Below are 258450 nucleotides of genomic sequence, written 5' to 3'. Positions count from 1 at the left end.
TAAGTTATAGGATCTGAAGGCATGGAAATCTCAGATGGCCCATACAATCAGTTTTTTTTTTTTTTTCTTTCACCTCTCTATTTTGTTAAAAAATGTAAAGTAAAAAACAAAATAATACTAATGGTATTAAAATAATGACAATCCTGTTATGAGAAAACAAAACAAAACAAAACAATAAAAAAAAACAACAAAGAACAGAATGCCTACTTAATAAAAAAAAAAAACAACAAACACAACATTAGCTTTACAAGTCTTCAAACTGCAGAAATTAGCAATTATTTCTGAAATTATTCTGAAAATAACAAGTTTAATACCAGTTTCTTGTTATGAAAGTATCAATGAGATAATTTATATTTGGCTTTAGTACAGTAAGTAAAGCACAATGTTTGCAATAAATAAATATAAATTTAACTTATTTTTTTCTTTTTAAGGTAGAAAATATGGCATAAAAGCAAAGCAAAACACTGAGTAGAAGATAAAAGAAATCCACAGATAAATCTTTGTGTAAATAAAATAATCAAGAAGAATAAAATAATGAGTGTGAGTAATGTAATCAAGAAAAATATATTTTAGGTCATAAAGCATACACACACACAAAAAAAGCTTTTATAAACTATCTGTTTTTTTTTGTTTTGTTTTTGTTTTTGTTTTAATTATTTACATTTTTCATAACTAAAATGTCCCATAACAACTTTCATAAATGACTGGGTAGTAAAATATTAGAATAAATTCTTATACATAAAAAATCTGTACATTATTTATGGAATGGTGAAGATAAAACTCTCGAAGTAAAGCATTGCTATTATTAAAATTAGAATAGGAATAGATACAGAAAATAACATAACCTGTGAGGAGCTGTAAGACAGAGGAGTGAGAATATACAGCTCTATTCAAATGGATGTTTAAGAAACTAATGCCTGTAAATGTACAGGTACTTTGCTACTTTGAAAATGCAGAGTTTGGCATACAGTGGTTTGGCAGATTTTTGATGGATGCATAGGAGAAATATGTGGGGTTTGTGTTTTATATTAAATGTATAAATTGCTGTCCCTTGTGTAGTGAGGGAAAATAAACTAATTAAAAAAAAAGTCTAATCTTTTGAGAACCTAAGAATAACACATAAATACCAAAAGCATATAATCTTCATTGCCTTCGCTCCTATAGGAAAAATGCCTAGATCAATACAGAGGCCTTCCACTGTATCTTGAGGAACATTTAAAGTCGTATTCTTTTCAGAATAAGCATAGGTGACAAAATACATAGCCATTGTTGTGACCATGTTTGCTCTGTAGACCTATGCAGTTATCAGAAACAAAGTCCTATATAAAACTTCTGGCTCAGTTAGGATAAGAAGTAGTTTGTCACTATGTCAGTTGTCAATACCGTCTTATACTCATCATGGATCAGGTGCTCAGTAATGGGATATCAACCAGCATAAGCTATGCCAACAAAAATGTTCTTGCTATATGTTATATGCAAACGTCTATCCTTTTTGTGGATAGATTGTTTTTACAATATTTTATTATTATTATTTTAAGATTAAAAAACAAACAAATATCTGATAACATTTAAAGAAGAACAACTATTTTCAGATTTCAAAAACAAATCAAAGACAGTAAAATTTAATTACTGTATCTGATATGAATACCACACAATTATGCTGTTGCAGGGAATGATTCAAAGAAAACTCTCAAAGCTAGAGACCTAATGAAAATCTGGAAGCTAAATCAGACTGGACACTGGAAATCCTGTTTGTGTTATAAGATGATGAGAATACAGATGATAAGATGATGAGAATTCTCAAAATTAGAAGATGCGTTGGAGACATCAGTACTTAGATACCTCTTCTGTCTGCTATGTGAATTTGGTGTTTGTGAAAATGCTTTTACTGACTACTTTATACCTCCAATGTTCTGCCCATCATGACCATTCACTGCCTACAAGTTTGAAAGAGAAGCTATAGACTTACAAGGCAAACTTTGACTACAGTTTATCTGTTGTTAAATGTTCAGAAAAGATAAAATGTTGATTCTTAAAATTATCATTATTGCACTTAGAAATTAATGTTTTATTGAAATGAATAGAAATAGATTACGTCTTCTTAAGAGTCATAATTTGGATTGTTACTCTGCAGATTCAATAAATTTTCACATTTAGAAGATTATTTTAATAACCACATTTTCATATTTTCTTTAAACGAAAGCTCAAATCACACAGAAAATGATGTGGTTTTCATCTAAGAATCATTACAACACACCACAAACATTTGCTTATCTACTTTTGGTACATGGCAGGTGCAGCAGTTAATTTTTATGTGAAAATGCAATATGAGTTGAAACAAATGAACAGTGATTTCAGTGAGGGACTTTGAGCTATTTCTCTGCCTTGCAAGCTTTTTAGCTTTGCTGCTGTGAGTAGATGGAAATCACATTGTTCTTAACAGAAAAATATACTTCAAGTTCCTATATTGTACTTTTTCTCAATTGGGAATTATCAATCTGTTTGCACCAAGCTTGTTGACCTAGTATATTCCCTCTATCTTTACATTTAATGACTATCAAGTCAAAACAAAACAAACAAAAACGGCAACTGTTCTTGTCGAATGCTGTGCACTTCTGAGAATCTGGTTGTGCATCTGTCTCCTCTAATTTGTCCTCCTTTCTATTTCATAGATGACAGAAGAACCCTTTCTAATAATTTTGATTTGGGCTTTGCATTATAGTGTAATAAACAGCTTTGTAAGAGTTAAACAAAGAATTAAACACAATCATGAAATCTGAAGTGGAAGGGTTCCACTAAGGCCAATATTTCTGGCAATGTATTTAAAAGACATAAAAAAAAAAAAAAAAAAAAAAAAAAAGTTTTTATGAACCTTAGACTGAAAAAAAGGATGCAGCATGTGGGAGAAGCTGCAGAGATTCAGAAACATATATCTCATCTTTGTCTGGAAGCATGTTTTTAAAATCCCGCATGAAGCTGTTGTGCTGCCAATAAAGAGCTAAAGATTTGAGAATGTATGACTAAAAATATAAGGCTGAGTTATAGTTTAAAAGCAAAAAAGTAAGTGCTTAGTTTCAATGTTGTTTCATCAACAGATTTTTGTTCTTGACTTTTTTTTTTTGTTTGTTTCCTGTTTTAAACTTTGTCCTATTGCTTCTTTGATTTAATTTTAATTATGCTCCATGTTTTTTTAATTGGCCTGTTTTCATGTTTCATTTGTTCTTCTGTTCTCATGTTACCTTTCTACTCTATACTTTGTTCTTATTTTTTCTCCATCTTGTTTATCACACATTTCTCTGCTGTCCACATTCCCATCTGTTTTTTCAAAGAATGGTTTATTGATTTATGTTCTGTTCTTGTAAATGACAGGTGAAATTGTAGTTTTGAAGCTAGTGTGTTAATCAGCATATATAAATAAATTCATATTTTTCCCTGCAAAGACCACAACTCATGATGAGAGAGGAAGGTTTATTCTACAAATAATTTTAAAATTATATTGAACTATATGCATAGACACAAAATACATTTTGCATGATAGACTTACAAGGCTGGATTTCTAGTCCCACCTTTGTTCTCCAAGAGTAACCACACAGAACTGGAGAAATCCTACGGAATATATGTTATACATATGTCTATGGAATACATACATACTATGCAGTAATATCTGTGCATATACTGTTTCTTTCCTCTTTCCATGAGGAATGCCAAAGCTAAGGGAAGCTAAACCAGTTTGAACTATATCTCAAGATGTAATCAGAGGGTTATTCTTAACATTGAATGCAGTTTTCTATGTCACCCAGATGATGGTATTGGGAATATAATTGTTCAGTTAAATAACATGAATCTGAAAGGAATTTGAATCAGACTTTGATAGATGATAATTCATTGGGATCATGGCAAAGCAAAGATGCCATCTTTAAAAATGTTGTGTAAGGAAACATGAAAGACACAGCATTTTGATAGAAGTTACCCACCACATAAATGAGAGTAGGCCATGTAGAATTCTGCATTACAGGATCTAGGCATTTTTATTGTTGAGTTGAAAATGAAACTGTTAGGAAGAAAAGACCTAATATGAGGTATAACTATTAGTGCAGCTAGAAAGATTTATGAAATAGTAATTCCAATTAATCTTTACTCAGCCTTGGCTTTAAAAGCTGGGTTAGCTGGTACAATATGGAGTCCTGCACTTCAAGAAGATGTGGGCCACTTGGAGGGAAGGGAAAGCACTGGACAAAACAATTGAAGTGGGGGTTAGAAAACTGGAACTCAATAGAGATTAAATGTATTGGAAGTGGAGGACAGTGGGAAAATAACAGCAGTTCTCAAGTATACAAAATGCTGCTGCAAAATGAAAAAAAATCTGGAATCATAGAAACGTAGTAAATTTCAGCAAGACCAATCAGGTTAGGTGGAAAATTTTTTGTGATGTGGATAGTGAAGATCTATATTAGTTTTTTGCTTGAGACTTTAACTGAAGGTTGTTAAGAAGTTTAGACAATCTTCTGTTAGAAATTATGAATGTAGTGTTAATCATCTCTTGGCAGAAAATTGGCTTATAGACTCCTCAAGGTCCTGTTCAACTCTATTTTATCTGTGCCTCTTTGGAATTACAAAAAAATCATGTTAGTTTTTAAAGAAATATTCACTTATAAATATTCTTTTAGGAGGTAAAAATGCTTTTTCAACCTTACCTAGTCTTATTTTGTTATTTCATGGAAGTTTATAAACTCAAAAGACAGATCCTTTCACTGTATTTGCCACTACTTCAGCATCTTTTCTGCTTTTCAGATTCAGTACTTTTGAAAGCAACATTTCTTAACATTAATTTACTGGAAGTGCTCTTTTCAACATAGTACCAGGGCAGTGATTTGACAGAAGTATTAGTCTATTAAATATTCCAGGAATTTGTACAACTTTTAAAAATATTTTTTAAATTGGGGAAGAAAGGTGGGAAGGGAAAATGAAGAAACTTACTAACATGAAGAAACAGGGTGAAAAAAGCTGAACAGCAATAGAGAGTACTTGTGAATTACAAAATAAAGTGAAATGAAAGTGGTAAGAGAGCAGATATATAGCAGTGAAGGTCAAAATAAGAAAATGCAAGGATGTAGCAAAAGAACAAGTCCACATTTTGATTGTAGCTTTTTTGTTGTTGTTTTTCCCTTGCTTTCCACTCAGAGAACACCTGCCAATGACATTTGTAAAATAATGGAGTTTTCTAAGCATTGTTCATCTGTTTTATCTGTAAATATTTTTATTTATTTTGAGGTAATGCCAAACTAAAGCTTTATTAATTCAGCAGTGAAATGGAAACTAGAAATATGGATGAACAGAAAGAAGAGTGCATCAAGTGGGGACAGCTTGTGTATTTTTTGCTTTTTTGTTTGGTTGGTTTTCCCTTTGTGTACTTGCTACAGATATAAAGAAGCCTGATTCCCTTAATCCAGTTATTATTTTTCATGAACACTGCTTAAATCCATCAGCTTTAAATGTAGTTATGAAGGAAAAACATAATTCCCTTTTTAAATGTTCTGCCCACTTGCAGTCTTTGGTAAATAAATACAAGATAAGTTGAATTTCATAAATACCTGTTGTTTGTTGGTTTATGCACAGTTGTGTGGGGTCATCTGTAAGTTTTTGATTATAAGAACACAGGCAGGACCTTGTGTTCTTAACTTAATACAGACCATGGTCTCTGGATTGTCAACAGAGCCTAAAATCTTGATGTGATGGGTAGAATCTGTTTGGATCCAGGGGTTGAAGTATACCCTTTGTCACAGCAGAAAAAAAAAAAAACACTGTTTGTAAAGTTTGTCCTTTGGCCCTCTTCCAGTCCCAGTTAGGGCTGTACCGTAGTATGTCTGTATGTCTTCATAGGATACATAGGATGTAGGAAATGCACTTTGGTACCCTCTCCCCAAGAGCTCCTCTCTACAAGTGGAGTATCCTCTTCAGGAATGAGTCAAGAAAAAAAGTTATATTCCAAAATTGAAGAAATCAAATAAAAGGAAAATATACTCCTAGCTGCATGGTACCTAAATGTAAAAATTATCACTGAACAGTAGCTTATTTAAAAACTAATGCAGTTAATCGCTTATTTAAGTGCTAATTATGGCAGCTGTGTGACTGTTATTCTAAAGGAGAAGTAAATCCAAAACTGTTTAAGTCTATATAAGATTTTTGTTTTGGCCTGTAATTTGCCTCAGAATTAACAGACAAACCATGCAAAGTGTGCTTTTGGGAGGAAACGCTATTTAATAAAACAGAATAATTGACTCTTCAGATGTAACAGACTTTGCTTTTGATGTGGGCAGCAAGTGTTCAGACTCACAAATGAGATTGTGACAAATAGTTTCAGAACTAATAGACAACAAAACTGGTTACTGAAAATAGCAGTATATTAACCTATCAAATTGTTATGTAGAAACTATTTTTTTTTGCAAGTACTCATATGTGTAAGGCAAAAGACCTTTAGGATCACCAAGCAAGTGCAAGATTTTTATTTATTTTATTTATTTATTTATTTTTATTATCAGGAAAATAAACAGGGAAAACAAAGATATGTCAAATAGATGATTCTCTCTCTCTCTTTCTTTCTTTATTTTATTTTATTTTATTTTTAAATTATTGTTATTTATTTATTTATTTATATGTGTGCTTTTTGTGTTTCCAAATGTCTGTCCTTTCATCTGTGGATTTAGTTGGGTGGAAGGGTACGTTAGACTTTTTTCAGTTCTTACCATTTTTGGTTACTTTTTTGCATAACTCAGAAACTATTAAATTTTTAGGAAGTAAATATAATTCCTTACAATCAAAATTGTTTTTCCACCCTTGTTCTACATGTACATGTAAGCAAAAAGGTATATAGCATGAAAATGAAAAGTTCTTACAGTAAGTAGTTGTCTCCCTAAGAAAACTGCCTGTGTACACACCAATAGTCATATGAAATAGTCCTTCTGCTCATGCTAACATTATTTCATGTTTAATAAGTATGTGGGCTTGGCAATTAAATCCTCTGCAGAAGCAGCTTATTATCCAGAACCCTCTGGGATAATTCATGGAAGAGGAATATTCAGGGATGTTTTCAGGGACTACACCAGCACCAGGATTTGAACTGAAGACTCTGCTGCCTTTATGCAGGATTCTGTAACTGAGGCTGAAGGGCTGGGCCAAGCAGAACCTCATGAAGTTCAACACAGGCAAGTGCAGGGCCCTGCACCTAAGAAGGGATAACCCCAAGCACCAGCACAGACTGGGGGCTGACATGCTGGAGAGAAGCTCTGCAGAGAGGGACCTGGGAGTCCTGGTGAACAGCAGGCTGACCATGAGCCAGCACTGTGCCCTTGTGGACAACAAGGCCAATGGTATCCTGGGCTGCATTCAGAAGAACGTTGCCAGCAGTCAAGGGAGGTGATCCTCCGCCTCTACTCAGCCCTGTTGAGACCACACCTGGAGTGCTGTGTCCAGCTCTGGGCTGCCCGGTATAAGAGGGACATGGAGCTACTGGAGTGAGTCCACAGGAGGGCTACGAAGATGACGAGAGGACTAGAGCAGCTGTTGTACAAGGACAGGCTGAGAGAGCTGGGCCTGTTTAGCCTAGAAGAGAGAAGACTGAGGGGAGACATCAATGTATATAAATATCTGAGGGGAGGGTGTTGAGAGGATGGTGCTGGTCTCTTTTCAGTTGTGCCCTGTGACAGGAGGAGAGGCAACAGGCACAAACTGAAGCAAAGGAGGTTCTGGCTGAATATGAGAGGGCACTTTTTTACTGTGAGGGTGACAGAGCACTGGCACAGGTTGTCCAGAGAGGCTGTGGAGTCTCCTTCTCTGGAAATATTCAAAACCTTCCTGTATGCCTTTCTGCACAACATGTCCTAGGTGATCCTGATCAGCATGGGGGTTGGACTAGATGATCTTCAGAAGTCCCTTCCAACCTCATTCATTCTGAGAGTCGGTGTGATTCTGTGATTCTGTTATAGTATTTAATTTTTATTTTTTGAGGGGTGCTGAGAATTTTTATTTCTGCCCCCTTCATATTATTTCATGCTCAATATAGAAAATAAAGTCACACTAAGCTGAGAGACTTTTTACCTTAATTATTTGACTGAGCATTAAATATAAACTTTTTATCTTAAGGTGAAGTAAAGATTTCCTCAGCCTCTACCTCAGAGTTCCAAGCCCCAGAAGGCAAAGGCAGGGACTGGAAAGATGATGAACAGACCAAAGTAGGAGAGGATCAGGTTTGAGACGAACTAGGGAATCTAAAGTTGCACAAGTCCATGGGACATGATGAGATGCATCCATAGGTCCTGTAGGAACTGGCAGGTGAGTTGCTAAGCCATCATATTTAAGAAGTTATGGCAGTTTGGTGATTTTCCCACTGACTGGAAGAGGGAACATAACTCCCATTTTTAAAAGGGGAAAAAAGGAAGACCTGGGGATCTACAGGCCAGTCCGTTTCACCTCAGTGCCTGGCAAAATCATGGATCATCCTTGAAACTGTGCTAAGGCACATTACAATAAATAAGGTGACAGGTGAACACCAGCTTCACTAAGATCATGCCTGACAAATCCAGTGGTCTTCTATGATGGGTTACAGCATTGTTGGATAGGGAAAGAGCAAATAACAAGTGATATCCATGTTTCTAAATTGGAGGAGTATGGGTTTGATAGTTGGACCACTTGAAGGGTATGAAATTAGCTGTATGATCACACTCAAAGAGTTGTGGTCAACAGCTCAATATCCAAGTGGAGATCATTGATGAGTGGTGTTCATCAGGGGTCAGTATTGGGACAGGCTCTGTTAACATCTTTGTTGGAAACACGGACAGTGGGATTGAGTGCACCCTCAGCAACTTTGCTGATGACACCAAGGTGTGTGGTGTGGTTGACACGCTGGAGGGGAGGGATGCCATCCAGAGGGACCAGGGCAGGCTTAAGAGGTGGGCCTGTGTGAACCTCATGAGGTTCAACAAGGAAAATTGCAAGGTCCTACATCTGGGTCAGGGCAATCCTAAGGTGAAAATACAGGCTGAGCAGAGAATGGATTGAAAGCAGCACTGAGAAGAAGGACCTGGGGGTGTTGGTTGATGAGAAGATCAACTGGCAATATGTGCTTGCAGCTCAGGAAGCCAACTGTATCCTGGGCTGCATCAAAAGCAGTATGGCCAGCAGGGCAAGGGAGGTGATTCTCCCCCTCTGCTCTGCTCTCATAACTCCTCACCTGGAGAACTGTATTCAGCTCTGGGGCCCCTGCCACAGGAAGGGTGTGGAAATATTAAAACAAGTCCAGAGGAGGGCCATGAGGATGATCAAAGGGCTGAAGCACCTCACTTATGAAGACAGGCTGAGGGAATTGAGGTTGGTCAGCCTGGAGAAGAGAAGGCTCCAGGGAGACGTTATATCAGGCTTTCAGTACCTAAAGGGGGCACACAGGAAAGTGGGGAGGGACTCTTTGTCAGGGGGTGTAAAGCATAATCATATGACAAGACGTAATGGCTTTAAACTAGAAGAGGGTAGGTATAGATTAAATATTAGGTAGAAATTCTTCACTCAGGTTGCCCAGAGAAGCTCTGGATACCCCATCCCTGGAGGTGTTCAAGGCCAGGCTGGATGGGACTTTGGGCAACCTGGTGTGGTGGGAGGTATCTCCATGGCCATAGTAAGGTGTGTGTTTGTGTCAGCACTAGATGATCTTTAAGGTCCCTTCCAACTCAAACTATTCTTTGATTTTTTTGATTCTATGATTTTCTGATCTGAATGTGAACTTAGAGGGTGGGAAGCCCCCCAAATTGTGCTCTGTGTCCTATATTCTGCATTATTCTAGATACAATTTTCTGTAATGTATTTACATTGCTGCCTTTAGAAGTATAGTTTAGATTTATTTTTAACTGGAGATCCATATTTCTTTTTGATGTAACTACTGACTTCAGTAGACTTAGACCACAGAGGAATGTGGCCTATTATTTTTAATTGTTTCAGTTTAATTTTTAATGGAATGTTACTCTAGTGTATCCATGAGTTGATTACTATTACAATACGTCACCTTAAGCTCACCTAAAAGTGAATTTAGAAATCTTTTAATTTATGCAGTTTTACCCTAAAATATCACTATATCTGAGAATATAGGAAAGTTCTTAATAAGAAACAGTACCCTTGACACGCCTCTGTCTGTTAGCTCCTGAATTCTTGAGAGAATTAGTGGGTAAAAGTATATGAATTATGTGGTAAGTGAATCATATGAGTAGCACATGGATTAACATGAATTAATTTAAATTATCCTTGACATAGCTATTAATTCAACAGTTAAAAGCAATGACAGTGAAGGAATGCAGCAATCAATACCATTCTGGTTTATAGATGCTGGGACTTTCTAATTAAAAGATCGTTGTCCATAATTAAGAATTTCCTTTATTATTACAGATTTTTATTAGCAATATTTTACTGTAATACTCCTGTCCCCAGAGCTTCACACTTAAATTCCAGTATGTAGTTATCACTGTTGAATTGCATAGTGCATTCCCACTGTGAATAAAAATATTTCTGACAATGTATTAAATTTAAATAAGCTATTTTCTCTGTTATGTAGGAGTGAAACCATTTAAAGACAACCACAGGTGGATTCCTATAAATCATTCTTTGCTGTGCTGTAGTATTTTATCTGCCATATTCTCTACCACTGAGCAGACTCTGGAGTTCACAAGACAATTTTAATTAGATCATTGATAGTGATGTTAGTTAATTGGTCATCATTTAAACATTTCTAATAATTGAAAATGTTTTGAATATATTAAAGTTAACCTTGAAAATATGTCTTAATTACTTAGTATGGAATTATTAGTATGGAATAGCTCTTCCAAGATATTTGAATAAGAACAAATCCAGAAGTTAGGAATTTGTGAAACAAAAGAAGTTTAAAACATTCTGAGACAGTTGTATTAGAGAAAACAAAAACAAACAAACAAGCAAAAAACAACTGCAAAATAAACCTTTGAAGTAATTAGGAATGGAAAATTATTAAAAATAAATACTAAAATGAGTCTAATGCTTATCAATATCAATACGTATTAACACGTTACTTGTGAACTAAGCACATAATTTAGCCACTTCAGGTTATGTAACATACATGCTAGTGTGTATATGAACACAAATTCTGAAAGTTTTATATTTATAGTTTAGACTGTAGCAGTGATTCCCATTACTTAAAAGATCTACTTTACTGCACTCTCTGGCTCCGCGAGTAGTGTTTTTTTTGTTTTGTTTTGTTTTGTCTTTTAAAGTATATGGTATCCAAGTCAGGAATCAAGCATATTGTGTTTGTAGAACAAATATGGTAAGAGTGAAGAATGATACTTGGTTAAGTACAGCAGTACGGTAATATGACAAAACAGCTTGGGTGAAATCCTGGTTGTAGTCTCAAAAGCAACATATTTTTGTGATTATTTCCATTCCCCAATCAAATAAGAAGCAATCTGAGAACACATTTCTGTTCCCATGGATAAAACCTTAATCTAACTAAATCTGCAGAGCAATTGGTTTTGCCAAATACGCTTTAAATCAAAAAGCTACCAAACTATTTACAAAATGAAAGCTTCTTCAAATCTTCATAGACAATCAATTTTGGTGGCACTGCTATCTCAATTTACCTGTTCTTTCTAGCTAATATGCTGTTTATTTGTTTACTTTTAACCTGGTACCCAGATGGCTTTAGTTTTAAGATGTCTGTATTGTTATTTTATGATGGAAAGGATTGAGATAAAGATTTGGCTTCTCCATACATTCCTGTATGCTGTATTAAAAAAATAAAATCCAAACACTGTAACTATAGACACCATTAAATCAGTATTCTTGCTTAGTTTTCTATGACTGTTCACCTCACATGTATGTATGGTACAGTATGTGTATACATCTTTGCATTATCAACTCCTTCATCACTGTTAGTTGAACAGTTTTTTTTTTAGACATATTCTTGCTTAGCATAACCTCAAACCACAGCTGGAATTAAATCCTTCATAGGGAAAATGTATCATATAGCAAAACTTTCATGAAAGAATAATCCTACAGGGAATATATTTTTTGCAATGACTTCTGCACCCATTGCAGAACCATTCTGCAACCATATACAAACTGAGTATACCCAGCAGGGCTTTTTGCTATGCACAATCATTTTATTATCCTCCCTGTTGTAGATCCACTGCTAGCAGTCAGAGTTCCAGGAAGTCAACTGCTGGAAGTTCTTGAAAATGAGTTTACAGATACCCAGTTCTTGATGGAAAACCTCTAGAGTGATCATCTGGTCTGTTCTATCTATATACAAAAATATTAGGAAAAACTACAGTGAAGGTGGTCCAACACTGGAACAGGCTTCATAGAGGGGTGCTTGATGCCCTTTGCTTGTCAGTGTTCAAGAGCCATTTGGATAATGCCCTCAATAACATGCTGTAATTTTTGGTTGGCCCTGAAGTGGTCAGGCAGTTGGCTTAGGTAATTTTTCCAGTTCCCTTCCCTTCCCTTCCCTTCCCTTCCCTTCCCTTCCCTTCCCTTCCCTTCCCTTCCCTTCCCTTCCCTTCCCTTCCCTTCCCTTCCCTTCCCTTCCCTTCCGGATATTTGTTGCAAGTATGATCTTACAAGTTTTATTATTTTAAGAGTGTGTTGAGCAATGTCTTATTTGCTCTGAGTCTGCCTCTTACTGCATTTATTGTTCTGGATGGTTCATTAATTTGATTTATTCCTTTTTACTCTCCAACATTTGTCTTCTTAACATCCAGATTTCCTTACGTAGCAGGAATAGAATTTGAACTTGGTCTAGATGAAGAACAGGGGCACAGACTTATAGGAGACTCAATAAAAATTCAAAGACCATATATAATTTTTATTTTTTTTATTTATAGTTTCTAAGAAATATTCATGCTCACGAAGCTTTATTTCCATAAAATACAGGTGTCTTAATTGCTGAATTATGAGAGTATACTGGATTATAATTCTATGCTTTTCCTCTTTTGTCACCAGTTTTCAAATTTGTTAATTTCCTGATATTCCTATGTGTTTTTGGTTTGATAAATATTCCTGCCATCCTGCAGAAAATTAGAAAACTCAGATATCAAGTCTGTTTTTTAAACTATCTTACTCTTCTTCTAGTAGAGTTCACATATGCAAATACTATTTTTTGCATATTCAAATTAAGCATAGCTATTTGTAGCCACAATTCTTCAGTCCTATTTGCATGCAAAATGTACATGTTCAATCTGGAAGTTATTTAAGAAGGTAGCTCCAAGCAATTTTAGCTTACATTTCCAATGAATAAAATATTTATAATAAATCAGGAAGAAAAGGATAGTTTTAATAAAAAATGCTTTTTGCAATCTTACAATTCAAAATAATTTTGAAATAGTCATTTAAGTGTGTACATTTATAGAACTAACATATATGAGAATGATTCTGATTTCTCTTAGAGAATTGTCTGCTATTATCATCTTTCAATCTGATTATTGGGAACTTGAATAATAAAAATAAAGCTATAAAATATATCAAATACCAGAAGTTAGTCTATGGGAACTTTACTAGATTACAGCTGAGAAATTGAAGGAAAGATCTGTGGCAGCTTCTGATTACTTGACCCTATAAGTTCACAGAGCTGTACCTTTATGCGTATGGTAACATTACATTTAGGTACAGATATTCAGATAAAAACTGGTTCAGATACACATATTCAGATATGTTCTACTATATTCAGACACATTAACGCTATTCCTAGTTAATTTTTCTGAGGGGATCATGCCTGCAGGTGTGTGGACATGGGTTTCTGAAGGGACATGAAAAGGGAGGAAGTAAAAAATATTTTTTAAGAGGTCAAGTTGTTTAGAAATTCCAGTCCCCTTGTAAGGAAGTGGGTTTAACATACCTATGCCTTGGGTTTAGCATATAAGGCTTTTAGGGGACAAAAGCTTTTTCTGATTCATTCCCCTCTTTACCTTCACAAAGAGTCTGTGACAAAATTGCTTTTGCAGGGTGCAGATCTACTGATATATCTTGACAGTGTCACTATCTCCTTTTCTTTCTTTGCATCTCATAAGCATCAGTACTAACATCTTTTTGCAAAAGTTAGAATTTATAATAATATCAACACTGAAAAGTAAGCTTTAAAGGGAGCTAAGATCATATTGGAAGGTTACACCCTTTAGTTTTGGTATACTTTAGAGAGGAATAGACTTTAAGTCCTGATTTACTTGGTCAGGTTTGAAAAATCCTACCCAAGTTTTTCGTCTTTACAGCCATAAATATAAATATGCTCCCTCTTTTATTTATTTATTTATTTATTTTTCCTTAGGTTCTTCCCAGTGATACTTGAACAAATCTGTTCCTTTCAGAAGACCATTTAGTTATGAGGAGGGAAGGATTCTGATTTAAGAAATTCTTTAGATGATTATAATAACTTAAAAATTATTCTCTTTAAGAGACTTTTGCTATCTACTCATGGACTGCACACAGTGAAATGTATACTTCTTATTTTTGTAACAATAAACTGCACTTCTGTTCCCATTTTGAAATATAGAAGAAAAAAATAAAAAATTGAATTTATTTACAGGCAGGTTAAGAAGTCAGTAAAATCATTTTAACAGTCCAGAAAGCAGTTCTTCTTTAGCCAAGGACATACATAATGCTCGAGAAGTGAGGCATTATTCTTTGTTATTGACATTTTTTGCACTTAAATGAACAGTTTATGTTATATTTTAATGGTGGCTATCTTGCATTGTGTTTATTTTTCCCTACACCTAAAAGACAGTGAATAAAATGATGTATTCTGTTTGTATCACACAACTCACCTTGCAAACCTGCAATTTTGACACTTATTTAGAATTTGTATTGCTTCACAGACAGGAAATTCTGAATGTGTTTTTTCAAACCAGTTGTACTGAGGGACAGAGAAATAACTTTATAGTAGATGCAGTATCAAATATGTTTTACTCTATTCCAGAATAGGATAGGAGAGTCTACCTGACATTCCGGGCTAAGCAGCTATATTTCTGATCCAAAGGATGGTGTGGAAAGTAAATAAAGTTGGAATCATTTTTATAGATCTAAATTACATTAGACAGACAAAGGTTCACCTGTTCCTGTGGATTCTGCTGAAAAGTACAAAAAAGTCTGTGTCAAACCATTCACATTAGTTAAAATCTCCTATTTGTAATTTTTCCAAAGTAATTTATAACCCTATGTCCTAAAAGGTTTCAGAAATTCTGTTGGGAGTAGATGGCTTTGTTGTGACACAATATTAAGGAAATCAGGTCAAAGCCACAGAACAAAACCTAGAAACACTATTACTATCTCACAATAGAGAGCTCAAGATAATGCAACAATTACCTGATTTCTAATGAAAAGTAAATGCCTTAAACGTCAGAAGAGAAACAGAAGTCCTTCATTTTCCTTCTAAGTCTTTCTTTCACTATCCTCCCTTAGGTTGACTGGCCGTGCTTCTTTATCTCCTTACAGCTGTGTGAAATGCTTTATTCCCATTTTTCCTCTCTTTGAAAAGACAATGAAAAAAATGCAGCCCTCTTTCTGCTGGGCCTACTCCTAGCATAAGCACCTTTTGATAGGTAATATAAGTGGCCTAATTGATGCCTTTCTTACTTTTTCTTATTGATCCTGTGGCAGCAGATATGTTGGGCACAGGAGAGAGTCATCCTATTTGTAGTCTGTCCAAAGCTAATACAGCCCATATGTTACTTAAAATGGCTCATAAGAACAGTGGGCTGTGGCTCTCTAATGGGCTCCCTGATATGTGAATACAGGTCAAGTCAGGTTATTCTCCCTTTGAGTCCCATACTGGTTTCCTCATTATCACCACATCATATTTAAAGTCTTTTTCCTCATGCAGAAGATTCAAAAAATATTTCTCTTTTTGAGGGTGCTCTCTCTCTCCTCTTGTCATATCATTCAAATTCACTGATAATTTTCTTCTATTAGAATGATTTATTACCACACTCCTTTTGTACAATATCCAGCGTGTTCTCAGTCTGTGGATCAGCAGGAGTATTTAACACTTGAAAAGCTCCCTGGCACTGCATGCTCATGTACACCCCATGTGTTAGAACTGGCGTTATGTAGAACTATACTGTACTCACTACACAGTGTAAATGGTATTTCTGGAGGAAAAGACAGCAGATGTAGGCTTACTGTTCTTTCTTCAAGCTGAAGATTTGAGGGGTCATGTCTTATAACAGCAGTATATGTAACTGACATATAAGAAATCTCTAGGAAACATGGTAGTAGTACTAACTTTTAGGCTGAACTCATCTACATGAGTTTGAAAGCAGAGATCTGGAAATGAAGAATAGTTCATCCTATGAAAACTTGAACTGGTCACTCCGTATTCATAGTCTTTGTAATCTGGAGAGATGTTATCTGCTTTTCACTGCACAAAGTCTGCAAATACTATTTCTTAGATTCTGACATAGTTTCAAGTAGTTAGAGACTGGTGTCAGGTTCACCTGTTGATATCTGAACTTCTACAGTGTTGAGTTCTCATTGAGCAAAAGACAAAATTATAGGAAATTGTGAAGCTTGGGTTATTTATCACATTTCTAGGTTATAAGATAAACCTGGGTTCTAAAGATTTTTGTATATATACAATAGTCACCACAGAATTGGATCAACATTTAATTTCATTAAGTGATTGGTAGTTAATATAATTATTTTATTCTATTCTTTTTTAATGCATATATATATTACCTTATTACAACATATCTATATATTTTTTTGAATTTACCACAGGGTTTTGATGAAAACACAGTTAAAAGAACATCAGAAACTGCAGAGCCTGCTATAGAAGGAAGGATTTGTCATATTTCCCAGAAAATGAAGGAACACCTGTGACAACTCAGAATGGTGAGAGAGGAGGCTTTGCATATGTTCCCTATGGCTCTCAGCAAGGACTGCAACTACTCTGATTTTGACTGAATATGATAAAAGAAACACTAGGGAAAATGCGGTCCCTCTCCAGATGGAAATGGTAGACCTGGACACCCAGGATATGGAGGAGATATTTATAGTCCCTTCCAAGCTAAACCATTCTATAATTCTATGTTTCCCATGTAAACAGCCAATATAGTACATAAAAATTGCATCTTCTATAAACTGGTAATGTCAAACAGTGATTTCTTTCTTTCTTTCTTTTTTTTTTTACACAACTATGTTAGTGTTATTTTATTTTTTTTCCATTAAAGCTGAAAAGTTTTGTTGTTATTGATATTTATTTGAAATAAACCCTGATTTTTTTTTTTTTGCTTTCACCAAATATCTGAAAAAGTATTTTCTTGTTTTTCAGAGATTTTTTTTGAACTTGAGAAACAAATGTTCATTTATTTAACTATTGGTCATTTTATTAAACTATTTTTTTTTTTTTTCATATTCCCACAGATTTCTTATTATGGTAAATTTCAATTGATTTTGAAATCCACTACTTGAAAGTAGTAGCTTGTAATAAATTTGTTTAATTTTTTTATATTATTAAGTAAGAAATTTGTTCATCAATATTAAAATAAATGAGAAATCTGCTGGTTTCCAATATAAACATAGCTAACATAATTACAACAATGCTTACCTATCTTATAGTTATGATTGCAGGAGGATGCTGAGACCACTGGCATAAATTGACATAGCAATGGAAACTGGTTCATCAAGTATTTTTCTTTGTAACTAATAATTTGAAAGAGAAGTATTTCCAATACAATAATACAAAATACAATACAATAAATACAATATTATTAATATTGTATTGTATAATATTAATATTATTAAAATACAATAATCTCATAAATATTAAATAATACTAATTCTTGGACAGTGGTTTTAGTTACATTTGACTCACAGAACTTACTCAAAGTAGCCTCAAGAAGCTTTTGCTGCTTTTCCAATACTGAAATGAGGTATTTTTCATAACTACAAACAACACTTGATTTTAGGAGCTGGATTCATGAAAGACCAGGATTAAGAGGGCTCAAAGTATTGCTATACTCAGATCTTCAAGTTAGGTGTTTACCAAGGGTACTGAAATTCAAAGTAGGGCTGAGATTCCCTCTATCTAGAAGAGAGATTAGATCCAGAAGGATGTGATACACTACAGTCATATGCTGAATGGGCAGAAACAGCCTCCAAAACTTGAAAGGGGTATCTAAGCTTAGTATTTGCCACTTTTCCCCTTCTCACACATACTCCCTGCTAAAGCATGTATCTTAAACATTGAATTTATGTGAAAGAGGAGCATAGAAATCCCATCTACTGGACTTAATAAAGTATTTAAATACAGATATTAATATCTTTCTTTCATTTGAAAATAAAGCCTTGCTACAACCCCATGTACCTCCATAATCACTTAGTGGTTAGGGCATTTGGTCTGGACAAGGGAAGCTTTGGTTCCAGAAGGATGTGTTTAAATCCTTTTCCTCAAAGTATTCTGGCCAATAAACTGTAGAAAAAAAGAATACTGCAATCAGTGATAACTACATATAGTAGATATTGCTGTTAGGGGAGTTAGGTGCCAAGGACCTTGGAGGATCAAAGTCTAATTCATTTTGCATTACAGTTCCTTCTGGGGAATAAAGGAGGAGTATTTGGATAGCTGCAACCACTGAATTCATGCTTTTTGTAGCAGTCACCTGAAGTCTGTTCTGGCAGTGCATGGTCAGTTTGCAATATCATGTGATGATGCTCCCTGCCATCTGTATGATTTCCTAATGCCATGTGGCATGTTGGCTCCAGCATGGAGCCAGCTATGCTGGCTGTCATCCCTGTGAGGATTCCTGTGCTGAAAGGGGAGTGGAGCACAAGTATCTGGTGCAGTATGGCAGTTGCAGTGCTAGAAAAAAAGGATTAACAAGAGATAGGATTTGTCCATAGCAGCAGGTTAAATACAAGGGCTGTTGACAACTTTTATTACTGAATCAGGACTTAATCCTTTCATTTGGAAGACTTTATTTTCTAGGACTTGACATTTTCTTACTCAGCTTCTTGATTTTAGGTGCACTCTGACTCCTGTTACCGTGCCTTATCTTCCAGGAAGAAACGTACAGGAGTTGTTGCATCTGAAGATTTAAAAAACAAAACAAAACAAAAGCAACAATTCCCTTCATTATGTTTGAAATAATGCTACCCTGCTTTTGAAATCTACCCGCTGCTAATTTCCAAAAAAGCGAGTCATTTCAATACATTTAAAGTGAATTTTTTTATTCAATTACTATCTCAATTGCACCGTCTTTCTAGAATAATGCAGTGTTATGCTTATTATGTTTTTCAAAGAGACAGCTCAACAGTACTAACAAGCATTCTTTTGTACAAAAAAAAAAAAAAAAGAATTTTATGGCTGCTATGATCACATTGCTGATCATTGATAATAATGATAATGGAAAGGTTTCTCAACACTGGATTGCCTTGCAGTATTTGATAAAAATCCTAGATGTGAAATGAATTAATCTTTGTAGTGAGTAAAAAAAATAAAAATCAATCAATCAAACAAAATGAGAAATCACACTGTAATTTATATTTTGTTGCTCAAAGTAACATACTGTCTACTCCATTTGAAGGTTTAGACATTTTCTCCTCTTTCTGCTGAGGGTACTTGGCTAAGCAATATGTGGAGGAATGCTGTCAGTGGAAATCTTCCAGAAATCTCCTCCTTACCATCGTCAAAAAATCCTGAAAAACTTTTAATATTAGCAGTATATGCTACAACAGTTATTTATTTATTTATTTATAAAAGGATGTAGTTAATAACTGCATAGCATGTGTAATTAGCTGTACTTTGACTTAAGTTATGATAATAATCATAACTAGTTACACTTCCCCAAATATGTTAATTTGAATTTGATATCATCTTGTGCTTATAAAAGTGCCTTTCACTTAAGAAGCTCCAAATGCTTGCATGTTGAGCAATATTACTACTAAAATCCTCATAGGAGATTCTGATTCTGTTTTTAGAGATTCAAAATAATGAGAAGTCAGGCTGTAAGTCACTCTAAAAATCAGGGCATTGAAATAATAGGCATTGAATATCAGAATAATAGGTAAAGAAAGTGGAGGGTATAGGAATTTATGCTATTGTTACCATTATGCTATATTTCTGCCTTAAACAGAATTAAGTAACTGTACCAGTACAGCTTCTTAATTTAATGGCATCATGATAGTTTTTGTAGTTCAGGATTTAAGTTATTTCTCAGAGGACAAACAAGAATCTGTGAGTATTAACTCCTAGGTGAATATAATGCAGATTTATCAGACTATTTTTTAGGACATGCTATTGTTTTTAATGAAAAAATGAATTATGTTCATGTGCAATATCTGTGCTCTTAAAGACTTACAAATAATTATTAACTTCTATGTTTATTTAACTCACAAGTCTTTAGAATGATAAAAAGTGGGGTACACTTTTTGAAGATGGAACTAGATAGGGCTATAAATTGCCTGTAACATTAACTTCTTGCAAACATTTTCTACTTGATAAGATATAAAAGAAGATTAACATATTTTTCCTCCCCTGAAGTCTAATTCAAATTATTTTAGAACTAGTTTAACTTCTGACAGATGAAATGCATACATTAGCTAGCTAGAGCCATCTGCAAGGCAAACACATTCTTACCTCACATGTTTCTAATTGGAACGTGTTGTCTTTCAGACACCATCAGATGCCATACTATGACTGGTAATGTATTCTGGAATCATGTACATCCCAAAGGATTTATAATCATCAAGGCTTAAGGACAGTCTTTTTTGAGTTTATTATTTTCACACTTGGATTGCAAGTCTAAACACTATTTCTTGAGTAGCAACCTAATTATTCAAGGAGTTAGTATCCCCCAAACAGGGATTTATTTAGGCAGACTAAGATTACACAGGATTCTTTCTTTATTTTTTTTTCCCACTTATTCATTGAGCAGGATCATTAGATAGATTTTTATGTCAATATCTAGTATCCTTTACTTTATACTAATGTAGTGTGGCTACATGCAAATTTCCCTTCTGCTCAGTTTAAATTCCATTTTCCATCTCAGAAACAGTAGAGTACATTTCACCATTAGCATTTTAATATTCATTTTTTTTTATGACAGAGTAAAAAGAATTTTATATAATTAATTTTTAATACTTGTATCAATATCAAATGACTTATTATGATCTTTTTATTGATGGCATTTGCTCTTTCTGCTTCATCCTCTTGATGGAGGATAAAAGATTGCATGTGCAATATATTTTAAGTGTTTGCTTGATTATATTTTAATGCCTTACCAGAAATGTAGAAAAAATTCATCTGAAGAAAATGTTTGATGGAAAATGAAATATGACCATGCTTAAGTTAAAATGGTATCTAGTAAAGAGTCGTAATATAATTACTTCAGTTTTCTCATCCTTAAACCAAGCTGCAATCTTAAGCCATCACTAATACTGGGTATGACTGGGTAGCAGCTATCACTGCTATACCATTGCATTGCTCCCATTGATTCTGTTGGAATCTATACGTATATCGATATTGAAGTTTACGATAAATAGGCGTATATAAGGTTTATCAGGCTTACAAAGGTGATCTTTAGTTTTTCTGCTTCATATTTCTTTTAAAAGAAGGCCTTATGTTGAGAATGCCAAATTAAATCACCCAGAACTGGAAATTTGTATATAACATCTTTACCTGTAAAAAGTCAGATTTTAGACTAACAAATAATAACAAAAAAGTCAGTTTAAATGATAAATTCTGAATATATATTTCTGACAGTAAGATGATAGTGGAATAATATGACTTGATTTCTTTTGATTCTTTCCTTGTTACTTGTCTGAACTTTACCCTTAGAGAACTGCAGCAGCTACAGATTTCAGTAATTATGTGAAGAAAGATGATCCCTGAAAGTTTGAACTGGTACACAAACAGAGATTGATCATATTGACTCAAGATATGAGCAAGAGAAAAAAAAATACCACAAGTTATTACAGCCAGAGAATTAAAGGTACAGAAAACAACAGAAATGGACTTAAATGTGTGCCAGATTCTTCCAGCATCATATGTTCTACCCAGAACTGTTTCATTGATCTGTCCATTTTTTGAAGGACACAGTGCCGGTCCTCAACCTTACGTAATAACTTCACAGAATTATTCATGTATGAGATTCTCCACTATTTTCACCATCTTCATGGCCTGCTTTTGGACTCTCTCCAGTATGTCCCTGCCTCTCTTGCACTGGGAAGTCCAGAACTGGACAGGGTCCTCTAGGTGTGGCCTCACCAGAGCTGAGCTGAGGAGAAGGATCACCTTCCTTGAGTGGCTGGCAGCACTTCTCCTAATGCAGCCCACAAGACCATGAGACTTCTTGCTGCAAGTGTGCATTGCTGGTGTATGTTCAATGTGGTGTCCACCAGGATGACACCCAGGTCATTTTCTGCAGGGCTGCTTTCCACCTGCTCAGTCCCCAGAATGTATTGGAGCCAGGAGTTGTTTATCACCAGGTGCAGGACTTCCCTTAGGTGAGCTTCATGAGGTTCCTATTTGTCCATTTTTTCTAGTCTGTCCAGGTCCTTCTAGACAGCAGCATGACCCTTTGATATATCAGTCTCCCTGTTTTGTGTCATCAGCAAAATTGCTAAGGACATGTGCTGGCTCATTATCCAGATCATTACTGGAGATGACGAGCAGGATAGGATCCAGTATTGACACTTGGGGTTCACTGATAGTTACTCACCTCCAGGTAGACTTTGTTTCACTGCCCACAACCTCATGAGCCTGGCTGTTCGGCCAGTTTTCAGTCCACCTCATTGTCTATCAATAGTCTGCCTTATTACTTTTTGCTAATGGCATGTCCAAGGAGAGCTTGTTATACTGCTCCACATCTAGCCCAGACCAATCCACAGCATGTCTTGCCTCCTTTCTCTCAGCATATGCTGGGCTATGTGGCTGAACACCAGCAGAATACTCTTGCTGTCCTACCTTCATTTCTTCCTGTAGTCCGCATCTCCCCATGTACAAAGCTGGAATTCCCCAGAAGGACATCTAAAACCTTTGTGGGCAATCTTCTCTTCTTGATCAAAGCCAAACCACAGGATATTTCTATTCAGCCTGCTGTGTCTTCCCTTGAGGATATGAGACATAACCATGTAAGTAGGATCTGTTGTTTAAACCAAGAAATGTCTCCTGCTACATCTGCTACCCCTGCCAGTGCATGGTGATGCTGCTGTCATGAAGGCAGAAGTGAAACAGGAGCATCTCCGTGTCATGGTCATAGAATTTTACTTAGGAAATAGCAGCCTTCTCACTCTGAAGGCAAAAGTACTGCATTTAGGCTCTTTCTATCTTACGTTCATCCTACCCACTGTGCATTAGCGAAAGCCATCTGGTCATCTAACATAACTGGTACATCCTTACAGGAATATCTTAGCAATGCTAAGGTGAGTTCTGTTTTTTGCACCCATTGTAGCACCAGAAAAATAGCAAATGTGTAATTTCAGTCTTCTTTCCCTCTCTAACCTTTCCATCTTACAGGGATTCACGTACTAATTTCACATACTAATTTCTATATTATGAAGTAGTTTGAGCTGTCAAGGGCAAAAGATGTTGAATATAAATTCACAAAAGCAGTGCTATGCAATGAGACCATTACTTGTCATGATAGCTACAATAGTTACTCCTTCTCCCAGAGATTCATGTTACCAGTGCTGCTTTTCTCTAAAAACAACAAAATAAACCTAAACTCTGCTTCTTTGTCATCCTTTTTGATCCCAGAATCAATAACTGTGGTGTAGTGGGTTTATGTGGCAAGGTTTTGGTAGCAGGGGGCCATTGGAGTGGCTTCTGTGAGAAGAATCTAGAAGCTGCCCCATGTTAGGCACGGGCCCCACTGCTGACCAGAGCCAAGCCAATACGTGATGTTGTTTGTGCCTCTGTGAGAGAGTATTTAAGACATGGAAAACAAAACAAAACAGAACAGAACAAACAAACAAATAACAACAACAAAAACGCTGCTCCTCACAGCAGCTGGGAGAGTGAAAGGAGTGAGGAACAGCCTTGCAGGCACCAAGATCAGTAAAGAGGGAGGGGGAGAGGTGCTCCAGGTGCTGGAGCAGAAGTACCCTGCAGCCTGTAGTGAAGACCATGGTGAAGCAGGCTGTCCCCCTGCAGCCCATGGAGTACCACAGTGGAGCAGGGTTCCACGCTGCAGCCTGTGGAGGAGACCACGGTGGAGCAGGTGGACCTGCACCGACGGAGGCTGCCGCCTGTGGAAGACCCCTGCTGGAGCAGATTCCGGGCCGGACCTGTAGCCCGTGGAGAGGAGACCACGCAGGAGCAGGTGACCTGGCAGGAGCTGCTGCCCGTAGGGGAGCCAGCTTGGAGCAGTTTTCTCCTGAGGGATGGACCCCATGGTACACAGCCATATCTGGAGAAGTTCTGGAAGAGCTGCTGCCTGTGGGCAGCCCATGTCGGATCAGTTCAGCAATGACTGCATCCCGTGGGAGGGACCCCACAGCACAGGGGATGAGAGTGACCGAGAAGGAGCAGCAGAGAGGAAGTACTATAGACTGACCATAACCCCCATTTCCCCGTTCCTCTGCGCCGCTTGAGGGGAGGAGGTAGAAGAGGGTGGATGGGGGGAAGGTGCTTTTGGTTTCTTTCCTTTGTTTCTCACTTCTCTAGCTTGTTAGTAAACAGGCAATAAATCTTGCTGTCTCCCTATTCTGAGTCTGTTTTGCCCGTCATGATAATTGTTGAGTGATTTTCCCATCCTTATCTCAACCCTTGAGCTCTTTGCATCATATTTTTCTCCCCCTTTCCCTTTGAGGAGGGGGAGTGAGAGAACGGTTGTGGTGGAGCTCAGCTGCCCACCCGAGTAAAACCACCACACTGTGATAATAGTGTTACTGACATACATAAATATTGTAGGTGTATATGCAGTGTACTGGCAAAGGCTTACCTTAGATCTCAGCTTTTGTGGGAAGGTACATGGCTGTGAAAGGATCTGTTGTGCTTCACAGGTACTACTCTCCGTGCAGATATTGTGCAGAAATTTTTCAAAAAAGCTGTGGATGACCAGGCCTCTGGCAGAGCTACAAATATACCCACTGCTAGGCAAGAAACTCACACACTTCTGAGTGCGTGCACAGTGCCTTTGCCAGTCATAGGCAAATTTTTCAGTCTTGTCCTAGATTTATGCTGCCCTCAACAGTTAATCAGTCTGGACTAAGCACCAGCACTGAATCCTCTGCGTTACCAGAATGTGTAAAGATCCGCACCTTGCCCCAAGATAATTTTTGACAAAACCTGACCATTCTCTGGAAAGTACTGAAACAAACAAACAAACAAAAAAGGCTGCTAGTATGAAAAGAGGTAATCATCATAAAGAAAGTTCAACAGACCCCAGCTGCACCCCAAATAGAACAGACAGCACAGCAAAACAGATATTCACTGAAAAAAATATTAAAATTTAATTCCACCAAGCGAAAGCTAGTACATGGCTGCAAAATATTACAAACAACACAAATTTTATTGCAAACATTTTAATACCATTGTAGATAAGAAAGACAAGATTGCAGAGCAGGATCTACTTGACCAGAAAATTGCTTACAGAAGACCTGCTCTTGCTCCTACAGATATCAACAACATTTTACAGGCGGACTTCAATGAAAACCAGGTTTGAACTTCTGAATTATTGTTGTCTTTTTACAAAAGGTATCATAGAATCATAGAATCATAGAATATCCTGAGTTGGAAGGGACCCTTAAGGATCATCAAGTCCAACTCTTGACACCGCACAGGTCTACCCAAAAGTTCAGACCATGTGACTAAGTGCACAGTCCAATCTCTTCTTAAATTCAGACAGGCTCGGTGCAGTGACCACTTCCCTGGGGAGCCTGTTCCAGTGTGCAACCACCCTCTCTGTGAAGAACCCCCTCCTGACATCCAGCCTAAATTTCCCCTGCCTCAGCTTAACCCCGTTCCCGCGGGTCCTGTCACTAGTGTTAATGGAGAAAAGGTCTCCTGCCTCTCGACACCCCCTTACGAGGAAGTTGTAGACTGTGATGGGGTCTCCCCTCAGCCTCCTCTTCTCCAGGCTGAACAGGCCCAGTGACCTCAGCCGTTCTTCGTACGTCTTCCCCTCAAGGCCTTTCACCATCTTTGTAGCCCTCCTCTGGACACTTTCCAACAGTTTCATGTCCTTTTTATACTGTGGTGCCCAGAACTGCACACAGTACTCGAGGTGAGGCCGCACCAGCGCAGAGTAGAGCGGGACAATCACTTCCCTTGACCTACTAGCGATGCCGTGCTTGATGCACCCCAGGACACGGTTGGCCCTCCTGGCTGCCAGGGCACACTGCTGGCTCATATTCAACTTGCTGTCTACCACGACCCCCAGATCCCTCTCTCAAAATGTATCTCAAAAGAGCAGTAAAAGACAAACAATGTACCTTGTTTCTATGCACTTTTTTTTTTTTTTTTTTTTTTTTTTTGTCCTATGGAGGATGTCTCAAAGTTGCAACAGTCTGAACTATGAGCATTAACCCTTTAAAAGTAATTATCCCCTGGAATTAATAACAAACAATATGAAGTAAAACAGTGTAGGCCAAGAAAGAGTTTGCTGATTAGGTCTTAAAGGTACTGCTACACAGTTAGAAATGTCATACAAAACTGTCACTCTATTAAATTTAGGAAAATGCAGCCATTCCGCAGTCATCAACTCTTGCTCATACAAAAAAGGGCCAATATTACCTTGGATTTTTGACTCTTCTTGTTGCCTTTTTCAGAATAAATCCACGGTAACATGCTATTAAAATTATATAAGTAACTCTTTCTTATATTATTAATTAGTACTTATATTATGTTTCTTATGTCTCAATATATTTCAAAATATTTACTTAAGGATATTTCTTTAGGAGATATCCTGGTTAAATTATTTTAATTTAAAATATTACTGCAATTTCAGACTACGTCAGTTAAGTTAAAGTAATTTTTCATTACATCTCTTTATTCTAGTATATTCTGAGATCAAAAGGTAGAAGTAATTTTGGCTTAGCAGGTAAATCAGTCCCTCTCTTTGCTAAGATAGGCGCATGAAGTTTGTAAGATTAGAGACAAACCAATAATGTGGGTAGAATCCCTGTCCTGGGATAGATGAGAAAACTTTTTAAAATTACTGATAACATTAAAGCATACAGACCTACACATCTGCATATAGCAAAAGATGAGCCTATGACCAAGGAAAACCTAGCTTTTTAAAGGCTTGTTTATATCAATACAAAGGGGAAAATTTACTGAGTGCTTTACTACAACCTTAAAGCTTTTAAAATGGCACGCCTAATGCCACCAGTAATAAAGCCAATCATTTTTAGGCAGAGATCAAACCTTAGGTTAAGATCAAACTAAGGGTACTGCAATTGTAGAAAATGTATTTCTGTGATGACCTTGTCTGCATGGTGATGTTTAATTTCAACTATTGCATCTCCTTAAGCTTGCATATAGTGTAGTTAGACTTGTAATTTTTAATTCTACACATATATTCTCAAAGATATAAAGAAATTATTTTATGCAGCCTGTAAGAAAACTAACTAAACAGTAGTAGCTGTTAAAGTTTCTGGTCCTGATCACTGTATAAACTATAAGAGACTGAGCATGACGGCCCTGCTCCAGCAAAGATGCATAAGCACATGCTTAATGTTAAGCACACTGATAAAACCTCTGATTTCATTCCATTCCAACACATTTGGCAGATGGCACCTTCCATAACACATTTTTCCTTGTTCTCTGCTAGAACAGGGGAGTACACCACCTACTGAAAAAAACACAGGTCTCCCACACAACTCCTGATACCAGAGCAACAATATACATGCTTTTTAAGATCAAACTACAGTGTACTTTATAGATCATGCCCTCACAAATAAGAACTTTCTTGTACCTTCCTGAAAAGCAAGCCCTTTAACTACCTTGTACCATTCTTGGGCACTTGATTCCCACAATAGTTTATAATATCCTCCCTGTAATTTAATAGATGCTTTTCCACTTCCATTTGAAAATATTGTGTAAAGCAGCAAGTACAGAATGACTGCTGAACTTGATGTAGCTTGTACTGAAAAACAGCAATCTTTACATGGAATAGCTATAAAGTGCTTTATAATTCTTTTACATGAAAGGTGCAAATAAATACTGTGTCCTCTTACATGGTCTCCTTGGAGACACATAGTACTGATGAGCCCACTCTTAAAGAGTATCCTGAAATTGTTACAGTCATTTAATAATGATTCAATCACACCTAGATTGAATTACAACTGGAGAATACTCCATTTCTATTATTTCCCTATTATTTACAGGGCATCACAGTTAGCAGACCTGCTGCTTGCCCTCAGTAACTGTCTTGCTTGAGCCATATGCACTCATCTGAATGGATACAAAAGGTACAGTGCTACTCTGGGAATCTGCACAAAAAAGGTCCCTTTAATGTTCAGTAGTAGGGTTTGTTAGTCGATTTCTTCCGATTGCCATTTGCTGAAAAGATGAATTGTCAGCATGTGGTGCTGTATCATTTCTCTTTTTGGTTAATAGGCTCGAAATTTTAGGCACTGAGTACATCACATCCCCACAGCAGAAAGCTGACAGTTCCATCAATTGTCAAAACTTTCTAGAATTTGGATTATGCCAGTGAAATTGCTCCCGTAAATATCTATATAATATATGGTGCAGCACTGCAGTGCTTATCCCCAACAGATCTGACTATAAAAGGCATTTTTTTTTCTAAATATATACAATGAATTGAAGCACCAATGAGTGAGAAGACTTACTTATGCTTACAAAGTGTGTCAATATAGAGTCAACCCCCAAAATGACTCTATGGATCATATTCTGTTATAGTACACAGAACTCTTCTAAGAATAAAAAGTACTGAATAATTCTACGGAGTAATTATTTTATACATTAGCAGTAAAATGCTGTTCTCACCAAAATCAAGGCAAAGCTCCCACTGAATGAAGAATGATCTGGATTTCACATTATTTCTGGAACCAAACTTGACTACTTTGTCACACACAGCAGAAGTATCAAATAGCCTCACAGCATGCTTGATGCAGTCTATTACAGTTCTGAATGATAAAAATGCAACATCAAACAAATATTTTGCCTTCTTTTTTTTTTTCTTTTTTTTTTTTTCTATTCATATTATTGTGTTCACAATTGTTGTTTTCCTTAAGCGTGATTTTTACAGACTAGAAAGGAAAAAAGAAATAACAAAGAAAACAGAACACAATAAATCCTATTACCCAATTGACTGAATAAATGTAGATTATCACCATGTCCATATCAAACCGCCATCCACGGCTATCATCCTCAAAGTCCATGTAGTCCATCCTGTGAGCAGCGTGTGGGAAATGCCTCCTTGTTACAGTATCTGAGCGTCTTCGAAAACCTGCTGAAAAATACACCATGAGATAAACATTGTTATAAAAGTAACTAGATTCAGTAAGACAAAAATACTCCTGACTGGGAGTATTTGTGACTCCTTCTCCCAATTATTCTCCCAATTATTTACAAATCAAATGGAAGCAGGAAATTTCACACCTCACTGCTAGGTTTTCTCACTTCGTTGGACAAGATACTCCCCGTGGACTTGATTTTGAAAGATTTAAAAACTAACTCGTGTCTTCCATGTCTGACAAATAATATGTTTGTCTAGATTTGGTGCTCCCTACATTGTAAGGTAGCTCCATAGGCTTATCTCATCCAGATCTATAAACACCTCTATTTTGGTGCCTTCTTTCACTGGATATGATTCAGTGATCTAGAAGTGAAATGCTTCAAACACTGTAATTCAACTTGAATAATTTTATATCTGGATTCCTTAAGTCTACTTTTGAGAATTCTTCAGGAATCTAGTCACATCCACATATGTACCCACACAGTTCAACAATGCAAATATATTAGAAATCCAAATTCCAGTATTTGAATTTATTTTCAAAACACTCTTCAAAGAAATTCTGCTTGCTTTAGTACTATGTCTCTGCATGATGAATACAAGAAAATGAGTTTTTACATTTCTGTTCGTGCCATAATAAAAATATAGATGCAGATACAAATGCAACTTTTCAAGTACAATTAAAATCCCAACACGAAACTCAATATACTTAATTAATCTAGACACACACACTTCTAATTTTAAACTTTTCTGTTGTGAGACCAATCTATGCTAAGGAATCCTCATAAAGATCAGCATCCAGCATGCCACTAGGGAACAACATTCCTAATAATAAAATTTTAAGTAAATGAGTCATTTGATTTCATGTTTTTGAGTTAGATTTTGAGATACTTGAGCTAAGTCATGTATAACTTTCTTTGTAGCCTATACTATTTTTGTAAGCAATTATGATAACTCTACTGGCAGAACTAAAGCAGAGAGGACATCCACAATGAAAAAATACAGGGACTGATATACCACACCAGACCAATGGTATACTCCATCCAGCTTCTCTTTGTAACAAGTAACAAATGACACAGAAAGGTATAAAGAAACCTCTGTTCAACAGTTACACAACAATCTGATCTCATCTGCAAAAATCTAATTTGAAGAAAGTTGATTTTCATCCTCAAAATAAAAGGCTTGCTGTGTGCTCAAACAGTATTTCTGTGTAGTCACTCTTGGTTTTTAAAAAGGTTACTTGTGCCACACTTTCAAATATGCAAAGCTGAAATCATAGTTTGAATTCTGTAAAGCTCTTAATGTCAAAACTCTGAAGAATCAAGGGCTGGATGAGCAGAAAATATTAGTTGAACAGAAAATTCATTTCATAATGTAAAGCTTTTTTCCTAATATCTTTGAACTCTTTTGAACTTTACTAAAAATATGTTAAAAAAAAAAAAAAAGGTAAGTCATGGTGGCCCATACATTTTGCAAGTTTCATTACTTTGTCTACAACGTCAATCACTGCAACTTTTCTCCGTAGAAGGACTTTTCCATATCTGATCATCTTTGTTGCATGTCTCCATGAAAACCCTCAATTTCTCTCTGTCATTTTGGAGATGTGTAATGAAATCTAAGCAGCTGAGTTAGAGACCTCCCAGTATTACACAGCCTCTGTGATACTCCAAGAACATCTTCATTGCAGGGCCCTGTCAAATGGTCATTTTTTTCCATTCCTCCTAACTTCCCTATGTGGTAAGAGAAATACTATTTAAGTGTATTACATGCATACACCAAGATAAGCTGCTCATGAGGTTAAAGAAGCCTTTAACCATCTGTGTGAGACATCAGTCGGTGGCACAGAAAAGAGTCTGGGGTGTGAGTTGTGAAGGCTGAAGAACTGGCCCACCTGTGAAGGACAAGGAGGCAAGGCAGCTCCTGCTTTACTTGTTCTGTTTTCAGGCTGCTTTCAATCATTATGACAGGTCTTTGCTGAGCTGCCCAAACTCTTCTCCTCTAAACAGATGTAATGGCTTTCAAAGTGAGTAGGGAGAGAGAAAATCTGTCTTCCCTTCACTGTGCACCAGTGCCCAAGAGCATGCATCAGAATGTATTCCTGTTTTACCTACTACTGTGCTGCCTTCTAGTCCAGCTTAATCAAGCCTCCTTGAAGTTCCTCCGTCTTCTGTTTTGGCTAATATAAATAATTGTGTCTAATTGATGTTCATATGACAGTAATTCTCATTTCATAACCTCAGACCTTTTTCAAGATAATTGAAACATCTATTTTAAAAATGTGTTCTAATACAGAACTTTACTGGATTTTCACTATTTTTCTTTTCAGTAGTGGATACTGACTGTGTCTTTGTATTTTTTTTCTGAATAAATATTTTGTACAGAACGTCAGCACAATTGTTTCCACACCCTTTATACAAGAGTACTTTATCTCCTTCCTATACTTTATAATATGGTTCATGACTGTTTTCAGCTCTGGATCCCCCAGCACAAGAAGAACAAGGATATATTTGAACAACTCTTGAGGGGAGCCACGAGGTTGATCAGGGGCTGGAGCATCTCCCCTACAAAGACAGGCTGAGAGAGATGGGGTTGTTCAGCCTGGAGAAGAGAATGCTCTGGGGGGCATAGCAGCCTTCCAGTACCTCAAGGGGGTCTGCAGAAAAGCTGGGGAGGGACTCTGTCAGGGAGTTCAGGGCTTGGACAAGAAGTAACGGTCTTAAACATCAGGATCCCTCTAGTTTCATTATTTTGGAGACTGTACATGAAATCTTCATGTTAGGGAAGGGAGTGATGATGTTTTATGATGATTTTCAGTGACTGCAGGTAGACTAAGATTTACCTCACACCTAAATATGCTATCCTGATTCTTGAAAAATAGTTAAAAAGTGGGATTTAATTACTAAGAGTACATTTAATTACTAAGAATACAACACCACTGAAACTTATGCATGCGTGAAAGCTAAAGATTTGCTTAAAGAGAAGAATAACTGTGCTAGTTTTGGCTGGGATGGAGTTAATTTTCTTCCTGCTAGCTGGTGCGGTGGTGTTTTGGATTTAGGATGAGAATAATGCTGAAATCACACCAATGTTCTAGTTGCAGAGCAGTGCTTGCACAAAGCCCAGGACATTTCAGCTCCTTGTGCTGCCCTGCCTGTGCACCCCCTTTGTGCTGGGGGTGCACAAAGAGATGGGAGGGGACAATGCCAGGACAGCTGTCCCAGGATGGCAAAAGTGATGTCCTATACCATATGATGCAATGACGAAGAATAAAAGGCACTTGGCTGGAGGGGTGCCACTGCTTGGGGACTGCCTGGACATTGGTTGTCAGCAATTGCTTTTTGTGCATCACTTGCTCTATATATTCTTTTATCCCCATTATTATTTTACCTTCCTTTCTGTCTTATCATTTCTCTTTATAGCAACCCACAAGTTTTATCATTTTAGTGATTCCTTCCCCCATCCCACTTTGGGGGAGTGAGTGTATGGCTGTGTGGTGTTTAGATGCCTGCTAGGTTAAACCACAACAGTCCTTTTGGCACCCTGTGTGGGGCATGAACAATTGAGATAATGACAGATCTGACTGAAGTGTATTAAAACAAAATTGTTATGAACATTTCATTAGTTTAATAATTTCTGGTCACAATGTTGATCTTTTTGCTCTCAGAATTGTGTTTGTTCTCAGAGTTGTTTTGTGTAATACTTTACTTGCTGTACTTGTTCCCTGTTGTGCTGTTTATCATCTCTGGGGCTTAGATTAAGGTTAACATATCTGTGTAACACTGGCTTATGACATGATAAAAGTACCAGTTGTGAGACTAATCTGGTGTTTGTATTCAGCATTGCTGTCATCTCTGTACTTCAGGAACTATCTCTTGGAAATTATTAATAATTACACTCTTCACCTTTTCTCCTCAGGGAACCAATCTATGGGGGAAGGGAAGCGTGATACTTTCTCCCACTTCTTTCACTTCCCTTTTTCCTTCCCCTTCCCCTTCTTCACTAGGCTAGTTACAGCAGCTCTTCAGAATTTTGAATATAATTGGGATGTTCAAAACAACATGTTCCTATTGCTATGTCTCCTGAATGTGTTTCAGGTTTTGTTTAAGATTAACCAACTATTTAAGAATACTACCCAGAAACCTGCCCTTATTCAGGATAATTATGAGTGGGAGGGAGTGTGGGAGGCTATAGGCAGGCATCTAGAAGAGTGGGTACCTCCAATGCTTTAGAATTTCACCACTCAACAAGTGCAGAACTCTGACAATCTGGTAAAATGTTTAAGAGGTATGCCGTCACCCTGCAAATTGCATAGGGACATGAATCACTGCAACATGTTGGGGCCTGGCCTATGCGTACCAAATCACACTCAATATTAAATCAACCCTCCACAACAAGCACTTTGGCTAACCCAACCCCTGTGACAGGCCCTGCAGCTGAACCAGAGAAGCAACCCATCTTGTTTAAGAAGGGAAAGGAAGAAGAAGAGGACATGGGAAGCTACTCTGAAGTAGGTCCATCACGGGAACAGGAGGAGGAACAGGTAGATTTCATAAATGATGCAGTAACTGCCTGAACCCTATCCTTAGATGAGAGGTGAGATATGTGAAAAGATTTCAGCTGTCATCCAGGATGTATTACAAAGCATGAGACCTGGCCATGAGGGCATCATGTAGATGGTATGGAATAAGGGCTGGATACTGTCCTGATTTCAGATGGGACCGAGTTAATTTTCCTCATAGTGGCTGGTATGGTACTGTTTTGGATTTAGGATGAGAATAATGCTGATAACACACCGATGCTCCAGTGGTTGTGAAGCAGTGCTGAAAAGTCAAGGACTTTTCTGTTTCTTATACTGCCTTGCCAGGGAGGAGACACGGGCTTCAAAAGGAGATGGGAGGGGGCACAGCCAGGACAGCTGGTCAAAGGGATGTACTATACCACAGGGCATCATGATGAAGAATAAAAATGGGGCTTTTGGCTGGGGGGAATAAGTGGATGGCAGTGTGATACTTAGTTGTCTACCAGGTTAAACCACAACAATGTTATAGAATTCCTTATTTATTTTTTTTTTTAATTTTTTTTTTAACATTATGATGTAGATTATGTTAATTTCAAATTATGTTAATTTGAAATAATATATTTGATTACTTAAAAATAATATTAGTAATTCAGTAATTGAATTCTGAAAAATGTCAGTCTTCTTTAATTATCTACCAAGATGTAATTCACTTGAAAAATACTCATTAAAAAAAAATCTTGATTTCAGTTTTCCTTAACTTCTTTTCTGACACTCCTTAAACATTATTGTAAAATACAAATGTGGATTTATGTTGTTCTTTTTTTTTTTTTTTTTAATTTAATTTGCAAATGACATTAAATTTTAACACTAATGCTGTATCATTCACTTTCCCTTTTAGACATCAATTTTAGTGTATACTATCCTCTCTGGAGGGTCTTAGTCAAGACTGCTACCCATTATTTCTTTTTATTTATTTCTAGACTTACTGTAAAGATAACACGAAATGCTGGAGGCTGTTTTTGGATCAACGGTTTGGGAACATCTCCTAATCAGGGGAATTTTGTAAACACGTAGCTGCATTAGTTTTGATGAAATATTCCTCACCTTCAAGAGGATTTAAACAAACATTATTCTTGATTTGTCTGTGCAATTCACCTTAAGCAAACATGCATTGAGTTTATCATGGATTAGACTTTGTAATGTAATTATTCTACATTCAAGAACAGCAGTTTCAGTCTAGGAAACTAACTATTCTCTAATTGCTCTTGCTATAGAAAGCCACAGAAAAACATAGGTGCTCTATTAAAGATACGTATAGGTACTCTATTAAAGATATGTATACAGTCAGGAGCTGCTTAGTGTACAAGATGTGTAATCTCTGTGGTTTCCCTAAGTGTGAGTAAAGCTATTGAATGTTGACAGCTCGTTATATGGATAGGTTTTAAATCCATTTACCAACTGTTAATTGATTAAACTTCAGGTGAAATTGTAAATAGTACAACTCTTCTGTAAACTGAATTATTGAACTTAACAGAGGCTAAGAAAGGTCAACATCTGTTTCTTTATCCTGACTATATTACAAAAAAATCTTAGGTACAGTACTGAAGCAGGTCAAATTTAGAAACCCTATATGATCATGCACAAAGTTTACTGCAGACACTATGATCCATACTGTGACTACTGTCTTCAGTAAGTTGTGACATGAAAATTACCTTCAGATGTCTCTCTCTCTAGCTAGAGTTGAAATATGCTGTCTCTGCATCTCATTCTAGCCATCTGCAGATAAAAACTGAGAGCTGTAAAGTTCCTTATAAAGTGTACAGCAACATGCAGTATGGGGTTGAATTAGGAAGCAGAAGAGCTGACAGAGCTCCAAAACACTCCTAAAATATTTTCTTCTTTTTTAAAAAAGCAAACTCTACATTATTTGGCAATTACATTTCCTAAATCATTTCTACATAGGCATATATTTGTTAAAACATACACCTTAATTTTTTGTGCATGCCTGTTTGCTGTACACTGAACAAGAATGTCCAGTCAAATCATATGCATATGCATGCACAGTGTCCGCAGAGTCTGACAGACTGCTAGTAGAAACCTGTTGCTGGATAACAAAAGCAATGTTGTGTGCACATCACACTTTTATAATGACAGTGTGCATATCAAAAAAGATTTTCACCAGAACATGAACAGGCACATCTGTTGCATGTGTTACTGCCAAAGTTTTTGCAGCCTCCTGTTGAGGTACTAGCTCAAAATAAGGCTGCAAACAGTTAAAAATATCCTCCTGATTTTATAAGTTGGCGGAACTCAGTTTGCTATGACTGAAGAAGGTAAGATGTGAGAAGGAAAGGTTTCCTTTAAAAATGTGCATTTATAACCTGCAAGTTACATTAACTGTTTATCCTGTAAGAGCTCATGTAAGATTAGATTACATGAGAACAAATTTATCAAATACCAAAGTAATTTTAACCCAGTCTCCTATTTCTTATATGACCAGCAGCAAACAGACAGATCTGATAGGCTAAGAAAAAAGGAAAGAACAGATTGACACCTTCCCCTGTGCATCCTTGCAGAAACCAGCAGCTTAGGGCCCCAGCACTTTGGAAGTTGTGTTCAGAACAATGCATTAAAATATCATTGACAGGACTTTCTTTCCTGAAATGCCTGAAAGCATATCAGTACTTTTCAACCAGATCTCGCATTGACCTCACTTACTGCACTTTTTGTCCCTTAGTAGAGTAATCTCAGAGCAAACAAATTGATTTCACTTTGGGTGAAACTAAACCAGAAGATGAGCTCCAGGAGCTCTGATATGCACTGGTAATGTGCTCCAACCACTAATGGGCATTCATTCCATGGGATCAGAAGTAAGCAATTCCTCTCTTCCCTAAAATGCAAATGTAGACATATGGTCCTCGGTGACAACTGTTTGCCCCATCTTTTGTAGCTGATTTAATTACAAATGTAAGAACACTTCTGAGACAGTGAACAATCTTTCCTAAAACATCTTTATGCCATTCATAATTTTAGAGACCTCTTGAACATTTTCTGTAATCTTTTCCAAATGAAAAAGTTGAAGACTTCCTCTGCATGGAAAAAGCTTTCAAAATTCAGTGCATTCTTTCTGTATTATGCCTCATTCTGCATTATCCTTCAAGATAATGGAATTCAAAATTATATAAAAAAATAGAGATGTGGAATCACCACAAATCTAGGTAACAGCATGCTGTTTTCTATTTTGTTATGAATGTAATAATTCCCATTTGCTTTCTGACTATAGCTATGCATTGAATGTTTTCAGAAAACTAACCACAACATTAACCAGATCTCTTAAAAGGCAATACATTATTTACAGCTCAAGAGACTGCATAGTCTCTGTGGGCAGCTGCTCCACCACTCAAATGTCCTCCTAGCGAAAACATTTGTCTTAATTGCAGTATGAACCTTTCATGTCCTCATCCTTCTGTCATGAAGAGGTGGCTCTGTCCTCATGGTGGCCTTCTTAAAGGTATTGCAGTGTTGCCTTGACATACCTCTGAAAGCCCTCCCTTTTCCAAACTAAACAAGCCCAGTTCCCTCAGCCTCTCCTTGCAGGGCAGGTTGCTCCAGCCCCCTTAACAATTTGGTGTCCCTCTGCGAAGCCTTCTCTAATTTATCAACTTCCTTCCAAGGAATGTTTTGTGCCCAATTGGGGGCACCAAAATTGCAGTACTGTAGGTGTGGCCTGATGAATAGCAGGGGATAACAACTTCCCTCATCTATTGGCTTTGCTTGTGTTTATACAGCTCAGGGTACTGTTGGGCTTCTTTGCTGCCAGGGCACACCGCCAGCTGTTGCTCAGCTTGCCCTCCAACAGGATGACCAGGCCCTTTCCACAGTAGATCTCCAGTGAGTACCCAGCCTGTGTCACTGCCAGGGGCTTCTCCCTCGCAGGTGAAGGACAATGCATTTGTTGTTGAGTTTCACAAGGTTCCTTTAAGCCCATTCCTCCAGCCCATCTAAATCTCTCTGAATGGCAGCCCTGCCTTTGAATCTGTCTGATAGTCCTTCAATGTACTGTCATCTGCAGACCTGAAGACAGGCAATTCTGCTGCCTCCTCCAAGTCACTGATAGAGAAAACTCTTAGATGTCAAGTTCCTATTTCCTTCATTGGTGAACTAAACAATTTTGTATCGCAAGTGATCTTCATCAATTCACTCTGTATTCATTTTCAAAATCACCAGTGAATGTCCTAACAAACTGCTGTGGGATTCCAACCATCCAGTGCAGTTTGATATATTCTTTTATAGCATATTTTTCGTCTTCTGTCTTGGTCTGTTTTCCTTTCTGTGTGCTCTGCCTGAAAGAGGACTTTATTTCATGAAGCATCTGCTTCCACTTCACTGTTTCCCACATGAAATTTCTCAGTGTTTGCCGTGTACTTTTTTTTTTTTTTTTTTTTTTTTTTTTTTAAGGATAAAGTATTTTTATGTGCTTTCACAGATGAGGTATCACCCCAAACTTCTTACATTTGTACCAGCCTTCTCCAATATGCATATGATGAGGTTTCATATTCTGGTTATAGCTAGTATTGTAAATTGTAAGAATTACTATTTAAAATAAGTGATGACTTCTGTATTTCCAATAAAGAAAAGAGCATGTATTGCTAGAGAAGTTTATGAGAAAGTGGCAGTCATCCTGTGTAAATGCACACAAGTGTGTCCCACTGTGTCCCACTGACTCCCAATCTCACCTCTCAGGCTCTAAGTCAGTCAAACTCAACACAGCATTTAGTTCCTTCTCTAAACCAAGGCCACTCACCACAATCATCATACTTCTCAAATCCAGACTTTTAGCTTTTCCTGCATGAAAAGCTTGAACTTCCATACCTTCCTGCCTGAGACATTTCAGCTCTGCACACCTGCTGTCTCAGAGGTCAAAATATCATTCTTTTCTACAGAAAGCCCCTGAATTCCAAACTCATTGTGCCCCAGGATGCACACCAGAACTCTTGGCTTCCTACACTAAAATTTCTACCATCCTTCTTCAAGGTCTTTTTCAATGCTAAGTCAAATCATCTTCCCCAATCTCATCCCAATCTTACTCCTACCTTTCCTTTGTTCTCTTTTAATACTTTACTGCTCTTGCCCTTCTAATTTCACCTGTGGGCTTTCACTGGCTGCCGTAACTTGTGCCTATGTGTGACTGAAATTTTATGATGGCCTAAACATCCTGAATCAATCCTGTTCCATCCTGAAAAACCAAGTCCTACTTTCTGCTAGCATCTGGGCTTTAAAAAACCTGGGCATAAGCTGTACTTAAGATGGACATAATCCTTATCTGAAACCATTTTTATATTCACTGTGATGTCTGTTTTACTGGCTGTAGAGCTTTTATAGAGCTTTTGGTTTAAATGCTGAAATCTGTGACAGTCCTAGACAGATAAATTGTGTGTAAGCAGTTATTTCCACATCCATAAAAGCTGATTTATTGAATCCACTTTGCATGTAATGCACAGTCCTTCTGTACACAAACAAATCAGCAGCATACAGGCAATTTAGCAGGCAGTATACAGTAACTACTTTTCAAGATGTCCAAAATCTTGTCTGCCAAGGGTATGGAAAAGCAACCAATTACTGTGAAAGTCTGAAAAAGCTGTGGCCTTTCACAAGGGACATAAGATTTCATTGTATACTGAACACTCCTTTTTGTAAGTCTGAGTGGTTAGGAACCACTGTTATCTCTACACTGTTGTAACTAGATTTTTTTTTTCTTGTGACTTTCATAAGTCATTTAGTATAACAAAAAGAACACAATGTACAGACAAAATTGTGCAGAAATCCCAAAATGATCTGTTGGAGAAAGAAGTTTATATAAACTGTTGTCCTACAGAATCAATCTTCAGTCAAATAGTCTTGCTGATCAGTTACCAGTGTAACTACGGACACTGCTATATAAGAATCATTTGTACTCTCTTAAAACTTTATAAATCCTACACGGATCTGGAAAAAGAATATACACAAGTGAACCAGGCATTACTTAGTACTTAGAAGAAAAAAAATAAAATAATTTATATAAGTTCTTGTAGCAATTATATTTCTTCTTTCTTTTTTTTTTTTTTTTTTTTTTTTTCAAAATTCAAAATATGTTTTTTTTTTTTTAGCTATTCTCTGACTTTTTTGTACAGATATATGTAACCTAGATAAATTAGGCTCTAGATAAACCTAGGCTCTAAGCTTGTATACTGCATATTAATTCTCAGAAGCCCTGCTTGATTTCAGCATTTATTTGGACCATTTATTGTTAATCACTGCAGATAACACCTCTCAGGCCTTTTAGACAGAAAGAAGTGTTTTTCATTTGGAGTATTCTTCTGGTTTGAAATACTGTAAGTTTCATTCAATCAAAAAATTACAAATATTTACACCTCACGAAGAGATCTTACTCTGGATAGAAGTAGAAGAGGATATATATTTTTTTCCATTAAAATAAAGATTATTGGAATTTGGTGGATATTATTTAAAATTTAAGTTTTTTGCATAGCTACTGTTCATACCATTAATTTGAGTTGAAATATATAAATACAGTGCATGTGTCATAAATTAACAAAAATATTCTGAACCAAATAAAAAATTATGAAGACAGTTACCTCTTACTATTTTATAGTTAAAGAATTCAGCTCTTACCAATTAAAACACAAACCATAAAGCTAGCTGGTATATCTCATCAAATAATCAAATTATTGGAAAGTAAAACAAGAAAAAACTCTAAAAACTAGTAAGAAAATCCATAAAGCCACATTAAATGAAAGCAAACACATTTTCACATGACTAAGTTTTATGCATAACTAAGATTTTTGTTAATTTATTAATTTATTATATTTACCAAATTTATGTAAAATATAAAACTACTGTGCCCAGTCACCCTTCTAAAAGCAAAGCTAGACATTTGCTTTTGCATTGTCTGTCTTGGGGTGTTTATTTCCTTGGAAGTAAATGAATCAAGAAGCAAGAAGATTGTGGGAGGGCAGAATGATCTCAGAAAACATAGTCTGTCTCTGTCCAGACATCTGTGATTGTTCAGTAATTACCAATACTCACAAATACAAGCTAATTGGCTAGTCTAAGTGCTGGGATGCATACTAAAACAGTGGCAATTGATCTCACACTTCACAATATAAAAGTCATTTGACTGTGTGAGTTGTGAAGAAATTTTGATAGCCAGTCTGGAAGCAGATTTTTTTAAGTCAACAAATGCTTTATTTACTTGCTTTTTTTCCCTTCCCCTAAAACATAACACACTAAGTATCATACATACAACAGCTTTTTAAAATGATTTACAGCAAAACCCACCCTTCTACTTTAAAAACACTTTATTTCAAAATTCAATTAGGGGCATTGCAATAAAAGTAATATGCAGTAATTGAAATGTATGTCCTTGTTTTTCGAGGTGCAACCGAGCTCTGTAAAATGAATCATTGGCTTCTTTAACTCCCTTTCCCTTCACCATCTTGCACTTCTGATGGCAATTAATGCAGTCTTTGTAACCAATACCAAAAAATGAGGGTGTACACTGTCTCTGTGAAATGGTGTTTTGGATCTAAATACACAGTTTACATATATTCTGGACCAAAACCAACATCTTCCTTTAATTTTAAAGGGCACATTTTCAAAGTAAGCTTATATGCATAGTTTTAACATACATATGATAATCTAATAGTCACTGTAATTTTTATATATTTGCCCTTAAGATGGGTATTCTTAATCCATATTAATTATATTAATTCTTAATATTAATAATTAATATTAATACTATTAAGATTTTTTTTTTTCATTTTCATTTTCATGTAGACAAACTGTATCTTAACAGTGAGTTTAACTTGGGGACAACCTCTCTTCTTGCCATGACAGTGCAGGCAACCCAAAACAGGGAACGTCAAGCAGCAATTTCTAACATTTAATTTTCTGAGCATATGTATCAATAAACAATATGAGAAATGTAAAAAAAATCAGAATATTCTTACTCAATATAAATCTTCTTATAAATTCCCTTGTATCTGTTGTTCATTTCTCTTCCCTTGTCACTTCACAGTCTCAAATGCTGTTCATTGTCGGCACTTTTTTTGCACTGCTCCTACTTTCTTACCACTGAACAGCTCCAAAAATCATATTGCAAATTTTTTTTTTTTTGGCCACTTTCGTCATCTCTCCAACTGATAAAATACTATATTTCAGATATAATCAACTCTTGCTAAATTATTATAAGATTCTCAACCTTTTACATCATGTTGCTGTAATGACATCACCTTCTGCTAGTTTCATCCCTCCTTCCTCATTAGATATAATACTAAAGATCATTTAATATAACCTTTGAAAAATTTTGTTACATACCGCTGTCCACAGGCTTTTCAGTGCTTAAGGCTTCAGTATTTTAAGCCAATTTTATTGGAAGACAATGAGGTAACAGTAATGCAAATACTTTCTTAAAACAAGTTAATGAATTGGCTCTACTTGTCTAAAGACAGGGTTGGTCTGACAGCAAAGGCCAGAGGCAACATAGAGTGTAGGCATTCTGGAGCCTCACCAAACCCTGCTTTAAGACAAGGCTTATATTTATGCAAAGCCTTTAGTTTATGTTTGCAAATCTAGCTGCCTGGCAGCATGCCTCCTGTAATTCCTTCAGACAAACTAGTGAATGACCTATCTTGGAGCCATGCCATTGTCTTCAAACAGACTTATATTCAGTTTTATAGTCGATGTCAATTCAGAAGATTCCTAATTGTTATTTGAGAAAACAAAAGAAATACTAGTTTCTACAGAGAAGGAAAAATACACAACACAAGACCATATCTTGAGAAAGCTGACATAGTTTTCTGGAACTGAAAGTTTTCTGATACTGGCATTACTTAACCATGTTTTAGAAAGCTGACCAAGGTTTTAAACAACTAGCTGTCTGAAAAGCCACCATATTTATTCACTGGAAGATTAAAAATAGATTTTCACAAAGAGAAGTTACCTAAAAGATTATCAAGAAAGAAACTATTTAAATTTAAAACATTAAAACTTTTTATGAACTGTTGAAAAATTCTTCCTTTAATCCTTCACTAAATATGCAATAGTAGTTATCTCTGACTTTTTCTGATGCCATTTCAAATACCTATCCTTATCTACTTAGTAAAAAGTATCTATCATCCTTATCTACTCTATCATACTTATCTATTCTACATCCTTGCCTACTCAGACTCACTGAAAGTCTCTGAGATATCCTGACTTTACTCTGCTGTTTGATCATCTCTTGCTCCTTGGAGAAGCTTCTTATCCCAGCTCTGATCTAACCTAAAACTGATCACTTTTTTTTTTTTTTTTTTTTTTTTTTTTTTTTTTTTGCTTATTATTCTCACGCCACCTTGATTATTTTTATATTTCCTCTTTCGTACCTTCAACAAATTCAGATTTTGTTTTCACTTTTAGGGATCTACAAAACTCTGCCTATCCAAAAATATTTTGTTTAATTTCATATAGTTATGCTATGGAAACGGCAAATTCCTCCAGAAATCTTAACAGCTTTTTACCCAATAAGTGCTCCAGGATCAATCTGAACTCATATTCATGTCCATATTTTGGAACAGAGTGGAACTGTCTGTCCCAGTGTTAGAGACACATGTGCACTGGGTCTGGCTGGAATGTTAACTTTCCCGGCAGCAGCCCATACAGCGCCGTACTCTGTACTTGTAGCTGGAACAGCAGTGTTATCACACCAGTGTTGTGTCTACTGCTGAGCAGCAGTGGCACAGCATTGGGCCTTTCTCTAACCCTCCTAGGGGGTGGGCAAAAAGTGAGGAGAGAAACATCACTAGGGCAGCTGACCTAAACCAATCAAAGGGATATTCCATACCATGTGGTGTCACACTCAGCAATAAAAGGTAGAAACAGGAAGAAGAGGGGAGGGGTGGGCTCTCGTTGAGAAGACGTCGGTCCTCCTCTCGAACACCGGCTGCGTGCATTGAGGCCTTGCTTCAAGGACGTGGTCAATCATCGCTCACTTGTGGGAAGTAGAGAGTAATTTCTTTCCTCTGCACTTCCATATAGCCTTCATTTATTTTGTTTGTTTTCCTTCCTTCTTTTTATTTTTCCTTTTCCCCTCCCTTTTCCCCTTTCCCTTTTTATTTCCCCTTAGTTAAATTGTTTAGTTCATGGTAGTCTTTATTTAATTATTATTATTATTTCCCTTTAATTAAATTATCCTTATCTCAACCTGTGAGTTGTTCTTTGCTTTACTTCTCCCCCTCCTCATCTAAAGGAGGGGGAGTGAGAGAGCGGTTGTGGGGTTTAGCTGCCCAGCACGGTAAAACCACCACAACATGAAAAAGAAATCAAGGACATGTTAGATAGCAGAAAAAGATACATGTTCATACTCTTTTGTTCTGTGATAACTGAATGTAACAGGTTGCCCTGAGAAGCTGTGGATGCCCCAGCTCTGGAAGTGTTCAAAGTCAGGCTGGATGGGGCTTTGAGCAACCTGGTCTAGTATGAGTTGTCCCTGCCCATGGCAGGGATTTGGACTACATGATCCTTCAGGGTCCCTTCCAACCCAAAACATTCTGTGAAGCCATTCTCACAACCTTTTGTCAGCCACAAATTTTTCTTTACTCTTAAAGTAAATGGGATTTCTGTATGGTATCAAATCAAAGCTCTAAAGAGTGAGCAAACATAACTTTCAAGACGTGTTTACAGCAGCATATCTTAGACTCTAGGAGCTACTTCATTACAAACTGCTCTACTATACAGTACATTTTAGTACTACCTGAACTAGAGGAGTACAGTGGGGAAGCATGTTTGACATAACCACTACTAAACGTAATTAGTTCACAGCTAATTATGAAGAAAATTAGTTTTACTGGTTCAGTCGTAACTATTTTTTTATCATTCTACTAGACATAGCTGGCCAGGATCATTCTCTGCTTCCAGTAAAATGCAAATAAAGATGCTTGCTAATTCCTGTTGTTGATGAAGACGGAAAGCATCTTTGCTTGCACTTGTTCACAGAGGCCGGTCATAAACTGAACTGGTCTCAGCAGACTCCTATGCAAGGCATGAAAATTAAGCCCATGAAATATATTATGCTCTAAACAGGCTCTGTGATGAAAGAGTACCACTGCAAAAAGCTGGTAGTTCCAAGTTTGGCTATGGTGGTTTAACCAGGATTATGTACTGTTCTCAATTGCCTTTAAAGGACAAATATTAAATATTTATGTAAACTTATTTGATAAATACATGAAATCATTTTATGATGCCTAAATTAAATTTGTAACTGAAGATCCCACTGTCAGCAAATTATAAGATATCTCATAAGAATAGGTGTACTGGAATAGACTAAAGGTCTATCCTATTATTGTTTCTCTGACTAGGTCAAGCAATGAGGAATTGATGAATGGTGATTAGAACAGGGCAAGAATATTGCTGTACTTTCCTGGTATATTCTCTCAACATCCATGGACCTGTGGTTCAATGATCTCTGTGGGCAAATGTGGTATCTTTGAGTTTAATTGACTTTACTGTATTTTTCTTCCAAGAATCTGATGTTATTTAAACATACTCTGTAAGTTTATGCACTTTTTATGTGGCATCCTGGAACAGCAAGTTCCATTGTCTGATTGCAAGTCTATAAGATTATAAGTCTAAAGATTTCCTTGACTTTGAATACGCCATATGATAATTTTATTTGATGTTCTTTTATTATGAGACAGTGAACAATAGCAGCCCATTCACTTCTGCCATGTCTCTCATGATTTTAATTAACTCTATTGCCTTCCCTCTTAGTCATCTCTCGTTCTGACTGAAGAACCTTAGTCTATTTACATAACTTCTGACTTCTTTATTTCTATTCTCTCTCTCTACCTTTCCATTTTAGTACTTTCTTTTGTGATGAAAGGAAATGAATGCAAACATTGCTGAAGATAACTCAGTATCATGACAACCTTACGCAACTGCTTGCAGTTGGCTTTCATTTATTATCCCGAGTATTTTAATACTATGAGCAAATTTGAACACCTCCATTTCTAGTTGCAAATAAGCTGGATAGTGCAAACTGTATCATAGCTGTTCTAGGATCAGACTGTGAATGTTCCTCCAGAGAGAAAACTGAATAATTTATTTCTATCTTTTTTTTTTATTATTATCCTTTAACCATCTACTGATGGATGAGAGAACTCGTACTCTAAACACAGTTATGTTTTTTTTCAAACATCTTCAGAAAAAAATCTTTCTCATTGTTTGACCTAGTCAGAGAAACAACAATAGAAGGATAGAACTTCAGTCTATTCCAGTACACCTATTCTTATGAGATATCTTATAATTTGCTGACAGTGGGATCTTCAGTTACAATTTTAATTTAGGTATCATAAAATGATTTTATGTATTTATCAAATGAATTTACATAAAGTCTTTTGGAAGTTAAGAGCTGCAAGGTGAAAATCATGATGCCTCTATCTTTGTATGAGTTCAGCAGGGTACCTCCAGTGCAGCTCTGGGACCACAACTGGATAAGAGGTCTAACTTCTTAGCTTGTGAGTAGAAATACTTGGTTTGCTATGCATATTAACAAGGCCACTCTAACACCCATTCAGAGACATGCCGAGAAATACATGAGGAAAGACTAAGGTATGGGATTTTGTTACAGCCATTCTATCACAGTCTTTGGTGTATAATTATAGCTATTGATATTTCTGGCACAGCAGTCTTTCAGTACCCTGGTTATAGGTAAAAAAGCAACTCTGATGACACATATAGGTGACTTAGAGTTTGATTCTCTTTAATACACTAAGACACTCTCAATCAGCAATGCTTGGATCCTGTGTTTTCTGTCTTGGTATACTCTAGGCATAGCAGAGGCTCAACAACAACACTTCCCAGTAACATGTGTCTCCTTAAGACAGAAAATTCACTTGCTGTGAAGACTGTACATTGTAAATTCATCTGGTGAGAAATGCATGTATGCAAATTGGCCTTCTGTGATTCCACAAGTTATACTAAAGAATCTGATGGATCCTGGCTACAAAAGGCAAGCATTCTGGTCAGGAAGCATTGCATGATCCCACAGCTGCAGTCTTGAGTACTATGACAAAGGAACAAACAAGTTCAAGAAATGAGGAAGGAAGGAAATTAACAGAAAGAAAACAGGACATTAAGGAAGGACACAGTAGTAGGACTGGAGGAAAAAGAGCTTCTACGGTTAAGAGGAACAAAGGATTGTATAAGCTGTGCTATCAGACCAGAATAACTCTACAGACTACTGAAGTCTAGAATGTTAGCTTGTTGAAAGCCATCAAAATGAGAATGGATGTGTGATCATTGCTTAAAAACCCAATATACTTTCCTGTCCTGTCCTGTCCTTTCCTTTCTGTACTTCAGCAGCAAAGGCAAATTATTTATGAAAGTCTGAATAGTAATATAAGTATTATTCTAAGACACTTATACTCCAACATTATTATTTCTGGCTAAAATAAATGCTGCACCTTCTATTTTCAATAACATCTATTTTGTTTCTATTCTCTGTAGATATCACAGAATCCGTAACTTGAAAAACAGCATCAATTTTTTCTTCTTCACTTTAAACAGAGAAATACGATGAATTTAAAACCTAGCTAATATAATTTGATGGACATACATTTTTACAACTGTTTAACATCCTTCCTTTAGCATGTAACTGAAATCACAGTAAGAACCTTGAATCAAGAAAGTAGCTTTTAAAGTGTTGTACTCCAGTGCACAGTTTTAAAGATAGAGATAAAAAAAAATCTGCCAATAGGTATTATTAAAATATTTCACAATATTTCTATTTTTTGTAAACTACATAGGAAATTGAGTGCTCTTTTCTTTAGAGAATGATTATGTAAAAGGACACGGTAGATGTGACCTGCTGTCACAATAGGAATTTCCATTGGTATCAGTAGGAGCTGAAGATGCTGTTGTGTCTTGCAATCCCTGCTTGATGCAGAAGCCAATAGCTTTTATTATGTTACTGGACAGATGAGACTAGTAAGGAGATAGCACAGATTTCACTGTATGCAACACTGGGGGAATATTTTCTAGATTAAGCATTCAAAAAAAAAATCTAAATTGGCTTTCCAATTTAATGATTATATTTTAAATAAAAATCTTATCACAAGAACACTTAGAAGGAATTTCCTATTACCTTGGCAAAACCTGTATCTTGAAATAGTAATCAAGGGCTGTAACTTCAGTGGTTTTGTAATTTCCATCTATCATTCTGAACACTATGTGTGTTCATCTTCAGGCTTATCAAATATGTCTTTCTCTAAGCAGGCAGCTTTCACCATTTTACAACTTTAACACCACTGTCTTGATTATATCCTATTTCTCTGGTTTCACTAATGTATTTCTATCTGAGTTCTATGCCAGAGCTTTTGAAATAACCCTTTTAGGCCCCATGCACTAACTGTCTCAGTCTGATTTTGATATTCCAGCTCTTGGCTACAGTAAATTCTCTATGTCGTATTATCATATCCTCAATTTAAATGAACTTTTTCACTGATTTTTTAATTCACACTTCTGGAATCAAATTACTTTTGGAGATTTACTAAGTTTAGTTTATAGAGTGAAACTCCAGTTTGGCATTGCCTGCCAAAGGCTGAACTCATGATGTTATTAAACCCTAAGTGTTAGAAAACAAAGTCCAATGAAGCATGTTTGCTATCTAACTATCCTATCCAAAATACGCCATGTATTTTAAAAACTATTTAAGGAAACTATTATTTTCAGATGTTATTTTTATTGTGCAATTGCATTTTTAATGTTGACAATATCTGAAGTAATAGATAATATAATATCTTTGTTTATTTCATAAAAAAGAAAAGACATTTTACAGGCAGACTTTAAATCAACTTGTTAACTGTCACATATATTAAGTACCTGAAAGGTAAAAGATGATTGGCTTTCATTCTTGAATAGCATGTCTGTTTTATCTTTAATGTATCCTTGACCAAACAGAGCAATGAAAAGCAATGGCAATACATGTATAACATTTATGAAGCAAATGGGCATTCTGCTACTGATTTTAACCAGGGAAAAGAAAAAAAAAAAAAAGGATAAACTATTTGGAATTAATTTTCATCAACTAAAAGCAAAGAAGAGCTACTGTGCTGTGGTTTCTTATTTTCTTTATACAAACTCAGAAGCTCTGTATTTTTATTTATTTTTTTAATTAGAAGAAAATATTACATTCCTTGTGGCAATTTTCGTAAGAGAGAAGACTCAGGTATTGATTAGAAAATCTGTCTTGGAGAATCAGGTCGGAAAAAAATTAAGGAAAAAGAGAAGGTGCTTGATGTTATCCAGCAGTCCTACTATATTCAGAAAATCTGACAAATCTTCTGTATAATCTAAGCTTTTCAACAACCATCCTTCTCTGCTTGCATCCAATCTAATTCTGAGTTCTAATTTTATCAGGTCTCACACCTCTAATGAGTGGTTTGCATGTTCAATATCTGCCATTTTAATGTACAGAATATTAAAAAAATATTCTGGAAATGGTTTTGTCATGTAGAAAACTTGAATGATATGAATTTTGAAAATAGCTGTCAGACTCTTAGTGACCATGACATCTGCTGGATATGAACCAGATAAAAGTGGATATGCATTTCTGATAGGGTCAATTTTATTTATTTATTTATTTTTAAACAATAAAAAAGCATATTATAAAGAAGCAGTTATCCTCACATTTGAAAAGTACGTATTTTCATCTCTTTCTGAACACTGTAATCATGTTCTTTTCTCTCCACTCACTCCACTAATGTCACCTACCCTTTCAGCTCTTTTCTTTCCATGTAGTATTTTTTGCCTTCAACTCTCATGTCTTACTACACTGTCACTTTCCTAATGAAGCAAAAATTAATCTAAGTTAGCTCTTTTTCCCTACTGCTCTCAGTGATGTTAGGGTTTCCAGTTAAAATCGCATCTATTATGGTCTCAGCAGGCTTTTGCTCCCACTATACTCAGCCTTCTAAGGCTGTAAAGTCCCTAGAAGCCTCCTGAGCCAGGGATCACAAGCGAAACTAAGAATACCAAATAAGGAGTTTTAGTTGGTGCTAAGTAAAATTTAGATGCAAGACCAAAAAAATCTATCCAGCGAGAAAAAGCTATCCACTTGCTTTCTGAACTAACACAAACCTTGCAGTGATTTTATTCAAGTAAAAAGTCAGAGGAAAGATGTGGTTGTGACAATTGTATTTAAGAAGGCAAAGATAAAGTTTCAGAAAGCTACATGATTTGGGTTTCCTATTAACTAGATCTAATTGTGTTCCTGTTCAGTGTGTGGGATTTCTAGGCTGTCCTTTGGAGACACCTAATTCCAAGCACTCTAAATTACCTCTGTGGAACAAAATGGTTTATATGCAAATAGTACGATATTTAAGCTGTATGACCTCCCCAGATTTTCCTTTTATTTTAATATATTTTTATTTTGTACAAAGCTCAACACGCTAGCTTTTCACAAATATGAAAGACATAAAGACATAATTCATATGATGTTATGGCACATGTATCAACTATGTCACATATATAATGGAATACTACAATAAAGCAGTAAGTTCAACATGAGCATCCAAACTATTTTAACTGCCATTAGAGAAAGCAATCACTTTTTTTTTTTTTTTTTTTTTTTTTTTCTGCCAGAAACTTCAATTTCTGAATAATATCAAAGATGATCTGCCAATCCTCAAACTTCTCAAGTCTGATAATTTTTGATAGCTAGGAGTATTTATTATTTTCAGCATCAAATCATCACCATGCATTACACAGTTTTATAACTGAAGGGTATATCAAATTTGACCCACGGAAAGGCCTGAGTAGGCTCATAAAAGGAATATAAAAAGAATGTTCTGTTTTATTTTTTTTCCATGTACTTTTACAAAAAAATTATGTTGTTTTTATAAACGGGAAAAATACATGATATCAGAATGCAGGACTACAGAAAACTGCTGTGTAAGTAAACATAGAGGGGGCTTAGTGAAAAAAGGCCATTAGATTGAAAACAGTGAACCTGAGTAAAAAGTGAATCCCATATTTCCGTGCTCTAACTTAAATGTGTTTCAGTTAATCAACAGTTAATAGCCATAGAAACACTTAAGTCATAAACTATTAAGAAGAGGACTAAGCTTCCTTCTTATAATAAACAGAAAATAAAAGAAAGCTAAAAAAAACACACCTTTATTGCATTTCACATGTATAAAGCAAACAATGCAGAATAATATATATAATATTTTTCCAACTTTAATATGACTTGATACATAAAAAGCTGATTCTGATTTTTTTGGGGAGCAGTCTTTATTGACAAGATTCAGAATTGGGAACTTTTTATCTGGTCATTTTCTTTCTTCGGCTTTTCAGACACTTATTTATTTATTTATTTATTTATTTATTTATTTATTTATTTCTAAACAGTAAATGACATAGAATTATCCTGATAATGTGCACAAAATTAAAGATTTAAGTATAAATAAAAAAGTATACACATAAACTGCCTTTTTACATTTTGCAGTTTATGTTTAGATTCAGAGCACTGTGTATGAATCATACAAGGAGAATTTTACTCTCTTTTACTCCAGTAATCATCTGTCTCTGATATCCTATGACATGGACTAGCTAGAGGCTAGTGTTCTTGAGTACTCAAGATGGAATAAAGTTTAGGAAAAATTTCAATAAATACAGGTAATCAAGTCTGAAATTAACCTTGTCAAAAATATACAGAAGTGATTTTCTTACCTTCAAATACTCTGAAAGCTTTCTTGCAGCTTGGTAGAGGCCATTTTGCAGAATTTGATTTTTGAAAACTTTCTTGTAACTTCAAATATTCCGTAGGGAAAAAAGACTTGGTAGAGTTGTTCAGTTCTACAATAATTAACAGGAAAGAATATTTGCATGTAATTTGCATATGGCTATACTATAAAATATAGTGCCTTATCTACTATACAGCACATTTTCTGATTAGAACACCTCTTAAAGATTTTTAAAATCACATGAAAATAATCTTTTCCAGATATAGCAAGAACAAGTCTTAAACATGCTCTTTTGATTTTATTCCTCAGAACTAAAGCACTTAGAAAACAAGATGTCAAATGCTAACAAAATGAAGTATGTTATAAATCAGGCTATTTAATTTACAAGCCTATGATGACCTCTATGAACGAAATAACATCTATCAGTCTGACTGTGGAATTAATTCTCAGTTCATGTTGTTTTTTGTTTTAACATTGTCACTCAATAGAGAGGGAAAAAGTCTGACAATTATTTTGGAGTATTTTTTCATACTGTGAATTAACTGGCTTTAAGAACGCATTCATAGAATGATGAATGATAGATTGCAGGAGTTGACAATAACCTACAAATTGCAAGAACTCATTAGCTCCTCAGGATATAATTTGGATTATAATTCGGATTATATTTGCATGGACAGCTACTCAAAACTGGGAAAATTAACCTGTCCATAGCAATACAAAAATGGCAAACACAGCTTAAAAGTGACCATATTTTCCTACCACTGAAAAGAATTGATTTGATGGTAACAGGCAGAGTAGCCGAGTTAGCAGTTAGCATGGGAAACTTCAAAACCCCAGTTACGCTTGCTTAACAAAGATTCTTCCTTCTAATTGTCATGACTCCAGATAAATACTAATAGTGTCAGCAGCTACTGCAATTTCTTGTATACTTTAAACGGAAGAAAAGACTCTTCACAGACCTTTGAATAGACTTATGTATTGCTACTTTACTTGTTTCATTGCAATTTTACATACTTTTTCAATGATCTGGGTTTTATGAAAGGGACAAATCTTTTTCTCCAACAAATTAGAGAAAAGTCACTTTATAGAAACAGGCTCCAGAAAGAAAAAAAAAAAAAGGCAAATGCTCTTTAGCTGCAGTTTCTTTCTCTGTGTAACAGGAAGATGTTAACAGTTTTGAAGTAAAAAAAAAATATACTGGCCTCATTCTAAAAAACTATTGGGTGCTTTTTGGTATTTCATCATGTCAGAATCCAGGTGGAAGTAGTCTACAAAAGACACACAAAGCACAGAAACCCCCAAATCCTTTTGCCTCATGTAAGAACAACACTATTACACCAATAACCCTCTGTCAGTGAATGGAAACAGCTGTTTTTTCTCCTAAATGTAAAGGGAACAAATTTTGTAATTTTCACTCATGTTTTTTAAGTTTTATAGAAGAACTTCATATGCTACTTAACATATTTTGATTAAGTAATATTTGTATTCAGAAAATAGCCTCTTGCCTCTGACAGCATCAACAAAGGGTGTTTTAGTTTTAGTTTTCTTCTACAGGCCTAAAAATTGACTCAGCTCTTTCAACTTTATTGTTCAAATTTAAACGTTGAATCCTCTACTGAGGCATTGATTTTTATTTATTTATTTATTTATTTATTTTTTCACTTTCTTTCCTGAAAAAAAGGCAGATGGGAGAAGGGCTTTCAAGAGTCTTCAGGAAGGATTGGAAGTTCACCCTCACGGTAACCAATAGAAAAGGCTCACTTGATATGGGCAATAGGACAGGATAAGTATCCTTGTGGATCATGTTTTAACACATCCTTTGTGGACAGTTGAGCTGTTTGCCTTCATCATTTTTCAGATGTTATGTGCATCCTTCTATTGTAGTTAGATTCAGTCAGTTTGCAAGATAGCACAAAAAAAGGTTATCTTCCTAAATGTTTTGTTTTTGAGATATCCTCGTAAAATAAAATGCAATTATACAGAAGGAACATTGCAGAAAGCATACAGAATAAATTAATGAGGGAAATGAGACATCCAGGCTGTAGCTATTAGAGAAATAAATATAGAATACTAGCAATTCTGCTTCCTTACCTACCCAAACCTATAACAACAGTGACTTTTGCATAACTTTTAAAAGGATTAATAAGCCTCCTGAGTTAAAAAAAAATATTCATTACTTCTTATATTGGTCCATCATCATCCATTTTCCCTAATGTGTTGATTTTATTAATTTAAGGATAAATTAAGGATTAATTTCAGGATATAGTTAAGGATATGTTATCATCATAGTGGGTGATATTGGTAGTAGGGTGATGGTTGGACCAGATGATCTCGAAGGTCTTTTCTAACCTCAATGACTTTATGATCATCAGTATTTCTTGGTTGACTTAAAAGCAGCCTGAAGTGTTAGGCATTGGGAAATTACAAAATATTTTTCTTAGTATATAGTTAATCCTAAACACATGTCATACTGTTATTACTACTTACATTAGACTCTCTCTGTATAACATTGTATTTACACTTCAGCTGCATAAGTCCAGTTCCTCAATAAAACTAAATAACTTTTAAATATTTTGATAGAATGGGTTAGGTTGGAAGTCATATCCTGAGATCAACTAGTCCAACCCAACTGCTCAAGCAGGGTCAGCTAGAGCAGGTTGCCCAGGTATGTCCAGTTGGGTTTCGATTCTTCAGGTGGATTTTCCACAAACTCTTTGAGCAACCTGTTCTAGTGCTTGGTCACCCTCACAATGGAAAAGTGTTTTCTTGCATTCAGATGGAATTTTATGTGATTAAGTTTGTGTCCATTGCCTTCTGTCCTGTTGGTGGGTACTACTGAGAAGAGTCTATTGGTCTCTGCTTTGCTCCCTCCTATCAGGTATTTATACACATTGTATATTTTGGGTTAGAAACTGGCTGGATAGCCGGGCCCAAAGAGTCGTGGTGAATGGAGCCAAGTCCAGTTGGAGGCCAGTCACTAGTGGTGTCCCCCAGGGCTTGGTGCTGGGGCCGGTCCTCTTTAATATCTTCATCGATGATCTGGACGAGGGCATTGAGTGCCCCCTCAGTAAGTTTGCAGATGACACTGAGCTATGTGCATGTGTCGATCTGCTTGAGGGTAGGAAAGCTCTGCAGGAGGATCTGGATAGGCTGCACCGATTGGCTGAGGTCAACTACATGAAGTTCAACAAGGCCGAGTACTGGGTCCTGCACCTGGGGCTCAATAACCCCAAGCAGAGCTACAGGCTGGGAGATGAGTGGTTGGAGAGCTGCCAGGCAGAGAAGGACCTGGGAGTGATGGTGGATAGTCGGCTGAATATGAGCCAGCAGTGTGCTCAGGTGGCCAAGAAGGCCAACGGCATCCTGGCTTGTATCAGAAGCAGTGTGACCAGCAGGGCTAGGGAGGTGATCGTCCCCCTGTACTCGGCTCTGGTGAGGCCGCACCTCGAGTACTGTGTTCAGTTTTGGGCCCCTCGCTACAAGAAGGACATTGAGGTGCTTGAGCGGGTGCAGAGAAGGGCGACGAAGCTGGTGAGGGGCCTGGAGAACAAGTCCTACGAGGAGCGGCTGAGGGAGCTGGGCTTGTTCAGCCTGGAGAAAAGGAGGCTCAGGGGTGACCTTATTGCTCTCTACAGATACCTTAAAGGAGGCTGTAGCGAGGTGGGGGTTGGCCTGTTCTCCCACGTGCCTGGTGACAGGACAAGGGGGAATGGGCTAAAGTTGCGCCAGGGGAGTTTTAGGTTAGATGTTAGGAAGAACTTCTGTACTGAAAGGGTTGTTAGACACTGGAACAGGCTGCCCAGGGAAGTGTCCATCCCTGGAGGTCTTTAAAAGACGTTTAGATGTAGAGCTTAGGGATATGGTTTAGTGGGGATTGTTAGCGTTAGGTAGAGGTTGGACTCGATGATCTTGAGGTCTCTTCCAACCTAGAAATTCTGTGATTCTGTGATTCTGTAAAGTAAGAACTGAAAAACTATAAATAATCCTGAAATATTTCACTTAAACAAAAATACTTCAAAGGTGTTTAAAGTTTTCCAAATACATTTTATCAAGTGTCCATTTCCCTCTTTACACTCTCCCAGTAATGTTTTACTGCAGCAGCTCTGTTAAATAGCTTTTCTTTACTTAAAATCCCCTCAATAACTAAAAACAATTATCTATTGGTGAAACACACTTTAAATCAGTTCCAAAGGGGCATTAAACATTAAGAAAATGAAATGAAATCAAGCTGAAACTTCTAAACACCAGGTAGGCATTTTTTTTACCCATCTTCTCTGCTGCAGTGCTGGCTTAGTCAGTCCTTACCCATGGCCACCACCAACTCCCCAGTGAACCATCTTGTGGCAACTAGTTCATCTGAAAAAAATGCCTCCTTCCCATCCAAATAACTTTTTTTTTTTCTTTTTTTTTCCTTTTTAGTCCAGACAGTTCCTCAAACTCATCTGTCATCAGATTATATAAAATTGTGCCTGTGCAGTGGAGGAGTCTGTGTACAACCAGAAATACAAGCTGGGCAGCTCTGCAGATCAATAGAAAATCTCTCTTTAATCTACATTCCCAACCTGTCATCACCACAGCACTCGCTCAGTTTAAACGGAAGAGCTGCATGATCTCTGAAGCACACGAAAATAAACATTTCAGCATGGCTGAGTTATTTCCATTATTTTGTGACCAGTATATGCACAGTTTTAAGTGCTGTGAAGGGCCTAGTTCCAGTCATCAGTCATATCATAGTGGAATTTGACTATAGTGGAATTCTATTCATATGGATATCAATATAAATTCAAAAATTTTATGAATTTACTTTTTATAGTTCCAGGTATAAAAGACTGACTCATGCTATTCTAGGTAAAATACCTGTGGCACTCTCTCCTATTCCTATATAATTTATGACATCAAAAAACACTTACTGACCATGTTTTCCTACTGCTTAAAGTCAGGAACACTAGAAATGAGGGTGGAAGAGGCCAGGAAAGAAGACTTTAATAATAAGATTAGTTAGTAGAATTCTATAGTACTGCCAACCTTATTTTCAATTGTAGCTGAATTAAAGTCACAAAGCCAAAAGGTTTATTTTTTGCTAATTAAGTTATCCATTTAAAAAATGCTGTTCTAGTGAGATATTTTGAGAAAATGTATTCTTATAATGCTTGGAATTTGTAATTATTTAGCAAGAGAAAGCCAAAAAATACAAAATATCAGAACCTCACTTCAAATATCAAAAAGTTTTAAAATACATTCTCAGAATAGTTTCTTACAACTTAAGAAAGCTTGTGTGGCACAGTCCTAGAAAGAATCCTAGCAAAGAATTCCTCACAATGGATAACAAGACTACATTTTAATCTCAATGGATTTTGGATGTACTTGTACATTATTATTTCTTTGGACAAGAAACTAATTTTATGACTGTATTTGGTCAGCATGGATTTACTATACTTTTAACTATATATTGATTCAGACCAGAAATACAGGAATGAAAAGCAAGAAAAATTTGTCTATATTGTAAAAACTTTAATTTTTATACCTGCTTGGAAAAAGACTCTGGCTATTGTAGTACGACATAGTGGACATGGAGTGCTGGCTGGATTGTCTTTGGCAAGCATCCTTAAACAAGGTTCACAAAAGATGTGGTGACATGGATAGCACATGTAAGGATTGAAATAAACATCCAGGCATACGGCACAGAGATAGCTTTCTTTATCTCTTCTGAGTTCAGGCTCATCTTCTGTATGCAGGTTATCATTTGCAGTCTGCAAGAAGAAAAAGAAAAAAATCTCTTTACAGCTCATAACTATTTTGGATAAAACAATATGTAGGAAGATGTTTTTAAATAAAACTTAAGAAGTCAGTACACACCGACTTCATTAATTTTTAATACAGGTTACTTTTAATGAGATGATGAAACATACAGTTAAGAGAGGACTGCCACAACAAGCATGGGAAGAAGAACAAATATCATATGAGACAGTAAAAGAAAGAAATAACAAAACCAAAAAGGTTGATTAAAATTGTACTCTGGTCATATTTCTTAAAATAAACTTTACAATTTATTTGTAACTTTGTTACCAAAATAACTGGTTACTTTTCTATGAAATGCAGAAGATAGTAACAATCCCTAAAAATAACCCATGGATTGTTCTTCCTTTGAAAGGTCATTAGTGAAGTACATGTTTCAGCATGAATAATGATTCACAATTTGAAACAAGCCACAACTTTATTACTATAACGCAGAACCTTCACCTTAAAGTAGACAGTCTAGGAAATCCTAACACTTTTGGAAAGTGCTTTATTTTGCCAGCATGTATGCTTTGAATTTCCTTGCACTGATATATTTGTAGGAGGATATAGCTGGACTTCCTATATGGTGTTCATGCCATATGAACATAAGAATCTGGATATATTGCCAGGTTCCTGCCTTGCTCTTGTAGGATGACTAAAACTTTCCATGCAACCTGAAGATTTTATATGAAGAGCAGCTAGTGTTTTCAGCGCAAAGAAAAAAAGTATTCTTTTCATCTCTATGAGAGACACACAAGACACATTGGCCTTGCTGTAGTTCATCTATCCCTGCTCTCTGTTTCACAGCTAAAAATCAGAACCCAACATATACCAAAATCCAAGAGACCCACAGGTTAAGAACCAAGACAGAGGAGGGCGTCAGACACTGCTGAGTGACAAACTCTTCCCTTGTGCCCCTTGTTCTGAACTCCCAATCCTTGCCTAATGATCCTAATTTAAGTGTCTTATTTCTAAGCTCTGTAGTAGTATCAGTGACTTCTGGCAAGCTCCAGCATCCATACTTAATGCCTCTTGCTCAACCACTGCTCTGTATATACCTCCTTGTTAGCCCTGCACAAGTCCTTACATGTTGACATTAAGCATACTTCATGATGTCTTTCTACCCCATAAATACTATTTGTGCTAGAGTAGCTGCTTGATTTGGGTATAATTTGCATGACTACCTGTGTAAGATATACGACTTGTATATATGTTATGCAGGACGTTTTTGATACTTGTAGGCCATGGCAGAAAATGACTGCCTGATGCTGGTATACCAACCTTTAATTATAATGTTACTTTGTGCCTACTGTAGAGATGGAAGTCTCTACATCTGTTTCAAGGATGATTACATTTCTAGCATCCTGGCTTGGATTTCTGTTGTCTCTTATTAGTATTAGTCTGCTGCTGCCTGGGATACTAAACACTGCAAATAATGAATAAGCCCTAATATGATAGGTATGGAATGCATTTAAAAACACAGAGCAGAAATCTTTCCAGAATTTACCATTTCTGTATCAACACTTGTCCCACCAGTCTATCTCAGCCCCAGTATCACACTTTCCAGTTGCCAAAAGGGTTTAGAGACTCTGGACTGCTGAAACTGCACCCCCACAGAAAGCAAGGAACATAGTCAGAGCCTGATACATGATTTCAGCAGAAACAGTGAAACCCTACTACATTGTAAGGAAAACTTCCTCTGCTCCCACCACGCACAACTCAGCCATGTAAGGACAAAATCATAATTAAAAGCTAGCACAAATCCAAAAGATACTGGGTTCAGGCAAGTATTTGCTGACTAGTTTTGGTGAGCACTGACTGTAAAGGAAATACCTAGTGTGCACAGAGGAGCTGCCTCTCTTGCTGGCTGCAAGTTAAACATTTTCCATGAGCCAATTAAGCAAATGAGGGAGCTAGAGGAAAAATGGCTGAGAACTCAAGAGTAATTGTTAGTTCTGGGGTAGGTTTGTAATCAGGATAAGATGAACATACAGGACAATCTGAGAGTCATTTGCAATTAGAAAGCAGATCAAAATTATTCTAATGTGCCAACGAGACTCCAGTTAGGAGTAATTTGATTAGAGGATCAGAGAAAGACCTGTCATTTCTACAGATTTGCACCCCTCCTCAAAAGACCTATCTGTGCACACTTCATCATTTAGCTGATGATGACAAAGCTGATATCAGTGCAATTCCCTTATGAAATAACCTAATGCAAAAGATCTTAAATGGGTATTATTTTTCATCTGCAATTAAGTAGTGCCTGAATATTCCAATCAGAAGCAGAGTTTCAGTGCTTCAGAGCTTTATAAACATAAAATGGACTGTTCCTCTTGAAGAATTATAGTAAAGACAAAATTGAGAAAGGCCATGCAGACATTGAGGATAGTGACAGGAGGAAAAGATAGTCAAAGACAAACAGCAAAACCTTGAAAGCAAAGCAATACTATTACTACTAAGAAATGAAAGAAAGATGGAGAGTCCTCAAAAGGTTTCAGTTTTCCAAGTCAATTGGAAACTGCTAAAACTGACTTTATCACCTAACTGTAATCACTGATATTTCACTGGGTAGATGGCAGAAGTATGATATCAAAACCAACCAACCAACCAACCAAAAAAAAAAAAAAACACAAAACAACAAAAACCCAATACAACAGAGGAACAAAGGATCAACTTTTGCTTGAAAAGTCTATGCATAATGTTAACTAACAGAAGGAGTCTAACGTAGTTTGGCCGGACTACATGAAAGTATTTAATTCAGTTTTGCATTCAGAGAGATCACAGGCGCCAATGAATAGTATGGCATTTACTGTAAGATTTACCTTACACTATAAGCATGTAAAATACCTCAAACTAGTGGATGTAGACATTAACAAGAAAACTTTCTATATGTGTACTACAAGTAAAAAGAAGTTCAGAAGAAGATCTGGGAGTATGATCAGAACAGCACACCTAAGATGTGCACCAAGGTGCCAAACTATGAAAAAGCCTTGCCAAAAGTTCATGTTAAGCTCAACAATTCAGAATGCTTTCTAAGTTCAAAAATGTCCACAATTAGAGGGTTTGATAACCAAGAAAATACCAGTTCTGTCCTTCGTAAGATTATCTTGCAAAGATAGCTGCCCTGAAATAAAACTCAGAAAAAATACATAAAACCGTACTTCATAGAAATATTAAGCCAACAAAGTTTAATGATCAAAGGTGTTTTTTTTTTTTTTTGAAGGGCCCTGAAGTTAAGTAAATATCAGAGAATGTTTTCCATATATTTCACTTTTTAATCAGAAGAATGAAAGTATAAAGGTACCTGTGTATACTTTCAGAATGCAAACATAATTCCAAGTTAATTAGTAGTTGACTTATTATTAGGACATAATAATTGCACCATACTTTGCCCCAAAATAAGAGCAGAATATGACAATAAATGCCTCATATGTCTGCATTCTCTAAGTCTTCCAAACAGGTCTTCAAACAGAAGAATGCTGTGGACTCTGCTTTGCAATCTAAATGAAATTGGTGTGAAGGCAGAACCAGGGGTAAGCCATTCAGCCTTGACATGCCTTTATCAGGCAAGTGCTTTGTAGTGTTGCGTTGCTAATAATGAGAAATAATATGTATATTGGATGTAATACACAGCATAGTGCTGTGCAATATGGAGGACTAGAGAAACACCTAGCCGTGTAAAGTGCTGACTTGAGTCTTAGCAATGTGCACTATGAAATAGCTGGGCATTAAACACTGCATGAGATGGTATAGTAAATTGTGTATGAGTGATGAAGAACCCTGTGGAACAGAGACGGGGAAAATATTACAGGTACGTTAATACTGTGTGGCTCATCAAATACATCCAAAAGTTCTTGTGAGTGCTTAAAATGAGAAACATTCTTCATCCTTGCCATAAAACTCTGGAGACCCCATTCCAGACCACATTTGTAATATAATGGTGCTCCACTGGATAATTTTTCATATTTTTCAATTATTCCTTACTAAAAGATATTGGCATATATGCTGATCAGAATACATATTCTCTTAGATGCTACACAGACTGGCTGGGAGGGGAAAAATCTCTTTCTGTTCTTGAATGCTTGTCAACACCTTCACTGCTCTTACATGAATAGTACCTCAAATGGCACCTCAAAATTTGAGCAGTGGTGTGGGAAGCTCAAGAATACATAAAACCACATTTTCACCCTGACAAACCAGGAGAAAGATGTGATTTGCTGCGCGTTTGAATACCTCACACTACGAAAGGGGGCAGTATGCATATTCTCCTTTGTTATCCAGGAAGCTGCCCCTTGGTAGTCTGTTCCATGCTATTCCCAAGCTGTACACAAATGATACAAAAATTGATTCGCAGCCGTAAAGTAGAATTTAAGCCTTCAGTTATATTATATAGTCAGAACCATACACTACAGGTCTGAAAAATTTGAAAGAATGAATATAGATCCTGTTTTGTACAGACAAGGATCAGGAAGACATAAATACTTCCTGTTTGCTGCTGGAAAAAATCATCAGTGGTTTGAGCCTTACTTCCTACAGAAATGCAGCTCATGAGATTGCCTTGTCTATCCATCTGTCAGGTGGTCCCACAACGGCTTTGGAACCCATTAGTCAATTGTAACCAAATCTGACAGGATGGTTGAGAGAATTATATTGGCTTACTGAAAAATTCATAAAAATTGACAGATAGATTGAGTAGAGAGACTGAAATGAGTGCCATCACTTTAAAACTATTAGAGAGTGTCCAATGGAGGGCAACAAAGATGGTGAACGGTCTAAAGGGCAAGACCTATAAGGCGCAGCTAGGGTCCCTTGGTTTGTTCAGCCCAGAGCAGGGCAGGCTGAGGGGAGGCCTCATGGCGGCCTGCAGCTCCCTCACGAGGGGAGCGGAGGGGCAGGCGCTGAGCTCTGCTCTCTGGGGACAGCGACAGGACCCGAGGGAACAGCATGGAGCTGGGACAGGGCAGGGTCAGGCTGGGGGTTAAGGAATGGTTCCACACCCAGAGGGTGGTTGGGCACTGGGGCAGGCTCCTCAGGGCAGTCAGTGGTCATAGCACTGAGCCTGCTGGAATTCCAGAAGCATTTGGACAATGTTCTCAGATATCTGGTTTGATTTTGGAGTGGTGCTGTGTGGAGCCAGGAGTTGGACTTGATGATCCTTGTGGGTCCCTTCCAACTAGGGATATTCTATGATTTTATGATCACTATGGGAATGTCTGCAGGACTTGGAAGAAGAAATTGGGGAAAAGTGGAGTACTGTATAAAACTTTAACATCTTTAAATAACAGCTCAGACAGTTAGTGGTAAGGAAAGTAAAGAATGAGAAGGAAATCATAGAATAGGCATAAGTATGGTAGTTATGTGATAGGAAGACATAGAAAAGCAGGAGCTACTTAGTTGCATAACAACTTCTAGTTATTTTCTGTTTCTTTCAGGTTAGTGATACTGATAACTACTGATGATAACAGTAGTAATATGTTGTTGCTTTGATCAGAAATTATCTAGCCTGATTTCTGCAGACTAAGTTGGTGGCTTCTGGAGTTTTACAAGCAAAAAGAAAACAAATTCATGTACAATCTTAAAATGCAGTATAAAAAATCCCAAATCTTTTCTAACTAATCTAGAATTTTGTCTGAATTAGGCCATAGAGTCCACTGGGCTTTGTATGCCTTTAAGCACTCTGGTTTTGTTGACTGATATGATGAATGCAAAAGGACTTCTTTTCAGGCTTCTGGCAAACCTAAGCTTGAAACATATAAATCATAATATGGCACTGGCACCAATGCCCATGGATTAAATATTTGTACAAATCAATAATTCATTCTGAACAACCTGCACTCTAAATTTCTCTCTATACAACATTTCAAAAAAATCCAAAAGCAATCTAAAAACTAGAAAGCAGAGCAAAGCAACTTAAGCAGCTCTCTGGAGCTACCTACTGCAAGGAGCTGTGTTCTCCCTTCAGAACCTCTCTGCTGCACTTTGGTTAGATAAATTGCTCAAGGGAAAAACAACTGAAGGACATTTTCTTCCACAGAGAACTTTTGTTTAAAGAGAACAGTGTATTTATTTTTATTTTGTGTCATTTAGAGGTAGCTTTAGGCAATGGATTTATTCAACTCCTGTGATGAAGTACTTTGCAGACCCTAGCTTCTGCTGATGAGACACCTGTACTTTTACTATATGAGGCTCTAAAGAGACAACAATAAATGAATAAGCAATAGAAGTGAAAATTAGAATATTCTGAACAGATATTTGCACTCTAACCTCCAGTTAGCCTCTTCCATGTTCCAGAGAAAATAAATTACATATCTTCCTTCTTTTCAGAAAAGATATTCTCCTTAACACTCAAATTCCCCTTCCCTCTTTATTTGTTTTTCTGTGGTTATATGTTTATTCATGAAGGTTACTACTATAATGACCTGAAAAGACATTTTGACTCCATTTTTTTTGCCATGTTCTAGCAGCCTGCCTAATCAAATATGCTTCATTTGATTTGTCTAATCAAATATATGTACACATACTAACTTTATCTATCTCAAATTGTTTCTATCTTCATCTAATGATGACTACAACAGTAGACTACAAACTTTTCTTAATAATGAATGATCTCATAAAGAAAAACACAGGAAAATTAAATTACTTACCTAGTTGAAGTTCACTGAATTATTATGCACAGACTGTGGCTAAGAAACTAAAATATCAGATTTTTAATGCTTACTATATCCAGACTTTATACATCTACAAATAGATCCATATCAGTAAGTCTAAGTTTTCACTGAGATTGTCATACTCCTGCCCATGATAATAACCAGCCCAATATTTTGGTACCTGAATACTTCACCAGTGCAACTCATGTAAGATTGTATGGTTAGCTGAAATTACTTTCTCTAATATGCATTAACAGTTTCTGTACTTGTTTGTTGTGACTTTGTACTATTGCCAGCATACTCAGATATGACAAATTTCTGAAGTTTTGCATAGCATTGTTTGGACTTGACTGGGTAACTGCCTTTGTACAGGACACTGGTGAATCTTTAAAATGTCCAAGTCTGTTAGCCACAAATTAAAACACACGATGAATAACTGGATACTGTACAGAAAATAAATGGGAGATTAAATCAGGATAGCAACGTGATGAGCTGTTCCTAGAGAGGTGTTTGCTCGTTAAGAACCCTAACACATGAGCTGGCACTGGTACTGTTTTCCTCTGCTCAGGTGTACAGTATGACACAATTAGCAGCAAGGATCAAAGGTACTGACAGGGCTCTGCACAGCCAACATCTCTTTGAGAGATTCACTTCTCTCCTCTTGATTTCAAAGAAGGTCTGTTGTGCACCCTGAAATCTAAGTCTTCTCATATGCTGACCAGGAAGCTTGCTATGGTTATAATCTCACTGGTGTTACAGAGATGTTGTGTGGAGGACAAGCGCAGCCTTGGTGGTAGTGAACATGAAATGGTGCTGTTCAGGATCCTGAGGGCATAAAGGATGGAGCACGGCAAGCTTGCTACCCTAGACATTAGGAGAGCAGACTTAGGCCTCTTGAGGGATCTGCTTGGTAGGGTACCAAGGCCCATGAAGAGGGGTCCCAAGAAAGCTAGTTAATGTTGAAGGATCACCTCCTCCAAGCTCAGGAGTGATGCATCCCAACAAAGAGGAAGTCAGTCAAAAATGCCTGGAACCTTACATGGAAGATTGAGTTCCTCCTGGCCAAACTCAGGCAGAAAAAGGCCTACACAGGGTGGAAGCAAGGACATATAACCTGAGAGGGATACAGAGAAATTGTACAAGCAGACAGGGATTAGGTTAGGAAAGCTGAAGCTCTATTAGAATAAAATTAGACCAGGGATGTCAAGAATGACAAGAAAGGCTTCTATATGCATATTGATGGTAAAAAGAAGACCAGGGAAATTGTGGCCCTTTCCAGAAGGAAAGAGGAGACCTGGTTGCCTGGGATACAGAGAAGGTTGAGGTACTCAATGACTTTTTTTTTTTGCATCAGTCTTCCCTGATAAGAACTATGGTCACATAGACCAGGTCCCAGAAGGCAGGAATCAGGAGAATGAAGAACTGCTGTAGGAAAAGATCAAGTTTGAGACCAGCTACAGAACCTAAAGGTGCACAGGTCCATAGGACCTCATGACATGCATCCAATAGTCCTGAGGGAACTGGTGGATGTAGCTGCTAAGCCACTGTCCATCATATTTGAGAGGTCATGGCAGTCCAGTGAAGTTCGAATTAACTACAAGAGGGTAAACATAAGCCCCATTTTTAAAAAGTGAAAAAAGGAAGGCCTAAGGATCCACAGGCCAGTCAGTCTCATGTCTGTGCCTGGCACCGTAGAGTAGATGCCATGGAGCAGATCCTCCAGAAAAATATGCAAAGGAATGTGGAAATAAGGAAGTGATTGTTGACAGCCACCATGGCTTCAATAAGGGCCAATTGTGCTTGACAAAACTGGTGGTCTTCTATGGTGGGTTTACAGCATTGGTGGTGGATAGGGGAAGAGCTACTGACATCATCTACTTGGACTTGTGCACAGCATTTGACACTGTCCCACATGATATCCTTGTCTTTAAATTGGAGAGGTAAGGATTGGTGGGTAAGGAATTGGCTGGATGGTCACACTTGAAGTGTTGCAGTCAATGATTCAATGTCCAAGTGGAGATCAGTAATGAGTGGTGTTCCTCAGGAGTTGGTATTGGGACTGGTGTTATTTTACATCTTTATTAGCGACATGGACAGAGGGATTGAGTGCACCCTCAGCAAGTTTGCTGATCATAACAAGCTGTGTGGTGCTGTTGACATGCTGGAAGGAAGGGATGCCCTCCCTTCACAAGTTTGAGAGGTGGCCTACGTGAACTTCATGAAGTTCAACAAGGTCACAGGCAAGGTCCTGCATCTGGGCTAAGGCAATCCCAAGCACAGATAAAAGGTTAGACAGAAAATGCAGGCCTGAAGAGAAAGACTAGAGCATGTTGGTTGATGATGAGCTCATTGTGAGCTAGTAAGCCAACTGTAACCTGGGCTGCATCAAAAGAAGCATGGCCAGCAGATCAAGTGAGGCAATTCTTCCCATCTGCTCTGCTCTTGTGAGATCCCACCTTAAGTAATGTGTTCAGCTCTGGGGCTCCCAGCACAAGAGGTGGAACTATTAAATTGAGGCCAGAGGAGGGCCACAAAGATGATCAAGGGGCTGGAGCACCTCTCCTATGAAGATAGGCTGAAGGTGTTGGGTTTGTTCAGCCTGGAGAAGAGAAGGCTCCTCTGGAGAGATCTTATAGTGGCCTTCCAGTACCTAAAGTAGACCTGCAGGAAAGTAGGAGAGGGACTCTTTATCAGGGAGTGTAGAGATAAGAGAAGGAGCATATTAAGTATTATTAATATTAATTACTTGGAGGATGGTGAGGCACTGGCAGTCCCTACTAGCAGTAGGGTTGGAACCAGACAATCCTTAAGGTCCCTTCCAACTCAAACCATGATTTTATGAAAATTCTTCAATTATTTATTGAATATCAGGATGCCTCCATACTCGCAGCATAAATGTGCATATAGAAAACTATTTGAAGAAAATAGCTTGTACCTACCCAAAGGGAGTGTCTTCTTATTCCTTACACAAGTTGATTTTAAAGGCTCTCCTGAAATTTAGTACAGGTTGTTACTGAGACCTCTTCTAGAATAAAATAGCTAAGCCTAAGCATTTCAAATTGACATTGAAAACCAGAGAGGGCACAACGTATGCATTTAACAGCCTAAAATACATCTTACAACAGAAAGCAAAGGAATTCAACCAACCTGGATTTTTAAAATCTACCATAAGAAGGAATAAATGAGATACCACATCTTATAGATGTAATTAACACCTCGAAGTTAAAATAAAACATAAATTTTAAATGAGAACAGTAACAATTTGAATGAATTATGAACATGCCATTAAACTCTTCTCCACTTACAGGCTACATACATGGGCTATTTTTTCCAAAATAGCTAAACTCATGGCCTATAAATTGGTGGAATAAGTATAAGACATACTGAGTGCAAAGCTTCCAAGAGGCTGTTTTTCAGTGGATGAACTACAGTCCAGCTGCATTCAGAAGTTAACTAAGAGATAATGCTAGCACTCTAAGGAACATCAAGCCCATTTACTGCAGTCTAAGTAAGTTCAGTCTGCATTTTTCTACTCTGGAGAAGCAGTTATCCTCAAGAAATATCAAGGTGATCTGGCAGTATCTTGAAGGATGCTGATTGTTTAGAACAGGTCCAGAGGAGGACCACAAAGATGATCAGAGGGCTGGAGCACCTCTCCTATGAAGAAAAGCTGAGAGAGCTGGGACTGTTCAGCCTCAAGAAAAGAGGGTTCTGGGGGGACCTCATTGCAGCTTTTCTGTGCTTAAAGGGTTCTTATAAAAACTATGGAGAGCAACATTTTGCTCGAGCAGATAATGACAGGACAAGGGGGACTGGTTTTAAACTAAAAGAGAAGAGATTTGGATTAGAGGTTAGGAAGAAATTCTTCACTCACACGGTGGTGAGGTACTATCACAGGTTGCCCAGAGATGTTGTGGATGCCCCATCCCTGGAGTTGTTCAAAACCTGGTTGGATGAGGCCTTGGACAACCTGGTCTAGTAGGTGGCATGAGGGCCCCCCCCATGGCAGAGGGGTTGGAAATGGATAATAAGTTCCCTTCCAACCTGAGTGTTTCTATGATTGTATAATTCTGTCTGATTTTCGTAGACCTAAAACTATTAGGAAAAAGACCACAGACCAAACCAACCAACTAAACAAACAAAAACAACTACAGCAAAAAATCCATACCTGACCCAGAATAAATTTGAAGTTTTAGAGGGTGTATTTATCTATTTTGATTGTTCAAGGAACCATGTCCTTTTTTATACATGTCATTAAGTCTTACTCTTACTACCAAAATAATTAATGAACATTATTTAGACCTTTTAAAAAACTTCATGTTAGAAATCTCTTTAGAGTTACAGAACCATAATAACCTCAAGTAGCTTCTTAATGACAAACATTATGTAATGTTAGTCAAAAGAACACGAATGTGATTTCTTCTAAGTAAAAGACAATCTGAGGACATGACTAGATTATATTAAGAGTAATAAATTTATAAAATGGCTTGATACATGAAAAGTTAACCAGTTTGTCTCATAGAAATATTTTCAATTCAGCAGAGAGTTAGTCTCATTAATATCAGGAGATAGAGGATTATTTGTGGAGAAAGTGAAAAAAAAAAAAAAAAACAAAAAAAACACCTCACAAATATAGGTAAAGGAGAAGAAAAGGACACAATGTCTTCACTTTTTATTCCCCCAAACACCTCACAGAACTAGTAATGAATATTTTAATTTATTACTGATTCCTACTGTTTTCATCAGGTTGCAACAAGCTGCACAGTACAGAATAACCCTTGTGCTAGATACTGTGCATAGATACAGTATATATCTCCCCTTTTTTACCAAGCATTATATATATTTCAGTTGCCTGTTACGATGGATTTGAAATCGTTTACACATCTTTTATTAAGCAGCTTGGATGATCTCTCCAGTTCTTTTTATGGAATAATTGAGCTGTTAAGCTTTTGGAATATACATCTACATTGGCAGCTCTAGATATTATTACTGTCTTGGAAATTTCTCCTAGGAGAATCACATTTATTGTTAAAGGAACACCTGCAAACACAGCTTTTATGCAGATCTCTTGAAGATGATAGCAACTACTTCATTCAAAAATATTTTTTTCTACTAAAATAATTTAATTTCCAAGATGAATTCAGAGATAGGCTACAGGAATAAATATTACTCAAAGTACTTGAATGACAATCATTTTAATGCTTGAATATTTACACTCACCCCTGAACTAGTAGAGAAGAAATGTGTCATGTTACAAGTCTATCTTCATTTTTACTTTGATTTTGCATCTAATGAAATACACACATTACCGATTCAGGCATTTAAGTAAAGAGAATAATGTAGGCATTACAGATAAATTGGCAAACAAAGCTTCACAGCAAAAATTAATATGCAGAGAACATCCAGGCACAGCTATTAGTTAGGCTACACGTAACAATAAAGCAAATTTTAATAATAATTCATCATTATAACAGCCAGTATTTCAAACAATAAGGGGGAAAATTAATTCCCAGAGGTCTGCAAAAGATTCTGTGAATTTCCTAGAGCCTTGATGCAATGAATAAATTACACGTAAAAGGTTGGGCTGGACCTTCTGGTATGAATTCCATGCAGAGAAAATACAGACTTTTTTTTTTTTTTTTTTTTTTTTTAACTTTTACAGAATCCCTTTGCACTTTGAAAATTAAAACAATATAGAACTGGCAGTAACACGTGCTAAACCTGCTGTTGAGGTTTACAGATGTATTTTTGCTGAGAGGTTAAATTTTAGATCTGAAACAGTAAAAAGGCTGTAAGCACTAAGACTGCCTTCTGCTAGATCAAAGCAATCACTATTTACATCTGAAAAGTTCTCATCTGCTAGTAGTGTTTGTTCTGAAACATGGTAAAAAGAGAGTCCTGTTAATTCACATCTATAAAGAACTAGAAAATCAATAAATTATTTTTGTTGATATACATGTATTAATGTTACTCCTGTAAAAACTGTTCTTTTAATAAATTTGCAGCACTGAAATAACAGACAATTGTATGTGTTTATTTTTCCATTTTTATTCTAGGCTTTGTGGGAATGCATATAGTACTACCCTTTCAGGGAACATGCTCTTAACAAAATGCCTATAAAGGGATGTCCGGAGCAGTGCTGCTATATTTTGACAGCTTTGAATAAATATAGTCATTGTATATCAAACAATCCATCTGAAATTCTTCTTCAGCATAAATCTAAAGCAATTTATAGTGAAGCATGACACAATCCCTGTTAATAGAGAGTGTACAAAATGCCCTTTTCTGCACAACTCCTATTGCTGTCATTAAAATAGGTCTCTTCTCCAGCACTGTATGGCAGAACATGGAGAAGACAACATGGAAAGAGATCTGTCTGGATACAGAGTTCCTCTTCTGTTCTGAACAGCATTTACAAGCTGTTTTTATCTCCAATGTATCTCCACTTCTGGGACACAACTTTGTAAAAAACAACATCAGCTGATAGATTTTAGTTTCCTACTAATGTTTCACTGTTCATGGGATTTGTCAGCTCCAAGTGGCCTATGTAATTCTCTACAGCCTATAGTCTCTCTTTATGTAGACTATCTATTTTACTGCTTATATAATCTACAGCAACTGCAGTTGTCCGCAAACAGCTATCAAAATAAAGCTACACAGATTTTCTGGCTTGGTTATATATGATGTTCACATACATATGAATATATTATATAATGATATATATTACATGATATATAGAATACATAATATACATTATACAATGCATATATATGAATAAATATGACATGGATATAGAAGGCTTACTGATGTTTTGGACAGAAAGATGGGTTTGATAAACTTAATTCTCATCAAAAGCTCTTTTAAGGAATTTAAATAAATTTTACACAAATTCTACAGTGTTTTCATTCTTTTACATCAGCATGACCTTCAGTCATTAATTGCTGTGTCTCTAATTTTATTGTTACAATGATAACACAGACTTCCAACACAGACCAGTGAGAACATTCTTGCATACAATTCATCAGATAGAAAGTAATTTAGGTAAGAACCATCACAACACTGACTTGAAACAGAAATTTAACCAATATATATTAATCCGTGTCTCTGCCTGCATTTACTTGGATGTGCATTATGGTATGCCCCAAACATAACCAGCTGGGCACCTGTTGAAATGTGACATGCTTCCAACTGGGCTGGTAGCCCAGGGTGTCCTTTCCATTGGGCTGGGATGCATCTGCCTCTCACCCCAAAATCAAGATACAAACAGGACACCTAGATTTATGAATCTGCTAGTACCTTTGGTTTCCACAGTCAAGGCATAGCTTATGACATATTACAGTAAAAGAAAGATTCGCTAAGTGAGATGAATAGATTTAAAATATGTCATCCTAAAATTAGGAACCTATATCTATATTTAGACAATTAAATGACTGTTCCAGTTTTCAGATATTTCCTTACCTGGATGGACGAACTGGTGATCATTTTGCTTAGAACAATCAGGCCACCTATTTAAAGTGTCCTGCCCGAGTTTCTTAAACTGAATTTAATTATTTATTACATAAACAGATTCCATCTGCAAACAGCGTTTAAAGTAAAACATCCCCTCACACTGAAGAAAAGTAAAGGCAAGTGAAACATTTTGAATATGACTATATTTAAGAAACTGAGGTGAAATTTAATCATCTTTCATCACTTTATGCACTGTAAGATCACTACTGAATAATCCTAATTCAGTAGCCTTGAATCTTTGAATTCACTTCTCACATAGTTCAGGAACGAATTGACAAAATCAAAAGAGTTTTTTCCTTAAAATGCAAACAAACAAATAACTGAAATATAAAAAATATGTTTTTACTTCAACAACATCAGGAAATTTAAGGTAGATACTCCATTAGTACCAATATACAAGGTCAAATCTCTATGAATTCCTGCAGACCTTGTATTGTCTTCATGAGATTTTCAGTTGTAAATGATAATTTGAAAAGCATAGTGATTTAGATTTAAGATACTAGGACTCAAAACCAACAAACAAACCTGTAAACAGGCCAAACATACCTGTAAACAGTTTTTAGTTATTTACTTGTATTTTTGCTATTCTGACTCAGTAAAATTTGAAGATTATAGTCCATCTGAAGTAGACATTTCAATGCAAAATGAAGACAATAAACCACCAAAAATATAAAAGTGTTTTAAATATCTTCATGTATCAATTGAAAAAAAGTCCCTTTTGTTTTTTCTTTTCAAGCATCCTTCTGAGTGACACTGAAATTTGGTCCTGTTCTTAAAAAAAAAATAAATAAAAATCTAGCTTAATCTGCAGTAACAAAATGCAATTCAAATATTCCACATATTTCTTTTCTGAAAAATTGAGATCTAGATATTCAGTTTGATTAACCAATCTCAACTGATTTTTTTATAGTGTATGATCAGAAAATGTAAATTATGGCTCTGTGATGGCAGCTGTCAGCAATAAGCACTGTATTTATTCCTTGGAATTTTATTCAGTCATATCCAAGTCACCCAAACTGTGCAAAAGCTTATTTAACCATTAAATGTCCCAGTTTGAAAATGCTGAACATGGATATCTTCAAAGGGGTCAGTTGTCAGTATGTTGGTACTTAAATAAATCCTCTTTCCAGATACTCTATTTAAACAGCTGTTATCCAAATCTTTTCTGTCTGATAAACAGAACAGAAATTATTGCCTATTTTAATTTCTCAGTATAAGTGGAAAATCTTGTATTTTGCATGCACATTTTTTGTAATAATTAGTAATTTAATACACAGTTCCATACAGAGCAAACTACACTTCTTGTACAGCTAATACAACATTCATACTTTATTTTATGTAAAGGTGAATTATCTGTGTTGTATAATCAGCATGTTGCATCCTCCTTCATTTTCCCCATAAGTTATTTATAATGATGATAAGAACATTTTATATTTTAGGGTGATAACTCTTCTTGTAAGCCTTCCTTCAAAAGCCTTGAGAGGACTGAATAACACATTATAACAATTTCAATCTTTTCTCTTTGCTGTGATTTAACATTGCAGATTTTTCTTCTAGTGATGTCTCTCCCAAAGCTTCTCAGAAACCAAATATGAAGATCTGCCTTCTCAACCCCCCCTCCAGAGAAAAATCTCAGAACTGAAAGCTCTGCTTTCGAGTGACAGAATGATGAAACAGAAAAATGGAGCTGAACATCTGCTATTTCACTATTAATGTTGGTGCAACATACTCATCAACAGAAGGATTTAAGAGTTACTGTGCTAAAGTGTATAACTGACTATAAATAGGATTAGTAGCAAAATGAAAGTACTACTAGCAACCTCAAAGTGGTTGATAACTATATGACAGCCTACAGATAAAAAAAAATAAAAATCAGAATCATTTACCTGTGGCCATCATTTCTCAAGCACCATATCCTTTGCCATAAATTCGTTAAAATATAAACTATACAAAAGGTCTAGCTAGTCCACAAATAGTAGCTTTCTGAATTTTACGAAGTAGACTGATGACAAGATCTTATAACAAGCACTGCCAGCTGTCCACCACTCTTGTAGAGATCTCTTCACCTCTCTGCAGTGGGCTAGGCATAATATGTGTCACTTATGTAATTGGCAAAAAGATGTTATGTGCAGTTTTATTTACGATACATATGCTACTCTGCTAATTGTCATGCCTTAAGTTTCTGTTTAAACAACACATTGCTACAAGACTGGGCCCTTTGATTAAAAAATGTAAAAGAACAACAATGCTGGAAGACTTTTTTTTTTTTTTCCTTGTATGGCTGGTGAAATTTTATTAGCAAAGGAAACAAGCACTTGACTATAGTTGCACAGGAATTATTATTATTATTTTAAATCAACATTTCTCTTGATTTAGCGTAAAGGAAACATGGGCCTGAATATGACACAGACATGGCAGAAAAAGCCTTTCAAAGAACCAGATGGATGAAGAAACATGAAAACCTGCCTTGGCTCAACTTTTCAGGGATGCACTGACAGCCAGTATTTAGGAGGTAGAATGAGACCTCTCTCTTAGGAGATCTTGGACACTCAGCTGTGATATATCTCTTTTAACATCAGTTTCAGTCCTGAAAAGAGCCACATCCACAATTCCATTGACCAAACATAATTCTTTTTCCCTGAGTCACAGGATATGGAAGAAGCCATTGGGAGACATGCTCCCAAGTCTGTCTTCAGAGCGGATGTGATACACAAAGACATGTCTTTTCAGAGGGGGAAAAGTCACCATTGACCACTGCTATTGCAATGCTCAACAAAATTACTTTTCTGGTGGTCTTTTTGTCTGAACAACACTGACTTGCATCCTGATCAGCTGCATAGGACAGTGGTAAGAAATGTTTATTTTTGAGGTGAGAATAGTGTTAGGTTACGATTCTGCAACCATGTGTGTTCTTTCAATCAGATGTATTTTCTGTCCTTCCTGTAACATTTACACTCATACTGTACACTAACCTGGAATATATCTTTCCATTATTAGCAAAATATAAAACAGCAATGTATGTTTTCATTAAAGGAATCTATACAGAAATGCTCCACGTTCTCACTTTCACCTGTAAGTTACTCTTTTGATAGTGTAATGAAAGAAAATACAGCTGATACCAAATAGTAATAAACAGAATTTGAAAAGAATGCTTGTACTTTTGGCTGTCACAGACAGAGAATTAAAGTAAATAATTTGGATATTCAGTTAACCAGTTAGCTAGAATCTACAGAATTTGTTACTCAAATGAAACTAGCAGCCACACACAAACTAAGTTAAAAAAATGGAATTAACTTTGGAAAAAACAAACAAAAACCTTTATGGTAGTTATTGCTAAATATAACACCCTTTCCACCTTCCCTCACCCTCTCAAAGCTCATTAAAACAGACAAACAAACTAACAAACAACAACAAAAACCAAACAAACAACAAAACAAACAAACAACAACAACAACAACAAAACAAACAACAAAACAAACAGAAAACAGAAAAGTCAAGTTTCTTTCCACTGCAGAGTGCCCTAATTTGGTCTTCCATATGGAAGTGGTAATTAAGGAGCCCAAAGCAGTAATCCATGTTAGCACACTGCTGTGTACAAGCTAACGAACTTTTCCTCTCAATGGGGATAATTAGTGTGGGCAAAAGGCAGTACTAGTATGGCTAGAATAATTGCTGTTCCACAGATAACTTTTGTGTATCTACGCTATACTCCATTGTGAATTGCAGTCATCATCAATGACATTTGCTTATGGTAGCTCCATTAACTCTTTTCAAGAACTTTGTAATACAGAAAAAGCTTTTCTTATGTAGGTGAACAGGAATTTAGCATAGAAGACTGTATTCATGCTTAATCACCACAGAAAGCAAACTGCTACAGAAAGTTTCTTTCAAATTTTGTAGATATTTCTCAACAGTAGAAAAGTTGAGTAACTAGGCATAATATCGCTATTCTTTTTTATACCAATTCAGCTTCAGTGGGCCTAGAAATTTCATGAAATCTATTTTAACTGGACAGCTTCTATGATGCAATGGGAGCTAAAGTCAAGTGCAATGGTGACTGTAACTGTCCTGATCAAGAACTCTGACACCAACTTAAAAAATAATTACTGCCAGTTGCTCTTATAACTTGGCTTCTTGTGAACTCAGCATACCTAAAGATGCAGGAGACACTCAGCAGTGGGAATTTGCTCTGACTTTCTATACTGGTAAAATGATCATAGGAAAATGCTGAAAATGCTGTGAAAGTACAGAAAAGTATGTGTACCAAAGAAACAGAGAAAGATGCTATAAGGTGTTTCAATAATAATTTAAAATGACTCCTGTTCTTTCACGAAAATTTAACCTACATCACTGCAGACAACAGGCAATGACGAGATGCTGCCTGAGAAAGGGATACAATTCACTCTACTGCTGACATTCATTTCACACTTTTAATATTTTTTGTTTGTTTGCTTTGTTTTGTTTGTTTTTGTTAATGAATTTACTGGGAATCTACTGGTCAAAAAGCACTTTTTCAGGAATTAAAAAAATCATACTCAGACAATCTCTCATAGGAAGAAACCATTTTAGAGCCATGTTACAAATGAACATTTTCATAGTTAAGAAGCAGATACAATGTCCATTGGGATTTTTTACTAATTGCCTATATTTCAGAGCCCAAGAGGATATGAAGGAAATAATTTATTAGAACAGAAAAAATAAATAATTTTTTTTATTGGAAAACTGAAATGCAATTTAGATTGAGAATACTGGAGACAAAATGATTTAACTCCACCAAACATCAAACAAGCTCTTCTGTAACTATAACAATGCATTTTAAAGCCATGACACTTTTGGCACTTTGGTGCCAATAGGGTGAAACCAATGTCCATTAAAGTCACCTTGACAGGTCTAGGATTTTATTCTGCTGCATTAGTTAAGATGACATTACCATGAGTTTATTGCAGCAGTATAGTTTGCATAAATTTGGAACTAGTACCATAATGTGTATTTATAAATATATAGGTTGCAGATCAAAAAATTATGATATAAACAGAGGCATACAGCAAGTCTTAGCAATTAGTGATCTTTTGCAGAATTTTAATGTAAAAAATTATTTGTGATCATTAGATGCTGGCTAAGACTCTTGTTTAAGGACTGCAATTTTGCAGAAAGTAGTCCAGGAAAAAAAAAAAACACATTAAACATGACCATTTTCTTTCATCTAAAATGGATCACAAGCTTTTGAAGTTATCTCAGCACCAGCATACCTTATCTAAAAAGCTTAAATTGTCATGCAGCAACCCTCCCAAATATATATTCAGTAAGAGTCTCAAGATATTTGGATTTACACATCACCCTACAATTCACATATTTGACTCAGCTTAGGTATATGACAAAATAAATAGACAGATCTGACTATGGTAGACAATATACAAAACAATTCATCATTAGTAGGCAAGGCATCTCAAAAATTCAGTGCTGCCAGCCTAAAAGTTCTTGCCAGACTAACACTAAGAAGGTAAAAGAGAATTTGGAAATTTGTAGAAATATAAACAAACAAAATAGAAAACAGAGCTTACAATATTTTTATTAGAAGAACATTTCAAAGTATGCTCATGGAAAAAAAGAAACATCAGAAAGGGTTACCTATGAATCATTGCTATAAATTACACAAAATGATTTTATTTATTTTATTTTTTTGTTTTGCAAGGCACTGTATTTTAGTTTGAAATCAGAATACACATAATCCTTTTTGAAAAATTCAATAGATTTCAAATTTGAATGTGATAATCTAATACTGCCCACTAGTATTGACATTAGCTAAAGATAGTTTTATTTTTAATTATATGAAATGAAGAAGTGACTCTATTACCTACCTTGCATCTTGTAAACCAGTGGGAAGAAAAGAGAAACATAATCTTATTAAACTTCAGCAGAAGACAGATCTCACATAAGAGCATGCACATTATTCAGGACTCTCAAGCGAGGTCTTGCAAACTTTTTTATTTTAGCTAAATAAGAGCACTGAGCAGTGTCCCAGGATATATCACAGTTGTTTTGGGTATGACTGCTGTGACACAGCACACTGGGACCCATCTCACCCTTCCCCACATAAGACCCCAAAAATCAGCAATGAAAGAGAACTCTCTGGTGACCAAAAGAGGCATTCAACTTCAGAAGAAAGGCTTTCACTTAAATAGAAATACCAGGCTCCTGCCTGAGGTATATTTGCTTTTTTTTTTTTTTTTTTTAAATTTAATTTTTGATGAATAGATGTGTTCAGAGTCTCGGTAGCTGAATGAGACAGGGCATCCTTTGCTGGGAAAAATCACTCTTTGTTGCTGAGGTTAATGCATAAAGTGAACCCTTCTTTAGTTTAGCATATTTTAAATATTTTAAACATTTCTTAACCCTCCTAGATTTGATACATATTTTTTTTTATTTTTTTTTTTAAAGAATAATTTGGCTTATGTCCTTAATGCAGGCAGCATCTTGCGACCTAGTTTATTAGAATGGAAAAAATCTTTCCTGATAAGGGAATGCAACAGTCAAAGACAAAAGACCCAGTACAGCAAAGCACACAAAGTAAACCAATGCCATTTAATTTGATTGTGATAGGTTGGTTGCCTCCTTAATGTAAGTTTGTGGCTGACAAACTGTGATCATTTTTAGATGGATTATTTATGTGAGTTCCTCAGGCAAAAAACAGGGCATATTTGGAGCAATGAAGCTCACTTGTATTTTATTCAAAGACCTGGCTATCTTAAAAGAATAAAACATGGTAAGCTACATTTTATTTTATGGCTTTCACAGTGAATTCAGTTGGAGGCTGGTACTTTATTTCGGGTTCTTAAAAGCCCTCCAGCAGAAGATCCAACACAAAGCCTTTGTGAAGGGTACAACAAGCATGAATACTTAGGCTGCACATGACAAACTGAAATCCTCTAGCACCCAATGTTTTGTTACTAAAAAGTAGTTCTTACCCTCGTTCTGCAGAAAAACCTTCAAAAATAATAAAATTTAACTGGCGGAGACAACCTGAAAGAAAAACTCAGTGATGCGAACTCTGCCCCTCTTAAGCCTGACTGCAGTATTAGCTCTGAAGTCCATCAATGTCAACTTAAGTCACTTAATGACTGAAGTATGGGGTATGAAATGGTAACGAAACAGACTCAGATTTCAATTGGAGTTGCTGCTGGGAAGAAAATGCAGAGAAAAGCACAAAGGTGAATCAAACTACCAATTAGAGAAAAAATGAACTCTCTCTTTCCTCTCCACCTCATTTAGGTTTGGTATTGGCCTGAGCCTGGGAGAAGATGTAGCCAAAAGAGATGATCCATACTGACCAAAGGTATATTCCACCAATCCAAGACATTACCCTTAGTAACAATAGCTCAGGGTTAGGATGAGGAAGTAGTGACATGCATAGTTCTGGCATTTGTTTTTGCCAGCAACCATGACAAGTGCTGAGACCCTGTTTTCCAGGCAGCAGATGGACATCTGTCTGATGATCAGAGTTAGTGAGTGAATTCCTCTTCTGCTTTGCTTACATTTGCAGCTTTTATTTCCCTAATTAAATTGGCATTATCTGGTTCCATGAGTCTTCTTGACTTCCTTGTATTTTCTCCCCAGAGTGGGGAGAGGGGAGTGAGAGAAAGGCTAGGTGAGTGTCTGGCTATTGACCAGGGTCAGCCCAACATAGCCCTGAAGGTACTAAGCAGGTATTACCAAGTAATTATTCTTCCAATGGCAGTACCCTGTCAGAATCGGGAAAGCCTACAGATCATAAAAAAATATATTAAAATATATGTATCTTATATATGTAAATTTTATACATATATAAAATATATGTATCTTTATATACATATATAAAATACAACAAAAACATGGCACCCGTTACATAATTGTGGGGGATAATCATACAGAAGATGAGAAGATAAGAAAGCACTATACATGCCACTTTCCCACACTGAACCTTACATTACTATACACAGATTACAAGCTTCATTGGCTATTTTTTAAATACCAGAAGAGACCACTTAATATTACGGACAAATGACTTTAAAATATTATTTCAAAAGGTCTTGTAAGAAGCCCAAACAAATCCTAAGATTAAATAATTGTAAGTTTTATGTAAAATATTACTGTAAGCCACCCTCAAATGCTGTTCTTAATTCAGTATCTCATAAACATAATCATCCACCTAAAAACTACAAGAAACTGTGAAAACAATTCTTTTGTACCTTTGCACAGCTGCAGCAGAAAACTATAGAGTTAAACTACTTTCACATTCAGGGAAAGGTTGCCAGAAGTGACATACTATATACTACAAAAGTAATTTTCCTAAGTGGTAGAAAGCAGTATTTGTTAACTCTGAAGTATAAAGAATATTGATTTTCAAATATTCCTACAAAAAATAAATAAATAAATCAGAGTAGTTAAAACTATACAACAACTGAATATTAGTTTGTTAGGTAATACCATACAAATGAAGTCCATATAGCAGCTCACTTTATACATCCCATGCTTCCATTTCAAAACACACAAGCTCACTCTATAAGACTTTATAAAGAAGTAGTCAACATATAATGACTGCATAATGTTGCCAACCAAATATAAGAAAAAAAAAAAAAGAAAAATGAAAAAAATTAGACAGCAATTAAGACAGTTAATTGCAAATACACAAAATTAGTTTAATTTGAAAAATCAAGATATAATAATTTTTGACTCGATGATCTTGAGGTCTCTTCCAACCTAGACAATTCTGTGATAATACCAAATATATTACTTATATATTACCAGTTCTAAAAAGTACAAATGTTATGGTACCTTCATGTGACAAGTGCTTAGGAGCGGTACATTCTGAATGTATATATTAATCATTAATCATTATTAATAATTAACTTATAGGTAAATAAACAAAAAGCAAATTGCAGGAAGAAAGGTAGTATATGGATGGAAAAGGAGAGAAAGATATGCCTTTCTTTACGTAATTTAAGGTTTTGCATCTCATTTGCTCAGGTCTTACTCTTAGCTATGCAATACATACTCACAATTTGATTTTGTAAAAATCACTGCACTGATATGCTGTGGAATCTGTAGTCCTTATATCATTTCAGAGACTTTGAACTGACAGAGGAAACATCCAAGACCTGATTGCATCTTCAGACTGTGGTTCTCTGACCCAGAGCCAAGCTCTGTTTTGTCCTACAGGAAGGACAAAACTAGCATTCTCTGGGGGAAACGAACTCTAAGCAAAGAGCACAGGACCATGGCTTTCACGCTTAACACGCACATTTCCTAGACCACATTCCAATATCCTGAGACAAAGTTTACATTTGTGCTGAAAGGCAAAAGCAAAACCAACATCCTAGCAAACTAAGGAAGGAAATCAATACCTGATATGGTATTGATGGGCAGTATGAACTTTCCAGAGATCTGTATATAAACCTGCATTCACCAGTTCAACATGTGTGAATTTTTTTTTCCTGGCACCAAATCTAGTGATTAGGTTTACTCCTGAGAATACAAACACAGCGTGTCAACCAAACATCTGAGAACTTAATGCCAAAACATTCTGTCTACATCATCGCTAGCTGTGGCAAATTTGCAATGCTTCATGACCTTCTAAGAGCCTGAATTTTATGTAAATAAAAGCTAAAATCCAGTGGTATAAAAAGTAAATTGTGCAGAATGGTTCTTTTCTACCTCTGCCATGGTAAGCATGATACTCTGAAAAGACGGGTTAGAATGGTTAGAATGACCTCAGACATTGCCTTTGATAAAAGGTTTATGTAGCATACATGATGACTTTACTCTTATTTTTCACTTCAACAATGTTTAATTTTCTGTATTTACAAGAAAACCACATAACCTGACATTCTGAATGACACTATTTTCTTGCTTTGTATTTCAAAAGGACAATCTTGTAGAAGAGTGAAAGGCACGCACGCTAACTTGAAGCAGATGCTAGTGTTTCATTTTTCTTCTTACAGAAGATTACACTTTTAGAGCACAAATACCACAATTTAGTGCTTTACTTGTTGTATCAAAGGAAATTTGAGATCAAGATCCTGAACATTTTAATGGAAAATAACCCTGAACTACTGGTTTCACAAAACGTGTAGCTGTACACATTATAATTGCTTGAATGGCAATATAATATAATTCCTTGTAATAGAGCTGCAATTCTTTTGAAGATCCAAAGGCTAACATGATCCTTAAATTAACTATAACCTAACATTTCTGTTAAAATTGCAACAATTTTTAGAAGGCATCAAGATATTCTGGTCAAAAATCCAGGAAGAGTCTTCAGAGAACAAGGTAATTACCCCTATTCTCCCAGGTTTGAGCATGACCTGTTTTAACCTCAGTTTTCAGTACAGCAAGAGAAATGTACTTCACCAACAGAAATTGCTTTCCTAGACAACTGCTGTAAGCTGTGAATCTGTTTTAACCACCTTGAAAAAGGTTCATTATTTTTCACTTAGTTAAAGCTTTGTATGTATCTACTTATCCCAAAAATCTGCATCAAAACAATGCACCTCACGATCTCAACTCCATTACCTGAACCAGAGCTCTTAACTACTTCTGATTTTTATGACTGTTTTCAGACAACTGTCCTTTTGTCAAGCAGGCATTTTGAGTTTCAGATTATGCTCTGTTTTCGAGCATACTGATTTATTCAGACTTAACATTAAATATTCATTAATATCTTTAAAACACAGATAACAGCTCTGTAAAAGCATATATCACCTTTTATAACAAAATCAATTAAGAACTATTTTACCTGCCAAATGAAACTCAATTAATAATTCAGACTGCTCCATAATACCACAATCAATACATGTACAAGCTTTTAACTCAACTTAGAAAAATACTTTATAAGACTATGATCTGTTATATCAGTAATGATCTGTGGATTGTAACAGGCGTAAATATGTATATGCATATGCATACATATACATTTACATGTAAAATTTTTGCATTTAGGAAAGATGGTCATGTAAGAAAACAAGAATTACCCACATGCCTTGCAAAGCAAACATGTAACTAGTTTATGAAAATTAACCTTTTGTAATATTCTAACACTGGAAATACATGTACCCAGTGAAAAATCATTTGCCACCATTTGCCGCCATTCTTATATGGGCTAATCTTGCATTCTGCACTGGCAACCATCTGTTTCTGGAATGTCTGTCTGGGTTGTGATTAATTGTCATCAGTGCAAAGACAACTGACTCTTTGCACATTCATTTGTATCTAGCAGGTCTCATAGGACATATCGAGAATCACATGAAAGGTTATCTTAAGCTTTCAGGGCCAATTAGACATATGAGCAGTCTAACCACTTGCAGTCTAACCACTTTCATATGGTGTGAAGAAATAAAAATAGCATACCAGAAATGTTTCTGTGCAATGTTAGCTCAAATACTTCTGCTCAATAGTCCCAGAAACAGGAAGGTATGATGAAGAAACATGTATGAAGAAACTTAGATGTTTCCATCACATGCACATCCTTGACAGTGCAAAGGCACATCAACTTGTATGTAGCTCTCACTGCATTCATGCTAATTGTCCTGTGATACAGGAAAGGACAGTAAATGAACTGAGGAACACTTGCAAAATTCAGCTTGCTCCTGAACAGGCTAACTTCTCCATACTGGAAAAAGTGACATGCTTAGTTTTGCATCAGATTCTATAAAAATCTGAAGGCATGGGTTAGGTATGCTAGGGGCATACCTAACCCCATGTATTCTATCTCACAACACCTGGTTTGACAGTGTTTCTAGCCTGTACATTGGATGTCCTTTTTCACCCACAGGTCTATAAACACTATAAAACACTGCAACCTCCACAAATTATCTAACCATTAATCACCACAGCACCTACTTCAGCCACAATAACTACAAAAAAACAACAACAAACTATTTATAATGTTGTTAACTAAATTAATTTGGTCATGTGCTTCTTGATATGCTAGGTTTTGCTGAGAATTTCATTTTATTTCTCCAATTTTCACTTCTTCCTTCAGCTGATCTTCAGCCTTCTAGCTGATTCTTTCACTGAATCACTTCTGAAAGTAAACTGCATGCCCTTGAGGCAGGGATTATTGATTTTACCTACAGTGAAAAGTATCTAATACTTCTAAAGTTCTCTGAAACAAATAAAGATGTTAGGATACTCTACCTCCTAAAGTCTTCATTAAAAAATGCTGCAAATCAATTCTACGGAAATGCTACAGAACCAAAAGGATGTTGTTTATTAACCAAATGATTTAGTATGAATTTAGGAATATTAAAAGTAAATGATATAGCAGTTCTTTGCAGTTCTTACACTCTTAGTCTCCTTAACTGTACATTTAGAATGACTGCACACTGTACACTGGTAAATTTCTACGTTTAACTTCATAACTATCCTCCTAGAATGCTGAGTCCTTTTTTTTCCAATTTGTAAGTAGCAAATGCATGCTTATGTACCTCAAGAAGTAATGAATTTTGTGGGATACAAATCATCTGTGATGACAGCTAGTGTTTAGACACAGAGCAGTCTTTTCGAAAACACTATTGAAAAAAAGAATATGAAATAATTTTTATAGTCTTTGGAAGGAATATATAATGCAGTATGAAGAAGCTAAACTAAGCCAGGTCCTCCTTATGGAGAGAATGAATCAAGCACAAGAATTAGCCTTAATGTACTGGCAACCTTTTTACTTTCAATTGTGTAATTATTGGTATCCATATATTTGGCATCATTATAATTTGACATTATTGCTACAGCAATATTCAGTGAAAACTATGCACTATTGAAACAAGTGCTATATACTTTTTACTAATCTGTATGTACTGCAGTGGATGATTTTTTTTTTTAAAAATATGATATTCCTAAGGAAAAAAAAAAAAAAAAAAAAAAAAAAAAAGCAGGAAAAACATTCTTACTGCTTCATATAATACAAGACTACAGCATGCTACTATGCAACATAATTAATGAGGCAGTGCAATAGCTGAAGTCACACTAGTATTCCCAGAATACATTTGTACTTTCAGAGCATATATTTCTTTTTTTGAGATTCCTACATGGCATAAAATATCTCCTAGAGATAAAACTAAAATGCCACTAACTGAATTCCTCTACAACATGAATGGACTTTTTTCTGTTATCAAATGACCAAAATATAACTCTTGTAATTTCAGGTCAGATTTACAAATACTGGTAGCAAGTAGTTGATTGTAACTATGTTTATGATGTACTGTCTTATCCAGTCAGACTACATGTAGCTATCAAAACTAATAAGGCCATGTTTTCATGCTATAGCTCAGCTGACCTACTGGATACCAGTTCTTTACCTCTAACCACACAGTTCTACCTGTCCTCTTATGTTGGCTGTAGCCATCATCCACTGAATCCAATGTGAGCTGACACTGCAGAAAGATCAACAAAGAACCACTCAGTTTTTGTTTTGTTTTCCACTCTGAATAGGGGCACTGTGGAATCAGATAAGACAAGACAAGTAGACAGCTGTGTCCAGAATCATAGGGGAATTCCATTTCGTCCACTGCAACAACTAAGCACTAGCTTAGTGTGAAATGCCAAATCACACTAGCATTTAAAATAAAGATGATAAGATACTGGAATATCTCGGTACTGGCATGTGGCTCTTTGTTCGTGTTTTGTACATAGCACTGTGCAAATTGCCCAGAAAATAATTCATAAAATGATGTGGCAATAGTATATCACTGACATGGTGATTCATACACATTCCTTACTGCTCATGCTTGGAAAAAGAAAAGCATGAAAAAAACCTGAAAAATTCTGGTTCAGTCACCTATCCAGCATGTCAATCCAGCAGTTCTGACAGGCTGGTGTTCTTAAAACAGATTAAACAAAGTAAATAGTAGGAGACCTGCATAAAGGCTTATGACTCAGTATTGTACAAGTGTCATACCTATTGCTTTGTCTTGTGCCAAAAATCTAGCTCAGTTTGTAAGCTTGTCAAAGGGGCAATCCTATAAAGTACCAAGTACCTTGAACTGCTAGCAAGTTTCTAGCAGAACATGTCAGAGAAGCTGCATCTTGCATCAATAGGGTCTAAATGAGGAAAGGTGAACTACTGGCATTGATAAAAAGTTACATCAGCAAAAAATTTTGTTGAAACAATATTTCAACATCATTGAAATGATATTTTAACAAATCACCATGTATGTTTCTCTGAATAAATTAGGCATGAAATAATAATAAAAAATGTTCAACATTACAGCATTACACTGGATTAGAGGTACTTCTTTAATGAAAATCCTAAGATTATATGAAAATACAAAAGATGTTCTTGAATACAGCTTGGAAATTGCTGCAATTTGCTTTTTAACTATATGTCTTAACTCTTTCTCAAAAAGAGAAATGCAAAGGCAAATGAATAAAAGATGCTCTCCATTTTGTGTGTTCCACATCCTCATATCCTGCTCTCCTCTACCTCCCCAATTCTTTGCATCTTTCTTCAACATTCAAATTACAAGCATGAGTTGAGAGGCCTCACTTGTTTCCATTTTGCAGTAAGTTAGTAGATGACACCAAGTTGTGGGGAAGTGTAGATCTGCTGGAGGGTAGGAAGGCCCTGCAGAGGGACCTGGACAGAATGGATCAATGGGCAGAGGCCAATGGGATGAGGTTCAGCATGGCTCAGTGCTGCATCCTGCACTTTGGTCACAACAACCCCATGCAGCGCTACAGGCATGGGGCAGAGTGGCTGGAAAGCTGTGCAGAGGAAAGGGATCTGGGTGTGCTGACTGATGCTCACTTGAACATGAGCTGGCAGTGTGCCCAGGTGGCCAAGAAGGCCAATGGCATCCTGGCTTGTATCAGGAATAGTGCAGCCAGCAGGACCAGGGAGGTGATCATTCCTGTACTCAGCTCTGGTGAGGCTGCGCCTTGAGTGCTGTGTTCAGCTTTGGGCCTCTCACTACAGGAAGGACATCGAGGCCCTGGAGAGTGTCCAGAGAAAGGCTCTGAAGCTGGTGAAGGGCCTGGAACACAAGTCCCATGGGGAGCAGCTGAGGGCACTGGGGTTGTTTAGTCTGGAGAAGAGGAGGCTTAGGGGAGACCTTATTGCTCTCTAGAGATCCCTGTGTGGAAGGTGTGGGAAGCTGCAGATCATTCTCTTCTCATAGGTAACTGGTGATAGGACTAGAGGGAATGGTTTCAAGTTGTGCTTGTTCAAGGTTCAAGGCTTGTTGTTCAAGGTTCACATTGTAAATTATGAGACATTTCTTCTCAGAAAGAGTAGTCAGGTGTTGGAATGGGTTGCCAAAAGAGTTGCTGGAGTCACTGTCCCTGGGGGTGTTTAAGGAAAGGTTGGACATGGTGCTTCGGGACATGGTTTAGTGGGTGACATTGGCAGTATGGTGATGGTTGGATCAGATGATCTTGAAGGTCTTTTCCAACCGTAATGATTCTATGACTCTATTTTCTATTTACATTTCACTTCTATGTGTCTATGGAAATATCCTACTGCATAATAGAAGCAGAGAAGATGTGCATTTGCACTTCATCTCCACCACCTTTTGTTATGCTTCTCTCACCTCCAGTTACAGTCCTATCCAACACAGCACTAGCATGATGAGACAACTGTAGAGAAAAACAAAACTTGTATTTTGCCTGCTCTCTTAGACTAAACAGTTTCTCTCTTGGACTCAAGATTCACAGTTTGTCAGTGAAGTTCTCACTACACACCAGCCAGCTGAGTTGTGCCTGATCTGTGCCAGGTCTGTTTCCTTTCCATAGAAAAGGGTCCCTACATATTAATATCAGAGGCACACAGGAGTGCAGAAGGTCACATGAAATTTAGCTATGGGCCACTCCATAGCATGTTTAGTGCATATTCCATTTGGCTAGGAAAATACTGACAAACATTTCTTACACTGTCCGTTCACAAGTTTACCAAATGTTTTCTTCTATTGTGCTCAGAATCTCACTTTCTGCCTGCTTTTCATGAGGAATTACTTGTACAGTTGAACAGTAAATGATGATAAAAAGCATATAGCATACAAAAATATAGCAAGTCTGTTCTCAAAAGACATGTGCAGCTGTATATGAAAAGTGAAAAAGATTGATAGAAGATAAATAGGAAAAAAAAAGTTTTAGGGTGAAAATAAGGAAGTGAAGATATGATGAGAAAATGCACATGAAATTTCACAAAAAGAAATGCAAAGATCTCAAACCTTTTGATTTGGTAACACATGGAATGGCAGAAGAGACAAAATGCTGTCAAGAGCCCAGGGAAAAGATTAGGTAGAGAAACTTGGGACAGATAAACGGATATTCTGAATCTCCATCTAACTGGAACGCTGGATATGTAGAGATTCCAAATGCAACTACAAGAAAGAGAAAAACGTGTCTTTGTAGCTGAAGGTGACGAAAAAGTGGTATAGATGAAGTTAAACAGAGAACTCATACAACGTGCTGCTAGAGATCAAATCCAGTAACACATTTCATTGCTCTTGCCCAAAACAGGCTTAAAAGAGGTAAAGTCATACAATATCCTGACTTGGAAAGGACCCACAAGGATCCCCGAGTCTGAATTCTGTCTCCACCCCAAAATCAAACAAGGTGTCTGAGAGCATTGTCCAAATGCTTCTGGAGTTCCAGCAGGCTCAGTGCTGTGCCCACTGCCGTGGGCAGCCTGTCCCAGTGCCCGACCACCCTCTGGGTGCAGAACCTTTCCCTAACACCCAGCCTGACCCTCCCCTGTCCCAGCTCCATGCTGTTCCCTCGGGTCCTGTTGCTGTCCCCAGAGAGCAGAGCTCAGCGCCTGCCCCTCTGCTCCCCTTGTGAAGGAACCGCAGGCTGCCATGAGGCCTCCCCTCAGCCTACTCTGATCTGGGCTGAACAAACCAAGTGATATGGGAGAAAAAGTGAAGAAAAACTATGAACCCATATGAGACTGTTTGAGCAATCACCTGCTACATCAGCTCTCCACTGAAAAGTGAGACTACGTGCTATGCATAGGGTAGTGACAATACCATTACTCCCAGTGACCCCCATCATATTCTTTCCCCACTGTCACAGACCACATATTGTACTTTCCAGCATACCTCTCTAAAATTCAGTTCTGCTCATATAATTATATAAAAATACTTTCAGTAAATGCTACATTTATATTTAAACTAAAGATAAATAGGATATTTTTAGAACAAAAGAAATACTGAAGACAGACATCTACACAGTGGTTAATACCATCATAAATACGGATATATATTCCATAGATTAACAGATTTCAGTCCAGAAAGATTCATCTAGTAGTAATTCAAATATATTATTTATATCCTCACAAAACAGCTTACTGTTAGAAACCAGATTGGTCTGGTGTGCTGGAAACAACATATTATCACAGTGACTACAAAAATGGTGTTCTGCTTTTCAGTTTAGTAGTTCCCTGTACAAGAGATTTGATCATCTAGGAAAAACCTGTTTCTGTTCACTGTTTCTTTTAATGCATAGATCCAATATTCACTTTGCTAGTATGCTAAGATAAGAATTTTTTTTTATTGTAACAAAATTAACATTCTCACTTCGATCTAGATTTTGGACTCACCTCAAAGGGACCACTACTTAATTAATGTGTCATTATACAGCCAAGAGCAATTACCATGTCTGCCTGTATCTAATCTTCAAATAGTCTCTCTGTATATTTTCACACACCATGATTACTTTTCCTGTAATAAGTGAGACTGAACACTGAACCCACTTAAAAACAGGCAAAAAAAAAAAATAATAAGAATTACATACAATTGCCAATATGCAATGCTACATTTTTTATTGCCTATTCCAGAAACCTACTTTTCCAATGTTAAATGGACAAAACATACTGAGGAAATATGTCAAAATGAAGAATGTAAGTTCTGTTATATGAATGGTTGGCACACAGTTTTTACCTTTTTCCAGGTCTAATATTATTTTCTAAACACCTTTTTATTTTATTATTATTATTATTATTATTATTATTATTATTATTATTATTATTATTATTATTATTATTATTATTATTATTATTATTATTATTATTATTATTATTATTTTATTATTATTATTATTTTTTACAACAAACCCTCTGTTACTTCCAACTGGAAAACATTCAGAATGTTCCAAAATCATTTATTTCTGCCAATTCTGGGAACCCACTGAATGTAATCCTCCAAATTGCATGTTTTCTTTCACTATGCTGTACTTTTTCTTCCCCCACCATGGCTGCAGTCATGCCCTTTTTAGTATTTTAATGAGTGTTTTTTTTTCTCTGATCCTTATGAATTCAATAGCTTTCTGTGTCTTTTTTGTTCTTTACTAATGGATTGCTTTGTATGAAAATTAACATGACAAGAATGATAGTGGAGTAAGTATGCAGTTGGAGTTTTATTTCTCCAGTAAAATGCATTTCAGAACCACACTGTATTTTTAACTCTCCTCTTCCTGAGATATACTAATTTTAATCTGCAAATTGAAGTTGACGTATTCTAAATCAGATCTACTCGGATCTACTTCTAATTTTACAATTTAAAAAAGTCCACAGAAATGTTTTTTTTTTTTTTTTAATATTTTTTCATCTTCTATACAGCTTTCACCAAATTATTAGAAATTATTATAAATTAGAAATTTTACATTTATGGAAGAGGTTAAATTAGAAAATCATCATTCTTCACCAGTTGCTTCTTCATACTCTCTCTTAGCTAAGATCATATTTTAATGCAAAATTTGCTAATTATTTGCAATTTGCTTCAGAGTCTATATTAGCACTGCACCATAGCAAAAAGTCTAAATCACAATCAAAATGCAAAATGGCTTTCAAAAGTTGGGAGAAGAATCAAATGGTTTATTTCTCTATGTGTTCATAATGTCAAATACTTATTTGATTTTCCACACCTACAAAATCGATTAGTAAAAGTTCTTCTCACCCTATATGTAGAAGAAAATGAGATTTACATATTATGAAAATAAATTTACTTACAAGTTTTCAACTTTTTGAGCTACAAAAGATTAAGATTTGATCAATCTTCTGTCAAACTGCTGGATTTCTTTTTAAAGATTACGGGGAGGAAGCCTTCCTTAATGATGATGAATTTGTTTCTTTCTGTCCAATAGTATTTTCAAAAATGTGAGATCATTACTAAATCAGAACGTTTCTGCTTTTCATGCCCACTGTGTCTAAAGGTTGTAATTTTGATACTCTAGTATTCCAGTCTTTAGAAACAATACATCTAAACTCCTAATTATCAAATAGAAGGTGAAACACTTAAAATTTAGAAAACTAAATTAAGAACCTAAATTTAGAAACTTCTTCAACTATAACAGTAGATGCCATCTTTCCTTACATTTATTTATGAAATGTTTTTATAAAAAACATCTCTTCAGTATTATATATAACAATTATTTTCACTATTTTTTATTTTAATTCTTCTATTTCTTAATAAAATCACTGAGAGCTTATCAATTTCAGAAATGGTGAGGTTGTATTAAATCTTTTCTGCTCTGTTCTACTTGTGTGATGTCTTTGTGATGCTTAGAGTGACTTCTCAGTGCATGCCTACAGTTTTAGCTAAAATAGTTGAAAAACTATAGAAAAAAATAGATAGCATTATTTTCTTCCAAATGGAGATATGAGAAAAACAACAACAAGAACAAAACAAACAAGCGAACAAACAACCCACTTAGATGCTTGATAGCATAAAACTGAAGAGGAGTTTTGAATGAGAAAAATTCATCGATACCTTGACCACTACATAGCATGAAGGATTAGATCTTTTAAAAACAAGCTAACAAATAATAATAATAAAAACAAACAAACAAACAAAAAAACAACTGTATGGAGATTTAATATTCCCAGATGTGAGGAACTTTTTTCCTGAAAGAAAAATATTTCTGCATTTCTAGACTCAAGCCCTGCTCTCTACTTAAAATTTCTACTTAAAAATGCAAAAGTCTATTTAATTTGCCTCCATTTATATGTGTTCAGTGAGTTTAGTAACATGAAAACCAATCAGAAATACAAAACTGACTCAAATGCATAGTCAGAAAGTCATTAGCAGAACAATTTGTAGAAGTGAAGGATTACAGGTCTAGGACACAAAATTGTATAACAATTCATCATTTTCCAGTATAAGAACTAATCTTAAACTCTGTCCTTACTGTGCATGTGATGTGGTCCTTCTGGTAATCCACAGTAAATCTCATAAATATGAAAGTACTCCTATATTCTTGTTCATACCATTGTTGAACTTTGATTTTTATCTGTCATGAGTCATCTTACTTAACTGCGCAATTTAGTCTGCTCTTCACTCTGTGTAATAAAGATCCATGCTGGAATTATGGCATGCACCTAGCTGCACACCACTATGACTTACCTCCATGAAAGAGTCATTGTCATTTTTAGTCGAGGGAAAGCAAGTCTCATGAATTGTTATTATCTAAGCTGTCTGTGGGCTTCTAGAAAAACTAAAATAAGCAGCAGATACACCCCCACCACTTCCCCTCTCCCCCCCCCCCCCCCCCCCCCCCCCCCCCCCCCCCAAAATGAGCATTTAACACAAAGCAGCTCAATTGTGGACTTGGCAGTGCTAGGTTAAAGGCCAGACTAGGTGATCTTACAGGTCTTTTTCAAACAAAATGATTCCATGAATCTATGACTTCTGCTGTGCTGAGGTTAATCTGCAGCAATTGTATATTCTGAAAATATCTTATAGACAAACAGATTAATCATATATATTTCACTTAAATGAAGAAAAATACGCACAACACAGATGACTACTTTGGCCTTCAGTAAAGCTATATTACAACAGTGTACCTATACTAAATTCTACTCTATAGATTCTAGTTTCAAGATAACCATAAGAAAATTAGAATACATAGTGATACACTGAGACAACCTTGATGTGTTCTGTTTGTCCAGTAGCTCCATGAGTAATTTTACACAGAGAGCACAACTGCAATTTAAAGAAGGGACGTTACAGATTTTGGCATGAATCCAACATTGTCAATACCTCCTTGTTACTCTGGTTTATAATCTGTGACAGAATTAAACCCCTAATTACAAAAATCACCAGATAACAGTTACAACCAAATCAAAAGCAAAGATAGACAAGCTTTGGCTCAGAAGCTACTCAGGTCCAAAATTTCCTACCTAAATAAAAATACTGCCTTATGCTTAAAACTAAGTAGCCCTGTAACACAACCCTGTATTGTCATTGCTAGAAACTGACCATCAGCTCTCCACTTAACCTGCAAGGCCTCAGGGCTGAGGCTTGCTCTGCCTGAAATTTTCTTGACCTGTCTGCAGCTTTCTTGTACTTGGTTTAGCAATTACTCTAATTGACCAGGTATCTGCAGCCAGTATGCTTTTTTACCTTTGTTATCTTTTATATTTTTTGTTATCTTTGTATGGTGCAATCACAGCCATAACAAGCAGTTATTCCACAGGAAATGTGATATTAATAACTGTAATTTAGTGTAGTGTAAAGAAATACAAGCCTGGTAAGATAGAAGAGACTTTGAGAAAGAGACACACGATGCAGTTCGGATGACCAGTAAGTAGTATGTTTTTGGATGGGTCAGTGTCACAGTTTTGGCTGGGACAGAGTTATCTTCTTTGTAGAGGCTTACACAATGCTGTTTTGGATTTTTGATGAAAATAGTGGTGATAACACTCCAATGTTTTTAGCTGTTGCAAAGCCGTGCTTGCACAGAGCCCAGGACGTTTCATCTCCTTGTGCTGCCCTGCCAGTGAGGAGGCTGGGGGTGCCCCAGGAGCTGGGAGGGGACACAGCCAGGAAAACTAGCCCAGGATGGCCTAAGGGATGTCCCACACCATGTGGTGCTGTGATCAGTAGTAACAACTGGGGTAAAGAAGGAGAAAGGGAGGGACATTTGATGACTTCTGTGATGGTGTTTGTCTTCCCAATAAACTGTTACCTGTGATGAGCCCTGCTTTCCTCGAAGGGGCTAAACACCTGTTTTGCTTCATCTGCATTACCTGTGAAGCTGTCTGTATCTTTTTTCCTGCACCTCTCTCTTTCTGATTCTCTTCCCCATTCCACCGGGGAGAGTGAGAAAGCAGATGTGGTACTCAACTGCCTGCTGGGGTGAAACCACAACAATCAGGATGATTTCCAAGAGGATACCAGTTTTGAAGCTAGCTATGTAGACTTGCTCTGTGTAAAATGATTATGAACAGAAACAAAACAGGAGAAGCAATAAATTATATTTCTGTCTTTCATGTTTCAGAAAATTCATATGAACTTTAGACACTAATAAATAATGCAAATGTAACAAGATGTACACAAAAGAGTTTGTAATGTAAATCTTCTTAGCTATAGCAGCAAATACAAAAATGCTTATTAACACTAGCAATTCCTAGACCTAGATACTTACTGTTATACCCTACCAATATACCCAACAGCTAGAAATCCCCCACAAACACAAGCATGCACACATATGTGCACACAAAACATAGGTATCCTCTCCAGGCTTTAAGAGCTTTCTATTGCAGAGCAGTCGGAGGAAGCTTGGGTCCCTCTGCTGTTAGCAGGGTATCTCATCTCAGTCCTGCACCTATTCCACAGAGACAGCATAAGTGCAAGGGCAAATGCAGGCAAGGAGCTCACAGAACTGTTCCTATTTACAATTTTAAGCTTATATACTTCAACTTCACTACAGTGAGCATTCTGCCATGACACAACATTCATAGGCATTTTAGCTTACTTAAAGACAGTAGAACAACTCAACAGATAGTTATCATGCTACAAAATAAACTGGGCTTTGCATTTGCAAAGCAAGTCCAAAGTCTGAAAAGGTCTCTCAAAATGCTTTTCAGTTGGAAAGGCCGCAAGTAGTCTGTGGCAAAGTAGCATCACATCCTGTGACACTGTCGGACTGTAGAAGGGATGTGATTTTCTGGTCCACATTATCGTGGGAAGATATTTACAGTGATGGGAAGTGCAACTGCATTAGCCACACATGTTGACAGACAGTCTGAAAAGTATGGGTTTTTATGCTCTTTTTAATATTCCTTCTCAGGTCACAGACTTTCAGCACAAGTAAAGAAATCAATGACCTTCAGGGAAAACAAACTGAAATAACTACCCCTTAAAACTACTATTTAAACCTGATTATTTATTTCACATACCTCTTAAATATGTTCTGAATGTGTAAATTGCATGCTTGCTGATTAGACATACCAGATTTAACAACTGTATTCATTTTTAAAAAGTTTGATATAGCAAACTGATGTAGAGGAATAGGTAGGGCATTGTTTAACAAGAACATTTGAAAGTACATTTTTTCTTTCTTCAGCTACTGCAAATTAGGAAAATTTGTACATTTTACTCTTGAAAGTAGCATCTGGAGAGACTGCAGATGACATGACTGCGCAAATGCTCATATAAGCCAGGCTTTTGCACCCTTATTTCATTCAAGAAAAATAATATAGAACTGGAATTTTTAAAGCCATTTTAGGGATGCTGACATCTAATAATCTTTAAACTTAGTAGAAAATAGGCATTCAATATTAAAACATCCAGGTCTTGGAACGGTTCTTTATTCTCAGTATCAGTGAGGTATTTTACAAAATCAGATTTCCAAATATGACAAGGCCAATTAAAACCTCTCTTTAAATTAAACAAAAATCCTTCCCAAAGGCAAAAAAAAAAAAAAAAAAAGTCTGGTATACTAAAAAGTCTTATGATATGTCCCCAGACTCAGCACATTCTCAAGCTGGTTCTTAAATTTAATTAAGAGAGACAGCCTCCAGGTAACTATCTCTTGATCCTGAATTCAGTGCTCTGCCTTTATTCCATACTACATTCTAAAGGTTCTACTGGCAGTATGTAGGAAAGAGCCCAAAGTCACACAACGTCTGAGCATACTGTAAGAGGTCAGTGGAATATTAACGGTGAAAAACGTTTATGTACTAATGACTAAAGTAAGATTCATACATGAACCATTGGTCCTAGATATCCTATTTATTTGCAAACCAACAAAAACAGTTTAATACCTAAGCTAAGCATAGCCTGTTAAAACAAGATTGGGGTTTCTCAGAAAAGCATAAATATCAAATTAAACTTTACTGATACCAAATGCAAAACAATCACATAAAATATATCTGTGAAATAAGGCTTACTGGAGATTTGCATGTCACTGCACTTCACAATGACATATCTTTCTAAAGTGGGAATGATTTCTGGAGTAGATATTACTTCTCTGGTGAGAGTGAGCATGTTTGCTCTCTCTAGCCACACAGTATTTTATAGCAGAAATTATATGAGGAGGAATTTTCTTTTAAAGGTATACATATCATCAACCTTTCTAATTAATTACTGAGCAAACTGTAACTGTTATTCATGTAAAGATATACTCCCAGTCTCTGCCCTCCTCACCCTTCCAAATTTGCATGACCATCAGTTTTGTTTAATTCTGTTCTTCTTTAATGGAATGAAGAGGGAAAACATAGATGTATAATTGAAACGTGTAAAAGCTTTATAAAAATATGTAATTATTTTTTCTAGATTTGTAGACAAAGTATTTAGCTACTAAAGCTATAGTAAACAATCAGTTCTTTACTCAAAGAAAAAAATAATTGTTTTATAATAAATGGTAAATGCAAACATCTTTAAAAAAAAAAAAAATATATATTTTTAATGCAAAGATAACCCCAAATCTCATTACTTAATACCTAAGAAATGCTGAAATACTACTGTTTCTGATTTAAAAGATTTGTATATTTAGGCCTCCTTTAATCACATTGATTAAATTTTACCTTCCATTTCGGATTTGTTGTTACATCACAACAAAAAGTCAACAGAAATGAGTTATGTATATCTACCAAGATCTGATTTTAATACAGCAAAAATAAATAAATAAATAAATAAATAAATAAATAGGTTGAATTAGAAAAATTACATGCAGGAAGAAGTTGCAATACCTTATGAGACAGTATCAAAAACTAAAAATTATAAAAGCAGGTGAAACAAAAAAAAGTAGCACAATTCACTTTAAACACCTACTTGCTTCTGTAGCCACTGTTCTCGCCTCCTTTGTTTTCTCCTTAAGCTTTTCAACTTGTTTCTTTCTCTCTTACTCAGTTTTTGGTTGACGGAAGTGTTTGTAGGCTGCACAAGACCAACAGGTGCAATATATTGTTCCTCTTCTACAGCACTCACAGATGAAGAAATGTTCATCACAAAAGGTGACCCGTCAGCAATGGCACTCCCAGAAGATTGTCCAGCAGCTTCAAAATCACATTCACTCTCTATGCCTCTATGTACCAATGTGGTAAAGGAAGTATCTCGAATCCTTTTCTGTAGTTTGTCAGCATTTGACCTATATTGTTCCTGAAAAGCACTACTGTTGGACTCTAACTGCAAGCCACTTTGTGTGTAAACAGGTGGATTTGCATTTTGTCCATTCGACCATTTCATATGGTAAATAGTTCCTGTACTGGAAGTTTCAAATGAAGGTGACAAAACAAGTCTCTTGCTGACATTTAAATCCCAACTACGTGATCTTCTGCAGAAAGGTTTTAGAGTGCATGCATCATTCAGAAGACAGGAAGCAGAAAGATTTCCTTTTTGATTTAATGCCTTTAAGACAAGTTTTTTCCTTTTCATCTCTGATCTGGGAGATCTTGCTTCAAGGCAAAGTGCTTCTGTTAATCTTCCAGTATTATTATTTCTGGCCATGTATGAAAACCTTTGTGGTTTGATTTCCAAAGTTGCTGTTACCACTTCTTGGTGGGTATCTGTGCTAAAATCAGACTTAATTTTGCAGAGAGGTAAGTGTTTTCCTGATGATTTTGCCAATTTAAGAGAGAAAGCTGGCTGATAGTCAGTTCGACTTTTGCAGAAATGTATGTTTACTAACTGTCCACAGGAACACTTTGTGTTGCAGACAAAGTTAAAGCCCCCTAAACGGGCCTCACAAAACGGACAATGCAGTTTTCCAATTGTCCACTGTGCCTATTAACAAAAAAAAGAAAACAAACTGACATCCAACACATTCATTATAAATCAATGATTAAGAAATCATTACTAGATTTACTTTTCTCCTTTAATAAAAGGGCTTGTTTTTTGTTTGTCAAACACAAAAAGAGACTGCAGATCAAAAAGAAAATCCACCATAGAAAATGTTCCAGTGAAAACTCTGCTTGATGAAGTGAAAATTAGCTGTAAGTGATAACTATCCTAAATCTAAGAAATCTAGAACTAACACACATTTCAAACTGTAGAGGCTTTAAAGTATTTTAATTATTTGTCCACTGATAGAATAATGCTGCAATGCCAACGAAAACATTAGATCCTTTAAAATAGTGAAATCAATTTACCACGTTAATCTGGAATTGGCAAGGACAGTTTCTCAGCTAAGTTTTCTGAGTGCTAATACATTTCTTGCATACTAAGTACAGTGGAAGGAGATTTCTCAAAGAGAATATAGCTTTTTACTTTGCTTACCCACAAAAGACTTGAAATGGTACTGGCATTTTGATTTATGTAGTATTACAACATAATCTGTGTGCAAATGACATCACAAATATTTAATACTGTATCATTAGGGACACACTTCTTTACATTATCTATATCTTTATGAATCTCATTTCAATCCTAAAGTCACTCTTTGAAAATAAGATACATATCAGACAACTATAAGCTCCTACATACTTGCACAACTATTAGTGTTTTTACTAAATATATTAATCTGTTCAGGAGAAACTTTTTTGAGGATTAAAGTCATGCGAGTGTTCTCATGATCACAGCCCATAGGAAAAACATTATAAACTCCAGTCACACATTACTCACTAGTGTGCCCAATGTGGGGTTAAGGCATGAATACAGAAGCTATCCAACGTTTCTAGCATTGCTTTCAGTTGCAAATGTCTTTGCAAGGTAGTTTGGGAAAATGATTCTATGACTGATGCTTGTCTGAGTGAATGCTCTGGAAAGTTTCAGTAAAACCATTTTTGCAGTTTCAGAAAAATGCTGGTGTGGATTAAAGGTTATATTCCACATGCAATAATAGAAAAAGTTCTGGAAACACTTCTTTCACTTCTTTGAGAAGCTCACATGTGTGTTGTGGGTTAAAAACTCAAAATTTCACAAAGTATCAAAGATGTGCATTTATGGCACTTATGAGAATCTGTTTAAATCTGGACATATTATTAACTTAGAGAAAAAGAAATCTGTTTACATATGCCCCAAACACTTTTAAATTCCCAAAAACTCCTTAAACACACACAGTCTTAGTTTACAAGGCTGACAAATTTGTGTCTATGCCATTACCTAAGAAATACTAAGCTGGCACAGAGGTTTACTCTAAATCTCCCACACTCTGTTTCTCAGATGTTATGGACTAGGAACTAAAATTCAGGAATAAGCACTTAGTGTCTTTAGTGAGTATTGCAGGCAGTCAGCCACTACAGAATAATAACCCAGATTGCCAAAAGGGGAGAAAAAAGTATCCACAAAGGTTAGAGAAGAAGGCTAACAGTCTGGTAAACTGGAACACAAAAGGTTCCTCCTGAACATCAGGAAGCACTTTACTGTGCAGGTGATGGAGTACTGGCACAGGTTGCCCAGATATGTTGCAGAGTCTCCCTCCTTGGAGATCTTCAAAAGCTGCCTGGACATTGTCCTGGGCAACCTGCTCTGGGTGATCCTGCTTCAGCAGGAGGGTTGGACCAGAAGGACCCTGAGGTTCCTTCCAACCTCAGCTGTTCTGTGATTCTGGCAGAAATGGGAAAACAAGAGTTTGTAGGGAAGAAAAAGAACAATGCTACACCCTATGAGCTGCAGTACAAGGAAGTCTGGGATTGATTTAGTATGAGCTTGGCAAGGGAGTGTGGAAGCACTGACTCAGGATAAGAAGTAACAGCCTACTAGTGGAGGCGGTGGCAGCGGGAAAATCAGCAAGATCTGAAAAGAAGCTGAGGGTACACAGATTTAATGATGGTGTGCATTAAGAGGAAAAACTAAGAAGGGTTAGCTAAAGAAGCTAAACCAAGTGATGAGTAACGGGGCAAAGAGAATGCAAGTCAATAAAGGTCACTAACAGCGCTAGCAAGGTATTTATAATTATTGAAGATTCTCTATACACTAATTTGTGCATGAAACCCAATGAGATTGGTTAAGAACAGGGACAGATGGCAAAAAAGAACTGGCTGGGAAGCAGTGGGCTGTTACAGACTGCAAATAGACTTTGTGCTTATGTAAAATGTTTTAGCCTTTGATTCAGGAGTCATACAGGAGAAAATAACACATGATCACAAAATTATTCAGAGCCCAGGAGGATCTGGGGACAAGTCGAAATTGTTTAAAAATGCCACAAATTTATCCATAAACCTGCAGCATCTTTCCAGAGAAGTCAGAAGTGAATGAGACAAGAGTTCCCAGGACATGAAAGGATGAACAACAAACCTTATGACACTGCAGGCTTTCAAAGAGTACAATACTGGTTCCCTTTATATTATAATAGTACAAATATTGTACTATTATTGCCTCGGCCACCAGAGGAGCATTGGTCTTCTGCAGTGTTGAAAAATATGCTAAGCCTTTTCTTAGCAGTCACTGTCTATAGGTTTTTTATCTCACAGGTCTCCAACTCGACCTTTTAGGCTTTCAAATGCATTAGACGGGGCATTTACAGCTAAAGGTGAAAAGAGATATGCTAATATCAACTTTAACTCCAATTGTACTGAAATAATATAACAAACTACTATAAAAACTGTGTATTCATGATCAGACTTTCAAGATTCTGCAATTCTGTAAAGCACGAAAATAACTCATCACCCCTAATTTATTTTCTCTTCAAAGATTAGTATTTTGTCATACACTATTGTAGTCTCCATGAGATCATTAATTTTCTTAAGGGCTTAATTAATGTTTAACAAAATAAAATATACAGCAAAACTCTGAAGGAAGATGAAACAAATTTTCTTAATTTTTGAATGATTAGTTTTACAGTCGTATATATATTTTTTTGTGTGTTGGATGGATTTACTTAGATCAGAAGTTATTTTCAGTATAGAATAGAACAGAATAAAACAGAACAGAACAGCTGAAAGAGACCCACAAAGATCAATTCCAACTGGCTGACCACTTCGACCACTTCACAGAAAATCTAAAGTACATACATATACATATGCATATATGTATATTCTTTTGTATACAGTATATAGTAAAGCTTAGACACTGAAGCCTAATTAGAAAGCAATGCAAAGAGCATTTGCTTCTCAAAATCAAACACTAATCAGAGGAAATCTGTAAGGCAAACATTAACCACAGTTGCTGCTTATTATATCCATGCCATGACATTAACTTCTAGCCCTGAAATAAAGTATACACTCAACAGAAGCAATAATTTCAAGAAGGAGAGTTGTGAGATGCTTTGTAATTTAAAATGGGAAGTTAAAGCAGGGACACTAACTCATCAGATGTTTGAATCTGCAAGAAAGCAACTATTTTCTAGCCATGTGCCAACATCATCATAGAATCATAGAATATGCCGAGTTGGAAGGGACCCACAAGGATCATTGATTCCAGCTACTGGCTCCACACAGGAACAAGCCCAAATCAGACCTGAGAGCTGGAACTCCAGCAACTCAGTGCCATGACCACTGCCCTGGGGAGCCTGTCCCAGTGCCCAACCACCCTCTGGGTGAAAAACCTTTTCCTAACACCTAGCCTGACCGTCCCCTGTCTCAGTTCCATGCCATTCCCTTGGGTCCTGTTGCTGTCCCCAGAGAACTGAGCTCAGCGCCTGCCCCTCTGCTCCCCTCATGAAGGAGCTGCAGGCTGCCATGAAGCTCCCCTCAGCCTCCTCTGCTCTGGGCTGAAGAAATTAAGGGACCTCAGCTGCTACTCAGATGTCTTCTCCTCCAGACCCTTCATTATATTTGTAATATTATTTGGAAAATAATGGTTTTATGTCTTTCTTATATTCTGGCACCTAAAACTGCATTCAGTACTCAAGGTGAGTCTGCACCAGTGCAGAGCAGAGCAGGACAATCCTTTCCCTCCACCAGCTAGCAGTGCCATGTCTGATGCACCCCAGGGTACAGTTGGCCCTTTTGGCTGCCAGGGCTCACTGCTGACTCATGTTCAACTTGCCATCAAACAGAATGCTCAGATCCCTTCCCACGAGGTTGTTCTCCAGCCCCTTGGCCCCCAGTCTGTATGCACATCCAGCCAGTGTTGACCCATCCCAGATGCAGAATCAAGCACTCACTCTTGTTAAACTTCATATTATTGATGACTGCCCAACCCTCTAATTTGTCAAGATCTCTCTGCAATGCCTCTCTACCCTTGAGGGAGTCAACAGCTCCTTCCAATTTAGAGTTGGCTGCAAAATTTGTATGCTTTCAAGTTCTGTATCCAAGTCATTTATGAAAATGCTAAAGAGAACTGGCTCTTAAATGGAAGCCTGCAGAACTCGTCTAATGATTGGCCACCAGCCTGATGTTACTATGACCTTCAAACAATTGTTCACCCATTGTACTATGAATTTGTCTAGCTGTATGCTGGACATTTTGTCCAGAAGGATACTGTGAAAGACGGTATAAAAAGTTTTGCTGAAATGCTAAAAGATTACATTAACTGGCTTCGCTTAGTCAACTAGCAGGATGACCTTGTAATAAAAAGAAATTAGGTTTGTTTAGCAGGTCTTTCTGCTCATAAACCCATTCTGACTGTAACCAATGACTGCACTGTCTTTCAGGTGATTTTCAATAACTCCCAGGATAATCTTCACAATTTCACCAGGCACTGAATTAAGACCAGGGTTTTCTTTCTTACCCTTCTTGAAAATCGGAATGTTTGCCAGGTTTCATTTGACTGGGACCTCTCCAGACTCCTTAGACTGTTGTGAGAGAGGTCTCACTATGACATCTGTCATCTCTCTGAGTACCTCGGGAGGAGTCCCATGAAGCCCCATACACTTACATGCACCCAGCTGGAGCACCAAATCCTGCATAAATTTGGGGCTGGCTGGGAGTTTATTGTTACAACAGTCATAGTCCTCTAACTCAGGGCTCTGAGGGTCTCAAAGCCCACCACTGGTGTTGAAGACAGAGGTAAGGAAGGCACTAAATCATAGAATCATAGAATGGCCTAGGCTGAAAATGACCTTAAAGATCATCTAACTCCAATCCCCCTGCCATAGGCAGGTTTGCCAACCACCAGACCAGGCTGCCCAGAGCGACATTCAGCCTGGCCTTGAACACCTCCAGGGATGGGGCAACCACAACCTCTCTGGGCAACCTGTTACAGTGCCTCACCACCCTCTGAGTGAAAAACTTTCTCCTAATATGTAACCTAAATCTCCCATCTTACTTTAAAATCATCCCCCCTTGTCCTATCACTATGAACACACGTAAACAGAAATAAATATCTCTGCTTTGTCTAAGTCCCTATTTATGAGGTGACTGCCCCATTAAGAAATGTTTTCTCTGGTCCTCCTTTTGCTGTTAATGTGTTTTAGAAAGACCTTTTTATTTCCCCCCACAGTACTGCCCAGCTTCATCTCTGAGCTTTGGCTGCATGAATTTTCTCCCTACAATGGTGAACAGCATCTCTGTAGTCCTCCCATGTCACCTGACCCTATTTCCAGTGGCCACACACTTTCTGACTAAGCTCTAGAAGAAAATCCCTGCTCAGACAAGGCAACCTTCTGCCCTGCCTGCCTGACTTCTGACATTTCAGAATTGCCTGTTCCTGTGCTCTTACAAGGTAGTACTTAACATGTGACCAGTAGTGATGGAGCCCAGTGCTTTCAAAAGCAGGTTCCCAGGGGACCTTAATAATGAGCTACTCGAGCAGCCTGAATTCTACTCTCCCCATATCCAGGGCTGAAGTTTTGATGGTACTTTTGGTGGCACTATTACCAAAGATTTTAAACTTGACTACTTTGTGGTTGCTATGGTCAAGATTGCCACCAACTGCCACTTCACCCATAAGACACTATGTTCACAATCAACAAATCCAGGAAGGCAACTCTTCTAGTCAGCTTTAGTATCTGTACCAAGAAGTTACCATTAAGGTATTTTAGGAATCTCCTGGAGCTGTTTGTATCAGCTGTATGGTAGCCGTTCATGTTTGTCACCCATGCCATGTCACAAGGGCAGCTAATCTACAGGCATCTCTCAGTTCCTTAAAGAATAATTCATCAGTTTAAGTATTGTCAGGGTATGCAGTGTTGCCCATAACAGTCATTTGGACAAATGTATATACATTCATCTATAAATGGGCAGGAACAGAATTTATCAATTTTAGGTTTTGAACACACATTTTAAAAAAATAATCAAAAGGGGATAAAGATTCTATGAATGGTAATAATAAAACCTACTGACAAAAATTCTCTCAATTATAAGGTCTCTGAAATATATATGGACTTTGTCAGAAAGGTACCCTTGAATTTTGTTCCCCTTACTAATTTCACATTTGCTTGAATGATAAAGATGTAAGGAAAAAAAATCTACCTTCTCAATGACGCATTTCACCCACTCTGGAATGGCTTCTAAGTTCACATGCCATACATTGCAAGACTCCAGAGCAGCAGCTGAAGGTTGTGATGTCTATTAAAAAAAGAAATATTGTATTGATATTCAACATTCGTGTAAACTTCTGTTGTTTGAACATATCTAGAAATCAGTCTCCCAAATTTAGTAAATATTTTTATTAATAAATGGTACATCTCAATGTTGTTGGTGCATTCTTTAAGCCAAAAATCAGGTAGCTGCTGTCAATTATACTCTATTTCTGGATCTAAGGACATTGGACAGACTCCACTGTGGAGATGGAGGCGTTTGGAGGTGTTTTTGTTTTGTTTGCAAGAACAGAAAGTATGCAATGGCTGATCTTCAAGTATATTAGGAAACTGATTTCACAAGCACTATCAGCTGGCACAATTTTCCAGTAAAGACAGTAAAAATTTAAGTTCTAGTTTATATGAAGACTGTGGTCAGTACTGGATAACTATTCCACATGTAGTTTTAAATTCATTTTCTCAAACGTTTGTTAGAAAAACAATCTAAGAAAACAGGGACTTCTAGGAATTTTTCAATTTTAACTGCAATTATGTGACCAAATGAAGACAAAATAAATCAGAAAAAGTTGTTAATTAAGAATAGCATAACATTTCAGTAACTGATACTAAAATAAATAAAAATATTTAACTTCCATTTAGCACGGAAGTGATACAAATGTAATTAAAACCTTTTAATATTGTCTAGAGTATCAGTAAAGTTATAAGGATGGCTAAAACACAAGAAAACTCTGTTGAGTGTCAAAGTCTTAAAATCAGTTGTAAAGAATGATGAACATAAAACAAACAAACAAACAACAACAACAACAAAAAACAGTCACTGACTCCTATGTTACAGAACTCACGGTAGGAAAAAAATATTATGAAAATTGAAAGGGGGGCTATATACAGAAGACTGAAACTTTCAAAAATTCCCCACTTAATGACAGAAGAACTTAAAATATACAGATAGATTCATTTATCATACTCATGCCACATCTTCCTCCTGTCTATGGATACAGCTCTTACTCCAAATTAGATATAATTCTAATATAAGTTTTTGATAGTGTATTCATAACTTCAACATTTGTCTTTTAGGTTTCTTCTAAACACCTTCTTCTAAGGTTGTTCTTCTATGTTCTTCTTATAAGAACTCATAGTTCAGCTACATCTTTGATTGCAAGTGAAAAATCCAACAGGAAAAAAAATATACTAAAAACACTACTCTTCTCATCTGAGCACATTCTTGCCTCCCACTGCCTTTGAAAGCAGCACTAAGTTACATTTTTTATCTGCTATCTACATAATTAGAGAAAGAGTGCTTTCAGTCCTGTGCACAAGGAAGGTGGCCCTCTGCTAGGAATTGAACGTTCAACCACATTCTTCCATGAAAGGATTGAAAATCCTCCCCAATAAAAACAAACAAAATTAAATCATGCATAAAACAAACAAACAAAAGCTTTAAGCATGAAAAATATTCTGGAACCTCAAGCTCTGTAAGCAAAGGGAGTGCACTGTTAGAAATGTAATCATTTAAAAATGCAAAAAAAAAATAATAAATAAAAACGTAAAAAAAAGTCTATACTGTTAGAAAGAAGATGAATTCCTTGCTATTTTTTTTTTGCAATGTCTTATAGGTTAGGACATTGAGATCACATCTGTTATTATGGGCAGCTGGTTCCACCCATGTTAACCATAGATCCTGAAATACATGACAGCATAGAGCAATGCCAACTGAGTCACCTTGGACCATATGCATGTTGGTACTGAATGTACAGCTCTGCTTGACAGGTGTGTTTTACTACTTTAACAGTGTGCCACAGGAACCCTTGGAACCAACTGAATGTGTCTGCAGAGCTATGATGGTTTAGGAAATCTACACTAGACTTGATTTCCCAAAGATAACCCCTTCTACAAAACAAAATAGGAGGTGAAAAAAAAATGCAACATGAACTGAAATTGAAAATACAATTTGTGTACTTTGTGATGTGAGGAAGACAAGAACATATTATGTGAGTTATTTTAGTGACAATATGTCCCCATAGCCTGTACAGAAGAGCGGAGATTTCTAGTATGTATGCAACAGGTCAGTCTTTTCCTACCCTCTAGTAGGTACCTTCTCACATACAGGCATGACATCCACTGACATGTATGATCTCTGTAAGAACAGTGATGTATTGGAACTAAAGTGTTTTTGAAAGTGAGCTTTCATTTTACAAACAGAGTAACTCCAGTAATAAGGCACTTAACAATTATACTATTTAAGTACAAGTTCAAAAAAAAATGCATTAAATGTGAAAAGATTTTAGTTTAAATAAAGCTATTCTTGTCAAGAAATATCTGCAGTTCAGATACTTAAGTTTCAGGTGGTGTCTAAGACTTAGTGTTTGTTATGTCTAAATATTGCTGACTTTGATTGCATTATTTATTCAAAAGGAATAATATTACTAATAAACTTTTGCTTCAGAAATTTTACAAAACCATTTAAAAGCTTTACTTTTGTATTGTAAGATAGTTACACAAAATTTCTTAATTTGTTTTAAAGAAAATGGAACTTTTAACTTTAAAATAAATACCAAAAGAACCTAAATACCAGAACCTAAAAGCAGTGCAAGAATAGGTTTTCCACTTTTTTTTTTTTTTTAATGTTATTGTCTTCTATGTTTATGTCTTTCTTTCAATTCTTTGAAGAAGAGCTATAGCAATATTAGAAAAAAGTAAAGATGGTGAAAGTATTTTCTTAATGCTGAGTTCTGAGATGAACGTACCTTGTAGTCTAAAATTCAAATTCAGCTAATAAACCACCTTAAGTCTCCAGAAGCTTAAAAACAGAAAGATCACAGAATCACAGAATCACAGAATTTCTAGGTTGGAAGAGACCTCAAGATCATCGAGTCCAACCTCTGACCTAGCGCTAGCAGTCCCCACTAAACCATATCCCTAAGCTCTACATCTAAACGTCTTTTGAAGACTTCCAGGGATGGTGACTCCACCACTTCCCTGGGCAGCCTGTTCCAATGCCTCACAACCCTTTCAGTGAAGAAGTTCTTCCTAACATCTAACCTAAAACTCCCCTGGCTCAACTTAAGCCCATTCCCCCTCGTCCTGTCACCAGGCACGTGGGAGAACAGACCAACACCCACCTCGCTACAGCCTCCCTTGAGGTACCTATAGAGAGCGATAAGGTCGCCCCTGAGCCTCCTTTTCTCCAGGCTGAACAAGCCCAGCTCCCTCAGCCGCTCCTCGTAGGACTTGTTCTCCAGGCCCCTCACCAGCTTCGTCGCCCTTCTCTGCACCCGCTCAAGCACCTCAATGTCCTTCTTGTAGCGAGGGGCCCAAAACTGAACACAGTACTCGAGGTGCGGCCTCACCAGAGCTGAGTACAGGGGGATGATCACCTCCCTAGCCCTGCTGGTCACACTGTTCCTGATACAAGCCAGGATGCTGTTGGCCTTCTTGGCCACCTGAGCACACTGCTGGCTCATATTCAGCCGACTATCCACCATCACTCCCAGGTCCTTCTCTGCCTGGCTGCTCTCCAACCATTCCTCTCCCAGCCTGTAGCTCTGCTTGGGGTTATTGAGCCCCAGGTGCAGGACCCGGCACTTGGCCTTGTTGAACTTCATGCAGTTGACCTCAGCCAATCGGTGCAGCCTATCCAGATCCTCCTGCAGAGCTTTCCTACCCTCAAGCAGATCGACACACGCACCTAACTTGGTGTCATCTGCAAACTTACTGAGGGTGCACTCAATGCCCTCGTCCAGATCATCGATGAAGATATTAAAGAGGACTGGCCCCAGCACCGAGCCCTGGGGGACGCCACTAGTGACTGGCCTCCAACTGGACTTGGCTCCATTCACCACAACTCTTTGGGCCTGGCTACCCAGCCAGTTTCTAACTCAACAAAGCGTGCGCCAGTCCAAGCCAAGAGCAGCCAGTTTCTTGAGGAGAATGCTGTGGGAGACGGTGTCAAAAGCCTTGCTGAAGTCAAGGTAGACCACATCCACAGCCTTTCCCTCATCCACCCAGCGCGTCACTTTGTCATAGAAGGAGATCAGGTTCATCAAGCAGGACCTGCCTTTCATAAACCCATGCTGACTGGGCCTGATCGCCTGCTTGCCCTGCAAGTGCTGCGTGATGACTCTCAGGAGGATCTGCTCCATGAGCTTCCCTGGCACTGAGGTCAAACTGACAGGCCTATAGTTTCCCGGGTCTGCCCTCCGGCCCTTCTTGTAGATGGGCATCACGTTTGCTAGCCGCCAGTCAACTGGGACCTCCCCCGATCGCCAGGACTGCTGATAAATGATGGACAGTGGCTTGGCCAGCTCCTCTGCCAGTTCTCTCAGTACCCTTGGGTGGATCCCATCCGGCCCCATCAACTTGTGCACATCCAAGTGCCGTAGCAGGTCACCAACCAGTTCTTCATGGATAGTGAGGGCCACATCCTGCTCCCCATCCCCTTCCACCAGCTCAGGGTACTGAGTATCCAGAGAACAACCGGTATTGCCGCTAAAGACTGAGGCAAAGAAGGCATTGAGTACCTCCGCCTTTTCCTCATCTCTTGTAACTAAGTTTCCCCCCGCATCCAGTAAAGGATGGAGATTCTCCTTAGTCCTCCTTTTTGTGTTGATGTATTTATAGAAACGTTTTTTGTTATCTTTAACGGCAGTAGCCAGATTGAGCTCCAGATGAGCTTTGGCCTTCCTAATTTTGTCACTGCACAGCCTCGCTACATCCTTAAAGTCCTCCCTAGTGGCCTGCCCACTTTTCCAAAGCTTATAAACCCTTTTTTTTCTCCTAAGATCAAGCCACAATTCTCTGTTGAGCCAGGCTGGTCTTCTTCCCCGCCAGCTCGTCTTTGGGCACGTGGGGACAGACCGTTCCTGCGCCATTAAGATTTCCCTCTTGAAGAGCGCCCAGCCTTCCTGGACCCCTCTGCCCTTCAGAACCGCCTCCCAAGGGACTCCACCAACTAGTGTCCTGAGCAGCTCAAAGTCAGCCCTCTGAAAGTCCAATACAGCGGTTTTACTGGTCCCCTTCCTGGCCTCGCCAAGAATAGTGAACTCCACCATTTTGTGGTCACTCTGCCCAAGACAGCTCCCGACAATCACATCCTCCACCAGTCCTTCTCTGTTTGTGAAGAGAAGGTCTAGCAGGGCACCACCCCTGGTAGGTTCACTAACCAGCTGCGTCAGGAAGCTATCTTCCACGCTCTCCAGAAACCTCCTAGACTGCTATAGTCAATGGTAAGAAAATACACTGCTTTTAAAGGATGGACTACTGAAAATGTTGTTGGAGATGTATATCAGGAGAAAGCATGTCCCACTCTCCTGCAAATATATGTTGAAAACATTTGATTTCTGACTACTGAACTGAATGCATACAGATGGATAAAATGGAGATTATTATTAATACTAATTGTATCAAGATCTTAAAAAATAATACAATTTTTGTGTTTAACTCCACTGGCTATGGCCTTCTCCAGTGCTAAAAAAGAGTGTCGCTACATTTCTGGTGTGTGAAAAAAAAACAAACAACAAAACATTACCTTCTACTTACTTTTTCTCTTTGATTCAATAGCGGAGGATGTAAGCACAGCATTCTTGGTGTATTTAGAAAAAACTCTTAACACTTTATGATAACTAAGTGCCATTATGAAGCAGCAGGAAATACTCTGTCACTCTTTTATTCTGTACGATCATTTTACTTTTTATTTTAATGATAATGATGTGAGTCACTAAGTTGTATTTTAACCTGGCAGGGCATCCGCCGTCATGGCAGGCAAATCTGAATGATTTATGTGCCCAGACTATCCCCCACTTTTTAAAAATAAGTAGCAAGAGTATCTGAGTTAGGTAACACTGTATATATTACAGGAGCTAGTACACAAACGTATCATGAATACCAGCCTTCATGTTGCAGAACATAAAGTTGAATGTTTCTTTTTTGGCTTCAGTAGCATTACTGCTTACATTCTTATCTACATTTTAACTATATATATTTTAATTTGTCCACGGGACAAATTAAGTGAAGGCAAATCTAATAGTTCTCCTTTATTTAAAACCAATGGCACTGGAAAAAACAAACAAACAAACAAAAAACATACAAACAAACAAAAAATAAAACAAACAACAACAACAACAGACATTATACTTACATCAGATGGTTCTTTTCCATGACATTTTGCAAGGCAGTTAGAATTTGCTATGTATTTTCTACATCTCCAGCAACGTAGCACATCAGACTCTTGGCTACTCATTTCCACTTCTGATTCTTCGGCTCTGTATGTCTATTTGAAAAAAAAAAAAACAAAAATGTACAATTCAGTCAGCTGTTAAAATTACATATGGTTTCATTGTGCAATCTCAAAGTCTATCAGTCATCTCTTCACGATGGACTAGACCAATACTTTGTCTATACCTGTAAGCATTCTCTAATCATGTACAGCACACCACCTAAACACTTTAAATAGTGAAGAGAAACATCCGTTTTTGTTTTCAGGCTGCACATGAAACTAGAAAACAACAACAACAACAAACAAACTAAAACCAACTTTCTCAGTGTTTACACAAAAGACAAGAACTTCAGCCTTCTGATTTCAAATCACCTCTTCCACAACATACTACTTCCCAGCCTATGTCCATAGAAACAAGTCATTGTTATCCCACACATTTAATACACACACATACACATATGTCACATAACAAAAAGGAATGCTGACATAAAAACAAAGGTTGTTTACTCAGTATGTCCCAGGAGGCTTGCTACAGGGAGATGGGAGGATCAGTGCTACAGCTGTAACAGAGCTTTTCACAGACCAGAATCAACCTTCTCGTAAAACAGATTCAAATTAAGACTTAAATTAAGAAGGGCAAGATGAGTATTTTTCTTTCTTTGTGCCTTGCTATGTTCCAATGTTTCTTTGGTCTACTCTAACCTTTTTCCAAAGCCTTCTCTTTTGCCAAGCTTTCTCTAAATGTTCCCCTCTTTTCTACATACTTCTTTCTGTTCCACTCTCTTGTGCTAGCTACATGGAAAAGAGCTAAAAATATCTTCACATATACACACTCAACTGGATGGTTATACCGACTCACTGTGCTAAATTGCACCATCCTTTCTAACAAGGAGGAAGTAGCATAAAATCAAACCAGTATTAAAGAATCTCTATTCTTCTATAGTTCAAACACTTGGTTTAGCAGTTCTTTCAACAATTTCATTTTAGTATATTTTTCACTGAGGTCATCAACACCAGATGTGTTGATGTACATGATGTACCAGATGTACAGCTATGTGGCTTATACACATAAATCTATGCTCTTCCCCATTTCTGTCTTGCCTTCTCCTACCTCATTTTCTGAATGGAAATGAACACACACATTGGTTATTCATTGTTTCTCATTTATATCTGAGTTCTTCTCTCATGAGATATCCTACTCTTTCTAACTATGCAGACAGTCTAAGTGTGGTTTGACAAGGAAGAGCTAAAACATCACGTGCATTCAGTAGATTCTTAGCTCAATGTACACACAACTTTTTGTAACCAGATCCATACTAAGCTTAGAAAGTGAAATGAAGGCAATCGTTCTCTCAACATCAAAATAAATTAAGATGAAATTTTATCAAAATTCCATTTTTCTTCCTTTCCAGATAAATAAACATAAGTAGTTAATGTAAGTTAAGATGGCCAAGCAAAAGATCATGGAAGAGACACTTGCAGAAAAGGCAGGATTATGATAGAAGCCCTTGCTAGAAGGGCAAGGCAGGGACCTACTCTGGAAGTCGTTTGAGGTCTAGCTGGGTTTGGAGCAAGAGAAAAGGACAGACCAGTCTTCAGTGCAGACCAGCTGGGTAGGTACATCACTGCTGCTAGGGGCAAGCAGCGGTATTAGCATGCTCATCAGCAGACAGAGAAGGGAAAACAGAGTTGAGGAAGGGAGCTGGAACTCCCAGCTCTATTTCCTTCAGCTTTAGGGGCTGATGGCACAGGGAGCTCCACACAGTTTTGATGCCAAATGCATTCCCTTTTGTCATTATTCATGACAAAAATTTGATGATTCAAATGCCTTAACCAGAGTCTAAACTTTTTATTAACCTTGCTCTGTGAAACAGTGTGAAAGTGAGTAACATTAAAAAACAACAACAAAAGACAAATTTAGGCTCTGAAAGATTTTACAGGTAGTGTGCATCACTTTACAGTGATAAATGCAGCATTAGACTTCACAGGTTATTGAAGGAGTGATTACCAGTTATGAGTGTGTATCACTCCCACACCTGTAAAGCTGTTGTAATTAATTTATTCTTGGCAGTTTCATAACATACTTCTAAAATTCATTTAATCTTATAACAGCTCACTGGGAACCTGGGATCTAAGACCAACCAGGAAGGTCAGACAGACTTTTTGCCTAAGGCTTGCTCAAATAGGCATTTCAAGTACAGCCGTATCCCCATATGCCAGTAAAGATACATTCTTGGAACATACTGCAGTTACTGACATCTATCTTGTATACCATATATCCTGTATCTGTCTATTAAAATGGTATACATGTATATATATTTAAATCTCTGTATATAGCATGTTATCCTTATTATAGCTGTTCTAGAAAACAAACAAACAAACAAACAAAACACCCTGGTTTGCTATCTGTTCAACATCTGCTTCATTTGAGGCTAGTGATGCTTCCTGGGTAAAGACATCTGAAGTGATGTAAACGTCTCCCTTTCCTGAACAGTATCTAGCAAGCAATCACTGTTATACTGCAAAATGAAAGCTCCTTTGTTTTGCTGATAAACACTTTAAAAGTATTTTCTTAGTTCTGCATACATCTTTTTTTTAAAAATACACTTTAGTAAGAGAAATGAATGTATAATGTACTATAGATACAATAATCTGCATACCACAGGTATTTGTATGACCAAAAATGCTGACAGTGAACTATATGAAAAAAAATATTAAAATCCTTAAAGTGCAAATACTTTTTAATAAAATATTACAATAGACTTAGGTATTCTTCTGGCCTAGCAGAATTTAAAAAGGAAAGTTCCTGTTGGTCTATTAAAATTCTGCATGTATGTGCCCTTTTGCAGGTCTTACTGAGGGCAGAAGAAACACTATAATTGTACATTAACACATTACAGAGGTTTCTACAAGCACCATGTTAGAAAACAGCAAATGAGACATTTCTGATTTTTTACATGACCATTCATTCCTCTTTTGATTTGCATATAACTTAAACTGGAACTCAAATGAAAACACATACACAAAGAATTGTGAAGTGTTTTTATTATTCAAATGCAGTTTAACCATAGTGTTCTGGATGCATTTTAGCAAATTTTTATCTCTCGCGGTTTGCATTTAGAACTGTGAAAAGGCATATGGTTCTCACTTTGCGTTGTCTTTCAGCAAAAATGCCGACATAAAGGCCAGAGATTCCATTTTGAGAGGCAGACACGCAGAGACTAGATGGTGTCACTCTCAGCAGGCCTTTTCAGCTTGGCACAGGGCCATGTTTGTTGTGGCTGCACTGCTTTCAGATCAGTTGCCTTGTGCAAGCTCATGTTTTCCTCCAAAATAGCATGCAGACATATATGAGTGTAAAAAAGCCTACGCTCCTCTGTGGCTTGTTTTATGTCCTTCAAACTTTTTTTCCTGTGACTCAGTCATAGAAAAGCCAAGAGCAGAGGGTTCCTTCCCAAGTTGGGGACCCAGTCCTCTTTCTTGAGAAATGTCTGTCTAACCTTCTCTTACAGACTTTTGATGGAGATTTTTCAGCCTTCCCAAACCATTTTATTACCTTGTTATCTCCTGTCATTATAGCCTTTCCCCTTACATCTAACCTGATTTTTTGTGCAATTTAAATCTTACTCTCTCTTATTTGCTGTGAATGCAGAGGACAAAATGTCTCCTTTTCTTCTGTGCAGCAACATTTTACAACTTTAAGCACTCACATATCAGCTACTCTTCTAGCTTGTCTTTGGGCTAAATAAATTTAATTCTTTTCCTTTCTCCTCACAGATCATGATTTCTTGATCTCTGTCACTACTATTCAGGTATTCAGTGAACTCTTCCAAATGGGTCAGCTATTCTTGCACAGCAGTGTTCAAATCTGGCTGCAGAACACAAAATGAAGTAGTACCAGCCCTGAATTGATCAGACAGATGACAAAAATTTCCAAGAGCATAAAAAGAAGAGAATGCTTTTTTAGGGTTGAAAAGAATAGAAAATACACTAGATCTTTTTTAAAATGTTGTTTCTTACATTTATAAGGATGGGAAATACTATAAGATTAAATAACTATTCCAATTGCAAGTAAATTTCACGTGCAAACTCAGCATAAGATCTTCAAGATTCATACATGCTCATCAATATGTTAAGGGAAGAAGGAACAATAATTACATTTTTCCTTTCTCTCACTCCATCTGGAAAACTTATGAGCAACAACACTGAAAGCTAGTGGGACAATTTGCAAAGAAAACAGTAAAAATTAGGTGAAAGATCAAGTGGCAGACAGCAATCAAAGAAATGGCACAGAGTTGATCTGCTTCCTGTTTACTTATCATTTCTTGAATGGGATGCTTTCCCTTTTGGCATCTTCTCATAAATAGGAAGTCCCCTTTGATATCTATATCTATACAATTTGGATTGTGTTAAGAAACAATGTATTAAGCTCTGACCATTTATCACCAAAAAGATTGCTGGAAAACTGAAGTAAAGCCCCCCAAAAGTTTCTCAAATGTGCAAGGTAAAAGACTAAATATAAAAACATATTTCTATTGAAAGCCTATTCAAGGATTTCTCTTCAACTAACTTCACTTTCCTCTCAAAAATGTAAAACTAAAAGAATGGGTAGAGCAGAACACGTGGTTTTTGATGCTTTTTTCTTCAAAAGTCATCTATAACCCCTTCAGGATGCCACAGCCACAAGGATGACAATAATAATTAGGTTGCAGTAAGGAATTAGGGCACAGAAACTTGAGCATTAGTTACAGCAAGCATTGTAAAGAACAGTAGGTGCTTGCCAGCTTTGAGGTAAGGTGACGAAGACAAGTCAGATGAGCTGTCATGGACAACAAGTGCCCAGAACCAGAAGTTCCTGCTCCCAGGAAGGCAGGAACGGACACTTTGCTAAACAGGGAAACAATCCTGGAAGGCATTCAGACACACGTGAAAACTAACTACAAACTTCCAATGTCTGCAGCTTTTCAGCTTTGAGGAGACACTTCTGGAAAGACACTTAAGGAGCATTCCTCAATAAAGCAACAGTTATGCAGGGAGAAAGAAAACGATGTTTGAGGAACTGCCTCCAGGCTGCCAGAGAAGCGAAGCAGCACGGTGGGTTTAGTGTCATCCAGGCTGCTCCTGTGTCGGCTCCTGCTGGACTGTGAACTGTTTTGCCAGTTCAGCTATTGTTGTGGGGTCAGCTCCCATATCATGGTCCACTGCTTGACGAGACAGGGCAACCAGACTCTCTCCCGCAGCAAGAGCAGCCCACATAAATTAGAAATCAGTTAATGTAACAATAGGAAAGAGCGTGTTACTTGCAAGGTGTTACTTAATCGCTAACAAATCCTACTGCATGCTGGCTAAGCCGATGGGTGTAGAAGGTAACAGCGAGAGAACGCCGAGCGCTTAAATCGCTTTGACAGGGAGCAGACAAAACAGCTCAGCGGGAAGCCAGGGACCGGCGGCGCGTACGCTCTTTTCTCTCATGCGATCCCACGGGCGGTCTCACCGCTGCTCGCTGCTCTTGCACGCCCAAGCGCCAGCCGCCGCACAAAACCGGGGGCCAAACACACACGCACGCCGTGCGGGGCACGGACCGCGGGGCAGCGGGGCAGCGGGGCAGCGGCCGCCGCCAGGCCGCCCCGCGGGTGCTGACAGGCGGCGGCAGCGCCGCTGAGTGCGCTGCGAGGAGACGCCGGGGGCTCGCCGGGGGCTGTCCGGGGGCTCCCCGCGGCTCGCAGCGCGCCCCCCGCCCCGCCGCCCCGCCCCGCCCCGCCGGCAGGTGTCGGCCCCGCGCCCCGCGCCCCCGAGGCGCCGCTTACCGGGGCCGCGCCGTGCGAGGGAGGCTGCGAGGAGGAGGAGGAGGCGGGGAAGGGGTTGCGCAGCGGCAGCTGCTCCTGCGAACGGGAAGAGACGGGAGACAAACGGCAGCGGAAAGCGCTCGGCGAGCGCCGAGACCGGCCCCCTCCCCGGCGGCTCTGCCCGCCGTGGAGGTCGCCCTGCGGCCGGCAGCTTCCCCTCGGCGGCCGCCTCGCCCCGTCCCTGCCGCGGGGGGCCGGGGAAGGAGGCGGCGGGCGGTGGCCGGGGCCGCCCGTGCCGCGGCGAGGCCTGAGGGTGGCACGGCCTCTCGGCTGCTGACTGGCGGAGGGGGAGCCGGGGTGGGGTCGGCCCCGGCGGCAGGGTGTGACCGAGGCGGTGGGAGAAGCGAAATGGAAGTTTTCAATGCAAACTGGAAGATTTGAGTGTGTGTGTGTGTGTGTGTGCTGGGGAGAAGCGGTCTCTGTCTGTAAAGAGGGGAGTGCAGGTACTCCCTGAGGCGTCAGGCTGCTGCTTCAGGTGCGCAGCGCGGGGCTCGCCGTGCTTGGGGCTCCTCAGGGCCAAGGAACAAGCCGTGGCCCAGCTCACAGCCAGGGAGTGGGGCCAGGGCGATCAGAGGACACACAGCCGCCAGCAAGCAGTCACGTACTGAGCAGCCTGTCAGCTCATCAGCAGCCCCTGCGTGTTTTAATAGGCACCAAAGGAAAGAGGAAGTTTTAAACTAAATACGGAACAACAACAAAGTAAATTAATGAACGCAGAGTTGCTATAAATCATGTAGGGCAGCATGGGAGAGAACCCAGACACAAAAGTGCCTGTAAATGTAGCAGATACACCAGAGGGGCATGCTGCCATCCAGGGGAACATGGATGGGGTGGAGAAGCAGGCTGACAAGAATCTCATGAAAATCAACAAGAAGTGCAGAATATGACACCTGGGGAGGAACAACCCCAGGTACCAGGGCAGGCTGGGGCCACCCAGCTGGGAAGCAGCTCTGCAGGAAGGGACCTGGGGGTCCTGGTGGGCACCAAGCTGAACATGAGCCAGCAATGCAGCCTTGCAGCAGGAAGGTTCATGGCATTGTGGGCTGCATTAGGAGAAGTGTGGCTGGCTGGGCAAGGGAGCTGATCCTTCTCTATTCAGTACTGGTTACTAGGCTAAACCTAGAGAAGTCCTGCAGCCAGTTCTGTGCTCACCAGTGCAAGAGAGACATGGATGTACTGGAGAGAGCCCAACAAAGGGCCACAAAGGTGATGAAGGAGCTGGAGCACTTCTCGCATGAGGACAGATTGAGATAGCTGGGACTGTTCAACCAGGAGATGCTGAACATCCCCTCTGGCCTGTGGGAATCTTCTCTATGAAGATTTCTCAATGAAGGCCATTATCTTGAGCATGGGTGGGCAAAGAGATTATGGTGTCCATCCTTGGTGATACTCAAAAGCATTTGGACATGGTCCTCAGAAAACACCTCTAAGGTGGTTGTGCTTGAGCACAGTGTTAGACCAGAAGACATCCAGAGGTCCCTTTCATTCTTAGCCATTCTGTGATTCTGCGATACCATTGATGTTTGCTCTTTGCTATGCTGTGGTTCTGATAGACTGCCTTCTAACAGAGGAATTATTTAGTCTGTTGTTTCTTGGCAGAGTGTATAGATTTATTCAGTTCCAGCTATCTAAAGTCTTATTCATGGGAAGAGATTTCAAAGAATAGCATGATACAAATAACAATAAACATTCATTCAGAAACTCTTATGTTTTTCAGTAACTACAGTTAACTAAAATACTTTATGCTTGTTGGTTTTGTGGTTATACACTATAATTGCTTGTGTTTGTTAAACAAACAACAAAACACAACCCCCTCCCCACCCAAAATTACCCTGGATTATGTTCAACTACTTACCTGTCTTGTTGTTTTCTTTCTCCATGGTTAAAAAACCTGTTTATATTTTCAAGAAAATGATTGTTAGGATTAATCACTAACTCCTTTTAGTGAGTAATACATTTGGTGAGAAGTTGTGCTAATTGCTTCTTTTTCCTGTTTTATGTAGACCCAGTAGAAAGGGTCTACATAAAAATGTTCACAGGTAGGATGCTCACAATAATTAAGTTCTGTTGTGCTCTGCCATGATTGCCCAGTAATCTTAAGTAGAAAAGAGAGACTTATTTTGAAGTAATTTCTGGTATGGTACAATATGTTCAAATTTTAACCAAAAGTACTGTTTAGAAAAAACAGTATTTATCAGTTATGAATAGGTATAAGGCATTGTATAGCAGACAATTGGTAAAGGCATGTAGAACAAGCAAAATAAGGAAATGAATGGAGTAAATAAAAGAGCTGCTAGTTTAGGGCTTCAGAGTTAAAAGAATATTAAATCAGATCAGAAAGCTTTTGCTATTTTAAAAGTTTGTCATCTCATTTGATTCTTCTTAAGGGAGACGTAGGGTTGGACTAAGGGAATTTATTGGCTTACAGAGAAATACTGAAGATGGCACTGGGGAAAGAAATGAAAGATACTGTATGGCTTATGTCATAGAAATAGCAAATAAAATGAGGAAAGATAAAACCTTTCTTCTACTTATGAGATTATATTTTGAGAATTTTTCTTCAGCATCTTTGATTTTATTGACCAAAGGGAAAGTGTACTCAGCTGTGTGGTTAGCTGTATTTCTTGTCTTACAGGTAGTTTTTGTCTGTCACAGGATGAGGACAGAGCAGCTGGCCTGTGTGAGGTTAGAGAGGGTAAAGTGATCAGTAAGAAGGTTAATGGATATTGCTTGTGTTGAGAAGTTAGCTCTCAAATTTGTATAGGTATGAAGTGCTTTTTTTTTTTGCTGGGATGACCCCTTAGGTCTACAGTGGGCAATGCAAGGAGCAGTACCAGTACCAAACTGAGAGACGATAAAACAGAAAACAATATTTTTGACCTGCTATTGACTCAAGGATGGGATATCAGGAAGGCTATAATGAAGTGAATGCAGTGAATTATCGAACATCACAGAGTACACTCCAGTAGTGCCATGCTTTGTGCATGTCTGGTGGCATGCACTTTCACCTCCATGGCACATGGATAGCATGTCCAGTTCACAAGTGCTGTAGGAACATTGCCCTGGCTTCTAGCAAGTGGTAGTAGACAGAACAGGGACATGTTCTCCTTGCCAACAATGATGCTGAACTGGGAAAAAAAGCAATAAATCTTAGCTACTTAGGCAAATGGATTACTAGACTTTTACTCTTGTAGTGTTCATTTCTTTACCGAAATACATCTACAACAGAAGAAACTACATTTTGTCCAAATATTCAACAGTGAACTAAAGATTGCCCTAGGCATTAACCCAGTTCTGTAATACCTGGCCCTTTGACACATTATGAGAACAATCCCAGACATGAGTAGACTGGGAGAAGAACGTATTAAGAGCAGTCTTGCAGGGAAGGATTTATGGGTTCTGGTGGACAAAAAACTTGACATGAGCCAGAAGTGTGTGCTTGCAGTTAAGAAAGCCTTCTGCAACCTGGGCTGCATCACCAGAAGAATGGGCAGCAGGTTGAGGGAGGTGATTATCCCCCTCTATTCTGCCCTTGTGAGGCTTCACTTGGAGTGCTGCACCCTGGTCTGGGGCCTCCAACACAAGAAAGACATGTACCTGTTAAAGCAGGTCCAAGAGTACCATGAGGATGGTCAGAGAGCTGGAGTGCCTCTCCTATGAAGACAGTCTGAAAAAGCTAGGGACATTTTCTTTTCCTGGCTTGTGCAGCCTGGAAGAGTCTGGGGAGACCTTTCAGTACTTAAAAGGGGATTATAGAAAAGGTGGAGATGACTTTGTTATGGGCAGATAGTGATAAGACAAGGGGTAATGGCTTTAAATTAAAAGAGGTCATTCTATTCCACTTAGATTAGATATTCGAAAGAGATTATTTACTATGAGGGTGGTGTGGCACTGGAACAAGTTGCCCAGAGAAGCTGTGGATGCCCCATCCCTGGAAGTGCTCAAGGCCAGGCTGGATGGGGCTTTGGGCAACCTGGTCTGGTGAGAGGTGTCCCTGCCCATGGCAGGGGGTGGAATGGGGTGATCTTTTATATCCCTTCCAACCCAAGCTGTTGTATGATTCTATGTAATTATACTGTCCCCATCAGCTGGGTTTGTCTCTAACACCTGCATATCTATTATTTGATTAATTGTGCTGGAGCAAATTATCTTAGGAAATGGCCAGAGAGTTAGCATTAGGAAATATGAGTGAAGAAATAGAATCTGTTATGCAGAATATTCAGGACTTGATTCTGAGTGCAGGAAGAAATTTATTTTTGCCCTTAACTTTTTCTTATCCTAAGCAGCTTGCATATTTGAATATCATAATATTAGCAGAACAGCATTATATTAGCAGAACTCCAGTGAGAAAACCCCTGTTTCACCCTTCACCATAGGATTCATTGTTAGAAAATCTTAGGTGACTCTAGGCATTTCAATAACCATAAAGCACAGCATTTCACTGTGTGGAGATTACCATCTTGCTCTTTATAGTCCTTTTAAAAATACACCCTGATTTTCAATCTGATTTACCATTGAAGAAATCTTACTATTACAAAGTAAATTGTAAGAAAATGACATTTCTTTCCCTTTCCCTCAAAGATAACGGTTTATATTTGCAGTTAAATTTCCAAATCTGATTTGTGAAGCTCATCATACTCCTATATGAAATCTCTAGATTATACAGAAAATCCATCTTTTAACAAATCATAAGCTTTATTTTTGCTTCCCTTCAAAGAATAATCAGATCAGTCTAAAATTGCTGTGTATGGTCATAGGCCATGTTAGAGCTAAGGTAAACATTTTTAAAGCATCCAAGTCACTCAGGGCTAGATCTAATAAAACAATTCTTGATACCACTTTCTTTTCTGGTAGTCACTTCTTCACTGGAATGGAATCTTTAACAGTGTTATATGCAGGAATCTCCTCAGTGCTTCAGAATCCTGATGATCTAGGAATCTTGTTGTCCTGAGGCAGGGAAAAGAAAATGCCACAAAGATTATACAGTCTGAAAACTGTTCAGGCTGTTGAAGTTTGTTTATTAGTTTGTGTTCTGTTTATTACCTGTTGAGATCTAGTTCCTGCAGCTGAAGACACTTAGAAATAGAACTAAGATTACTACTCTCCATAGCCTGTTCATTCATCCTACATTTCCTACAATGTGGGAGAATGTAGGAATTTACCTAATTTACCAGGTAATTTACCTAATTAACCAGGTAAAGATAAAAACACTCTGTCTTTTGCTCTGTGGTGTCCTAGCTTCAAAGAAATTAAGATCTGTGGGACTATACACAGTGGAAGAGAACATGCCTGTGCCGAAAGGATTGTAGTACTCACATGGGAACAGGAATTTCAGTGATTTTCAAGGACTGACTTCTGTGTTTTACTCTAAGCAGACATGTAGAAATTCATTAACTATCCTTTGAAGAGGGTTCTGTGCTATTTTATAGTTAGTTTAGGTAACCAGGTAAAAAAATAGGGACATTACGAGTAAGCCTGTCATTGTAAATTTTCATAAGGGTTTTTGATTAAGTTGTTTAATTTTAAGTTAAATGGAAAGATAAACAAAACTATATTTTAAAGTAAAGTGCTTGAGTTGAAGAGTGAGCTTAGATAAGCTAAAGAAACTGTAATCAAACTGCAGTTTAATTAGCTCAGCTGGGCTGAAATGCTCAGAAATTTGAATGGAGAGGTTATCTGGAATTAAAATTTATTTCAGCTACCAAGAATATATATCCAAGCAAGGAAAAGACTTCCAGAAATAATGCTAGACCTAAATGTACAGTTACCCAAAGAACAACTTAGAAATATATGGATACCTACAAGCAATAGAAAAAAATAGAAATGGGTAAAAAATACCGATAAACAAAATTATTCCTTAAAATGTAGAGTAAGAATAAAAATTGTTTAAGCCACAGCTGAGTTGGAACTTGCAAAGAATATGAAGAAATGGAAAACATACAAGATTCAAGTGAATAATATGCAAGATTATGTGCTTGGAATCTGCTAGCAAGGATTTTTTCCTGTTGACAGAGGACTAATTAATAAGAAGGAGAAGTGTCAGAGTATAATAAAAGGTCACAGGATGTCAATGCCTTGAAAAGGCAAATTGTGACCTGGACTTTGGACATAATTCTAGTACATAGAGAGGAATATCAGTGCTTTGGAAATTCTTTATTTGAAAAATTTTTAAATCCTTATTCTTTATTTTTTATTTATTTATTTATTTGTTTGTTTGTTTATTTATTTATTTATTTATTTATTATATCATACAGATAGTTGTAATCGCCCATTTTCAAAAAAGAAATTAAAGATAGAGTAGATAAAAGAAGTACTAATGGAAAGATCACAATGAAGAGAGCCAGTCTTACAGAAAGACAAAATCAGCTTTGCTTAGTTCAGCAAAACAAATGCTGAGAAAGTTTTTTCTTGCTAGGTAATCAGTGAGAAAAGAAAAGAGATTACAACAACTCAGAGAAGTAAGTAAAAAATAGTTATGAATTGGCTGTTAAGAAATTCATGGAATTTCATGGTGGAAATTAAAAAGTTGTAGCTGTCTCAGTAGGGAAATGAATGGAATTTTTCATGGAAGTATTATGAAAGTATTACAGAAAAACAGTAATTAATGTAAAGATGAAGTACAGCTTTATGAAATCAAGCTTACAGCAGTTGTTTGGACTTCAAGATCTGGAAGGTTCTGGAAGTGTTACTACACACTCTCTCTCTTCTATTTATGTATTTTTTTAAATTTTGTTTTTAAATATTACACTTTCTGGGAAAATTTGTCTTTGGTAATTTGCTACTTTGTGATGGACTGTGTTTCTGTGTACTTAGGTATGATTTTCCTGTCCTGTAAGAGATAATGTCTCATCAGTGCCTGAATATTAAACCAAAATTTCTAAACAAGTATAAGAATATATTTTTATATCATTTAGAAAAGATATAAAGGCTATTTTATTTTATTTTACTTTATTTTATTATTTTATTTTAATTTTATTACTATTTTTTTTTCCAATGATGCTCTTATTCAAAAACACTGAACAGCTCTCTGCACAGTAATTTTGATTTGGTGAAGCTTTCATGAGAGTCCACAATCACATGCTGTTTTACCATTGCCTAAATAATTTATTTATTTATTTATTTATTTATTTTGTAATTATTTATTGAAGCGTTATATAGCTTGTAAGAGCACCCTGGGATTCACTCCATTTCTAAAACTGTCAATTTCACTTTTTTAGTAGGAATCAGTAGAAAGCAGTGAAAGTTTCTTTTGCTCATTATTGCTAATATGTGCATGTAACAGGTTTGTTCTAAGGCTGAGATACAAATAAATGAATCATTCTATTAAACTTGTTTTTGTGTTTGTAGTGTTTTTAGTGTATATTTTTTTTGTATGTGTATAGTATCATATTTAAAAGTTCAGCTTTTAAACAGTGTTTTTCTTTTATATAGATGTATGTATGCATTATATATTTAATCTTATATTTTATGAATATTAAATAGAGAGAAGCAAGTTGTCTGACTGCTGGAGAAAACAATGTGATCTGTTTTCTTTTTAGAAGTCAGCCTAGGTTAAAATATCTCATTCTCCTTAAAAATATTTTAAATAATAATTTATAGGACTTCTTTAAATGGACATATACTGTGAACAAGACATTTTTGCATAAATTATGATTTACAATGGCTTTGTGTTTGTTTCATATTCCTTTTTATTTTCTATTAATGTAGTTCTCAGCTCTGTTTTTAGCCTATTAAATTGCTGGAATTTATCAACTGAAAAAGCATGGTATATAACAAGAAATCACTGGGCAATAAATTAATCTATGCATTATTTCAAATTGGCTTGTTTACATATGTGTTACAGTTAAGTTCCATAATTAACATGTTTAGTTATGAAAAACTTCTTTGTTTTACACTGTCGTGATTTCGCTCGAGTGGGCAGCCGAGCTCCACCACAGCCGCTCTCTCACTCCCCCTCCTCAAAGAGGAATGGGGAGAAAATATGTGAAAAGGGCTCAAGGGTTGAGATAAGGACGAGAAAATCACGCAATAATTATTGTAACGGGCAAAACAGACTCGGCATAAGGAGATAGTAAGATTTATTGCCTATTACTAACAAGCGAGAGAAGTGAGAAAACAAAGGAAAAAAAAAACAAAAGCACCTTCCCCCCCATCCACCCTCTTCCACCTCCTCCCCCTGAGCGGCGCAGGGGAATGGGGGAATGGGGGTTATGGTCAGTCTACAGCACTTCTTCTCTGCTGCTCCTTCTCGGTCACTCTCGTCCCCTGTGCTGTGGGGTCCCACCCACGGGATGCAGTCCTTGATGAACTGATCCGGCGTGGGCTTCCCACAGGCAGCAGCTCTTTCAGAACTGCTCCAGATATGGGTCCGTACCACGGGGTCCATCCCTCAGGAGAAAACTGCTCCAACCTGGCTCCCCTACGGGCAGCAGCTCCTGCCAGATCACCTGCTCCTGCCTGCGTGGTCTCCTCTCCACTGGCTACAGGTCCGGCCCAGAATCTGCTCTGGCAGGGGTCTTCCACAGGCGGCAGCCTCCGTCGGTGCAGGGCCACCTGCTCCACCGTGGTCTCCTCCACGGGCTGCAGCATGGAACCCTGCTCCACCGTGGTACTCCATGGGCTGCAGGGGGACATCCTGCTTCACCATGGTCCTCACCACAGGCCACAGGGGACTTCTGCTCTGGTGCCTGGAGCACCTCTCCCCCTCCCTCTACACTGACCTTGGCACCTGCAAGGCTGTTCTCTCACTCCCGGCTGCTGTCTGGTGCAGTGTTTTTTTCCCTGTCTTAAATATGCTCTCACAGAGGCGCAAAACAACATCGCTTATTGGCTCAGATCTGGAAAACAATGGGGCCCTTCCCAAACATGGGGCAGCTTCTAGATCTTTCTCACAGAAACCACCCCTATGGCTCCCTGCTACCAAAACCTTGCCACGTAAACCCACTACATACACCCAGAGGGTGATAGTCTCATTCAGATAACAATTTTAATTGACAGAAATACTTCTAAGATGTTTTCTGTCTTTCCTTTTTTGAAAATGTTGTTGATTATTTATATTTCATGGTTTCCAAATCAAGAATTGAGGTCTGATTTATGCTATTTTGTGCTTGGGATATGCAATTGGAAAGTGTAATAACATATAAGACTTTGAAGCTTTATCTTTCTAACATGATACTGTGTTCAAATATTCTTTTGTTGTAGTCAAAAGAACCACCTACTCTCATGCCTGATTATGCATAATATTTTCACTATTACTGAAACATGATGCCTGTGAATTCTGCTGCCAGATCTTACAGAGATCCAAAATTCTCCTCTTGTCATATAATCATCTAAAATTTGTGATATAATAAGTCACTACATTAAACAATGTTTTCACTTTAGTTATGTATCTGTTACCAGTCTTTATCTAAACTGAGAGTTACTGTGCTGCTTTTGCTATAGAAGACAATCTGTAATCCTTAAATTAGGTACCTGCTAAAGCAACCATTTCAGATGCCAGAACTAAGTACTGATTGGCTGAAAGGAAACTCCCTGCTTTAGTGAGGTGATTCAGGGCAGCTGCATGCCTCACAGAGACAGTGGAGGGTGAGATCCCCAAAGGGCGATTTTCTGTTCCAGCGCTGAGCAGGATGCTGCCAGAGCTAGTGAGTAAGAATTCACGCCCATGCAATCATGATGCTCAGCTCTCTTCAGGTCAAAGCACTGATGCTATGAGCTAACAGAGCAGTCACTTTTATGGCCTTTGGTATGGCTTAGTCACACCCCCACCTCATGCTCAAGGTGCACCGGACTTACGGACAAGACTATGGACCCAAGACTTCTCAACAAGACACTAGGCTTAAATGTTTAGACAACAGTGTGGTTCATAATATGGACATCTATAAACTGCAGGCATTTAAAAGGCTAGTTGGCCATCAAAAAATTGGTATTCTGAGTGTTTTTTATGATTTTGGCACAAAGTTTGGTTTAGATACCCACACATAGGACTTCAGTGCTACTTAAAGTGTTCATATCTTTATAATAATGGTAAGTATCACATGGCCTTCCAGAGCAACAGCAGCAGACCAGGTTAAATACCTGAGAGCACCTCAAATGGCAATACAAACTTTGTCACTCACAGTTGAACTGAGTCATAACAGTCCATCAAAATGTACCTGAGATGCCCCCCAAAGTAGCTGTTCCTCCTGCCTCCCCCACCCAAAAAAAGTATTTCAGTTTTAAAGGCCTTCAAATTCTGATGCCAAAGACAGTGTAATGCTTAATGCATTGCATCTGATTTAGAATTAGATTCTTAATCACTCGTTTGCTATAGTTGCTCATACGTCCAATTAGGCTCATGTGTTTACTTTCATAATTATGCTAAGAAGTTCATATATGTTTATAAGTGTTTGGTTTGTGTAGCATTTTATTATCTTTCTTATGAGGTTTAAAACAAGGGATACAAGAACATTATGAATGTTAAATTCATTGTTTATGAATATCCAAAGTCATACAGTATATAACTAACTTCAGAGTAGATTTTAATCTGAACAAGAACAAGGCTTGGAGAGAAATTCTAGATGATTAAACACTGAATCTGTGCCATTTTATGGAAAACACCATATATAAAGAGAAAACTCCATGAGAAGGATGGATGGAATTACCATAGTAAGACGTGGAGCTGATCTACACTCATGGTAAAGATGTCATTCAGGTGAAAAATACTTACAGTTTAATGTGAGTGGAATGGAATAAGGATATATGGGTAGAAATAGAAAGTACAAATTATAATTCAAGCTGTGACAGGGGAGGTTCAGCTTGGATATCAGGAAAAGGTTCTTCACTGAGAGGGTGGTTGTGCACAGGAACAAACTCCCCAGGGATGTAGTCATGGCACCAAGACTGTCAGAGCTTAAGAAGTGTTTGGACTGTGCTCTTAGTCATATGGTCTGAATTTTTCATAGACCTATGAGGAGGCTAGGACTTGGACTCAATGATTCTTATGGGTCCATTCCAACTCAGGATATTCTATGATTCTAGAATAGTATGAAGAGCAGTATATATTGATATATATGAGGATTGTATATATTCATTTATAGGTTGTGATTCAGTTTACAGTTGGATAAAGGACAGCTACATTCTTGTTAAAAGTCTACAAAAGTACTTTGTACATTGAGTTACAGGATCAAAAATGAGATGGTGATTTACAGAGATATAAAGCTTTAAATTGAAGTACAATCAGTAAAAAGGATAACATTGTGATATTTATATTTTCATATTTATAGAGAGTATATTGATTTTAGAAGCCTTTATCCTTCCTCAGAGCTTGGCTGGTGGCTGTGAAACACACCATCTTTGCAGCATAACCTTTACAATCAACATAATCGTTACAATCTTTATGACATGATAGTACACATGACATCTCCCACTTCCCACATCTACTCAGATGACCCACTTGCATTCCTCAAACTGAAAATCCTTAGGGAAGGTGATATGGAATTTTGTGTATCTTTAAGGATTAGCATGAAAGAGACCGGATCTGTGACTGCATCTGTCACAGGCGTAACAGTGCCACAGTGATGTCACAGTGTAACAGTGACAATACAGTTGGCATGTAATTGTAAATTTTACAGTCTTCTGCAGCAGTCTTCTGCCAATGCTTTGTCCTTTGTTCCATGATATCACAGTTTGAATGTCTGAAATACTGGCTGCAGCAGCTGTTGTTCTCTTCTTTAGGAATCTAAGGTCTGTGATTTTGTATGTTTCAGGTTTCTGTTTTGATGCATCTCTTCCCCTTTCAGATTCATGTCCTACCAGCTTTTTAACATGACATTTTAAATATAAAGTAGAAATGTCAGGAAAATTATATTTTCAGCTACCCACAAGAGGTTAAACTGTCAGTGATCAGGAACAGTATTGTCTTGATATAAACTGATGGTCCTGCACAGGAACAATCCTATGGTACAGAGGATGAATACATTTGTCACTGTGTCTTCTAGAAAGTGCATGATTGGAATAGTTACAGAATTGAGGTCTAGGTATTTACCTTCACATTTATTTGTATTTTTAATATGTTCCATATTTCTCCTAACTGCATAGTTAATACACTTGTTGGTACTTGTTTAGCCTCTGTAAAATTTTCTGCAATATTAAGTTTAAAAAGTTTTATTTGTCTCCTCTTCAATCTTTTATCTCTCTGTCTTGTTAAGGTATTTTTTTTTTTTTTTTTTAATCTTTGTCTTATTTGCTTTCAGTATTTTTTCATCTGGACCTATTTTTCTTTTTTTTTGTGTTTTTATCCAACATTGCATTTTTCCATTAAATCTTTCTCTCTCAATTTTCTGATTTCAACAGAAACGTTCAACAAGTACATATGAGACTTCTTTATGTCAAGCAAAAGTACTGACTGTGCTTCTAGACAGTGGGACACCAAACAGATAGGAGAAGATAAAACCACAGGTTAGATCTGTCTGGTAAATGCTGAATTGATATTGTGAACTGCAGAAGCAAAAGGCTCAAATAACCAGTAGAGGGAGCGATTTCCACAGTCAATGCCCCTCTGTCAGGGATGCCTTGACTTCAGCCCCAAAGTGCAAGTGTCAGAGTACCAGCAGATGCACAAGCACAACGTTTATGAGGAGATGTGCAAAAGAAAAGAGATGGCTAAAGCAGTTAGTGCAGAATATGTCAACTATCTAAACAGAAGGCTCTATCTTGAAATGGTTGTAGTTCTTAGTTAACTAGTTATAAGCTTGAGAAATTTAGGAAGTAAAAATACAGAAATAATGGTTAGCTGACTAGAAGTGTGAGACTTTAGGGAAACATTTTAATTAATGATGGTGACATTTATCTTCGAGATTGCTACAAATAAAATATTGATGAAGTGAGATTAAGTCTTTAGCAGGGAAATTTATTTCATTACTGGAACAAGTAATTTTTCAAATCTGTTCATTAGGGTAAACTGAAATGATACATCTTGCTGTAACGGTTACTGGTTAACATGAATTTCATCACTAGGTATGGAAAATATGTAAATAAATGATTAAAACAAACAGTTCATAAAGGCTGACCTATGTAAAGAGCAATTAATTCACTGGTTGTGTCTGGGACTATAAGAATCTAATTTTGATCACTATCTTCTGAGCAAGTAACAAGGTAGAAATCTGGTTATTTTTGCAGAATGTTTGTTCTTAATTATTCTAAAGATTTTTCTGAATTACATTCCTGGAATTGAATGGGGAAAGCTGGCTGACTTATCCATGAGCCATCAGCATTTTGCAGGCCATCATTGATCTTTAGGTATAACAAGCCCTAAGAAGAGTGTGGATTGTGATGAAGTACTTAGCTACTGGTATCCATAATTTTTTACTGACAACAGAAAAGGAGGTGGGATATAGACAAAGTGGACTGACCTGAATAACAGTCCAGGAGGAATTAAACTGACCCAAAACCTAACTTGTAGTTAGGTTTGGTAAACCCCCTTTCTTCCATAATTTACTGAAATTTTCAGTTCTATTAAAAATAGTGTTGTTGGGGAACAGCCTTCTTCTTTTTAGATTAGAAACAAAATTAATGGGCTTGGTTATTATGTGCTAAAGAATAATTGTTCAAACTAATTGTGAGGAGGTAACTGTCAGGATTCAACAAAAAAGTCTGTATTTGGGACAGTATCAGTTGATGTGTCTTGTTAATGATTCAAATAACATTTTAATAAATGAATTGACATGGCTTTAGGATGTCATTTTAGATCAAAGCACAAGATAAAGGGAAATTATAGAATAGTTTGTAGTTTTCAGAAAACATACTGTGATAAAAATTATTAGCAATAGGAAAAACTAAACTACAGCTTAAAAGACATCCAAGGAGTTCTGGGCAACTAATCCAATCCAATATGTAGAATAAATAAGCTTGTTTGAAATTTAGGTAAAATAAGGAAGCCTACTCTTATGATCTCCAGGCCGTAACAAATATCAGGGTAATATTTACCTTACATGTTTTTATTGGGATAGGTAGTGAAAGGTTACTTTTTTTTTTTTTTTTTCTTTTTTTTGTTAAGAGTGTCTTGTTTTGTTATGATAGCATTTTCTCAATATATAGAAGCCATACTATTAACTGTGCACATAGACTCTGCACATTTAATACAATCTAGTATTCAGTAGAAGGATGGAAAAAATGCAGCAGCCAACTGAAAATTATAAACTTTACTTGATTACTTACTGTAATTTGTACAGCACCTGCCACAATAGGCCTCTGCATGGCTTTGGTCATTAGGAACTCTTTTAAGAATATCTAGTAATAACATCCAAAGGGAGGCTACATAAACATCTTCCTCACCAAAATTAATTGTGAAATATGCTAATTTCACAGTAGTTGAAGTGAGGGAGGGGTACCTATTGTGCTAGGTACCATATTGAGATAGAAGGCTTCTTGTAAAAATCCTATATCAAGCAGGGAACCAACAAAGAATAAAAACCTACTGGTATTCTCATCTAAAAAAAAAAAAAAAAAAAAAGCTTTAAATCAATCATTATGGTCAAAGGTGATGGACACTTGTGATATATCTGAACAGTCTGTTACAGTCTGAAGATCAAGCACTAAATTTGCACTTTGATAATATCAGCTAAATTTATATTATTCTCAGAAAGGGAGGTGACACTAGGTAATATTTTCATCACATTCTTTTTTCTTGACTGGAATACATGTAACTCAGTTCTTAACAGAAAGTGAAAATATCAGAAGATAAAAATTTAAGTTGTTGACAGTGAAGAACATAACACTGAATTATTAAGGGATGGCAAAAACTGTATACGTTGGCACTATTAAAAGAAAACTAAGAGTAACATAAAGATTTCTACATTGTGTCAACATATTGTATTTGGTCAACATGATATCCACAAGAGGAAACTTAAGCATTGGAAGGGAGATAATTGAGGAGAGACCTAATAACTATTTTTGGCTCTGGCTGTTGTCATTATTTTCATATAGAATTAGAGAAGGCAACTCTTTATATAGATAAAGGGTTTGAAAGACAAATTATGATATTAAATATATGAAAGAGTATTTCTCACTAACTGAGTGTTCAGAAATGTTTTGCCAGGAAAAACAGTGTCATTTTTTAGGATTTTTTTTTTTGAGTCAGTTTCTTCTGTTTTGGGGAAATATCCTTTTAGGGAGGGATAGCATTTTATGGTTGACAGACAGTATTTGAAAAAAAAGCAAGCAGTGTTTCATAAGGCATACACTATTGCAATGTCATGATATAAATGGCCTTAAGCATTTATGAGAGCAATTGCAGAATCATAGAATGTTTTGGGTTGGAAGGGACCTTAAAGACCATCTAATTCATGGAACATGTCATCTTGAATGCAGTCACACAACATGTGCAAGACAACCAGGGAATCCGTCCCAGTCAGCATGGGTTCATGAAAGGCAAGTATTGTCTGACCAACCTCTTTTCCTTCTATGATGGGGTGACCCACCTGGTGGATGAGGAAAAACCTGTTGACATAGTCTACCTAGACTTCAGCAAAGCCTTTGATATGGTTTCCCACAGACTTCTGGAGAAGCTGGCAGCCCATGGATTGGAAAGTGCACTCTATGCTGGATTAAAAACTGGGCCCAGAGAGTGGTAGAGAATGGATTTAAATCCAACTGGGGACTGGTCATGAATGGTGTTCCCCGGGGGTCAATATTGGGGCCTATGCTCTTTAAGATCTTTATCGATGATTTGGACAAGGGAACTGAATGCACCCTAAGTAAGTTTGCAGATGACATCAAGCTGGAGGTAAGTGTTGATCTGCAATGCTAAAAGCTTGGGGTAGAGTGGCTCTGCAGAGAAAAATGATCTGGAGGTCTAGGTTGATGCTCACCTGAACATGAGTCAGCAGTGAGCCCAGGTGGCCAAGAAGGCCTACAGCATCCTGGCTTGTATCAGGAATAGTGTAGCCCGCAGGACCAGGGAGGTGATCGTCCCCCTGTATTCTGCTCTGGTGAGGCTGCGCCTTGAGTACTATGTTCAATTTTGGGCCCTTCACTACAAGAAGGACATTGAGGCCCTAGAGGGTGTCCAGAGCAGGTCTACGAAGCTGGCGAAGGGCCTGGAATGCAAGTCCTATGGGGAGCAGCTGAGGTTGTTTAGTCTGGAGAAGAGGAGGCTTAGGGGAGACCTTATTGCTCTCTACAGCTCCCTGAAAGGAAGTTGTGGAGAGCTGCGGGTCATCCTCTTCTCATAGGTAACTGGTGATAGGACTAGAGGGAATGGTTTCAAGTTTTGCCAGGTAAGGTTCACACTGTAAATTAGGAGACATTTCTTCTCAGGTAGAGTAGTCAGGCTTTGGAATGGGTTGCCCAGGGAGGTGGTAGAGTCACTGTTCCTGAGGGTGTTTAAGGAAAGGTTGGATATGGTACTTAGGGACATGCTTTACTGTGTGATATTAGTAGTAGGGGGATGATTGGACCAGGTGATCTTGAAGGTCTTTTCTAACCTTAATGATTCTATGATACTTTGATTCCAACTGCTTGCCATGGGTAGGGACTCCTCCCACAAGATCATGTTCATCTAAGCCCCACTGTATTTGGCCTCGAACACTTCCAGGGATGGCATATCCACAGCTTCTCTGAGCAACTTGTTCCAGTGCCTCACCACACTCTGTGTAAAGAATTTCCTCCTATTGTCTAAACTAAATCTACCTTTTTTTAGTTTAAAAAACATTGTTTAAATTCTACAAGACCAAGACAGATACTTTATTCAAACATGTTGCTACACTTAATTGTTTCATCCTCACCCACAGCAGCATTTTCATCAGTGTTACTAATTTTCTGTGAATTTGATCAATAAAAAGCATAAACTACATGGACTGCACTGAAGATAATAACCTTTTAGTTAAATATCTAATAAAATCTTTTTTTTTTTTTTTAATCTATTATCTATGAATGATGCTTTAATCATGTATAGTAACTCCCATCATCCTCTCATCGTCAGGCTGTCCTCAAAATAAATATCCAAAATACTGAGTTCACCTTGTTTTATTTGTATTCTGGAGACATATCTCCATGGAAAATAATGTATGGCGGGAGAGACAGCTAATGCAAATTCACTCAAAAGCATAAATTCAACATTTTCTTTTGTCAAAAGGGCATCAGGTTTAAGATAACAGAACAGTCAAAATGACTGGCACATGGTTATTCTGTCCTTCTTCTTGTCTTCAGTGAAACTAAATAAAAAATTTAAGAAAAAAAAAAAAAAAAGATTTTTGTAGGTTGGCCTACGGCAACCAACTATAACTGTTTTTTAATGTTATATGCTGGCCATCCTTTTCCTCATTATAAAGGTATGTAGGAGAATGCTGAGCCATAGGATGTCAAACAGATCCTCTTGTCAAACTTCTAGAATTGATGCTGGACTCTCAGATCTCTTCTGGACTGCTTTTATTGGGAAAATATTTCTGACTTTTATATAGGAGATACTAATTCTCTTTCTTATAAAGGTATGTTTGACTTCATCTTAGAATGTTTTTTACCTTTTTGTGACTCCTCTCCCATCTGTTCAAGTCAGCTACCTGAAACATTGCAAGAGAGAGACAAAAGGGGATGAGGGGACAGAGGAGGAATACAAATAATGGTACTGCAGCTTGGAAAGAGGAAACACAAAGTAGACACCTGTCTAGCAGTCCACCCAAAGAGGCTTCCAGAAGTTCCCAGCTGCCTTATTGATGTTTAGCCAAATGTTAATAATAGTGTAAATTAATACTAATTAAGCGCTGATGTTCTTAAAAGCATATGGCGGCCTTTATCCCCTTCTTTACAGTGTTTAAATCACCGAGTACAGCATATAAAAAAATGGTTAACCATCAAATTGACAATTTCTTTCATATCATTTTATTTTTTGATCTAGTACCATCTTTACATTAAAGATGAGTGTGCTGCTTATTGCTCTTTTGGAACCTGACTTGGTTTCATTACACAGAGCCCTAATCCTCCATGCATTCAAATAGAGTTGTATCAGTAATCAAAACAGAAGGATGGTAAAATAGAAGCAGCACATATGGTAATAAATCCCATGAAAAGAACACAGACTGTAGCATAAATCTACCATCTGCTGTAAGATTTACAGACTCCCTTTTTGCTTACTAGATGACAAACAGATAGATCACCCACCCTGTTAGCCCACACTGAAAGGGATTTTTCTACTGTCTAGTAATACAATTAGCTTGGGCTGAAATGTGCCTCATGCCTAGAATTGCCCGTTTGAAACTCCCCAGTGTATGGAAGAATTCTAACAATCTACAGTCTCCCTTCCAAACTGAGATATTACTCAAGATTCATTGTAACTCCTAGCGGTTCCTCCAAGCATGGTGAAAGGGAAGGCCACACATTTCTATTTATATAAAGCAAAGCAGCTATAAATCTGCATTTACAATTTAGAAAGACAACAGGATACAAGCACAACAGTATCTTCTGTAGCTGAAAGCCTCACCTTGCCATGGCTATTTTTTATGACTGCACAGTGGTGCCCTTTTTTCCTAGTGGTTATCCAGTGACTTAGTTGCTTCTACATATAAATAAGATATGTGTAAAAAAGTGTCAATCAGGACTTTGTATTTTCCAAAAATTCCAGTTTAAAGTCCTTCCTTTTGCACTGGAGCTTCAGGCAGCAGAACAAGACTGGAAGGAAGCTATTTTCCACTTCCAGGAGTTGCAGTGATTTTCTTGCCTTTCACAGAAGCCTGCTCCATGCCCATGCATTTGCTGCCAGGACTCCTGCAAACATGTGGAAGAATCTCAGTTTCTGTGGGAAGAATCTGAATCAATATCGCAAAGGCTTAACTCTTCTGTCCCTGCCCACTGCTGTCATTAACTGGAGGACAAGAGTCCCCAGTGGTAAACAAGAACAACAATTTAATATCTGTACTGCCTCATATTCTAGAACTAACAATTGTGCTCTTAGTAATGCATAACACCCTCAAACCCTCATGCTTTGTCATCCCCTTGAAATGTCCTTTCAGATAAATTTTTCACCTCTGAATATAACATAATTGACAGTATTGTTATTTGAAATGTCTACATTTGAGTCCAGTGTTAAGACCTCAGATATAAATGAGGCACTTCAACTATTTTCTCAGAACTCTTGTTCCACATCACTGATCTGCATTCTCATTAGGATCATACATAGGTTTCAAACACAGAGCCACAGCTGCAGATAGACGAATTAGAATCTGAAAAGCCTGATCTGCAAAACTGTTGAACACACAAAACTTAAGCAAGTCCTATAGAAATCTCTGAAACTCAGAATACACAGGGAAAATTGTACACCTCAAGAAAGAAAGCTAAAAATCAAAACAAAACAGAAAAGAGAAAGAGAGAAGGTTTAGGTCATAATTAAAATTTTAAAAGATATTAAAAAACTCATATAGAGTATTAATCTATTGCGTTGAATTGGATTTCCATAACACTTTACGCTTTTCTTTCTTATAGTGGTCTCACTTGTAAACAAGTCTTGTACACTACCAAAATGAAAGCATCTTATGTAACTGAGTATGTCATTTGTTCTTCTGCCTTCTTGCAGATTTCTGCTAGAAAGCACGTTTTTTCTACTCTTGCCTTGTTTGAGAATTCTTAGGCTTGTATGAAGCTAGAATATATTCAAGAAGATCAATGGGAATAAATGTTTCCAATTCTGAATACAACTTTTTGTCTCAAAGATACATTTTATTAATGTAGATTTAGCACTAATGCTCCAAATACTTTTAAGTGTCTAGATACACTTTGAAGTCAGGCTGAGGGAGTTGGGATTGTTCAGCTTCGAGAAAAGAAGGCTTTGGCGAAACCTTATAGCAGTCTTCCAGTACCTAAAGGAGGCCTACAGGAAAGCTGGGGAGGGACTCTTTGTCAAGGAACGCAGTGATAGGATGAGGAGTAATGGTTTTAAACCAAAACAGGGGAGTTTTAGATTCAATACAAAGAAGAAATCTGTGAGGTTGGTGAGGCACTGGAATAGGCTGTCCAGAAAAGTTGTGGATGCCACATCCCTGGAAATTCTCAGGGCCAGGCTGGATGGGACTTCAGGCAACCCAGTCTGGCGGAAGGTGTTCCAGCCCATGGCAGGGAATTGGAACCAGATGATCCTTAAGGTTCCTTCCAATCCAAACAATTCTATGATTCTATAAACAGCAAGGCCATAGATATCAAATAAACAATTAACTTACTTAGTCTTCTCTAATTTCTTTTATTTTCTTTTGGTCAGAATTTCCTTGAGATTTTTTTTTTTTTTTTTTTTTTTTTTTTTTTTTCTTTCTCTTTCCTGTAAATTTTGAGGAAACTTAGAAAATTTCTGTGGCATCACAGACTGGCTTGCTGTGTAGAACTTCTAAGAAGTGTGAATAGGAATGTGAATAGAAAAAAACTCTTGATGATGTTTACTATTCTTATTGTTGCACAGAAATGGCAGAAAATTGCTTACACAAGGGTTAAAATTATACATACTTTTCTTGTAGAGAAAAACAATTAACAATTCCATTTTTCTTTCATTTTAATGACTACTTAATGAATCTCTTCTTTAGCAACTGACATTGTGTTACAGAAAGTCAATGTATGCTTCATATATACAGACTTTTATGGCACTTTCTAGATTACAAAAATGCTTAACTGAGCAAATTACCTCAAGCAGTCCTACCAGGCAAACTGAAACCTACTAGCAAATTGCACAGTGCAAGCCAATGTCCTTGGCAGTGAAATTCAATTGTGCATGCCGTGAAATTTTTAACATGGTTCCTAGTGGCCCACATGAGCTCTTCCAAACAATTTCCAAACTCAGTTTTCTATACACTTTGGACCATTTCCACTAGTCAGTTTGCATGTGCCCATTCTGCTTTACACTATGAGATAATTTAATAACAAGGAAGTGAGCCGTTCTCTCCTGGTTGGTATCAGAAAGAGAAAATGGTCTCAGAAACATGTATTAAACTTATTTAGGGTCTATCAAGTGACATAAGAGAAACTACATAATTTTGTTCCTTGGCATACTGAAGACCTATTAACAATCTCACCTTGTAAGGCTATCCTATTCCCTTTTTCAGAGTAGCCATCTAACATGTTCTCGATTTCTTGACAGCTTGATGGACTGGCTGACTGATACCCAAGTCTGCTTATCTCCTTGCCTCAAATCTCAACCAGAAGTGGCGATGCTCACTGTAACAGAATCTTTGCATACAAATGCAGGGAAAGTCTTGCCAGCTTTCAGTCACAGGATTTACTAGTGTGAAAGCATTGATCCTGGTTTTCAAAATGCCTCTGCAAATGCATTTTCTCACTCAAACTAGGCAGGAAAAAAACAAGCTGAAAGTGCAAATGCACACTAAAAATCATAGACAATATATGTTATTGCAGAAAACTTTGTTTGGCATTATGAGATAAAAGAGAAATCCCAAAGACATAAACCAGGCAGAGTACAAGCTGTGTTTCTGAAAATCACTTCAAAACAGATGCCTGTTCTGTGTGTACCCATCCAGTTTAGGTCAACTAGAACAGATGCTAAAAGTGCCAAATCCTCTGTCTTAATGTACTCCCAGAAGATAATTTAACTTTGCTTGAAAACAATTACTAATACAGTGATGTAGTTGAAAGAAAATAATTAACTCATATCCTCAGAGGCAATTTTCTACTTGTTTAAATATAAAGTTATCAAAGAAATGCTTGAACACATAGAACACATAGAAGATAAGATACTTAATTTTAAATCACACCTGTCTAAGTTAAATAGATTCTGCAGAAGACAGAGGTAAGGAGTCAAACATTTCATGTCCTCAGTAGTGATGGAAATGGAATTTACTGTTTAAAACCAACTGAAATATATTCTGCATGAAATCCTAGGCGCTGAAGCACAGACTGAAGTCTTGGGTTTCATATCATAATTGCTAACTGGTAGACATTCATTATCCATTATATTGATGTCTTTTTGCACTCTGGAGTGGTCTCATTCTTCTTCCTGGATACTGCTTGTCACATACTGTGTCTGTCATGCTGCAGATTCTAGCTGAAAGAAACAAGAAGCCAAATAATGAGGGTATAGAATCAAGCGCAGATGAAAGTTTATTGTCACAAATGTGGGAAGATCTGGTAGTACGTCTGAACAGTAGTTCTTACTCTTGTCAGGAAAGCAGTTTTTAAGATCTCTGTCATTTCAAGGACTGCTTATTTTAAGAATTCAGTTTCAAAGTTCTCTTTCATTCCTGTAATTAGTACAAAACATAAATAAATGTGTATTGTGTATTAGTATACAGTTTGTCCGTTGATAATATCTGTGTTTGCTTTTAGGTTGCTAATCATTTTTAAATTAAATTTAAATTTATTTAAATTAAATTAAATTAAATTTTTAGGTTGCTAATTAGTTTAAAATTATTTTTAAACCTATATATATTTTCTTCATACAACTGTAGTCATGCCATAAAATTGTACGGGATGATATATAAAAACACCTGTACAATGCAGTCATTTTTTGTGAATTTGATAGTAGGGGAGGTAAAAATTTCTAACTGTAAGTCATGTATTCAGCAATGAATACATGTAATGAAAACCTCAGAAAATGTGTACTTTTCTTAAACAACCTTGTTTTTTTCCCATAACACCTCTTGCAATCTTTTTTTGATTACATTTTCCCATCATCCCCAAATGAGTGTGCCCTGAATAGAAGCTATGAGCAAAACCAGTTGGAATCACAGAGAAAAAAAGACTTCAGAGGTTTGGAGTATACGGGGAGCACTTTTGCTCCTTCTCCTCATATAACGTGAGCTCTATGGCCCTGGAAAGATGGACAGAAAGCTGACTGATCACCACAGGCTCAAAGTCTTAGTAAAAGATATGGGAATTGCCAGACTAAAAGCTTTCAGTGTGAACGTAAATAAAGGGCAGTGGATAAAGAAAGGGAATATTGTATATAATCACAAATCATAATTTCTGTATTTGGCTGTATGGATTATGAATTGTAATAAGAAGGACAACAAGTTTGTCTCACTGCTGAATTTTAACCCATGTCTTAAAAGCTGATCTTGGTCCCATCAAAACAATTTATTTATTTATTTATTTATTTATTTATTTATTTATTTATTATTAACATCTGTAGGAGTCAAGCTGTATATATGGTCTATAAAGTCTAATTTAAAAAAAAAAAAAAGAAAAAAGAAAGAAAGCAAACATCCTCCTTTTTTATTTTATTTTATTTTATTTTATTTTATTTTATTTTATTTTATTTTATTTTATTTTATTTTATTTTATTTTATTTTATTTTATTTTATTTTATTTTCTTGTAGTTGAATAAGGAAGCAGTAGCAATTATTAGCAGAATCCTAATAACTATACACCACTCTCACACAGAGCAGCAACAAGGCAGGTCTCTAACAAAAGTAGTATTTTGATAGTTTTCTTGGAGCTGGGCTGTGACTTTGTATATGAATTCTGATATTTTTAAATGGATTTCCAGAGTGGGCTGTTCAAGCAGTTAAATCCAGGCACCACAGGCCTTAAAAGAACCTAAGCATTACAAATACAGGCAAAACATTCTTATGAGGACAGTCTTTGGAATAACAATAAACCAAATTTGTTATGACAGCCTTGACTTAGAACTACCTTATCTATAAATTTTGAAGGTCAAATAATGAAGTCACAGGTAAAAGAAGAAATCCCTATTCAACTTGCATACACTTATAATGTGTTGGCATTGAAGTGTCCTTTTTGTTATTCCATTTAAGAGATTATCTGTGAGGACATCACAGATAATGAGCAACACCATTCCATCAATGTTGTTAATTTCTGATGAGGTAACTACAAAGGAAACAAAAATAAATAAATTGTAGAATGAAATGAATCATTAGAAAAATAATGTACAATATTTGTAAATAATTTGTAAATGGTAAAAATGTCAACCATCCAAAACCAAAATTGGTGTGAGAAAGAAAAATGATATCAACAATATGTCAGTTCATATCAGTTAATTATAAATGTTTATCTGTACCGATCCACATTTTTTTTCTTTTTAATAGTAAAGCAAGATTATTTTTTTTTTTTCAGATTTCTTTTCATACACATTTGATGGACTTTTTCCCCTTTTTTGATAAAAAGAATCTCACTGTCTGTTTATTCTATTTAAAAATAACATTTAAGGAAATGGAAAATGTAAGTAAACTGTAAAACAATTTCTGGGAATGTATACTTGCTCTCTACCTGCCCTGTACCGAGTATTCTACAAATATCCTTCTTCTGCATCATATATGATCTCCATTGATGCAAGCTTAGCAATAAGCTACTCTGCTTCTATGAATTTCACCTTGTTTCATGGCAGAAAGGTATACACAATAATGCAGCTCTTTTGAACTTTGAACATCACTCATTTCTCTTAGCTGAGCTAAAGACTGATTCCATGTTTTCTTCACACTATTTTAATGTCAGGTTCCTGTAAGTACGGTAGCATAAACATACCATTAATATCCATGATTCAATGTTTGAAAGTGATATTTCAGTAATGGAATAGTTGTCCCAGAATTACAGAAAAATGGTTGAGGTTGCCAGGGTCCTTTGGAGGTCTAACCTCCTACTCAAGAAGGGACACCCAGAGCAGGTTGTTCACGACCATACTGAGGCAGCTTTTTAAAATCTCTAAAGAGGGACACTCCCCAGCCCCTCTAGGCAAGCTGTGCCAGTGCTCAGTAAAAATCACAGTAAAAAGAGTATCTCCCCTGTTCCAGCTTGAGCCCATTGTCTTTTGTCCTTGCATGGGGCACCACTGAAAAGAGCCTGGCTCCGTCTTCTTTGCAACCGCCCTTCAGGTATTTATAGACATTGATGACATCCACTCCACCTTGCCTCCTGAGCCTTCTCCAGGCTAAACAGTCCCATTGTCACTGGAAACAATCATGCACTTAGGATTATGAGGGCATATCATACAGATAAGTATTTTTCAACTTCAGTGAATATAAATCCTTTCTGAAGATTGTTTTCTAATAAAAGGTTTAATTAGAGAAGCGCGGGTTTTTGGAGAAGACATTTATGTGTGGGATTTTTGACAATATTGATTAATCTATTTTCTATTGATTCCCATATGAGTTAATACAAACCACCTTTCCCTTTTCAAAAATTACAGAATAAAATTTATACTTCTTACAATAAAATCTGAATAATCTGTGATTGTCTTCTCCTCAGAATTTTATTTCCAGCAATGTGATTAAACTCAGAATAATAAAAATAAATAACAATCTGATTTAAGATATTCCAGAGTACTCAAATATGTATTTACTTAATATAATAATTTAACAAAACTTCCACTAAGTAGAGAAATATTTACAGTTAGACAGTCTGGTTTTGCCCATTCAAGTGTGTAGAGAACAGATTTTTTTTTTTTTTTCGGTTTACTTTGTTTAAGTTCACATTCCCATACAAAAATCTGATAGCAATTGAGAAGTATACTATTTTTGTTGGTATAGTCCACTGTGTTCAATGCATTGTTATTTCAAACATCAGTGAGCTCTTAATCAGAGAAATGTCTAAAAATTTCAAAGTTATTTCTGCATCAAATCTGTTAATTATACTTTTTTAAATAGGTTTTTAATTGCAAACACAGCTGAGATGAGTTGTACTGTATTATTTTCTCCCCAAATTCTGAAAACATGTAGTTCTGTAGTCACATTTGATGGATAAGGGATTAAATCCTTTTTTTCTCCTCTGTAGCTGAGCAGCACCATTGCACTAACAAACAAAGGAAAGACTTATTATCCTTTCCTGTATGTCAAGTTTTCCAGTACTTCAGTGAACATGACACTAGGCAATGAGGACAGAATTTAGATATCAGACTAATAAAATTTTTGCATTGTACACTGAAGGAGCTATATTATTTTAATGGTGTTGAAATAATATGGAATGGTAAAAGACAGTGGTCTATAGTTGATTACAGAAGTTTACTTCCAGAAACTTTCTACAAAGCTGTCCTGAAATAAAATTTGACTTTTGATAGTTTCAGTTGTGTTGGTACAAGCTAACAACATGTTTCACAAGATCCCTGCATAGATCCTCTTGAATGAACTCATTTTAGATCCAAACGTGATGCCTATGCAATAAAGAGGGTACACTAAGTTGCATGGAAGTGCTTTCCTTAATCCTCATGAACATCCAAATAAAGAAATGGGAGGAAGGGAGGAAGGGAGGAAGACACTGGTCAACCTGTCATCCACCAGAACCCCCAGATCCTTCTCCGCAGAGCTCCTCCCCCAGCCTGTAGTGATACATGCACTTGTTCCTTCCCAGGTGCATAGAGTATAACTGATTTAAGATTCTGCAGTAACTGCTTTTTATAGTTCAGTGAGCATTAAGGGAATATCTGTAAATGCTCATCATGAGAGTCTCAGAATACAGACTAGTAAACCAGTAAACACAATTTTTCCTTTGGCTTTAGAAATGCAATCTTATTTGGGCTACGTGGCAGGAGTATATACAAGTAAAATATTTTGCAATGAAAAATGATATCCTTGTTATTTTTCAATCTGGTACCTAAAGATTATATGATTTTATTTAAAACTGATAGTTAAAATTAAGATTTCCCCGTGCTGTTATCATAGGCTACATTTTGATAAACCATGTAAATTACAGCTTGTGTTGACACAGTTTACCAATTATGTTTTGAACAATTCATCTATAACCAGGTGTTTTAGATAACACCTTTTTGCAAAATATTTTATTATTGCAATAGTCTTTGATAGAATAGGATCACAGGGTATTTTTATATTGGTTCTCTTCTCTGTGTATATGAACTCTTAGGTAAAACTGGGATTTATTATTATCACTATTACCACTACTACTATTTATTATTATTATTAGTAGTAGTAGTAGTAGTACTATTAGCATTGGTAGCATTAGTAGCATTAGTAGCATTAGTATTAATTATTATTTTTATTTATTATTATACCAGCTGTGATATACTTGGTAAAATAAATACGCCCTCAGCCTGTGGTTTCATGATGTGCACAGTCTGGCTTTAGGGTTTCTAGTAACAAACCAAAATCACTACCATTGCATGACACAAAAGCAATGACCCAGTGTAAGCTCTTTGCTGCTTGAGATGTTTTCACACTTTGAATGGGCTGACCTTCTATCATGGGCTTATCATCTGACTTCCTGTGTCTAGCTTTTGGCATTAAGCCTGTCATGAATTTCACAGTATATTCCAAAGTATATTCACAGTATATGCTAAAGCAGAGTAAATACAGCCATAAACTGCAAGCTTGATTTGGATCATTTTCTTATAAACATGTGATTTTATAATGTATTAATTTGGTATTGATGACTGTGGAACTATGGCCTCACTCTGGAGTAATATTGTTTAAAAGAAAAGCTATTAAAGCTATTAAAGAAGCGTCACTTCTTTTCTACGATTACTGCGGGCTAGTTTGCTGATGTAGATATCTGATGTGAGTTTCCAATGTGAGAAGCTGGTTTCCTTTCTACAGAACAGAATTTGCCCTCTTAGCTACCAGGTCGCGCTGCTGGCTTATGTTGAGCCTGCTATCGGCCAGCACCTCAAGTTCCCTTTCTTCTGAACTGTTCTCCAGCCACTCATCTCTCAGTCTGTACCTGTGTCAGACATTCCTCCAACCCAGGCGCAGAACATGTTATTTTCCTGTCTTGAACTACAAGTCTCTGACAATTGCCCACTGTTCCAGTATTTCTAGACATCTCTCAGCAATGACTCCTCTCTTCAGGGAGTAAACACCACTTCGAAGTTTAGTATCCCCAGCAAAACTGCTGAGGATGCATTACACTTCTGCATCCAGAGCTCTCACTAAATTACACAGTTTTGGACTTCAGGGTTGTGATCAAGTCAAACATCACCTCCTCTATATATGCATACATATACCATCAATATTCATTCCTTTGACTTCTCATGTACAGGTTGTCTGTAATAGGTTGGAACCTTTCTTTCAGTTAGGGATTGAGTACACAGAGCAAAGTTTTGCTCCATGCTTTTTTACCTTTTCTTACTGTTAATTTCAATAACAGATTCTTTGTATCATGTGATTACGAGTTCTGTAATCATTTTCTGCTAGCTGTTCACATATTCATGAAATACAGTTGTAGCACAGTGGCTAAAGGAAGGTTTCCAGGCACATAACTTTCCTGGTCTGAAGTATAGTTTGCATATTCCTCACAGGAAGACTAGACCAAGGTTTCCTCCCCCTAATAAGAAAGCCCTGTGTATCACAGCCAAAAGCTCTGGAATTACACCTTGTGAAATATCACATCAGACTGTACTCCTCCATTTCAGCAAACAGCAAATGGTCAGATGTGCCTGAGGTTCCACTGCTGGTTTCCCAAGAAGTAATATAGCTCTACTGGGGGAAAAGAGAAGGAGTCAACGGACTGCAATACCAACGATAGCTCAGGAAATACACTGAGATAGTGCATCATAGTGCATCTCATGAGAAGTTCAAAGTTCATATCAGGGGTCCTTTTCCACACAGAAAATAAATAAATAAATAAATAAATAAGTTAAAACCACTAACAAGATTATCTTGGTTTGCTGTCATGAAATTATTCTCCGTATGTACACACTGGTGTTACCACTTCAGGCACCTGTTGTAGTGTTTATGGATTTCTCCCAAGTGTTAATTTCCCTGGTGTTAATAAGTTGGTCTGTTCTGATATAACATTAGCTGTTGCACTTTTTTTTTTTTTTCCCCACTTTAGTTCTGTAATAATGGATTCTATCAGACTTATTCAACTCTCAGTATGTTCCATTCATATCTCCCCTCAGAGTACCCTATTCTGTGATTTTTCCCCATTAATCTTATATATGATTCTGCTCGACTGCTTGCTCCTAAAACACAGGTTATCTCATCTATCCATCCTGGTTTGTTCCTGTGGGTTACATAAAAATAGCTTCTAATCTCATTGGCTGCTCAGTGAACTATGAAATTCTTGCTCATGTATTCATCCAAAAATATGTACACTTCCTCTGTCATTTTGTGGGTTTTGGAGCAGTATTTTTCAGGGTCAGTCAATCTTGCAAAGATCTGTGAATGTGTATTAAGATATTTTCCCCTATTACCTATACACTCCTATGAATTTAAAGGAAAAGTTAACCTTTAAAAATATGCAAATAAAGTGAATATTGTTTGCATTCATTTTGTGAATGGAATTCACAAAATGAAGTTCTTTTGAGTTTGGACTCATTCTTACGGAAAGAACACCCTAAATTTCAGTCCTCTTGTCCTTCATCTAAAGAATTTTAATCTCACTGTGGTCCCATGATATCTGCTCTCTCTCTCTTTCTCTTTCTTTCTTTCTCTCTCTCTCTCTCTCTCATTATTTCATGAAAATCTTGAACGGAAGCATACCCTAAACAGAGTTGTGTAGGACTCTTGAAATTATTACCCAGTTTGAAAACTCTCTTTTGAGAATTACTTTTGTGTTTCTCCACTGGATAACTATTTTGTCTGGACTATACTTCCTTCAGTTGCAAATTAGAATGTCATTCAAGTCAGTGACAAAAGTTTCGTCTTTGCCAGAATATCACGTATTCTGCTTCTCCCTCACTTACTAGGCTGTTTCTCTTAGCAGAAGAGGAAATTACATTTGCTTCTGCAATTTGTTCTTGACAAACCTACACTGCATACGTTAATCAGCATTGTTATCCCTCAGATGCTTATAAAATTAATTGTTGTAGCTCTTTAACCAATACTGACATTAAGTTGGATCTACAATCCTTTAAGTCCTCCCTTTTTAAGATATGTTCCATGCTTGCCTTATTCTTTTCAGATTCAAAGTGATAGTCTGTACTGATTTCAAGGTTGCTTGGGATTTCTTCATTAACTGAGTGGTAATAAACGGCTCTTTGAGAGAATGCTTCATCCTTCTCTGCACCTGTGACTGATCACCTCTTCCCTTTACAGAACTGGCCTGTCTGTTCCTTTTTTATTTACAGAATAATGTCTGTTTCTTGATGTTTTTATGTCATTTACTCTCCAATTTTGTCTTTCAAATTTTGTCCTTAGGTACTTGTGCTTGCTTGTCTATTAAATAATGTCTGATGCAGCTATATTCATAATTTACTGCATTTCTCAATTGTTTTTCTCCACGGCAAGTCAGTTTGCCATTCTGATTTTGACACTTATATCACTAATTACTTTCTTTCACACATTCCTTGAAATGATTTTCCTAAGACCTCACTGACCAGCTGTCTGCATTCATGCAAGTGTCCTTGTGGAACATAAGAAAGCTGTATTCTGTTCTCTACTAGCAGTCCACCCAATTTCCAAAATAAGGCAGGCTTTTTTATACCTGTTTTTGTACTCTTACTTCTGATGAATTTGAGTGACTACTAAATAACAAAATTTAATTTCTACTTTCTATTTACAAATTTATATTCTCTAAGAAATTTTCATTTTCTTCAATAGTCTTGCTACAAGATATTATTCCCATTAGTCCTCTGATACATCAGCAAACACCTCCTACCAGTTTTCTTCTATTTCTCTACTGGTGCCTCTGTGATAAACCTCCAGCCTCAAATTCAGACTAGTATCATGTTCATTTGAGACATTCTGTTGGAAAGAAAAAAAAAGGAAGTAAGAAAATAAATGGTTTTATCCCCTATATTCAACAGTCACTGATGATTCCACCCCAAAAAGCAATAGATTTGCAGGGTGTGGATTATGTATGGATTGTGATAGAAATTAGGTGAACAATTGTATGACTCATAAGTAGGAAGCTATGTCTGACATAGGCAATATTCCTCTTGTCCAAGTGCTTGTACCTGTGTGAAGTGAGAAGTAAGTTTGGTAGGCTGAGCTAAAAACAGAGGTGATCCATGAATGAAAGGGTGGTTTCACTTCAGAGGCAACAATGTTATAAAGAACTAAGCAGAAAGACTAAGGTAGTAAGATTTTTGGTCTTGCTGTGATAACAAACATCTCACAGAACCCCAAAAAAGTCCACTGTGGCAGTTTTTCTCAAGAGTGCTACATGTTTCAGCTATGGAGTTTCTAATGGAGCCATTAGATTAGGACTATGGTTAGCAGTAGTTTGGTTGAAAAATCCGTGTATGTTTGTCTTCCACAAGACTAGTTTGAACATTAGCTACACACAAGCTTTAACTCATCTCCAAGATAGGCCTGCTGATGGAAACCTAAATCTACTTATTTTTTTCTAGAGACTTCTGAGCTCTGCTCATGCTAAAAGGAAGAATATACATGTACTTTTTCATACCTTTATGTTTTGTTTTTATGCTATATAAATCATACATACCAATTGTAACAGTAAAGAAGGTCTAGACTTATGCTCAAATATTTCAATGGTAAACATATAATCTTAACCACCTCTTACAAGCAAGTCTGTAATACATAGAACTGTTTCACTTATGCATGATTTCCTCTTGTATTACCAATAAAATTTCCTACTTTACAATAATACACAGAAATACAATAACACTGCTCAGATTAGATGATAGTGTTTTATGCTCCCAATGCCTTGATGCGTATCACGTTATGCAGGGTAACAGAGATTTCAGACTTATTCATGTAAGGACATAATCTTCATATAAAATGTAACAAGAAAGATTTTATTTGAGCATTTCTGAAATGTGAATAGAAAAATGATACACCGAGCTTGTAATTTCTGTCCACCTAGAGGCTGTCAATAACTCCTGTTATGCAAAACCTATGCAACAGTTAAAATCACCATAGAAAGAAAGGAAGGAAGGAAGGAAGGAAGGAAGGAAGGAAGGAAGCAAGGAAGGAAGGAAGGAAGGAAGGAAGGAAGGAAGCAAGGAAGGAAGGAAGGAAGGAAGGAAGGAAGAAAAGAAGGAAGGAAGGAAGGAAGGAAGGAAGGAAGGAAGGAAGGAAGGAAGGAAGGAAGGAAGGAAGGAAGGAAGGAAGGAAGGAAGGAAGGAAGGAAGGAAGGAAGGAAGAAAAGAAGGAAGGAAGGAAGGAAGGAAGGAAGGAAGGAAGAGAGAGAGAGAGAGAGAGAGAGAGGACGGGGACAGTGTAAAATATTTCCGAGTCTGACTGCAATCTAATCCTCAGCCCTGAGCTTTCCAGCTCTGGAATTGTCTCATATCACCTGCACTCAACATATGACCCAAAAGCCTGTGCTTTGCAGTGGAATCAACATAACTGAATTACTGAACATTGCAGATTTTTTTAAAAAATGTTCAGAGAAGTGCTGTGTATTAAGTATGCATTTTTCATACCCCACCATTTTGGATGTCATTTACAAGTGATGATAGCATCACACAATGAAAAAGGCTTTAAGTTTGAAAATATGTTAGGTCTTGTTATTTCTTAAAAAGAACAAGTATTTTGATTTTTTTAAAATTATTTTTATTTTTAAAATACATGAATGATTTTGTGTTCAAACAAGGAAGCAACTGAGTGCTCATGAACAGATGCAGTAACACATCCAAAACTGCTAGTGAACGTGACTCTTAAAGGGAGAAGTACAGTGAAGAAATATATCACAATTTTCTGAAGTGTTTTCCAGCCTGGGGGAGATGATTACTCTGAAAGTTAATATAAACACTTTAAACTTTAGTTTTTAAATATCCTATAACTAAAAATTTCTTCACTGAGTATAAAAAGAAATTAAGAAGTACAATCACTATGAATTAAAATTGGAAGCTGGAATTAGACTAATTAAAACAGGATATTAAGCATGAGATTGAACAATGAGGGTGCAAAATTTTGAGAAAAACTATCCAAAAAATATATATTTTTGTGATTGAATGTCTTCAAATCTAGATTGGATAATAAATTATTTGGGTGAAGTATGCAATGCATACAAGAAGCATGCAATTGTTACTCTTCAAATTTGTACATTCTTGCAGGTTTGCATGCACATATATGAAATCAGACAGCAAAATGTAAGTGTGAAAATACATCTGAATTCTGAAACTATATCTAAAACTGCAATATATAGCTTCCCATATTGCTAAGCAGTAGACCAGATGTGCCCATGAGCTGGAATACCTTCCCTTGTACTGCATGAGCTTTTCTTGGGATGCTTTCAGCTCAGGTCAATTGCCACTTCCAGTCAATTCTTACACCTTTGTCTGAGACCATCACTAAAAGGCATATTGCATGCACCTAACATCTTTTGGCTGCTAAAAGAGTTTGTTAGTGTAGCTGGCCTTTTCACACATTTCACTTCAGGGCCCAAGAGCATTCTCATTTAATTTAGTGGAACAGACAGCATGAACTGCCTGCCTGCCACAGTCTTTATTGTATCCAGTTGCAGAACTGGTTGCTGTTGATGTCTGATGCTTCCCAAGATGCTTACATTATTAATAGAAAATAATAACGGAAGCAATAATTAAATATATTGAAATGCCTACTTTTTCTGTTAGTATGTTCTTTCCATTAGGGAAACATTTTCAGATGTACTCAATGTTAGCCTATTTTTTTCCTGCTAATGTCCATGAAATTCCCAGCCCATAAATATGCAACATCTACAAAAATGTGTGTTTTACGCTATATCAAGCAAACCCCCATATCTCAGAACAATAAACAGGGACTATAGCCCCCCCCCCCCCCCAAAAAAAAAAAAAAAAAAAGAAAAAAAAAAAAAAGACATATTTCTGATTAATTTCTGGCCATATACCAAACCAGTCTAGCTTTCTGAGGGAATATAATCCTGGAGGGTATGTGAGCTTTCTGTCCATTGGTTGCTCCACAAAGCCATGATGTACAGCATTAAACCTCTATGCCAACAGGAATGAGAAATGTACTAGGTGTGAACAGAAGGATTTTCTGGATGAGAGACTGATAAATGGCCATGGTTTGTCTGTTTTTTGCTCACAAACTCCAATACTTGCATATATACTATATGACAACTATAACCTAGGTATAGCTGTTTCCCCTTTAAAAGAAGTATTGTTCTTTCAACTACCAATTTCTTTGATGATGGAATTTTATTCATTCCAGCCAATAATTTTTATTGTACTTCTTTCAACTCTAGCTGTAAAGGATATAACATCAAACCTTGACTGGTGTATTAAAATTTGAGTTACTAACAATTTAGTGACTAAATTCTCTACAATCCCATTCTGTTCAACTGTAAAGACTTCTTTGCACAAGAGATTTATGTGGTAACAACTTATATTTGCTCATTCATTTTTTTTTTTTTAATTTTTAAATACAGATTTCTATCTGTATTTTATATTAGGAACATTTGACAGCTTCCCAGATCAACAATGACTTTTAGCAGCTCCAGTCAACCAGGACACTGAGTTGTTTGATTCAAGTGATGTTCAGTTTTGTCTTTTACAATATGAAAACTGATCTTGTTCTTTCTAATGGCTTTGCATGATGGACTTCCTGAGGTTTGTAGTCAGTTGGTTAGTTCTGTTTTTAAACATTCACTAAGCTATATGACCCAAGTCTTACATGCTTCCATGCAAGAAAATTCAACACCAATAAAATTCCCCTCAAGCTTCAAATCAGTAAAAGGTCCCTAGAGAATAATAAATAAACAGATAATTTTATGTTTAGATATGTTGCAAATACAATATACAAAGTATTTCACAGGTATTATATTGCTTGGATCACTTTCATTAAAACTGAAGCACTGTGTGAAATTACCCACACTGATTTCAACATCTTTTAGTCTTTTGAGCTGAAACACTGAGGGTATGGACATCCTTTCTGGTGATTCTTTGTACCTTACTTCCTTCCAATCTGTAGCCGAGATCTGGTTTAATTTTAGGATTGCTAACCTGAACTGGAATGACGACTAAGAGCCAGCAAGCTCTATAGGAAGCTTATAAAATGCCATTTGCAGGGCTCAAAACTGAGTGATTTCATCCTGGGATGCTGAGGATTATATATGAGATACTCTAAGGCTTCTTGCATTTTACCAATTAACTGATTGCCAGTCACAGTTGGCTGAAAGAAAAATTTAGAAATACCTGTCTAGGGTACCATTTCATGCTGGTTCTTTCTGACCACTGCTCATGTACATATATTTAAAGGGCATTCTCACCAATCCATGGTTTAAGACTGCATGCTGTAGTAATTCTCTCTTGCATCCATATCACCATTTAATGCATTAATCTGATTTAGAGATTTGACAGATTTATCTGCTTCCCTGAGGCAGAAATTACACTGAGTAAGGAGTACTGACCAGTGTCAAAGCAAACACGCAGCTCTGTAATATCATTCAGCAGCAATAAAGAATGCAAATGTCTGTTAATTTCAACATTTTTTCCAAGTTTTTTGCTGATTCAGGACTTATCTCTAAGTGTATAAATAGTTCCACTGAGTTCCTTGAAATCCCTGGAAATTAGGCTAGCTACTGCAATTGTGGGATTTAAACTCTTCACAAAATGACTAACCAACAGAACATTTACCAGTTCACTTTAATTTGCATGGTAACCCTTTTTGATGAGAATTGGTACAGCTTTTGCTGTTTTTTTTTTTTTTTTTTTTTTCCTCTTTGTCATAGCTATTAGCAGACTTCTGAATGAAATTTTCAAGATTTGGGCTGCATTCTTGTGGCTGAGTTATATTTAAAAATGAGTCAGACTGGCACTCTGACAACCAACTAAAATACATTGAAGAGCCATTTCATTTAATTTCAAACAATAGAGATTTATTTTTTTCTTTCACATTTTTACCTAATGCATTCCACCAGTCCAGTTTAATTTCAACAAATAAAATATATTTTATCTTTGTAAAGATATGCATTGATCTAATTTACAGTGTTCATGTTGGAAATCTCGCCTGGTTCTCTTCAGGAGAGCTGCTCACATCTATACTTTTTACAAAATTTCGCATACATTGTGAAACTGGATGGAAACTTAGAATTTTTGAGGAACAAGTATGTAATTCACAAGCTTTATACTCTTATTTATCCCTTCCCTTCCCTTCCCTTCCCTTCCCTTCCCTTCCCTTCCCTTCCCTTCCCTTCCCTTCCCTTCCCTTCCCTTCCCTTCCCTTCCCTTCCCTTCCCTTCCCTTCCCTTCCCTTCCCTTCCCTTCCCTTCCCTTCCCTTCCCTTCCCTTCCCTTCCCTTCCCTTCCCTTCCCTTCCCTTCCCTTCCCTTCCCTTCCCTTCCCTTCCCTTCCCTTCCCTTCCTTTCCCTCACATCTCAAGGAATGCACAAAACAGCTCAATGAAGGAAATATTTTTTTGGCCATTAATGAATGAAATGACATAAAATAATTAAATATAAATAAAACTAAATAAAATAAATATTTTTAAAAGTACTTATTTAATTTTTATCTGTCATGTATCACATATCACATGTATGTGATCAAAAATGTTTGGAGACCACTGTTCTGGGACACAGAATCTTAGTTGGATGGCAGAGTAGTATGCAAAATATCATATAGCTCATTTTGCTCTTACTTATTTCAATTTTAAACCAATAAATTTCTAATTAAATTATTTCTGATATATTCCAGTATGAGATCATTGTCCTGACATTTGTAATTGGAAAAGAGAGGGCCTGATGCAAAGGGAAACAGTACCTTAGCTACAGAGCTGAGTCATGTATAGAAAAGTCTTAGATCTCTTCATTCTGTGGGCTTGGTTTTCATCTGCTTGTTGTAATCTAGGAGAAAATATACTGAATTATACTGGAATAAAACTGGTGCATGGGAAAGAAGCAAATGCCTAGTCACTCATGCTGTTGGTGGATAAAAGTCTCTAGAGACTTGGCAGAGTCTGTGTTCCTAGGAATTCATTTTGGAGACTGAGAATTTGTAGGACAAGCTATGGTCTGTAGCTGGATATTTTTGAAAAATACATGTACTGGTACAGTTAGCATCCAGTACATAGATAAAGAGCTACACTCACATACCTGCACTTACGGAATATTAACTATTAGGAATAATGAAAGCTCCTATTGTGAAAGAAAATTCTGTCTGCAGGTATCCACAGCTTCTGGTCTCTTACGAACCTCATGGTTTGTTAATCTAAAATCCTGAATGAGTAGACAAGTGCTCATCCTTGGCCTTTGCAACCACACTGCTACTGTGACAAATTCAGAGACAGGCGTTGAATTTACCAAATATACAATGAGATCTAAGGCTGTAGGGAAGGAAATACCCATCTAGTCTGCATTATCTCAGCTTTTTAGGAAAACTCCCTCCTGGTGCAAAATGCAAATGACTGATTAAACGGGAACATGAAGACTCCTTCATTCTCAGTCCCACCAGCTAACAGTATGAGCTTGAAAACAATAAAGCTGTCTACTACTTAAATAAACTACCATGAAGATGTGGAAGATCAATGCCTATCAAGAAGAAGGTCACTACCCACAGTTACCTTGAGTATCATTCATCTGTGATAAAGTGTTTTTTTTTTTTTTTTTTTTTTTTAGTTGTTGTTGTTGTTGTTGTTGTTGTTGTTATTATTATTATTATTAAGCTTGAAAAATATTATATATCTACCTGTTTTGCTCTTAGGTTAGAATTTTTTAGGGTGAGATTTAAAAAAAATTGGATTTCCATGACAGTCTACATTCTGTCTTTAGTAAACTCAGAAACTGGCATATCATAATTGACAGCAGCATTATTAGGTAAATCCTAATGGGTGCTGGACACATGAACTCATGTCCTCCTACCTCTGGTTTACAGTACAAATTTGAATGTAGGTCTTCCCCATGCCCATTGGGAATACTAGTTGTAAAGCTGTTGGCTATGCTGAAGGAAGGCACTTTTTGCCTCTTGATGGAGAGAATCAGAAGCTTGATGGAGCTGTTCCAGTTTTTATAAACAATTAACTGGTCATAGGGATAGGGATTTGAAATTGCTTCCTGCCTTTATGCATCACACCACTGAATCATTCACCCTATGGACTCACAGATATTTACAGAAAGTAAAATAATGGCAGTTGTGAGAGAAATAGAGTTTTAATCAAGAGATAAATAGAGAGACAGGTATTGACTCTATGCTTTCCCTTGCTATCTTCCTCTTGCATGGGAAATGAAAAATCAGCTGGTACCAACAATACATTAACAGAAACACTATTATTTGATTTAGGGTAACTACTGGCTTTTACCACTATAGGTTTTATCTTTTAGATTTAATCAGATGTGTTATTTTCTATTAATATTAGTCATGAATATTAGTTTCTATTAGATATATTTGGATTGGGAATTATAATGCTGGAAAATAAAGAGAACCTGTTCTGGCAGATGGGAAACCTGAAAAGAAAATGTTGAAAGAAACCATACTCTCACTGAAATCATAGAATCATAGAATCATAGAATATCCTGAGTTGGAAGGGACCCTTAAGAATCATCAAGTCCAACTCTTGACACTGCACAGGTCTACCCAAAAGTTCAGACCATGTAACTAAGTGCACAGTCCAATCTCTTCTTAAATTCAGACAGGCTCGGTGCAGTGACCACTTCCCTGGGGAGCCTGTTCCAGTGTGCAACCACCCTCTCTGTGAAGAACCCCCTCCTGACATCCAGCCTAAATTTCCCCTGCCTCAGCTGTAAAAAAATATATAAATAAATAATTGTTTTTGGCATGGCCTTGCCTCTGTTCATTATTTTCCCCTGAATTTTGAATATTTGTACAGTAGTTGGCCTTCCTGCATATGAAAGTGAAACATACTTATGCCTGTGGAAAAATACCAAGTGTTTGCTGAGCATTACGTAAGTGCTTATATTAGCTTGCAAAAACTTCACCATCAACCTCTCCCAGCTGAAATGAGTTAAAGACATAAACAGAAGAAAATTATTTGTCATTTTATCATTTAAACAAAGGTTCTTTTGAAAGGGTCCATTTATAGATGTATTTGTGCTTGCCATAATCTTTATTTTCATGTAGTTTTAAAGAAAATAAGGTATTGTGAAACTGTCCATATACACTTGGTAAACCTGTAACCTTTATGATTGCAAAATTTTTAATAAAATCTGTGGGTATTTTCCTAAAGCAAGAATAGCTTTAACTAGACTGTCTTCATCCTGTGGACATCATCCTATGGAAAACTGGGACATCCACCTCAGGTATGAGTGTAAGCAGCCGCTTAATATAAACAGAGAAGAAAGAAACCAATGAAGATCCATCTGCAGCAAACCTCAAAGGAAGACAAATGAAAAATTGAAAAAGTAGTTAGAAAAAGTGACATGTATAATACCAAAGCTTCTCTTAGGGTATTTATTTATTATAATAACCCCTCAGACAAACTGATTTGCTGTACAGGTAAGAACTATTATAGAAAGAGCGCTTGTTAAAGGCTCATTAGAATGGTGCGATTAGTTTTGCAAGAAAAAAAAAAAAAAGGAAGATTCCCAAAGCCAGGACTGTAACCCTAACAGTGGTGATCCTAGAAATGAAGACTGATGGGTGCAGGGCTACAGCTGCCATGCAGTGGTGGAGATATTCTGGCACCATCTCAGTTTTTTTTGTTTGTTTGTTTGTTTGTTTGTTTGTTTTTATAATGGTAACGGATGTATGCATTTCTATACTGCCTCTAAAGCAATGGCACATCTTTATTGAGTTTCTTGTGTCTGGTGATATAAACCTCATCTGCATCTCATTAAGAAAAATGAATTATTAGATGAAAAAGATGCAACTATTGTTGTGGTACAGAGCAATCAAGAAACGATTGCTTTTGAACAGCAAATTTTTCAGCACACCTTCTTTACTCATTCATCTGCCTTAGAAATACACAACACTGGAATACTATAATGGCCAAGATCTGTAACCTAAATATTGTGACCAAGAGCGATAGAAACCAGTGTTACATTTTTGTCTGTGCTTGTGTGACAAAGGAATTTCTATTTCATATGTCACAGATTTTTTTTTTTTTTTTTTTAAATCTTCCTGTGTTCTCAGCTTTGGTATAATTTGTGTCCTCTGATAATTACATTTTGATTTAACTATCCTGATTTACAACAGCTGGGAAACCAATGCAACATCTTTTAATAGTGATGTTAATTCTAACTGATTTCCACTGTTCTTAAGGCACGAACTTTCTTCAGATTTTTAATTTAAGTACCAATTATTCATTTCTAATAGCACTCAGAATTAATAATATGGTCAATGCTATTACTTGCTGAAAAGGCTTGAAATATATTTTTCTATCTAAATTTCAGAAAGAAGGATGCAAGTGAAATCAAATATTATATAGAAATAGGACTTTTCTCCTATTGAGTAAGGTAGGTCAGTGACAGAGAAACTCTGCTTATAGAACTAGTTACTGATAGTACTCTTCCAATATATATCAATATATATCAATATATCAAGATTAGAACCAATAAGAAAATTGCTATCCCAAGTGAAAATTTCACATCTGATGAAATGAACCTTCTCAGGAAAAGAACTTTACAGGTTCTCTTCTCCTGGGACGATGCTTCCAAGAGATACAAAAGACAGTCTGGTTTTCAGAAGGCTAAGAAGGCTTCCCTGCAATATGAAGACACTGTGGTAATTCTGTTCAGGCAGAAATTTGTTAGAAAGTGGTAGAAGATGTAGACAATGTAGATATACATAAAGTAAGTCAGGTTTTCTTAATAGACAAATAGAAGGCTGGCTAATAGAATGTAAAAAAATCATTTATTGAAAAACAAACGAACAAAACTCATAACATCTCTGCCTATGGTAGGGGAGTTGAAACTAGATGATCCCTGAGGTCCCTTCCAACCCAAGGCATTCTGTGATTCCATTCTACAGTTTATAAGCCTTTACACAGCACATAATTAAACTATTCAACTTGTTGTCAAATATGGAACAAACATCAAGAGCAAAATATGTTTTCTTTTTGAACCTGACATTTTAATGCTATTAATTACATTAGGGTAAAATTTATGTTAAGAGATATGAATAGATGCCCTTTGGTTTTTGAATATGCATGTACATTAATCGCGAACTGTGTGGGGTATGGAAATATTTCGGTAATTTCTCCAATAGGTATATTGTACATAATTTTCCAGTGGTGGCTTTTGCCTTCCTGTGAAACTGCTGTTTCTGTCCACTGATGGATAAAGACAGAAAACTAGTCTCAATAAGTATAACTTTTCACAGCTGCAGGTTGTGCTTAATCTATATGGACTTCAGAATAAAAGACGCAAGACCAAATCTCTCTCTGAGTTACCCTAACATAGACCCTTGTACTTCAGTAATTTCAATCCAGTCAAACTGACTTTTTGTATATTAAAAGAAAAAAATGCACTTTTTTAGAAAAAGGCATACAGTGTCCTGATTCATTAAAACTTGAATGGCAGGATTTCTGGTGACAGAAATAAAGGTCACATTTTTCTCCCTGTTTTTTTTTTTTTTTTTTTTTTTTTTTTAAACTGTTACCTATCACTTAGTGAGTGATCAGATAGAAGTCCCCCCAGAGGAGGGATGTAGACACAGTTTAAAATATGAACATCCAGGATTTGAGCTGTGTAAGGAATTGCATTGGTAATTTTTTCCTATGGTCCTCTGTTGCATGTTTTAAAGCCAGAGAGGTTATTAACTTGAATCACAATGCCAACAAAAAGAATCAGAAATACTGTCTTCCTCAGCTTTCTCATTGTCTTGTAATAATCAAATACAATTAAATTTATCCCCATGATTGCTGCATTACGCTGACATCAAAATAAACAAAAACAGATTTGTACCTTTATACAGAAAACAATTTACTCCCTTTTCCTTTCAAAAACCTCAGCCAGAGTATTTTTTTACCTAAGTCCTAGAAAAATAGAAATGGCGAATAAGCAAAATGCAATTGAATTTAAGGGCAATATTATAATATTGATTTCTTAACAAAAAGAGAATATGATACAAATTAAATGGATACATGAAGCATATATATGACTGCAGTGTCAATATTCATGGAAGTGGCTATAGAAAAATCTAAGAAAAAATTTATTTTGTTAATGGATTAACTCTGTGTCTCTGTGTCTTGGTTCACACAAAGCGTTGGGTGAGCAAAAGGAGAATGCCTCACAGACTGTCACTACCAGTATTCAAACAGGAAGGAGAAAAGAGTTTTCTGCCATACAGATTTTCTTCTAAATGACATGAACAGAATAACAAATGGCTGTTTACTCTCCACCCCCAAGGCAAATGGAAAGGAGGAAATGAGTTGCTCCTCTCAGAGGGATAGTTCTATACTTTTTTTGCAGTAATGCAATTATACATTGCAACAGAGTCCAGGTAAAAGAAAGTTTATTTAGCCTTTCAAGACTAATGTAAAATATGTCTTAGTAAAACAACAAAACAACAACAAACAAACAAACTCACCACCAACAAAAAAAAACTGTGAAGACCTTGAGGGATACATGATGTATTGTATACATAAAACACATCACAACTTGTTTGTATGAACAACCATGAAGATAAAATTGTTGAAAAGAATGGAAAGGAAGGGATTGATTTGTTAGAATATTCTTTACATCTTTTTCTGAGATCTTGCTCTATACTAGTAAGGGTACTATTGTTACAGTACTGAGTACTGGATATAATATAACTGAGGACAGCATCTAACAAATATAACAATAGCTTTACAAACAAACTTAATTATTGTGATATATATGCCTACAGGCAAATTTTGGATCCTCATAAAGTATACTTCTTGATGAAGCCAACATGGCTTCACTAAGAGCAGCTGTGCCTGATGAATCTAGTGGCCATCTATGATGGGTTACAGCATTGGTGAATAGGGGGAGAGCACCTGATGTCCTCTACCTGGAGTTGTGCAAAGCATTTGACACTGTCCCACATGATATCCTTGTCTTTAAATTGGAGAGACATGGATTTGATGGATAGACCGCTCAGTAGGTAAGGAACTAGCTGGATGGTCACATTCAAAATGTTGTATTCTATGTCTCAATGTCCAGGTGGAGACTGGTGTTCCTCAGGGATGGGTATTGGGATGGACATTGTTTAACGTCTTTGTCAGCGACATGGATAGTGTGATCGAGTGCACCCCCAGGAAGCTTGCCAATGACACCAAGCTGTGTGGTGTGGTCAACGTGCTAGAGGGAAGGTATGCCATTCAGAGGGACCTTGACAGTCTTGAGAGGTGGGTTCATGTAAACCTCATGAGGTTCAACAAGGCCAAGTGCAAGGTCCTGCATCTGGGTCAGGGCAATCCTAAGGCAAAAATACAGGCGGAGCAGAGAATGGATTGAAAGCAGCTCTGAGGAGAAGGACCTAGGTGTTTTGATTGATGAGAAGCTTGACATGAGCTGGCAATATGTGCTTGCAGCCCATAAAGCCATTTGTATCCGGGGCTGCATCAAAAGCAGCATGACAAGCAGATTGAAGGAGGTGATTCTCCCCCTCTAATCTGCTCTTGTGAGAACCCACCTGGAGTTCTGTGTTCAGCTCTGTGGCCCTCAGCAGAAGAAGGATGTAGAACTATTAAAACGAGTCCAGAGGAGGGCCACAAAGGTGATCAAAGGTCTGGAGCATCTCTCCTACGAAGACAGGCTGAGGGAGTTGGGGTTGTTCAGCCTGGAGAAGAGAAAGTTCCAAGGAGACCCTTTACCAACCTTCCAGTACTTATAGGGGGCCTACAGGAAAGCCAGGGAAGGAGTCTTTGTCAGGGATTGTAGTGATAGGACAATCCAAAGTATTCTATGATTCTAGAAAATCCCTTAAAATTTTAGCAGGACATTGTGCATTAAAATTGCACATCACAGCCTCCTCGGAGGGCACTGTCATTCAAGTGGCATTGAAGGCCTCAAAATCTGACTCTATGTGGTCAGGTAAGACTGAAAATGAGAAAAAGTTATCTAGGTAATCTTGGGAAAAAAAAATTAAAAGTTTTACTTATTTTGAACATAATTGAGTCATAACAGAAAATGAAAGGAGTGTGTAGTTGACCATGGCAACTAGAAAAGGAATTTTGACTGTCTGGCAGATATGATGAAGCCCCTGAAAGCACAGAAATTTTTCATAGCACCTAGAAGCTTAGAATGAGTGATTAATAGTATAGGATAACAGAGAGGAAAAAAACATTGGAAAAGAAGGTTTTGAACTAATGTCATCAAGGAATTGCATCAGAACACAAGAAATAACACAAAAAACTGTCCTCCTCTTACAATGATGTTTGTAAGAGGACTTTTTTTTTTTGGCGTGTTTTTAAGATCTGATCAAATCTCACTCAAGTGTAACTTTATTAGCTTGTTTTCTTTGTAGTAGGCATGGTCTGTTTGATTTATCTTGATACCAAATTCACATCTTAGGTTATATAAATATGTTACTCTATGTGTTTCCAAGTGCCATGGTGAGCCAAAATATCTATTCAACTTCATTGTATGTTTTCCTTTGCTTGTCTCCTTTAAGGGTCATCTCGTGAATGGTCTGAAAGTAAGGTGATGGGCAGTGGCCTGCACAGAGCACAAACTGCCACTGGTCCATATTCTGGATTTTACCACTGTTTTGTTTTCCTCTGGTGACTTTTTCTGGTCAACTCAATAGAACTAACATTGTTACTGCAATGAATATACATAATTGATTATTTCTTGGCAACACCAATTTCAGTTCTGAATGCCAGCTGGTTTCACAGACTACATATTCTGTGGCCTCTATGGCTCAGTTCAGCAATTTAATTTTGAACTGGCCTAATCCCACACACACATAATCAAAAGGAACTGGCAAACTGAAAACTCAGGATTTTTAAAACTATTAGAAACCAGCAGCTTCCTGGGTTTTCTAGCTCTGCTGGTAGGAGTAAGTATCTGAACTACTTTGGTGAGAATAGGCTAAGTAACAGTCCTTTACGTTTACTACCAGAAGGGTTAAGAAGCTGTATGCACAGTGAATCAACTTTTATGAATCATTAAGTTGGGGGGATCTCTGAACTTCATTTGTTAATTGGGAATCCTAGGTGTTTAACCTAACCTGAACTCAGTTGGCAGGGCACTTTAAAGTTAATGAGCAGTCACAGTGAGTAGTATATCTTTATAAACAGACATCAGGTATGGGCTGCAGCTAAAATGAGCATTTCTGCCTTCCTGTGTACCATTGGCCATACTCCAGCTGCCTCTAATACTAGCATTTGGGCTCAGTACTAAGCAACAAATTCATAATGAAAAAGAAGGGGTTCGCAGCTGAGTAATTCCTCAAGAGCACATTGACTTCCAACAAAGACAACAACCTTCCATGATGAGCAGGGTCCCATATTCCTGAGAAGACATGGTGGTTTAGTACTGTCACTGCTAATGCCATAGGCAAAGGGAATTAATGGGTTAGGAAACGCAGCGTCCTCATGACCTTTGTCAAGGTCACTCTAAATGCAGAGTTGGTGAAGGCCTTTAAGACTAGGTGTGACTTGTCTCTGCACAGATAAAATTATTTTATTTTTTTCATTTAATGGGATAAATTTAGTCTGCAAAGATAAGGCAGAAATTTAATTTCTATACATCAGCTTTGTTTTTCATAACAATGTCTTTTAAAAAAACAATATAATATTCATTTTAATGTAAGGAAATTAAAATTAGTTTATAATAACATCTTCAAAAAATATTGTGCTTGGATTCACATTGAACTGCAGCCAATACTATTGAGCTTGCAGTATGCATCAAGAGTTTATACCCTTTATAAGCATTGATGTTGTAAGTGCCATCTTTATTGACTGAGAAAACAATAAGAGTATGGAATTTACTTTTTAGCTCTGGTGTAGTATGAAAATCTCACATGATGAGAGCAGAAGAAGTCATCAGCTGCTATACTACAACTCAGCTGTAAGATTCAAATACCTTAACATTATTTTGTGAAAACTGATTTAGATCGGTCTGATACTTGAAGCTGAGACCTGTAGAAGATTATTTAGAGAAATGACAAAATGTTTTTTCATAACTTCCTTTATTCCAGAATAATTTCTCTCTTACTTTGTCTCCTTTAAATTATATATTTATATTATAATTATTTATAATTATAATTATATATATATATATTATATTTAAATTATTTTGTCTCCTTGAAATTATATATGTATCTAAAAGTGGAAAAAAAAAAAGGCATTGCAAAAAAAATCTTTGGAGAATAATTCTCCCAAAGTTATATTCATCTGGGAGTCCTGTAATGCTCATTGTATAAAATTCCTTTCATTTGGAAGGTATTCCATATTCTTGGGGGTGAGTAAGGTTAGAGAGGGGAGGGTGGAAGGGGGCCGGAACAAAAATGCTTGAATATATCCACTGAAATATATCCATTAAATACATTAAACAAAGCAACAAGTAAGTGAAAAAATAAAGCAGCAGATTTTAAAAATGCTTGCAAAGCTTACATTGCATTGGCAGTCCTTGTTTAAACAATCATGCAAATATTGTTTAATACCTAGAAAAATTGCTTAACATCTAGAATACTACTGGAATATGGTATGTATTGTCAGCAAATGTTTTAAGCTGGCTGTATATTTTGCTATAAGATGAATGTGAGAGTTAAATAAATAGATGGAATAATCTTAATTAACTATGAGAAACAGCCTGATTTAACCAGTCAGCAATTTTAGAATAGTGTAACAGGTGTTATTAGAATGATTTATTTAGCAAACTTCAAATGGGAAAGAATTACTTGTGATATAGTATTTTTAATGCAATTAAAAATATCAGACTGTGGCTTTTAAGAAACCATTTAGCCAGATTCTGGATTCTCAGGACTGCATTGCACCACAGAGGTGATTCTTAACCAACTACAAATATTTCCTCATGGAGACCGGCTCCTAGTGCATCAGCTCTGTGCACTGTTCTCCCTTGTCTCTGACACAGGAGATGTGCTGATAAAAACCTCTGCGTAGCTGGAACATTGCTTTGTTCTCCACAGCATGATTAAAGTCGACTGAATAGATTTTCCTAGTGTTTCTCTGGGATCAAATCCGTGCTTAGAAGCTTAATTATCAAGAAAAAGCAGAAATGGTTAAGAGACAAACTTCCAGGTCTTACTTCATCACAGCTGCACTGCATACAGAAGGGGCAACACAGAAAATTTAGTCTAATCTTGAGTTTTCCCAGAATGTCAAAATTCTGAGATGTTTCTGTAAAATTATGAAAACCTATGTTTTAACAAATAAGCTCAAAAGTCTTTTTCCTTCACAGAGTAGTAATATTAAAGCAGACATTTTTCAAAATTTGTCTTAAAGTTCTAGACCTGCATAAAAGATGCCCCATGATTTTGGTAGCAGGAATCACTGGTAACAGATTCACTTCAGTAATGCTACTTGAATGTACACAGCATTTATTCATTTTGGAAGAAATGATCACTTACTATTCTACTACCTCTAAGACTGTGAGGTGGAATGAATTATCCCCTCTTGTGGGTTATGTTGAGTTAAGCTATAATTTTAGTTAGTTCTGTAATCTCTTAGCAGAGGAAAGCAGAAGTAGCAAAGAAGTACTTGTGTACCTAGACAATCTGTTTCTGTTCTTAATAAAAATGATGAACATGAGAGCTGTGATAAGCTAACTGAATGGAATGAGAACAAGACAGTGAAAATTGCAGTCAGCTCATTATTGTCTGGGATGACAGTGGAAACTGGGAGATCTCAGGTGATGGAAAACATAGTTAATAATAGGCAGATGCTCCAGTGTTCTGAGATGATAGTTATTCCTGCACATTCCCAATTATTCTTCTGGGTTATTCGGCACAAACAATTTATCTGGCTCAAACAAAATAAAAAGAGCAATGAAGAAGGAACAGAAATCTGACTGGGCTTAGTGCAGAGTTCCCAGAGACTGCATTAGCAGCATGTAAACTGCTGCTCTACTACTCTACTGCTCCTGAGACCTGCTAAGGCAGATTTAAACAGCACTGCTGTTTTGGCATGACTGGCACCAGACTAGCAGATCTTGCCAGGTCTGAACTTGGGTGTACTCTTCTGCATCTGCAAAACTGGGAGTGTTACAGAACAGACTGAGAGACATCACTATACCTTGCAGGACAAAATCCAGATCTGAAGCTGAGAGCTGTGCTGATGCTGTTACTTATGTTAGACCCAAGATGATTCTTGCAGAACTACTAGAATATCTGGGTACTCTTGCTGGGCCACAGCTAGCCAGCTCTGAGCTGGCTGGAGAGGACTGCATAGACAACTAGCCAACTCTATGTCCCAGAAGGTGGTCTAGACAGAAGGTAGTGTAGAAGCAGCCAAGTGGCTCAGCAGGAGCTTAGTGACATCTCATCTGCTTAGCTACAGCTGTGATCCAAAATAAAGACTTGAGATGTAGAAAGAACTACAAATTAGAAGAGGAGAGTGTTATAGAAAAAATTAGGAGATATATTATAAATTGGAAGATTTCTAGCCGGTAGCCAAATTTTTAGATAGCCATTTGAAAATAGGGAAAAATCCATAACTGTTTAAAGATGGAACCTGAGAAATTTAGGGGAAAACATACTGACAGTTCACAAAGGTGATACAGAAATCAGAAATGTAGTCTTCCCTCCCCCCTCGCCCCCCTTCTCCCACCCATTCTGCTCATTCTGCTACTGGACTAAACGTGTAGTCTATTGTTACTGAAGAGACAAATTGTAGGATTCAAGAAAGATTATATATATATATATACATACTATATATATTTTGGATGTGTAGGGCTTCAGGGATTGGCCATAGCTAGGTAGAAGACACAGGGAATAGATCTGCTACTGGCGCTGAATGTCAGCTGGTTCATCTTGCCCACAAATTCAGGATTAAGTAGATTGCCAGATTTGGACTCAGTTTGCTCCAGACCAGTTTGTCTGAGAGCTCTGCAGCAATGGCCTTAAACATTTCTGTGTTATTCCTGCATTTTTTTGCCTCTTACTGTACAAAGCTTAAAATTTTTAAAGTATTGTGGTATGTTCTGAGGTTTATGAAAGATCAGAAATATGCAGCAGGTATCTTACAATGTGGATCTCTCACAATGAAATGCATGAGCTTGTGTGGAGGGGACCTGTTTCAATTATACAGTCACTCCAGCCATGAAATTCCTGTTTTCTTTTCTGTATTTTAAAATTGTAGCTGTTCTTCAGAAGGTTTTGAACAAGGAAGAGTAATACTAATTCCTCTTGGCTGTATTTTCAAGATACCTAATGAGAAAATTCAAGTCTGTAGTTGGTAGGTTTTCTCTTGGCACATCTTCTCTTCCACCTGTTTGGAATTTCTCCCACAGCAAACTGCATGTACTGGATCACTTTCTGTGAAATGAAAACATTAATTTCCTTAGCTCTCTGGTGAAGCCCATTGATTCTGAAACCATTACTTAAATACTTTTTTTTTTTTTTTTTTTTTTTTTTTTTTTTTGGATAACAGAAGTACTGTCTTATAGCTGCTGAATGGTAGAGATACAAAACCAAAATACTTTTCAAACCAAATCATTGTATGCAGCCACGTGAAAAAAATGCTATGATCAAATTGTAGCATTTCAGTTTCACCTTGGCAAATACATCTAAATAATACAGTCAAAATCTGAGAGCATCAAGGGTATGTAGCTCTTCCTGAAGTGTGTAAAACGAAATCGCTCAGTAAAGCACCTCCTACCATGGTTATTAATGCCTTTTCTTTTTGTAGTTACTGAGGCACCTCTTCTTTTACTGCAACTGTGTCATAACCGAATAACATTAATATTTCAATTGGACTTAGGTTGTGCAGTAATATACCGTTTCATTTTCACTCAAGTCAGTGTGGATTTTATGAGGTTATGACTTTCCTCAAAGAATTTCCCTAGGTGCTTGACTTAGGTTGTCTAAACACATTAGCACCTCATTTAGTTTTTTGAAAGTTTAAACAGCATCTTGCTGTTTAAATGCTTAGTAGGATTAAAGGCGCTATCACATCAAAAGAGTGAGTCTTCCCTTCGTCTAACTCTTCCACCTCCTACTCCCTCTCATCCCTCCATGGTTGCCTAAATTGCCTCGCAATTTAATTGAGAGGGAAATGACTTTCGGTCTCTGAACAAAAAAACAAAACTGAAGAGTAAAGCTGATTTTAAATATTTCAACTGGAAAAGGACCCTAACGATTCTTCTGTGCTGGAAGTTATGGGCAAAAAGCGGCTGAGATTGACTCCTCTTGGCCGTGTCAGCGTAAAACCCCTCTGTTTTACAACTTCTTTGAGAGACCTTTGTAGATTTCTAAAGCCTGCATCCCCCGTGGCTCTGAAGCACTAATTTCAGGCTAATCTAATTAGGCTAATGACTTGCCCACCACCATGCAAGAGAGCTGGGACAATCTCCTCGTGATTTTCCTGCCTTACAGACTTGCACTTTCTGTGTTACACCGAGCTGTCTCTGAACAGCAAGAAGCACAAACTTTGGTTTGCTGTGGCTTGCTATCCAACTGCTTAGGAGCCACCCGCGCCGTGCATTTGAGGAGACATTAAAAAGAGAACAGGTTTTGGTAGTGAAGAAGCAAAGCATACTCAGATATCGATTAATAGACGGGTTTTGTTTTGCCTGTGTCTCAACAGCATAAATCTTCTTTCAATAGGACACAGAGCATGTAAATGTTATTACGATCAGCTAACACAACGGACGGGCAGGGGTACAGCTCTGCTCAGCTTATCCAGCCTTAACCAGTCTATATTTGTGTCTTGATCATTTAAAGTGGTGAAGATTGAAAGCCTGGAGGTGGAGAAACGCAGCCTGGTCCCCTAGTAAAGAGGAATTGGCCGAAATCCATCCAAATCTTGTGAATTTATGAACTCAGACTTATTGTTAAGTGCTGACTGAGAGAAGATGAGGAAACTTAAGTTCGTGAAAGCAAGGCTCTGTGATTCTCATCTCAAGTTTGATTAAGTTAGAATCTGGCAACATCTTCCTGTTAAACAATTACTTATTTGGCTTTCTGCGTTTTCTGAGCTTGCAAGGCATAATTACAAGCTAGAGTGAGAGATGTTCTCACATCGTTAGAAACACTGAGCCGCAGAATCTTATAAAGCCTGCCACATAAGTCACTTCCTCACTTCCAAAGACATTTTTTTTTTTTTTTTTTTTACTTTTCACAGACAGGTAAAGTTAAGCCTGTCAATCACGCAACTTTTTTTTTTTTTTTTTTTTTTTTTTTTTTTAATTACAAGTATTTCCCAGGTTTACTATTCTTTATATACATATACTGGATATTAACGTATTTACTTACATGTGCCAATCTGACTTTTTTTTTTTTTTTTTTTTTTTTTTTAACTCAAGATTGTTCCCAGAGATATTTTTCTCATTTCACGTTCAGACTCAGCATTTCCCCTTCTTTTCGGGAGGAACTGTAATAGAATTTGTTGATGTTGTTGATGTTTTTCTTCGGAGAATAGTGATTTCAAAGGGCGTTGCACTGAATTTCCCGTCTCAGTGGCCTCGGGATGCGAGTTTGGTCAATGTCGTGTGTCCAGTTGGGCACGGGGGAGCCGCGCAATTGGCGCGGAGCCCCCGACGACAGGCGACCGCCCCAGGACGCTGCGGCGAGGGCATGAATCATCACCAATGGGGTTTTCCTTGCTCGTAAGCGACTGAGTAGGAGCCCTGCCCGGCACTGAGATGTAAAGCAACCCCTCCCGAGACACCACGCAGAGCTATACACGCTGTCCATACGCCCTCTCCCCGCACCAGCGGCTAGGCTGATATTGTTCCCCGGGCACCCCCGGCAGCACCGTGCCCACAGCGGCCGAGCTGGGGCGAGTGCAGAGCCCCGCGGGGGTCGGGGGTCAGTGGTGCGACCCCTCAGAAAGTGCTGGCGGCCCCGCCACCGGGAGAGCCCGGTGGAGCCGCCCGGTGCCCCGTGCCCTGGGGCCGCCGCCGCCTGCCTGCTGGTGGCAATAAGCGCCCCCCGGCGCCCCCAAGCGCCCCGGCACCCCAAAGGCGGCGGGCAGCGCTGGCGCATGTTGTGTCCCCCGACCCCAGCCGGCAGCACCTAGCCGCAGAAAGCCCCCCCCCCGCCTCGCACAGCCCGCACCAGCTCCGGAGCCGGTCCCGAGGGGAAGTCCAGAGTCCTCACTGCCCGGGGCGGAGCTGCTGGGAGGAGATTTGGAGGCAGAATTGCGGGGGCTTGGTGGGTGTCCCTGCGGTGTCCCCTCAGCCGGAGAGGGGGCGGAGGGGAGTCGCGGACACCCCTCCGACCCGGCCCCCGGCGGTACGATAGAGACCCAGCGAGACCCCCCCCTCCCTCCCCCGTGACGGGATGGAGGGGGAGGACGGAAGGGGAGGGGAAGGAGGGAGGGAGAAAGCGAGTGGGGAGAAGGGAGGCAGGGCAGTAAGGAGAGGCGCGGGAGAGCGGCGGAGCGAGGGGCAGCAGCGCGGCGAGCGGCGGCCGCGGGAGGGCCGCCCCCGCCGCCCGGGGCTGGGCGCTGGGCAGAGGCAGCGGTGATGGGCGGGCGCGGGGCGGCTCCGCCAGCCGCCGTCCTCCGAGCCTCGGCCGCCTCCCGCCGCGCTATATAGGGGAGGGAGGGGTGTCGGGGGGGCCCCGGCGTGGCCAAAGCGCACGGGGCGGCGATGCCTCCTGCCAGGGGAGCGCACAAGTGACCGGCGCCTCTTCCCATGCCCGTCTCCTGAAGCGACCCCCCCCGTCCCGGCATGGATGTGGCCAACAACACTACCTCCCCAGAGCGCTCCCCCGAGGGGGCAGGTGGCCCCGGCCTCGCCGAGGTGACCCTGGGCTACCAGCTGCTCACCTCGCTGCTCCTGGGCACGCTCATCCTGTGCGCCGTGAGCGGCAACGCCTGCGTGATCGCGGCCATCGCCCTGGAGCGCTCCCTGCAAACCGTGGCTAACTATCTCATCGGCTCGCTGGCCGTCACCGACCTCATGGTGTCCGTGCTGGTGCTGCCCATGGCGGCCCTCTACCAGGTGCTGAACAAGTGGACTCTGGGGCAGGTCACCTGCGACATCTTCATCTCGCTGGACGTGCTGTGCTGCACCTCTTCCATCCTGCACCTGTGCGCCATCGCCTTGGACAGGTACTGGGCCATCACGGACCCCATCGACTATGTCAACAAGAGGACTCCCCGGCGGGCCGCCGTGCTCATCAGCCTGACCTGGCTCATCGGCTTCTTGATATCCATCCCGCCCATGCTGGGCTGGAGAACGCCCGAGGACCGCTCGAACCCCGACGCCTGCACCATCAGCAAGGACCACGGGTACACCATCTACTCCACCTTCGGCGCCTTCTACATCCCGCTGCTCCTCATGCTGGTGCTCTACGGCCGCATCTTCAAGGCGGCCCGCTTCAGGATCCGCAAGACCGTCAAGAAAGCGGAGAAGAAGAAAATCGCCGACACTTGCCTCACCCTCTCCCCGGCCACCCTGCAGAAGAAAAGCAACGGGGAGCCCGGCAAGAGCTGGCGGCGGACTGTGGAGCCCAGGACCGGCGCCTGTGTCAACGGCGCCGTGCGGCAGGGCGAGGACGGGGCAGCCCTGGAGATCATCGAGGTCCAGCGCTGTAACAGCTCCTCCAAGACTCACCTGCCGCTGCCCAGCGAGGCGTGCGGCTCCCCGCCGCCCCCCACCTTTGAGCGGCGCAACGAGAAGAACACGGAGGCCAAGCGGAGGATGGCTTTGTCCCGGGAGAGGAAGACTGTCAAGACCCTGGGCATCATTATGGGCACCTTCATCCTCTGCTGGCTGCCATTCTTCATCGTGGCGCTGGTCCTGCCCTTTTGTGACAGTAAGTGCTACATGCCCGAGTGGCTGGGGGCAGTCATCAACTGGCTGGGCTACTCCAACTCCCTCCTCAACCCCATCATCTATGCCTATTTCAACAAAGACTTCCAAAGTGCTTTTAAGAAAATTATCAAGTGCAAATTCTGCAGGCAGTGAAGCCCCCCGCTCCGGGACGGGGCAGCGGCGGCTCCTGCCCCTGGCTCCCTCCCGCCTGCCCCCCTCAGCAGTGCACCCCCCGCCCAGACCCTCCCCAGCGCCGGTAGGAGGCCGGGGGGCGCCGGGACCTCCCTCGCAGGGCGCCCTCGCCCCTCGCCCCTCCGCTGATCGGACAAGGGCCGTGCCGTGCCGTACTGTGCCGGGCAGGGCAGAGCGGGGCTCCGTCGGGAGCAGCGAGGTGTCAGGATGCGGCCGCCGGGGCTGCGCTGCCGCCTCCTTCCCTGCTGTCATTCTGGGTAGGCTTTAGGGTTTTGCAGGTCGTTGCTTGTGGTCGCTGTAAAACCACGGCGTCTGCCCGAGTAGCATCGGTAAAAATAAACCACCCTATGCAGAACACCGCCGTGTCGGGCTTTTTTACTGGATTTAATAGGAGGCGGCGGTGGGCTCCGAGTCCGACCTCGCTCTGCGCTGTGAGTGAGGAAGCTGAAGGCGACTTTCCCAGAGGAGGAAGGGGCTTTGGGCTTGAAACCGCCACGGGGATTTATTTACTTGGGGGAACTGAGACAGTGGTTTGTAACCTTGCAAGGTACTTCCAGCATCATTCCCTCTGCCTTATGTGTGTGTAACAGCTCTCCTGCTCTGTTAGGACCTTCCAGTTCATCGGGCTTCCCTTGGTTACACCGCGGGGAGGGAACGGGCAGTTCCCATGCCTCATTACATGGAGATGTGTATTTTTTTAAAATGCCTTGGAAAAGCTTGGCGCTGTGAGACCGTCTCTGAGTTCACCGCGCACGCGGCGGCACAGGGAGTTTGAACAGCCGGCAAGTAGCAGTTCTTTTTATTTCTTCTTCTTTTTTTTTTTTTTTGATCTTTTTTGAAGCCGCTTGAAAGTTTCTCCGGAGACTTTGCTGTTGTTTCGGAGACAGCCAGATGCGGCACACTTTGCTCGGGAAAACAGAAAAGAAAACAAAACAAAACAACAACTAAAAAAAAAAAAAAAAAAAAAAAAAACCTAAAACAAACACAGCAGAACTAACCAAACCGGTCAACCAAAACACTGCCATGTGCTCCGTGGCAGCAGGGGAGGGGCTGACAGCATCCCGGCGGCAGCCGCAGGTGGCGAAAGCGACATCTCTCAGCGCAGCATGGAAAGGGGCGGCTCTCTCCTCCCCCGGGCCAGCCCCGGCAAGGGTAAGCACGACCACCCCCCAAAACCAGAGCTGCGGCCAGAAGCAGGCAGTGCCACTGCGGTGCCAAGGGCAGGGAGAGGAGAGCCCCCACCTGGCTGCTCCCCGCGGCGGCTCAGCGAGCCTCCCCCGGCAGGGGCTCCCCCCTCTCCCTGTAATCCCAGCTGCTTCGCCCCGGGCTGCTTCCCCGTCCCCTTCCCCGCCTGGCCCTGGTGGCGGCAGGACGGCAGGACAGAAAGCCCGGCCCGCCCTGACACCCTGCCGGGACCCCTGCGACGGGCCGCCTGAACGGAATGCTTGACCAAATATATATACACATAGATATTTTCCTGTTTAGTATGGTGTAATCTATGTTAACTGTAGGCAAAAGGGAATGTTAAGTCTGCGCGTCGCGTGAATGTAAGTGTCCAGTCGTTTCTGAACTTTAACCGCTTACATTAAACGGCAATAGTGCTTTTAACAGCCTCGGGGATATAGCTGACTTTCTGAAAACCTTATTCGACCTCATTTTCGCAATTAAAGTGGTTTCTGCTCTTACCTCCGCTTTGATCTTTCCTAACCACGTGTGTCCCGGGCGTTCTCGCAGTGCCATAGCGCCAGCAGCCTGCGCAGCCTGTAGCGGCTTAGGGAGCCCAGACCTGCCCCGAGTGCCAGTGCTCGGCTATTTCGGGACCAGGAGAGGGGTCGGGGCTCGGCGGAACCCTCCGGGTGGCCGGGGGACCACGGGGAACCTCCAAACTGCGAGGTTTGCTCCTCCTGCTGCATCCTCCCTACAGCCACGCCGGCTCCTGCGAGCCCGTTTCTGTTCTGTTCTACACTTTTTAACCCCAAACCTCACTGCGAACGTCCCCCCCCCACACACACCTCTCCCGAGCCGCTCCCTTCCTCTGCTGACCCCCAGCCCGCTCCCAGGAGCGACAGACAGGGGGACGGAGGGGGGCAAAGACCCCAAACCGGGCCCGCGGGCTGCGGGGGTCACATCCACCGGGAAGGAACTGCGGGGCTGGGGGGTGCGGGTCCCTTCGGCTTGCACAGAGGGGCGAGGCGTGCTTTCCCCCTCTGGCTTTGCCAAGGGGGATGGCACATGCGGGGCGGCTCAGGCCGGGCCGGACACCCGCAGACCCCTTCAGGCCCCCGCAGACTCTCGCCGGCTGCCCCCCAGCACAAAGCCGCAGCAGAAGTATCGCCCCTGAACTCGGGGGAGACCTGAGCAGTTTTAAATTGAATCCTTTTCTGTTTCTGCAGCATGGGGGAAACAGCCTCTTTTCAAAGACGGGGAATTTTGTTTCTGGGATGCGGTTTTCACATTGCTAATTTGATTTCTACTAAGATTAAAACAAAACAAAGCAAGCAAATAGAGAATTTAGAGTTTTTAAAAGGAGACATCAATTCTATATTGAATCAATATGTGTACTTGGTTGTGGTATTGGATTTGCTCCACTAATGACCAACCTCCTCTCAGTTTAGAAAACTTCATTTTAGTTTTAAGAGGTCTGTGGAAGCTCAAGCAATGAATATCTAAAAATCCAAATAGAAAGCAAAATGTTTCAAACAGTGCCACAGAAAATTGAGTTTTAACAACTTGAGTCAATTGTGAATCCAAAGGACAGACATAGATACAAACGCTTTACCCTTTTCTTCCTTTAAAAATGCTTCTTTAGACTGCTGTAAAATGAGAAGAAAGTGTCTTTGAATTTTCACTGCTCTGTGGCTCCTGTCCAGGCAAAGGTGGGGCCTAGATCCATGTCTGACAAGAGATACTGGCAGAGATCTCTGAGCACACTTATACCAGCCAAATGCACTTATGGTTAGGGCAGGGGAGGGGAAGGGGTAGAAGAAAGGGGAGGATATACTGGAATCATCTATTTTGGATCAAACCACAAAGTGACTGACTAGTCTGTTAGTCTATTTCACCTATTTATATATATGAAACAGTTTAATATATATATTTTTTTTAATATAAAATTTCCCTGTGAAATATATGACTCCCTACTGTCTTCTGACATTCCTATTCTGGCAGAAACATGCTATAGGCTGGTAAAAACAAGAATAAAATCCCTCAAAAGAATGCCCCACAGTATCATCACAGTTTAAAGGAAAAAAAAACAACAGCAACAAACAAACAAACAAACAAACAAAACCACAGTCTTTGGAATCTGCAGTTTCAAACATTGTTCAGGGCAACATTGTGAATCTTATATTAAAACACATAACCAAGCAATTCAGCCCTCAGAGAGAAGAAACAGAAAAGGATGCTGGGAGAGAATTTCAGTTTCATGGCTGCTCAGAGAAGGATTTTTAACAGTGTGGGTAAGTATTACCTCTTAGATACATCTGGAGAAAATCCAGAATTACTATCATGTAGCACGGGAGCTGTCCTAGTGGGGGCTCTGTGAAATCTAAAAATGATCATACATCTCATACTTTCAAAAAAAATGCTCGGTGTAGTTATTGCATCTTCTAAATGGCTGGATCCCAGCCCAGTTCACCCTGCTGGGTCTATGTTGTTGTGAGCCTCACCTTATCTTGCTGCCTACAGCTGAGCCCTGTTCTCTAAGAGTAGTCAGCATGACTTCCAGCCACAAAAAGGGGCAACTCCATGGTATGAAGTTCCTTCTGTTAGACTGGAAACAACAACAACAAAAATTGTTGCAGGAGCCATTCCATAGCTAGAACGTAGGAAAACTATTTGGCTTAATGAAGTGGCTTCTTAACTTGGGCACTGGGTGAGAGATTCATTGGTGTTTTCATGCATCTTTCAATTAAGAGTAAAGGAAAATTCTCAGGCATGCAGATGACCACAGACACAACCCTTGCAAACACTTACATGTGGCCACAAATCCCAGCCTTGCAGATGTCTGTGCCAAGTTAGTTTGGCAGGCTGTCAGCATTGTCCTGCAGAATGTAGATGAGGGATGGGAAACAGATGGATTATAAAATATTTTAAAAATTACTAAACCTGAACAAAATTTGATAGGACTAAGAAAATGAGAAAAAGACACATGACCATCCAGATGGTTCTCTCAAGCTTCACAGATTTGTTGAAAACAGCAAAGGTCTTAAAAAGGAAAAAAAATATCCTTCAAGCAAACAAACCACAAGCAGACAAATGAAATACCCACAAGGGTCCTGTAATGGAAATGTTGGAAAGCACAATCAGAGGTCAGTATCTGCTCCCTTTGTAATAACAACTTGTTTTATTGTTTGTACTAAACAGTACTTGAGGCATATTTTGCTATTAGACAGGGTCAATCCTTCCAAGTTGACTTTCACATTTCAGAGCTATTTACACCCACTCTGCTGATTTGTAACACACACACAGAGGAGATGAAGATGATGTAAACTAAAGGTGTTATCTGCAGCCTATTTTAACTTGCACCTTGTTCCTTCTTCTTGGCACTCCCATTGTGGCTGGTTTGGTTGGTGAATGTAGGCCTAAGGGAGTTTGTACAGAATGGACTTTGTACCATACAGTACAGACCGTACTATTTCACACATATAATCTCTGGAAACTGTTGTTTACAATGTCATCTTTTAACAGAAATCCAAAAACTTCTTCTAGCTTCATAAAAGAGCTGGATTATACTGTAATCTTTTGCTCAAGTGGCTCAGAAGGAAAATGTCATTTTTCAATTTGATACCTAAGTGGCTGGTTATGATTTTAAAATATCCAGTGACAGAAGAAAATAGATATAATGGCTGTCTGCTTGAACTGCCGTAGTCTAAGCACAGGGCTTTTGAACCAAAGTGGGTTGTGAAATATTTGGGAAGCTATTAAATTTGACACATAAATATGTCTTTGAAGTCGGAATCTCACTAGACATTAATTTCTAAATGGGCTTTGAAGGAGTGCTGCCAGATGAAGGGGAGCAGGCTTGTAACTGAAGACAGACACCTGTATCATCAGATACAGCACCTGGATCACACTTAGAGGTGCTGGCTGGACTCAGGCTTGGCCAGCTGCCTGTCCACCCATCCCACTGCTGATCTCAGGTAGAAGTTGTGGGAAAGGTATGTTTAATGCAGATGAACGGGTAGGCTAGGTGTTTCCTTCAAATTGGTGGCCATTTGCTCTCCATCATCTTCCAGACTTTTTCTCTAGTTTCTTGTATGTGGTGGACAACATGGGTAATTCACATGAGGCTATGTAGGCAAAGGCCCTGGGTGAAGGTAGGATGCCAATGATAGTATTTAGGGTTTGCCCTCGAGGTAGCTTTTTTGCACTTGCAGTCTCCCGAAGGCAGGAAAGGACCAGTCAGTGAGTGAGAGCATCCATGATAGTGAATTGACCCAGTCTGCTTTGGAGAAGAGGCCTGACACTGAAGGGCTGTATCAGGAAGTTCTTCTCGTGAAGTGGAAATGACTACTCTCTTCACGCTAGGCAGGTTATGCTAAATGTTAGGTCAGGCCCACTGCTGAGCCAAAGATGGTCTGATCTAGTCAAACTACCTGTTGCAAAGTGCCTTCAACAAACTTTACTTTTTGCCTTTATTGTACCCAGTCCTAAGAGCTACTGCCAGCTTTGCTCAAGCCAGGCACGTGGCTTTTTCTTCTTCCTTTGAATGCTCATCTATGTGCCATCTCCCAGACTCTGTCTCTAAAAGGGGACATATCTTTGTCCAAAACAGACATGGCTGTCTGGGCTTACTGGAACACCTGAGGTTCTGAACAAGAAGACCCACAAACTGCTGGTTGTACCCAAAAATATTTTGCAAGATTTTGCAAAAATATTTTGCAAAAGATCTAACACAAGACAGAAGCACAGCGATGGGTTGTGCTAAGTTCAGTACTTTGGATGTCTACGATAATATGAAGTTTAAAAGCTCTGCCTTTTTCTTACTCTGTAAGAGGGGAAATTAGCTCTAATAAATCTGCAAAACCCATTTAAAAGTAAAACAGGTGCAGTGATATAAAGCTATGTTACTAAATATCACATTGATCTTTCTTCCTGTGGTGTGGCTCAGAAGGCAATCTACGGTTAAACTTGGTTGTAAAATTGGGAACTCCCAGGTTCAAAGCTCTCCACACCAAGACTAATACCCTGTCTTAACCATCTTTTGTGCAGAGGGAAAATCATCCAGACAACAAGCAAACAGAGCAGGCAACTCAATGGATCAATTCTGTTCCTTGAAGATTATTCCTTTCTTCAGAAGAATTGCATAAGGCATGAATTTAGTTTATTATGCCTTGAGCTAAGGTTATGCTACCTTATTTTGTCATAGTTCAGTGCACATGCATTTAATCAAAACATGGTATGGGCCAAAGAGGCAATTTTCCCCACTGTATTTCAATTACAGGCACCTATTGTGAGCACCCTTGGGCTTGTTGCCTGAAAATGCCATTTTCAGTAGCCCTCAGAATGTATTTCCCCCCCCTTTCCTGTGGGCAAGCCATCCAATTATTCAAAATTGCTGGGTAAAAGTTCTCTAGTTTTTCAAAATTACTACAATGAGATCACTGTATCTGTATTTCATCTCACTATCTTCTGCAGTTCCATAAAAAGTTATAGCTTAAAAAAAAAATAAATTTACACAAATTTTAGTTGAGCACTGGTTAGCTTCAACAAGGGAAATAGAGGGTAACACAATCTCTCTTTACATCAACCCCCTTACATAGCTATGGCTTTTTTTAGCAGAGGCAGGCAAAACAATGCTTCCCTCTGAAATTTAAGTAAACATGTGTGTGGGATATTTCAGAGAATGTTATAAGTTTCCAAAGTAGTAAAGTAAATTTTTTACAGTAGTAAAAAATCTGTTCTAAAAAGTCACTGTAATAATGTGAAAAGAATACTTAAACTATGAAAATTAAAGGCAGGTAACATATTGTATTTCTTTGATTTATTATCTCCTTTTATGAGCCTTTCAGTAGAGAAAAATGTTACAAGCAATACAAAGTAGCAGCTGTGTTTAGTGACTTATGACATAGCCACTTACGTCCTATAATACAATGCAAACATTGACATTGTGAAATAACCACATAGAAAGCATTAACCGTATATAATGCTTGCCAGAGATGAGTGCTTCTAGATGTGCCCTGCCACTCTTCCACCCCTCAACCCCCTTCCTTTCCAGGGATATCACCTTAGGCATGGGCATCTGCATCAGGGCATCAGGGACCTGCTTTGAGAGCACAACTTCTTCTTCAGTTCCCAGTTGACTGTAGGATATTGCTGTTCTTACTGCTAATCATCAGTGCTCTGATGCTGTCTTCAGAAAAGTTAATCAATCTCACTAACAAAAGAAATTTACATACATGGACATGTAGTCATTGTAGTAAGGAGTGGTATTTATAAAAAGCATGTGAAGGATATTATTGGAATTGAAGTATTTTGCATTTATATATATATACATATATATGTAAGTAAGACTGTTTTTTACAAGTTTTTTTATTTACTTCTAATTTCAAGTCAGGCTAATGTTGCCCTATGAAACACACCGCATTGCTGAACACATAGGTGATAATTTGTTTAGAGAGAAAAATAGCAGTGGATTATGAAGCAATCAGAAATGCCCTCACAAGCAGAGAACTTCCATCGTCTTCTGACATATCACACAGATATCTTATAATTTTTCTCAAATACTTAAAGATTTAATTATGAATAAACTCTCCAGTTGGAAACATTTTAATTTTCAGTGGCTGTATTCTATTAGAAACATTAAGAAAAATGGGATGGAGATATATAGACTGGAAGGAGAAATAATCATATTTTATTCTGAGAATTTGCTTCAGATTTTGGTAAATAAAGAGAAAAAAAAAAAGTAATGATGTATTTTTACCCATAATTCATTGAACTCTTACTGTTGTGTTTTGGCAAGTAAGGATGATTATGGTCAGCACTCTCATAGCAGGGAAAGCTTTCTGTTTATTGAGCAATTGAATTTCTCCTTTTCTTTTCTTGGTGGATTTTAGGATTTATTAAGTGCAGAAGATTAGTAACAGTAGTAGTAATGTGAAATAATATAATACAGGGTGGATTATAATAGAAAGCAAAATAATTCACATATAAAATCCCAAGTAGAAGTCTTCACAACCATTAGAAAGATTAGCCTTTTTTTTTTTTTTGCCTTTTTATTTTTATTTTTTTTTTTTTTATTTTTTTTTTTTTTTATTTTGTGGATTTGTGAAATATACTTGTACAGTTTTAACATTTCAGTTTTTTGTTACAAAGTAGCCCATTAAATCTTCACTTCTAAAGCCAGTTATTATAGTTATTATTCTGGAAGGCTACTGCTTTTTTGGCATCACTTCATATGAATAGGGATAGCAGTTGCTGTAATGAAAATTTGTCATCAAGATTGTAGAGTGGATCCATACCACATGCTGCTTATTATAAACTTGTCTTGTTGAATCTTCTCGATGTCATTCCCCAGAAAAGTCTGCACAAACATCCTCATAGATTGTAACTTTGCCTTCCTGGTATTATAGTGCCAAAGAAATCACTAGATTAATTTAAAGAGTTTACATTTGAAACATAACAATATGGATTCCTTCCCAGAGTATTGCACATGGAGTATGTATCGTTTTACTCACTGCTGCTACATCCTGGGCCAGAGTGACTTGCTCTTGAGCTCAAGGGCACTGATGACTGCACAGCTGCCTGTCATTCTCCTGAAATGTCTACCTTTAATAACACCAGAATGTAAGGGCTGTTCCGGTGAAGACATAGATATGACAGCAGAAGTACCCTTGGCCCTGAAGACTACAAAGATTAGGGTGCACCTTCTGTGTGCCATCAAATGGAATAGGAAGAGACAAAGCAAAATACTCCTCCTCTCTTGTAACTCCATCCTTCTTTTCCTGAAGAAGCAGAGGAAAAAAAAAAAAAAAAAAAAAAAAGGAATCACATCAGAGGGATCCTAAATTCAAATCTAAATTTAATTAGTTTTGCTATATACTAAAATTGTAATTTGAAATTACATAAAAAAAAATCAATTAGTTCCATCGATATTGTTGAAAGAACTATTTGCGTTACTAAACAAAATCAACTAGTTTTAATTGACATATTACTTCATCACAAACATGGTAGCACTTTGTATATCTGTTGGTTAAGGCTGTTTGACGGTACTGTGGGTCTGATTGGACTGCAGAAGGCAGTCAGAAGCTGGAGAGACCAGCAGTAGAAAATGCAGCAGTTCAGTAGAAAATGGTTTGATTTGAGCTTACTTGAAGACCTAAAAGACCGACAAAATTAGGGTTGTTGTTGAAGTTAGATATTCTTATGGACAGAATCAGAAGGCAGAAAGCAACTCAGAGATATTTATTCCTTTGATACCAATAATGGCCAGTTCTATGTATAGTCTCCTTTCTTTCCCATCAAAATAGAAAAATAGAATTGCTTTTTTTTTTTTTCCTTTTAAAATGTGTACAAAAGCAGCAGGAATGAATGCAGGAGAATATCAGCACTTAATCCCTGTCCCCAAGCAGACAGATGTTTAATAAAAAACGTATTGCAGCAGGAAGAAATTTGAATGTTAAGCCTGGGATATAGTCAGCCTCTGAAAGAAGGAATGTTGAGGAGGTGAAGGGAACTCCCTCTTGCACTCACTGCTAGTATTATGTGAAGGAAGCATTAATTATGAAATATATAAATCATGCTGGCTTTTAAAAAATCGGATAGAATTTTTTTTTTAGAACTCTTTCACAATGTCCTTCTTCCATTGGTATTACATGGTAAGAATGTGAAAATAAAAAATATGAAGTTAATCATGCATTAAACAGTTCTTAGCAGAGATGCCAGAGACAAAACGCTTGTGGCTCAGTCCACCTGTAGATACAGAAATTTGTACACAGGAATTTTGGTAAGAAATTTCAGGGGACAAGACAGTAGGACAGTAGGAAAAAAAAAAAAAAAAAAAAAAAAGCACTACATTCTTTCATCAGAGTAAATCACAGAATCACAGAATCACAGAATTTCTAGGTTGGAAGAGACCTCAAGATCATCGAGTCCAACCTCTGACCTAACGCTAACAGTCCCCACTAAACCATATCCCTAAGCTCTACATCTAAACGTCTTTTAAATACTTCCATATAGCAAGAACATATAGCAAGTGTGAGTAGCAGAAGGTTTAAAATACCATAAGGAAGGTAGTTCATATTCTGTTGCTAAATCCTAGGAAAGGAATTATTCACATGCACTACCCAATCCACTCCTTCAGGCAAGAAAAAGTCACATAGTTTAGTTAAACACCAAATAAAGACCAAGTGCTGGGCTATCTGTCTGCACTGAACTATGAACGGGTAGCTCTGTAGGTTCCTCTCTTTCTACTTGTCAGTCTCATCCTGGTTTTGCACATTGATTTTTACCAACATAGCTGGGCTGATTCTCAATCACTATTTTGGTGAAGTGGAAGCTTTGTAAAATCACGTACATATGCATTTCAGTTTACAGTGTATGGCAATTGTATACATGCTCATGCTTCTGTTCTCTGCAACTGTGCTATCTTGAAGGTTGAAATATATCCTGTGGAGACAAATGGTTTGTGTCTGGAGCTGGATCCAGTTAGTCTTTTCCACTTATCACAGTTTGGATGAGGGTTTATGACTGCAATACTTGGCAGACAAGCTGTCAAACCACATTAACTCAAATGTGCTCAATATAAGGTTGGCTGGACTGCATGGCTAGCTGTATGCCAGCAGACATGGACACTGTGATGAATATGCTACAGTGCCCAGTGCTGAAGTCTTGAATTGTCAGTAAAAAAAATGCTGTAACTGTAAATTGCACAAGTCAGAACCTCAGTCTAAGGGAGATCTCTGAGAAAGGAACTACCAAAGGGATTATTTTCCACCCAGAATAGCAGGTGAACATAGACCTCACTTGGTTTTATTTTACCATTTTTTTGCCAGGAACCTTATTCAAGTATCTGGTGCATTAAAGGCTTTTTAACAACTTTAAACTAAAATAAGAAAGAGTTAGTTTAGATGCTAGGAGGAAATTCTTTACTCAGAGGGTAGCATGGCACTGGAACAGGTTGCCCAGAGAAGTTGTGGATGTCCCATCTCTGGAGGTGTTCAAGACCAGGTTGGACAACCTGAGCAACCTGATCTAGTGAGTGGTGTTCCTGCCTATGTCAGGGGGTTGGAACTGGGTGATCTTTAAGGTTCCTTCCATCCCAAGATGTTCTATGGTTCTTTGATTGCTGTATTCAAATATACTGTAATGTTTTGCACCTGTACATGTTAAAGGTTTAACATTATTTTAAAGGTCCATGTCCCTTAATTTTAATTATTAGTAAGGCTAATTTACAGTTTAATGAAGTTCCTTTTATATGAGATCTGCAGTGCAGTGTAACCAGGAGTTATTTTCGCCTGGTATTCATTCTACAAAAAGGCTGGTAAATGGCCAAAAAGAGATGTCAGTTAAAATGACAAAAGTTGGTCAGAGCACAGGTCTCTTTATGCTACTTGCAGCTTCTGGGGTGGAGAGGTCGTTTCCAGTGGATGGCATTCCGGAAACTGAGAACCTGGAGTGCTTTCTTTCTTTCTTTGCACCAGAACTTGGAGTGCTTTCTTTCTTTCTTTGTACCTTCATATAGAGATTGAAGTAGCACTATCTGCATCACTGGGAAGAAAAGATTGAAACATTAATTGCGAATGATCTATTGAGAAATATATGTATATATATATATATATATATATCCCTACTCACAAGCTGTTCATGAAAATGCTGCATGCCATTTTGATACCTACCTCTTTCTGGTGCCATAGCATTACCAGCAACTTTGGAAAGTTGCCTGGGACATTCCCTATTCAACACTTGGTGAACATATTCTGTCTCTGAATGCCTATGGACCATGTTGTTGCCCACCACACGTTTTCATCTGTGGGTATGGCTGTTTATATCAGCTCTGCTCTGGGTTTAGAGGAGACTCTTTCACAGCAGCAGAGATGGGTCACAGCCCAAAAAGTGGTGGCAGCATTAGACAGGCAGTTGTGGATGAAGATGCTCTTTCCTCAGGTGCAGTGCCCACTTTTGTGGGAGGAATCATCTTTCCACAGTCACAAAAAAGTGCTAATGATGCAGATGTTAACAAGAGCTGATTAAGATGAATTTCTGATGTAACTGAGCTGCATTTCAAAGTACGACTAGTTGTAGAAAATACTTTTGCAAAATTTAGCCAGCTCTATGTTTCACATGACTCTGTATTTATATTAAATCTTTCTATCTAAAACACGCTTAAATAGAATGTTACATTTCTGTATGATCAAAACTATAAGAACAAACAATGGAGTTATTAATTTTTAATTGTAGTTTATAGATATATCATCTATTCATGTCTGATGTCTTCATTCTTGTAATGTAATGTTGAGTGAACTGTTAACGATTTCCCTTAATCAAGTGCAGATTTTTGTACTGTTAGTGCCTTTAAGCAAGCAAATATTTCTCTTAATTTAGTCTCTTTTCCTGTTTGCAAAGCCTTGTGCTAACTTTGTCTGAACAGTCTTATAAAAAGATCTTGATAGAAATATACAAAGGAAAGCATATAAGAAAAGGGAACAAAACCTGATTTTACACATCCAAGGGTACGTTCTTTTTTTTTTTTCATAATATGTTTCATGTGCTCTGTATGTTTGCTCAGCTACTGAATCCTTTGCTGTGGGTACTGTTTAAGGCAGCTTATGGCCATTTCAAGTCACCTCAAAGAAATTGTGTCATATTGAGGACAGATGAGCAGAGAGAACAAGTATCTCTATGTTTAGCAGTCTGTCTTTCAATATGCCCCTCTCACCTCAACATCTTCCCTTGTAGCAGATTTATCAGGATCTGAATGGAGCAAACACCTGAGCATGCCTTGTCTGAGTTACCCTTTGCCTTTGTGTATGGGCTGCTCATGTCAAGGCTGTGATATCTACTTGCATTTCACAGACTGTATCAATCAAAGAACCACCTAAGACTTTCAAAAAAAAATACCTGAGGATAGTCTAATTATTTTGAAAATAATCCACATCACATTTTTGAAATGCCTGCAGAGTACTTTTCGTTTCCAGCCAAATACAAGCTGGCAAGCTTTCAATGCTTGTTACTTTTCATCTTCCCAAATTTTATTCCTTTCTTATTCACAGAGAGTTTTGTGTGTTTTCATAACAGTCTGAAGTTGTAGCATTTCATAATTTATGGCCCACCAGTGATTCATTGTACACAGATTGATAAATTGCTAGACATAGACAGTACAGGGGACAGTCATTCTTTTTTTTTTTTTTTTTTTTTTTTTTTTTCTTTTTTTCTTTTTAATAGTCTCATGACTATATTCCTTTGGCTTTCAGAAATATGTGGCCATCAGAATTAATTATTAAAAAAGTAATAGCCTCAACTCTCTGTAGATTTCTGAATACAGAATACAAAGTTATTTTGACTTGTTTTTCCTGAAAAAAAATCAACTCCTTTCTACCATAAGCATTAACTGACAAAATGAAGCAATTTCTCTTCTGTGCAGGAAAGCATGGAACAAATAGGAAAATCAGTGGTGTCTAATATAGCAGGAGAAACAGCATAGTTGCAGTCCCTGATGTCAGATGAGATCATTGTTGATATGAAGACAATAAGGCTTATTTAATGATGCTGGTCTACTTTCATTTTATTGTAAGGAGGTTATGTACAGTGTGAAAGCGTACTCACTTTGCATAATACAACAGAACAGGGTATCATCAGGAAAAATGTGACAAAAATTAACCAGTGCAAAGCATGTAACTCTTATGCTGTGGTTGTACAGTGACTTGAACATACACGTTAGCTTCATACACTGGCTGCAGTTGCTGTAAAGCTGGTGACCAAGGTGATTCATGTTTACTGTTAAAAGAACTGCTCAAGAAAGTCAAGCTTTTGTTCCCCCTCCCCCTGCCTATTTCACTTTTAGAAGAGCTTTGTGCTATGACAGCAGTGCACAGGCTAGCTTTGTGTGACACCTGGCATGTACTAGCTGGCTCACATCAGGCTGCAGCAGAACAACAATGCATCTGCATGGGTCAGAGGACTTTTTGAGTTGGCAGGTGGTCCGACTGGGCTGTTTTAGTAATTTTATCTGGCTTTTGCCAATTGCATTAACATGCATTGCTGTAATGCAAGAAACATGACACTTGCATTAAAACAGTGTTGCAAGAGTCAAGATGGATTTAGAGGTTCTTCTAGACGTGGGATTGGGATGGATTATTTTTAGAGTGTGATGTATTTTTTTAAACAGAAGCAAAAAAGGGATCAGATGATGTTCAGACAAGTTCAATTTTCCTGACACTAACTAGAAATGGTCAGGTCACTGCTGTGAGCCACATATTAATCTCCTTGAACCAAAGAAGCACTATTAATGACCATTTCCACCCTATTATTTAGTCCTACTAACGTTTGTACCTTCAGGGACTTTCTAAATAATTCATTGAGCCTTGCATGGCTTTAATGGGGGAAATAAGGACTTTTTCCTAGGCTTTGTGGCCCAGAAATTGAACACTTTTTTTTTTTTTTTTTTTTTTTTTTTTTTTTTTTTTTTCCCTGAATTTACTGAAAACACTGCTTATGGAAGTAAAGCAGAGAACTGCAATGTATGCATCTGATATGTAAGAGAGACAAATGCCTCATTTTAAAATGTTGTCCTGTCTGAAATGCTTTTACTTAGAGCTGTTGCTGCTTGTCTCTTTCAATACATTCAGTGTAAGAATTAGCCTTCATCCTCTTATCTCTTTGCTATTCTTTTTTTTTTTTTCTTTTTTTTTCTTTTTTTTAATTTTCTTTCCCAAATCTGTAGCAAGTCTGGTGTTTGGCTTCAAGCCAACTGATTAAGTTAAAAAGAACTTTTGTAGTGCATTTAATTGGTTCTGTCTGGCATGCCCTTTGGCAAGAGCAGGTGTATGGTTGGTTGCTCTCCAGATAGGCATTCTTTGCACAGACAAAATATTCTGCCAAATTATGAGAGAAAAGTATGGTGGTCTCATACGTTTGTCTTACTCCCTTTCACGAGCAGTCTGGACTTAATCAGTTACAGGTTTTAAAAGAAAGAGAGTCTTCTGAACAACATAATAAATTATAGCCATAGTTCGTACATGACTGACTATCAGACTCCTGATTCTTTTTCTTTAAGAAAATTTAACTTTTCTTTAAGATTTTTTTTCCTCCCCTTCTAGTGAATCCGTATAAATAACAACTTATCTGAAAGTTCTCCAAGTCATAATGCTACGGCAGCATGTCCTGTGCTGGGTTCTGGCAAGCTAGCTATAAAGCGTAATTGTACCTGCAGGAGTGGAGCTAGATGGAAGGAAATCTTAAGTTAGGCTAGCAGCTTTTGTTGGTTTATCAAGAAAAGAAAGTCATGCATATTATCAAATTGCTGTAACTGACATTTCAAATTATATCTGTCTTATATACCTATGGATTCTTTAGTACCATCGATGCAATTTAGAAAAGACCTTAGCAGTAGAGGGATAATGATTCTGGAGTAAATACTTAGGACACTTAGTTTCTCTTTAGAGAGACCGAATTCAAGGAAGGCAATAGTAAACCAAAGAAAGGATGTAATTTATATTTAGTGCAAAGCATATAAATATAAGGACAATTTATGGTTAACAATCATCCATTGCCAAAGGATTAAGGACATAGTGTAGTAGCTTTGAGATAAGACTACAAAATTGAAGCAGAATGTTGATGCATGACCTCATTTTCCCTTTTTAAAATCAGGTTCTTAGCAATCTACTGTACACTGCAGATTTAGCATAGCCAAACCTTTTTGGCTGATGAAAAATTAAGAACCACTTAGAAAATTCAGGGATCAGGTGGAGCTCTGGTAAATCTTCCCTGAATATTGGATGGATTACCCATGAAGGAAAAGATTTTAAGTTAAATGAGGAGAAAATAATAGCAAATTATCAAACAAACAAACATACAAAAACAAAATCACAAAACTAAATCCAAGTTTGGTTATGAGCTAGTTAAGAGGAAATAGGTGGGCCATTCAAGGTGACTCAGTTTGATTCAAGTGATTTCAAATTATTCATTTAAACTGTTACTGCAAATCAACAAGCATAATCCATAAAATTGGTATATATCATATATCCCAACTACTTCCTCAAAAAAAAAAAAAAAAAGAAAAAAAAAGTGAAAATAGTTCTGCTTAAAACATGGTAACTGCTTATAATCTGTATTCTTCTTGTTAGTTTTTGAGTAACTTTAAAGTCATATTGATACATAAAAGCATAAAAGTTAACTAAAATGTTAACATTTTTGTTACTTTAAAATGATGGAAAATATTACTTTTGTAAAATTATATTCCTCAGCTCAAGTCATACTGGACTGAAAATCAGAGGGTAATTAAAAAGCACATGACATAAGATTGTCAATTCCGTGAGTTTTTTCATTGCACTAAGCCTGCTGTTGAGCAGAACCACCAGAGCCGTTTCTGCTGAGCTGCTCCCCAGCTACTTGTTGAACTGCACGTCACTGATGATTGTTCAATGCTCCAATGTCTCTAGATCCCTCTGCAAAGCCTCTCAATCCTCCATAGAGGTAACAGCAACTCCCAGTTTAGCATCCTTAGCAGAATTACTGAGGATGCATTCCACTCCTACATCCAGATCACTGATGAAAATGTTAAACAGGACTGGCCCTAGAGTTGAGTCCTGGGGAACACTGCTAGTGACTGGGTGCCAGCCAGAGGCAGTCCCATTCACTGTGACCCTTTCAGCTATACTGTTGAGCTAGTTCATCCGCCAGCACAGCATGAATCTCTATCTCACAGTTGGAAAATGTGTCTAGATGGATGTTGTAAGGGATGGTATCAAAGGCCTTACTAAAGTCCAGAAGGATTACATCCACTGCCTTTCCTTCGTCCATGAAGTAGGTGACCTTAACATGGAAGGAGGCCAAATTGCTAAGGCAGGATCTTCTCTTTTCCCTGGTGAACCTATGTTGACTATGCCTGATAATGGTATTTTGAGAAGCTGTGGTTCTAGGCTGTTGGTAAGAAACCTCTGTGAGCCCAATAGATTGAATTCTCCAAGACTTCTTTGATAATGTTTTTGAATTAGATTTAATAAGATATTGACATTTTAGGTCTGCAGGCAATCAATATTTTTTTATCTAAATTATAAATATAGTGTAGAAAGTGACATTTTAAAGCCAATGAGATACTGTCACTTCTTTCAGTGGTCTGAAATATGTTACAAAGTATTTCGCTCTTTGTCTACAGTAAAACATTAAAACTGAAAAAAAAAAAAAAGAGGAATAACAGAAATACTGCCACTCCAGTTATGATATCATATCTGTAACTACTGCTTGTGATATATCCAAACCAAAAGACCCCAAGGCCTTTGCATGCTGTAAACCTAAACAGGGGCATAGTGTATATAAGTAACTGGAGAGGTCATACAGGCAAGGGAATGAGGTACAGGCATGGAAGAGCAACCAGACTTTAGGAAAGAAGAGACTATAATCATAATAAATTAAAGTTATTACTGTTTTCCATATGAGGAAGAATGATAAGGCAAAAAACTTAGGGAATGAGATCTGAGAACTGGCTTTCACATCCCAGAAGGCTCCAAAAGGTTTATCCAAAAGTGTCATTTTCCTAAGTAAACTTTTGTCCCTCACAAGGTCTGTGGACCTTACTGTGTCTTATAGGTGGTAATATCAGGCCAATATCAGACCAATGCTTATGTTTTGCTTATTTGTATACAAGAAGATTTTTTTTTTAATATATATATTTTTTGGGCCACATCTCACTGCCCAACTGTTTGTGACTCTGACAGGGTCTTTTACAGCCTGCATTGCATCTTCCTCAGCTCTGTGTTGTCACACCAAGCCACCACCTCATGGAAAAAATCAAGCCACTTGTTGTGTCTCTGCAGGCTCTCAGGGGGAAGGTGCTCAGCTGTGTGGACCTACCTAGGGCAGCCTTCCTGCTGTCCCCACCACCATCATCAGAGAAATCATCAGAGAAATCAAAAAGGCAACCTTACTTTTTTAAAGAGCTGGTATCGGCTCTTGTTAATACTTGCCCTAATTAACCCAGCAGAAAGCAGTTACTTTTTCGGCTTCCTCAAAGGCAGAGTATCTCCAGGCCTCAGAGTGGCTCTGGAGCCTATGTTTCTGTGCTGCTATGTGCAGACAAAAACATCACTAATGTTAACTGTGATGTCCATTTTGAAGATCAACACTCACCCAGCAGAAGCTGGGCTTGCATCCCTGGTTTGTTTACATTTATTTTTCTTTAATTTCAAACCAGTGTCTGCTTATATGGCAGCTCTGGCTGGCATAACTGTGATTCTGTGAGTGATTCTAAATTGTTTTCCAAGATGCATTTGTCTGCCTCTTCTCCCTGTCCTGGCTTTGTATATTGTCTATATTGTCATTGTTTTGGGAGGAAGGTGAGAGGAAGGATTTAAAGGCTGGTGGAGGAAAATGGAATGAAAGAAGGACATAGCTGTGCAGCAGGGAGTTGGGACAATCACTGACTCCATTGCTGCTTCAGAAGAAAACAGTCACTTGTGGGGTAGTCAGCTCCAACCTGCCAAGATATCCTGCAGCTTCTCCATGAGACATGTTCCAGGACAAGAACATCTGAGCCTGGCCCAATTTGCAGTCTCTATAGGCCATTTCGAAAGTAAAATCTTTATGAAGTGTGTTTTTTTTTTTTCTTTGTTTTGTTTTGTTTTTGATTCACATGCAGTAAACAGCTTGCATTCTTCCCCAGCACCATTGCTCTCTCTTTTTTATTTTGGTGGATGATTTTTCTGTCAAAAATTACAGGCAACCAGCTAAAAACCAGTCTTTTTTTTTTTTTTTTTTCTCTTTTCCCTTCTTCACTGAAAAGATATCAAGAAAGTATTGCTGCTGCATTGTGTGCAAAAGCAGAATATTGTTATGGCAGCTAACTGCAGCTGCAAACATTATGTTAGCAAATCAGCTCTCTACTCTCATTGAGTTTGCTCTCTACAGCCCTATAGTTTGTGAAAAGTTGCACCAAAATGTGTGAAATACTCAAAAACAAGAAGCCATTTAGATCAGAAACAGCAATAGAAAATAATTGACCAGAGCCAGCAAAGGCCTGTATTAAATTACCAGTGATAGATCAAAGGACAACTGCACAGCTTTGAATAATGGAGCTTTGCATCTTTCTCTGACATTCAGGCCAAGATTTTCAAAGCTGATTTAAAAGCTGAGATGTCCAATTCCCGTTAATGGTACCTTTGAAGAACTCCAGCTGCATTTTGCTCCAGAGTTCAGGGGATTAAAAACCTCCTCTTCTTTACCCTAAAAACCAACTGGAGGCAGCAGATAGCATGAGTATTTACACCAAAAATTCAGAATAGTCAAGATTGCTGAGTATTGCAGGAGAAGTGAAAGTACATTCATTCATTGCCACAATAATGAAAAACAAGTAACAACAAAAAAGGAAAAAAAAAAAAAAAGAAAAAAAAAAGAGGAAATTACTATAATTTCTTTTAACTTTTTCTTCTACCATCCAGTATGGGCACTGGAGTGTCCCCTTTCAGATGCAGCAGCATCTTATTAGTTAAAGGAGGCATTTCCAATAGTCACTTCCATACTCAGAAGAAAACACAGAACAGGATAGTCCCTGTCTTCCACTTCCTGCAATTCATCTGAATGACATGCATCACAGCCCTACATGGCTTTATGTTTCAGAGGGCTTGAAGAAGTCTCCTCCACCTTCTGTGAGCAGACAAAGTGTTAGGAAGTCTCTGTGCTATGGAAAGGACAGCAGTTGTTTTCTTCCTAAAGGGATGGGACAGGAGGAAAAAAGAGTAGAGGAAGTCCTTGTCTGTCTCAAGAGTGCTAATTAGTTATCAGGAAACAGACATGGCACTCAAAATAGTGATAAGAAGTACTAGAGTTAAAAAGTTCACTTATGCAATCCCACCTACAATTCTTTCTTAAAAAGTCTTCAGAAAAAAAATAGTTTTCAGAAGAAAACTGCAATGGTCCTTTAGCTGACACTTGCTAGCACCTGGCTTTTTCAGCTCTTCATCTTCTCTACATAAAACCCAAAAGATATCCTTCAGCTAGTGTAATTTGGCACAGAGACATTAATTTCAGTGGAGCTATGACAGTTCATGCCAGAGGAAGACCTGGTCTCAGGACTAATAAATGCTGCTGTTGTTGCTACAGGATCTGAATGTCAAAGCTCCTTCCTTGCAAAACACCTGCTGAGAACTGCTGAGCTTAAAAAAAGCTGTGCCAGCAGCCTTTCTGAGACCCTGGCCCTTGGTGTCACATAACTTTATTGCTATGTTCACAAGACCACCTATAAATGAACTAGGGCTTTTAAAATTTATATTCTATATGTTCTCAATTTCTAAAAAATAGGCTGCTATTATGTTCACAGAATCACAGAATAGCTGAGGTTGGGAAGACTGGCACTGTTAACCAATAGAAACAGTCTCTGTTTTGTACATGGAGAAGAAAAGATGCTGAAGTAAAACTTTAGAGTCGCTGAAATCCTTTGCTGAATGTGGAGGTTTTTTTTGTTGTTGTTGTTGTTTTTTAATATATATATTTAATATATATAATTGAACAAGGACTATGTATATGTAAGTATCCATAGGAAGCACACCTGTATCATGTTAGCAGAATAAACTGATTTTTTGTGAGGACTTCTACTTCGATATTTTTACATATATAGTCCACAGGAATGAGTTATGCATCAAGAGAAAAAAAAAATAGTTACTGAAGCCTCTAACCCAAACTCTGTATTCTTTCTTCTGTACTTTTGTATTCTTTTGGGTATGTGTTCTTGCCAGTTATGTATACCTCTGCACAACCATAACAAAAAGAAAAGAGTAAAAATTTTGCCAGCCCTGGGCATTTTTCATCAGCAGTCAAAATACACATAATTTCTGATGACTGAGGAAGGCTTTGGCTATTGTGAGATTAACAGAAAAAAAATATAAATACAGTTTTGCTGCCCCTGAAGAGAAGATAATTTACTTCTTCCTTCCTTCTCTCTCTCTTTTTTTTTTTTTTTTTTCCCCAGGTAAGAAGAAATATGGTATTTAATGTGTTATGTAACCTATTCTTACCTTGTGGGCTTGAAAAATTTAGAGGAAGGGGGAAAAGGAGCTTAGCTTAGTTTACAGTAGTAAAACACTTTTAGACAAATATTCAGCAAAGTAGACAGACACACTGTAACATCTGAGTTCACAGAGTATTTAGGAGAAAAGATTTGCTGTGTCAGGTTTCATAGATTCAGTGTTGTCTGGATAACTTTAGCTTTCAAAATATGATGGATTCATCACAGACTAAACTGATCTGTCAAAGGAAATAAGCTTGGCAAATCCTTGAATACAGGTAAAAGAATAAAGCTTTGATAGTTGCTTGAAACTTTAAACAAATAAAAGATTTCTCATTGGTTGGATATTTTGATATTTTTCTCATTTAAAGAAACCTGTGATCATAAGAAAAAGCAGATAGGTCTGATAGATAAACTGTTACAAGGGAGCTAAATACGAAGGATATTGGATATATATTGGATTTGAAGCACCAAGGCTCATATGGCTGTATGCAGAGAGCTCCAACTGAAAAGAAAACTCATTTCTGATCTGCTCTCTTGCTGATAAACTGTAATTGGGGGCTGATTGTATATGAGGAGTCTTTCATTCTTCTGCACCCAGTCTGACCTGACAGCCCTGGTCATTTCCTGCCAGAAGCTGGAATAGGCTTTCTCAATCACCAGCAAAATGCATTTAGCTTGCTGAGAAAAAGCACTTGAGTAGTATCTTGAAACACTTCTCATTTACTAAGCAAAATGGGATGCAGCACATGAGGGAAGCATTTGAAAGGCAGACCAGCATTTTAAGTAGGGATTCAGCAGCAGATCATCAACTAATCAGTGCCACTTATTTGATTATTTTTCCAATATCTTTTGTGCAAATGCTATCCAAAAGTCCTCTGACACCATCAATGTTAGAATCCCTTGCAACTACCTCCCACTGTCAGGACATAACAAAAAGCTCTGCATGGGTTTCTTGTATCATGCAAACAGAACTCTAGCAAATAGGCAGAAAAAATGCAAGCATGGCATTGGGTTTGCAGCTTTAGAGAGTGACACTGGGTGGGTTACCTGTATTGCTCCCCAGCTCTGCCAGCAATGGCAGAGGGAAAAGGGGGAAGCAATGCAGTAAGTAATAGCAGAGGCAATAATATCACATACTTCATGGAAGAAGTCCACATTGATTCTGACCTCCGTAGATGTTTCCCTGCTCTGGTTGCACAGACTGCCCTTACCAGATTCTTGATTCCAAGGTCTGCAAGTGCTTAACTTTCTTCACGTCTCATGGCTGTATCTTCACTCCCATGCTGCAACGCGAGAATAATGCTTGAGGCCTTCAGAACAGAAATATAACAGGACAGTTTTATGATTTTGTCGTGGTTCCGCTCGAGTGGGCAGCCGAGCTCCACCACAGCCGCTCTCTCACTCCCCCTCCTCAAAGAGGAATGGGGAGAAAATATGTGAAAAGGGCTCAAGGATTGAGATAAGGACGAGAAAATCACGCAATAATTATTGTAACGGGCAAAACAGACTCGGCATAAGGAGATAGTAAGATTTATTGCCTACAACTAACAAGCGAGAGAAGTGAGAAAACAAAGGGAAAAAAAAAAACAAAAGCACCTTCCCCCCATCCACCCTCTTCCATTTCCTCCCCCCGAGCGGCGCAGGGGAACGGGGGAATGGGAGTTATGGTCAGTCTACAGCACTTCTCTGCCGCTCCTTCTCGATCACTCTTGTCCCCTGTGCTGTGGGGTCCCACCCACGGGATGCAGTCCTTGATGAACTGATCCGGCGTGGGCTTCCCACAGGCAGCAGCTCTTTCAGAACTGCTCCAGATATGGGTCCGTACCACGGGGTCCATCCCTCAGGAGAAAACTGCTCCAACCTGGCTCCCCTACGGGCAGCAGCTCCTGCCGGGTCACCTGCTCCTGCGTGGGCTCCTCTCCACGGGCTACAGGTCCGGCCCGGAATCTGCTCCGGCAGGGGTCTTCCACAGGCGGCAGCCTCCGTCGGTGCAGGGCCACCTGCTCCACCGTGGTCTCCTCCACGGGCTGCAGCGTGGAACCCTGCTCCACCGTGGTACTCCATGGGCTGCAGGGGGACATCCTGCTTCACCATGGTCCTCACCACAGGCCACAGGGGACTTCTGCTCCGGCGCCTGGAGCACCTCTCCCCCTCCTTCTACACTGACCTTGGCACCTGCAGGCTGTTCTCTCACTCCCTTGACTCTCCCGGCTGCTGTGTGGCGCAGCGTTTTTTCCCTGTCTTAAATATGCTCTCACGGAGGCGCAAACAACATCGCTTATTGGCTCGGATCTGGAAAACAATGGGGCCCTTCCCAAACATGGGGCAGCTTCTAGATCTTTCTCACAGAAACCACCCCTATAGCCCCCTGCTACCAAAACCTTGCCACGTAAACCCACTACAGATTTAAAAGCCATTGCAAAGTACACAGTCCACACAGTCCTCCTATGCAGTCCTTTCCTGCAATTTGGTAAATCCACTATTGGTTTAATGAGATCTTCCATCAACATACAAAGAAACATTGAAGACTGCAGAGACAGTGATATTACAGTCTTGGGACACGAAGCCAGCATGTGATGGCACTACCTGAAGTAATAATTGTGGGGACCTTTTTCTACACTTTCAGAGGCTGCAGCTCAGTTCAAGCTCTCTGTTGCTGCTTTTCAATAATGAGAGGTAACACAAAAGTTTAATTTTTACTGCTTTTTTTTTTTTTCTTTTTTCTTTGAATATTGCTTCATTAACATTAATCTATCTGTTAGCTGAAACTTCTTTCCTTCTACCCCTGTCTCCCGCTTCCTCTTCATACTCCGTTATTTGCTCTTTTTGAGCCCATTTCAATGTGGTAAACCCCACAGAATCCTTTCTTTTCACTTCACCCTTCTTTGTACTAAATCTTTTATGAACTCAGCTACTTCATTCATGCCTCTCTTGTGGTTGGGACTTCCTGCCATGTAAAATACCGCACTGCTCCATCAAAAACACTGGTGAAAAATCCATCTGTTCAGTAAAGAAACCCATTATCATTAACCACTGTGTTTTCTTGCTCTGCACTGTTATTAGGGAGCCTGCATTATACAAGATTTATCCTTAAATCAAAGAGAGTCTTATTGTATTTGCCTTCCATTTTCCATCTACAGCAAAGGATCATGTGTACTTATGTTGCCCATAAATACCGTTCAATACAGTTTTCTTTAGCAATGCTTTACAGTGACTAATTGGGAAGGTAATTACTCAAATGCAGTGAGAAGAGGTTGAGCATTGGCAATTTATTCACATCTTTATGCATAGCAGATAATACTTGAGATTCCATTAGCTGCAGGAGCACAAAGAATTTTAGCAACTTGGTGTTGTGTCTATTGTTCATTTAGTCTTGAGGCTGAGTCATAGAAACATGCATTTTGAAGAGGAGGTGTCTGGTTAGAGGTGGAAGAATGATCTGTATGCTTAATCAGCTTGCTCTGTTCTAACAAAATGCCATGTTACAGTATACAATAAGGTATAGATTTTATTCAAAGTTGAAAGCAAGCTGGAAGAGACAGATCTAGATTCTCTTGTCATTGGGAGGTGTGGGATTTAGGATTAAGAATGAATTTTATATACCTTGAAAGAAAGCTGGATAAATATTTACTAAAACACCATGTAGTCTTTCTAAATTTTGAATCTGTAGTTCAAAGTTATTTGTGTATACACATGACTGGCCTCTCAAGTCTGCCTGGTTATCCCTGAATTGCTCTCCCAATAATTAACACTTGATAATGCTATCTTCTGAGTCGGAATCATTTGGATAAAGATACATGCAGAGGCAGGAAAACCAGAAGCAATTAAAATGCTCATTTATACTATCAGTAGCTCCATGGGAGATCAGTCCACAGTCTTGCTCAGGATGACCTCATCATCTCTTTGGTTTTCACTAAGTTCAGCAGGAAATGTATATGCTTTCCCACCTTGAAATATCCTTACATGAAAGCACTGACAACTTTTTCAAATACACACACACAAAAAAAATCATGACGAAAAAATCCCACTCCCTATCTATTATTTGTATGGCCAAAATATAGCTAAAAAATAAAAAAAATAAAATAAAAAAAGGATTAAAATGGTGTACCTGCCACTTCACTACTTCAGTATATAAAGAAAAATGTGGAAAGAGGGATGTTGTGGTTTAGCCCAGCAGGTAGCTAAGCACCATGCAGCCATTAGTTCTGTCCAGTGGGATGAGGGAGAGAATTTAAAATAAACAAACAAACAAACAAACAAATAAATAAAAAGGGATATTTTGTGGATTGAGATAAGGACAGCTTAATGAGAAACAGAAAGAAAAAAAATAAAAAAGAAAAGAATACATAAAATGTGTGATGCACAGTGCAATTGTTCACCACCAGCTGACTAAGGCCCAGCCAGTACCCAAGCAATGGCAGCACCCACAGCCAACATCCCTCAGTTTTGTTTCTGAGGATGATATTACACAGCATGGGATGTCCTTGTAGTCAGGTATGCTAACTATCCTGGCTGTGTCTCCTTCCCAGCTTCTTGTGCACCCCCAGCCTCCTCACTGGCAGGGCAGTATGAGAAGCCAAAAAGTCCTTGGGTCTGTGTAAGCACTGCTCTGCAAAAACTAAAACATCAGTGTGTTGTCAACATTATCCTTATCCTAAATCCAAAACACAGCACCAGCTACATTGAAGAAAATTAACTCTACCCCTCTGAAACTAAGACAAGGGACAAAGAGAAAGGCTGGGTATACCTGACAACCACAGAAAATTGTGATGATGAGAGTTATATGCATACAACCAAGACTACCTCCCACTGCAGCACAGCTATTGAGGAGAAAACTTGAAAGCAATTAAACAAAATTACCTGTACAAGCAGCAAAGCAAAGCTAAAGGCATATATCCTATCTAGACAAGAAAATAAACAAACATAAACCTCTGAAGTCCAAAAGTAGAGATAAAACAGTCTCTCCCCAATACATGCTTCAGATCCATTCTGCCCAAACTTGCAGCCTTATTTTGAAGAGCCTGTCCCTTGCCTTGAAGCTCTTTCTTTCTGAGAGCATCATTTAGCCCCATGAATATGCGTTCTGCTCCAATAAGTTGATCTTATTTATCATTTTTACCGTGGATTGTGAACTCTGTGTTTTCAAACAAAGGATGCGAGGAACCTTGCTGTTTAAGACTGTTATCCAGTTTGGCATTAAGGAATTTAATCCTGTTCTAATCCAGCTGCTTCTCGGTGTCTGACTGCCCTTTGCTGTGGTGCAACAATAGACCAGGACAGTCACACATCTACAGCTGAATTTCTTTCAACTAAACAGTGTCAGCTTATGAAAAAAGATACCACAGTTATATAATGCATCATACTCCTTCATTTTAAATGTATTGTGCAGCCATCAGAATGTTGACCTAAAATAGATTGACAACAGCAAGAAGAACTTTGAGTTCTTCTCATTTTTCATGTTATAGAAACCTGGCTTTGAAGCTGTGGTTGTTTTACACTGGTGGGCAGCTAAACTCCACAACAACCACTCTCTCACTTCCCTACCTCAAAGGAAAAGGGGAGAAATTTTGATGAAGGGCTCAAGGGTTGAGATAAGGACAGGGAGATCACTCACTAATTACCATCACAGGCAAAACAGACTCAGCATAAGGTAATAAATGAAATGTATTAACTATTACTAACAAGTTAGAGCTGTGAGAACAGTAGAAGCTCACTAAAAACACCTTTCTCTCTTCTACCTCCTCCCCCTGAGCAGTGCGAAGGAATGGGGACTGAGGGCTTTAATTCCTTGGTGATTTGTCTCCATCGCTCCTTCACAGTCCCTCTCTGCCCCTTTTCCAGGCAGGGTCCCTCCCACAGGATGCCGTCTGCGGGGGCTGCGAACATGCAGCAGCTCTTCAAGCACTGCTCCCACACGGCTCTGTCCCACAGGGTCCATCCATCCCCCAGGAGCAAACTGCTCCAGCACGGGTCCCCCACGGGTGGGGGCAGCTCCCCCCAGACCCCCTGCTCCTGCGTGGGCTCCTCTCCACGGGCTGCAGCTCCGGCCCGGGGCCTGCTCCTGCGGGGGCTCTCCATGGGCCGCAGCCTCCTCCAGGCCACATCCACCTGCTCCACCAGGGGCTCCTCCACCCATGGGGGGGCTGCAGCGTGGAGATCTGCTCCATGTGGGACCCATGGGCTGCAGGGGGACAGCCTGCTCCACCAGGGGCCCCTCCACAGGCCACAGGGGAACTGCTGCTGCCTGCCTGGAGCATCTCCTGCCCTCCTCCTGCACTGACCTGGGGGGCTGCAGGGCTGCTTCTTACTCCTCTCTCTGAGCTGCTGTTGCACAGCAATTGTTTTTTTCCCCTTTCTTCAATCCACTCTCTGAGAGGCCCAACCAGTGCTGCTCCCTCGCTCAGCTCTAGCCAGCAGCAGGTCCGTTTCGGAGCCAGCTGGAGCTGGCTCTGACATGGGTTAGCTTCTGGGCTCTGCTCACAGAGGCCACCTCTACTGTCCCAATGCCATCTACTAAACCCTTTTGACGTAAACCCAGTACAGATGTGTGGCTTATTTTTAGTGAGTTTCTATCTGGTAAAACTTGAGTGTATTATTTGTTCTATTACTTAAGTTATTATTATTATTATTATTATTATTATTATTATTATTATTATTATTATTATTATTATTATTATTATTATTATTATTAATTTTAACTTCTAAATAAAAGGGTCTGTTACATTCATACCACCATAGTGGAAATCAACATTAAAAGTTAAGTTCATCTTTATATTAGTTTTTTTTTCTAGTGTATCGCTGAACTGAATCCAGTATTTGATCTCAACTTACTTTGTTTTCTACTGATCTTGGATATCAGAGGAACATCTGGGCAGTTGTTCATAGATCTTACGCACATTTCTGCATCACAGGAATTCAGTGCAATGAACTACACTAAGGTTCTGAGATTTATGCTTTAATTTCCTTGCTTTAATCAGCATAAGCTAGATGCATGAGCCTGTTACTGTAATGTATGTGTGCTGCTTTTCCAGTCTGGTGGATGATCCTTTTTTATACCATCCACAATGACAGCAAAACAACAGGTAACTGTAGGCAGGAAAATGTGGTAGCTCCAAAATTAATATATGTATTAGTAGATTTATATGAAATGCATCTATTTCTTCACAAACGTGTTTTACAATATGCCATCGTTTTCTGTAAATAAAACACACTTTTATGGTTCATAAGAAGATTTTTTCAGGTGGGAGAATATGATGGAAAGCTATCTGCACATTAACTGTCATTTCAGAATGACTCTAGAAAGCAATCCCATAAATCTCCTGTGATATCCTTCTGACAGACTTATAATCTCTGCAAATTGTTGGTAAGAGCAGCGAACAAACCTGTCAGCAATTCTGGCTCTCACTGCTCTAATTTTAAGAAATGTGCAATGTGCTGGAGAAAACAAGGAAGCTGCAAATAGCTTGTTAAATGCAGCTGACAAAATATGAACTGTGGTGATGCGCAAGTGCCCTCCAGACCTTAATGCTGCCCGTGACTGAGGAAGTGAGAAAATTTTGCTCTTAAATGTGCCTTGGTATCTTATCAAAATCGAGACACCCATCACAAAAGGAAAGAACAACTGTGAAAACCAAACCAAACCAAACCAAACCAAACCAAAATAAACCAAACCAAAACAAACCAAAACAAACCCACCACTTATGTAAATGGTCTGTGTCCTGACAATTTCCTATCATTTGGAGGGAGAGTGACAGCATGTGGCTATGGTTAGGGACTGCATTGCCTAAGAGGGCTCCTCTGTGCCCAAGGCTCTTCTGTGTATTTCTATTCTCACCTCCTTGGTGGAAACCCCATGTGTTACCCCCCAGCCCGCTTGGGTTCTGTGCAGCAGGTACGGTTGCTGGTGGGCCACCAGTGAAGCAAGAGAACTGGGCTTGGCTGTGAGATTCCACAAGGAGGCTGCTGGACTGCAGTAAAAGTCTGAGAGACGCAGGTATCCTGGCAGGGTATCAAGTAAACAAGACAAAATGAATCAAAGAAGATCTGACAGCTCTCAAGGAATCTTCTTCAATGTCACTTAAGGAGCAGCCAGAATCTGTGTGCACTAGTCTGATAACATAAGGAAATTATATTTTGTCTAGTCAGCCAATTAGAAATGTAAACTATCCATTTGAACAAACCAATAATTTGTTGTTTTATGCAATATTAACTAAATAGTGTGCAGTAGACCTGAAAACCTTCTTGTTATTTAAGCCGTGGAGATGGCCGTGTCTGTTATCTCTGTCAAACTTAAAAAATGGAAAACTTCATTTAAATAGCAACATTCTCTTCTCCTTACAGAGCTTCATCCTTGTCATTTCTACACTGGATCTCTGCAAGGCTTAGTGTATTAGCTTTAGTCCCCAAAGTACCCAGGCTCTGCCTCTTTCCTATGGTGATACTCTGATATTTGCAATCAGCAGGCATTATGACAATCAGCTGAGCTATTTGAACTAAAAAGCTTCTCATACGTAGACTTGTGTGCTGCTTAAGATAGTCATGGGCTCCAAACTGTGTCAGGATTCATTCATGCAAATCAAGAGATTGCACCACAGCAGGTGGCAGACAGCATTGGAAATGTCTCTTTAAATTTTGAAAACCAAAACAGAGCAAGGAAGGGCTCTAGATGCAAATTATACAAAGATTATAAGAATAAAGCTGCTTTCTTAACTTATTAAGTATCTTACCTAATTTCAGGCTAAAATGACATTCCCTGCAGTTTCTTCACACTCTCACATGACAGTGTTTGAGTATTCAGTATTTGAGTAACTGAAGAAGCTTTGAGAACAAATTGATTGTCTACAAGAAATACATTGAATGTGTGTAACTTTCTTTGTCTGCATGTTTTTGTGATAGAAAATTCAATTTCTAATCACATTTCCTTCCTCTGTCAGCCACCAGATTGGAAAAATTTAATGCTGTCAGCAGACCCAACTTTAGTATGAAATGATGAAACAAAACTCTAATTTGGGAAAATTTTGCTTTGAGTCAGAATAGTTTTCTGCATAGAAGCCCCTGTTTGGAGCTTGGTTGATAACCCCCATTCCCATAGCAGCCATCTTGGTGTCTGGGGACTCTGGCATCCCTCTCTGCACAGAGCAGGATGGTGCCCAGGGCTGTGAGCTGCAGTGCTCAGGGTAAATGGTGCATCTTCACTCCATTTCTTGGCTTCCTTGGTCCCCTTGTGAGTGGAGCTCCCCAGTTGCCGACTCTGGCTATCTTGTGTTCTGCAACCAGCGCCATTACTGCTGCAGCCCCAAGGACCAGCTCCTGGACTGGCTTCAAAAGGCAGCCCCACCTTGTCTGGACAAAGGCAAATGGTTTGTCTGCAGCAAGATTACTTTTGGGTGCCTGATACCAGCAGGTGATCAGACAAATCTGGGCAATTGATTCTGAACATTGTTATTAACAAGTAATGGGCAAAAATGTTAATAAATAAATAAATAAAAATTCATGTGTTATGAGCTGGCCTGCATCCAGCATCTTGAGACTGAGTGCAGGAAGTCCAGCTGTCTTTGGAAATTAATATAAACTAGAGGGTCAACTGAGGAGCTTTTCTGCCTAGATGTTTAATGACAAACTTTTATTTTAAGCTAATAGATTTGGAAAATTTGGAGCAAATCTTAGTTCTCTTAATCTTTTTAGCCTGGCTGAACTCATCACTGACAGTTGCATTGCAGGAATGAAGAGCAAACTGGGAAAATCCAATTTATAAAACCTCTGAGCTTAATTTCAAAGGGTTCATGAAACAAGAATAATCAACAGTGATGAGGTATTATGAATTTCACATATTCACATATTCTCTCTCTCTCTCTTTTTTTTTTCTTTTTCTCCAGCAAGACTCAAATTTGTAAAATTACCCAGAAAAATGCCAAAGCAAATTAACAGTAAGGGACAAGCATTCTGAAATAATCTGGAAAATCTTTTCTATATTTATTTATTTATTTATTTTGTGAAGAGAAAAGTCTCTTGGCATATTACATTATTGAATTTCTCCTGGCAAAATATACCTCACACACTTTTATTTTATCTTATTTTTTTGATTTCCTGAAGAATTTAGAGTTTCTTTTGACTGTTGGTGGGCATCAGAGTAAAAATGATGATAAAGTGCCTACCTTGGCTCTTGGGAAGGTACTGGCTGGGCCTAGCTCCTGGATTACAAGCCATTTATGTAGAAACTTCTTGTGAAAGGCTGAGATTGGCACTGGTCCCTACTATGCAATGATACTGACAAACATGCTATCCTATCCCATACTGTGGGATAGGAAGAAGATCACAGAAAATTAGTTTTCCATCCATCATATTTTGGAATGAGACTGGAAGAATTATTCCACTATTAAAAATGCTGTTTTGAGAAGAAAAAATATTAATTAATTTCCTTAGAGGCAGGATCTTCCTATTTTTCTGAGAAATGCTGAGATACCTCTGCAAGGGAATTTGCTTATTTAGTGTGGCTAGCCTGATGTTTGTCATAATGTTTGAGTAGTTATTAGCCTAGATGATCTTCAGAAGCCCCTTCTTAATGTTTTTATGATATTCTGCCACGCTACCATTTCAAAAGGAATTTACTACATCTGTTTAACGGAATTCACACTGTCACCCTTCCTGTGCTGTCCTGGCTGTCTCCCTCTCACATATCATATCATACCATTCCTGCTGATATCAGGCAGCTGGCTTATAAGCAGCACTTCATGCAGTTTTGCAGTCTCCTTTTTGGGGTGAATTTACTGTTTTGCATGGCAGTTTTATCAATTTCTTAATGCCAGCTTTATCCTTCTTTTCAAATAGCTTTTCTCCTTCACTTGTGTTTATCCATTCAATGTATTTATGGATCAGTCACATTTTTTTTTCTTTCAGCTTTTTCTCTAGGAGATTAAGCAGGCCAGCCTTGTTTTGTCTTGTTTGCATCCCAGTGGCCATTCCACATATCTCTGCTAGCTTGAGTTAATCTTCACATTCATGACTGACACGGTACACAAAATTAAAAAAGTACTGCAGCTAACGTCTGGTACAATAGCATTAATAATTCTCTTAGGAAATATATTTCCTGATGCATCCTAGGAGGGTATTTGCTTTGTTTCATGGCTGCATTATACTGATTGTATAATAAAGAGTCTGGCACCAGCTAACATGTCTTTGTTATTTCCAAATGATCATCTGTGAGCTTAGAGGAGAAGTTCTTGCCATTATTTTTACATTTATAGTATTTTGCACCTTGTATGAATTCATTAGATCAGCCTCTATTACCCTTGACCTTGAGGTCATATAGTAATTTCTGCATATTTCAGTCTCGCTTTGCATTGATAATGGCTCCTAATATTGTGTCACCTGTACTTTTCATTAGCACACCTATGTTCTCAGCCGAGGTCTACAATGACCTTGTACTTTATATTTTTTCTCACTCGGTTCCTACTCAGTATTTCTTGTAAACATCATGCTGGATAATTTTTCACTTCACTTCTAATATGCTTCTTTCTCCATTTTGTTTGTGAATAGATTATGTCCCTCTGCTGGTGGGACCTCAGCTGTTTGGATACACTCCAGGCAATTTCAAATGAAGAAAATAGTGCTAACAGCAGAGGAGAAAAGTTGAGAGAGAAAGCAAGCAACAACCTTCTCTTTCTCTTCCTCCACCCAAACAACAGTAATGCAAGGAATGCTAAAAGCTCAAGAGTCTACTCTTTTGGCAGATCAGAAGCTTGTTTTGGGATAGAAACAAAAGAACTGCATGGGATTTAAAAAAAAAAAAAAAAAAAAAAAAAAAAAAAAAGTGATATTAGTGAGTTGCTGTTATGTTTTCTCTGCTTGTCTGCTGTATCCCTTTCCTCCAATACTCAACCTAAGCTATGCAGCTTGCAATCTGTTTGAGATGGGAACATCTTTTGATGTTAGTGTCTGCATTTGTGTATTACTTTAGTACGGTTTTGAGAGCTGTTTTCTGAAGATACCAGAATACAAATTACAAGGCCTGTATCTCTCCCTATACTCAGTGGTTAGGAAAAGCTCTTTAGGGTAGGTTGCAGTATACTCAGCAGCTGTAGAGTGCTTGGAGCAGGGAACCTGCTTTGGTTCTTGTACTTAGCTTGAAGGTGGTTCTTAGGAGCCAGCATCCCTAAAAAATGTATTGAGAGGTCCTCTCTTCTCTTGGAATCTGACTGTGGGACAATTAGGAGATTAATCTATTTTAAGTATGTGAATACTCTATTGCCCACATTAATTACAAATATAATAGAGACTGAACTATTTTGTTTTAAAATTTAGTCGGATCAACAAAACAAGTGAAAATCATTGAAAAATGCATCCCATGCACCATTTCTGAACTGTTCTGGATTTTTGGTTCCTTGTCATAGAAATACTCAGGTGGCAAGGGACAACCTGAATGCAATGGTTGCATACAACTTGAGAAGTCATATGTTATATATATAATGTAGCATACTAAGCTGAGAAATAAATTCCATGCTTTGACTCAGAAGCTTAGTGGCATCTTCTTCTGAATAAGCAGTGTGTATCAAATGCCTTTTCCAGATGGAACTTAATTGCTCAGCAGAAGCTAGAATCAACAAACACATATATATATTTACTAATGGTTTATTGACAAAGAAGCTTCTATCAGCACAATGTCAGTGACAAGCAGTAAGATAAATCAGAATCTGGGACAATCGTGAATCAGAACTGGGACAATCATGATACGTTTAAAAGTCTATCTTCTTCAAGGATGAAAGATAGCTTCTTTATTAGGATGGGATTTTTGGTGCAGGGAGACTGAGGAAAATGTTGCTAATTTTCATTATTTTGATTCCATAGAAATTGAACATAACTGACTTCATTGGGGCTGTCACTGAGTTGCACCAAGGTAATGACATGAAAGTCAGTCAATCTCTAAATTTAAAACATGACCAATGTGCCATTATGTTAAATTGTTCAAAGGAAAAACAAGCATTCGCCTTAAGGAAGGGTCAAAGGCTGCTTGTGAGAGCAGGACGCACAGTGCCACCTCTCCTGCACCCAGTCGTAACCTCCACCTGGAGCAATTCTGCCAAAGCTTGTCCTCCTGGCACTAGGAGTCCCTGTCTCAAAACAGAAGACTGATGGGAAGCTGTGAAACTTTTTCTCCTCTGGAGATTGCTACAGAACAAAACAAGGTTCCTGAGAAGCAGGGTGGCACAGGGGTTTACAAGGTGCTGAAATTTTGATTAGTCCATGGCTACCAACAACTTCTTATTGGAGAAAAGAGAGTGTTTGTTCCTACTGCACTGGGAAAGAAGTACACTGCTTTTTCTAAAGAGATTCTTCAGCTCTGTACTTACTCCTACAGAAATCATATCGCATACATGTAGTGTATTACTCACTAATTGCTGAATCCAGCTTTGGGTCTCTAATGGAATCAGTGACTTTTCTTTGTATATTTTTTTAGCTCATTGGTTAGATTGGAAGATGCTGTCCTTTCCCGACAGAGCGGTATTTACTTATCAGCAGGACTGCATAGACCTTCAGACCAGACAACTTTCAAGGTGTGTCAGTCCTACAAGATTCAGTTCTTAAAACTTTGTATAAGCAGAGATCTGCTGCAGAGGATCTGGACCTGCCAGAAGACTTACAGGTAGATGTGAGGGACTATGGGGGGATCATGTAAGGGCGGTGGGCAGCTGTCAGTACTTCATCTGGGGATTCTAACTATAGGTGCTCTCTCTTTTACAAAAGAGAACAAGCCAGGCAGGTCTGAGTGCTCCTACCTGCTGAATAACACTTTACTCATGAAGTAGAGTGCTGTACCATATTCATAAATATTTGGTAGCCTGAACCCTATAGAGGCATCTAACTGATGGGCTATAGCCACTGTTGCTGGAAAAATTTTAAGTTATTTTTTTTTCTGTTTCATTAGTTCAAGACACAGAAAAGAGTGACTGTTGGGAACAGCTTTAAAGGGCAGGATTATTCTAAGATGAGATTCATTACAAGTTTTCCCTCCAGCTACTCATAGGAAGGTAATTTGGACAAAGCCTTGAAAAATTAGAAAGCAGTATAGCACAGAAGGAACAGAGGGAGGTTATGTACATAAGCACATAAGCACTAAACAGTTCAAATTAAATTTTCAAGGAGATTAATACATCTAGCCAAAGTCAATCTTACGTACCCCATCTTTTCTTCCTACAGCTGATGATTAGAGTATAGGGTGAATTCAGAATTCAGGTGAGGTGAACCTTATTGTATTAACTTTGTAGCTAAACATGGCTTAATGGATTAAAACTGTTTTAAGGGACCAATGTGTATTTGGATGGATAATTCATACAGCATAGAATCTGTCTGCCTGATGGAATTTACAATTGCTAATGAGAACCTCATACTAGTTATAGAATCATAGAATCATAGAACAGCCTGGACTGGAATGGAAGCGACCTTAAAGACCATCTAGTTCCAACCCTGCCACCATGGTCAGGGACACCTCCCACCAGACCAGGTTGCTCAACCTAGCCTTGAACACTTCCAGAGATGGGGCATCCACAGCTTCTCTGGGCAACCTGTTCCAGTGCCTCACCACCCCCTGAGAAAAGATTTTCTTCCTAACACCTAATCTAACTCAGGAGAGTTAGATTACTAAAAACTAGTTTAGTTAGAAACTAAAACTAACTCTTTTAGTTTAAAACCATTCCCTCATGTCCTGCAATTGTCTGCCAAAGCAAAAAGTTGCTCTCCATCTTTTTATAAGCCCCCATTAAGTATTGAAAAGCTGCAATAAGGTCACCCAAGAACCTTCTCTTTTTCAGGCCGAACAATGCCAGCTCTCTTAGTCTTCACAGGAGAGGTGCTCCAGTCCTCTGATCATTTTTGAGTGTTAAGCCCTGAACTTTGTTGTGAGATGTCCTGAAGTTTAGTGTAAGCAGAATCAGGGCATAACACATGAATATTGCAGTCTAAATTGGAAGTTTTTTGAAACTAGGAATAAGGTTGTGCAACACAGGTCCCTGGCAGCAGGCAGCCTGTGGCCTAGGCCCTGACATGGGCTGCTTTGCATCATACCTATCCAAAGGTGGGTTGCTTTGTGTAAGGGAAAGGTCCCTGCAGTATTCTTGTGACTGTCCTTCCTGATGCGTGAGCTTTCTTCTCTGATGCGTTAATGAAAGAATGTTTAATCTTGCCTCTCAGGGGTCACTCATTTAGGAGAGAGGTGAAGCTGGCAAAAACAGTCACTTGCTGTCTTTAAATCCAGAGTAGTGTATATTTCTAAGGACTTGTTGCAAATTGAAAGAGGTGGTTACTAGAGCTGCTGCTGGATTCTTGGTGTGGAAGTACCCCCTCAGTTCTGTCAGGGATGCAAGGATATGTATGACTGGAGTGAATGATTTTCTAGAGATGGGAGCCCTGGCACAGGGCCCTCCAGGCTTGCTTTAAAATGCCTGCAAGCTCACCCATCTTCATGAGGATGAAAAGTCAGCTTACAACCTGGCTGCTGTTTGATTCACTTGTTTCATGTGAGAGCCATTCCCCTTAGGGAAAGAAGAGAAGAAAAAATCTTTTATAAACCCAGAACAAGAACTCCTCTGTTTAGAAAGTCTCTCAATTTCTCTAATTTTTTTTTTTATTTAAAGCACTACCTGGACAAAGAATGTTTTCTAAAAATCCCAAATCCCCTATCAAAATGAGATTTATCTAATGTTCAGGGCACTGTCTGAATAGGACAGTGGAGAAAGTTCAAGGAGAAATGACTGCACAGTCTTTACTCTCAGACAGCTGAAGATGAAAAACTCCCAAAGGATTTTGTTTTAAAATATTTTCAAGAAATAATGAGAAATAGGAGAACTGCACAAAAAGACACAGAGTGCCAATTAACTCAATAGTTTTTGCAAGCTTATTTTGCAGTAAATAGCAATTGCATACTAAAGCACTACCCAGAGGGACTGGTTTACTTTAAATTTAAGGTAGGAGAGAAAGTGACTCTAAAGCCTCTGCATTTTAAAAGAAAGAGTACTTCAAGAGGTTACTTCTCTCACCAAGGTGGACAGAGAAGGAAAAACAAAGTGGTTTTGCTTATAAAAAATCTTTAACCATAGAGGCAAAATAAAAAATAAGAACACTTGGAAATGTCACCGAAAACTTAAGTAGCCAAGCAATGACGAGTGTTTTTTTATTTTATTTTATTTTATTTTTTTTAGTATTTTCTTTAAATGAGTGCTAAAGGGATACAGTAGTCAATCACAGGAACAATGGAAAATTGCAGATTGTCAGAGAATAAACTTCTAGCAAAGAAAAGGCCAGACTTTGTGCATGTTTTCAGGCAGGTCCGAGGGACACATCATGAGATCCAAAAGCAAATGAACCAACTGTAACTGTGCAGGATGGTATTTGAAACCTATATCTCTGAAATCTAGGATGAAACAAACAAATAATCAAACTGGCAAAAATAAAACAAAACAAAACAACAAAATATTCCCACTCAGAACATTTCTTCCACAAAAATCCCTGAGAGTAGAAAAAAAAAAGTAAGAACAGAATTTCAGTGCAAAAACTTTAGGAAAATAGGACAACTGTCTGACCATTTTTAGAGGATACTGGAAAGGAAAAAGCTCCAAGAATGCTCAATGCCACAGGTGTGGGAAGGTCTCAGCTTGTTTTGTTCTGTGTGAATCTCTGGAGGTGGAAAAGTTTCAGAGCTGCCTGTCAATCTTCTGTTTTGGGAGAGGGACTCCAGGTGCTGTTAGGACAGGCTTTGGCAGAATTGCTCAGGGAGGAGGTCAAGGCTGGGTGCAGGAGAGGTGGCACTGTGCATCCTGCTCTCACAATCAATCTTTGTCCCTTCCTAAATGCCTTGCTTTATTGTAAATACAGAGAAATGAGAACAAAATTTGAGTATGAATACAGATAAATAAGGATGGGTAAGACAACGGCATTTGTAGACCTAGATGAACAATGTTAACATGTATGATTTTGTCTCTTCAATTTATTTTAGAATTCCTCTTAGTATCTGACTGCCCCACTGTACTGCTGAGAAATAGGGACACATATTCATTTTGCATACCATTTTTTATTAGGTAAGTATTCCACTAAATGAACCTTTCCACTAAATGTCTCCTGCAAATTATGTATCTTGGCACAGTTGCAGGTCAAGAAGAATTCACCTCTTAAGTACATATCAGGGTGCTCAGTTTTGTTCTATGTTGGAAACGTTTATAGGCATACAATATAGGATGTTTTTCATAGCCGCCTGATAACTTTAAATTTATATGCCGTGCACTTTTATAATATCTCTCCAATCCATTTAACCTATTTAATGGTTTTTGGTGTGATTTACCTGGTCAGCCTCTACAATTCTTATTGTTTTCCTGGTAGGATAGAAAATTATTAAAATGTCTTTCTATTTACTGGCATTTGAAACCTTTTCTTCTTTTTCACAGAAATAGCTTTAACATTATCGTTTCACTTAAAAAGGTCTTAAAAGTCTGGCAGTGATTTTACATCTAATTTCCAAAAACATCAACTGTAGCTATTTTGACAAGTGTTCCAATCCAACCTTCTATTCATTCTGGCTAATTTATTTATTACCCATTTTAACAGAAAATGATGCTTATATCATGTAAATGAGAATATTAGATAATTAACGGAGGACAGCCAAGCAGAACAGACTGTAAAGGAACCAATCACACTGCACATTGACCAAGGAAGAAAATTATGAGCTACAATGAAAACAAATCCTTTATGACAATTGTACTGCACTAAAAGATGTGAAAACCTATTACAGTCTTGCTTATCCCAGTGGAATAGTAATATCCCTTATTTTAAAAAGGCATGAAGCTGACAAGAGACCACAATCACATCAGAATAAGAATGTGATATACATTGATAACAGAACCAGAAACACATCAGAAAAAGTAATGTTAGGTAATTATCATATCCTGCAGATTATTTTTGTGTTCATGATGGTGGTTTTTTTTTGTTTGGTTTGTTTGTCTGTACAAGAACCATCAAGTCAAGCACTTTAATAAAAAAAGAATTGAATTATTCTAATTCTACAGAACACTTCCAATGTTAGTGTTCCATTTACAGTACACTATTTAAAGTCTATGTATACTGAACAAGGCCTCAATAAATAAACATTTTATGTCAAATTAATAATTTTCTTTTTCAGGCTGTTATCTTGGTGACCAGATAAAGTATGTATACATATTTAAAATTATATGAAAGGGCTACAAAGCACTGATATTACATACCACAGAGAGCCTCAACCAGTGCCATCTCCCATAGCAGCTTCCTGTTGAGAAATTAGGAGGTGACAAATGAGAATTTGGAGGTGTCTTGCTTGCATTCATGTTTGTTATTTTCCATGCAAGTGCTTACAGTGTGCTTCCCATTCCTTCCTCTTTGCTGATCAAAGCTAGTACAACATGATACCATAAAGCTCCAGACTTTCACATTTGTGTCCCAGGGGCTCAGGAGAAGGCAAGGCGAATGAAAACATTTCGGAAAGGAGGGAAAACTGACCTTGAGAAAGAGGCATGATGAAGCCACATTTTAGTCCACTGTTGTAAATTAGTTCTTGGTGTTGAAGTTTTCAGATTATATTCTTCAGGTCTCAAAGACAATTAAAAATATTTATTCTTACTTTTTTTTTTTTTTTTTTTTTTTTTCAATGGGCTCCTAATTACTGTGTCATTCAGGCCATCACTGATTTATAACTGCATGGCCCATGTCTCTGTTGTGGTAATCCTACAGAAAATTTGGAAATGAACCAGTTTTCATTTGCTTGCTTTTTTGTTTCTGGGTGTTACTAATTTAGGGCCAAGACAGTACACTTTATGTATGGAAAATAGGATCATTTAGGTTGGAAAAGGCCTTCAAGATCATCAATTCAGCCATCAACCTGACCAACCATGTTCCATCACTAACCCATGTTATGGAAAGTACCATGTAAGAGAATCTATTGAAATTTAAACTAGAAGAATGTCAATCAACATTACTGTCATCTGTTTCCCATACATCAATGGGATTTAAAGGTAATATGAAAGTTACGGTTTTGGAATGAGCAATACTGCTTATTCATGGGCAGAACATTCAGCATAGTGATAACACTACTTGTATTTCAAGGCTTGTGTTTTTTGTGTTGAAATCAGTGCTCCACCCCTTGGATTTCCTTTTAAAATTTCATGTTGCAAGACGTGCTAATTTTCTGGTTTGGTGATCTAGATAAATGGTAGTTATTGGACTAAAATGTCAAGATCCTATTGGCAATAATTTCGAGTGCAGGCAAGGCAGGTCAACAAGATCCTGCTCTGGGATGCCCTACTCTGCAGGCTAATAGCCATCACAAGCACTATGTTACTGATTTTTATTTTTATTTTCCAAATAAGTGAGGTAAAAAATTGCATAACACTATATACTCCTGAAGGAGTGTGTACCTTGTGTACCTTGAAGGATCAAATAAGCACTTTTTGAATAATGATTGCAGAAAAAAAAAGAAAAAAAAAAAAAAAGTGAGAGCCCTTCTCATCACAAAAAAAAAAAAAATCCATTTACCTCCTAATAAGAAAGTAAATACTTTTCTCAGAATAATTTGTCTAAAAAAAAAGCTATGTTATAAGCTCCCATGACTCTCTTTTTCTTTATTGCATTCTAGATTACTTGGATTTTTGTTTTTAAATCACTGTGACTCATTTTCCGTCAGAATGGGATGATCTCAGTTATATTGCTAGCTGTGAAGCTAATAGATATTTGCTATGAAACTGCTGGTGAAATTTTCAAACATTTCAAAATTGGACTTAGGTATAGATGTGGCAACATCATATCTGTTATTGTATTCCATTAAAGAGTTCATTAAGGCTTGAGTAATTAAATGCTGAGACCAAAATATTTGCAGTTTCATAGCAAACAGCAACTATTAAAGTCTTTTTAACCTTCCTTTACATGGAGGAAAAAATATAGAGAAAACAATCTGTATTTAAATGCAAAGTATTCAGCAGGGCTTTTATTTATTTATTTATTTATTTATTTATTTATTTATTTATTTATTTATTTTAAACAATACCTTTATTTGCTTTTGCTTTTGCTGTAAAGAATTTTTATATGGAAAAACACACCAACCATTTCACAGTCTTTTATGAAGTATTGAGATAACTGGGCTTTGGAGTAAAAGGAAGTTAGCTGAGGTGAACAGTATCCTTGAAAACAAGAAAATAAAATAAAGAGAAAGGGTGCCTTCAACATCAGACTTTAACAGATTATCTCTATCATTTGCTGCGGCAGTCAGAGTTTCCATTCTCACTTGTCTCTCTTGTCCCTTTGTCTGAGGCAGGAGGAAAAGCTAACATTTTACCCCATCTCAAAATCACAGTCATAGGTCTCACCCACTTTATCATCACTTTAAGCTAAGGTGACAGGCTAAGATGCGTTTGCACATTTCTTCAGCCATTCCTGCTGTGGGATAAGTAACCCAGTAAGGGTGAGGATGAGCAATTGAGGACAGTAGTAATTTAAACCTTATTAACAAGAATATCTAAGGCCTGCTTTTCAGTGCCCTTCTGGGAATAAATATTCCTGGAGAAAGACTAGCACAACATCAAACTGAGATACTCAAAGATTTTTCATTCCCTTTTCAATATCAGACTGCTTTTCATCTCTCTGGTCAGTAAGTCACAGCGTTTGGTGCTCCAGAGCATGTGGAGCACCAAACACTTGGAGCAAGGTTCTTATTAAACAACAGGAGGGAAGCAATAAAAAGTGGCAAAGGAAAAGAAGTAAGGAATAAATTCACACATCTGAAATATTTTTAAAACTAGGTGGAAACAATGTTATGTGGAAGCTACTTTCTGGTTTGGTTTGGGTGAGACTGTGAAGATGAAGGCTCTGGGGCACTGAATGCATTTCAGCATCCTGTAACACAATGACAATAAGAAAGATAGTTCTGTCCTGCTCTCCCTTCTTCCAGATAGTGAAGGTGAGCTCTGGAGCATGATAGCAGTAACTCACACCCATCATTTCGTTTGCTACTTAGGATTATTCCCAGACAGGCTAGTGGGGTCTTTTAATTTATGGTTCCAGAGTTCTTGCAAAACAAACAGGATCTTAGTACCATCTGTGGACAATAGAAATTCCTGTTATTGTTTGGAGAAAATCAGCTTTTCTACCTAAACCAGTATATTTTATAGGGAACACTGCATTTTTTCTGTTTGGACAATTCATATATCACCATAAATAAGCCAATGCTGAGCAAGTTTGGTAGACAAAATCCTTAAATGTTTTCATAAATCACACATTTTGTGAGGTGAGAGAGTTGCAAAGAGCTACCCAAGGAGAAAAATATAAGATTTCTTGTTAGAAGTGAGATTTGGGGTATTACTTTAAGCCAGCAAGAACACATTAAGTCACTGCAGCTTTGAACAGTAAATTAATTTAAATAATTTTAGCTGTGGTCTTCCAATTATAATATCATGTAGGAATAGCATCCTGTGTAGCCTCAGGGGATTCAGGCCAAGTGGTTATGCTGTGGTCTTAATTTTTTTAAGGTCAGCTTTTACCAGTGGGACTATGTTTTATTACCCAAAATGTGTAAAATATCTCAAACTATTCAGAAAGCAAAAAAGAGAAGGAAAACAGCAATGATAGTAATGGTAACATTCAACATCTTTGTGTTGCTGGTAGCACCATTGCTACAATAAAAAGGTTTCAACAACAACAACAACAATAATAATAATAATAAAGTAACAGTCCCAACTCTAATGAAAATGCAGTCAATGTAATTACTGCTTTTATGAAGACCCTGGTCTTGTAACATGGCCCTGAAGAACAAAATATGATCTTTCATATTGAATCCCACTACATTAAATGCAAAAGTGGTTTCCAAATATGCTACATTATTCTCAAGTAGAAGAAAATATCCTTTAGTATCTGATTTGGTAAATCATTATTCAAAACTTCCATTGAGATTTCTCTGTCTACGTTTTCTTTGTCATAAAGCAAAAAGCTTGAATTTCTTACCTGCAAAGAAAAATATCTCTCTGCTACACTTAACGTGACATTGACACTATAAACCAACTATCCTCTCTCTTCAGTCCACTAACCCTTTCTAAAGCTCAAAGACTGGATATGTCAACAGCAGACAGATGATTATTTTCCAGTGTTACTTTTGAAAGAATCAGAAAATAAATAACAGTACTAGCACCTTCTCACCATCTCCTTCTTCATCAGTTGCACTTAACAGTAACAAACAGCTCTATACTTCTACGATTTCTAATGTCTTTGGAACAGCTAGACACTGTCTTCTTACATTGAACAGCTCGACACTGTCTTCTTTAACATACATTTTGTATGAAGAAAAATGTTTTATTTCTGCTTTCTTTCTGCCATCCAGTATTCAGGTTTTTCTTTTCTTTTTTTTTTTTTTTTTAATCAGATGTTTAGGAAATGTTAAAATAACTCTCTGATCCCTGGTCTATAAAATATTTTTTATTTATTTATTTTTATTTTCTGTGTGTGTGTTTGTGTAGTGTGTGTAGGGTGATAGGAAATGTGAGACTCTGAAAGACTCTGTGTCTAGGTTTTCTTACTCCATTTTTCTTAATCCTCATTTCAGCTGTTGCTCCAGGGTTTGGATGGAGAGTCTTTTTCTGAAATTGTCTTTCTTTCCCACAGTCTTGGGCTGTCCCAATTCTACAGTAAAATCTCACCAATTTGTACTCTGATTCACTTACACAGAAGACTTCACAGAAGTACGGTTGAGATGGCATCCAAATATTTGATAAAATCAATTACGAAACACTAGGAAATATTAATTATTCTGTTATGATGTATTATAACTCAAAGTTAATTGTGCCTATCGGATTTAAGGACATTTTGCACTCTGATGCAGTATCCTCATCTTTGTACTGTCTTTTAACTGCTTATAATGTTTTTCCTGGTCAATCAGTCAGACTTTGTTTTCTTGAAAGTAAATTGTTGGACTACATCCTTAAAGCAGGGATTTCCAAAGCATGGGACATTATATTATCAGCAGGATTATACTTGGTGTATGAACAGGCACTGCCACTATCACGTCTCCACTTTCTAGCCTTCTTTGTCCTGATGGAAATACCACATCTGGAGGAGCTTCTGTTAGGCTCCCACCCTCTCTTTCAAGGCAAGGTATTAACCATTTTGCCCTGTTCATTTCTAACATCACAGTGTGGGATGTGGAGTGTAGTGATGGTGATAAATTGAGTAAGATAGAAGTAAGGTTATTTAGTAATAAACTTGCTTTCCATTGACCATTAGATTCTCTTTTGAAGAGATTGTATCCTTATATACACAATTTCTTCATAAAGGAATTGATCTAAGACATAAAAAAAAAAAAAAAAAAAAAAAAAAGAAAAAGAGCAAAAGGTGGGACTGTGAGCAGGTTTCTCTTAGGCCACTCAGTCTTATTAAAAATGTTTTACTTCTGTAAATAATAGCTGTTCTTAGAGATGCTGATGCTGTTCTCCCTTGTGGAGAGGTAAAAGGGTATCTAAACCAGAGTGCAGATGTTCTTCAGTATACAGGGGCTTGCCTGTAAAATATAGTCTATTTGGTTTGTATTTTCTTTCCTGTGTCTGTGAATCAATATGCTTTCTTTGATTAATAATGTTCCTTACATGTCTGAAATAGCACTCTCTGTAAAGAATAGTTCAATTGAATTGTGTCTTGGGATGTATATTAATTTGCTTACCTGTATTAATATATTATCTGCTAGTCAGCTCCTTTCTAGCCAGCGTTACAAATGCTAAATAGGTGATTTTTCAAGTATTTGCTTTCAACCTCCTTCCCCTTACCATGTTCTTATTCACAATGTTATAAAGGAAATGGCATAAATCTTGAGAAATTATTTTTACTGAGGTGTTTTTCTTTTTATTTGGTATTTTTAAAAGGCTTGTCCAGCTGCCTTCAGTTTATACATGGTCTTTTTTTTTTTTTTTTTGGCTGATTATTTCTTATACTGTACTACATTTAGAAAAACTCCACTGTAACCATAGTAACTATTTTTGCTTAAGCACAGTTGAGCATGTGAGTTCATTTTAATTTAGCTGAAGAAAATAGAGAAATGCTCTTGAAAGCTCCTGAAATAATTTGGGTTATTATTAGCTTTCATTTCAGGTTCAACAGAGATAGAATTGCTCATAGCCTTTCTCTTTCCTGCTTTCAATGATTTTTGAATCAGTAGGCGTGGGCTGTAAAAGTTTATATAAAAGTTTTGGGAGTTTTTTTTTTTTTGTGGGCAGCTTGCCTTCCTGAAGAGAACAATCTGTGTACGGTGAGGACTGCTTAAATAGGAGCAATACTACAACTTTCTTGTCTTCTTCTACACCAGAGGGAATGTGATCCTCTGTAATCCGATTTACCTTATACCTGGTGCTAGCTTGAATCCAAATCTTTGCAAGCCAGATGACTTTGGGTTGTGGTAACCCAAAGACAAACCAAGATGGCCAGAGGTGGTAAAAATACCAGTGCTACACACCTCTTCCTGTAGATATATGGAGATTTTGAAGAATATCTACTAATGTCCAGTTCTGCAAGGTGTTTTCCTGGTTGGCCATATCCAGGAATCCATCCTGAAAATATATCTATGGTAGATATTTCTGTCAGAGAGAGGAATAGAAAATAACCATACCCTTTATATACCTAATTCAAAATAACTATACCCTTCATACACCCTGATGCAGCTCACAGCTGGGAACTGACATATCCAGTTCTGATCCAAAGGTCATCAGAAAAATTCTGTGGGAGAGGAAACTAAAATGTGAACTTCACTAGATTGTCTTTGCTGCAGGAGACCCCAGTAACTCAGGAGCCCTATCGGCATGTCCAGTTGTCTGCCTCACATTCAGGAAAACCTCAGGACACCCAGATACAGCTTATAACCACAAGTTTTTATATCTCTGTGATTCAGAGTCACAGTGTAAGCTACTCCATATCCAGCTGACTAGCCTGCCAGCTGTGATGGGAACTAGAACAAGTCTGAATCTGAAGTACTGAAGTACTTGTGGCTGGTGGTGAGCCCAGTTTATGAAACCTGATAGTCTCCCTCATCAGAGTCATTATGCTTGGGTTTCTCCTTGGTTGTTATTTGATATAATGTTGTTTTCATCACCATAATTAGCTGAATAATGTGTGGTAAATCTGTCAATATTTTTCGCTTACCAATTGGCAAAACATATGTAGTGATTTGACTGCCTCTGCAGAAGGTTGTACTACATTTTACAAATATTCTGGTTTGTTGATTATTTATTTTTTAATTTATTTATTGTTAGAGCACTATTTATTCAGTCTTTTCAGCACAGGAATGAATCTAATTATCAATACTAAAGCTAACAATCTGTTCTTTGCTGTCAAAGGATGATGTTGCATATCAACCTCCACAATGAACTTTTTATATCAACAGGGGTCTTACTATGGAGAAAAACACTTTTCCCTAAAGAAAATATATCACTGTAGAGAAACAAAGGCTAGTTTTTCCTCCATTATGTTGTTAGTAGTGACCAGTCTCCACCTCTAAACACCAATCCCTAACTTCTGCTGTTGTCTTACCACCTGTGGTGCCTGTAATACAACAGCTGCTTGAAAGAGGTTCTCAATCTACCTTCTCGCATTTATATACTTTGAATAGCTATTCCCTTGCAAAGAGGTGGGGAGAAATCAGTAACTCTTCACTCAGTTGTGACTAGTTTGCTCCTGTAGAGTGACAAGTGATTGATTTGCCCCATCTCCCACTCAAACTCAATTACAGCTCTTCTATTTGTATTGTACATTGGGAAGAGAAAAATGGAAAGTTTTATATGAGAGTCAAATCTGAGGGCAAATGTCAATCCACATAGTTCAGATGAAGATCGGCTGATGCCTTAATTAGAATGTTTGTGGAGCTACTAGGGAATGCAACCTGTACCATTACCTACAGAGCTTTGTCTCCAGATGTTAATTTTATTGATGTCAAGAAGTGTATTCATGCTCTTTTATCAAAACCTATAAATCCATTAAAAGGATTCATAGGTACTGAATACAAAGGTTACTGGATTCCCTCCACTCTTTACCTTAGAGGTCAGAGTAGTTGTCAACACAATTAAGAGAGTGGAACACCTTCCTGAATGTGAGAGGCATTATAACACTTTTTCTTCATCAAAAAAAACCCAAAAACCACAGGTTGAAGATGAAAACATTACATCGTTTGTACATGCTACCCATCAAGCTTTTCGGAACCTGTTTTTTGTTTGTTTGCTTTTGTTTTTGTTTTGCTTATTTTAATAACATGCTTCATGCTTTCTTTTGTGTTATTCTTTAATTGAACAGTTGACTAAGTATATATAGAACAGTAAGTAGGGAAAATTTTTGTCTGGGTCTAAAAAAAGAAAGAAAAATATTCAGTCATAGCAGATCGGAGTACTGTTACATAGGTTTACTATTGTACTTTATCAGAGACTGGTGTAGCCCATCAGACTAACAGGAACATATGATACCTATTTTTAATATTAAAACTCTGGCTGATAATGATGTAATTTGGAAAAGGAGAGGCTAAGTCTTGATGTCTGGTAATAAAGTTAGGACAGAAAATAAACAATAATAAAGATGAGTAGCAGGACTAAAGAAATACATATTTCTATATGCCAAAAAATCACAAAGGTCTAAGAAAATTCATATGCAAATATTGAGAAATTATATTAATTTTCATTAGGATTCTAAGAAGTCAATATATAATTATCTGGGAAGTGCAACTTCCCAAAACAAAGCAGTGCTATCTTGTTAGAGATGATTGGACTATTCATAATTATGCATAGTGAATCATTTACTGGAATATTTTTAGAATTATCTTAATTTTTTTTGTAAACAGTGTGACTGGTGAAAGTTTCAAGAAAATGTCTTCTGGGCTAAGATTTCTTGTATGGTGTTCCTGTGATTTTCACACAATTACTGAGTACTGGTCTAATTAGTTGAAATTCTGAATGCCGATGTGATGACCAGTTGCCTTGACTGTGCATTTTCACTCTTTGCATCTGTGGTGGTTTTACTATAGAAATCCAACATAACGTCATCACGACACCAATATAGCAGACAATTTACAAACACTCCACCTCTTGTCCCTTCACCACATCACTACAAAACATATTCCTCACAATTATTATTTTCTTAAATTCTTCACAACTATTGCATTCATAAACAATATCCGGGACATGCTTTGCCAATTACTTCTCTCAACTATCATCCTTATCTCAAATTCCCCGAGCCCCATGTTGCGCGCCAAAAAGGACTATTAAGGTTTTACTCAGGTGGGCAGCTGAGCTCCACCACAACCACTCTCTCACTCCTCCTCTTTAAAGGGAAAGGGGGAGAAAATGAAACAGACTCAAGGGCTGAGATAAGGACAGGGAGATCACTAAACAATAGTTGTCACAGGCAAAGCAGACACAACATAAGGAGATTAATAAAATTTATCACCTATTACTAACAAGAAGTGAGAAACAACGCAAACTAAAAAACACCTTACCCCCATCTTCTTCCTTCCCTCCCCTCTTCTACCTCCTTCCCAAAGGCAGCACAGGGAAACGGGTGGACGGGGGCTGCGGTCAGTCTACTATGCTTCTCCTCTGCCATTCCTTCATGGTCACTCTCTGCCCCTGTTCCATGTGGGGTCCCTCCCATGGGATGCTGTCCTTCCCAAAATGAGCCTGCCCATGGCAGCAGCTCTTCAAGACCTGCTCCCACACGGCTTTGTCCCACGGGGTCCATCCATCCCCCAGGAGCAAACTGCTCCAGCACGGGTCCCCCATGGGTGGGCAGCAGCTCCCCCCAGATGCCCTGCTCCTGCGTGGGCTCCTCTCCATGGGCTGCAGCTCCGGCCCGGGGCCTGCTCCTGCGGGGGCTCTCCATGGGCCGCAGCCTCCTCCAGGCCACATCCACCTGCTCCACCAGGGGCTCCTCCACCCATGGGGGGGCTGCAGCGTGGAGATCTGCTCCATGTGGGACCCATGGGCTGCAGGGGGACAGCCTGCTCCACCAGGGGCCCCTCCACAGGCCACAGGGGAACTGCTGCTGCCTGCCTGGAGCACCTCCTGCCCTCCTCCTGCACTGACCTGGGGGCTGCAGGGCTGCTTCTTACTCCTCTCTCTGAGCTGCTGTAGCACAGCAGTATTTTTCCCTTTCTTCAATCTGCTTTCATAGAGGCACAAACACTATTGCTTGGCTCTAGGCAGTACTGGGTCCCTTAGGAGCTGGGTGAAACTGGCCATTATCTAACATGGGGTAGCTTCTGGATTCTTCTCATAGAAACCACCTCTGTAGTCCCCCTCTATCAAAACCTTGCCATATAAACCCACTACACTATTTTCAGTGCCATCATTTTAAGCAGGGCACCCTTACAATGTAGGATAACAGGCCTTGTGCCAGGTGTTGGACCATGAGTATATAATGAGAAAAGAAACATAAGCCATTTGTTGTTTGCATGGTGTTTGTGATTTTGCCTGGCTGATGTGCAATTAACTTCAGAATTAAGGTTCTGCAGAAAACCTTACACTGATATCTACTTGTATATTAATTTGCAAAGAAAATGGCTTTCCGAGTCAGTCTTATGCAACAGTTCCTATCTTTACAGGCATGCTGGCAACTGAACCATAGAATTAAAGGCTGTGTAATTGGTGTATGAAACAAGGAAGAATCATTAAATGCATTGTACATTTCTGTCCTTGTCTTGCATTTTCCACTGCATAAGCAGAGCCAAATCTTGTTCCTATCCATTTTCTTCTCTTCTAAGCTGATTGTCTTCCACAGCCATGTCATCAAGACTCTCTATCAGGGTGTGTACCAGAGGTCATCCATTGCTCAGGAACAGGTTATCAGCACCACCTTTCTGATGGCAGCCCCTTCTCTGGGGTCTGGATGAATTAAGGTCCTACCGTATACGATGGGTAGGGCTAATGATGTCGTGGTCCTACTGCTCTAAAGTACCATGGGGTAAAGGCCTGCTCACTTCAATAATCCTTGCTTCTGCCTATTTTTTCTGTGGGGCCCTGCATAAGTGCATGTTGTGCAAAACTTTCTTCAGCTGCTTGAAAAGAGACTAATTTTGTTTCCATGGTTGAAAAAGCAATTTTTGTGGACTGGACACAGAAAAGGACATACCAGCAAACAAGATTAAACATGGTCCAAAGAAACTCCTCTAATCCCCCACAAAAAGCAGTAGTTAGGTGAAGGCACATATTTTATTTGGAGAGCGATGTGTTAATAGCTTCTTGCATTATTCAGTCTTCTCTGCAGGTTATAAAATTCAAGCAGTACACACTGAGGGAGAACAATGGGACTACAAGTCTAGTGTTTTCAAGACACATTTTTTTTTTTTTTTTCCTTATTTGGCCATGTGCTTCATCACTTCCTACCCTCAGTTTTTCATTGCTTCTGGTCTTCAGATAGATGTTGTGAGGATACATACACTACAGTATTCTGAGTACCTAAACTGGAAGGGTATTATTTATTAATACCCTTTACATAGAGGATAATATTATTATATTATCCTCTATGTAAATGCCTGGATGGCATTATTATTTTTTTTCTGATTGTTGTTTTTCTAATCATCTTAATGTGCTGAGATTTCTAAGAGGGTGGGAAAGAATTCCATAGGAATTGTACTGCAATTTGCTAGTTGATGGCACCCCTTTTCAAATGTTACAACAATTTAGGTGTTATGATAGGTGGTAGGTTGGGGTGCGGGGGGAGGGAGGCTGGTGCAGGGAGGGGTTGTCTTGTTCAATGGTAGCAGAAACAACTCTTTCAGGACCTGACTCAAAAGTTTGTTACTTCAGCAGGACTATTTACTGTGTTTTCAGTGGTCACTGAAACAGGCCTTTGGAAGAGGTGTCAAGTTAGTAAGGTTTAGTACTGAAAACTTATTTAGCAGGCACTAGCTTTACACATTTTTCCTGGTAGTAAATAATGTCAATATGAATATCTGTTTGTCTCAATCTATCTTATTATGTTTTTCATGGTCAAAATGTTGCCTGCAACCTGTTCTGCTCACCTTGGATGGGTTGACAGCACCCCAGTGAAAGGCACTGTGTGGTTAACAAATACCCACTGCTCTAGTCCTGGCTCCTGCACCCACGGGAGCAGCCTCTCATCCACAGTGAGGGTGAAATGAAATAAAATTTGGCTGAAATCAGCTGTTAATTGCTGCTGCCTTTGGTTCTTCTTCTGTAATTTATTTTGAAAATTCAGTATTTTTTTTCATTCTGCATCCTGCAGAGTTCATCATAGGAAGAATCCCTGGAGCATTGCGGATGAGTCAGGTAAAAGCAATTAAGGAAAGAGAGTCTATTGGCATTGCCTGTGTGAGCTCCTGGCATTTGCTAAGTGATGGCCTCCAGTTGATGGAAAAACTTTAAGGTGTTCACAAATTAATAGAGGTTGGAAATGATTTGTAAATCATTGGCAAAGCTCTCCCAGGTCAGAGAGTGCTGTGTCAGGTTTTCTGTATGATGAACCAAAGCATTATTTTTCATATGCTACAAAATTGCTTCCACCATAAGTAATTTCTGGCCACAATCAGATGATACCAGCTCTATCTGCACCTGAAGAGCATTTCTACACTTGGAATTGTCCTTGCCTTTGCTCCTTTGATGCTCCTCTGTATAGGCATGCCTCTTTGGCCAAGACAACACACATTAGATGAAGTGAAGTAGTTGCAGGATCCAATTCAATTCAGTGTGCTCAGGACCTGGTCTATATACTATATACTGCTTTGCACTATATACTGTAACGGCTGGCAACATAAAACTAATTCTCTGGTGGTGCATGAATTTGGTAAATATTTAATACTGAAAATAATTCATTTCTCATTAGTAAGGAGAATAAGAGAAATAGTTTGTGGATGCATCAAATATGTTTTCCTTTTTGAGAAGTAGTTTTTCTTGGACTCAGTGACAATTTAAATTCTATGTACTTTGCTAAGTACTGCTGACAGACATTTGATTTAGTAGTTCAACATTATATGTATAACAATGTGGAAAGTATCTTCATAATGATTTAGGAGAGCAGTCCACCTAATAATTCTTAAAGTCATTGTTTGATGCAACTATTGACTTGATCACAAAGAATGCATATCCCAGAAGAAGTTATTAAGGTCAGATATATATCTTGCTTGGGTCATGAGAGCATGTATTTGTTTCAGAAGTTTTATGTTCAAAACACAGGAAATTAATCCCTGGCAATTTCCATCAGCGTCACTTCTGAGGATGTCTTTGTAATAAAATTATGCCATCCAAAGTTTTGTATTGGGCCTTCTTTCCTGAGTGCTGAGCTACAGGATTTGCTCTGATATATATATATCTTGTTCCTGCAAATACATATCTCCAGAACAGAACTGGCCAAACTTTCATATTTCAGCACTGGAGAAAAATATTGCTCTGCTTCTGAAATTCCTACTTGGTTAAGTTTTAGTTGGGGCATGTTGCGAGGGTTGTAATTTTATCAGGAACTGACTAGATTAGGGCCTGTGAGACAACAGCGCAGTAGAGCTGAGAGAGCTGAGGCAAAGAAAAATGTTAAGGATTGTTTTCAGTTGTTAAAACTTCCTAAAAATATATGAGAAGAAATATGAGAGTGTGAAAAAGGGCTTTTTTTTTTTTTTTTTTTTTTTTTTTTTTTTTTTGTTGTCTCACAGAAACATTCTTTATGTACTTAGGAAAGGACAAAAAAGACATTTATGATGAAACAACCTAACTGTATCTCTTTGAACAATGTCTGATAATGGACATTTCAGTAGCAAAAAATTACCTTATTTTGTATATTTATAATGATGAGGCTTGAAAAGGATTATTTTCTTCTAACTGAAGCTTGTATATGATCAACATGTCCTGTAACAGTTATACATATCTCACACATTTCTATCGTATTACGCATCCTAAATACAGGTCTTATGAGGAGCGGCTGAGGAAGCTGGGATTGTTTAGTTTGGAGAAAAGAAGGGTCAGGGGAGACCTTATTGTACTTTACAAGTGTAAAGTACTCCTTACCTTAAACAGGAGGTTGTAGCAAGGTGGGGATCAGTCTCTTCTCCCAAACACCAAGTGATAAGACAAGGGGAAATGGTCTCAAGTTGTGCCAGGGGAGGTTGGATGTTAGGAGAAAAGTCTTTACTGGAAGGGTTATAAGGCATTAAAACAGTCTGCTTGGGGAAATAGTTGAGTCACCATCCCAGGAGGTCTTGAAGAAATGTGCTGATGTATAACTTAGTAGCATGGTTTAGTGGTGGACTTGTCAGTACTAGGTTAAAGATTGGGCTAGATGATATTAGAGGTCTTTTCCAAACTGAGTAATTCTATGACTCTAAATAACTAGTGATGAACACTTGATTTTAACACTTTTTTTTTTTTTTTTTTTTTTTTTTTTTTTTAAACAGTGACATAAGTTCTAATACATGAACTTTGGCCAGATATTTCACGTCCTATTTATTATTCTTGATCTTTCAATGAATAATATTCAGACAAATGGAATAACAGAAGTAGTTTGTGAATCTAGGATCTGGTAAATGCCTTTATTATGTTGATCAAAGTACCTTCATCTTTGCAAGTATAACTCTTAGTCTTGCTAAGAATAAACCAATGAAATAGCATATTCAGGTATACATTTCCTCACAAGCTTGTTTGTTTCCAACCTCTTTACATCTTATTCTTCCCCATAGGAATAATGATTACAGTAAAAAATACAAGAGTCATGGTGACAGAAGTATTTTTAGGGCCTTCACAGACTTGCACATAGACTTAAAATTTAGAATGTTTCAGTTCCATGATTGTTTTAAAATTTTAATATTGGGTGCTAAAGACCTCCTATAAAGTATATGAAAATATTTTGTTTATTCCATGTACTGAAATATTTTTTTTTTAATATTGACTTAAATTTTAGTTAAAATATTACATTTTACTTATACAAAGTTTGCTAAGATTGTTGCCTATATATTATTACAAGTTAAAAACACCATTTACTGATTCTAATGTGCACATAAGCAAAAGACTATTTATTTATTCTTTCAGGTTAAACTTAGCAAAAATAAGCTTGTTTTTATGGGACTACTCTCCAAAGCTCCTTTTCCCAGTGGAATTCTTATTAAAGAAAATTGATTTTAGAGGATAAAGAAAGCTCAGATTTCAACTGACAGAAATTCTAGGCATTGTGTAGGAATTAATATACAGTGGCTTTAAAACTGCTACAGATTTTTGTCAGGTGTAATCACACAGCCCATGGCATTTCAGACACATTTTCTCCAAATTAACTGTGAGACTGAGAATTTGTGGGGGACTTTTAAACTCTGCCCTGAACTGAACCCACTGAGCAAAGAGAAAGATCTACTTTCTGCCATTGAACATTTTTGAAAGAGGTGATGATGACAGAAGTTGCCATATCAATCCAAGATTATATAATATATAAATATATGAATATATCATATATTTATAGTATACATTCATAATATACATATATATGTATATATATTAATAACACACACATATATATTATATATGAATATATAATGAATAAATACATATTTAATGGATAAACACAATATTGGAGCAAAGAAACCTGTACCACAAGCTGAATATCTCAACTTCATCTTAAATATTTTAAGTCCCTTCAAACAGGACCTCACTAGTACTCAAAACTGTAACCAAAACTGTGTTGTGATATGACATCCTTCTGGGTTATGCCACAAGAAATACCTAATGAGATTCAAAGTTGAGCTGAAATGGGTCTCAACCCCAAGAGTCTGGATATGTTTAAGAAGCCAATATCCCATTTGCCAGCTGAGTGGATTTGGCCCTCAGTGTGCTCTCAGTGCAAACTCTTGTTTAGAGCAGCTCTGGCACCTGCTGGAAAGATCATTTGGAAACAGCAGGGCAGCAGTGGGTTTTAAGGCATCTGCAGATCTGTGATTTTCTCAGAAATCCTGCCTTCAGTCACTATGAGGAAAAACAAAGCCACCAAATTAATAAATAAATAAATAAATAAATAAAGCACCACCAACAAAAACCAAAACCCATTACTTTTCTGAAATATGTTCCAGCTGATGTACTGGGAAATAATGTTAGTCATACAGCAGGCATTTTGGAGCTTCAGGCACAGAGAACATATAAGGCCTCTTTGCTTTCATCTCTAAAAGTGCTTTGACTGGATTTTTTACTTTGGGCTTACTGTGTACATTATGCAGACCTTAACCTGCATTCGATGAATTCTGACACAAAAAAAATGATCAATGCCAAAAATTAACAATGCCAAATTCTTTTGTGGATTTGACTTACAATACTGACACTTCTTTTCTGTGAGCCTGGCTCCTTTGAATTCAAATGCTGTATTTTTTGTTTATGTGCATGCATATATAGACATTCATTACAAAAACATGGTTTTAGAGTAATTTTAAGTTCTAGCAACCGTACTGTGTACTTGTGTCCTTGGAGCAGGATGTGATAGTGGCTGATGTCCTAAGGCAAACCAAATGCATTGAACTAGGACAGCTTTTTCCAAAAATGATTCCAGGCTGCCAGCAAATAGGAATAGGAATGTTCCTTCCTAGCCCAATGTATGATGTTTCTCCAAAATGTTCCTCTAGTGTTGTTCTGGGTTATGTTGTATAGAGAAGGGTGTTGCCTAACTCATTGCCCATCTCCCTTACCCAGGTGACACCTGGGGATCTTTTCTTGCACCTTAGAAGAGTGAGAGGCAAGGGATGAATGGAGAAGCAGCAGCAGCAGCACCCAGCTCAGATGAGCATGTTACTGAAAAGGTGACCGCTTTGGCCCAGTAATACCAAGAATGGAGGAGTCTGAGCCAAAGGGGATCAGATAGAGGAGAAGCAGATAAAAAAACCCAGGAGTACTGATGTAGAAGGAAGAAAGGAGAGAGAATGTGTGAAGGGCCTTGTGGGCCCTTGAGGGTGAGAAGAGCGTGAGAACATTTTGCATGACTGGTGAAAGAGAAAGGGAAAGGGTGAGTTTGAACATGTCAGCAGAATTGGGCCCTCCCATCTTAGCTTGTTCCCATCCTTTTCAGAGTTCAGCTGACTGATGATTTTCTGCATCTAGACACCAACTGATGATATTTTGATCATATATTTGGTATGATTACCGCTCTTAACTAACTAATGTTTAAAATGGTTTATATTTACTATAACGTTTGTTGCAGCCTCGCTCTAGGACTTCCACACAGAGACAGGCTTATAATAACTTTAATTCCATAGTGAAATGACAGTGCAATGCTCTGGGAACAATTTCTTTACAGTCACAGATGATGCTGACAAAATATTTCACAATGAGTAATTTATCCAGCAGACAAATTTAATGTTCCCAGTTAGTTCATGAACAGATCATGAAATTATTTGGTATTCAAAATTATTCTTTTTTATTTTTATTTTTTAACATTTTTTCCCAGCAAATTGTCCTCCACATCTGGTACATTACCAGTTTCTCCTGATAATTGTGGTATGCATTTTGTGCTTGTTTGGGATTTTTATCAAATACTAACTGCTATTACTGTTCTCAGTCAATTGTGTGGTGTATTTACTGCCTTGAAATATACTGTATTCAGCACCTGTCTACAGGATGCAACTAGCTGAGAAGAAGATTGTATGAGTATGAATCCAAAAAGAAGATGGAAGAAAGTCCCACGGTATAAATGATGAGACTACTTCCTCAAATGCTAGGTAAATGTCATTGTAAAACAAATTTTGTTCTCGGCATGCACTATGTAAGAAAAATCAGTAGTCCCATGTATTTTCAAAAAATCATTGTTGAAACAGAACTTTAGTTATTAAGACAGATTATCTCAGTTTTCAGAAAATGACTTGATAGGCTCAAAGTAATGTTATGAATGTTTGGCTTCATGAGGGAAATCTATTCAGAGTAAAATACTTATTTCCAAGTATGACTCCCAGGAGCATGGTATGTATTCTGTGTTTAACATTCTATTTCACTGACTACAATAGTAATAGTATGTTAACCTGTGAGGCAGGATGTCACTGGGGTCTCATAGATGAAGTTGCAAAAATTTATGAAAACATATAAAAATAATAATAACCTCACAGCCACTGTTGAAAAACTTGTTCTGGAAATGGAAAGCTCCTTTCAAGGTATGTAAAGAGGTAGCTAATGGAGCTCGAGTTTTTGCGTAAATATAGACTGAAACCATACAATGAAAAGGATTTGGTGCACATTGTAAATCAACATAACCTAAATTGTATCTGGGGCTATGCTTTCATGATCCACAGCAGCTTTATTCTGGCTCAGTCCCCAGATCTGTCAGATTTCCCCAGTATGAAAAAATGATATTCTTTTATTATCCCTGTAAGGTTATCTCACTTTCTTATTTGGGTGGTGTCTCTATGAACGCTCCATGCCAAATCCAAGGGAATGAGCTACTGCTTTTTACTTGGTTGAGCTGGTTTAAGGTTTAAGTGCTAGCTAGCCTATTTTCTTGGCTAGGGAACATAGATATTGCCATTCTGCCATAGTTCCCTTTGTTCCTCTGCGTGCTGGAGAAGAGAGATATTAATGCACCATTTGACTGGGATCAGAGGAATATGCTTCAGAGCACTGTGGCAAGTAGATGTCAGGGAGTCCTTGAGTCTCATGAGTACATCATGGATGTGAGAGTTCTCTGGGTGCGCACTCGCATTAGCTGTGCAATGAAAGCACGCCCCTTGAAATCTGCTGTATCTCACAGAGAATGTGTTCCAATTGCATTTACTTCTGGGATAAAACTGAGCCCTACTAGCTGATGTTAGAATGACAGTGAGGTGTTTCGTTGTGGCAGTGACAGTCTTTCAGCTATTTTGCATTGCTTCAGATGCTCCACAAGCTGGAAGAAGACTCTGTGACTTAGAGACAATCCTAGCCAAGCAGTGATAGCAACAACTATCACTAATACTATATATGTTCACATGAGTGCAAGTGATGCTGTTAAAAAGGAGAAGTACATAAACCTCCCAATGGATGACAGTGATATCTAGCACATGAAGACCAAATTGTTTTCAAAATTAGTTCCTAACAAAGCTTGTGTTAAGTTAGAATTAGGTGTGGACTCTAGCCAACGATAATCTTTTTCAACCACATTACAGTCACAAAAGATTATAATTTGAAATCTCCTCTACAGAGGAAGTCTCCAAATTAAGTAAAGCAGATGATTTTAGTAATGTTTGTACTACATGAATGAAAAGTTAATAGAAAAGAGCAACAGACTCTTTTCTGAAACAAGTATTTTTAAAGTATATCCCATTTCAAACAACTGGGTCTGGGAAGTTGATGTCTCTTGGCATATCTTTTGAAGAAAATTGTTTTTTCCCCAAAAAATTTTGGAAGAAAAAAAAACATAACTGTCATGCAAAAAGACCTGCTCCACCTGCTCCTTTGTACTTTGGGATATGATGAGTTTATGTGCTTTGGGATATGATGAGTAAAAGCACTTCTGGGGCAAACATGCCTTTGAGAAGTGTGAAGAACCAAGACATAGTACACTGGGGCAGTAGCTAGTAGTTCAAAGCACTCAAATCTGTAACTATGTCTTATTATAACCTAGGAGTGGAAGGACAAAAAAAAAATAAATAAAGACAAAGCAGTTCCCAGGTGTGTCAGAACTGATTTTAAGGCAGAAAACAAGTGGTGAGCACAAAATGCTCTAAAATGAGGTAGAGCAGAAATGATAAAGCACAGCTAAAGAAAAAAGCAGTTCTAATTTGGGGACATGAACACTTGTCTTTTCCTTTAGAGAGTTCATTTATGATTGCCTGCAAATCTCCAGAGATCTGTTTGAAAGTCCAGTGTAGAAAAGCCGAAAACAAATTATGAAGGGACTGACATTTCATCACTGGTATGGCACAGGAAACAACTGTATAGAAAAAGTAACAGTTCTGTAGACTTCTGCACTTTAAGCTGATTCTATCCTCTCTGGTTGAAGAACATTATGTCAGTACATATCTGGACTATGTCTACCATCCAGGAGTACATCTAGCCTTAGTTTTTGACCTGTAGCCTAGTAAGGATCATAGAATCACAGAACTGTAAGGGTTGGAAGGGACGTTGAAAGATCATCAGGTCCAACCCTCTGCCAAAGTAGATTCCTTAGAGCAGGCTGCCCAGGTAGGTGTCCAGACAGGCCTTGAATATCTCCAGAGAAGGAGACTCCACAACCTCCCTGGGCAGCCCATTCCTGTGCTCTGTCACCCTCACTGTGAAAAAGTTCTTTCTCATGTTGGTGTGGAACTTTCTGTGCTCCATCTTGTGGCCATTGCCACTTGTCCTGTTCCCACAAATCACTATAAAGAGGTTGGCCAAATTCCTATGTCTCCCACACCTCATGTATTTATACACATTGATGAGATCCCCTTTCAGTCTTTTCTCCAGGCTGAACAGACCCAGGTGTCTCAGCCTTTCTTCATAGGGAGAATGCTCCAGGCCCCGTGTCATCTTTGTGGCCCTCCGCTGGACTCTTTCCAGGAGACCCCTGTCTTTTTTGTACTGGGGAGCCCAGAACTGGACACAGTACTCCAGTACTCCTGGTCAGGTGAGGCCTGACCAGGGCAGAGTAGAGGGGGAGGATCACCTCCCTTGACCTGCTGGCCATGCTCCTTTTAATGCACACCAGGATCCTACTGGCCCTCTTGGCCATGAGGGCACAGTGCTGGCTCATGGTCAACCTGTCGTCCACCAGGACCCCCAGGTCCTTCTCCTCAGAGCTCCTCTCCAGCAGGTCACCCCCCAACCTGTACTGATACATCCGGTTGTTCCTTCCCAAGTGCAGCACTCCACACTTGCTCTTAATAAACCTCATTTGGTTTCTTTCTGACCATCTCTCCAGCCAGTCCAGGTCTCACTGAATGGCAGCACAGCCTCCTGGCGTGTCAGCCACTCCTCCCAGCTTTGTGTCATCGGCGTACTTGCTGAGGGCAGACACTATTCCCTCATCAAGGTCGTTGATGAAGATGTTGAACAAGACTGGACCCAGCACCAACCCCTGGGGAACACTGCTAGTCACAGGCCTCCAGCCAGACTCTGCGCCACCAATCACCATCCTCTGAGCTTGGCCAGTCAGCCAGTTCTCAACCCACCTTAGCATCCACTCATCTATCCCACACTGTCTCAGCTTTGCTATCAGGATGTCATGGGAGACAGTATCAAAAACCTTGCTAAAGTCAAGGTAGATGACAGCAATTGCTCTCCCCCTATCTACCCAGCTGGTGATGCCATCATAGAAGGCAATGAGGTTGGTCGAGCACGACTTCCCCTTGGTGAATCCACGCTGACTACTCCTCATAACATTCTTTCTTCCAATGCTTGGAGATCGCATCCAGAACAAGTTGTTCCAACACCTTTCCAGGGACAGAGGTGAGTGACTGGCCTGTAGTTTCCTGGATCTTTCTTGCCCTTCTTAAAGACTGGAGTGACATTGGCTATCCTCCAATCTTCATGCACCTCTCCTGTTCTCCAGGACCTTTCAAAGATAATAGAGAGCGGTTTGACAATCACCTCTGCCAACTCCCTTAGTACATGTGGATGCATCCCATAGGGACCCATGGATTTGTGTGCATTGAGCCCACTCAGATGCTCCTGAACCACTCTCTCATCAACCAGGGGGGAGCCCTCCATTTCCCAGCCACTTTCTCCTCTCACCAGGGTCGAGGAGTCCTGGGGGGGAGTCCCTGAAGCAAAGACTGAAGCAAAGAAGTCATTCAGTATCTCTGCCTTCTTGGCATCTCCCGTTACCAGGACACCACCAACATTCAGCAAGGGTCCCACAGTATCCCTAGTCTTCCTTTTACTGTTTACAAAAAAAAACAAAAAAAACAAAAAAAAATACCAACAAAACAAAACAAAACAAAACAAACAAACAAAAAACAACAACAAAAAAACCTTCTTATTATCTTTTATATCTTTTGCAAGCCTCATCTCTAGGTGGACTTTAGCCTTCCTTGTTGCGTCCCTGCAGGCCCTGACAACATTTCTATACTCCTCCCAAGGGGACAGGTCCTTTTTCGACATTTCATAAACCTTCCTCTTCCTTTTGATCTAATCGATGAACTCCTTGCTCATCCACTCAGGTCTCCTGCCCTCCTTCCCCGATGTCCTACTCTTAGGGATGCACAGATCCTGAGCTTCGAAGAAATGCTTTTAAAATGTTGCCCAGCTCTCACATGCACCTTTGCCTTCTAGCAACCTAGCCCATGAGATACTCCCAAGCAGGTAGAAGTTGGCTCTCCAAAAGTTGGTTTTCCCATTGTTTGTCAAGATGCAGCAGGCTCCAAGGTAACCCTGCAAAGACAAGGGACATGTCAGGCTTTGCCAGAACTTGGGCTGCCTGGACCTTAGCTTTAGCTTGTTCACCAGTAACTGCAATTTTTTTAGTTATCAGACAGTTATTGCCTAGCTTGTTTTACTTTCAGTTATAATCATACAATATAACTGTAAATTTTATATAGATAGTAGTGATACATAGTTATTTTGTGTGGAAAGGAATATTTATGTGAGTAGCACATAAATATAGATGAATATAGATGAATGCAGGTATGATGTGATAGCAAATGCCTTGTGAGTAAGGACATAGTTAAGACACTCCATGTAGGGTGAAGTGATGGGATGGTTATTGAGGAAGCATAGGATCAGATTGGCAAGCCCAGTCTTTTTTTTTGTTTGTTTGTTTGTTTGCTTGTTTCCCTGTAATAATTATATCTGCCTAAAAATAATTCTTTTATTCAGCAATTCAACAATTGAGTCTTAAACTACGCTAACAACATTTGTGTGTGTGTGTGTGCAGTTTTTGCTTTTTGCCAATGACAATAACATAGTAGTTATTTCTAAACCTGAGCAAAGCTTAACTGCACCGTTGAACTTAAGCCATTTTTAACTGAGCTCTCCACTTACAAATCCTTCCAATTACAGCCCCTCTACTTTCTCAGAAGTGCTGAATCCAGGCTTTTTAACTCCGCCATATAGCTTTGCTCCTTTTCTGATTGGATTTTCAGGATGCTGTGACTTGGGCATGTTGCAGAGGTGCTGGGTAGGAAGCAAGGACCAGAGCAGTGGGGACAGGAAGGTGTTGGGGTGACACAGTGAGCTGTTGAGTCTGTTTGGGATCCCTGCAGACAAGGATGCTGAGTTTTCAAGATCTACCACCTGAAACATGCTGACCTCCCTGTACAGCAAGCAAGTACTTGTGAGTTGTACTTGTGAGTTTGGCTCAGTCCAAACTCAGGTAAGTGTTGGGGGGAACAAGTGGTGGCAGTGCAGGTGATGGGACCATTTGAGCTTGAGCATCCATCCCAGCATTGACATGATAGTGAAGATGTCATACATGTATAAGGGCCTATTCTGCCAACCTTGCTCAGAACATGTCTGAAGCTATATTGGACTATTACCACAAACCCATGAGGACAAGCACTCACCATGGTAGAAACAACTGCATGGGTGGTTGGAAACATGCCTGGTAAAACATGCCACTGCCAAAAACACCACTTTGGGCCTAGAAAGGTAAGTTCTATGGCACCATGGTACTCCAGAGAGGATCAAGTCAGATAACGGGAATCACTTCTGAAATAACCTTCTGGACCAAGAGGTACAGCATTGACTGGATGTATCACATCCCCTATAATCCACAAGCCTCTGGAAAGGTAAAAAGGTATAATAGGCTGTTAAAGGCTATGTCATGGGCATTGGGTGCTGTGGCATGAAACATCTGGGATAAAATGTAGAAGAAGCCACTTGGATGTTTAACACCAGAGAATCTGACAGCCTTCCTGGTCCTGCTGAAACAAATCTCAAACACTGTGGCAGGAGATACAGTCTCTGTAGTGCAAGTAGGGAAGTGGCTGGGGAAGGCAGTGTAGATTGCTCCTACATTGGGAAAAGGCAAACCCATTCATGGGATTGTCCTTGCCCAGGGAGCTGGGTGTACATGGTGGGTGGTGCAAAATGATGGGGTTGTCAGGTGTATGCCTCAAGGAGACTTAACCTTTGGAGAAATTATATGGGTTATATGCTGTAGGAATACACTGCAGAACCAACAACAGGTAAACTTCAAAAGGAACCAAGGGACTGCAGCAATGACACAAGCTAAGCAATTGCTGTCATCCAGAAATCCTGTTTCTCACATCCTGAGTGACCACTTTGGCAGGTGAGGCATACCAGTTTTTATGAACATTTTGGGAGAGGCTCGCAGAATGTGAAAAGCATATATATATATATATATATATATATATATATATATATATATATATATATATATATATATATATATATATATATATATATATCATATTATATATGTTATATAAATATATATATATATAACATATTACATATGTTATATATAACATATATATATGTTATATATATATTGCATATGTTATATATATGTTAATATATATATAAATATATATATTAACGCACATATATATATGGTAAGGGAGAGGGAATAGTGATGACAAGAATGTATAAATCTCTATGTTGGATATAACTGATGATCAGAAGATATAAACATCCTTAATTATGTGGAACCTGAGTGTGACATAAATGTTGTGGAATAAGGGGTGGATGTTGTACCGGGTCTGGCTGGGATGGAGTTCTTTCCCTGTAGCAGCCCATCCAGTGCTGTGCTCTGCACTTGTAGCTGGAACAGTACTGATATCACACCAGTGTTTTGTCTGTTGTTGCAGCATCACGACTCTCTTCAGCACCCAAAGCCAGAAGGCTGGGTGTGGATAAGAGGTGGGGAGGGGACATGGCCAAGACACTAACATGACTTAAACTAACCAAAGGGATATTCCATAACATGTCATGTCACACTCATCAATAAAGCCTGGGGAAGGGGAAGGAGAGGGGCAGCTCTTGTTGTGAAGATGTTTGTCCTCCCAAACAACTGCTATGCATATTGAGCCCTCCTTCCCAAGACATGTCCAAATATTTCTCATTGATGGAAAATAAAGAATAATTGTTTTCTCTCTCTCCTTACTTCCACATGGCCTTTGCTCATTTCTTTCCTCTTTCTTTTCCATTTGATTAAATTATCCTTACTTCAACCCATAAGCCTTTTTCTTTCCCATTATACTTTCTTTCCGCCTTCTCCCATTGAGAAAGAGGAACAAGAGAGTGGTTGTGGTGGAGTTTAGCAGTCCATAAGGGTGAAACCACCACAAGTTGCATTTACTTTGGCCACCTACATGAAAACAAAACAAAAACAAAAACAAAACAAACAAACAAACAAAAAACAACCAATGAACCAACCAAACCAAACCAAACCAAACCAAACCAAACCAAACCAAACCAAACCAAACCAAACCAGCATCATAGTGAGAAAACTTCAAGTTTCTGTAAGTGGACAGATGTAAGGAGAAAATAATGACATTTGGCATTTTTCTTACTGGTCTGTTTACAAATCAGAAGCTTTGCCATGATTTACCTTTTCAAATAATGTGTTGTGTAATGGCAGAGAAAATAGCTTTAGGGACTCATGAAGGGTAATCAGAACATGGCAATAGAAATGTTCAGTTACACAGAAATGCCCGTGTTTATTTGCTACATATGAAACATGAAATTTGATCACTTTTTAGATAATTTCTCTTGATTATGTTGTTAAGAAGAATTGCTAAATATGCAAAATATTAAAATATTCAGTCACACACAAAAATATTATTAACTGAGCTTTAGGTTTGTGTTTATAAACATCACTAGGGTAATGTCTTACAATGCAAAGGACTGGAATAGAATATGTCTGGGATAAGTAAACTGATGATTTTTTATTCTTTATTATTATTATTATTATTTATGGATGAAACCAAGGGTTTTGACATCAAGTAGTCTTATTTTGTGCTTTTGCAATGAATTTTCTCCTCAGTTAATTTTTCATTTCTATTACCTTAGAACAAAAAAGAAAACATTACTATGGTCATTCTTTTAATCTGGCAAATGACTATTTTTCTTTGCTCCTATTAAAGCATTTAATCTGCTCAAAACCCAACAATATTTCAGTCAGCACTGAGTCAGGATATTAATCTTCACAAATTTCAAATTTCAGATCATTTGCCAATCATTTGCATTTAAATAGTATCATTGTGGCTTTTTTCTTTCACTCTGCAGCCATGATTTCAAATGAGTGATCCCAAATAACTTCCCTATGTTAGCATTTTTTGATCTCATCCAAATTTCAGTACCAGCATTATGGTTGGAATCACTGGTAGATATTCACTTTTCTGAAGGAAAGGTTTCTGAACAGGACAAGCCGTTTTGCCCCATTTTTACTTTCATTTCATTCCATTTTAACTTGCAAGAGACCTTGACTATTTACCTTTCTTGCACCATGTATGAAGGACATATTACCTGACCTCTGCAGACAATGCGGTTATGCCTCTGGTTACAAGAATTTTTATTTTATTTTTATGATTATTGATTATTTTTATCTTTCACTGTCTTCAGAGTGTTTAGACAGATAGACACATAGAATCATATGTTGGTAAAGACCTGTAAGATCATCAAGTCCAATGGTTAACCTAGCAGATTTAACCATCACACAAAACAGCACAAGCATCAACAGCTATGCATGTAAGTGAATTGAGCCAAACCTGAGCTTTTGGCACATCATAACTCATCCCACAGATGAAACTGTAGCTTATTGGAAGGAACGAACTTTGCCATTGCTTTTAACATCCAGTAGCTTTCCAGTTGGGAAGCACTTCCTGTCAGTATCCTACAGACAGCTGTTTGTCCCATACATATAGTAATATACCACTTGGCCTGATCTTTATCTCTTCTCAATATGGATCCCCATCAAAAGGAAGGTCTTAACCAGTCTGTACTCTCCAGGAATATGTACAGCATATGTACTCTCCAGGAATCATGGATATGAGTCTAATTTATATTGCTTAAATTGAATAAAGCCTTTCCCTCCTCTTTGGCTTCACAACTAGTTTTACCTACATCAGTGAGACTAAGCTGGCACAGCAAAGTAGTATATGCTGCAATTACAGCTTTTTTTTTTTTTTTTTTTTTTTTTTTTTTTTTTTTTTTCTGGTTGCACGTAGCTTTGGACATAAGCTTGTGTACTGTAGGGGTTGCTGGGTTCACTGCCTCCTGAGGCCTCACCCCTGAGGCAGAAGCAGTTTGCCAGAAAAGCAAAGTGAGGAATAGGTATGTCGTTCATGGTGAGCCAGGGTCTCAACTGGCAAGGGCAAATCTTCACCAGGGCCTAATTTTCAGCACTAAGTGATGTTTCCTGAAAACAGGTGTTTTGACAATTCCTCAGATTGGTCAAGAGAATATTCAGAGAAAGGTGAGCTGCATTTGAAATTTTATTTTCACTTATTCAGCACTTTTCTTCCATAGTTCAGCACATCCAGAGGTTATCTAAACTTCAGTGTTACAGTTTCTGAATTAGCAGTTTTATCTCCATCTGCAATGTACAATAATTTGTAAAGGGATGAAAGTGGTGGATTTGTTTTATTTGACATCCATTTTTCCATCTGGACTATCATTAGACTGATAACACCATAAAGTCCCAGTGCCTTTACAGCATTTAAATATTAACTTCAGACACACTTATAGAAAGTGTCAGGTTTGGCATCATAGATGGCTCCAATTTCTTCAGAACAGGCACTGCTTCTCACCTGGACACACATTTAGCTTGACAGAGTTTATGTGTGCCACTTTTATTCATTTTTAGTATTTTGGCAATGGTTTTGAGCTGCTCTTATGGACTAAGATCTTACTTAGTTGTTGTACAAACAGAGAAGGCAATCCCAATTCTGCTGCAGCTGCAGCTTGCAACTGAAGTAACAAACAAGATAACAGATAGAGACCAAATAATTGTGGATATAGAAGGAAGCAATGAGACAATGTTAGGCAGCATGACAAATAGCCTAATTATTAAAGTTGTTGTTGTTACTGTGTATAGAAAAAAAAAAAAAAAAAAAAAAAAAGATTTTTTTTTGAAGAAGATTAATGAGTTAATTTTAGAATCTATTTATAGAAGCTTTACCTAAACATGTGCAGCATTGCTGGAGAAAACACAAAGGGTTCTTGAAAATGTAGCATGTGAAGTAGTGGCTGATAGTTTTGGTCCTTGAGTGGAAGTGAGGATATCAAACTGGAGACGGATAGGGGATGAACTAACCAAAAGACTGACTTAAACACAAAGTAGAAACACACTTCATGTGACAAAACATGAAGGAATAATAGAGAGATGCCATATTGGATTTTCATGAAAACGTTTGGTAGCAGGGGGTACTGCAGGGGTGGTCTTGATGAGCAGAGCCCAGCAGCTGCTCCATGTCAGATCAGAGCCAGTTCCAGATGCCTCTGAAAGGCTCAACTGCTGGCCAGAGCTGAGCCAGGAGGAAGTGCTGGTTGGGCCTCTGGGAAAGTGGATTGAAGAAAGGGAAAAATACTGCTGTGCTACAGCAGCTCAGAGAGAAGAGTGAGAAGGGTAAGAAGCAGCCCTACAGCCCCCCAGGTGAGTGCAGCAGGAGGGCAGGAGGTTCCTCTGCGGCCTGTGGAGAGGCCCCTGGTGGAGCAGGCTGTCCCCCTGCAGCCCATGGGTCCCACATGGAGCAGATCTCCACGCTGCAGCCCCCCCACGGGTGGAGGAGCCCCCGGTGGAGCAGGTGGATGTGGCCTGGAGGAGGCTGCGGCCCATGGAGAGCCCCCGCAGGAGCAGGCCCCGGGCCGGAGCTGCAGCCCGTGGAGAGGAGCCCACGCAGGAGCAGGGGGTCTGGGGGGAGCTGCCCCCACCCGTGGGGGACCCATGCTGGAGCAGTTTGCTCCTGGGGGATGGATGGACCCCGTGGGACGGAGCCATGTGGGAGCAGTGCTTGAAGAGCTGCTGCCTGTGGGCAGACCCCACAGGCTCAGTTGGGAAAGGACAGCATCCCATGGGAGGGACCCCATGTGGAGCAGGAGCAGAGAGTGACTGTGAGGGAGTGGTAGAGGAGAAGCATTGTAGACTGATCGCAGCCCCCATTCCCCTGTGTTGCTTGGGGGGGAGGAGATAGAAGAGGGTGGATGGGGGGACGGTGTTTTTAGTTTGCTTTTGGTTTCTCACTGTTCTGGTCTGCTAGTCATAAGCAATAAATCATACTAATCTTCCTACTTTGAGTCTGTTCTGGTTGTAATGATTATTGTTGAGCAATCTCCCTGTCCTTATCTCAACCCTTGAGCCCTTCATCATATTTTCTCCCCCTTTCCCTTTGAGGAGGAGGAGTGAGAGAGCAATTGTGGTGGAGCACAGCTGCCCAGCTGAGAAAAATCTCCACAGATACAAAGAGAGGAAAGGCATAGTTAAAGCAACTGACCATTAGAATAGAATTCAGTGCAGGCGTGAGCAGGGTAAAGCTGCAACTGCCAAGGTCAGAGAAAAGGTTGTTGTAGTTTTGGAAAGACAATTAGTATGAGCTATCTGCTTGCACCAGTTACATCTATATAGGTAGACAGAAAACGCATAGGAAGAAATAACATACAAGGTTGATGGGTATCTGGGAAAAGAGAGAGACATGGAGAGGCCTGAGTCAAAGAACACCCAATTTATAGACCTGATGGCAAGCAAGACTGCAACATTGTCCTGAAGTATCAGGGTGGACTGAAAAATATCGAAGGTTCTTTCTTACCAACATGAAGTTTGAACTTATAGTCATGTATCCATGCAAACTGTCAGAGAGACAGACCAGGATTTCAGTTATGCTGAAGGGAATGGGTGAGGAGCAGAGAGGTAGATCTGAGAAGCATCTGTGGTTGAGATGAGAGCACTTCTGAGATAAGTGCAGGGGAGAAAAGAAGGATGGTGGGGAAAGAACTCCCACAGAGAGCCAAAAAGATATGAAGAAGATCCTCTGAATAACACATCACAGGAGCAGCTGGGCATACAAGGGGAAAACCAGGAGAATACAGAATACTGGGCACTAAAGAAAAGTAGGATCCTGGAGGAGCTCGGCTTCTATTGCTGGAGGTAGATGACAACTCATTGACTCAGGATACTCATGAAAAAGAAGTCATTAGAGATCTCCTGATGATACTAGGTATAGGTGAGTATGGTGGGAAAAAAGTTTGCTTTGTAGTAAGTCTGAACTTATTCCATTACCTTTCCTTGATAAACCAAAAGTAACATTAAGATTGGGTGGTTTATGGATATATCACAAGCCTTTGAACAGAGTTAGAAGTCTTATTTTTGAAGTAGAAGGTAACTTACTGACTTCTTTACAATTCTGATTTCATAAGACACTTCCCACACTTCCCAATTTTATGTAGCATATTGTGTGGGATTTAAAATTTTTGTTTCTGATTCTACATTAATTATATATATTAAATATTCATCACAGAACAGTATCTAACATGAACTATCCTCCATAAGATGTTTATAGCTATTTTAAATACTCAGAACTTAATTAGAAAGTTACATGACTAAAGGATTAAAATAAAGTTTTATGACATAGCCAAAGGGTGAAATTGTGAGAATAAAATCATATTAAGCTTTCATAGTGTTAAGGCAAAGGGGGAAAAAGACTGGTAAAAATAAAGACTAGCTAGAAATAGAATGCCAGGTTAACATAGAAATTACACCTGTTTATCTAACTTGTAATTTGTGTGGCTTATTGGCAGACTACATTTGCCCACTAAGACATGGCTATCTTGTGCAAGTGGTAATTTCAATAAGGATGTTACCATTGTCTACACTTAATTTTTCATTAAGTTCCTTAACCAAAACAATTATTTAGAATTTTCTGTAAATACAAGCCTCTTAAGAGCAAAACCCAACCTTTTCACCTTTGACATGACACTCAGATGCATGAGGCTTGCCTGAGCTACACCCATGTAGCTTGTGCTAGAAATTAGTGAGGTGATGCTGTCTGAATTACCCTAGCACTGAAAATATTATGAAAAAACTTTCACTCAGAAATCATGGCTGTATTTTTTTTCAAGTAGTAAGGTATGTATACAAGGTGGTATAGGAGGAACATGCTAGGAGATTTGGCTTCATATAAGATGAATCGTTGACTCCAATAAATCCGTTGCAAACTTGTCACTGATTCACCAGGGACAAGAATTCATCCTCCAAAGACTGTTTGAAGTGTTTAACTTCATGCTTATACTAAATGCTCATAACTGCTTAGTATATAGTTTTCTTCTACTGTTTCCATGCACTAGAATTTATCAGCCCAAAGGTTTAGCTGAGTGTTTTGCACTCTCTAAAACTGTATTAAAACTCTTGAAAATACGTATTGCAGAACTAGTGATTTTATTGAAGAAGTCAGTCACAGAAGTATATGGGGTTTATCTTATTTATCCTTGTTAGAATACCAGAAGGTTTGATATAAGAAATAGGGTTTGTCTAGAAACCCACCATTGCTCTCAATAGAAAGCTCCACTGCTTCTCACTTGGGTTATCCTGCCCACCTCTGGAAGGGCAAGACTTCAGTATCTGCAATTTTTCACCTTCACTCTTTTCACCTTTCACAGTGCTTTTTCACCTTCAGTCATCCATGAGAGCCTTGCATGTAACAAGTCAGTGTTTTGTTAACTTCTCTGTTAATTTTTAGCTTTAATAAAAAAGATAATTCCAGGTCTCAGGTACTTGTACCAAAGAAGTTTGGTATTGGGTGTGTTACAGTTCGTAAAACTTTGCTTCAGTAGCATTTCTATTGAAATGTGTCAAAGTTCTTAAAGTAAACTAACGCAAAGTTTTTGAAGCCATGACGCACAATTTCATGTAATTCTGCTCCTTTACATAAATCACTTCTCCTACTTTGGCATAGCTGCTTCTTCCCCAATGAAAATTCCCTACATCAGGATTTAAATGATGGATTCAAATTGCTTATACCTTTAAGTGACAGTGAAGTTTACAGATAAACACTGTATATCTGACAGCAGAATCTGACCTTTGGCTTTTGTAGCACATCAGATTTGTGTCAAAGAGGCAATTTTCAGAACTTAACACCATATCATCAGATAATGGCCAAGTGGTTTTCCTGTATCCACACCAGTGCTCTCAGGACGGTTTTGAGACAGGAACTAATTGTGAGCTGTTTTATTGGAAGGCTGTGAAAAAACAGCAAACAAAACAACAGCAGGTCTATCTGAGTAAGATGTGTAGTACAGCCTTCCCCCCCTCCCCCAAGCTGTACTAACACTAATGACTGTTCTTACTTCCAGCTGCAACTGAACTTGAGAAAAGATTACCAAATAGCTGAGCAGTAATGTGTTTTGAATATATAGAATGCTTCTTTAGAGAAGGTAAAAGGAATTTCATAACAGATGTTCCTTGTTGTAAGTAGTATAACTTTATTTTATTTTATTTTATTTTATTTTATTTTATTTTATTTTATTTTATTTTATTTTATTTTATTTTATTTTATTTTATTTTATTTTATTTTATTTTATTTTATTTTATTTTATTTTATTTTATTTTATTTTTTGGCAAGGTCCTATTGAGAATTACACTTGTAATACTGTAATATTTTTCTAGTTGAAAATATTTCTGTGGTTTGGGTTTTATAAATTTGATTAGAATCTTTTTTTCTTTTGATTGGAATTACAGTTCTTCAAAGCAAAGTGCTTCTTTCAGACTTAGAAGAAATAAGGACACGGTTTAGCTATGGCATATGGCAGTGGCTCTATTTATTCTGTCATCATTACAGACATGTAATTTCCATTAGTTTCATTGAGATTGATGTGTTTCTATCAAAGGAAGTATTTTCTTTACAGTTTCTTTAAAGCATTGCCTTAAATAACTTGGGAACTAATACTGGAAGAGATGTCTCATGCCTTCTATCCACAGAAATCAATGTCAAGCTTCAATAAATGTCTGAAAAAGCTTACTGGACACAATATAGAACATATCCTGCCTCTTAAATGTTGAGGAGATGCACTATGACTCTCCAAAGGGACAGATTTTCTGAGTCCTGCCTACATATGGGCTGCTGGTCTCTAGAGGTCTGCCATAAGTTCTTTTGTGACATAGTCTGCATGCTGTCTGGGTCAAAACAATTTCTCCGAAGTGAAACAAACGGAATTTCAAAATAATTTGAATTATCTGTGATGGTGAAAAACAAAACAACAAACCAACCAAAAAAAACACCCAACGACAACAACAACAACAAAACAACAGATGACCACGGGCACAAATTAAAGACCCATCTTTTCTTCCATTGTCTGCAGTAAGTGGACTGAATTAACTGTAACTGTGATATTTTGCTTATGAAGAAGTACACCGATATCTGTGGCTTCTTAGTATCACAAAATGAGATTTTTTACAGAACACATGAAATTAGAATTCACACTGTACTGAAACCTTTATCATACTTCCCTCTCTTCTACATCTAGTGAAAACTCTTGTGCTCCTAAGAGTTTTTGGGCTAACATCTGCAGTCAGTAAAACTACAATTAACTTCCTCAAAAATTGTCTACATAAAGACTCAGTCAAAGCTGGAGGCACAAGCTTTCATTGTAATCATGCTCATTTACTAAATTCTTCATTCTATCACAGAAAATAAGGTTTTTATACTCTATATGATGCAGATTTAGAGACTGGTCCTTTGTTACTTTACTCTGGATATGGTGATTTCTAAGAGTTCAGTTGTACCTTGTACCTTTAATATACATGTCCATGATGTGGATAGCAATACATTGTAATGGGGAAGGGAAACCCATGGTCTGAGCATTCTGTAGGAACCATGTACCACACATGAAATTAATAATGTTTCTTTGCCAGAGCTGTGATTATTTACAAATGTAACCCTCCTTGTGATTTGGCGTGTAAACAACTTTTAAGGTGAATTTATGGTGCTGATACTATTTATTTATTTATTTTTTTAATTACTTCTCAGTTATGACTTATCAGTGTTTCTCATGGCAAATTAGTATTACAGAATAAAGACGTAAGACCCTGGTTCCTTTATTTATATGGCTTCGGATCAGAATTATTTTGATAGAAAACATTACCTATTTCAGAGGAAAGCTGACACAGAAAAGAATCTCAGTAAATCATAACAGAAAACATTTTCAGTAACTCTGGGCTGCTTTTGTGACTCAGAAAACTATTGATAATTTTGAGTAGTACTTCATAAACCCTAGTTTGAGGTACTGCAAGTTGCTTTCAAAATCTGGAAAGTATTTAAGATTTTCTAGTAAAACAATTTTTGTATTAACCAAAGCATATGCACTAAAATATTTTTGAACCCATTAACACTGGAAAGACATGAAAGAAAACATAGAGTAATTTCATAGCCTCAGCCTTGGTGGTTGTTATTTTTACATTAGAACAATTTAGTATAGATTGCCTTTTCTGATTTAGATCAGCATCTGCCCCAAAGTATTACAGCCCCAAATTCTAAAGATCTTGTGCAGTGGTCATCAAATACACAGCCTGACCTGTGGCTTTCTGCCCATATGTTTCAGGCAAATCATCAATGGGGTCAACCATACTGGTGGAAAAGTGCAGTTCCAGTCAGAACCTCTCAGGAAAAACCCTATTTTTTAACTAAATCAAGGCACAACAAAACTAACTTTACTTTTTACAAACATTTTCTCAATTCTCTTGTTTATTTGTGCAGAAATGCTTTTTAATTATGCTGTGCTGAAGTTATGCAAACTCTTAAATGGAGAGCTAGAAAGCTTAAACCCTCAGCCTCTGTGGCTCTGACTGTGGTTATATCACGAGCATAATAATCAGAAATCATTGCAAACAACATTTTCCTTAACTCAAAGCAAAACTACTCCTGATTGCCACCTAGTGAACCAGACTTGTACATTCTCTGCTCCATTATTACTATTCTGATTATTTGCCGCCCATAAAAACTCAAAGTAATGAGATACATCCCCTCTCTTTGCAGCCAGTACTGAACCCAGGTAGAGCCTCAGTCTCTCCAACAGGGAATGAAGAACAAAGGGAAGGAGAACCAGGTCCATATTCCTGTCCTCCATACAAAGAAAACCAATGAGCAGGATAAATAAATATTGGATAGCACTTCATTCTGTAGCGATATGTGTTCTGAAGCATACTGCCTACTGTGCCAGGTCTATCCTCAAATAAAATTGGTTGAAACCTTTTTACTATATGTGAAGAATATTTACTTTTAAGAGATAACTACCTTTTAAGAACTGAAAGCCCTATGACCCCTAACAGTTCCTTTTGTAGACAAATTCTTTCATTTTCTTTTGCTTCAAGCATCTTTGCTTGGAGCACATCCTTCAAGCAAAGAGAATTTTTTTTTTCATAGAAATCTTTAGATCAATATTATGCATTCAGTACTCTGTAGCTGATCTTATCCTTTCATTGCTGGTTGAAGACATTGCACAGTCTAGGAAAGATTATTACCTCTTATGCATCTATCTCCAGGGTTCCTAATTCGTTCATTGAATCATATTGTGAAGTCAGAATAATGAGGATTCAAAAGCAGTTTAAAATCTTGTTTCTGTTTGAAGCAGAGACCAACATATCATTATCTGATAGATTAGGTCACATTAGTCACAAACAGCACAAACAGTTTCTTCAAAATCAGGACTCATAGTTCCTAAACCACCTGCAGCCAATCCATATGCCATGATTTGCATGGTTGTCTGTCAGATCATCCTGAGGCAGTGTACTTCAGAACCACACAATGAGGTTTTGTATCTTGGATGTCCTGGAGACTTTTCCTTTTCCTTTTCCTTTTCCTTTTCCTTTTCCTTTTCCTTTTCCTTTTCCTTTTCCTTTTCCTTTTCCTTTTCCTTTTCCTTTTCCTTTTCCTTTTCCTTTTCCTTTTCCTTTTCCTTTTCTCCCTCCTCCCTTCCCCTCACTACTGGACTGGACTACTTGTAAGTACTTCCTGGGCTGGACTAGTAAGCACTGCTGAAACAGGTGAATGTCAAATTGCCGGGTGATAACAGCATGGCCTGGGCCTTTGCCAGAGTCCAATATGGATGTTTATAGCTGTTCCTGCCACCAACGGCAGAGAAACGGGTTAAGGCTCTGTGTGTGTGAGTGTGTGCTTGTATGGGTATATTTGAGAAAAAACAGCTTTGACAACACGTCTGAGGAGCTGCCAGATGATTCAGTGTTCAGGTGTTTCTCCAAAGACAGATGAATCCTTTTTCAAGTGGTGATGCAATGTGATTTGAATGGCTGCAATCCATCCTGCTTCTTGTTGGGCCTGAATCTCTTGGGTAGATTTCATGTGGGAAATGGGAAGTAACAGGCATTTGGTTCATTTCTAAAATACATAGAAAATATATTCAGTTTGGTCTAGGGATAGGGGTAGAGATGTAAAGGGAGAGTTTTTATTTCTTTCTGACACTTTGTGCTGGAGGCCAGCAAAAAGTACACATAACTAGAATATGCCTTTGGGATGAGGCTGTCACTGAAATTACTCGTGAACACTCCCAGAGACTGGTTTTGATTAACTTCTGGCTAAAGTGTCCAGACCTGCCAGTGTTACTCACATTAGTATGGTGCTGAAGAGCTGCGCGTGCACCCTCTGGCCATAAACCTAGAGGCTCCCACTGTGGTCAGAGAGAGGGGTGGATGGAAAAGAGCCTGATACAGAGGGCAGGGATGACGTGTCCCAGTCACTGTCATGCATAGTGTCTTTAAATCTTACCCAGTGGCACAACAGAAAGACAAGGGAAAGAACCAGGCTGTTCAGCTTCTCATCTTCCTCAAAGTCTCGTGGTGGAGGCAGAGCAGCTCAGCAGGTGCAAGCAAGTATTATCTTCTTCTTTCCAGTGCCAGTGGAGCCATTTTTAGCAAGTTCAAAGTGAAAATATGTTCACTTTTATTTTTTCTCCCTGACTGGTGTTTTAATTGTAGGTACACTAACTTGGATGTAGTTTAGCACCTGCTTTTTCTATCTTTGTATCAGGAAAATGCCTGCTGGGGCCTTAATGATTCATTTATACCCACTGCTGAGAGGAGTCATGGTTTCTGTTGTAAATTTGTAATGTGTATGTGTGCATGTGTCAAAATCTACTGGAGTAAAAGGTGATACAATTGTAGTTGATAAAATAAGCACTGTTTGCAAAGTCTAGGAGTTGATTCATATCAGTGTGGTTTGGGTAATGAGTCTGTTTCTCCATATTATAGTATGTGCCTTTGGTTTAAAATATAAATAGAAGAACAACCCTTCTGTTAAAAATTAAAGCTTTGCCTTTGCTGGAGGGAGTGGTGTAGCTTACTTGAAGTAAACCTCAATGCTGCTGCTGTAGCTGTGCTTTTGAAAGGTCTTAATGCAATTAAGGCTCGTTCATTCATAATAATGTAATGGCCTGCGGTTTAAAAGCAGTTGCTTACTCTGAATGAAGTAGAGACTCCCAGAAATCACTTGCAAATGGTATAAAGCCAGTTTCCGTGTCCAAGGTTTTCTCAGATGACAGCTGAGGAGCTCAGAACCTTTCAGGATTAAACTCTATGTCAAGCTAGAAAGGTTAATTTCCCTATGCTGCTTCCACCTAATGTTGGCAGTGGGAAAAATAGTCCCAGATACTGAACTGATTTTTTACTGGACTAAGGAAATGAAGCACATATCTCTAAAAATATAGGTTTAAACAATTTGTATAAACTGAAACTGAAAAAAATTTCAGCCCCCCCATGCTAGTGATACAAGTAGAAGAATTATTCTCATTTCCACACAGCAAGCTGGGGCTTACAAAGGTGTCCAAAGAGATAAAATCTATTTCTTTCTATAGCATTCAGATACATAACAGCTTGAGACACTCTCAAGCTAGACATTAAGCACCTAAGTGCCTCTTTGATGTGAGTCTATTTTTTGAAGTGTCCAGAAGCTTACTTCTCTGCTGGAGGTACACAGTGTCTCTCTCTACTTAGGAATCATGACTTTAGGCACCCATGTCTAAAGATGTTGGTATGGGTCTCTGGGTGACCTCATAAAGTTGCTAACTGTCCCTCTTTCCCAAGATTGGGACTGCTGAGGAGACAGCCTGGTACATCCATCAACTCACTCCCCTGTCCCTGACAGCAGCAGTGGGTCTTATGAGGTGCACCAGCCCTCACCACAATCAGGGAACCTGCTTGTCTTGATGCACAGGATTTCTTACAAATGACAGTAGCACCCTTCCTTGCCTTCAGGAAATCTCTTGGATTTCAGACATCCCATCATATCCCATCTCCAGCCTCAGTATCCTGAAGCAATGGAACACTTTTACAGTAAAACAAAAGTGAAATTCAGTCATTTTTGCCTTCCCATCACACAGACAGGTGTTTTTATTTTTATTATTTTTATTTTTATTTCTAGGCTGAATAAGAACATTAGGGATTTTTTTCAAGAAGAGGGACTAAACCTCAGCATACCTCAGTTGCAAGAGCAAGATCTCTTTATTTGCACACTATTATGCTTATTGGCTTTTACACAACATGATTTTGAGAGCTGGTAAATAGAGAAATCATTCAGTACATTGTCATGTTCTTCTGCACTGCTGCACACTGGAAAATAACATAATGAACCTTCCCTACTGGATCCATAATCTAAAGGTTTCTAAAGCACAACCTATTTCACAATCTGTCCATTACCTTGTTTTGAAATGTACCCAGAAACATGGTGCTGGTGCAGTCGTAGACATTTCCACCACAAATGCACTACCGACATGAACAAGTACCAGAGGAAAAAAAAAAAAAAAGAAAAAAGAAAAAAGAAATAAGAAAAAAAAAAAAAAGGAAACATTTTTCTCTATCTCTGGAAATGAGCCAGGTTAAGGAGGAAAGGCTATAAAGACAGGTTAACAAGAATTCCAGGGTCATGCAGGCATCAAAATATTTGTGCCTGTACCAAACATGACTCCAGAGCTTTAAAGTGAAATTTAAGTGTTTACACACACATCCACAGACTCACACAGATAAATGTTTGTATGTTGTCCTGGGTGATCGTCCCCCTGTACTCGGCTCTGGTGAGGCCGCACCTCGAGTACTGTGTTCAGTTTTGGGCCCCTCGCTACAAGAAGGACATCGAGGTGCTTGAGCGGGTCCAGAAAAGGGCGACGAAGCTGGTGAGGGGCCTGGGGAACAAGTCCTACGAGGAGCGGCTGAGGGAGCTGGGCTTGTTCAGCCTGGAGAAAAGGAGGCTCAGGGGCGACCTTATCGCTCTCTACAGGTACCTTAAAGGAGGATGTAGCGAGGTGGGGGTTGGTCTGTTCTCCCACGTGCCTGGTGACAGGACGAGGGGGAATGGGCTTAAGTTGTGCCAGGGGAGTTTTAGGTTGGATGTTAGGAAGAACTTCTTTACCGAAAGGGTTGTGAGGCATTGGAACGGGCTGCCCAGGGAAGTGGTGGAGTCACCATCCCTGGAAGTCTTTAAAAGATGTTTAGATGTAGAGCTTAGGGATATGGGTTAGTGGGGACTGTTAGTGTTAGGTCAGAGGTTGGACTCGATGATCTTGAGGTCTCTTCCAACCTAGAAATTCTGTGATTCTGTGATTCACCTAAGAGTACAAATCAGTTAGATGTGATATTTCAATATCATTCTTATTATTCAAGTTTTTGTCTGCACATGTAAAAAAGTACCTGTGGTTCCCATTGTTGTCTACAACACACACACTCAGACACACACACACACAAAGACACACGTATGAAATATTACAATGAATTTACCATACAAATAAACTGTTTATCTTTAGTTTTTCTCCTCGAACTTCTTGGAAGGTAACACTAGGTATCAGAAATCAACATACTGGCTGAGCTGATAATAACTTTTCTCCAGACTTGCTGTACAGATCTGACAGGTGGCTGTGATAATCAGTATTGACAACTTAAGAAGTCATTGGCCTCAGTCTTGAGAGCACAAAATAACATCTACTCTGAGCGCAGAACTGTAACGTTGCTTACTTGAGGAGTCCAACAGAACTTGCAACACTATGGATGCATTCATGTCATAGCAACAGATAATTCTTGATGGAAAATCAGTCTATCTATGAAACCTTTTGTTTCTCACAGATCTCTTTATCAACAAAATAATTATGATGTGATATATTACAGCAACATGCTGGTGGAATACAATGCAGGAGCTTTGCTGCTCAATTTATAGCTTTCCACATTTTCTGTTTAAAAAGTATTTTTGATGTGCATCATTTCATGAGATTTATGGGCATACACTACCTTCTTCTCTTAGTTAATACTCTCTGTCCTCAGTTGATACATGAACTTTCACCGTTGCTTGGTGTCAAAGCTTCTACATATCTATGCTTATAATTTTTATTTCTGTGATGCTTTTCTTCTGCAAGCAACTTGTAACTACACAGCTCTCATCTGCAACATCCATATAAGCTTGTGGCAGATACTTAACGAAGGCTGCTGGAAGGAGACTTGACAATCACTTTTCTGGTTACTTCCTTATGTTGGAAAGGAACTGGGACTCCTGCATGTAGACCTAAGAGAAGAATGAATAAGTTAACAAGTGTCAGAACCAGAGTTAATATCATCACTACTCTACTGGTGTAAAATTAACCTTTGTATTTAAATGTATTAGCCAGAACTTAATAAAAAAGACTTAATAATATTAAGTGGTGAAGTGCAGGTTCCCTGGGGATGACTTAGGGACTTCTTTCATTATTAATAGTGTGGTAGTATGTAAATGAAATTACCGGAAATCATGGAGTTCAACAATGGAATAAATTGTATTACAGATCTTTGCTTTTTGCCACCTGTTTTTCCCTTTTCAGCAATGCCAACTCTACCCACATTTTCTCTAACTTCCCTGTTGCTGTTCTTTGTTTTCTCCACATCTTCAACTTCGTTGTTTCCTCAGTACCTCAAAGGATTTTCTACTTCACCCAAATTTTCATGAAATGCCTGTGAACATAATACCCTAGAGGTCTCAAATATGAATGAAATTTGCCAATAGATTAAAAAAGCTGTTGTGATAATACTGGCAAACAGACAGACAGAATGATTGCATAAGCCTCATCTTCTTAGAAGACCAAGCTAGAAGGTAGTAATATATCAAAGACATACAGTTGGTGTAAATGTGAGGACATAATAAATTATTCTGAATGGTGCAAACAAACCAAGAGAGATTTATAGTTCTTAATAACTTGTGTTAGTAGATGGAAACAAAATTTTATATAGCTAAACAAGTTTGAAGACAGAGAAGATGTGTGACAGAACTGTGGCTATAGTTAGGGAGATTTTTTCATAGAAAGTCCTAAAGGGTTTTAGAAATTAAAAATGGCATTCATAAATAATGGTGAGGGAAGATAGAGAGGGATACAAACTGCTAAATTCTCATAAATCACTAGCCTTATGCAAGCACAAAAATAAAAGTATATCATTTAACATACACAAACACACAAGAAGGTATTTAACACAAATAAAATGAGACAAATTACTTTTTGAGGTATATAGTTGAATACCATTACAGGACACTGCAGTTAATGTTTTTCCCATCTTAAAAGCAGCCAATTATAGAACTATTGGACTAATACTAAACTTTAAGGATATACTTTATAAAAGAAGGATAAACATACAAAACACATTAGAGAGTCCAGAGGAGGACCACGAGGATGATCAAAGGGCTGGAGCACCCCTCCTGTGAAGACAGGCTGAGGGAGTTGGGGTTGTTCAGCCTGTAAAAGAGAAGCCCCAGGGAGACCATACAGTGGCCTTCCAGTGCCTAAAGGGCACTGAAAGGAGAGCATAGCAGAAGAGCTGGGGAGGGACTTATTGTCAGGAAGTGGAGTGATAGGACAAGGTGGAATGGATTTAAACTAAAAAAGGGTAAGTTTAGGTAAGATATAAGGAAGAAATTCTTAACTCAGAGGGTGGTGAGGCACTGCAAGAGGTTGCCCAGAAAAGCTGTGGATGCCCTGTCTCTGGAGGTATTCAAGGCCAGGCTGGATGGGGCTTTGGGCAGCCTGGTCTGGTGGGAAGTGTCCCCGCCCATGGCAGGGGGTTTGGAACTGGGTGGTCTTTAAGGTCCTTTCCAACCCAAATCATTCTGTGATTCTATGATTCTATGAAAAGTTGGGTGCTTAGCTTTTTAGGTTAAAAGAGTACTCCAAGCAAGCTAACTAAGCATGAAAGCATGATATGATAACAACACAATGTAAAAATGATATTAGTGATTCAGCTCCCTATGAGTAAAATCCTGATCCAATCAGAAGATAGAATACTAAAATTCAAATTTAGAAAATATTATTATCAATCTCTTCTAAATGTTCTAAATGTATGCATAATGTAAGCTATCAAATTTTACTCAGTAATTCCTGCAGAGAAGGCTATTATTTTCATCATTACGTAATTGAAAACTATCAGCTTCAATAATTTGTGACTGAAATATAGCATATGTTTCAGAAGGACACCCAATTTAAAGCAGCTGACTAATAAACCATTTCCCTTGTGTTCCAATGATTCATTACAGTTACTACTAAGGAGCTGGATTACATTTGCAATTTATTTTTATTTCAAACTTCATTTTTAGTCATGGGTTCTTGAGTTATTTTTATTTCTCCCAAAAGTTCTTTGGAATGGTCTCTGAAGTTGGACAGTCGTGCAGATATTTGGAAACTGCATCTGTTAATCTTTATTAGCAACTGGTTTCAGTAGGTTTGATAGGCTAGGTACTTTGATCTGTCTTGACTGAAAATAGCTATTCTTTTTTCTTTCTAGTTGAAGCAGAAGCAACCCAAGTAAAAGAATACAGCAATATAGGCTCTTCTTTACTTCCCACAGCTCCACAGATCTAAATCCTGCTGTTTTACTTACAAGTTACAATGCATGTGTAAAAAGGGTTCAGCTTATGATTCAAATATTGCTCTGAGTTCTCATGGCTCTGTGGTTAGAGTTTTCATTTGAAGGGCTACCTGATGTAGGAATGTACAACTTTTAAAATTTTGGAAATTTGCTGGCAGAGGTTTGCCTAAGAAATATAAATTTTTAAAGCTGAACAAATAGTAGGAAGCCTTTTCTATGCACATTCAAGACCAAATTTTTGAGCCACCTATGCCCATGAACCTTCTGTGTTCTGCTTTGAGAATACTGGCATATTTAAACATTACTTTGCAAAAACTGGAAAAATGCTTATTTTTTTTTTTTAAGGTTGTGTGTGTCAATATTTGCTGAAAGCATATTGTGACAAGACTATTGCTGTGTGCAATTTTGGAATCATATAGCATTGTTCACTTACATAATCTGCTTAGAATTTGTCCACTGAATTTGTCCACAGAAAAGAAAAGGCAGAACAACCAGAGGACAATTTGCCTACTTCATTTTCACTTTATTATACATTGCAACTGTATAGTTCTTTGCCTAAGTATGTCACCTTAGTTAAGTCCAGAAACTGGATGCAAGGATAAGAATCACCAGGGAGCTGGGGTAAAGGTTATCAAATGGGATTTCTCATTGTGGAGCTTTCTCCTGCTGGGCTTTCTCCTTCACTTATAACATCCGTAAACAATAAAAGTTGCAGATGCTTACTTAGAGTTTTATTTATTTATTTTTTTCCAACACAAAATCATAGAGTCATTAGGTCGAACAAAAAAATTATTTTCAGCTGTTCAATATATCCTGTCCAAGTGAGATTTTACACAATTAATCAAAACACTTTTATGAAGGGAAATGTTAAAACAGAAATGAACACACCTCTATTTGGGAGAATGAAGTAACACATCTATACAGTCCCTGTTAAAGAAGAATGCCAGACAAGGCCAGTGAGCTTTAGATTTTATTGCTCACAGTATGAAAGCACATTTGTAATATGCATCATAGATGTGCTTTCTTACAGCAGATATTGAGACATGGGTATTCTAAAAAGTGGCCCAAAATCCAGTTATACAGCAAACAATATTCTTTCTATGGAAAACTTATCTTCATCTGTGAATTGTACTGCAATATAGAGAAAAATTTAAACATTAGTCACTAGAGAAACAGGCTCCTACTACTAAGATGTTTAAGTCAATCCTAAACTTCTTTGTTTGCTAGACCAGTTCTTTCCTATATTCTAAAATTGTGGGCTGAGCTTAATTAAAAGCAAAACAGAACAAAACTGAAAAATTAGTGTATATCCTGCTAAAGCAATAAAACACAAGAGAGTGGAAAGTAGTACTGAATGGTATTACTTTTTTAGCCTTTCAGGTATGGTTGTATTACTGGTAACACCTAGAATGATACCATGAATGCCACACACATATTAATTATTTCCAAGGCATCTGTAATAAACTTTAATGACAACCTCTGCATCTAAGCAGATGTTGACATTTAATTTGGTTGCTGTTTAATGCACACTAATATAATTGTGCAGACCTTTGACTGTATACATGCTCAATTAAAGGTACTATTCTTACTTAAGACAAAGACTTTCTCTCTGTATGAGTTATTATCCTAAGAACGATAAACATTAATTAGCTGTTGTTTGTGGTAGAATTTGTTAAATAGCCATGGCCAAGCAGTCCTACTATTTGCTTTGTGGAATGGTCAAGCTTTTCATATCTGCTGAAAAACAAGGTTGCCATATTTCTCCATGCTTTACCAAAAGCTTCTCGCCTGCCAGCATCCCATCAGCTTCAGGGACTTCCAGAACACTTCTCGGTCTATATTTCATGGTCCACAAGTCTCCTGGTCTGCTTTTTCCTATCCCAGAACCAGTAGAGTCGTGCCAATGCAAATAAATTCCTGGATGCCTGGAGTTCACTCATCTGTGCTATAAGGTTGTTAAAACCATAAACTCCACATTATTTCAGCTCATGCTGACTTGCACTGTTTTAAATAATTCCTGAGATTGGGCCAAGGGACTGTGGGAACCCTTTCCTGGTTGGAAAGAATGTTTAACAGCCTGGACGCCAGCTCTGTACCAGTTGGCCTCAGTCCTTGTTCTTACTTATATTTACCTTACTACTGTAGATTTAGAAGATATGTTGACTTCTTCTAAACAAAGAAGCATAGTTTGTTTAGGAAGCAGGGAAGAAGATGGCCTGGAAAAAGTGGGCTTATCAGGGGACAGTCCACACTGAGCAGTGCAGGGGCAAGATTGTATGCTGGTCTGGAGGAGGGGGCTGGGAAGAAAAGGAGAAGCACACTATGCAAGTGTGCTAGCAGAGCAAACAGTCTTCTTTAACACATAAAGGGTCATTATCACTCTTCATTTTAATATTAATATATTTATTTATTTTTGCACGTGAGACCGACTGAAACATAGGGCAGCTTCTAGTTAAGCTGGTAACACAATTATGAAGAATCTTAAAAGTAATAGCTGCTTTCTTGTAAAGCAAAAGGGAGCAGTGAAGCAGTATGCATAACGGTGATGGTTAATAATTGTTATTAGACAGGAAGTTGTTATTTTCAGTTTAAAACATTTCTATTTGCTTTAAAAAATGAAATTTCGAGTTTATGTACAAATGACTGTTCCATAACATTTTTTAAAATGAAGTGTTCGTAATTTTCCACAGTAAAAAAGAATTTTGTCTATAATTTTCTTTAGAAAAAGAATACTATAGTACAGCACAATTTCTTCAATGTATGTCCCATTGCCCTTGCATTTTCTTTCCCTAAGACAGGCTTCTATCACAGCTGTGATTCCTTCCCCAAGGAAAACCAGTATTCGTTGCAGGTGATGTTGGAATAGGTGTGCTGATAAGCCAGCCAATACTTGTTAACTAACTGGCCATCAGCTACCACTAGGTGTATGTCATTGCTTGTCTCCCTTTTCCACTGTAAGACAAGGACTATTTTTATTTTTATTTTTTTCTTCTTTTCTGCCCAGGTACTGCTTTTCACAGAATTTGTGCGAAGCCACTAATATTGGAAATCTCTTTCTCATGATTTAAAATATACATGAACTTGTTAATAATTCAGAACTTACAGCAGCAGAAAAGAGCAGTCAATCAGCCAATATCAGGCAGGACTTATGACTATACAGACTTCATCTATTTAGAAAGATATATAAAAAACTACCAAGCTATATGTGCCTTTCTTTCTTTTTGTTTTTGTTACTATCATTCTATATGCTTTATTCCTTCCCCCCCCTTCCCCCCCCCCCCCCCCCCCCTTAGATGTTTTTCTAGCACTGTATTCTAGTTTTTTAGTTGATAGTTTTTATTTTCTGTCCTGTAACCTACATAGATTTGTCTGAACTTTTTAGATCTTGTTACAGGCTGAAAACTGACAAACATTTCTATTTTTGCTCTTAATAAAAAATCTACTTTTCTTACTCCCTTCTATTATTTGTGTTGATAATAAGATTTTTATTCTATGCTTCTGGCAATAAAACAAAAATTTGAGTAGATTCCTTATAACTGTAAATAACCCCATAAACAAGCATGAAAGTTTTATCTCCCGGTATTTTCCTCTTTTAGCAGTCTGGGACAGATCTATGTAGAGCTGATGTATTCAAGGAAGTGAACAACACTTCCTAAAGCAAAATGACATGCATCACTCACAGAAGACGCCATTCTTGAGATGATCCTTACCCTGCTTAGTTGCATAAATGCTACCCTCATATTCAAGCTGAAAATACTTGCAAAGCTGCAAATGAAAGGAAGGAATAATGAACAAATTGGTAGGCCTTCTTCAAGTTTTAGAGGAACAATCATGATGTGGCCAATGAACCTTACAAGCCTTGGAGCTGTCAAGGTGCTTCCAAGGAGTACCAGGCAAAAATAGTAATGGCTCACTCATTGTCTATTAACAAGCAGTATTCAGTAAAATTTGCTATATCTTTATGGCGACAATTGGGGAAGTAATTTGGACATACTAGCGAAGTAGTGTACCTCCTACTGTTTGGTGTTTGCAGTATGACTGTAAAGATTTTTCATCAAAATTAGGTGGAAGTCTCTTAGTTCACATGAAAGGGGTCTCAATCAAAATTTTTTGGGGGAGTGCCGCATCTTGTTTACTTGACGTCGCCAAAGGACTAAGTTCAGCTTCCTTTATGAATTAGTAAATAACTGTCCCAGCAAGTTATGTGTGGGCCATGCAAAACTTAGCCCAAACCTTCTTGTGTTGAGTGATGAACTTGGAGGCTGGTGTTGTAATGGGCACATTAGATTGCTCTCCACAAGACCTTTTGGCACAGGAATGCTGTCTTAGTTGGACAGAAAAGTATTAAAAAAGAGTTGGATGCTAATAGTTAAGATTAAACCAAAGGAACAGTCATTTTCTTTTCAATTTCAAGAAAGTAAAATAATGTTTTAAGGACTCAAACTGAGCCTTCCCAGGAACTTAGTTTAAAAAGTCAATGTTGAACATAAGGTATGTAAAAAGCCCAGCAGTGAATCAAACTTTTTTTTTTTTTTTTTTCAGTTGAAGTCACTTTTAACTTTTGAAGTACCAATTAATCCATTGTACCCAAGAAAACACCAGCAAAACAGAACTGTAAGTACCTATAAATTAAGTTTTATTGTAAAGCATTGTATTTGAAGTGACTCATCCAACTCATGGTAACTTCTAGCAAATGTAGTACTAATTTAGTGCAGTAAAGTGGCATGAGGTTTTGAGACTTGATTGGCTTAAACTACAGCTCTGGTGTGGCTTTAATTCAGCAGATAGACCCCAAAACACAACAGTGATAGAATTAAAATGAATAAGTTGACAAGCTTTTGTTTACTGTGTTTGGTAATCCAGGTTTCTCATGTCTGTCCAACACAGGGACACAACTGTTGCTGCAACAGAAAACAGAGAAAAGTTTGTTGTTGTTTTTTGATTGATTGACTGTTTTTTGTAATAAGTTTCTATCTTGTTTATTTTCTAAATGAAAGGCAATAATTTGGAAGAGCTTTTATGTTTGTATTAGTATTATGCACAAAAAGCTATTAAGGATTTTCTGGTTTCACTTGGGGAATTTTGCAAGTTTCCTGTTATTATTTGCTTTGTAAAATTCTTTGGCCACTGCTCTTGTACAAAGAAAGAAACCTTTAAACTTGCTGAATCTGAAGGGTTGCTGCAGATGCATTGTAGTGTTTCATGATGCTAAGTATTCTGGTGTGTCTAGAGAAGTGTAGATGCATCTGCAGGGAAATAACTATTTTTATAGAGATGCAGGTGCATTGCATGTAGAAGGGAACAATGTAAGGGTTGATTCTGTAGATGCTAAACATGGAATTGAAATGGGTTTCTTGCCTTCAGAAGTAGTTTAACTGATTAGTTTCTATGGGTTTGATGCACCTGAATGCATTTAGTTCTTCTTTACCCCTTGATACTTTTGAAAAGTGTATAGTATTTTATGCCTCTGTACTTTGCCAGCCAGTCTCAGGAAGCAGTTGGGCCCTGGGGATCCAAAGCCATGGATGAGTGGAGGAGACCAGTTCTCCTAAAATAAGTTTCTTTCTGTAGGGTGGGATTATATGTGGATGTGAGATTTTGAAGTGGAGCTGCCATTTTCAGCAAGGTAGGTTATTAATCAGCTATGTGTGAGTTTGTCTGAATGTCGCTGCCAAACCAGCTTCTCAGCCTGAGGGAAGAAGACTTGACACAAACAAGCCACGACTCTGCCAAGCTGCTGTGACAGGTTTGCTGAATCTGCCCCATGCAAACACCATCTTTCCTGATTTCTGTCTCGCTGAGAATAAATGGATCGTACAAGGGAGTAATCATTGCTTAAAACATGCTTGCTGATGTTCTGCATGGCTGGCTGTAATCTCTGAGGCAGGAGCCATTCATACTTGGCTAGTTGCTATCTTAAAAACTGCAAAATGTCAAGGCTGAAGCTGCAGTTATGCTGCACAGGGATCAGCTGCTTGCTGCAGTTTTTATCTGGTATCAGGTGGTAAATGTTTGGCATGCCCACAGTAGCTCAGTACAGGGAAATGTTTCATTAAGTTAAAAGCTGTGGATAAAGAACTGAAATCACCGTGGGCATGGGTGCCCATGCAGCTTTGTAATTAATTGAAGCATCCTTCCACCATCACTGTAATGGTCTTGCCCTTTTTTAATGAAGTGTCCTTTGCTACCATGTTTTAGCTCTGAAGATCATCCACACCGAGGTGCAGTCTCCAAGCAGGTGTTGCTAAGGTCCTGAGGGACATAAGTCGCTGATTCTCAGTCACCTGGTCCAACCATCATTGGAGCATGAAGGAAAACAGTTATCCCAGCCTGTGCTGATGGGCAAGATTTATATGTCACCAGTGCTTTCATGCTACAGATCAAGTTATAAAGGGACAGGAAAAATGTTTTTCTTCTTAGGCTTCTTCTGTCTTCTAGTTCCATGATTTAATTTATATTCCTTTTCTTGCACCTTCCTTCACAAACACCACCACGCTTCTCTCAACACAGCAATCCTTCATCCACCTCAAAACACTCCTTCTTCTGTAAGAGTTGCTCTGCCTTTTGGGCAGAGCCACTGGAAAACCAAACATAGTGCTGGTGGGTGTGTGGCTGGTGCAGGGGTC

General features: G+C 38.1%; 2 protein-coding genes across 2 annotated transcripts; one reads left to right on the top strand and one right to left on the bottom strand.

The window, feature by feature from the left end:
- Nucleotides 1-29148: 29148 nt before the first annotated feature.
- RNF180 (ring finger protein 180) lies at nucleotides 29149-116263 on the bottom strand. Its single transcript, XM_032206405.1, has 7 exons — nucleotides 116222-116263; nucleotides 110337-110468; nucleotides 104136-104231; nucleotides 96676-97626; nucleotides 57244-57469; nucleotides 51706-51831; nucleotides 29149-29417 (listed from the first exon to the last, which is right to left on the bottom strand). Exons 2-7 carry the CDS (start codon nucleotides 110436-110438, stop codon nucleotides 29218-29220), a joined length of 1701 nt encoding a protein of 566 aa, XP_032062296.1. The 5' UTR covers nucleotides 110439-110468; nucleotides 116222-116263; the 3' UTR covers nucleotides 29149-29217.
- Nucleotides 116264-168690: 52427 nt separating this feature from the next.
- HTR1A (5-hydroxytryptamine receptor 1A) lies at nucleotides 168691-169932 on the top strand. The gene has a single exon (XM_032206507.1). The coding sequence runs from the start codon at nucleotides 168691-168693 to the stop codon at nucleotides 169930-169932; it is 1242 nt and encodes a 413-aa protein (XP_032062398.1).
- The last annotated feature ends 88518 nt before the right edge of the window (nucleotides 169933-258450 follow it).

The sequence above is a fragment of the Aythya fuligula genome, chromosome Z, assembly GCF_009819795.1.
Source record: "Aythya fuligula isolate bAytFul2 chromosome Z, bAytFul2.pri, whole genome shotgun sequence".
NCBI classification, from domain to species: Eukaryota; Metazoa; Chordata; class Aves; order Anseriformes; family Anatidae; genus Aythya; species Aythya fuligula.
This window is presented reverse-complemented; position numbering and strand designations above follow the sequence as displayed.

Bases quoted from the DNA above. Each gene is read 5' to 3' on its own strand.
- HTR1A (XM_032206507.1), top strand. From the start codon at position 168,691: ATGGATGTGGCCAACAACACTACCTCCCCAGAGCGCTCCCCCGAGGGG.
- RNF180 (XM_032206405.1), bottom strand. From the start codon at position 110,438: ATGAGTAGCCAAGAGTCTGATGTGCTACGTTGCTGGAGATGTAGAAAA. The intron at 97,627-104,135 runs GTAGATTTTTTT...TTTTGTTAATAG, and splicing joins TGAAATGCGTCATTGAGAAG to GCACAGTGGACAATTGGAAA. The intron at 51,832-57,243 runs GTATAAAAATTA...TAATTATTGTAG, and splicing joins CAGAGTCTTTTTCCAAGCAG to AACTGAACAACTCTACCAAG.